The 288,358-nt window shown below is 38.0% G+C and overlaps 16 protein-coding genes, 2 long non-coding RNA genes, 1 other non-coding gene and 3 pseudogenes across 32 annotated transcripts in view; 13 read left to right on the forward strand and 9 right to left on the reverse strand.

The window, feature by feature from the left end:
- Window positions 1-1,492: 1,492 nt before the first annotated feature.
- LOC144664169 (extracellular calcium-sensing receptor-like) lies at window positions 1,493-4,091 on the forward strand. The gene has a single exon (XM_078525280.1). It carries the CDS (start codon window positions 1,548-1,550, stop codon window positions 4,089-4,091), a length of 2,544 nt encoding a protein of 847 aa, XP_078381406.1. The 5' UTR covers window positions 1,493-1,547.
- Window positions 4,092-16,327: 12,236 nt separating this feature from the next.
- On the reverse strand, window positions 16,328-17,182 carry LOC144664170 (uncharacterized). The gene has a single exon (XM_078525283.1). It carries the CDS (start codon window positions 17,180-17,182, stop codon window positions 16,328-16,330), a length of 855 nt encoding a protein of 284 aa, XP_078381409.1.
- Window positions 17,183-19,781: 2,599 nt separating this feature from the next.
- Window positions 19,782-21,557, reverse strand: LOC144663866 (uncharacterized). The gene has a single exon (XM_078524946.1). The coding sequence runs from the start codon at window positions 21,482-21,484 to the stop codon at window positions 19,925-19,927; it is 1,560 nt and encodes a 519-aa protein (XP_078381072.1). The 5' UTR covers window positions 21,485-21,557; the 3' UTR covers window positions 19,782-19,924.
- A 28-nt stretch (window positions 21,558-21,585) lies between these two features.
- Window positions 21,586-23,626, forward strand: LOC144663865 (uncharacterized). The gene has a single exon (XM_078524945.1). It carries the CDS (start codon window positions 21,896-21,898, stop codon window positions 23,453-23,455), a length of 1,560 nt encoding a protein of 519 aa, XP_078381071.1. The 5' UTR covers window positions 21,586-21,895; the 3' UTR covers window positions 23,456-23,626.
- A 1,066-nt stretch (window positions 23,627-24,692) lies between these two features.
- Window positions 24,693-27,749, forward strand: LOC144664171 (extracellular calcium-sensing receptor-like). The gene has a single exon (XM_078525284.1). The coding sequence runs from the start codon at window positions 24,693-24,695 to the stop codon at window positions 27,234-27,236; it is 2,544 nt and encodes an 847-aa protein (XP_078381410.1). The 3' UTR covers window positions 27,237-27,749.
- A 2,296-nt stretch (window positions 27,750-30,045) lies between these two features.
- LOC144663621 (extracellular calcium-sensing receptor-like) lies at window positions 30,046-33,136 on the forward strand (annotated as a pseudogene).
- Window positions 33,137-40,955: 7,819 nt separating this feature from the next.
- Window positions 40,956-43,411, forward strand: LOC144664334 (extracellular calcium-sensing receptor-like; annotated as a pseudogene).
- Window positions 43,412-45,724: 2,313 nt separating this feature from the next.
- Trnak-cuu (transfer RNA lysine (anticodon CUU)) lies at window positions 45,725-45,797 on the forward strand. Its single transcript has one exon. It is a non-coding gene; the product is annotated as a tRNA-Lys (tRNA).
- A 1,046-nt stretch (window positions 45,798-46,843) lies between these two features.
- LOC144663880 (testis-specific serine/threonine-protein kinase 3-like) lies at window positions 46,844-49,949 on the forward strand. Its single transcript, XM_078524965.1, has 2 exons — window positions 46,844-47,897; window positions 49,328-49,949. The coding sequence occupies exons 1-2, from the start codon at window positions 47,037-47,039 to the stop codon at window positions 49,583-49,585; spliced, it is 1,119 nt and encodes a 372-aa protein (XP_078381091.1). The 5' UTR covers window positions 46,844-47,036; the 3' UTR covers window positions 49,586-49,949.
- A 142-nt stretch (window positions 49,950-50,091) lies between these two features.
- LOC144663882 (ADP-ribosyl cyclase/cyclic ADP-ribose hydrolase-like) lies at window positions 50,092-75,056 on the reverse strand. 2 transcript variants are annotated; one of them, XR_013572684.1, is made up of 9 exons: window positions 74,416-75,056; window positions 73,748-73,836; window positions 73,114-73,255; window positions 72,444-72,538; window positions 71,880-71,972; window positions 71,283-71,369; window positions 68,218-68,322; window positions 51,077-52,358; window positions 50,092-51,043 (listed from the first exon to the last, which is right to left on the reverse strand). XR_013572684.1 is itself a non-coding variant. In XM_078524967.1 (8 exons), exons 1-8 carry the CDS (start codon window positions 74,695-74,697, stop codon window positions 52,262-52,264), a joined length of 990 nt encoding a protein of 329 aa, XP_078381093.1. In that variant the 5' UTR covers window positions 74,698-75,056; the 3' UTR covers window positions 50,092-52,261. The 2 variants fall into 2 exon arrangements, 1 of the variants encoding a protein (XP_078381093.1); XM_078524967.1 differs by having other exon boundaries at window positions 50,092-52,358.
- LOC144662389 (uncharacterized) lies at window positions 54,342-58,125 on the forward strand. Its single transcript, XR_013572435.1, has 3 exons — window positions 54,342-54,887; window positions 55,652-55,772; window positions 57,278-58,125. It is a non-coding gene; the product is annotated as an uncharacterized LOC144662389 (long non-coding RNA).
- Window positions 59,667-68,057, reverse strand: LOC144663895 (uncharacterized). 8 transcript variants are annotated; one of them, XR_013572689.1, is made up of 5 exons: window positions 67,683-68,057; window positions 64,781-64,896; window positions 64,642-64,713; window positions 62,912-62,984; window positions 59,667-60,268 (listed from the first exon to the last, which is right to left on the reverse strand). XR_013572689.1 is itself a non-coding variant. In XM_078524983.1 (4 exons), exons 1-4 carry the CDS (start codon window positions 67,697-67,699, stop codon window positions 60,203-60,205), a joined length of 228 nt encoding a protein of 75 aa, XP_078381109.1. In that variant the 5' UTR covers window positions 67,700-68,051; the 3' UTR covers window positions 59,667-60,202. The 8 variants fall into 8 exon arrangements, 4 of the variants coding, with proteins under 4 accessions (XP_078381109.1, XP_078381106.1, XP_078381105.1 ...); XR_013572687.1 differs by having other exon boundaries at window positions 64,642-64,896; XM_078524983.1 differs by lacking the exon at window positions 64,781-64,896 and having other exon boundaries at window positions 67,683-68,051.
- Window positions 75,057-76,704: 1,648 nt separating the features above from the next.
- LOC144663137 (uncharacterized) lies at window positions 76,705-111,746 on the reverse strand. Its single transcript, XM_078524070.1, has 17 exons — window positions 111,489-111,746; window positions 109,574-109,718; window positions 108,803-108,948; window positions 104,910-105,081; window positions 104,310-104,428; window positions 103,684-103,822; window positions 103,445-103,564; window positions 96,499-96,648; window positions 94,337-94,561; window positions 93,309-93,610; window positions 85,022-85,366; window positions 83,704-83,947; window positions 79,768-80,102; window positions 79,045-79,143; window positions 78,666-78,900; window positions 77,499-77,707; window positions 76,705-76,980 (listed from the first exon to the last, which is right to left on the reverse strand). The coding sequence occupies exons 1-17, from the start codon at window positions 111,744-111,746 to the stop codon at window positions 76,807-76,809; spliced, it is 3,417 nt and encodes a 1,138-aa protein (XP_078380196.1). The 3' UTR covers window positions 76,705-76,806.
- On the reverse strand, window positions 91,633-118,985 carry LOC144663138 (uncharacterized). The gene is made up of 12 exons (XM_078524071.1): window positions 118,884-118,985; window positions 111,489-111,829; window positions 109,574-109,718; window positions 108,803-108,948; window positions 104,910-105,081; window positions 104,310-104,428; window positions 103,684-103,822; window positions 103,445-103,564; window positions 96,499-96,648; window positions 94,337-94,561; window positions 93,309-93,610; window positions 91,633-91,665 (listed from the first exon to the last, which is right to left on the reverse strand). The coding sequence occupies exons 1-12, from the start codon at window positions 118,924-118,926 to the stop codon at window positions 91,633-91,635; spliced, it is 1,935 nt and encodes a 644-aa protein (XP_078380197.1). The 5' UTR covers window positions 118,927-118,985.
- On the forward strand, window positions 112,731-114,145 carry LOC144663218 (uncharacterized). The gene is made up of 3 exons (XR_013572586.1): window positions 112,731-112,983; window positions 113,436-113,508; window positions 114,123-114,145. It is a non-coding gene; the product is annotated as an uncharacterized LOC144663218 (long non-coding RNA).
- LOC144663139 (lactadherin-like) lies at window positions 118,870-128,785 on the reverse strand. Its single transcript, XM_078524072.1, has 6 exons — window positions 128,690-128,785; window positions 126,029-126,366; window positions 122,956-123,088; window positions 120,704-121,032; window positions 120,118-120,256; window positions 118,870-118,991 (listed from the first exon to the last, which is right to left on the reverse strand). Exons 1-6 carry the CDS (start codon window positions 128,754-128,756, stop codon window positions 118,870-118,872), a joined length of 1,128 nt encoding a protein of 375 aa, XP_078380198.1. The 5' UTR covers window positions 128,757-128,785.
- An 11,143-nt stretch (window positions 128,786-139,928) lies between these two features.
- Window positions 139,929-179,454, reverse strand: LOC144663858 (uncharacterized). The gene is made up of 17 exons (XM_078524931.1): window positions 179,293-179,454; window positions 173,944-174,275; window positions 172,003-172,135; window positions 170,056-170,384; window positions 169,408-169,546; window positions 169,047-169,154; window positions 166,931-167,271; window positions 163,466-163,610; window positions 158,090-158,244; window positions 157,185-157,356; window positions 154,537-154,652; window positions 152,603-152,741; window positions 150,899-151,018; window positions 150,186-150,341; window positions 148,017-148,241; window positions 144,130-144,433; window positions 139,929-140,061 (listed from the first exon to the last, which is right to left on the reverse strand). Exons 1-16 carry the CDS (start codon window positions 179,357-179,359, stop codon window positions 144,231-144,233), a joined length of 2,880 nt encoding a protein of 959 aa, XP_078381057.1. The 5' UTR covers window positions 179,360-179,454; the 3' UTR covers window positions 139,929-140,061; window positions 144,130-144,230.
- An 8,081-nt stretch (window positions 179,455-187,535) lies between these two features.
- Window positions 187,536-195,753, reverse strand: LOC144662470 (ADP-ribosyl cyclase/cyclic ADP-ribose hydrolase-like). The gene is made up of 8 exons (XM_078523281.1): window positions 195,230-195,753; window positions 193,669-193,757; window positions 193,044-193,167; window positions 191,806-191,897; window positions 191,272-191,364; window positions 190,267-190,353; window positions 189,552-189,656; window positions 187,536-187,828 (listed from the first exon to the last, which is right to left on the reverse strand). The coding sequence occupies exons 1-8, from the start codon at window positions 195,530-195,532 to the stop codon at window positions 187,681-187,683; spliced, it is 1,041 nt and encodes a 346-aa protein (XP_078379407.1). The 5' UTR covers window positions 195,533-195,753; the 3' UTR covers window positions 187,536-187,680.
- Window positions 195,754-196,999: 1,246 nt separating this feature from the next.
- LOC144662175 (excitatory amino acid transporter 1-like) lies at window positions 197,000-209,215 on the forward strand. The gene is made up of 7 exons (XM_078522928.1): window positions 197,000-197,682; window positions 199,588-199,630; window positions 201,351-201,637; window positions 202,702-202,935; window positions 203,411-203,605; window positions 207,680-207,814; window positions 208,713-209,215. Exons 1-7 carry the CDS (start codon window positions 197,201-197,203, stop codon window positions 208,921-208,923), a joined length of 1,587 nt encoding a protein of 528 aa, XP_078379054.1. The 5' UTR covers window positions 197,000-197,200; the 3' UTR covers window positions 208,924-209,215.
- Window positions 209,216-232,754: 23,539 nt separating this feature from the next.
- Window positions 232,755-241,318, forward strand: LOC144663875 (uncharacterized; annotated as a pseudogene). Its single transcript, XR_013572683.1, has 8 exons — window positions 232,755-233,286; window positions 234,871-235,438; window positions 235,705-235,799; window positions 236,709-236,868; window positions 237,801-237,864; window positions 238,017-238,273; window positions 238,637-238,809; window positions 240,667-241,318. The product of XR_013572683.1 is annotated as an uncharacterized LOC144663875 (transcript).
- Window positions 241,319-246,433: 5,115 nt separating this feature from the next.
- Window positions 246,434-253,912, forward strand: LOC144663876 (uncharacterized). The gene is made up of 8 exons (XM_078524959.1): window positions 246,434-246,453; window positions 248,506-249,082; window positions 249,276-249,370; window positions 250,171-250,330; window positions 250,973-251,036; window positions 251,566-251,822; window positions 252,404-252,575; window positions 253,759-253,912. The coding sequence occupies exons 2-8, from the start codon at window positions 248,513-248,515 to the stop codon at window positions 253,884-253,886; spliced, it is 1,446 nt and encodes a 481-aa protein (XP_078381085.1). The 5' UTR covers window positions 246,434-246,453; window positions 248,506-248,512; the 3' UTR covers window positions 253,887-253,912.
- A 2,877-nt stretch (window positions 253,913-256,789) lies between these two features.
- Window positions 256,790-288,358, forward strand: part of LOC144663874 (uncharacterized) — a 34,791-nt gene continuing 3,222 nt past the window's right edge. Inside the window, exons 1-8 of one of the 5 annotated variants that reach the window (XM_078524956.1) lie at window positions 256,790-257,117; window positions 259,562-260,138; window positions 260,623-260,717; window positions 260,879-261,038; window positions 261,262-261,325; window positions 263,300-263,556; window positions 264,324-264,495; window positions 281,130-281,672. In XM_078524956.1, coding sequence (XP_078381082.1) covers window positions 259,569-260,138; window positions 260,623-260,717; window positions 260,879-261,038; window positions 261,262-261,325; window positions 263,300-263,556; window positions 264,324-264,495; window positions 281,130-281,266 — 1,455 coding nt within the window. In that variant the 5' untranslated portion in view covers window positions 256,790-257,117; window positions 259,562-259,568 and the 3' untranslated portion in view covers window positions 281,267-281,672. Of the gene's footprint in view, window positions 257,118-257,742; window positions 257,827-259,561; window positions 260,139-260,622; window positions 260,718-260,878; window positions 261,039-261,261; window positions 261,326-263,299; window positions 263,557-264,323; window positions 264,496-265,102; window positions 265,651-270,981; window positions 271,048-275,315; window positions 275,884-276,685; window positions 276,781-277,395; window positions 277,556-278,650; window positions 278,715-279,164; window positions 279,422-280,000; window positions 280,173-281,129; window positions 284,013-285,923; window positions 286,501-287,495; window positions 287,591-287,977; window positions 288,138-288,358 lie in introns of those variants that run through there. The other 4 variants (XM_078524954.1, XM_078524955.1, XM_078524958.1 and 1 more) reach the window with 4 other exon arrangements.

The raw sequence follows: 288,358 nt of genomic DNA on the forward strand, positions 1-288,358 counted from the left end.
TCGGAGGAGATTGGGTTGTGTGTGCATGTTTTTATACTAGAGTATAGAGTTATGCTACTTAAGTAAGTACAAAATGGTAACGGATGACGAATGAAGAAATCTTTTAATTAAACATGAAGTGTGGTTGGTTCCATGGGGAGGCAAGGTGTGGATTTGAAAGATACATTTTCGTTCTGCAGTATTGCGACTTTTCAAAAGAATGACTAGGAAGTTCAAAATGTTAGGAAACGTCGTAAAAGGTTGGCATCTTTGTCGTTTTTTTTCTTTTTGAGTCTCCAAGATGCATATGTTTGTAAAAGTGATCACCTAGTCTCCTTTCTGTTTTTCTATTGTCAATTGAGGGGTGAAAGCGGAATTATTGGACATTATCATAATTAACTATTTCTTTCATTATTTTCTGACCTATTGTTCATTATTCATTCATAAAGTTGGCACGATATTGATTATTCAGTTTCTTACGTATCACATTTTGCTGGGTATGAACAAAAATGTGGTTCACAGACCCAAGCGATTTCTACCGAGTGACCATTGTATTTTTAAAAGAATGCTTCTGAGTAAGGTTCAACCAACATTTATAATCTATAACTTTATTTTTATTTTCATAAGATGTAAAGCGCTATTGATCAGAACATGAAAATATGCGCTATATAAATTAGCAAATTATTAAATTATTATTATTAAACATGCCATAATTAAAAAAAATACTTCCTTATTTTGTATGACATTAAAGCAGGCTCTGTGAATGGAATCTATTTTGATTTTGTCAAGATTCATCCGAAGTCTTTCAAAGCGATGAGTAATCAAAGTATTGACAATTTTTGGAATAATAAAAAAAATAGCCTGCTCAACCTGGCGGAATTTCGTCTGATTTTAGCCGGCTGCGCCATACGGCTTCTTCGGATTGCAATTGCGATATGGTTTTTGCTTGAGAAGCTGTTAGATTAAAGAGTTTTCAAAGTTAACCTCGTTTGTTTGTAATGTTTAATTATAACGCTCGGGATACGTTTTTGTTTGTGAAGAAGCTATGGTTTTGCCATTAATTTTAGATCCATAGAAGTAATTTCTTTGCTTACATACGTTCCATAGTAAGCAAATAGACTATACTAACAGTCGTGTCACAGTCTCTCAATTAACATCAAAAAAGGCAGTTTGAAACTAAACCATAAGTTTAATTAAACCTCATATGTCAACCGAAAATTAATTGTCATTTGAGCGTTGGCTCTAAACCAATAACAGGAAAATGAACTTCAACAATCATGTACCGCATCATAAAATGAAGCAATACAGAAAACATGCTTAGTCATCTTTAACAGCTGTTTTTCGGCTAGCTTTACATAAGTTGCTAACCGCTACAAAATCTTACATCGAAAAGTTTTTTTTTCGTACAAATCGCCCTTCTAACAACTATATACCAAGTTCATATTTTCAACTACTACTGGCACAATTAAGTACAACATGTGAATCACCACGAGAGGCTCAGCGCAATCTTCTCTTGCTCAAAGCAAACAATCAATAGCCACAACCAAAGCAGTCCCTTTGTACTAACGATGAATGGTATTAAGACTTCTCCTTACGGCTACGTCGTTATTTTCTGGCTTTCGTTCTACGCTGATGTGCAAGCACCACATAGAGAGGGAGATGTCATTTTGGGCGGACTTTTGAAAATTCATTCCAAAGGAACTTCTGAGAACCAGTGTGGCGAGCTTGTCGCCAGTGGCTTGGATCGCGCTGTGGCCATGATCTTTGCTATTGAAAAGATAAACAACGATTCGAATCTTCTTACAAACATAACAATTGGCTACGATGTGCGAGATTACTGTGAAACCATTCCAAAAGCAACGCTTATCACTTGCGAATTTTTTAAGGACAGGTGCTTGACGAACATAAGCCAGAGTAAAAATGTACAGCAATCGGTGATGGCCCTCATTGGTCCAGACGACTCTAGCACCGCAGTTGTTATTGGTGGATGTCTTCAAATGTTGAATTACTCAGGCATTAGTGCGGGTGCAACAAGTTCTGAACTAAGTTCAAGTGCTTATAAGCATTTGCACCGAATGGCTCCTTCAGACACCTTTCGAGCAAAAGCCATGGCTGATATCGTGGAGCACTTCAATTGGACTTACGTAGCCGCCGTGGGAAAAGATGATTCATACGGACGAAACGGATTATGGTCATTAGTCAAAGAAGCTGCAATTAGAAACAACTCCTTCTGCGTCGCTATGACAGAATTTGTACCCAATGGGGATTACGTTTTGGGCATTAAAAGTATTGTGACAATATTGCGTCGGCAAGAGAATATTAGAGTTGTCATCTTGTGGTTACACGGAAGCTACCTAACGGACTTTTTTAGTGAAGTCAACAGACAAAAACTCACTGGGCGAGTCTGGGTTCTAAGCGACTCTCTTCAGTCAGCTGCAGATTTTTCTACCCTTGATGAATCCACAGTACTATGCGTTCTGCCTCACAGGTTTTCCGACCCCCGATTTGAAGAACATAAAAACAAACTGACCCTCAAAACAATTCATCGGTACTTTCCGGAATGGTGGAGCGAGATTATTACGATGATAAAAAATTGCTCAGAAAGTAAGGACGAGGAAACTTGTTTTCATGAGTTTGTTCATGGCATGCACAGTTCTTATAGTCCTTACGTCATTGACGCTGTATATTCAGTGGCACATGCTTTAGACATTTTGATCAAAGATACCAGGGCGACAGACAGAGATTACAAGCAAGAACTTAATATGGATATGAATGTCATGCAAAGTCTCCTTTCTAAAGTTAAGTTTGCTGGACTAACGGGAAATATAAGTTTTGATAAACTTGGCGACAGAGGATCGGCCTTCTATGATATTTCAACTTTTCAGCACGTGGCACATGTCAACTCTAAGGAAATAAAAGAAGTTGTTGTCGGAAAGTGGAAACAGAACGACCAACATGAAGAACGATTACATATTTTCGGAAAAATTCGCTGGAATAGTCTAAATGGCAGCCCTCCGAAATCTGAATGTTTGGATCAGTGCTCAGCTGGAACCAGAAAAGCCTTTACTTCGCCATGTTGTTGGCAGTGTGTCTCTTGTCCTCGTGGTACAATCAACCCGATTCCTGGATCTGAACGCTGCATTGAATGCCCCAAAGGAAAACAATCTAATGAGGCTAGAACAAAGTGCGTGGATTTACCTTTGGCTAATTTAAACTATTCCAGTGCAGGGGGAATAGTCATTCTTGTGTTCAGTGCTTGTGGTATAATCGCTACACTTTTTTCATTGACTGTCACTTGCAGATTTTGGAATACTCCTATAGTCAAAGCGTCCAACAGGGAGTTCAACCTCGTCCTTCTGGTAAGCATTTTGATGCTCTTAACTCTGGTGGCTGTCAATCTTTTTGAACCTACAGACAGAATTTGCCAGATTATTTATCCATGGCGTTACTTAACTTACACCTTTTGCCTTTCATTTTTACTGGTCAAAATCTTGCGCATTTCCAGCGTTTTTCAAGTTCCAATTTTGCATACGTTTATGATAACCTCTCTTACAAATAGAATGCAAGAAAAGATCATCGTAACTATGCACATTCTACTGCTACTTGTATTACTACCCTGGCTTCTTCTGGATCCGCCTATCAAAAAGGAACACATTCTAATAGATCAGTACATTTTTATTGAGTGCAAGGCGTATAACCTTGTTATTGGAGAAAGCCTTTTCCTGGTAACGTGCTCTTACATACTCTTTCAAACGGTTTTCTGTGCATTTTGTTCCTTTAAAATAAGAAACATCCCAGAAAACTTTAGCGAGGCAAAGCGAATAGCATTTTCGATGTACATTTTTACGTTTTCAGTGTTAGCTTATCACCCGGTAGAGTTCTCAATGGATGGATGGTACGTGACTGTTGTGGACTGTGTTACAACACTGTTGAGTGCCTATGGCTTTCTTTGTTGTATAATTTTGCCAAAAATCTATATTATTCTCATGAGACCAGAGCTGAATAATTTACACCACATTCGTCAAGAAGTAACTCGATTCTCATTTATAACAAGTTCTGCTGTGCATGTGAATCCCGTCTTTGACGGTTCCAACCAGCATGGCCAAAATTAATCCAAGTTTTCCTTTTATTATAGACGAACACTTCAAATCGCTTCTTTTTTAACTTGTTTTTTCTTGGTGAATTTTACTCTGTAAATAATTAGAACTCACAACCGACGATTGTGTAATTGTTTACTGATCGCTTGCCCACTTTTTGTCAAGTACTCTATTATGGACTAAATTTCATCCCGTTTTCATACTTTGAGTAATAATTTTAGATGGGAAAAAATTCCCCATGCAGTTATATAACTTCGGGCATTCGTCATAGCATTTATTAATGAGGGACTTTTTTGTTCTGATATAATTTTATTATATAGAATGCAGTGCTTTAGCGAGTGGTAGCAAATCGAGAAATATAGATTACTTCATAGAAAGTGCGCCGTACGGATTTTTATTCACGAGTTGCAAAACTTTGGAAAACGAACGAGTGAGCGTAGCGAACGAGTGAGTTTTCCAAAGTTTTGCAACGAGTGAATATAAATCCGTACAAAGCACTTTCTATGCTGTAATTTGTTTATTATATATCTAAGGAGAATTCAACCATTGAGCACTTTACGCCGATTTTTCCAGTTTATAACCTTTGACATAAGACAGTTACGGCGCGAGAAAACAAAGCTACAAATGCAATAGCCTTACAAGCGAATTCTCTATTTAAATAATTACTGGCAACAAACTCTCCTGGACAAGAACTTTATTTAAATAAACACACTGCGTTACATTTACGTTAAAAGTGTAACGAGAGGAAAATGATTATTTGGTTTAGTTTTATTTATTCGCTTCGCTGTTAAAAACATAGAAAATCCAACGTAGAAATTATTGTTTTGGTTTGTTAGCTGTGAGATCATAACTGTAGATAACTGTTAAACTGTAAATGCAACCTGCAGAAAGCTGTAATACACCTGCGAGTTTTTGAAAGTTATTAATGTTTCAGAACTAGGATTAACTTTAGCCAATCGAGCTTAGAAACGTTTATTTATGTTCTCAAAAATAGCGTTTTCTCGTATGATGTAATCTGTATCGCGTCACTAGCTTGCCCTTAAGTAGAACAGCACTGTAAAATATTCTTTGGTTATGTCCTGCTAACGCACTGGTTATGTCCTGCTAACGCACTGGTTATGTTCTGCCAGCGCTTACGCACTGGTTATGTTGTTGGAATAAATCTCTGTTGTTGGAGCCAAGTAACTGCGTATTCTCTGCCGTTCCAAAGGACTGTTGTTGCTGTGTTAGATCCCGAACTTCCCGTAGCTGCAAGCGTGGTTCCCCCTCTATAAGTGTATACGGACGAACGACCGAAAACAGCGCGAAAACTTCCGTTTCAAAAGCAAAACTTCGTATCGCATCGAGGAAACTTGACCACAAGCGAATTAACTACTGGCGAATTAACTTGCGAAATTGGAACAAATTGTTGCAGCACAAGGAGTCGGTTAATTAAACAGCAATAACGACTAAAATCCAGATTAAAAAAATGCAATTTACTTTACCAAGACGATCCCAAGAGTGCCTGAATATTCTTAGAAAGTCCGCGGATGTGTTGTAAGTTCCGATGACAGTCTTGTCTTCAATTCGCTTTCACTTTTCGACACTTCGCCTTCGCCTGTCTTCACTTCGCCTTTGAAGAATGATTTTTATCGCTGCTGTATTCTGTTGGCTTGCATTTCCATTAAGTTCTAAAAAGGCAGTGTTGTAAAGGAACAAAACGTGTAGCCATGTTTTCAAAACATAAGCTGCTGTCGAGAGCAAACTTGCCACTCGCTTTCTCAACCGCAACCTCGTTGGAAACCATTTGAATTCTCGCGCTGTGATTGGTCGAGTCGTACTACTCTAGATGCTGATTGGTTATATTTTTCACATGTGAAGAAAGCTATACGTGAAGCTGATTGGATGTATCACTTTTTTTTACATGTGAAATATAGCAAATATAGAATTCTATTTGCAGGGTTTATTGCTTAAAATTCTCGCTATATATATAATAAAAATGGTATCCACACATGTGTGGATATCAATCGTATCCACACATGTGTGGATATCATTTTTGACCAATCATCTCGCAGTTTGCCACGTTTCATAGCTCAATGAGCCAAAGTTTATCGATATTAAGTCGAAACATCTTCGGATCTTCCTCGGCAATCTTCGGTTAGCTTCGGAAATCTTCGGAAATTTTCAAAAAATGTTCGGAAACATTCGTACGACCTTCAGACAACATTTTGAAAATCTTCGGAAATCTTCAGAAAATCCTCGGAAATCTTCGGAAAATCGCCAAAAACATCGTAATTAGTTGGTCTCAGGCGGTGTTGGACACGACTCGCAAAGCATGCCGGAAGAAATTTTCAATTGCACTTATTATCGTCTGATCGCCGATCTGTAAACATCTCCTCGCGGTGCGAAGATATTCCGATGCTGAAAAAAATATCGTAGGAAATCCATATCAAATCTTTCGCGAGCCTAGTAGCACCTATAGATGATCATAGATGCGTATTGCTGGATTCATAAAGGCGACATTCTACGGCGGAACAACTCATATTTTGGATTCGAAACATCGCGGTTCGTCGACTATTGGAAATATTATTCGATTCTAGCACGTTTGTGATCGAAGTAAACGGGCTAAAATTGAACTTATCTTTGGCGCTTTGTTTTTCAGAAATGTCGAGTTATGTATGAAGTACGTCGATGTACTACTGGCCAACGCAGTTCGCCCTATCGTGGTTTTTGATGGATTTTCGCTGGGTTGTTTTACTTGGAGGGCCCAACGGCCGTTTCGATATATCGAGCGAGCTGCGCGAAGGATAAGTGGAACACATATATATTTATCGTTCTTAAAGCGTGCTGCGCGAAGGATAAGTGGAGTACTTGTTGCGCGAAGGATAAGTGAAATACGTGTATATTTTTCGTTCTTAAAGCGGGTGCGCGAAGTATAAGTGGAATACATGCAAATTTCTCGTTCTTACTAAAGCGTGTTGCGCGAAGGATAACTAGGGAATACATATGTATTTCTCGTTCATAAAGCATGAGCGAAGGATAATTATTCGTCGACTGCGGGACTGCGGGAGCATTTTAGTTCAACTACTTGTGGCTGGGCAATCGCTCCGACATGCCGAATATCGGCCAAACAAAAGGATGATATAAACACTACAATAACAAAAATGGCAAGTGAACATTAAAATATAAATACACATCAACGGGAGTACCAAATTAAGCCCTTGTCCTGTAAGAACATCGACATAAATCACACCATCAACTCCCGCAAAATGCCGCGAAATGGAAGAGAACTGAGTGACATATCAAGGAAAAACCCCCAACTTCAAGTCCAAATTTGACCGTTAAAACGGCGGGGCCCGCCCGGGCCCACCGTACTTTTCTTAAAGTTCAACTATCGAACTTAAGTTCTATGCAAAAATAATCTACAGTACTGATCCTTGTTTGTCAAGAAATGAGCAAATGTTCATCGACGTCGAAAGCTTGCGCCAAACAACCCTTTACCACATGGCATGATTTCAATCGACTAGTTTTGAGAGAAAAATCGCTTCCCTTAATTCAGAACTTGACAGATGACTGGCCTAGGTATTATTCTTCCAGCTCCAATAAAATAATCCGTAACAACCGTTAAAGTTTCGCCGGAATCGCGCGAAGAAGATGAGACCTTCTCAAAATCCTGCGACAACATTGTCCGCCATTGCTTCCACCAAGGTGACAAATGATTGGTCGAAAAATGTCACGTGAACCGTGTCCAACACCGCCTGAGTTGGTCTATATAATAAACAGAATATTACATGGTTGCTTGGAGATATGAAATTTATCTTCTCGTGTTCAAAACCGATATCGAACACTCGAAGATAAATTTCATATCTCCGCGCAACCATGTAATATCCTCTATATTTTTAACCATGGCATACGCAGACTTTTCCGAGAATTTAGGTTTACCTTTCTGTGATTTTTAACTCTATTTTGTATCTTGCCATAAATTAAACATAGACATGAATACAAGAAAATAGTTTACAGTTTAAAACTTCATTGATGTAATAAAAATAACTGGCAAAATCGTTGCAAAAGCTGTGGCAAAATGTAGCAAGAATTACCACGAGCGAAAAAATTGTTTTGTTCAACTAGCCACAAACACTAAATAAACACCATTAATGATCATTGACTTCTAAATGTTGGTTTAAGTAATGTTAAATAAACAAGCAGGAGTGCTTTATCAAGTTTAAAACACGAGGCGCAGCCGAGTGTTTTAGACTTGATGAAGCACGATCTGCGAGTTTATTGAACGGCTTCAAAGACATTCCTAAATAAGCGTGTCCCAATAGAGTTCATATCATCCATGCCTCTGTGGACGTTGGAAATTAGCATACGAAAAAAATATTACGTAGAAAATTAGTATGCAAGAAAATCAAATCTCACACTTGTTTTGAACTGAACGAAGAGGACATGGCATCCACTTCCAGGGATTTTCGAAAGCCTAAAAATGCCGAGGAAGAGAGGAAATTATTAGAAAGTGCTACCCCAAAGTCAACACATGCAGTGACAAAGTGGTCCTTGAAAATTTTTCGGGAATGGTAGAATGGTAGGAAAAACAGAAGTCCAGCAATCGAGCCTCGCGCCTTCAGAACTGACAACTCTAAAGTGCAACGCTTGGACACTGACATAACCAGTATGACGGCTGAGTCATTGAACTTTTGGCTGATTAAATTTGTCGAAGAAGTGTGCAAAGAGAATGGTGAAAGGTACAGAATTTTTCTGGATCTGTATTTAACAACTGTACTATTAATTTTGTACAAAAGTAAATGTACTGCGTGTGTAAAGAAAATTAAATATTCACCACCATTTGTTGTTTCAGTTGATGTATTGTCAATTAACATTCATAAATCACGTGCAGTGACTTTATATCTGATAAAACACCGCATACTGATAAGGAAGAGGTTTTATCAATATAAAGTCGATCCACGTGACGTATTATCGACCAGTTGATAGGTTGATGGCCTTATGAATTATTAATGAGTTTTTGAATGAATGCTGAAGAAGTAAAAGCAACTTATTAAACCCTTAGCGAAGTTGACAAGGTTTAAAGCTTTCTTTTCAGTTAAACACACGTAAGGTGATTGAAAGGGGTTTTGACTCGCATTAATTGGGCGAGCAAATTTAATTACAGCAATTCAAAACTCATAACAGCCGCTCGAAAAAAAAGTACTGCAAATTATCGACTGAATACGATGGGCCAGAAGGCTCACAGTTCAGTTTAGATTTTTCACAGTTCAGTTTAGATTTTTCACAGTACAGTTTAGATTTTTCACAGTTCAGTTTAGATTTTTCACAGTTCAGTTTAGATTTTTCGCAGTTCAGTTTAGATTTTTCACTGTTCAGTTTAGTTTTTTAACAGTTCAGTTTAGTTTTTTTTTTCAGTTCAGTTGTAGATTTTTCACAGTTCAGTGGTGATTTTTTACACAGTTCAATTGTGATTTTTCACAATTCAGTTTTATTGTTATCAGTCCTTCCCAGTCCCTTTATCGTTGACATCCGGGCTTCTATTAAGTTCAGAAAAGGCGGGAATTTTGATTCGTTACGTCGGCCATCTTGGTTCAATACGTTGCATTCAAGCAGGGCAAAAATGCCGTTGCCACTTTACTCACCATGCATGAATTTGAACGGTATTCCTGGAGATGATCAATTAGAACTAATAGCCAGCTATTTTAAACAGGGATACACCAACTTGGAAATTGTGGAGTTTTTAAAACTTCACGGAATAGAAATCAGTTTATCGACTGTCAAAAGGAGACTTCAAACCTTAGGCTTATCGAGAAAAGCGGACAATATACCTAATGATGAGTTAAAGCAGGTAATAGAGAGAGAGAGAGATCGTTGGAAGTGGTTGCTTTGTTGGCTATCGCAGACTCTGGGCCAGACTCAGAAGAAAAGGATATTTTGTCAAGAGATCAAGAATCATGACAATGTTAAGAGAGATTGATCCAGAAGGAGTCGAAAGCCGAAAAAGGAAGAGACTTCGACGAAGAACTTACCAAGCAAAAGGGCCAAATTACGTTTGGCACATAGATGGTTACGATAAACTTAAACCCTACGGATTCTGTGTACACGGAGGCATTGATGGATTTTCAAGGAGGCTAATTTGGCTTGAGGTAGGAACCACAAATAACAATCCTGAGGTGATTACCAAATTTTACCTTGATGCATTAAAACAAGTTGGTGGCTTGCCAAGAAAAGTAAGATCGGATGATGGAACAGAAAACAGCATGGTGGCAGCAGTTCATACATTTCTGAGGTCAAGCCATAGTGACGAGTGTAAAGATATTCCAAGTGTGCTGAAGCTAACTTTTATTCTATCTAACAGTGTATCTAACGAGTACAGATCAGTACAAGCACACGTGTCTGATTCTGTCCAGTCCTCACGCGCATGCGCAAAACCTGATATGTTTACATCTCCACCCTGAAAACTTTGCCGGGTGAAAGAAACTAACTTGGCCTATAAATTGGAACCTAAACAACACAAGATTGTTCAAACTAAATCCAACGCAACAAAGTTCTCAGACGGCTAAGCTGAGTTGTTCTGGTTAACAACGTTTAAAGGTCCAGCCGTAATGGCTTCTTTACAACGCGACCACTTCTGGTTGTCAAATGCTGGTCGGGACTTCCCTCAGCAGCTGTAGCTGGTTTCTGGGGTGTCTGTGGTAATCCTGGTGACGGGACTTGGTGGGATGTAGATGTAGGTGCACTGGACTGTGGTGGGTTGTCTTGGTTAGAGAGCAGTTGCCCTTCAAAGCTTGCTGGTACTCGGCCTGACGGTTTTAGCTGTATTCTGTTGCGCCTTAGTTCAGAACCACTGTTTGTCTCTACAATGTAGGATCTTGGGTGGTTTGTTTCCTCTTTCACTTGCGCGGGAGTCCAGGTCTTGGTTTTTGGTTGAAACACCGATACCGGTTGGCCTGGTACTAGCTTTTGTAGCTCACGTGTGGACTTGCCATCATGCTGCAGTTTCTGAACATCTTGGCGGTGCTGCAGCTGATCTCGGTGGCATTCTTTTGCTTGTGACCGTTGGAGTCGTCCACTGCTGGGTAGTTGTGTGCGATATTCTCTATTGTTCAGCAACTTGGCTGGTGATGGTAAGTTGCTGTCAACAGGCGTGGCCCGGTATGATAAGAGTGCAAGATATGGGTCTTGCCCTGCAGCCTCGGACTTCCTTAGAAGGTTCTTTACGGTTTGTACCATCCTTTCTATAAATCCATTGCTCTTTGGATACACTGGTGAACTAGTAATGTGATTGATACCCCATTGGTCACAGAATGCTGCAAATTCCCTGCTGCTGTATTGAGGGCCATTGTCAGATACCAGGGTTTCTGGTATGCCGTGTTCTGCAAAGATTGATTTGAGGTGGTTAATTATTGCAGCAGATGTCGTGGAGCTCAACTTTCTAATTATGGGGTATTTGCTGTAATAGTCTGCGACTATTAAGTATTCGGCACCTCGATAGTCGAACAGATCACATCCAAGCTTCTGCCATGGATAACTGGGTACATTGTGTGGATGCAATGCTTCTTTTGGTTGCTGTTTGGAAAATTGTGCGCATGTCGGACAGTTCTCTGTCATCTCTTTAATGTCTCTTGATATGCCTGGCCAAAACAGGCTGTCCCTTGCTCTCAGGAGACATTTCTCCGTTCCCATATGTCCTTGGTGTATGATTTGTAACATCTGTGGGCGTAGCTTACTGGGAATTACGAGTTTGTGTCCCTTAAGAATGAGGCCATTTTCAACACTCAGGTCCTCTCTGAAGTTCCAGAACTCTTTCAGGTCTTGTGGGCATTCATTTGGATATTCTGGCAATCCATGATGCACGACATCTTTTAAGTGACTGAGTACAACGTCTTGATTAGTGCACTCTCGTATTTCATCTAGTTTGGCAGGGCTGGCTGGCAGGGTTCGAGAGATCGTGTCCAGTTCGACCACGGGGACTTCGTTGTCTGCTACAGGGGGCTCCATGTGGCTAATCCTGGAAAGGGCATCTGCTATCACGTTGCTTTTTCCTTGAATGTACCTGATCTCCACGTTGTATTTGGACATTTTAAGTAGGAGCCTCTGAAGACGTGGTGAAGCGCTTGATATGCTCTTCTTCCAGATACTTGCGAGTGGCTTGTGGTCGGTTTCAATGACCACCTTCTTACCAAACACGTAATGGTTAAGCTTTTCAAGTGACCAACAGGCAGCAAGTAACTCTCGCTCTATGTTACTGTATCGAGACTCAGTTTCAGTTAACGATCGACTGGCATAGCATACTGGTTTTCCTTCTTGCATCAAGACACATCCAAGGCCTTTAAGGCTCGCATCAGACTGGATAAGGTTTTCCTTTTCGGGGTCTTAATAGGCTAGGACTGGTACTTCAGTGATTGCTTGTTTGAGGTTCTGGAATGACCTTTGGTGTTCCGGTTGCCACAAGAATGGTACATCTTTTTTCATCAGCTGTCGCACAGGTTCTGACACTTGGGCTAGAATGGGTGAGAACCTATTCAGGTAGTTAATCATGCCCAAAAAGCACTGCAGCTCTGTAAGGTTCTTCGGGGAAGGCATGTCACGGATTGCTTTTATTTTGGTTTCGCCAGGGCGGATCCCGTCGGGGGTCCATGTGAGCCCGAAGAAGGACGCTTCATTCACTTTAAACTGGAATTTGTCTGGATTAAATCTCACATTGTTCTCTCTTGCTGTGTCAAGGACAGTTAGTATGTGCTGATCATGATGTGCTTCGCCTGTACCATAGACAAATGTGTCATCTGCGATACCGCTGAGCCCTTCCAGTCTGCCAAAGACCATATCCATTTTTTCTTGAAACACATCTCCACTGCAGGTAAGGCCAAATGGAAGCCTTGTCTATCTATGCTTTCCCCATGTGGTGTTAAAGGTGCACAGCCTACTGCTCTCCTCATCAAGAGCAACTTGCCAAAATCCGCTGCGTGCATCAAGGATACTGAAGTGGGTGGAGCCACTGACTTTTGGTATCACATCATCTATGGTTCTCACATAATAGGGGTTGCGTTTGATTGCCTTATTGAGATCCCGAGGGTCCAAGCACAGACGGATCGACCCGTTGGGTTTTATGGTAACCACAGTGGAGTTAACCCAAGGGGTATACTCATTTTGGACCTCAACCAGAATTCCGGATTCTTTTAACTGGTCTAGCTCTTCCATGTAGGCTTGCTGTAGTTGTACTGGAACCTGCCTTGGGGCATGCTGTACTGGGGGAATGTCAGGGTTAGTTTCGATGTGGTATGGGGGTCCTGGGAAGCAGCCAATTCCTGTAAAGACATCCTGATATTCTTTCAACAGATAGTCTTTTGTCAGTGGGAAGGGGTGTTGCTTGCCTCTGATGTCAAATAGTTTAACAGTATGTACATTGGGCATTGGCTTTTCACTTTGCACAACATTCTGGGTAGTTGCATTTGTGCTGGCTGTGACTGGCCAGTTGAGCTTTAGGAGGTTTAGATCTTGTGCAGACATGTTACCAATTATGGCAGGACCATCAACGTCAACAACTTCTGCTTGGATGACTCTGGGGTTGGGATTGTTAGGACCCTTCACATATATTTGGCAAGATCCAAGATTTGGGATCTCGGCTCCACCATAAGCAGTTAACTTCACTGTAGGTTGTTGTAAGCTTAGTGTCTCAGGGCTTAGTTGCTGGTATAGGGACTTAGGTATAATGTTTGTTTCAGCCCCTGAGTCTATCTTACAAAGTGCATTCATTTGTTTTCCTTCTGGCTTCAATGCCAAGGAGACTTCGAGCAGAGCCTTCTCTCTACAGGATACAACATTTACATTCATGGCCAGAGGTGTTGCTTCAATTGGGCCCAGGAACACATAATCACCTAATGATTGGGTAGGCTCTGACTCAGCTAGGGCATTGTTATTACTAGTAGCTTCAATTTCATGCACATTCTTCTTTTTAAGTTTTGAAATGCATACCTTAGCAAGGTGTCCCACCTTTTGGCAGTAATGACATGTTGCATTTCTTGCTGGGCACTGTTCACGAGAGTGAGGACCCCAACCACAATTCCTGCAGAGTTGCGTTTTTCCTGACTTGTTGCCTTTTTGGTTTTGCCTTGATCCGCCGGCTACTGCATTCAGCTGGTCGCTTGGGAATTGGTTTCTCATCGTTGAGCTAACTGGGTGTACTTCTGACACTGGGTTCATTAGCTTAAGCTGCTTGTCTGCTGATTCGTCTGCTTTTGCCATTTCTCTAGCTTTGCTAAATGTTAGAGCATTTCCTTCTTTGAAACACTCCTTTCTGACATGGTCTGAGTTCATGCCGAGTACAAGGAAGTCTCTCAAAAATCGATCATGATGATCCGATGGATAGTTGGCTTCTTTGACAAGGATTCTAAGCTTTGCAATAAATTCTTCCAACGATAGTGTACCTTGTCGAAGATTATGAAGTTCCCAAGCGGCGATCAACTCGTTTGAGTGGGGTTTCACGTAGTTTTCGAATTTCTTCCAGTAGTTCTCGAGTTTCTTTTGTTCGTCTGCCGAGAGGCCCCAGCTGTTGAACAGCTCCAAGCCGTGCTCACCGGCCCAGTAAAGCAGGTGCTTACACTGGATTTCTTCGTCAATTTTGGCCATCGGCCCCGTAAAGAGTAGTTCACAGCGTTGTTTCCACATTTTGAAGCGTGAGTATAGGTTTTCATCCGTACTCCAGTCCATGGTTGGACCCTTGTCAATGAATGAGGCGCTGGCGGCCATGTTGTCTTCTTGTCAGAATCAATCGTACGCGTGTCGTTCGGAAATCCTTCACTCTTCCACCTTCTCCAGTGTATCGAGCTAAATGGTATGTTTGGTTACTTCACAATCCCGCTTCTGACACCATGTAAAGATATTCCAAGTGTGCTGAAGCTAACTTTTATTCTATCTAACAGTGTATCTAACGAGTACAGATCAGTACAAGCACACGTGTCTGATTCTGTCCAGTCCTCACGCGCATGCGCAAAACCTGATATGTTTACAACGAGGATGCAGGACTTGGTTGTTTCCTCACTGGCAGATCCACAGCTAATCAGAGGATTGAAGCGTACTGGTCACATCTAGTGAAAGATGGTCCTGGATGGTGGATAACCTTTTTTAAAGATTTACGTGACTTCGGTCTATTTAATGACTCAGATCCAGTTCACATTGATTGCATCCGATTTTGCTTCATGCCTTTGCTAAGAAAAAGAGCTCTATCAAGTGGCCGAATTGTGGAATCAGCACATTATATCATCGAGCAAATTTGGAAACAGTAGTGGTCCGAGGGGAAGACCTGATTGCATGTTTTTCCTACCGCATTTGTACGGTACAGATGACTTTAAAGTGAATTTTGATGAAGATGAAGTAGAGGAGTTTGTTGATCACTCTACGATGAGCCCAACCGATTACAGTGAGGATTTCAAAGAATTTGCTCTGACTATCATGAATGAACTTAACCTTCAAGAGCCACATGATGTTAATACTGCTCTTGAACTATACATTAAATTGCTAAAAGAGGTGAAAAAGTTAACATAAGTATTTTTTCCTTCGAGAAGCTGCTTGGCATACAAGTTTATTCTCATTGTTGTTACTAACAGGTACCACTGAAAAGTGTACAGACCTTTTGTGATGCTTGCCGTTACATCCCCACCCTTCCATTGATGGAAAAGCAATTTTCAAAATAGAACAGATATATATATATACTCCATCTTGTTTGTTTAGTGAATTCGCTGACCAACAGGGCTCTTTCTATACATGTATATCTTTCACAACAAGGGGAGTGCTTCATGGCGCTCTTTCACATCACCAATTACTTAGTAACGGGATGAAATCAGGTCACAAACCCATTTATTTAACAATGACATGATTTTATTGCATTTCTACTTGTTCAAAAATAAACATTTGTATGCCTAAGGTAAAATTTAGGCAACACATTTTAGTATTCTCAGTAACTGCTAGATTGGACTGGACTCAGTGCTAGCATCTTGAATATAGGCCAACTTGTGAACTAAAACTAAACGAAAGTTGAACAACATAGTTCTTCTAAGTTATTAACTCAACTTATGGACTCGAGGTCCTCACAAGTCAACGTCGTTATGCATAACAAAACACAGAACTCAACAGATTAACAAAACTTCTATCTTGTAAAAGTAAGTTGAAAACACTGACAAACCTAATACGCAGCAAGTCAATGAAACTCACTCCAAAAGGTTCACGATGGCTTAGCGAGGTCAAATTGTCACATATAAAAACAAAAGGTCTTATGTTAGGAAACCTCTGCTTAGTAATAATCCACTAAAACCCCTAGGTCTTGCACTTAAGCCCTCGCATTTAATAAATGTTACCTCTAATTTCTTGCCAACTAGGATATCCATTCCTGTTGTGAATTGCAAGAACTTTTGCAGCTTTGACATGTCCAGACCTCTAATAAATCTTTGCAAAAATTTAAATGCATCTCTTTCTCCCTCATTTACTGGATTCGAGAAGAGACAAGATAACACTTTTTTTGTTGTTGGTTTGAGAGAATGATACAAAGCCTCTATGTTTGAAATAGCTTGAAATGGGGGGTACTGCTTCAACTGCTCTACAAAAGGTTGTAACGATGCAATCATGAGATGTGGTTTCTGAACTAACTCTTGCTTGGCTATTTCAAGAATAACCTTGTTAAGGTTTCCACTATTTACCATCCTCCTACACTGAAACCTTTCAAGGAAATCACTGAACTCATCTCCCTCATCGGGAAGTTCATTCTTCCTCATGACATCTAAAATCAACTCCTCTTCCACTGGAGATAAATATTTTGTGAAGGAGTCAATAAAAAGGTTATCTGGAACTTGGTTGCCAAAGAGGCAGTAGCATACAAATGCCTTTGACAAAAATGTGGGAAAATAAGAAACAGTCTCATATCCCTTCACCAAAATTCTTCCCACAGCCTCCCATTCTTTTACAAAGTGGTCATGTCTTACAAAGGGGACCCTCTCCCTTTCGCCAATGGTCATTGAAATTGAGAATTGGCTCCAAAATAAACTATATACCTCACAGTTTACACCAATACCTACCCCTGGTTCTAAGTCACCCCTTTCATTAATAATACGAAAGTTGATATTACAGTTCATTACACTGGGGTCTTTAAAATGTTCAATTAAATCAGTTCTTACACAGGTGCGGTGAATTGTGAGACTTCTTTTTTAAAGCTGATCTCTTGAATCTGAGTTGGAGCGAGAAGGGGGTCTTTCCTCTGCAGAGCCTTGGCCATAGTTGGTACTCTCTTCAGTCAGAAGCCTTGAGGAATTGCCACCTTCAGTCACACTGCCATTTGATCCTTCATTTACTAACACTCTTTCAGATGAACTGGGACTTGATAAAGCTGCTACCCGCCTGGATCTTATTTCATCCACAGTAAGGGGGACTGAGTTTTCTGTAGCCTCAGCTATGCAGGCTAAGTTTTCTGTGGCATCACTTCCCCCTCCATCAGCGATCCTGGAAGATTCATATTCTCTGTCCTGTTCGCATCCAATACACTCTTCACCTTCCAAAAATGTACAGCTACATACTGAGCAGACAACACGCTTACTGACACCTGATTCTACCTGTGAGATGTTCACACTGCTTGGCTGCTCAAAATCTCCAGGTTCATCTTCAAATTCTGAAAATATTGCATCTTTATGTTGTGATCTTAGATAAAGGTAGGTTGTTGATGGGTAAAGGCCTTTGTCCTTTAAGTAAGTTTCAATAGTTCCATCACCAGGAAATTCAATAATGGCTGTCTGGGTTGTGTCGCAGATATCTAGAAGCATATCATCAACGGGACCAGCGAAAGCACTTTTACCATCTGGGAAGAACAAAGCACTGGCTTTTTGCTTCACCTCTTGTACAGTTGGAGGGTCCAGTCTACTATAAGTAACAAAGCGGTTCCCCCCACCGTTCTTCTGACGAACTGGAACAAAAAGCTTTGACTTCTCGTCGTAATGAATCCAACGAACTTGGATCCGATGTTCTTTATCGGCTTTTCGTTTCTTTCCTTTCGATTGGCCGCGGATGCGATCGAGCAGTCCTGACAAACGATTTACGGTACGTTGGTTTGGATTGGACGGTGGAGTTGCACTTGTAGCGGTCGATTCGACGCCTTCATTGTTGTTCTGAGCCTGACGTCTGATCTCCTCTCGTACAGTTTGCCTTATTATAGCATCCATTTGAATAACAAAACATCCAAACACGAGTTTCAAAATGGCGGGAGGATGCAAGGTGTCCCGACAGTCTTTGTGCCCGTAGAAAAAGTTCCAGGCTCTCTCGTGTTCAAAAAAAAAACTGAACTGTCAGAAAAATCACAACTGAACTGTGTGAAAAATCACAATTGAATTGAGTGGAAAATCTAAACTGAACTGTGAAAAATCTAAACTGAACTGTGAAAAATCTAAACTGAACTGTGAGCCTTCTGGGCCATCGTACTAACTTCCAAACTTTCCTGTTTTGCTTTCTTGGCGTACTTGTTCTTTCAATTCCTCGACTGTCAAGGAACCGCGTACATTAATTAGTCCTTGGACTTTCCCTTTTTGGACTTTTCTTTTTCCTTTTTCCTTTTTGTTGTTCTGGACGTCAGCTTGCTATGGCCTCCGCCAATTCTCTCTGAATTCCAGTGTGAGAGGTATCCCCTTCCCCGGATGGAAACATCAACAGACGGCGCGGCCGCAATGCACACTGGTCGAGACACACCCTTTAAATTTGGTTAAATCTTCGTTCAGTTCTTTTGAGAACTTCACTTCCATACACTTTATGAATTTCTTTAGTTCCTGTAAAAAAATCACGAAGGTAAGTACGAAGTTCAAGTTACTCACCACAATAGCGAGAATAATGTTTTTCAGTGTTTAAAGCATTCGCGTGCAGACTCTTAATGCTTCCTAATATGGTATTTAGCAAATTAAACTGAATATACGTGCGCGCATATTTTTCGGAAAAAAATAATGAAAACATTTTATTTGTTTCAGTATGCGGATTCTTGACGAAAATCAGCTGGTAAAGCCTGGTATTCGTTCCACAGTTAAGCAGGCACTGGGAAAATCGAACTAGAAAGGCTCTTAGCTAGAAACCATAGGTTTCTCAGAAAACATGGAGTGACTAAATTTAGCCTAGCCAGCATGTCTAAACATTTCCTTTTGAAAATAAAATAGTAAACTCAAAAATAAACAAACACTAAGTCTTTTCTTCAAATCTGTGACTTGAAGAAGCTAAAAAAATATACTTCGTCGGCTTTAAAGGGATTGTGTCACAGCTAAGTTAAGTTTGCTTTATTAAGCCTTGCTCAATACTTGTTGTGAATCTTAATGTTTGCAAAAAAATTACTACATGCATCTAAATTACAAAACTATAGCCTTATTGTAACCAGATGTGTCTCTCGGGGATTATAATTTTGAGTTACAAGGAAACGAGACTAACTTTGAAAACTGTGCAGCCCATTTCAAAAACCCATATCGCAATCCATTTCATTCTTCGTCACTTTTGGTCATCCGTACCTTTTGTTGCTGTGTTATTGAAATGTTCCTTCACTGTTTTAACAGGTTATTTTTTATATTTCACCGAATTTAATAGTCATTTCTCATTTCTAAATTTGGCTAAAATCCGTGACACAGTCCCTTTAAACATTAATTTCCACCAAAAAATTTTACCGTATTTGGTCAATGCGCGTGATAACGGTAATTTTCCACTGGGAAGAAAGTAAACATTTGACAATAAAAATAAGCGACAGTAAGACACAACGTTTCGATGTCATCCTGACATCATTTTCAAGTGACAAATAAAATAACGGTTCAACAGTGTTATATATGCGGTTAGAGGTGTGATGTTTCATTAACATATTTGTTTTAAACAAATAGTTTCGCGCGGATAGAATCCGATTGCGTGTTCAGGCTAGGTTTATTCTTTCTAATAAACAACATTTCGTAAATCAAGCAGTCCAGTTTTCCGCTGCATTTCTTTAGGACGGAAAAATTACTAGTAAGGTCGCCGATGTTATTAAGGCCGTGATCGTTCTTTAAATGCTTCCCGATTGCGGAGAACCTATGTTCATCAATACGTTGGTGTAGGTGCCGGCTGGTATAGCCGACATAATCTGCATCGCACAGATCACATTGGTAATTGTACACAACGCATTGTTGATTTATTAAAGGTGGTTTTGGTTCACGCATCTTGAGATCTTCACCGATTTTGCGACTCTTGAATACTGGTTGAAGAGCGTGATCGATTTTCTTGCTCAGGTCAGATAGTTGTTTTTTGACTCCGTCGGCCGACGTTTGATCTTTAAAAGGTAATACCACTCGGTGAATGATATCCTTGTTGTTAGGTACTTCAGCTGGCACGAGAGGATCTTTGGTCATCACTGAGGTGACAAAGTGAGAAATGGTTGAGTTAATTAGGCTTGCAGGGTACTTGAGGTTCGTAAACATCAGCTTCAGGCGATCACATTCAGTCACGAAAGACTCCCATGTAGATGACAGATGAAAAGCACGGTTTACCATGGTTTTTATGAGCGACGTCTTGTACCTTTTGTCGACATGGCTTTGGTGATGGAGCAGCAGGCCGGTATTTGTTGGCTTCCGGTAAACACTGGTTTCCAGTTGGTGACCTTTCTTAAGTATTTCCATACCAACAAATGGTAACTTGTTGTCAGAAGCTAGCTCCATTGTGAATTGTATGGATGGGTGACAGTTGTTAAGTGTTGTTAAAAAGGCTTCTGCTGCTGGCACATCTTTCATCGTGGCAAGCGTGTCGTCGACATATCGCCTGTAAAACTCTGGGAGCTTGTTGTCATGTTCTAATTTCTCTTCGATGGAGCAGAGAAATGCATTCGCCATAAGGGGTCCCAAAGGTGAGCCCATTGCCACTCCGTCAGTCTGTTCGTAAAGCTTGCCATCGAACTGGAACAATTGGTTCTTAGTTGCTACTTCAAGAAGTTGAATCAGATCAGGCTGAGTGATGTTCATCTTGTGGGTTTCGTTAAACCAGTTGTCTACGAACGCCTTTTCAGCGATTATTTCGATGGTTTCTTGAAGTGGTACATTGGTAAACAAAGATGTGACATCATAAGATACCAATACGTCGTTCTCGTCGACTTTTCGGTTTTGAATCTCTTCTGCAAAAGCGAACGTATCAGAAATCGTGTAGCGATTAACTGACAGCGGCTTCAGTTTTTCATCGAGCCACTTGGCGAGGGCATAGTTGTAGGTACCCGTGGCAGACAGGATTGGTCTCATTGATAACTTCTCTTTGTGTGTCTTTGGCAGACCATAAAGGTGGGCAAGGCGTGAGCCTTTCAGACAAACGGAATCGGCAATCTCCTTTGGCAGAATCTTACGAACCACAGAATCGAGGTGCTTCTCCTTTTCCAAAAGGGGGTGGTAATGTTTCGGTGGCCGGCCTTTCATCTTTGGTCTCTGCAAGCTGACAGGAGCGAATTTAGATGTGTCATTTATAGATGCTTGACTCAAAAGGCTAACATAATCGGATTTGTTTCGAATATCCGCCATTGATGTACAAGCTAGTTTCGAGAAATTGTACTGGAAACTGGAGCGCACTCTATCTGATGACAAGAAAGAGTTAACCGCAGCCACCCTCCGATCGATTGCACTTAATTACATCGAGTGCAAATCACCGAAGCCACCGAAAACACTGCAAAGGGCCATAAAGCAGCTGAAACAACTAGATAACATCGTCGTCACGAAGCCAGACAAGGGTACCGGTGTAGTCGAAACAAATCCGATTATGTTAGCCTTTTGAGTCAAGCATCTATAAATGACACATCTAAATTCGCTCCTGTCAGCTTGCAGAGACCAAAGATGAAAGGCCGGCCACCGAAACATTACCACCCCCTTTTGGAAAAGGAGAAGCACCTCGATTCTGTGGTTCGTAAGATTCTGCCAAAGGAGATTGCCGATTCCGTTTGTCTGAAAGGCTCACGCCTTGCCCACCTTTATGGTCTGCCAAAGACACACAAAGAGAAGTTATCAATGAGACCAATCCTGTCTGCCACGGGTACCTACAACTATGCCCTCGCCAAGTGGCTCGATGAAAAACTGAAGCCGCTGTCAGTTAATCGCTACACGATTTCTGATACGTTCGCTTTTGCAGAAGAGATTCAAAACCGAAAAGTCGACGAGAACGACGTATTGGTATCTTATGATGTCACATCTTTGTTTACCAATGTACCACTTCAAGAAACCATCGAAATAATCGCTGAAAAGGCGTTCGTAGACAACTGGTTTAACGAAACCCACAAGATGAACATCACTCAGCCTGATCTGATTCAACTTCTTGAAGTAGCAACTAAGAACCAATTGTTCCAGTTCGATGGCAAGCTTTACGAACAGACTGACGGAGTGGCAATGGGCTCACCTTTGGGACCCCTTATGGCGAATGCATTTCTCTGCTCCATCGAAGAGAAATTAGAACATGACAACAAGCTCCCAGAGTTTTACAGGCGATATGTCGACGACACGCTTGCCACGATGAAAGATGTGCCAGCAGCAGAAGCCTTTTTAACAACACTTAACAACTGTCACCCATCCATACAATTCACAATGGAGCTAGCTTCTGACAACAAGTTACCATTTGTTGGTATGGAAATACTTAAGAAAGGTCACCAACTGGAAACCAGTGTTTACCGGAAGCCAACAAATACCGGCCTGCTGCTCCATCACCAAAGCCATGTCGACAAAAGGTACAAGAAGTCGCTCATAAAAACCATGGTAAACCGTGCTTTTCATCTGTCATCTACATGGGAGTCTTTCGTGACTGAATGTGATCGCCTGAAGCTGATGTTTACGAACCTCAAGTACCCTGCAAGCCTAATTAACTCAACCATTTCTCACTTTGTCACCTCAGTGATGACCAAAGATCCTCTCGTGCCAGCTGAAGTACCTAACAACAAGGATATCATTCACCGAGTGGTATTACCTTTTAAAGATCAAACGTCGGCCGACGGAGTCAAAAAACAACTATCTGACCTGAGCAAGAAAATCGATCACGCTCTTCAACCAGTATTCAAGAGTCGCAAAATCGGTGAAGATCTCAAGATGCGTGAACCAAAACCACCTTTAATAAATCAACAATGCGTTGTGTACAATTACCAATGTGATCTGTGCGATGCAGATTATGTCGGCTATACCAGCCGGCACCTACACCAACGTATTGATGAACATAGGTTCTCCGCAATCGGGAAGCATTTAAAGAACGATCACGGCCTTAATAACATCGGCGACCTTACTAGTAATTTTTCCGTCCTAAAGAAATGCAGCGGAAAACTGGACTGCTTGATTTACGAAATGTTGTTTATTAGAAAGAATAAACCTAGCCTGAACACGCAATCGGATTCTATCCGCGCGAAACTATTTGTTTAAAACAAATATGTTAATGAAACATCACACCTCTAACCGCATATATAACACTGTTGAACCGTTATTTTATTTGTCACTTGAAAATGATGTCAGGATGACATCGAAACGTTGTGTCTTACTGTCGCTTATTTTTATTGTCAAATGTTTATCAAAATTTAGTCTTATTCGAAGAAAGTAAAATTTGTAAAACATGTATGTTCGTTAATTTTGCATCCGTAAAAGGTAATTTGAAACCAAACCATATGTTTAATTAAAAGCTCATCTTAAGGCCCGGCCAAACGCACGCAACATTTTAACGCAACATATCCCAACATCATTGGGACATGTTGCGAGATACTGTGAAGCAGCTGGCCAAACGCACGCAAGATTTCAACGCAACATATCGCAACATTGTTGTGCACAGCATGTTGCACGCGTTTGGCAACCCTTTTGCGATATGTTGCGGTACGGTTGGATGGCACAAATCGAAATAGTGGGCATGCTCCAGCGCAACAATGTTGCATGAACGTAGCCAAACGAGTAACAACATCATGCAACATCCAAAAATGTTGGGAGAAGTTGGGAAAAAATTTGACCATTTCATACTTGGTCCAACATCATCCGCAACAATGTTGGGATATGTTGCGTGCGTTTGGCCGGGCCTTAAGATGAGCGTTTAATTGAACATACGGTTTTGTTTCAAACTGCCTTTTTCGGATGCAAAATTAATGAAGCTACATGGTTTACAAATTTTGCTTTTTTCCAAGTGGCAAATTACCGTTATCACGCCCATTGACCAAATACGGTAATAATTTTTGGTGGAAATTGATGTTTAAAGTGCGTTTGGCCGGGCCTTTATCCAAAAATAAATTGAATTGTCATTTTTGCGTTCGCTCTATGCTGATAATATGTAAATGAACTTCATCAATCGTGGAATTAAAATATCGATCATGAAATTCAAATATTAAAACTAAAGCAACACAGAAAAAAGTTTTAACACCGCTTACAGCTGTTTGCCAGCTACTTATGTAAGTTGCTAACCGCTGCATTCAACATCGTAATTGTTTTCGTATAAACCACCTTTCTGAACATTTATGTACCTGTAGGTCATGATTTCGACAACTGAGAGTTGGTAAATTGGAACCATCGCTTAAGTACAACATTCAGATCACGACGGAACATTCGTCGCAGTCTTCTGTCGCTCGAAGCAAACAGTCAATACGGCTACATATACAGCATACGCGGTCCCTTTGTTCTAAAGATGAACCGTATCAAGCCTTCATTTTACAGCTTCCTCTTTGTTTTCTGGCTTTCGTTCACCGATGTTGTACAAGCACCACATAGAGAAGGAAATGTCATTTTAGGTGGACTTTTCACAGTTCATTCGAGAGGAACATCTGAAAACCAATGCGGTGAGCTTGACTTCACGGCGTTGGATCGCGCCCTAGCCATGATCTTTGCTATTGAAAAGATAAACAATGATTCGAAACTTCTTCCAAACATAACTATTGGCTACGATTTGCGAGATTATTGTGAAATCATTCCACAAGCAACGAGAATCATTTGCGAATTTTTTAATGACAGGTGTTTGACGAACATAACCCAGAATAAAATTGGACAGGAGTCGGTCATGGCACTGATCGGGCCAGACGACTCTAGCGCCGCAGTTGTTATTGGCGGATGTCTTCAAATGTTGAATTACTCAGGCATTAGTGCGAGTGCAACGAGTCCTGAACTGAGTTCACATGCTTATAAGCATTTGCACCGAATGGCCCCTTCAGACACCTTTCGAGCAAAATCCATGGCCGACATCGTAGAGTACTTCAATTGGACTTACGTAGCCGCCGTGGGAAGAGATGATTCATACGGACGAAACGGATTATGGTCATTAGTTAAAGAAGCTGCAACTAGAAACAACTCCTTTTGCGTCGCTATGACAGAATTTATATCCAATGAGGGTTACTATTTAAGCATTAGAAATATTGTAACAATACTGCGTCGGCAGCAAAATATCAGAGTTATCATATTGTGGTTGTACGGAAGCTACCTATCGGACTTTGTTAGTGAAGTCAACAGACAAAACCTCACAGGGCGAGTCTGGGTTCTAAGCGACGATTTCCAGTTAGCTACAGGTCTTACCACTTATGATGAATCTACAGTAGTAAGCGTTCAACCTCACAACTTTTCCGACCACGGATTTGAAAAACATAAAAACAAACTGAGACTCAAAACAATTCATCAATACTTTCCGGAATGGTGGAGCGAGATTAGGACACTGATTAAAAATTGTTCGGCAAGTAAGGACAGCGAAGTTTGTTTTAATGATTTCGTTGATTCCATGAAGAGTCCCTATACTCCATACGTCATTGACGCTGTATATTCGGTGGCACATGCTTTGGATATTTTGGTCAAAGATACCAGCGCGACAGACAGAGATTACCAGCGAAAACTTAATATGGATATGAATGGCATGCAAAGTCTCCTTTCTAAAGTTAAGTTTACTGGACTAACGGGGAATATAACTTTTGATAAACTTGGCGACAGAGGATCGGCCTTCTATGATATTCTAACTTTACAACAAGTGGAAAACACCAATACTAAGCAACTAAAAGAAGTTGTAGTCGGAAAATGGGAAGAAAATGACCAACAGGACAAACGGCTACATATTTTCGAAACAATTCGCTGGAAAACTCCAAATGGCAGTCCACCCAAATCTAAATGTTTGGACCAGTGCTCAGCTGGAACCAGAAAAGCCTTTACTTCGCCATGTTGTTGGCAGTGTGTCTCTTGTCCTCGTGGTACAGTCAACCCGATTCCTGGATCTGAACGCTGCATTGAATGCCCACAAGGAAAACAATCTAATGAGGCTAGAACAAAGTGCGTGGATTTACCTTTGGCCAATTTGAAGTATTCCAGTGTAGGAGGAATAATCATTCTTGTGTTCAGTGCTTGTGGTATAATCGCCACAATTTTTTCTTTGACTGTCTCTTGCAGATTTTGGAATACGCCCATTGTCAAGGCATCCAACAGGGAGTTCAGCCTTGTTCTCCTGGTAAGCATTCTGATGCTTTTAACCCTCGTAGTTATCAATCTTTTCGAACCTACAGACATTATTTGCAAGATTATTTACCCGTGGCGTTACGTAACTTACAACTTATGCCTGTCATTTTTGCTGGTCAAAATCTTATGCATTTCTAGTGCTTTTCAAGTTCCAATAACGCACTCGTTTGTAATAACCTCTCTTACAAATAGAATGCAGGGAGTGATCATCATAACTATGCACATTCTACTGCTACTTGTGTTACTACCCTGGCTTCTCCTGGATGCGCCTATCAAAAAGGAACACATTCTGACAGATCAGTACATTTTTATTGAGTGCAAGGCGTATAACCTTGTTATTGGAGAAAGCCTTTTCCTGGTAACGTGCGCTTACATTCTCTTTCAAACGGTTTTCTCTGCATTTTGTTCCTTTAAAATAAGAAACATCCCAGAAAACTTTAGCGAGGCTAAACGAATAGCATTTTCGATGTACATATTTTCGTTTTCAGTGTTAGCTTATCACCCGGTAGAGTTCTCAATGGATGGATGGTATGTGACTATTTTGGACTGTGTTACAACACTGTTGAGTGCTTATGGCTTTCTTTGTTGCATAATATTGCCAAAAATATATATCATTCTCCTTAGGCCAGAGCTGAATAATTTAAGCCATATTCGTCAAGAAGTAACTCAATTCTCATTTGGAGCAAGTTCTGCTGTGCATGTGAATCCCGTCTTTGACGGTTCCAACCAGCACGGCCAAAATTAATCCAAGTTTTCATTTCATTACTTGACGAACACTTTAATTCATTTCTTTCTAACTTGTTTTGTCTTGGTAGTTGCATTTTTACTCTGTATATAATAACTCACAACCGACGATTGTGTAATTGTTTACTGTTTGGTTGCCAACTTTTTTGTCAAGCACTCTCTTATGGACTAAATTTCATCCCGTTTTCATACTTTTAGATGGGAAAAAAATCTTCATGCATGTATGTAACTTCGGGCATTCTTCATAGAATTTATTAAGAGCACTTCTGCGTAAGAATGAAGCAAAGTGAGAAATGAAAATTTTTGACCCCCCTTCATATTTTGCATACAGTTAGATATTCAAGGGGGGGGGGGGTGGTGTACAAAAATGCCCTTTTTTAAGGTTACAACCTTATTGTTGTCATGGCAACACCCATCGTTTGTTGGTGTCTCCAAAACTCATTTTTCACTCCGAACATGCTCTAAAATGTGAAAAATGTAAACAGCTGTTTCTCTAGTCCATTAAAACACTACAGCTCAAGACTTGGATCAAATATAAAGTCATCATTTTAGTTTACATTATTGTATCAGGCGTTTTCTTGCATTAAATTTACAACGACTAAACAGTCAATTAAGGCGTGTTTAAAACACGAAATGGCGAAATGATATTAAAGATAAGAGCCAAATTAAGTTAAATTATATTGCCGTTCTACTGAAATCCGCATCTGTTGCCTGATGTATTCTGTGTACAACGTAAGGATAAGGAAATAAATCGCGACAAATTAAAGAAAATGATAATAAGGGGTATACAAATAAGTAGTACTATTCAAGAAGTAAGAATAATTTGCAGCTGTTCTGGAGTGAGACAAGAAAACTCGCCGTTTATATGCGAATAAAAATGAGAAACTTACAAAGAGCGTCTGCGTAGGAGGCTACTGAAGCACTTGAGGCGGCGGCACGTAAACGCCGCTGTCTCACCTTTTTGACGTCTTCGTTCCACGACTGTAAAACAGAAAACGAAGTTATAACTTCGATGTTAAAGGATAAGGACGTAAAAAGTTCAATTCGAAAAAAGTTCAGATATTACATGGAAAAGGAAAAACTGTTCAGACGAATCCTTCTGTAATGCTCCTCCTGACATGGGACAAACAAATCGTTTTCTTTCGATGCCAAAAAGTATGGCCGCCTTTTTAATTTAAAATAGCCCAGGCAAACAGCAACTCGTTAACAAGGAGAGTCTGGAGTTATAAAATCCGTGACGGAGAATTTGTGATTGGAACGATTGGTGTGAGTATTACTTATTAAGGTTATGTTTACCCTTTATCAAAACTTTCTTTAATTTGTCGAGATTATTTCCTTGTCCTTACAGTGTACATAGAAAACATCAGGTAACAGATGCACATTTCAGTGGAACGGTAATATCATATAACGTAATTTGGCTCTTGTCTTTCATATCATTTCACCATTTCGCCATTTCGTCATTTCGCCATAGCGCCATTTCACAATTTCACCATTTCGTGTTTTAAACACGCCCCAATGAAAGGGGGGAGGGGGGGGTCAAGTGTCTCAATGATCTACATCGTGGAGTTGATTGCGCGTGTCAGCTCAACCCCCCCCCCCCCCCCTTGTACGTTCGAGGGTTAAAAAGAGGAAAGTAAATATGGAAACAATATTTATTTGATACATTTTCGCAATAGCGACGTGCGCAGATCGTGCATTTCTACAAAGAGAGTTGGCGTAACTTTATTTTTGGTTCATTGTGCACGCGCAGAAATGCGTACGGGTGAACTTCAGCTGCGTCAACTCACGAGCCAAAACCAACTCTGATTCAAACGTACAAATAAACATTGGCTCGATTCATACTAGAGACGGATGATCTGTCTGGACGAACTTGCATTTTAATTAGGCGAGCATTTTTTAGTTCGTGCGATAATTCGTCTGTGTATAAATACGGGCAAACAGACGGATCATCCGTCCAGACCAACTATCTTCATAATTCGTCTGCCAAGACGAATTAAAATGTTAGTTCGTCCAGACGGATCATCCGTCTCTAGTATAAATCGAGCCATTCCATTGAATATTTTTTTAGATCGCTCCTTAGGGTCTTAGAAAAGAAAAAAAAAATGAAAATATATATTTGATAAATTTTCGTATAACGACGCGTGCGGGTCGCGCATTACTACAAAGAGAGTTGGCGTAGCTTTATTTTTGGTTCCTTGTGGACGCACAGAAATGCGTGCGGGTGAACAACAGTTGCGTTACGTCACGAGTCAATTAAACTCTGCTTAACCGCGTTTAAATAGTAAAACATAAAAAAAAAACATTCCAATATGTTGTTTTTTTCGATCGCTTTGTGCTTTCACTTCGACGGATATAGATTGGCATCAGGGTTGAAGAAAAAAGTGGAGGATTGTAATTAAGAAAAGAAAAAGTAAAAACTGAAAAAAAATACATAGTATAACTTTTCCTAATGGCGACGCGGATCGCGCATTACTTCATAGAGTATTGACGTACCTTTACTTGCGGTCCATTCTAAGTGGGCTATTCAAACATTTTATTGTTTTCTTTTTCAAATGTGTATCTCAGCTTAGTCGTCTACGGTCCACAATTTCCATCAACATCAACATCGTTTTAATATCTCATTCATTAATTGCGTGCCCTACAGCACGCATCAGCATGAATTATTCATTGATTTTGTGATCTACAGCACGCATCAGCATGAATTATTCATTGATTGCGTGCTCTTCAGCACGCATCAGCATGAATGAGCTAATGAAAGCAGTAAGACACTACCTGTCTGGAACCTCTATTTTCATTCGCCCGCTGTAAACACTACCTCTATTGTTATTCAGGACTAGGGGCGTTGTTGTCACCTGTTATCTATTGTTTTAAGAACCAATGAATTAACTCGTTCCGAGAGGTAGTGGGCGACCCAATGAAAGGGACGAGTCATGCACTGCATCATAAAACTAATTTCAGTATTAAAACTAAAGCAACGCAGAAAAAACAGTTTGGTCGTCGCTAAACAGCTGTTTGCATGCAGCTAGCTTTAAATAAGTTGCCAACCACTAAATCTAACATCGGAAACGTTTTTCGTAGAAATCGCCTTTTTGGACGCTTTAATATCTAGACCATATTTTCAACAACTGAGAGTTGGAAAATTGCCACCATTTAGTACAATATGTAGATCACGCCGAATTGTTCAATGCAATCTTCTGTTACTCAAAGCAAACCACTTAATAACTACAGCCAAACAAAGCGGTCCCTCTGTTCTGAAGATGAATCGCATCAAACCTTCACTCAGCTACCTTTTTAGTTTCTTGCTTACGTTCTACGCTGCAGTCCAAGCACCACATAGAAATGGAGATGTCATTTTAGGCGGACATTTTAACCATTCAGTCGAAAGGAACTTCTGAGAACCAGTGTGGTGAGCTAAGCGTCAGACGCCTGGATAAGGCTTTAGCCATGATCTTTGCTATTGAAAAGATAAACAATGATTCCAAACTTCTTCCAAACATAACTCTCGGCTACGATATACGAGATTATTGCGAAACTGCTTAAATAGCTGTGCAAATCGCTTACGAACTTTTCAAAAACAAGTGCTCTACGAACATAACGCAGAATATAATGGGAAAGAAATCGATCATAGCTCTCATTGGTCCAGAGGACTCTAGCACTACAGTTTTTACTGCTGGGTTCCTTCAAGCGCTTAATGTCTCAGGCATAAGTCCTAGTGCAACGAGTGCTGGACTTAGCTCAAATGCTTATAAGCATTTGTATCGAACGGTGCCTTCAGATACCTTTCGAGCAACAGCCATGGCCGATATTGTAGAGCACTTCAATTGGAGTTATGTGGCCGCCGTGGGAAACGATAATTCGTACGGACGAAATGGTGTGTGGTCACTAGTGAAAGAAGCTGCAACAAGAAACAACTCCTTTTGCGTCGCCATGACAGAATTTATACCTAGTGAAGGTTCCGTTTTGAGCATTAGAAATATTGTTACAACTGTGCATCGACACCAAAACATAAGAGTTGTCATCTTGTGGTTATACGGAAGTTACTTAAATGACTTTTTTAGTGAAGTTAACAGACAAAACCTTACTGGGCGAGTCTGGGTTCTAAGCGACATTAACGCTTTCCTGTTAACTAAAGCTTTTTCCACCCTTCATGGATCCATAGTGGTCGTACCTCACGGATTTGTAACCCCCGGATTTAAAGAATATAAAAAGCATTTGACCATCAAAACATTTCAGCAGTACTTTCCAGAATGGTGGGTCGAGTTAAGAAAGCTGATAAAAAATTGCTCAGCAAGTAAGGACAAGGAAATCTGTTACAGTGAGTTTGTTTGTGACATGTACAGTTTGTATAGTCCCTTTGTGATTGACGCTGTATATTCAGTGGCACTTGCTTTGGACATTTTAGTCCAAGATACCAACAAGACAGACAAAGATTACAAGCGAAAACTTAATATGGATATCAACGTCATGCAAAGTCTCCTTTCTAGAGTTAAGTTTGTTGGACTAACGGGAAAAATAAGTTTTGACAAACTTGACGACAGGCCATCGGCCTTCTATGATATTCTAACTTTACAACAAGTGGAAAACACCAATACTAAGCAACTAAAAAAAGTTATAGTCGGTCAATGGAAAGAGAATGACCAACAGGACATGTACACACGGTTGCATATTTTCAATAATATTCGTTGGAATACTTGAAATGGCAGTCCACCCAAATCTGAATGTTTGGACCTGTGCTCAGCAGGAGCCAGAAAAGCCATTACGTCGCCATGTTGTTGGCAGTGTGTCTCTTGTCCTCGTGGTACAATCAACCCGATTCCTGGATCTGAACGCTGCATTGAATGCCCAAAAGGAAAACAATCTAATGAGGCTAGAACAAAGTGCATGGATTTACCTTTGGTAAATTTGACGTATTCCAGTGCAGGAGTAATAGTTAATCTTGTGTTCAGTGCTTGTGGTATAATCGCAACACTTCTGTCATTCGCTGTCACTTGCAGATTTTGTAATACGCCCATTGTCAAGGCGTCCAGCAGGGAGTTCAGCCTCGTCCTCCAAGTAAGCATTTTGCTGCTCATAACTTTGGTGGTGATCAAAATTTTTGAACCTACAGATAGAATTTGCAAGATTGTTTATCCTTGGCGTTACATAACTTACACCTTCTGCCTGTCATTTTTGCTGGTCAAAATCTTGCGTATTTCTAGCGCTTTTCAAGTTCCAAAAGCGTACTCGTTTGTAATAACCTCTCTTACAAAAAGAATGGAAGGGGTGATCATAATAACTATGCAAATTCTACTGCTACTTGTGTTACTACCCTGGCTTCTCCTGGATGCGCCTATCAAAAAGGAACACATTCTAACAGATCAGTACATTTTTGTTGAGTGCAAGGCGTATAACCTGGTAGTTGGAAGAAGTCTTTTTCTGGTAACGTGCTCTTACATTCTCTTTCAAACGGTTTTCTCTGCATTTTGTTCTTTTGAGACTTTTAAAATAAGGAACGTTCCAGAAAAATTTAGCGAGGCAAAGCGAATATCATTTTCGATGTACATTTTTACATTTTCAGTGTTAGCTTATTACCCTGCAGAGTTCTCAATTGTTGGATGGTATGTGAATGTTGTGGACTGTGTTACACTCACTGTCGAGTGCTTATGGCTTTCTTTGTTGTATAATTTTGCCAAAAATCTATATCATTCTCATGAGGCCAGAGCTGAATAATTTAAGGCACATTCGTCAAGAAGTAACTCAATTATACTTTGAGATGGAAAAAGATTCTTCATTCATGTACGTAACTTCGGGCATTCGTCATAGCATTTATTAAACTCTTATAAAGCAAAATTAAAAAGTGGGAAGGCATAATGAGGTGAAAGGTGGTCTTCAAACCGTAGCTTTTTTTTCCCTGATGCAATGCGAAAAACGTTCGAATTTATTCATCTCAAATGGTTTGTTATAGTCTGAGATCAGAAGCATATCACCTAGAAGCGTCCAACTTCCCTTATGGCTTTGGAACAATGCTGGGAATTATTCGCAACCAATCAGAAACGCGGATTTTTTTTGCCCTTATATGGAAATCGTGTGTAGCTCCAAAAAAATGGCGGCCGCTACGGGAAAACCCACATAAAGTCAAAGAAAATGGTCTGAAAAGCAACGATTTAGGCGATTCTGGCGGTTTGCCAAGCTGGAAAGTCTAAGGAATTTTAAGATGTATCCGAAATGATCTGCAGGGAGGTCAGGGATGCGTTTGAGGTTTAATTTGGAGCATTATCTGCGAATTGGAAATTTGTCAACTCGAGTCGAATACTGCAGACATGCATAATTTCCGTTCATTCATTCATTGAAGAATTGAAGCGCACATAAGCTTACAAGTTTTTTTAATCCATTTTCCGAGAAAGTAAAAGGAAACTCAGGCAGGTATTCAAGGTTACAGGTAAGGTGTTATGAGTTTGTGCAGCAGTGATGTAGGTCATCTCCGAGCTGAACCGTACTCGTTCACGTTTTGTTACCTACATGAAGAGTTCGTTCAGAGTTAGTACAGTGTTAATAGTTGAGGTACATCAACATGTACGTTGAAGAGGACGATACTTCTCTTTTAAAACTAGGTTTTGTCGCCATTCGTATTAAGATGAATGAGGGTATACAAAATTGTGCACTCGCTTTCGAAGGCGAAGTAGAGTTTCAAAAGAATCCTGTGCACAAAGATCAGCGCTGTTTATATCAAGGAAAATTGGTTTAGCAATTCGTGCTTGTATATATAGAACGAAGCATTTAAATCTGTAAAAAGCGTCACTAATTTTTAAATAAACATCACGACAGCAATTGAAAATACATGTAGTTTTTTTGTGTGAAAATAATTTCTTCAAGCTTTACCCTTACTCTTTTTTTTAATTCAAACTGATTCTTGAACATTCTCAACAGAATTAGCCTGTAATTTCATTTGAAGAAATAAAAAAATATCTCCTACTATTTTGCCATTCCAATATTGGTCCAGTATCTTCCATGAATAATTGTTTTAAAATAAATTTCAAACAAGAGTATGAAGCAATATTTATAATGCTTCTTTTATATTATAAATGTGTGTCATTTTAACTTTTATATTTATGTACTCCTCTTGAATTCTGTAGCTTTCTCAAACTACTGGCATTAATTATTATCTCCTTGTAGCAAATGCCAGTTTAACATGTGGGAATACCCAGTCAAAAAAGCTTGATTAATAGTTTATAAGCCCAGAAGAGTGTTACAGCACAGATTCAAAGACAATTAATCAAAATCCCCAAATATAATTTTCAGCTGCTCAAAAATTGTCATGTTTGACAATCTTGGAGATGGGGTGGTATTAATAATTAATAGAATGGGGATGCCAAACTAAGGGGGGCTTTGTAGCTGAGCATTTACAGTAAACAACAGAATTAATTTGCTTTTGCTAAATAACATCTAAACCATAACAGGACTTGTATAACAGACTTTTGTGGTGAGGTTTACAATGTCAGAGGTAAGGAGTTTGTAAGATCACTGAAATGCTAAGAGGAGCTAGCACATTGAACATAAAACCCAGGAGAGACAAGTGATGCTGAGGATTGCTTTTATAGGAATGAGTATAAATTAATTCATGTACTGCCATAATAAAGCTGCCATAATCTACTGCCATAATAAAGCTAGCCAATACTTCATACATAGGAAACAAGAAGCGCTTATCTGGTAAGGGGGCATCACTGGTGTATGAAGCCTTTTATTAATTTCTTATGACAAAGAGCACAAATTAAAAATGTAATTACTTTTAATTAATCCACATTCTTTTGTGCAGTCATTATCCAAACACAATTTTAGTCCGGTTGACTTATGATTGGAAATCTGCACAAAAGTATATGAATTAATTAAAAGTGGTCACAATTTTGGGCTCTCTTGCAGCCAAAGCAAGTGCATTGTATAATTACTTCTGTTTGACATCCATGAGATTTGAGGAAATAACCAACAATGATTTGTAAACAAATTTCCCCTAATATTGAACAAAAGCTAGTACTAAAAAGCCTAGGAAAACATTTTGATCCTGGATTGTAACAGCAGCACCATTTTTAGATTTCCTTTTTTCCATTTTACACCAGCCTTCATTAATGTATAAATTAAACAAATGTATCAGAGTTATGAAAAAAACTGCACTTTTTACCATATTGTTTTGTTTCCATGACTTACCTAACAATATTATTATAGTCACTAGAAAAGCTGTTGATATATTTGAAAAACAATGCTTTATTTATTCACTGTGATACTTCTGTATTACAATATTGCAGTTAAATTTTCACTACATGCAGCACTAAAAATACATGAAACAGTCTGCATGTTTTACAGTTTATATATAATAACCCACCTCTTTGTCAGTTACTGCCTCTTTTTTCTTTGCATGTGTGTGGTCCATAAATTTATGTTACTCGAGTTCCATAATGTAAAAGAATACTCAAATATAAATGGGTGTGCCATTATCTGGTGCCAACAAGTTCAGGCTTTCTGAAGGGGGTTTGCTTACAGGCTATAGTGGACGTATATATTTTACATCCCTGGAATTACCTATAAATTCTGATAAGTCAAAGAGTTGATAACACAGCTTAAATGCAATATTAATGACTTAACGGCTTTCGGTAACTGGAATTGGATTTGGTTCAGTCTTGCACAAAGATTTAGAAAAAAACTTATTACAACATGCATATATATACTGAACCCATCTGCTATGAAAAAAATGGCTGGACACAGCCAAGTTTGGTTCTTAGTGTAAACAATTTACAACTACAATGAAAGCAATCTTACCATTAAGACTAGACTTTTAAGCCACTCCAACGCTTATCAATCTATTTTGCACATTTCCTTGAAATGTGACATAAATTCATCTAGACATTTCCAGCATATTTCCAATCTGATCTAATTTGAGTAAATATATTTGTCTTTATGGCCTATCATATTTGTAATTATTATTGGAATCAACTTAAGAATTAATCGAAATTAAAAGGCATCGCTTACTGTCAGTTCTTTCAAACGGAAAACCCCAAGTTCAGGCTGTAATGAGGTCGCTGGAGCTTAAAGGCCTGGAATATGAGTGAGAACTGTAATAAGAGAGGTAGCATCTTGCCCAAATGCATCGTTCAGCGAGGTGTCACGATTAGAACTTTGATGACATATCATCCATTTGCGGAAACATGAAGCGACACGGGAACGATACCTGTGTTACAACTTGGTCGGGATCCTTCCGGATAAATCGTGTAGGAATACAGAGCAGTGTCTATCACCGAACGCCATGAATTTGGATGAAGATGTGGAGCTTTCGATCGATGCTATAAATTAAATCTCGTCACTCGCTGTACGGTCTCGTCTGTTGGGCATGTTTGAAGCATCGTAGTTCTTGGACTCTCGAGGATTCTCTTTCAATATTTACAGAGTTCATTGCTATTGGCCTGGGTGATGTCGTTGTCTGTGGTCGAGGTGCAATACATCGGTATTTTTGAACAAGAAAATGCTGCGGAGTGAATTTAAATTAAGCGTATACATGCATGTCTGCAGTATTATATAGTATTCGACTCGAGTTCCAATTCGCAGATAATGCTCCAGTTAAACCTCAAATGCATCCCTGACCTCCCTGCAGATCATTTCAAATATATCTTCAAATGCCTTAGACTTTCCAGCTTAGCAAACCGCCAGAATCGCCTAAATCATTGCTTTTGAGACCATCTTCTTGACTTTATGTGGGTTTTCCCATAGCGGCCGCCATTTTTTTGGAGCTACACGCGATTCCATATATGGGCAAAAAAAAAATCCGCGTTTCTGATTGGTTGCGAATAATCCCCAGCATTGTTCCAAAGCCATAAGGGAAGTTGGACGCTTCTAGGTGATATGCTTCTGTCTGAGATGTATAGTCTGAGATGGCATCTCAATTTCAGATATAAAGATAAATATAATCTTTGTGTTCTGTTTTGAATTTTTTTTAAATCAATAGACCTATCATTTGCTTTGAGAAAACATTTTTACGGTGTGGATATGTGAACAAAGTTTTACCGTTTGGTCTGTGAATTGTGTGTAGAGAAATAAGGTAAGGCAGAAAATACAACCAGTTCTGTAACAGTTTACTGCTGGCACTTATTTTATTAAGTCAAAACGTTGTTGTGATCGTGCCGTAAATACTTTTTGTTAACATTTCGAAATTGACTCTAAGAATAGAGAGACATCCGTATTATTTATTCTCATTCACGTCCGCGTTTTTTGGTTTTTAATTAATAATACTGTTTTTTTTTTGCCTGTTCAAAACGACTTTACCCGTATGTTAGTCAATTATGCAAATCAGCGTTGAATTATTACAGAACCGCAAAGTTAAGAGACTTTTCGAAATGACATAAAAATTCTTTACACGTCATGCGGGAACATATCAAAGCCATTTAGAGAAAGGTAACAAACCGTTTTCTTTACAAAATACGGGAAAGAAAACTTGCTTGAATGGAGTTTCATGCACAGAAAACACACAGGAAGATGTTTAATGCCATGCAAATAAAACACCCACCTAAATATACGCGTTCCGCTATCATGCAGTGGAAAATGAAGAAAAGCATCCGCATTAACAGTCAGTGAGTTAGAAACAAGTAACTTAAAACTTCAGTTTAATTTAAGTTGAAAAAGTAATGGATTTAATATCTTCAAATATTGTAGGTGCACGTGTTCGGGGTAGGTGCGCGTGTTTCTAACTGACTCATCGCTTCGTTTCAGTATATTAACGCTACGCTCGTTTGTACAGCTAAACTTCATTAGATCGGCTAGTTCCTATACCTTATCTTTAACAAATAGCTTCATGAAATTAACATATTAAAATTAAAGCAACGCGGAGAAAATTGTTTGATCATTGCTCAGTAAACACACAGTAAACACCTGTTTGCAAGCTTGTTTTAAAAAATGCTGACACCCAATACAAACCCAACGTCGGAAAAAGTTTCTTTTTCGTAGAGATCGTCTTTTTGAACACCTATATACCTAGACCATATTTTCAAGAACTGAGGCCCTGTAGGGTAGGTATTCATGTCTCCTGTTTCAATTTCAAAGCTTGTTATGTCGCAACTAAGAATTGTCATTTCGTCTAAAGACGGACGCGAGTAACAGAGCAGAAGTTTCTCAGATATTTTAATTTCTCAACCAATTAAAAAAATGCGTGAGTAACCTAGGTACACAGACCAGGAGTAAGTTCGAGTAAGTTTGATTGTGCGATTTGTATACGTAATTGGACTACATGCTGTCCAATTTGGAAATAATTTGATGAAAAAAATTCCGAGGGCAGCCAAAATTGGACGAGGCCGTAGGCCGAGTCCAATTTGGCTGTCAGAGGAATTTTTTGAATCTAATTATTTCCAAAATTGGACAAGCATGTAGTCCGGTTACATATTAATTATATAGCTTGTAGTCAGTGAATCCAGCATAAACAACAAAACTTATGTCCAGAACGGGAAAAGCATTCAACAATAGTAGGCATAACAGAGCACATGCAATTCACTCAGAGCATTGTCTTCACAAATAAAACTTAAACAAAACAGTGCAATTTTATTCACCTGAGTTTGCGAAGCTTGCTACAAAGTGAGTGAAAACACTGCATCAATCAATGAAAGTCGTAAACAAAGTGTCCGAAGAGCTTAATTAACAACTTCTTGAATGTGACATACTCCTTTCCACTATATCGTTCGTACTTCATCGCCGTCTTTTCTTTTCGAATTTCAGCAAAAAACGACAAAGAATTGCATCTAGCTCATGCCTCATGGCGATGAATATCTGACAGATTTCTTGCTTCGCTTCGCTGCACTTACGGTCACCCAAGTTTTGTACTATTGGAGGTGTTTTGCTCTTGGTTTTTGCTTTTTAGTGTAGCTAGCTCCTCTTCTGACAACGTAGAAAATTTCTCTTTGTTGTTTCTATTGCTGAAAAGCTCAAAAGGAATAGAAAAACGTAGCAAACTTGCTCCATAAAATTCCGCCATTGTCGACTCACAATGCGACCAGTTTACAGCGCTGACGCTATGCTTTGTGCTAATTGGCTAATATCCATCACATGTTGTGTTTTCTTCGATTTGATTGGCCGAGACGAAACTGTCCAATTTAAAATTAAATTGGACAGATTGTGAATTTTACCAAAAAATCCTAATTGAAACTATCCAAATTTAATCCCAAATTGGACAGTTCCCAGAAATTAAGGAAAAATAGCTGTGCTGACAATATAGGATTTACTGACGGCTATATAATTAAAAGCCTTATTTATAAACGCTAAGAAAAGTGTATCTTTTCGGATACGCTAGCTGAACTTTCAAACTTCAGAAAAATTATTGGACCTAAATACTATTACCCGAATTTACAACGAAACGGTCTGCTGGGTGCCCCTATATTTTAATAAGGCAGTTCAATTTTTTAAATATCTGGACCAATTAAAAACGAGCAGGAGTTTTCGATAAATTAAAAAACGACGTGACTCTGAACTAAGTAAACGGAGCAGGAAGTTTCTCGTCCATTTTGAAAGAACAATTATTTGTATAGACAAATAAAAACACGATGTGTCTAACTTTAGAACATAATAGACGTGAGTAACCTTGGTACACAGAGCAGAACTTTCTCCGGTATTTTAAAAGAAGGTAGTTAATGTTTTTAATGTCTCGACCAAATAAAAACGACGCGACTAAATTAGGTACACAAGATAGAAGTTTCTCGGGCACTTTATATTTCGCATTAAAAACTAAACGGTGTTTTAAATTTTTCGACCAATTAAAAAAACGACTTGACTCTAAGCTGAGTTGTTTTTCGGGCACTTTAATATCACAGTAAGAAAAGCTGTTTTAAATTTTTTGACCAAATAAAAAACGACGTGACTCTGAACTAAGTACACAGAGCAGAAGTTTTTCGTTATAATTAATATAATTTAATTCTTTGACAGAAATTTAAAAACGACGTGTTCTCAACTGATCAAAAATTCTCGATCGCAAAACATTTCTTGGCCGATTTCTCGACCTCGACGGGCGATTATTTTTGGACTGCTGTCTGCTGTTTCAGGCGTTCACTGTCAATTTTTCAAAGGTGGGTCTGATTTCGCTCGGCTGAAATGATATATGATCTGGGCTTACTTGTCGTATTTCCTTATACTTCGCTATGCTTTATCAGGACGAAGTATGATAGTTGGTTGCCAGCTGATTATAGCAGCAACATTCCCGCTCTCCCGCTCTAATGCAAACCCTCATTAGTTTAGCCTGAGTTTGGTTTTTCAACTTTTTTTTAATGAATTTATAACTTCTTGATCAGCCAAAGCCATGACGAATAAGGATCTGTCACTTTGTACCCTTTATAGCGAAATACTAGTGAGAAGGACAAGTAAAGAAAATTTTTGACTGTTTGTATTTATCCATAGCTTTGTGCCCGTTAAATCTGTGGGACCTAAACGCATGTCCTGCATGATGATGACGCAGGGGATTTGTGACTACATCAGGTTCACCGTCGAACATTTAAGAAACTGAGAGATTGGCCGTAGTGCTCGTATTTAGTTCTTTCCTTCGTTGTCGCTATTTCAATAAAAGTCTTGACATTCGTCGCCATTTTCCTTCTGCATGTCGCTGTTTAAACGCTGTGTCGCTTGTCGGAATTTACCCTAACAGGGCCTCAGAACTGTACATGTGAGAATTAGTGAATTGGCGCAATCTTCTGTTGTTCGAAGAAACCCATCAATTACTAACGCCAAACAACACGGTCGTTTTGAACTTAAGATGAATCGATGCAAACCTTCATCTTTCAGCCACCTTTTTATCTTCTGGCTTTCGTTCTACACTGCTGTACAAGCACCGCATAGAGAGGGAGATGTCATTTTTGGTGGACTTTTCTCAATTCATTCGAGAGGAACATCTGAAAACCAAAGCGGTGAGCTTGACTTTATGGCGTTGGATCGTGCTCTAGCCATGATCTTTGCTATTGAAAGGATAAACAATGATTCGAAACTTCTTCCAAACATAACTATTGGCTACGATGTGCGAGATTATTGTGAAATCATTCCACAAGCAACGAGAATCACTTGCAATTTTTTTAAGGACAGGTGTTTGACGAACATAACCCAGAATAAAATTGGACAGAAATCGGTCATGGCACTGATCGGGCCAGAGGACTCTAGCACCGCAGTTGTAATTAGTGGATGTCTTCAAATGTTGAATTACTCAGGAATTTGGTCCAAGTGCAACGAGTCCTGAACTGCGTTCACATGCTTATAAGCATTTGCACCGAATGGCCCCTTCAGACACCTTTCGAGCAAAAGCCATAGCCGACATCGTAGAGTACTTCAATTGGACTTACGTAGCCGCCGTGGGAAAAGATGATTCATACGGACGAAATGGAATGTGGTCATTAGTCAAAGAAGCTGCAACTAGAAACAACTCCTTTTGCGTCGCTATGACAGAATTTATACCCAATGAGGGTAAATATTTAAGCATTAGAAATATTGTTACAATACTGCGTCGACAGGAGAATATCAGAGTTGTCATCATGTGGCTATATAGAAGCCACGTAAGTGAATTTTTTCGTGAAGTCAACAGACAAAACCTCACAGGACGAGTCTGGATTCTAAGCGAAGCTTATCTGTCAGCTACAACGGGTTTTTCTATCCTTTATCAATTTGCAGTTATAAGCGTTCCGCCTCACAGATTTTTTGACCCCCGATTTGAAGAACATAAAAATAAAATGACACTCAAAACAATTCATCAGTACTTTCCGGAGTGGTGGAGCGAGATTATAACGCTGATAGAAAATTGCTCAGCAAGTAAGGACAATGAAATTTGTTTCCACGAATTTGTTCATGGCATGTACAGTTTTTATGCTCCTTACGTCATTGACGCTGTGGATTTTGGAATACGCCCATTGTCAAAGCGTCCAGCAGGGAGTTTAGCCTCGTCCTCCTGCTTAGCATTCTGCTGCTCTTAACTCTGGTGGTTATTAATTTTTTTGAACCTACAGACACAATCTGCAGGATTATTTACCCGTGGCGTTACGTAGCTTACACCTTCTGCCTGTCATTTTTGCTGACCAAAATCTTGCGCATTTCCAGCGCTTTTCAAGTGCCAATAGTGCATTCATTTGTAATAACTACTTTGACAAATAGAATGCAGGGAGTAATCATCCTAACTCTGCACATTCTACTGCTACTTGTGTTACTACCCTGGCTACTTCTGGATCCGCCTATCAAAAAGGAACACATTCTAACAGATCAGTACATTTTTATTGAGTGCAAAGCGTATAACCTGGTAGTTGGAAGACGTCTTTTTCTGGTAACGTGCTTTTACATTCTCTTTCAAACGATTTTCTCTGCATTTTGTTCCTTTAAAATACGGAACATCCCTGAAAACTTTAGTGAGGCTAAACGAATAGCATTTTCGATGTACATATTTTCGTTTTCAGTGTTAGTTTATCACCCGGTAGAGTTCTCAATGGATGGATGGTATGTGACTATTGTGGACTGTGTTACAACACTGTTGAGTGCTTATGGCTTTCTTTGTTGCATAATATTGCCAAAGTTATATATCATTCTTTTGAGGCCAGAGTTGAATAATTTAAGGCACATTCGTCAAGAAGTAACTCAATTCTCATTTCGAACAAGTTCTGCTGTGCATGTGAATCCCGTCTTTGACGGTTCCATCCAGCATGGCGAAAATTAATCAAAATTTACATTTCATTACTAGACGAACACTTCGAATTAGTTTTGTCTTCCTTGTTGCAGTTTTACTCTGTATATAGTTATAACTCACAACGGAGGATTGACTAATGCCTACTCGCTTGCCATCTTTATTTCAAGCCTTCTCTTTTGAAGGACTACAATTAAACCCGTTTTCATACTTTGTAATAATTTTAGATGGAATGATGGATTTTCAAGGAAGTAAAGTGAAACCGAACAAAGCATAAATGTGATTAAAGGTGATCTCCAAACTACAGCTTGTATTTTGTTCGATAGATTACGAATAAAGTTGGAATTTATTCATTTAAAAAGGTTTGTGAGTAGCTATAGTCTAAGATGGAATCTCAATTTCGCGTTCTAAGCTTGAGATAAAAACATGCTTTGTATTCCTGAATTTTTTGAGAACTTTTTGGTGGTAGATTTTGTATTCATGAGAGAAATGTAAAATCGTAAAATCAATAGTACTATCCGTTTGTTCTGTGAACTGTGCATAAATTAGTTAACTAATAATAAAAATGTAAAAAAAAACAGAAGCTACATTTTATTTGCTAAATACTTTTAATTATCATTTGGAAATTGGCTCTAAGAATAGAGAGACGTTTTCATGTGTTATTCGCATATAAGCCTCAGTTATTGGCTTGTTAATAGGTCTTAATTACCACGATTTTCGACGCCATCTTGACGAGTAGGCAAAGCGGGTAGAAAATACAGTGTTTATATGGGAATCCGACGACAAATATCTTTTTAAAAATCAAATTTTGGATAACTTATGAATTGTAAAGTTAAGATACTAGGCAAAAGTTTTTATCTGCCAAGTTTGAAGGATGTAGCTGGGATAGAAAGCGTTCAGTTACGTTTTTAATTTCTCATACATTTGTCTATAATTTTTCCCGCGAACTGCGTCAATCATTCTGGAAAAAAGTGCAGACAAATGTATGGAAAAATAAAAAGCGTAACTTAACGCTCGGTTAATAAAAACTTTTACCTAGTATCTTAACTTTACAATTCATGATTTGTCCCGAATTCAATTTTTGTACAAGATATTTGCCGTCGGATTTCCATACAAACACTGTAATTTCTACCCGCTTTGCCTACTCGTCAAAATGGCGTCAAACACCGTGATAAGGCCATTAAATAATACTGTTTTATGGCTGCTCTATCGACTCTAGCACAATCTTTTTGATTATCGTCCCAGATAAACGTTAAAAATAATTACAGAACCGCAAAGTTGACGGCTGTTCACAACGACTCTAGCCGTATGTTTTTGTCTATCATGCGAAATAGGTACAGAACCGCAAAATTTAAAGACTTGGCGAAATAACATTAAATTTCGTAGCACGTCATTTATTTTTATTTTACAAATTCGGACTACAACAGGTGAGTTCACAAAAGAACACTAAGTTCCCTACAAGGTGGACCCTGCCACCACCAAACCATCCCCCTAAAAAATCTATATACATGTACCATTCCCTAAAACCCCAATATAAATAACAATGAAAACAAAAATAAATAAATATTCCAAAGAAAAGAGCTAACAAGAACAACGTACAACACGGCGGCACTTTGGACAAATTCTTTGGACTTGCGGTGACAGATGAAAGCTATTGACAATAAGAAGACAAAACATTAATTTATATACAAAAAAAAAAAAAAAAAAAAACGCGAAAGAAAATGCTTGAATGATGTTTTGTGCAACCGACAGGTAGATGTTTAATGTCAGTCAAATGAAACACCTGCCTGAATATACGTGTTCTGCTTATCGGAAAATAACGAAAAACATCCGTCTTAACAGTCAGTCAGTTTAAAACAAGCTAGTAAGTTGAAAAAGTAATGACAACTTAAACGTCTTGAAAGTTAACTAACAAGTAAAAGTATCACACGTGATCGGTGTAAGTCGTCGCTTCAGTTTATTAACGCTCCGCTCGTTTTATCATACCTGTTATAATTGAATTTCATTAGATCAGCTATAGCTACAGCCTGGTTTTCACTAGCGACGCAAGCACAAGCGCAAGGATAACAGGTCTTATTTCACCGTTAAAATGGCTTCGACGCAAGCAAAAGCACTGTTTGTTTATTGCGTTCAACGACGGAGAACGCTTACTAATTGCGTCGTTTTCCCGACGTCAGTCCCGCGGGTTCTATGGTTCAGTACCGCGGGTATCGATCGCCTGATGCCATAACCGTTTGAGACTTTTTGGACTGCTACAAATTAAGTGACCTCGCGCAGCTCGACCTCATGAAGAGGGCCTCAATCTCATGCATATAAAAATGGCATCGAATTTGCATTTTTTGTGTAAACAAAATTAATGCGTGGAACGTGTACCCGAAGTGTTTGAAAATAGCGATATGCGGACTTGTCGGCGCCATTTGTCAAAGCACGGGTTCGGATGCGAAACATTTAAAAAGTAAAAACACTGGTTTATCTGCGGGAATGGGATTATGCTTTCACTCGGCAACTATTTTTATCTATCTTTGCTCGTAATAACACTTCAATTTGAACAAAAAATGGCGAAATGGAAAGAAAACCTGCCTGAGACGTTTGGCCGCGGTGAAGGGGCCCTGCCGCCTTGCCCGGACGCGTGGTCGTCCCAGGTGGCCTGGGGTGGAGGGGAGTGCTTCAAATGAATGTTTTTCAGTTTAATTTTAAACTCGACTATAAAGAATTATTAATTATTAGACATTTTAAACATAATCTTTATCGATGTTGCACGAAATAAAGCATTTATTAGTTGAACTAAAAATGCAAAACCAATTTTAAGTTCAAATATTTTAAATTTGGTTCGAAGACCCAGCGTTGCCCGGCTAGCTCAGTCGGTAGAGCATGAGACTCTTAATCTCAGGGTCGTGGGTTCGAGCCCCACGTTGGGCGACCAAATTTTTTTTTCTTTTCCGTTTTTTTTTCTTTTTCTTTCCCCTTTTAGTTTTATTTTCCTTTCTGTTTTTGTAGAAGCCCCAAACTTATTTGCTTTTATATTTCATATGACAGTGGTATCAGGGACGGCCACATGGTAATTATCCCGGCAAGTATTAAAACTGTCGTTCTCTTGGACCGAAAATATAAAACAACAATGAAAATACCGGGATAAAGAAACTTCGGCCCCTTCTTGTCAGACTTTATATCATGGCCTTGAGCAGCAATTTTGGCGAACATTTCGTCTTTTTTTTACATAAGATAGATACGAAATTGTCAAAATTCAATGGCCAACCGGATAATGCTTCGAGATCGGTCACGATGCAATCGAATTTCGCCGCCAGTTCAGAGTGAAGGAAACACTGTCAGTCTTGTTGCTAGGCTCTCTTGTAGAAGCCACACGCTTCTTTTTCGTCACTAACCTAATGCTACTGAAATCAAGTATATTGTGACTAAATGTAGAAGTCGTCAATATATAGTTCGTGTCGGACCGTATGTATTCTGATGTATTTAATTGTCTGGGTTCGTTCATCGTCGATCGATGTTTGTGGTAATCATTTGTCAGTCTTGGCTTAAGTCACTAGAAACAATCTTTATTTTTCAGACAGCGATAGTCAGAAATAGCGATGGTTAGATGGTAAGATTAGAAAACTTTGTTAAACAAACGAGCCGGCCAAACCGAGAGATGAGCACTCCGCCAATGATGTGACGAGTAAACACAAGCGTGACATTGTCACGCAACTTGTTTCTTACATGTAACTCGCGTCGCGCGCAAAATGATTTTAAGTCTTGCACTACACCGAAGACAATTTATTTTAGACGCATAGTGTGCATATAATTTGAAACCGCTTTATTTAACTTCTCTTGCCAAAAAAAATCCATTGCACTCTTACAGGTATTTTCACACAAATAAGTTCTTTCCGACACCATTAATTAAAATTATTAAATACCTTATAATTAATGTGACGCATGAAACGTAATTGATTACTTAGACATAATTAGTACTCTGGATTCGTTTGAGTAAACTCAAACGTGGGTTTGACAGCAAAGTAATATGATTTAACTTCCTTCACTGTGACACTTTTTCTTCTTTTCTTTTTTTTTTTTTTTTTTTGAAACATTCCAACTTTGCGCCAATGCCGGCATCTTTTAACTGAAATCGGCAAGCTGCAGCGCCTTTTTCGCTACTTTCGCCGCATGTCGGCATCGTCCAATGAAAACCAAGAACACGAAGCAGTGGCTGACTGCGTAAGAAACAACAACAACTGCCAAAGGAGTCCCGAAACTGAGGACGGCGATGGAAAGGGAAAAAGACGCGGAAACCAAGGGTCCCGGCCAAACGACTATCTACCTAGCCTGCCTCGTCAAGAACCGCCTGACAACGCTGGCATGGTTCTGGCCGCGTATGGCTACGTGCTAGGTGATTCGCTGGGTAAAGGCTCGTACGCAGTTGTCAAAGTGGCATTTTCCAAGAAACTAAAGCGGCAAGTGGCTATTAAGATCGTCATCAAGAAAAAGGCGCCGCAAGATTACATCACGAAGTTTTTACCGCGCGAGATCTCTGTCATGAAACAGCTAAGCCATCCGAACATCATTGGACTTTACGAAGCCATTGAAACAAGCTCTCGAATTTTTCTTGTGATGGACATGGCAGACGGTGGAGACTTGCTCGACTACATTAAAACGAACGGTGCGGTTTGTGAGCCCGAGGCGCGCAAGTTTTTCCGCCAGTTGATTGATGTCGCGGAATATCTTCATAATAAGGGCGTGGTGCACAGGGATCTAAAGTGCGAAAATATTTTGCTGGATCGCAACAAAAACATCTTGCTTTCGGATTTTGGTTTTGCGAGAAGTCAGCCTATCGAGTACGACACAGGGAAAAGGACACTGAGTATGACATTTTGTGGATCCTACGCTTATGCGCCGCCTGAGATTCTTCGTGGCATCGCTTACGATGGAACTCGCTCGGATTTGTGGAGTTTGGGAGTTGTGCTGTTCACCATGCTGTGCGCAAAATTACCTTACGATGACTCGAACCTCAAGTTGCTAATGGAACAAGTAAGAAAAACTACACTGTATTACTTTTGAGTTTATTTACTTTGACAATTGCCGAGTAAGCAAACAAATTGCTGTTTAATTTTAGATTTTTGAAAATGGCGTCTTTTGCAAATAATTGCCATTCTGCCAAGCTCTTCTGGAAGTGTTGACTATGATCGGAAACACTTCCCGTGTAAACATAGCCTTAAACGTACGTTGCCTCCGCCGATAGATGTCGGTGGTGACGCGCTTGCACAAGCGACGGAAACACGTTCTTGAAACCCGTGACTTTTACCAGTTGTTAAACCGTCGCCTGTACAACGGACGCCGTAGGCTAGCTGCATCTTTTGTATGCCCTGCTGATGATCTAAGGGTGCGGTTCGTTGGGAAAATCCAAATCGGATTCTTTTATCCAAAAAACGGAATTTGCGTTTCTTTACCTGTATCCGAAAATATATTGATCTCGGATCAATGATCTGAAGAATCCACACTCCGAGTGGATACATCAGATCATACTGAACTTAATTCGGACTTTTAGGATTAGTGATCCGTAGGTTTCTTTGGGAAAGGATTCAAAAAAGTACATTGGCCCAGCGGTCTTTGTTGTGAAAATACAGGTTCGCTCTTTTTAAACACTGTCATACGGTAAGCTTTCAGGGGTTTATTTCGATCAAAATACAAAAATCAGTATGAAGTGTCATTTTAAGCTGCATGCAGGTTTTCTAGAACAGCCACTGTGCACGTGTGTCTGCAGAAGTTGTATCCTTTTGAAATTGTCACGAGTGAAGTTTGCATTGATCATTTCTCAAACATTCTTCGCTCTCAGATGCTTTCTCGCTACATTGTTCTTCAGGCTAAGGAAGAACTACTTCGACGTGTGATATTATTGAAAGAATTTGTATGCTGAATTGATTTTAGCTAGGATACATTCGACGAAACATGAGTTCATAATTTATGTTTTGTGCGAAATGTGTTTACGGGGTTGTCATGGCAAAAAAATCCATTTTCGGATTCTTCGTTTTTTGGGGAGCGAAGTATCCGTGTGATCTGAGATCAATGATCCAATTTTTGGTTTTTCCCAAAGAAACGCACCCTAAAAGCCGTCCTGGCGTTAACCAGTTTAGAAATATTTTAAATAGAGTGGGAAATGCCGCGCAACAGGCCGGCGTGGGGCTACTTGTAAAGGGTACCGTTTCTGATTACAACTGTACGCGTCACATGCGGTATGCTCGCAAAATGACTTGGTTCTGTTTTACACAAGCAAATCTTTATCACGGTGCTAAGAAAGTGCTAGATCTGATTTGCCTGTTGCATAGTCCGGTTGTAAGAAAAATTCTTTCTGTCTTACTGGTCCCGAGTAAATATTATTTTGCGGCAAATAATGTTTGTATGCAAATTCGAGATTGCAGTAAAATGCTATTTATGCTGTTTTTTTCTTCTTGCTTCTTCAGGTGTCTAAGACAGTCGTTTTTCCCAAGAAGCGGAAGGTCTCCGAGGAAGCCAGGCACCTTATTTTAAAGATGCTTTGCAACGAGAAGGAAAGGATTGACATCCCAGGGATAAAGAACCACCCATGGTACGCAGGTAAGAAGATGAACGAATGGCTGAAGGAAGGCATGAAAGATGAGGCGCTTGTAAAGGATAAATCGCACGACTCGGGACTTGGAAACGAATCTCCTGAAAGCGTTACTCAGGACATGGAGGAATGATCTGTGAATAAAACGGACAGGGGCCTGGAGACCACTGCAACATCTATCAATATCTGAATTCACAAGAAGCCAGGTTTCTGAGGGTGTGATTTTGTTCAGAATTCTAACTCGAGGAAAATGCTCGACTCATAATAAAAGTGCGGACTGGTTGTTTTGCGCATACGGGTTTAATTAAGGAAAACAACTGGGGACATGAGATAGCGTTCCAGTGTTCGGGTGACATTCATGTAAGACCATCAACGAACGCCGAAAAGCGTATGTGTTCATGAGTAGGAAATGAGAGCGAGACAATTGAACAGAAAGAAAGCCGGCTTTGACAGGCAGTAACAGAAAACCTACTGAATAAATTAAACAACGAACTATATGTGGTGTAAGCCTCATCGTTTTTATCCGTTGGCCCAGAGAGCGTTCATTCTTACGGTTTTTTATTGAGTCATTCGGTCGGTCGGTCGGTCGGTCGATCGGCCGTCGTCTAACCCTCATTATACAAACACCGCGGCAAAACGCACTGCGCATGAGTGGAAAATTAACATCCGGTCAGTTTTGTATTTCCGGTTGACTATGTAATCCAGTCGAGTAAATACAAAATTCCCGTCGCGCGAAATTTAAACACAAAACTTAAGAAATAGCAAAGAAACTTAAGGAAAATAATGGTCTAATTCAAAAGTTTATTTATTTTTGTAGCTTCATACTTTTGCACCATAGGGTTTCCTGCTTGCACCAACATTGAAAATTATGCTTGAAGTTTGCAGGTCGCAAGCGCTCGACAGTCGACAGCGGCATTTTCGTTTGGACTGTGTCTATCATTTTGCCCGCTTTAATTGCTCGCAAATTAAGGCGCGACAAATGAGAAAGAAAAACAACATAAAACCAAAATAAAGAACCACTGAACTTTCAAGTTTAGGCTTTCGATAATTCTTGCCTTCACTGAGAAAAAAGTCACAAAACAAGAAAGAAAACAACATTTGCTCAGTGTTTGCTTGGTTCAACATGAATGAATTGAGTCTTCGATACTCCCGGACTACCTGGAGTTTTTGCTGGATTGAAAGCTGTTAGCCGAGAAGCTAAACAAGTTTAAATTGTGTTTCCATTCAAGACAAAGGCAATTTGATTTTCTTAATCCTCCTCACAAGGTCAAATATTCGTCTATTTGGCGGATGTTTTCCACATTTCCAGTCCGTGTGGCTGCCTCACGCGCGAACATGAAACTTAACCAAACTTTCAAACTATCGTACCGGTTATCTCTCCTCAATCTAAAAGGAAAAACAGAATCAAAGTCTAGTTTAAAAACTTGCTTTAAACCAGAAACCGAATAATTAAAAATCGGACCTCACTACCGGGTGTTATTTAAAAAAAAAACTTTAAAAAGTTTTTATACCTCTGCTGAACGAAAAACAAACGAAGCGACTGCGTGCTGTTATTTTTTAGGCCGAAGTGTTAGGTTAAATAAATGTAGAACTGAAAACAATTAAAGCTAGAAAATACACAAACATGCAACCAATTACTGGATAGGAAAGTATGAATTTAGTCAAGGTTAAGGCAAGGCAAGTAAAACTCTGCCTTCTCGCCTTGTGTGATAAACCTAAGCTTATTTAAGCTCATCTGCTGCTCAAATTTAGAATCAAAGCCTCAACGAATCCACGACTTACCTTTTTCTAAATCTATCGAGTATTGTTACGGTCATATTTAGTTTGTAATCCATGACAGCAGATTAAAACACCGCAATTCACAAAGCAAAACAACTAAAACGTGGGCCACGACTGACCTTGAACCGAAAGCGTAGCGAGTGAAGCCCGTTGAGTGACTGGATAGATGACCGGAAGTGCTAAATTCAGCGCATGCGTAGACGTTCTGCCGCGGTGTCCATTATACAGCCTGTAAACAAAATTCCTCCCAGAAGACAACAAATATATTGGCTAAACACAACCGTGTTTTGTGGTTAAAAATATATTTTTTATTATGTATCGACAAAATTATCTCAAATAACAAATGTTTAGAATCTAAATGGCTATTGCACGCCTTATTTGATAAGAAAAGAGCTGTGGTCAGCTGAGGCAAAATAGCATTACTTATAATCGGCAGATTATAAGTTAATAACCCTAAACACGGTAACCTACTATCCTTTTAATTTCAGAGCGCGAAAAGTTGACGGAGGTGCGGAGCGCGTAGTGAAAAAGAACGTGTTTCCTTCCCCAGCCTCCAACCTTCCCATGCTCTCTATGGCCCCAAAGGTAATAAAATGAGACCCCTTGGAATCAAATAGTCTCGAGAACCAAAAAAAATGTCCTCGGATCAAATCTTTTCCCCGAAAAAATCTGTAATATTAAGAAAAGTAATGTAACTTACTATAAACTGTTGCTCTCCCGGTCTGCTTCTGCTCGCTTACTGACTTATTTACTACAAACTCAATAACTTGGCTAACTGGAGACTGACTAATAAACTGACTTTCTTTCTCACTTGCACTGGTGCACTGGTGTATCACTTCTTAGTCTTTCTAAATGTTTTTAAAAAATGTGCGCAAAGTTATTTAAAAAGAATGTGCGCCTTAGCCTGGCTAATTAGCTATTACACATTAGATCTATAAGTCGCTCTAGGTTTTAGCATTTTTTTAATAAATCTTTGGCATGGTAGTGTTCAGTACCGTTTTCTACACTCATTTGAATTGTATTTAAATTACTACTTGAAGCTTCCAGCATTAAAGAGGAAGGCCATGATACCAGCTGTAATCAACAGCAGAGAGGCTTTTACAGAAACGCCGAGCCCTCTTGGATTCCTATAAATAAATTACAGTACTGCTCAGTATTATTTATATGCAGGCCATGATCTGTCATGACAAAATCAAGGTAATGTGATGCATGTCAAACTAATTATTGGGCAAGCAAAACAATATATTTGCTTTTCCTTGCAACAATAACCCGCAAATCTATAAATGCCATTTTAGAATTATCACGGTACTGTTAACGACTTGATATTTATTTATTCGTGCTGAAAAGTAATCCGCTGTAAAACTACTTTGTCATTTTGTTAGTTGTATTTTTTTTTCGCTTCTTTTTTTTCAGGGGGAGGGGGTATCTGCTCCACCTTTATATTTACCTATCGTTTTTATTGAGCAGAGATATGTGTCACTAATAAAAACTAAATATTTAACAACCTCTCTCTTATAAATTATAAGCCCACTCTACCTTTCTCAAAAGGATTTAAGATAAATAAGTACCATACTCCGGGGCTTAATATTAATTTTACTATATAAACAAACACTCAATCCACAACCATCGCCAACTGAACCCTCGTATAATTTACCGTATTTACTTCCAGTTGTCAATTTTATAGTTTCGTCAACGCAGTATCACAGTAGCTTAAGAAACATTTCTTTTTTTCTATCATGCCACATAGTACTAGTAACAAGAAGCTTAAAGAAGCTTAAAACTGGGCGGGAAATGACGTCCACATTAGAGATATCACATTGTTTGTGTTGAAATGAATTGGCCTTTCAGTGTATCGGTTTGAGACACTTTGAAAGATAATTAGTTACCTTCAGTCTGTAAAGGCGATTCTTTTTGGACGGAGGTCATTTCGTATATTTTTGTATAGAAAGGACGTTTCGGTTGCCGGTAAGGTGCGGTTAGAGAAAGTTTGAAAAAGGGATTTGAATTTTCTAAGTCATTTTCATCGACGCTTTGTCAAGTTATTCATGACGTCGTGAAGTTCTTAGTGTATTATAGCGGAGCTCTTCAGCGCGCGCCAGCGCGCGGAGCGGAGCACCATGGGTAATGCGGGTACGAGAGAATTTTTGTAAACCCAGGAGGCCGAAAAAATTTGGTGCGTACGCCCGACCGACCGCGCGCGCGTACAGACTCTCGGGGAGGGGGAGGGGAGTCCCAAGGCAACCCAAGCAGAGGGGGGAGGGGAGACAATCTTCTGCCTCCTTCGTTAACCAGAAATGAGTGAGGTAATTGTTGGATAGCTAGACCATGTGCTCCTCCCCAGTCCCCTAGGTTATAACACAACATCTCCCTCCCCCGACAGGAGGAGATCAGAGAACGTACAACTGGAAACCAATACAAGCAGGTTCACGCTTCTTGACTCCTGCAGAAAGCCGCTATGCTATGATAGAACTTGAGGCTCTTGCTGCCTGCTGGGCAATGAAGAAATGCAACATGTTTGTTCAGGGTTTACCACACTTCACCCTTCTTACTGACCATCAGCCTCTCATCCCAATACTGAATTCTAAGGGAATTGCAGATGTCGAGAATCCCAGACTCCAGCGACTTATGATGAAGATGCTGCCATATTCGTTCACTGCAGAATGGGTGAAAGGCAAGGATCATTTGGCTGCAGACGCTCTTTCTCGTTTCCCAGTGGATGAGCCATCACTCGATGATGAGCTATGTAACATTCATGCTGAAGCAGCTGTAAAGATCCAATTTGCTGATAAGTCAACTGAAGACCTACAACTTCATGAAGTTTTTCAAGCTCAGCAGACAGACCCTCAGATTTCTCATCCTGCCGACTACGCCATGTTGGATAGCTAGACCATGTGCTCCTCCCCAGTCCCCTAGGTTATAACACAACAGTAATCGACTAAGATCTTTGATATTGGACATCCATTTTATGGTCAATTGACAGCTGTCAAAACAACGTATCCGCTGACCAGTATCACATGACCATATCGCGGGCTCAGGTTTAGAACTAGTCAAGGTCGCGTGTTTTTTTTAAGTTGACCGCTGACCAAATGATAGCATTGCTATTGGTCCGCGGGCGCAAGTACTTTTCCATGGTCAGTCCATTTAGATTTACATGAAGGACAAAGTGAACAACCCGGTCAGTTTGAAAGCTGAACGAAGCACAAGGAGAAACCGAGCAGGAAAAAGAAATGTCTCCGTAAATATTTCTCGGTCTACCCCGTCTAAAGGCTTTACACATCATGGAAGTTATGGCAAACGATAAGGGCTTACGGGGAGATCCGAAAAAATGGCACAGGTGGAGAGCGAGCGAGTTTCTACCGTTTCGGCGGCTGACCAGCTCTAGTAATTGAGCTAAACGCAATTAACTGAAGTGAAGGAAAAAAGAAGTGTCAATAGCTACACGGATGGAAAAGGCTGAAATAGACCTTCGCAGATAATTCAAAGGTCGGTGGTGCTGGAGTAAGTTATAATTTATAGCTTACACATGTACTACGCGGTTGGATAATAATACGAAAAACTGCGGCCGCTTCGCCTCCGATTAATTCATGAGCTGGTTGAAAGCTTTGTCCTGCTGAATTGCTGTGAATTGACAAGCATTCTCCGACTTCAAATATGAGGTAACAAACTTTGACTTTACTGAATACACTAAGTCCATGTGTTTTGTGAAAATCTGTAATTATATGCTTACACATGTACTACGCGGTTGGATAATAATACGAAAAACTGCGGCCGCTTCGCCTCCGATTAATTCATGAGCTGTTAATGACTTAATGTTTTTATTTAAACTCCCAGCTAAACTTAGTGTTTTAGTTTTTTTAATTCATCTATTTATTCTTATTTACTCGCTGTTGGAATTCGTTTGAACGAACTATTTTAGGGTCGTGGACGAATACGCTAAGAGATCGTTCGTTGCGAATTTCTTGCGTTGACACGTTTTTACCACACCTTAGCAGAAACAAAAAAAAAACTCAGTTTATTTCCACATAAAACTATCTTAGTTAATTATTTTTAGTAATTTTACAAAACACAATTGTTCGCTCTACTTGTAATTCATGCCATTTTAGACACTGTATGCAGCTGTGTATGCAAACTTACATTGACTATCACTATGACAGTGTTGAATGTGTATCTTTGCAATGGCAATGTTTTTTCTATACAAGTAAGTTAACAAGAAATCTCCAAGAAGAAAAGCTAAATATCCCATTGTAGGAAGGAAGGGTCACTACACTGAGTGTATAAACGAAAGAGGCTAATATTATTATATTTGATGAGATCCATTAAATAAGACAGAATTTTTTATAAATTCTTTTTATAAACAGGGCCATTAATTAGAGCTAGTGTGGTGGTTTTTAATAGATTATTATGTCAATCCTTCTTTTAGGTAGTGTTATATTCTGCCATTAAGCCGCAATGAATGAAGAATACCTACTGGCTACAGTCAAGTTTTGTTGAACTTGGTATAGAATGCTCTGTGCAAAGTGGACAACAGCAAAGTAAATCAGGTATCTAGTTTATATTAGTTATAATTGAAATATGTTTTTATTCAGTTTCGTTCTTTTTTTACCCAGCTGCTTTAATCTGCATTTGGTTGCTGCTGATCTTCTTACTTTGTGAAATATTTGCATTCATTATTCAACTCCTCAATGGAGGTTGCCTATTCACCGAGTTAGGATTTCGAGTTGGATTTCGAGTTAGGATTTTGAGTTGGATTTACGAGTTTGATTTTCCAGTTGGATTTCGAGTTAAGATTTCGAGTTGGATTTCAAGTTAGGATTTCGAGTTGGATTTTCGAGTTGGATTTTGGAGTTGGATTTCGAGTTAGATTTCGAGTTAGGATTTCGAGTTGGATTTTCAAGTTGCTTACCGTACTAAGCACTCCGGTTAGCCTACTATACACGCCAGTTAGCTTACTATGCACTCCGGTTAGCCTACTACACACTCCTGTTAGCCTACTATTCACTTTGGTTAGCCTACTATGCACTCCAGTTAGCCTGTTTATGGTTAGCTTTCAATAATTGTAATGGGTTTTGCTTTGTCAAAAAAAATCCAACTCGAAATCCTAACTCGAAAATCCAACTCGAAATCCTAACTCGAAAATCCAACTCGAAAATCCAACTCGAAATCCAACTCGAAATCCTTACTCGAAATCCAACTCGAAAATCCAACTCGTAATCCTAACTCAAAAATCCAACTCGAAAATCCAACTCGAAAATCCAACTTGTAATCCTAACTCAAAAATCCAACTCGAAAATCCAACTCAAAAATCCAACTCGAAATCCTAACTCGAAATCCTAACTCGGGAGTTAGTTTGTCTCTCTTCAATGACATTCAAAACAACTACAATGTATTAGTAGACAATTTAAATAATTAATATTTCACTAAAAGTATGTTTTCATGAAATGCCTAGATCTTGTACCAGAAAATATCTATACCCTATCCTCGCTGTGGAAGGTTAAATGGTTTGAATGCCACCTCCCCTCACAAACTCCTCACAAATTCCAATGTGTGGTTATGGCAGAAATCCATGGCCATCTCATCCTCAGTGTATGAACCAGTGAAACAAGGCATCAAAGAGCCTCAAAACAACATGGAGCAGGAAAACAATAGCTTCAAAACAGACATTTTTCACAGGTTCTTATACCAAGGAAAACCCAAATATTCAGATCCATCCCATGTAAGGTCAATGGAAGTTCCAAAAGGGCTAGCGGGAGGGAGAGGGGGAGGGGGGTTGATTAAAGGCCAAACCTTTTAATTACCGGTAAGAGGGGGTGTTAGGGTTTGCAGTGATGCTTTGAGTTTATTAAAATATTTAGTTGACTTTGCAGTTATCAGTAAAAAAAATAGTCTGTGCTGATCCATCTATGTTAAATATCTAATGGATCCTTTTGCATCCAGTGGTTTGGCTTCAGTTAAACAAGCTCAAGTTAAGTGTTTTGTTTTATAAATTATTGATATTGATGACAATTAATCAATTTTAATTTAATCTGTGGCATTTGACTTTTTTCAGGGTTAACATGAGTTGCAGAGTTTGCAGTGCCACAGACACAAAAACAGACAAAGACAAGGACATAAATAGAAAACAGGAAAGATTAAATCCAGCTCGATGTTTGGGTGTCGTCATGATGCTATTTTTAAGAGACTAGTAAATTACATGTAAATTAAAATCAAGAAAAGCTGCAAATAAGCAAAATTTAGATTTTAAATGTTAACCTATTTACAGTGTACTTCAGAAAACGACTTCTTGATTGACCTGTCACTTTCACATCTTGTTAGATGTAACAAGGGAATTATGAAGTGATCTTTTCAAAAATATGCAGCGAAAACAGTAACAGCAGAAATGGTGGTAGTTTAAAATTGCTATTTTCAATGTTTTGACTGGTAAGAAACCACATGTGACCAAGCTAAAATCTGTTTGGCCAGTTAACATGACCTGCAAGTGTCCAAATGTTTTGAGCCCTCAACTACACAGGACTTACATGTAGTTGTCTAATTATATGATAAGATCTTTGGTTGACTTTTGGGGAGGCAGTGGAGTTACAAAGCAATGTAATTATTTGAATTTGGATTAGTTATGCTGAAACTGGTGGTACTGTAATTCTAAAGTATAGGTGAGTTTAAAACCGTTATTGCAAGCAATATGCATTACCAATTTCATTCTTATGTATTGTATGCTGTGTACAATTTATAAGAACAGCTATATTTTTAAAATAAGTGAAATATTCTAAAGCCAGATAAAATTTGCAGTATCCATAAGGTACCATGTAGCAACCAAATTGTGACTCACTTGCTTACTTTGTGAACTCCATGACAAATGGGCAACATGACTCCATAAAGATGTGGACAATAATACAAACAAATTTTGTTTCCGGAGTTAGGTTCACCCCTGTTTGCTCGCAGTTAGCTTTATTCATCTGGTTTGCTTGCGGTTAGCTTTCACTCTAGTTTGCTTGTGGTTAGCTTTCACTCTGGTTTGCTTGGAGTTAGCTTGGTTTGGGCAACATGCTGTAAACCATTAGCTATAACCTCTGCCATTTCCATTCAAAATTAAAATATCGGCAAATAGTGAAAATGAAAATGAATAAATGAGTGAATGAAAAAAATTAAAATCAACCTTATTATAAATGTAGATGTTTGTTATTTCCTTTATACTCTAAATGTAAAGTGATTTTTTCTTTCTTTAAAGCTGGTAAAGCAACAACAAAAATGCCTTATTTGCCATGTGATATGCCTATCTACCCCGACATGCAGCCCTACTCCTCCCTCCTTTTTTTCTACATGAAGGTAACATAATTGCCCGTTTTGCAACATAATTTCCCATCCAGACTTCTTTATGATAATGCTTTCGGTGGAATTATAACATTTTGATTGATTTTGTTTGTTCTCTTATTTGGTGTTGCTGTACACGGTACCCGGAGGGGGGGGATGGTACTCCCATATAAGAGCTATACGGGTATGTGCCGCTCAACATGGTATGCTTTTTGTCTCTCTGACTCTGAAACAGGGTATACAAATCACCCTTTTGACTCTAGAACAGGGTTGATTGTTTTCCCAGAATCCTGATTAAACACTATCAAGTATATAGCTATGAAACTCCGCTCCTTTCATCGCTTTATCTCCAAGCCACAGACGAAAGTCAAGTGAGAGCTTTGTGATGTACGGTAGTGTTTTTATATCTATCTTCATATATTTCCATTGTGGATATTGCTGGAACAGGGTACCTACTTTGCAGTGTTTGTCTGGAACAGGGTCGCAAATTGAACCTTTTGTCTCTGGAACAGGTCCAGAGTCTCAGCAACTCAACGGCACACCCCCATAGTAAATTTTAGGGAGTACCCCCCCCCCCCCCCCCACCCCGGACACGGTAAAAAAGAAATAAGGAAAAATATTAATTATTATTTATTAAAAAAATAAAACGAATATAAAATTCTTAGCCTTAAAGTTTTACAATGGCCAGAATTCAGAGTTCAATAAAGTGCAAAATAATTAACTGGGGAGCTCCGCTTTTAGGCTTGCCTAAATTTATATATTACAGGTCTATATATACATGTATGTCGGTACAACGTGAAAATGGTAGGTTTTTTGGCCGTGGTTATTCTGTATATTCGATTAAAATAAGGAGTTGTTTCAAAGGAGTAAAGATGGTTGTGCAAGTCATACAGAAGAAATGGAAAAGTTACTTTTGGTTTGCTTGATGGTGAGTGTGGTTGCGAGCTTTATGTAGGTAATCGTTGGCTGGTTTAGACGAAGGAGAAAACGTGCGGTTGTGTGACTTGCTGGGAGAGAGACGCTTTTTTTAGGTTTGTAAAACATTTATGGGGAAGATGGATTATTATCATGGATTGTTGTCAGGCACAGTTAATGGCTAGATTGTGAAATATTATGGAAATAGCAATATATAAGTAATATATTATATACAGAGTACAATCATTGCTTTTCATTGTAATCACCAGCTGTGAGTACAGTTCATTGAGATTTTTCATTTTAAATAAATAAAAAGTGTATTTCATTATGTAAGTCGAGTGACGTTTGGGCCGTGACGTTGTTAGACAAATCACATGGTTCTAGTTAACTTCAAGTGAGTTGCAGAATTTACAAACTGATGAATTTTATCCCTGAAACAGAAGTACGCGATTGCGTATAGTTCGTGTGTCGATTAAGAACATTTTTATTTTAAAGCAGGAGGCAAATGGACTGAAGCAAGAAGTGTAATTCCTCTACAGATGTGAAGTATTAATAACTGCACGGCAGTTTGTTCTTCGGCTTTTTGTTTACTTTGTTTTATATTTTAGTTGCTTCGCGAGTGTGATGCATTACTCTGTAGAGGTGAAACGTCAGATCAGCTGATAAAGTTGAGTCAGAATCCATGGGTTTTGTTTGAACTATAATCCTTCTTGATAATTGTGAGATGGTTCTTTCTTGTGGATCCATTTCGTTAGTTGTTGCCTTTAATTCTTGTGTACTTGACTTGTTGTGAACCATGTATTTTCTTGCTCTGCAACTGAATAAAATGAGAGAAAGATCCTTTTAAGTTTTAGAACGAAGATAGGAAGATAAGTTGAGTTTGTAGGAGGCTAGTAAATTTCTTTAAGATGAAACCGGCAGATATTTAATATTTTGGTTATCAAGGACTGGATAGCAAATTGATTTTGTTAACAATAGTTAAGTGTCTGAGAATTATGTTGGAGATATAGAGACCTAGAGTTAGGGAATGGAATGGTGTTGCCGGTTGAAGGATAACTGCGTTAGAGTATTCGAAATATGTGAGGCAGCGGGGTATGCGAGGCGAGGCAGTGAGGCATGGGAGGCGTGTAATCCCAATAAAAGGTACAGTAAAATAGAATAAAAAAGGGGACCAACACAAAAATCAGAAATAAAATAAAATGCGCAACAAAGCACCTGTCCATATATGTGTCCGATAAAAGAGTGTGTACTGTAAAGCAACATTTAGCCCTATTCAGTACTGTCATCTACCATAGGGGGGAGGGGGCTTATATCCGGATGTTTTTTTTTTTGTTCCCATGTAGATGAGCTTATAACTAGACACGAATATAAGCAGGAGCACTTATAACCCTTATTTTTCGGTATGCGTTGATACTGTTGCATACACTGGTGCATCTAACATTAAGTTCCCAAGAAATTGTCAATTTACCACAAAGCTTCCCATACCTTTCACATCCTGATTGATATGCATGTAGCCACTAGTACTATCATCAGGTTACGGTATTTATTCGAATAAGCGCGGCGCTGTTTATTATATTTTTTTGCGACTTAAATGCAGCGCTTATTGGATCGCGAGTGTGGCGCTTATTAAAAAATTGGATGCGCTATCTGTATGGAAATTTTTTGGTGTCACCATTTGTCTACTCCCGGCACTTCCACAAAATGCCACTAAAATTGTAAGTAAGACCTTCACAACGGAACTATGTATTGCAAGAATTCTGAATAGAGACCTTAAGGTAATTCCCTTGAAATAGAACTGCTCATAGATTTCCAACCAAACTTTGCCAGTTGGTTGTTTACCTTAAGGGAAGTTAAATTTTGAAATAAATCAAAGATCTCTTCGAGATATCGACTTTTTTGCATGAAGTTAGTATGAGTAGAAGGTTTATCCTGGGCATTGTTGTTCAAACATATCATGGAAGAATGCAAACGTCTTTCAGTTCAAGCATTTTTTTTATTTTCGCGGAGGAAATGCTGTATTTGTCAGTCGCGACGGCTGGGCACTTTGCAACTTTGGCTTGGTTAAAAATGGTAAACTGACGTTTGCCTTTAATCGAAATAGCCTTTGGGGATATACAAACAAGAGGAAAACATAACTGGCAACACGTGAACAAAAGCAGATTTTAGCGAACAGATGAAATGCTTCCACACACAACAAGAAAAATTTTGTTCGAAACGACACAATGTGCTGCCCCCCTATCCTCCATGGGTGGCCCCCATAGTAACAAAAATATCAATAACTTCGAGTCCAAATCAACATAACTTGATCTATTTATCATGCTGGAAAACACGGTGCAAAAATGTATTTTTTTTGGCGTTTATTGTCTTTTTATACCACAGCTTTGTGCATAACTTAATTCAAATTGCAGATTTTAGGAATGAGAAACTCTGTTAGCCTATAGCCTTCTCAGCCAGCAATCACTACCAAAGAGCTTTATCAATTTCAAGTCTGAAGCGGCTTAACATAAGATTCCAAACAAACCTACAACAAAAAAAATCGCACTTGACATCAGCTTCATACATATACCTGAAACTTTTCGATATTACTCTGATGCTCTACCATTATCAAAATTATCAAGGCATGCAAAATTATCAATGTAAAAAAAAGCATCATACAGTACTGCATTGGTAAGACCAGGTTCCAACTTTAAATCCCATCTTGAGCCTAATCCTTTTAGTTTACTATTTTAAAAGGCTAACTTTATAGAATCACTGCAAGTACTCACAATTACTTATACAAATTTTACTCAACATAATGTTCGCTAAGACGTAATTTTTTTTAAAAAAGGTTAAAAGGCTATAATATGTACAAATAAAAACCGAACGTTTTTTTACTAAAACGTCTGTTTTCCACTTTTCTATATTAAAGGAATTTTTTGTAACATTATTATTAATCATTAAGTGAGAAAAAAAGATACAAAATCAAAAATTCTTTATTTTATTGTTGTAGAAGTTGGACCACATCATCCCCGATGTTTGTTGTCGATAATTCATGATTTAGACAAAAAAATCCCTTCTATTACCCCACCAGAGACAACAGGAAACCAAGTGATCTTTGGGGAATGAGAAAGGGACACTGTGTGCATCTTTAGTTCTCAAAGGGTCAATTACCACAGCACCTGCCCTTCAACGGAGTTTACACCCCACCTTACCCACCCCTACACATGATCTAACAAAGAATTCAAACAATCGTTATCGCTTTTTGCTTCAAGTTGAACATCATATTGTTTCCAGCAGTTAGAAATATTGACATCTGACGCCCTATTTTTTTTTTTATCAGAAAATAATATTTTGCTTAACTGAAGAAAAATGATCCATAACTCCCTCACAGAAGGAATTTTTCCTAAGACCCCCCCCCCCCCCAACCCCCAACCTGAAGGAACCCTCCGGAAATCTAATTTAGCTTCATACTTTTCCTTACCGTTTTGGCCTTTGAGACCCCTCCCATCACCAGGAATTCCCAATCCCTTCTGTGGAGGAAGTATTGACATTTTCTGTAAACACAATTGAGAAATAAATTATAACATAAAACAGCCTTGCAATTAAATTCGGCACATGTGACCGGACGGAAAAGCAACAGTTCACGCTGATATACTGCTAAATAATAGAGTGAGTAAAGCACTTCCTCTATGCAACATTTTGGTGTATTAGTTTAGTTCCACACTTCCAGTGGCAGTGCAAAAGCCAAACAACATTGGTTACTGTAATGATTCGATTTAGCGCCCTCCTTCCAATAAGCGCCCCCTTCGGAATAAGCGCCCCCCTTCGAATGTGTTTTTGTCAATAAACGCCCCTATTCCAATAAGAGCCTCTATTCTAATAAGTGCCCCATTGTTATGAGCCTCTATTCTAATAACCCCCCTATTGTGGATAACCACCCCTATTGAAGTCATCGATGCATTCTCGTTCCCAAAAGGATTGCGGCCTCTGGGGACGAAATGGCATCAATGTCGAATAGATAAACTCACGAACATTCACCGTACCGAACATGTATATATTTACTGCTAAAATAAACAATTCTTTTAAAAGTAACTGAACTTTCAACAATTTGTTACTGACAGTTTCTGTTATTGTTAGTTATTTCAATATATATTTAAGTTTTGTTTTGAATGTTTGGTTTTTTCTCAAAAAATTAAATAAGTGCCCTGTCTTAATAAGCGCCCTTCCATGAGGTGCCAAAAGTAAATAAGCCCCCCGGGTGCTAAATCGAATCATTTCGGAAATACTATTAGCTGTGCACTTATGAGTTATGCAGGTGCACTGACATGAAAAGTGTATGCCAAAGCATCAACCAATTCATATCTAACCATAAAGTACTGCCGTCAATCTGTAGAAATTGTCCAACAGTTCATCGGCTTATTTGAACATAATACATAAAAAATTGGAAAATCTGCCATATAAATGCATTTATTAATCATTATTAGCTGTTTTGATGTTATCTGCTCACTCACAAGAATTGTGATAGCTGTCATTTGCATACTGTAGTGAAGCAAGTAATTAACTAAGACACCTTTCAATACTAGTAGAGAGGCTAATTTCTGTATTCTGAAGCTTGAATATCAAGTTTATAAATCATTTTAATGATTTATTAACTTGATATTCAATAATTAAAATTTTTAATGACCTTGACAGTTGTAGTTAACACACCACAAGGTCAAATTATTTAAACAGCAAAGACACAGAAGCACCATTTATCCCATTGATCTCAATAAAAAAAATCGATTCAGCACTTGAAAATATTCAGTATAATTATTTATAAGGTGGTCAAGGCATGTCATTATCAACTTCACTGGTTTTGATCAGACGGACTAACTAATGGTGAACTTCACTTCCATTTCATCTCTCCCTTCAGGATATCACCTCCATATGATTGACAGCAATAATAATATTAATAAATAAAATATACCAGAAGATATATCATGTTAATTAATAAGTGTTGGATACATGAAAAAGTTAAAAAAACTTGTATTGAAAATAATTAACTGGTTAGTAACAGCATACAATAACTGCTAGTAACACTTACCTGTTCCTGCCTCCTCCTCAGGCACCTCGATTTTCTTTCTCCGACGAAGCAAGAAAGCGAGCGTGAAGCCCTTGCACGCCCATGTCCCCAAACAAGAGAGAGGCGTCGATCTGGGTACGAGGCCGTACCTGTTCTCCATTTTAAATAACGTTCCGGATAACAACTTTTCCATGGGTATCATGTGGAGCAACATGCCTGTGCTGTAAAGCCAAAATCTCTGTAAGCCATTGCCAACCCCATCGCCTTTATCTTCACATTAAAAGCAACCTTTTTCTCCCTTCATGTGAGCTAATACAGCCTTTCCAGATTTAGGTATGCAGATGATAGCAGCAGTGTTCCTTGCACCACTTTGTTCCCATCAGTTGTTGAAACTATTATAACTCCTTAAATAAACAAAAACAAAATTGAGTTATTGAAAAACTTTTCAGTAATTTTCAGTAATAATAATGGGCCAAGTCCATTACCACCACCCCATTAACACAATCACCTACCTATAATAATTATAAAGCCCCTTCAAGTTGACCTGAGCAAATGCTCAGTACCAGTCATTTTCTTGTTTAAAGAGCACCTAGCTTTAATATTGTCTCCTTGTGGCTCATTGGTGGCCACATGAATGGAATTACAATGTATTTATGATGAATGAGATGACTACATTGAATATATCAAACTCAAATGACAACACTACAGTGTATTGATTCTGTTCTTATCTAAGACAGCTAATTAATATATCTTTTTTGCCTGATCATGTGGAATTACCACTTCAGATAATTTGCGTAGAGACCTAGAATTAGATGGGATTCCAGCTGAGATCCTGCCTAGAACTAGTTAGGATCCCTGGTGGGATCCCTCCTGGGATCAATGCACAGCTAAAATTCCATGTGGAATTAGCAGCAGGTATCTCGAGTGGGATCCCACCTGGAGTAATTAGCAGGATCCTAGGTGACACCCCACCCAGGTCATTTTAGAATTCTTTAGGCAGCATCCCACGTGGGATGAACATACAGCAACCCAAGAAGGACACAATCTCACCTTACATTTTTACGTGAGTTCACCTGTCAAATATTCTTTTTAAATTTTCACAAGTCTAAATTATTAACACCTTTAAAAAAACAATCGATTAAGTATAGTAAATATCTTGAAAGCACCACAATTGAGAAGGTAAGACAAAGAATTCATTTCACAGCTACCAACAATGTTATCATCCCTTATCCAGGGCTGTCATTAAGGGCTGTAACCCGTAACACCTGTTAACGGCTGATCATGAGCTCACTCAATGTTACAAGTAAACATTTTGATTGGTGTTACTTTACAAGTTGCATCCAGAATAAAATGCTACCGGTGATAACTTCAATGTTTGGCTGCATAAAAACTTAATGACAGTCCTGCAAGTTATCGTCATCCACCTTTACACTTGATTGGTATAAGTATTTTACAAAGGAGTTCCATGGTGGGAGAACATAAGAGGCAGGGGGGTCCCCACACTCACTTTTCTCCCAGGTACCTGGGATTTTACTTTCTTTCACTTGCATAACAAGTGAATGGCCTGCTAATGCCTGAGGGGAAGGAAGGAAAAAAAATCACTGGTCACAGTGCATACAAACAAAACAACACTAAACAAGAAACCCACTAAATGCAGTGAATTTTTCCACACACGAGTACTATGTATACACATGAACACAACACCAAAAAAACCTTGCTGTAGTGATCTACAATTTACAGTTCTGTGATATCCATATTTTGAACGACGACTTCCACCGGGTTAGTAAAGACAGTCTATTATAAGGGGTCATACAGCAGGTCGTCACAAAAGTGCGAGGCAGCAAGGTGTGCGATCCATTCTAGTAAGCCAGCTAAATAGCAGATCAGAGGCTGGTGGGGAATTAGCTTAAATATAGCATTCCGATTAACCTTTTCATTTGGAGTAGGGATTGTTGCCTCATATACCTCGCTGCCATGCCTCACACGCCTTGCTGCTTGCACATGAGGGCCTGTTTACATATAGTTCCAGAATGACTTATATTTCGGAACAAGTTCACAATGAAGTTCGTTGACTGCATACATTCCACATGACATAATTGACCAGCTCAACCAAAGTCGTTTTCACGTGCGTAGTTTTTACTCAAGATCAAAACAAGATGGCGCATGTTTTGCGCAAACATGTTATTTTTAATGCTCATGATGGCTATATCTGCAATTTTAAAAAGCAAATTATTTGACCATAGGGCTGCTTCTTCGGGCTAAACAGTAAACGCAATAATTTACATTTTTTGCTCTGAGTTCAAACTGTGACCTCTGTATGTGGTTTCACAAGATGCGGTTTCATCTCCGAATCAAATTCATTTAAAAACCAGAATGAACTCATTTGGGAATGACCTGACTTTTGTCTTGGTATCATGTAAACAGATAGAGCGAAATATATCGGGATGGGATTAACTTGTTCCGGAATGAGTCATTCATGAATCATGTAAACAGGCCCTAAAACTCTCACACAGCAGCAAACCGCCAGGTTTTTTCTTTTTAAAGAACAAATTGCTTGTATCGGTGTATGACCAATATTCAATAGGCTATCGGTTTTTAAACAACTTCATTCCATTTCGTAGCGGATCTATATGTAGCGACTATAATGGGAGAATGCACCATCAAAAATATGGACTTAGTCAACTATTTTTAGCCATGCAATATCAGCTTCATGCAGTTTCAAAAATTTAATATTTCCGTTTTGTAGCAAGTTCCCCGAGCTTATAAACAGATTTGAAGCAAACGGATATCAGTAACAATTAACCCTCTTTATCTTTATATCACCTTCAATGTTGCACACAGTAGCCAAAATAACTTTGCCTCCAAAAAGCGAACAAAGGGTAAAAAAAATATGTTAAGCTTATTTCAGTAATTTTCTGGCCAAAATTGCAAACAAAACCAGATCTAGCAAACACAGCTAAAAACGTAAACTACGCATTTCTTCCAAAAATATACATAATGCAATGCCGATAAAATGCTCTTAAAGAACCAAAAACAATAACCCGACGACCATTGCTTTGAGTATTCTTACTTCACTAAACAGTTCAAGTTGTTTTAATCGGATCGCCGGTCCAAAATCAAAGCGAAAGCTGGCAATACAATAAACATAGGGAACGCGCAAACTACATTCTATTATAAACACATGTCATACCTGAACTCGTCTCTCATCACCGTCTGCCTTCAGTGCACAGCCTAATTCAACCTCCTCTCACAAGAAATTCTTCCTGTCATCCTTACAAAATTCCTTTTCGGTTCATTTGGATTCCAAACGCACATTCAGGCTGCGACTCGCCATTCTCGTCCCCAGAGTCCACGATTCCTCTAGTCTCCACCGGTCAAATATGTCCGCTATTATTCAAAATGGCGTTTTTTGAACAACTTTTTCAATCTTTTCGTCCCGAAAACTTCGCATTCACCTGCTTCCTCCCCTGTCATCCAACTCATTCCTAGCGTTCCTCCTAATTCTACACAACATAACATGACGTCTCTCCTTTTCCTTCAAAATTTACGCAAAAAACAAAACCCTCATTAACGAAACAACAGGGAGAATGAGGTATATATTGTATAATGAGCTACCGAATCTATGAACTGGACTAAACGCCCAGTTAATAAGTCAAGTGTTGTTCTTTGCATGCCCCATACATACACCACGTACAGTACAGCCTTTTTAGTTCATACAGACCAACCTGCATATGTCCCGGATTATTGTCCTGTTCCTGTATCCTGCCTCATCCAGAAAGAGACATTCACGAGAGTAAGGGTGATCAGCGCACAGAATATGACGCACGTCACTAGCAAATAGAGATGAAGACGCGATGAATAGTTTGTTTAGTTGTAAGACAAAACACAATGCAGCATCAAAGAAAAAAACAGCTAATAATTAAAAACACGAGAAATAAGAGGAGAGAAGCAAATGGCTTTCCACCAGGCTTGACGAGTATATACAATCCAATTAAGACCACTTTGGAAATCCTTCCCAAGTTGGAAGTTGGATTGTGCTGAACCACAGTGCCGTAGCAAGGGGAGGGGCCGGGGGGACCCGTGCCCCCCCCCCCCAGTTTTTTTTTTTTCCAAAAAGTAAAAACAGACCTGTATGAAATGTTGAAAATAAAATTTTATCTCCTGAGAGGTTTGCAACCATAACATTTGTACTTCTTTTCGTTTTTTTAACGTACGTAGGGCGATGCACAACAACATTAAACAGCAAAAAACTAAACTAAACTAACTAAACTTTGGGAAGTTTTCAAAAAACGACCTGCCGATGAAGTCTACGTTTGCCTCTAAGGCAACCCAGAGAGTTTGATAACTACGAACTCACTATGATGACTCTGAATAGTTAACATTTGCTGGTTTCAACATACAGAGACAGTTGACCTTGCAAGTGTTATACTCTCTTCAATGTGCATTGGTTTGTTAAGACAATGTAGGAAGAAAATAATTCACGATATGCGTTAATCACAAATAGCTCTTGGAGAACCAGGGGGGGGGGGGGGAGGTGTCTCTAAGGAAAATGTTGGTTCAATCATTACTGCCAGTATGACGTCACGCTCCGCATGAGTGATATTAAAGATGGCGGGCAAGCGTCAATCGAGAAACGAGTCAAGAATGTGGCATTTTACTCCGTTACCTTCCTTCCTTTACTCAAGTCAATAATGCAGAGATGTTAGCGAATGCAACCGTCTCTCTTCTGCTATTTTTGGTAGATAAGACTTTATATTGATTTTTTTAAATCAACAGAAACACCTTCGCAAAGTGTAGAATGATCGATGAAATCTGTAAAAAGGTCGAGCTTTCGAGGGTCCTTGCACAGCGAATTTAATTTTTATTGTAACAGAAATAGGAGGTTTGGCACAGGATGTACGGTTCTTGATGTACGTGCAGTATCAGACTTTCAGCATTCGTGGATCTTCATGTCTTTCCCCTTAAAGGTAAAAATCGGATTCTCGTCCGGCAGGACTTAACTTCAGCCAGGTCGGATGGAGCCTGCGCTTTCATTGGGTATTATAGAAAAACAACACAGAATAACTTTACTCAAGTCTTTATTAATCGGTAATATTTTACTACTTGTCTTGCGGCAAAAAATTTGAACTTCTGTCTATTTCACACAACACGTTTTTCTTCGTTCAAAGCACAATGAAAGCGCTTGCTCAATTCAAGCTGGCCAAGTTAAGGCTTGCCGGGCGGGGTTAACTCTTGGATGGGTGCCCGACTCGAAATACCCCGTGTTGTAAGCTTTTATTTATTTATTTTTTTTTTCAGGAGGTATGCAATTAATGAAATTTAAGAGTCGTCACGGCAAGGAAAGCCACAAAATACAACAGAACTGCACAGATACCAACAGTAGTATATTATAATAAGCCAATGAATGCGAATAAAAATATATGGAAAAATAATTCTACATGAGATCACGCAGCAGCGATCGGCGTTGTTGACATGTTCTGGATAAAAATTATACCTTTGCACTCGAACGGAAAGACATGAAGTTTGGCTATTGTTTTCAATAAACAAAGAACTGCATGCATAATAAATGTAGGGTCCTCTGCGGAAATCTTGCCGTAAAACCTCCTATTATGAAGCGGATTTGAGAAAAATGTTTGGGTGAAAATGTGGATGTTTTTGATGGACTTCGCTTGACCCGAAAGCAAAATGGCGGTCCCGCCTATTGTCCCGTTCACGAGTTAAAAATAATAACCACATTACAGGAAAACGGGCGCTAAAAACCAGAAACAGATCATTCACACAGAAGTTAAGGCATCAAACCTAACTACTGGGAAAGAATTAGCGAACAATATCGATATAAGCACTAATGATAAGCCTTTCTGGACCTCTGCTGTGGCGTACTCGCGTTTTAATCCCGCTCATCTGACCAAACCGAGGGAATCGCTCGCGCGTTGCCATGTGACGTCATACTGGCAGTGATGAGTCGGTCACGATTAAACAACTGGAAACAATAGAGTCACCTCCCCCCCCCCCCCCCTGTGGAGAACGCTGGAAATAGCATTTTCAAGCGTCTAGATTTCCAAATTTTCTGGGGGGTGGGAATGCCCCAGACCCCCCTAGCGGCTCGCGCCTCCGACGCTCGCGTGCCCCCCCCCCCCACTTATTTTACCCCTGCTACGGCACTGTACCAACAAACAAACAAACAAGCAAACAAACAAACAAACAAACAAACAAACAAGCAAACAAACAAACAAACAAAAATTAAATTCATTAAAATCAAAGAAACACAAAAGACAAAATCAAACATAAAACAACAACAACTTCAACAAACAGATTAAGTTTTTTTCAGATTTTATCACTGCACTATTTATTAAATAAAATTACAACATCAACAAGGGAAATATAGAAATGGAAGAAAGAAAATGTACAACAAGACCCAAATTAAGATGTGCTTAGTGACTAAATTAGCTTAAGTTTTTGAGTTGGTCACTGACACGTACAAAAAACTGACAAATTAAGCAAGACATCTTAAGAATAAAAGTGCAGAGTGAATGTCGAATATACTTCTAAAACGAACAAAAACTAAACAAGCAAAACAAACAAACAAAAACAACAACAAAAAAAGACATTCCAAGATAACGAAAATGCCTCTTCTCATCTTCACCTTTTTCTCTGGGAGTGGGGAAGTAGTTATTTATGCAGTTTATTTCAAGTTGCAGTTATTGTTGGAAGACCAACAGACTGAGACAAGTGAGAATGAACTAAGACAATAACTAGAGGTAAATAACTAACAAACAATTCGAATTCTTACTCTGGGTCGTCATGACAACTAACAGTTATTCCTCTGTCTTTTGCGTCGTCCCGGAGAAGCTTGATAGATTTCTTTCCGCACTTTTCACTAACAATGTCAACAACAGAAACGAGTCAAGACTGATCAATTTTCAATACCTGCCAAAAACATATGAGCTGGCCGCATTTCACCTCGATGAGGGGGTTCAGTCTTTGATATCCGGGTGTCAAAATATATGTAAAACCAGACGCTTCTGGTAAAAATGATAGCTTAATCTGGGAGCTTAATAACGGTTTCAAAATTTCTTTTCTTTGTATGGTGAAACGTCATTATGGAATATATTTTTAACCAAGGAATTTCACATTTTATCTTATCAATTGTTCCATGCCTGTATTTCACCGATCACGACCAGATTTGAGCTGTTTTCACGTTTCACGCGCTAATTTTAGCGCAAATCACGCGTCACGCATTACCCCCTCTATCACCCGAATGCAGTGGAATAAACTCGGTCAACAATGTCTTCCACAGTGCGCCAACAAGGGCATTGCTATTGTCTGGGGAACAACAAGGGTAAATCCGAACGCTGCAAACAAGCTGATTGCAAAATTATGTACTCACTATTCTGTGCCATTTATTGTGTGAACAACGATAATCATGAGTTCGGTGATTTTCTCCACTTGGAAGCTCGGCAGTTCGTATTTTCCGAAGAAACTAGAAAACAAAATTATTAACACAAAACATACATTACTGTGAGTTCATTCAATTGCCAGTATTTCATTGAGACTTCATAAGGACGAGTAAGATCAGGGAAGGTTTTTGCATCAAGGTCACATTTGGACTCACTATCATTTGCTACTTTGAACATACAACAACAACAACATCAACTTAATTTTGTCCCGAATTTTAGAGTAGCTAACAAATATTAGTAGCTAATATCTTCGAGAAGTACAATAAAATTGATAAAAGGGGATATAAAAATTTAAAAAAAATGTATTTATAAGCAAAAAACGGTCTAAACGAAGGTGGTGCTCTCAATGTCACTTGTTCTGATATAGTTTGGCATACGTTCCATTGTTTGGCTGAAAAGTAGGAAAACAAAGTAATTCTGGAATAGCTTTGGGTCACTGAGATCAGGATACGTTATGTTTCTGCATCTATCCAGTAAAGTCTTTTTATTGTTACCTGTCTCGCTTATAAGCTGGAATGTGATTCCCATCGCCAGAAACCCTGGATCCGTTCAGCATGACACGAACGATTCCTCGGGCATGTTCAGCAAACTTTGAAACAAAATTCAAATTCAAATAGTCATTATACATTTGCTCTTTGGTTCGTTGGTTGGTTGGTTGGTGGGTGGTGGGTGGGTGGGTCGCTCGTTCGCTCCATAGGTGTACGAGGCGGGGGCGAGGCAGACAAGAGTCGGAAATTTCAACCCTTTTTTGGGAAAAAATGCCTAGAATTCGGGCAAAAAGCCTTGAAAAAAATAGAAAATGACAAATCTCAACATTACGTCCAAAACGAATTACATCAACATAAATAGTAGAATTGAAAATATACCGAACTTTTTGATTCAAATGTCAAAATTTGCCCGTACGCCTATGGTTTGCTCACTCGCTCATTTGCATGGTTTGTTCGTTCGTTCGTTCCTTCGTTCGTTCGTCCCTTCGTTAGGTCGGTCGGTAGGTCGCAGTTGACTACAGCAAAATCGCACCGATATTTCACGATTTTTTTTTTCGCTGAATAACTGCACTGAAGAAGAAATCTATATTGGAACGGGAGAGTGGGTTTGTGTACCTTTAGTTTCTGCTTTCATTGTCTATTCACCTGATTTTGTTGTTGTTGTTGTTGAACTTACTTTTTTGGAGGCTTGACCCCAAAAAGGCGTCGTGTAATCGCAGCTCCTGCTCCATTTTGGACAAGAATCGTAGTCAATGCCATCTGTAGTATTTCGCGATAAATTCCCATTTCCACAAAATGTCAATTCATTGACGATCCACCTAGAATTACAAATTGGCGCGTGTTATTAAACGTTCATAATAGGCACATAAAGTGAAAAAGAGAACATGAATAAATGAATAAATAAATATATAAACGAGGAAGGAGGGAAAGAAGGAATGATCGAACGAACGATCGAACGAAAGAACGAACGAACGAACGAACGAACGAACGAACGAACGAACGAACGGAGGAAAGAACGAACGAACGAACGAGCGAGCGAGCGAGCGAGCGAGCGAGCGAGCGAGCGAACGAACGAACGAACGAACGAACGAGCGAACGAACAAACGAACGAACGAACGAACGCACGAACGAACGAACGAACGAATGGGCGAACGAGCGAGCGAGCGAGCGAACGAACGAACGAACGAACGAACGAACGAACGAACGAACGAACGAACGAACGAACGAACGAACGAACGAACGAACGAACGAACGAACGAACGAACGAACGAACGAACGAACAAACGAACGAACGAACTCATTTTCCTTACCCAGCCATGGTGTCTTCTAAAGTGGTAAACCTAACGTCAAACTCTGAATATGAATGTACGGCTTTGTACGTCCCTGACCAAAACAGGCTCTGACAGAAGCAATAAAATATTCATTTGCATTTTAATACATTAGTAAACACCTCTTTAGACTATTGAATAACCGGAAATTGTGACTTAAGACTTTCACTTTGTATTTCAACAAGGAAGTTGTGTGTGTGACAAACGGGTTTCACTTTGTGTTCATACCGGAAAATACAGTCCACGTTATAAATGTAAAAGCAAAACGTAGAAAACAACGGACTGATGAACGAGAGCCGAACCCAATAGTTACTGCACTATAAAAACAAATGGCTTTAGAGGAAGTGATTTTAAAACAGTAAAATTCCGAGAAACTCGACTTACCATGTACTCGTGGCGTTTCAGTTTGTTTCAACATACGAATTGTGCGACTGTAATACAAACTTTGTAAACAATACTTATTGCTTCCTAGCAAAGGTGTTTTTTTACATATAATCGTGGCAATTAATGTCGATAATCGGAAATATATGAAAACAAATAACATGTTTATTTTACAACACAATTAAAAATTATGGCGCTTTTACCCTTTCGCCTTAGTTACTTTCTTTCCATAATTTAACATCAAATTAATTTGCAAAGTAGATCCTCACCTTATTATGAATTTCTGCCATTTCAACTTCATCAAAATACGGCTTGTAGTCGGCGAAAGTTAGGTTACAGGGATTCTTGAAAGCGAAGCCTCCGTGAAGCGCGTCCCAGATTTTACTGCAGTTCTTCCAAGTTGTAGTATTTAAACCAAACTTTTTGAATTGGTAATCATAGCATCTACCGATAACAATTTCTTTTATTCGTGGAGTTGAACCTTTGTCCTGAAAACTCTGCTCCACAAAGCTCAGGAGAACAAGGAGGCTGGCCAGATATACAGCACCCATTTCTTGACAGCACAGCTTCCCGAGTCTCACAATTGACTTATATTAAACACAAACATATCGTTCATGAGAACTTCAGTCCGTGCCACCAGGCACAAGTCGTCCCAATTTCTCGGAAAACCAAAACGACATGGAACAATCAGACCATAGACTAATGATATGATTTGCTGTCGGTCTTAATCTGGTGACCTCAGGGCTAAGCAGGCACTGCATTTTTTTGCCTCGAAAAAAAACAAACGCTTTAAGATAATAAAGTTATTTAAACCTACTAGACGCTTTCTGTCCACTGATCTTAGTGGGAAAGGTAAATAAATAGGTCCACAATTTGTTCTGCACGTTTGACATTAATAACGCTTTTGGGGCAACCCATGGCCAGTTCGCGAGACTACAACAAGACGGGATTTAAGCGGCGTAACTGGACAGGAAGTGATTGGTTTCTTAGAAGACCCCAGAAACGGAGATGCAGAGAGTTCTAGGAATATTTGGGGTCGCATTAATCCAGTTCGTCTTATATAACATAAAAAGAGGTCAAGATAAATATTTTCAGAATTTATTCGGTACAGTTTGTAAAATGAGGTAAGTCCCTTGGAAATTAATAAATTCTGTCAACCCGCCATTTTATGACTTAGTAGATGGATTAAGTGAAACGTTTTGTTAGCGTACAATAATTAGCAGCCTCTTTTATAGGAACCTTTTTTAAATTGTACTTTGTCCTAGAGTTGGTAGTAGTACAATTTTTTTGATATGTTGCCCTTTGACGGGGAGGAGGGGGGGACTCAACATGTGGGCAGTACTCGATATGCGGTATGACTCGTTTAATCACACATATGAAAACATCAACTTTTGCTGTTCGTGCAAGCAAGAAAAGGTAGAACTTCAATCACAAAGGTTAGATTTTGCGTCTCAGCAATCTAACCTTTGACATTTTCTTGCATTTAAATTTGTTGTCTAGACCGACGAAAACGTTTTGTTGTCTGAACACAACCTGGGTTTATTATTCCGCGGCAATATAGAACCAATTAGGCTCTTTCTTTTACTGTTGTTGCTGTTGTTGTTGTTCATTATAAAAAAAAAAAAGAAAAAAAAAAAGAATTGCGGTCTTAAGGTTTTTCTCTTGCTTGTTTAAGAACTTGACTGAAGACTGGATTCGTAAATGTTGTCAAGTATATTATCATTTTTCGGCAATGGCATCATTTCATCTTATAAATCGTCACGAAAACCTGCAATATATATAATAGTCATCGAGCATAACGTTGTCTTTATATAAATGCGTGCGTAATTACTATAACATGAGCCGAAAATGGCCGCCAACCGTGTTGAGTGGAGGGGGCGATGGGCTCTGAGAGAGGGACCTATAGGGTGGTCAAAACCACTTTCCGCATTCCACTTAGAAGAACAACAAAATAGTCTCGATGAGAACAGCATTATTTATTTTAATTGTTTCCATCTGTAGTTTTATTTGTTTCTGACTGACATTTGTTATTGACTATTTATGGTACAACGGTTTTGACTCTTCGCCTTTAATTCTATGTGGTAACCTTTTCTTTGTAACCCCCAGTCTTCTAATTTATATGTCTTGTATTGCACCGTTAAAAAATCGAGATAAAATTCAATAAACAGATGCAGTTGTTCATGTATGATGATAGCATCTTGCAATTAATAGACAAGTAATTTCAATGTTATATCATTTGTTTATTTATTGAGCTCAAATGCAACATAATTCAGGCGTATAAAATTAATTGCTGAGATAATAAATTAACTGTTACGAAGATTACAAGGATTATTTTGTGTGTGTCGAAGATCTAAGAGCTTTTGTAGACAAATTTGGATTTAAAACTTTTGGAAAGTTGTCAAAATTCGTTGAAATTGGTTATTGCGACGTCATCCTTAGTGTTAACTGTCAAGACAATTAAGTCGAGGGGTAGGACAAAATAATATTATATCCAGCGTTTAATTTGAATCTTGTCGAGGGTAGAATGCGATACGTACCTCACCCTGTAACGCGTTTAAAACAATGCTGCATTTATCCTTAAATAAATTTTATTTAAAATTATTCTGATTATTTTCAATGAATAATGCAGCCTCTCCTGCAAATGAGTTATGCAGCCTCTCCTAGAACTGCTTGGGTTTGTGTTTAAGAGATGGAACTCGTTTGGACCATAGACCTTTGGTCCTGGTGTGTGGATTGTCGTTCTTCATACATCGTGCATCATCTGGACCCGTAGGGTAACCATCGCCCCAGTACAAATAGTAAACCCACACAGTCATCTTGGTAAACATGGTTCGCTAAAGAAAAATAATAATGATAATAATTAAAACATAAAATAAATAAATAAATAAATAAATAAATGCGATAAATATTTGAAATGACAGCTTTGTTTGTTGGTTTGACTGTTTGTTTTTTTGTTTGTTTGTTTGTTTGACTCATGGAGAGAATAAATGAGTCTGAGCAATTCCAAAACTCACAACCTTTGTAATTTAACATTTACAATTAACCATACACAAATTTCTTTAATTTTCATATAGAAACACGACCATCCTACTTTCCGATTTGTAAATTGTTCATCCTTTATCTTCACCCGTCTTGATTAACATAATACAACTCATATTTTAAAACGCATGAATATTTTGTTCCATGATGATGATGATGATGATGATGATATTGATGATGATGATGATGATTATGATGATGATGACGATGACGATGACGATGATAACTATTTTCAGTGCTTTTATCATTAAAATTGCTAGTTCTTAAATAGCTACATCATTTGTCAACTTTTCTGTTAACGATCAAAACTTACATCAAAATCCTTGCAATTGGCTTGGCTCAATTCAGTACGTTTGCAATCCAATGTGTCGTCAACTGGCATGGATAGCTCGTACGTTCCAAAGAGACTCTGGCATTCTTCCTCTCCTAGTTGTGACTCTTCGTTGCATTGTTCAACAAGGCTATGACAACACATCGGAAAAAAGCGACTGTCCTCTTTATCCACACAATAGTAAGAATTTTCTGGAAATCGAATTGACACCTGAGTTTCGTATCACTGTATAGTCAGAGTGCTCATCAAAGGGGCAATATCACACCTCAAAGTTGTCTTTGATTTTTTATTGTTATTAGCTTTTTTTTGTTACCGTATCACGGACGGCTTCTCGTGAAATTTACTTAAACATCCTTAAAGTAACGCGACAACACTCCTGAGAAATGAAGGCAATTCATTTTCATTTGAAAGGTTGAATATTCAAGGGGATTTAGACAGTATTGCCTACAAACGGCACTCCAACACATTTAAAATATTTTATTTTCTAACAAACGCGTAAGTTGAATGAATTTACAAATGTTGCGTCGTGGTATCACCATATCCAGGACTAGAAAATTAAACAAAACCATTATGCTCCCAAAAAAGAAGGGAGGGGGCGACTCTATTCTGCCAGCGTTGTGCATGTCCCGGAGACATCACCTCCCTCCTGCTCCCAATTATAACTGTTGAATAGTTGCCATAATCTGTCGTTCCCTGCCATGCTGTTAACTTTCTTACCGACATAGACTCTTCAAAGACGGCAAAACAGTGTTTTTTTTCTCTTAAATTGCTTCTTGGAAGGCGCGAAGCGCAAAAAAAAAGGATGCAAAAAAGGATGTAGTCTATTATAAATGCAGTTTATTCTATTTTAATCAGTAGCTGAAAAGGAATAATGTCGTGTTCAGTATCCAAATTTCCATTATTCCCTTCTAGATCTGGTCACAAAAAAAACATTTTCCAAGAAAAACTTCGCTTATTATTTCAAAGAAAGCATTGCTTCCGCTATGGCTATTATGCTATTGTTTCTCCGCAAAATTGTTCGTTATTGTTATTTCGTCATTCCTTTTCAGCTACAGAATGTAAAGGTAACGTGTAACGTAGCGCCAGGTAAGACTACAGAGACGAACCTTGCAAAAGTAAACAACATACCATTGTACCCACATTACTTACTTTGGGAAATTTCATCGGTCAAAGAATTGCATTTTTGCTCGTCTGTTACTTTGCGACGGTTGAAGTGTAACGTTCGTTTTGACCCCAATCGTCGATACTGTCGATATTGCCTGAGTTCTGGATTTCCACTTCCATCTCGAAAGTACGAGGCACTCATATGTTGCAGTTTTAAATAAACTTTAGCTGGGACTTTAAATCTGTCTGGATCGCCATCACCAGAGAATTCCACGAACATCTGTCAATGATAAGTGTAATGTTGTGTTTGTTAACCTCGCACGTACAAGGTCTTTTTTTTGAAATTTTGAAAAGAGGATTTACTCTAAAATGAGTTTTTTGTAAGGTGGTAGGTACATGAAAAAAACTGCGCTGACTTCATTACCTTTAAAAGACGAATATTATACATTTTCTTGCTTGACTCGTTTTCCGGAAGTTTAAGAGTGAATCTGGTTTCACCTTTAGCATAAAGGTCATCAAACATCTATAATGGAAGAAAGATATAAGCTGCATAGGTTAAGTGTTTTTTTTTACCTCGTATTGAACTTATTAGTATTACCAGGAACAGCCTTGTCTTTCCTTGACGATCATTTTTACCATTAACCCACCTAAAACTCGTACTTAAAATCTTTCAAAACTGCTCCTTGAATGATACGGTCATTTCTGAGAGAATTAATACGCTTTTCTGGTTAAAAATTAGTGGCTTTTTCACCTGAGTACTTTGTCACTTTTTCTTTCGTTAACAACTATGTACAGTGCACGTGTTCAAAAAGTGTTATGGCAGAAGTAAATGTAAAATAAGCAAATATCAACTTTTGCCATGTACACACGCATGTAATGAGCAATTTGACAATATTTGTGCTTGTGGTGGAGTTTTATAGAGAGAAAAAATAACATTTCACGAACACTAATAAAATATAAATCTCTAGCGCTCCAAATTAAATGTTACGAAAAATGCCATGGAATGTTTTTTTCATACCGCGCCGTGTTTGTTTGTGGTGGAGTTTCATAGAGAAAAAAAAAACATTTCACGAAAACCAATAAAATATAAATCTCTAGCGCTCCAAATTAAATGTTACGAAAAATGTCATGGAATGTTTTTTCGTACCGCGCCGTGTTTGTTTTTGTCGAAGGACCATTTGTGGGTGTCAGTGGAGTGGCTAAAAACTGTGAAGCATCGGCGTAATTTAGAATCAAATTCGTTGATGTTTTGAATGGCTTCCGAAAGTTTAACGACGCCTTGAAGCTGTCCGGTGGTTTTTGCCGCCCTAGCTGCCCCTCTCTGGTATTCAGACATTTTATTGTCGCCATCCCACATCGACTGGAATTCGAATGCTTTGTAGAACATGTACAACTTCTTGGTGAAACGGGTTTCTATCTGCCGATAAGATTGCAGAAGGTTGTCCAGAAATGTCTGCTGTACTTGATCAGCAATAGGCGAATCTATGGGAGGTGGAAAGAACGACAATGTCAGTTCACAGAACATCAAAGTTGTCAGGAAAGTGGTCATATCAAGTGTTATTATATAAACTGCAGTGGTATAGCGAGTGGTAGCAAATCAATAAAAATGGTATCACACGTGTGTGGATATAAAAGGTATCAAAATGTTATCATGTGTGAAATGATTTTTGACCAATCATCTCGCAGTTTGCCATGTTTCAATGCTCAATTAGCCAAGTTTATCGGTATTAAGAGGGCGTCTTTCTTAGACATACCCACTCAATTTCGCGTAAAAAATAATTTTGCCTGAAACTCTGTCAACTGAAAGACTTTACCAAGGTAAGAACTAAAACAGATTTGGTTTGATTTGAAATGATATTCTGGCCGCGTTAGGAGCTATAAAATATTTTCCCTTGTCAGCCCCCGTCACAACGTCTCGAAAATTGAAAAATAGGCACTTTTCGTAACACTGTAAAATATCTATTTCGCATCATCTAGCCGCAAATTTTATATCAACTTGCTCATAAACCTTTCTAAATTTCCAAGACAGTCACAATTTGCCTCTCAATTCTCCTGAAAAGGCAAAATCGAGCGTATTATAACCACTACTAATCGCCGTCGATTGAAGGCTGTAAATTGGCTTCGATTTAGAGGCTTTTTTTTAAATTTTGGGACCAACCTAATACTTCTAGCCTATACAGCCGACTAGAGTAGTCGTTTATCTGCAAATATGTGCAAAATCCCATGTACGTTTTCAATATTTCAAAAGTTGTGACCGTTTTTATCAGCACATGTGCCAGCATTTTCGATTTTTTCGCCTATATTGAAATCGAACTCTCTCGAGCAGATTTTGACACACATGCAGCCTACCTGCTTCTCATCTCGGTTTATGTCCAACGTTACGGTAAACAATCCCCAGATTGCTAAATCCCACAATAACTCCCGCAAATTGGTAGGTATTGCCTTCAAAACCTGAGCACCACGGCATCTATCGAGTCCCTTGTTAATAGCGAGCGAAAGCCTGAATCCAAGGCTACATTTCGCACTAAATAGCCCATTAAACACCATTTCAGAGCCGTTTTTCGGCTCCTTCTTCGTGTAGAAGCACAGAACACGTCACAATAGAATACTGCATCGCAAACCTTTTGTTTTAATTATATTCCTCGTTCTTTTGTCCTTTTGTTCTCTATTGTTATAGGTGAACTGTGTCTTCTACACGAAGTAAGAGCCCGTTTTCTTCAAGAATCAGACAAAACACACTCCGAGACTGAGAGAACATAGCCGTCTAGTTTTCCGTCAAATTGATTCACGCAAAATTGAAGAGCACAGACATCTAATCTGGCATTAAATTCTGCTACAAATCCGATCACCTTCACGATAAAGTAAACATTCAAATAAACACTTCCCGCAAAACCTCAACGCTCAACTGTCCAGAGTATTAAAAATGGCAAGATGAGGATTTTTTTAAGAAAACGTGACAGCCTTCTGGCGGCCATCTTAGGTCTTGTGTGGCGTAAACTCCGAAATTCAAAATGCTATATCTTACAGTCGGCGAATGCTATTTATTTTTGTATCCATATGGGAGGCGCGGTGACCAGGGCGTTCATTCGCCCTTGCGCTGACCTATTGGTTAGCGCGCCGGCCGGACTCCAGATCTAACTGTCCGGGTTCGATCTCTGGCCAGGGTTGCTGTGTTGTGTTCTTTAGCAAGTCAATTTTTTCTCTCATAGCGCCTCTAGCCACACAGGTGTATAAATGGGTACCGGCGAAATAATGCTGGGGGAGAGGGGGGACTGCGATGGACTAGCATTCTATCCAGGAGGGAGTAGAAATATTCTTAGCCGCTTAATGCTATCGAAACCGGGATAAGCTGTGACAGTATGGGCCATTTGGCTTGAGGCTTCACTTTTATTTATTTTTAGGATTGATTTCTTTAAAACTCGAAATTGCGCATGCTTTCCATATTTTGATTTAAAAAAAATTTGGTGGCATTTAGAAGTCCTTGTTGGCACAAGCGATCAGCGGTCTCCCCATTTATGCGGACCTCTGCGGAAGCAGCATCACACGATACTCGATTGTCGAGATGTTCGCTGTAAATGGTGATGTTTCTTCGGAATTCAGACCTCAAATCGCGGCTATGTCCTCTGAATACCAGTCTCGGAGTGTGTTTTGTCTGATTCTTGAAGAAAACGGCTCTGAAACGGTGTTTAATGGGTTATTTAGTGCGAAATGTAGCCTTGGATTCAGGCTTTCGCTCGCTAACAAGGGACTCGATAGATGCCGTGGTGCTCAAGTTTTGAAGGCAATACTTACCAATTTGCGGGAGTTATTATGGGATTTAGCAATCTGGGGATCGTTTACCGTCTAACGTTGGACATAAACCGAGATGAGAAGCAGGTAGGCTGCATGTGTGTCAAAATCTGTTCGAGAGAGTTCGATTTCAATATAGGCGAAAAAAATCGAAAATGCTGGTACATGTGCTGATAAAAACGGTCACAACTTTTGAAATATTGAAAACGTACATGGGATTTTGCACATATTTGCAGATAAACGACTACTCTAGTCGGCTGTATAGGCTAGAAGTATTAGGTTGGTCCCAAAATTTAAAAAAAAAGCCTCTAAATCGAAGCCAATTTACAGCCTTCACTCGATGGCGATTAGTAGTGGTCATAATACGCTCGATTTTGCCTTTTCAGGAGAATTGAGAGGCAAATTGTGACTGTCTTGGAAATTTAGAAAGGTTTATGAGCAAGTTGATATAAAATTTGCGGCTAGATGATGCGAAATAAATATTTTACAGTGTTACGAAAAGTGCCTATTTTTCAATTTTCGAGACGTTGTGACGGGGGGCTGACAAGGGAAAATATTTTATAGCTCCTAACGCGACCAGAATATCATTTCAAATCAAACCAAATCTGTTTTAGTTCTTACCTCGGTAAAGTCTTTCAGTTGACAGAGTTTCAGGCAAAATTATTTTTTACGCGAAATTGAGTGGGTGTTTCTAAGAAAGATGCCCTCTTAAGTCAAAACGTGTTCGGATCTTACTCGGCAATCTTCGGTAATCTTGGAAATCTTCGGAAATCTTCGGAAACATTCGTACGACTTTCGGACGAAATTTTGAAAATCTTCGGAAATCATCGGAAAACCGTCGGAAATCTTCGGAAAGTGGTCACAAAGATCGTAATTAGTAGGTTTATATAATAAACGTATCCTTTATTTCTAGACAAGAACCCACCTTTTTTTGGCGTAGGGGGCTATGCAAGATACCACCTGTCTAATTAGCCGAATAGACAAAATCTATTGGCCTCAAAATTCGAGTTGAGTAAGCTTGCATTGCTGGAGAAATGGCACAAGGATCGCAGGCTTGATGCTTTTTCGCTTAGTTTCTACTCCTGATAGAGTGGGGGGCTAAACAGACAAGACACCATCTTTTAAGGTGGGTAGCGGTGGTACATGTAGAGACCATCTATCTTTTTGCAGAGTAGTGGGTCCTGTTCGAGTACGATAGTTTTGACCATTTCCCTGAAGTTTCTCCGCCTTTAAAAATCGATCTAAGTGATGTCCTAGAAATATTAATCATAATTAAATAAATATCGATGGTTACCTGGGGCTTCGCCAAGGCTTCTCAGTTGGTTCTCTGTTTCTGCTAAGTTTTCGATATCGAAGTTAAATGTACCAATGTCATTATCCAAATCCATAACCTTTGCTATCAGGTCAATCCTTGTAGACGCAACAATAAAAAAGTTCTCAATCTTTTCCTTTAACTTTGCCTGCTGTACGTCATTCGTAAGGTCCAGCAAGCAAACGAGGTCTTTTGCAAGTCCTTCCTTATTCATTTCCAGACGCGCCTTGATGATGGAGATAAGAAAAGTAAATACACAAAATGAAAAATAAATAAATAAATCACTTTATTTGAGTGTCAGTTTATCTAACACAACCGTGCTAATTGGGGACACTGAAAATTACAGGAAATTAATATTATAAATCAACAGAACCTGTGAAAACTCCCAGCAGTTCTAACACAATGTTTATATAAAGGGCTTTTTGTCGAGGGCTATTCTTTGCCCAAGTAAACATAAATTACACTACTGCTGACGAGGGGAGGGAGGTTAATAATGGGATGGAGGTCTGGAACCGGATAGCGATTTTCTCACAACTTGTAAAGCGATAAATTCACATTCCCAGTCAGCTGTTTTCCTACAGTGACCTAGGTTTGAAATAATGTTACGTCATGCCAATGTAAACCGTTGTTTCGCCTAGGGTCAATAATCACATGGAACTGGAACAATTGGTTCTTATTGGTATCTTATGATGTCACATCTTTGTTTACCAGTTAGTTGCTACTTCAAGAAGTTGAATCAGATCAGGCTGAGTGATGTTCATCTTGTGGGTTTCGTTAAACAAGTTGTCTGCGAACGACTTTTCGGCGATCATTTCGATGGTTTCTTGAAGTAGTACATTGGTAAACAAAGATGTGACACAAACTGTTGAACCGTTAATTTATTTGTCACTTGAAAATGATGTCAGGATGACATCGAAACAATGTGTCTTACTGCTGCGTATTTTTATTGTCAAATGTTTATCAAAATTTAGTCTTATTCGAAAAAAACATTGCGCGAAATTAAAACACGCGAAAATTAATACCATATTTTGTATCAAAACAATAAAAATTTTAAATGTTTGGAACTGCAACTATCCTTCCTTGAAAATATCTTTCCGTCTTGTTTTCGACTAGCACCCTTCCTCTGATTACCGTTTTCTTTAGCTTAAATCGGCCAAAACCTCTTTAGTACAGTCACCAAAGTTTCCGTTTGCAGGTTCCTTGTAGTTACATTGAGCCAGATATTTCTATATTTCCAGTTGTTCCTTAGGTCATTTTTCTTTATTTATACACAGTCATTATGGTACAGGTGTTATCTTACCTTCATCATTTCGGGAATTGATTCTATATCAATTTCGTCAAAGTTCAGATCATTAGAATTTTTAAGAGCTTGGTATTTGTTTCCAATTTTCACCCATTTTTCGACTTTTTTCAAGAGCCCTTTGAGATCGCCGTTGTCGCACTTCGTTCCAAAATGATTATACAATCCTAAAGCAGTATTGGCGATGTCAAGAGGGTTTGTTCCTGCCTTCAAGAATCCGGTAATACCTTGGAGTATTGCGTTTAAGTCGTTCTTGTTAAATTCAGCGTCATCAAATACATTAGGCAGCTCATTTAATATGTTATCCAGATAGCCGCCCATGTTAACTTCTAAAGTTCCAATAGTCTAAAAAACAAGTAGGAGAAAATTTCAATTAGGACCAATAAAAACAACATGATGACAAGCTGCTAAGAGAGAATACTTTTCTAATGAGAATGTGACCCTTAAGCAAATGATGCTAGGTTCAACAGTGAGCAAAAAATGTCGCAACTGCCTTTAACAAATGTTGAACAGTGTATCGTTTGATGTTGAATGTTGAAATATGCCATTCATGACAACGACAACATGTTGAACTTTGTTGAACAGAATAGAGGCTGCCTCTATTCCATTCAACAATTTGTCGCAACATTTGTTGTTTAATACATGCTAAACGTGTATCACTGGTTCCTATCACGCAATGGGATTTAAAAGTCGAATTTGCCCAATAACGCAAAAATTCCCAGAAAATTCGCCTGACTTCTGTTTCCCTCAAAATTTGGAGTACAGGACGTTCATAGAATTAGTCAATTACGTAGCGATTTTTTGGCCAAGAAACTTTAAGACACTTAAAGATCGTGGATTCTTCGGACCAACATGGCGGACTCGAACGAGCTTTAACAGCGTTTAAAAGCCCCCGAAAATGGTTCTTTGAGAAGGAAGATGATCCAAATTGTTTTGCAAGTGTCAGGGCAAGTTATTTGGACATTTGGGTCGAAACTCGAAGCGTAAATTGAGGTAAATAATCTTTTATCTTGCCTCCCACGTGTTTGGTTCTGTTCGCAATGTGAAGACGTGCTCGTCAAAATGCGACTAAATATTCTTCGGATCGCCGTTTTTACGTTAAAAATATCGCCTCTTTAGTCTAATTTCATGAGGTGAATATAAGAATGCGACATTCTGATTGGCAAAGAAGCTCTGGTTTATGACGTTATATTCACCTCGTTTGGAGGTAAATAAAACATTTCAGGGCTTGGTTACTATGCCACGCCAACTTTACCATCCAAGCAAGTAAACATGGCGGCATTTGATGAATGAAATTTTGGTTCATTCGAAAGAAATCACGTCAAGCCCGGGGTATTCAAAACAGTTGGAATTTTAAAAATTGGCTTCCGAGGCTTTTGAACCGAAAATATTTTCAAGAGATGGTTCTCAAGGCATTATAATTGGTGATAAGGACGGTGGTTTTGGAGATCGGCCACAAGAAACTCAGTGGCAGATCAATTGACCAAAACTTACTCAGTTCTCTTCAGACCAGAGCTACTCGACTTATTTCAAGAGGATTTAAACAATTGCTCAGAAGTCGCCAACGATTAAACAAAGGTACTAGATATCTTTCTTTTTCGTAGTGTTTGTTTTGTTTCGTTTTATTGCTTAAAATTAAGTGTAAATTGTGATTTACAATCGATAAATTAAATTTGTTTACAACTATTCAAGCAAGCACTTGTGTCTGTTGGTTCCGTGTTTTAGCTCTTTATTTTATAGTTCTTGATATTCACCTCTGAAAATTAGACTAAAACAATTATTCGCCTTATGCTCAGTGAATCTCGGCGAATATTCCTCTCGAATTCGTCTCGGGGAATATTCGCCGTGATTCACTTCGCCTTCGGCGAATAATTGTTAAATATCATAAATAATGTATCTTTCGTTGTTTTCAGGAAATGTAGAGCTCAAAGACTTTGGTTAAAACTTCTTTTGTCGATATTTTGTAAATGTTAACAGGTACTCGTAACTTGACCTCTGACCAACTGTTGCTATGGTAACTGAGATGCAATATTTCTGTTTGCACTGAAACAAAAGACGTATTTCTACCCGGTTTTCATCCTAGAACAAAGAAATGTTCCCTAAGACCTCAAAATTTATGCAATATAGCGTTTCTGCGATTCTTTTTTTTTAAAGAAAAGAAAAAGAAAACAAAACTGAAGAAGTGAAGAAAAGTGCTTCAAAGATAACACCGTCATTTTTAATGTTGAAAGTTCCTTATCTCATCTTAGGTTTGCTATTTTACCTCCTGATTTACTAAATTGTTTGGAACTTTACTAAAAACCTGTCGGTGTCATTTCCAATAAAGCTGGTTTATTGGAGGGAAATAAAGATATATTTACACTCAGCATTTTTTTTAGATTTCTGTTGTTCACTTCATAGTGATTGAGATCCCCCGAAATATAAAGGGAAACTGGCTGAGACTTTTGGCCACTGTCAAACCACTGCACTCACTCAAAGGGGGTCAAATCTTAACACTAAGTTGACTAATAACTGGAAGTTGATAAGGGTAAATAAGCCGCTCGAAAGCTGACGTTTCGAAGGTAAGCCCATTTGTCAGAGCAAACGGGGGGGTTTGCAGGTCTTGTGTGTGTTAATAGCGGAGCTCCCAGCGCGCGCAGCGCGCGCAGCGAAGCACCATAGGTAATGCGGGTACGTGAGAATTTTTGTAAACCCAGGAGGCCCAAAAAATTTGGTTGCGTACGCCCGCCCGCCCGCTGCGCGTACAGACTCTCGGGGAGGGGGAGGGGAGTCCCAACTCCCAAGGCAACCCGACCGGGGAGAGGTGAGTTTCGTCTAATCATTCCCCAACGACTGCTTTTATCTTTGATAGTAGACGTGATTGGACGTCTTTGTCATGGTCAATTGACAGCTGTCAAAACAAGGTTTCCGCTGACCAGTATCACATGACCATATCGCGGGCTCAGATGTAGGACACATCGAGGTTGAATGTTTTCTTAAAGTTGACCGCTGGCCAAGTGACATTTCACCATTGAATCGCCGGCGCAAGTACTTTTCTGTGTGGAATTACATGAAGTGGGAAGTGAAATATGGGAGGTCCGCTGGTTGCTGTCGGCTCGGCTAAATAAAATTTATCTGTTTATAAGCTTATTTTGAACTTATGGCCATTGTGGTTTATACTTAAACTTTCGTGAAACGGCAAGGTTAACAGCAGAATTTTTAAATATGGTTAAGATTTAAAAGTCCGGAAACAAACTCACAACATGCCGATATACCAAGCGTACGAATGAGTTCACCGAGAGGACTCCGCGATTGAATAGCACACGACAGTTAATTATGTACAGATAAATTATTTCTGGATGTATTCCTCGTTTATCCCGGGATAACAGCCAAAGAAAAACGGATTGTGACCGCTCGAAATGGACGTAAATCTTCCAAGCTACTTGTTGAGTTTAAAGCAAAGACGGTCAAAGACAAAATCCCGTTACGAAAACAAGGTAAGCTAAGCTTATTATTGATGTTCCTTTTTTAACAGATTAGACAAGTTTCTGTTATTTAGATTAACAAGCATTCCATCTAATAACACTCGTTCGTGTAACCGGTATGTCAAAACAAGGGCATACAACCTTATTGAAATTCGTTTTGTCTAGTGACTAATCAGATATTTTTGCCTGAATTATTGTTTCTACAAGAGTAGCAGGTTACTTTTCGATCATGAAATAAAAAAAAAAGTTTAAAATGTGCCTGTCTGCAATGAGGAAAATACCATTTAACGCAAATTTAAAATACATGTACATTCAAATGTACATCAAGGTTTGCGAGGTTAATTGAGTGACCGGTATTTATGGAGGTTGTAAGAGGAAGTTTGAGTTTATCATTAATTTCTAATAAGCAAATTTGTTGCATTTCTAAATCTTGCTATATTGAGATTTCCATACCTTTTATGGGTTTTTGATATGTGTACATTTTTTTTAGTGAGGGAAAACAGGAATTCAAGGGGTGCAGTTAATGTCTGTGATGATGAAGGTAAGCATCACATTAGTGTCAGTTTATACCTTTACTTCTCTAAATGCTCTGTGACTCTGTGAGTTTAGTTTATGTGAATCCACATTAGTGCATGAAACTTGTTTTTCAAGTGTAAAATTTTGGGGTTTGAAAAATGATAAGTGTGTTCACTTGGTAAGTTTATGTTTCCTTAAAATTGTGGTTCCTATTGAGAAATTTAATATACACAATTTACATGTAACAGCACATGTAAATATACATACAAAATGTAATGTTTTCATTGTTCAAGAAAAGAGGGGAGGGGGGAGGGGTAGAAGGGCAAAAAACCCAACAAGATCTGCTACCTGACCCGACAAATTACTGGAATACTTGTAATTATTTTGTGGGAGAAGTGCAAATTGACCTGTTCAAATTCCGCTTGTTAACAGCTAACCTTAATATCTACATGTAAGCTTAAGCCCTAACTTAACTTAAATTGTCTTGTTGTGGTACTAGGCGAATAAAGAAATACAATTTTAACTCAGCTGAAATTTCACATGAAAACAAAAAGTTGATAAACTTTTAGAGCTGCTAAGGCCAGAAAAGCCAGTTGGGCTTGTTGATGAGCCAGCGTAGTGTTTTCTTAGCTACATCGCTAAGAAAGGGGAGAATATGTAAGCTTTCGTGAAATTAATCACAGTGATTTCAACAGCACCTGTCAGAGAGCAATATAAGAGTCTTAAGACACCTCATTTAATAGGGAAATCGTGAATTTTAGCCAATGATTGACACCAAAACACCCACCAAAGCTCATTCATGTGCCAGGTCTTATTGATAGCACTATTTATGCCTTCAGTAGGTCAAAGGATTTTTTTGATTCTGAACATATCCCCCAACACAGTCCCTGGCCCAGGCAAAAATTGGAAAAATATATCTCTTTTTTATGCATCTGCAGAGTGTTTTGAACAATTTAAGCTAATTTAAAATTATAAAAAAAACATTCATTTGTTGCCAATGATCATCAACAAATCTTATGTCTTTTTTGCCTTTTTCAGGGTTAACACGAGTAGCAGAATTTCGAGAGAGTTGCAGACACAGAAAGAGATAAATGAACAATCAGATTATTATAGCGGAGCTCCACAGCGGCTCGAAGGGCCGCAGAGCGGAGCCCCATACCCATAGAAAATTCACAGAAATAGGAAAACCATGAACTTGAGTTTTCATGGTCATCATGGCTAGCGGCATGGCTCGCGGGCGCGTACGTCGTACGACGTACGGTGTTGCGCACTTCAGAAATAGATAAACCCTCATCTATTTGTTACTGGGCATCCAAGTTATGGTCAATTGACGGCTGTCAATACAAGGTATCCGCTGACCAGTATCACGTGATCATATCGCGGGCTCAGGTGTATAACTCATCGAGGTAACGCGTTTTTTATAAAGTTGACCGCTGACCGAAAAATGGTTTTTCTATTGGATTGCGGGCTCATTATTTATTTTTATGCCTACGGTCAGTGAATTCAGATATTTTAATAAAGGGCAAAGTAAATTACCGGGGAGCTCCGCTTTTAGGCTTGGCTAAATCTATTTATATTATATTCTTCATTGCATGTACAAATGTACTGTGTGTAGAATACAATTTATTATATACAATTTGTTATAACTTTTAGATTGTAATGTTTTAGATTGTAATGCTTTTTTTAAATTTTTAAATTCTAGATTGTAATTTTAGTTAGGGGACCTAAATAGGGATGACCTCATGGTCCGCCTTTTCAGATACAATTTGTGTAATACCATTTGTGTGTTTGAATAAAGTATTATTATAAGGACAGGTGTAATTTTAAAGTTAATGAAATAAAGCCAGATAAGGTACAATCATGTACATAAAAAATCATCCTGCTAGCTAAACATTGAATTCCCAGTGCCCACACTGCAAAGAACAATAATTATGATAATGAGATACACCTTTCATCAATCTCTTAATGCATGGTAAAATGTTAAAATGGTATGGTAAAATATTTGCCAAGCAATCTATACCTGAGTTTAGAACTAACAAACAGTATTTATACCTCTCCAGAATTTTTGCTTAGTTTATAGTAATTAAGCAAAGGGCAAAGGGACTCATATAAAGAAAAAAGGTGTTATCGTTTTGGGGACCCTATTTGGCAGAATGACAGAATGTCAATATTTTGCTTGCCACTACCTTTTACTCCAGTTTGGTGTTAGGCAATAATAAGACTGTCATTGTCACCATTCCATCGTATAGGGCCCCCATTTGGGGGAGAGGGGGGGGGGGAAGCTACATAAATAACTTTCCAGTTGTATGCTATGTACAACTGTAACATACCAGTTATGATGGGGGTATGGATATATTCTAGAGCAACCCTTTCTTTGTTCTTGTTTAACTTTGACAGTTGTGAGTGTATCTTTAGAACCAAGGTTATGCATAGACTACTAATGATATTTTTGATTGATCGATTTTTTAACTCTGTATTTGGTGCTGTTGTTCATGGTGAAAAGGGATACATATCATATATAAAGAAAATAACATGAATAAAAAAACAGTCTAAAAAATTATTTAGGAGAAATAACCGGGGAGCTCCGCTTTTAGGCTTGCCTAAATCTATATATTATACTGGAGCATGGAGTTATGTTATTGGGTTAAGCATGATCACATATGCCTGAATAAATTAATAAAATGAGAAACGTTCATTAACTCCATGGATATCCAACTGATGCCAATTTGAAAGATTAAATTTTCTTTTTGAAATTTTGCGTCTTTCAGTGTTGCCTAAATGAAGGGAAATCTGCAAACCACCATGTTCTCAAAACAATGACCATGAAAATTTAAACGCTACGAAAGGGGTTTCAAAGCATTTTTCCCCCTTTTTTTTTTGTTTTTCATCTTTTTAAATTGTCAAATTTTCGAAAATTTAATGGAGCTTTACCGCTCCGGAGAAATTTTTTTAACTTTGCAGAAAGTTGTATCTTAAGATGCTGATTATTAATCAATAATAAAAATGGGGGTCACTGAGTTGGTTTATGAATTATAAGCACTTAAGGTGATTCTCTATTATTGCATTGCGCATCCTTACTGCGCAGAATTTTACGCGTAATTAGCGCGCGCACATTAACAAAATGGCGGCTTTTTTCTATGCGGCTTGGTTCGCGAGAGAGAGAAATCATCGTTTTCTCGTAAACGAGTTCGGTGACCTATCATTTTTTTTTCTTAGTTCGAAAGTAGCGATCAAATTATTTCTATAAAATGAATACAGATCAATTTCTATGGCAGAATAATACATTATCACCGAAAACGTGTACTTTGCCAGTACTCGCAAAGGAAATATAAGGAATTATATGATAAATACAAGGTCTTCCTGCTCCTTCCTTTAGGTAAACAACCAACTGGCAAAGTTTGGTTGGAAATCTATGAGCAGTTCTATTTCAAGGGAACTACCTTAAAGCGAAAATTAATGTGTTTAACAGGTTATAATGTTGCCAAGATGACCATTATTTAATTAAGTGTTTGTTTCAGGTTGCCTGCCGACGCAGCTTAACAACGTGACGAGCCCAAAATTGCAGAGTTGATAGTTGTTCAGTTTAAGGATGTTCGCGCGAAAACCTTCCAACATTGAAATTTTTCTTAAACTTTCACCACTGCTAGTTTTCAAGTTACTTATGTCAGAAATGTAAAAAAAATGGGGGTCACCGAATTTGTTTTCGAGATACGATATCTGAAAGAAGGCGCTTATTTGGATAAATTTTGATTCCGTCACTAAATATGACCTCTGCGGCTTCTGGCAACAAAATGTTTTCAATGAATTGATGCAGGCCAACTTCCTTTGTCCCAATTTATTTAAGTGGGTCTATTTAACAAATATATTATACTTTAAAGTCTCTTAGAGTAAACCTTGTCTTTATCAATTGGATTTGCAAACGTTCATACAGCAAAATGCTGCAAAATTTGACTGATTCGATCGCGCGCGGGAAGAGAACATGAAAATATAATAAACTTCTAACATTCGAACTTGGCTCATTTTTTGTCAATCGGTAGAGATTTATCCCAAAAGTTTATTTATCCCGAAAAAAGTGGGGGTCACCGACCGTTTAAGAGAGCAAACTGCAAGCGAAGTTAGCACAACGACTACTCGCCTAATATGTGTTTGGAAAGTTTTTTCAGCGGGCGCTCGTGCATGACGTGGCGTGGCGTTGCGACATGAATTAAGTGCGCAGTAAGAATGCGCAATAACAATTAGCGTAAACGTCCTTAATTTAAAATCGGGCCAAAACAATTCAAGAATTAAAGCACAAAAACGCGACTCACCTTAACATACAGGTCCTTCTCCTGATTTGCTGCCAATCGTGCCTTTTCGAGCCGCTTCTTCTGTTTTTGGACAGGAGTACCAGTGCCACTATTTAATGTTTTAACCACACTCTTTAAGTCCTCTTTTTGTTCCAGTGACTGTTTTATTTCGTTGTAAGCCTTTTGGAAATCCACGGCGTTTTTTTTTAAATCTTCCACATCCTTCTTAAAAGCTGTCCATTTTTGTAGAGGCGCGAAAAGTTTATTTTTACCAAATCTGTCAAATCCGTCATTGTTCAGAAAGCCTAGTCTGAGTTTCGCAACTAAAAATTAAAGAAAATTAGAGCGATTGAAAAACTGTCAAGACCAAAGTAACAGAAAATGTCAGAAACTTTAAATTCAACAACAATAGAGAGCTTTAGCAATAACGACGGCGACGCGAGGACAACGCCTTGGTCAAAACATTGAAAACTTTGAACTTTGAAAAAAAGGGTTTTGGACCGAAAATAATTTCAAGAAATGATCTTCAAGAAAAATGATCGTAAATTGGTTTCATAGATCGCGCGGCCATGAGAAACTGGGCTGGATCGACTGAACAGAAACTATTCAGTTCTCGTCGGACTGAACTGAAACATTTTAAGACGAGTAGCACAATTGCTCAGATCACTGTTAGAAAAGGTGCCGGAAACTGATTTTTGTTTTGTTTTTTCGTAGTGATTGTTTTGCTCCGTTTTATTACCTAAACTAAAGATATGGTAGGTGAACGCGTCAGCGAGATCTCCCGGTAGCTCAAATTTTGCAATCATCTGGACATTTTTAATAAAATTATTATTACACTCGCGCTTGTTGGAGATGAGATAGTTGTAGCCAACGACGCGCGACGTGCTTCGTTGGCTATCTATCATCTCTTATCAAACGCGCGCTCATGTAATAATTGTTTAATGTTCCCAGAGCCTGAGACCAATAATTGTTAAATATGACATATATATCTGTGTGATATTACATTTAGTAAAGAAAGTCTTTAATTTCATTCCCATGGAGTAACTAACCTTTGTTTATTTTAGATGCATCCGCCCTGTCATCCGTGACGTCAACAAGAAACTCGAGGACTGTCTTCCCTTCCTCGATATTGTTGGCCCAAATAAGATCCTCGGCGTGTCTCTTCATCAACTTTAATAAAACCAGCGGATATTTCATTTTTTCCTTGTAACTCAGGTAGGATTTTGTAATGTAGGCGAGTTCCATTTCACCATCGGAACCGTAAATGTCCGGCGCTATATGGTAACAATATAAGAAACAATGGATTTAATTCATGTGGAAATTGTTCACGTAACTTTCTTTTTTTACAGGATTGCAACGGAGACGAAAAGACAAAAAAAAGAAAACAAAAAGAAAAGACCTCAATCTATATATCGGTTTAGTCTGGTTAAATACGCTAAACTAGTAAAACAGCTTTCTTTCTTTTTTACAGTTTCACTGTTTGTAGATAATATAACTTCTCGAGTAATACGGGTGACTCTAATACAGCAAGTATGGCAATGATATAACCACAACAAAAAATATACAATTTTTCACTTTGTTACTTTCTCAAATACGTTTTTGTTTAAAACAATCGCAATCCATCGCACTGAAAATTACTGAAGGCTTGTTCAAGGTTTTCATGGTTTTTACAACATATGCCTTAAATAGTCCCCAGCAATTTTTATGAAGTCCAACAAGTCGTCCTAAGAGCACTTCCAAGATATGGATAACTACACTTTGCGTGTTCAGCCTTCAGAAAGCCAGTGATCCGTCAGCTTCCCAGGTAGACGAGGTACTGTAGCTATACATCAACAGTCTATTAAGAAATCGCTTTTGATTTGCTATCCAAAACCAATTCGCGGGAAAATCGTCACTAAAAATAACTTAACTTGCGAAAACGCCGTTTCACAGACACAGATAGTCCAGTCCCTGAACTCTCTCTTCCACGCGCCCTTTATAGGGGTTGAACCCAAGCGCGCGAAGAGAGAGTCCAGGATAACTTGCATGCGCATGCTCAGAACGAACCAATCAGAAGCGAGGAGTGTGGCGTCACTTGCTTGGGACGCGCGCGCTAGGTTAAAACTGGCTCGCTCAAAATGACGAATTCAACTACGCGACCGAGCACGCGAATAAATGCAAGAAAAAAACTGTGCTCAATTGCATCCAAAACCAATTCAATAAACAGCTACAAAATACTAGGAATAGTTGACGGATATCGATTTTTGTTTTGGCCGTAAGCTTTTAGCAGACACTGACTGCCAAGCTAGGCTTCTAAAAGTTATTTCGGTGATCCTGCTTTAGTACACGGTCGCGTAGTTAAACTCGTCATCTGTGCGCGCGCGTTTTCAAAAGGGCTCCCAAATATGGTTTTCCCTCAATTTTGGGGGAAAAACTGGCGCATGCGCATGCAAGTTATCCTGGGCTCTCTTCTTCGCGCGCCTGGGTTCAGCCCCTATAAAGAGCGCGTGGAAGAGAGAATTCTGGGACTGGACTAAGACACAGATGGAAGTTGCACGCTCCGGGTAATGGGCTCCTGGTTACTATGATGTTTTCGGGATTTAAGGGAGACGGGCCAATCAGCGTACATATTTATTGTAGTGAATCTGAATTTGTCAGAATGTTCAGTTCATGTATAGTTGTGTTTTCCTCAAAAACCAACATTAGCTTACTTCAACAAGGAAGCGTCCGCCTCCCGCTTACCAACGATAATTGTGAAAAACAAACTCAGAGATCATTATCGTGAAAACATTTTTTGAACTCGTAACTTGTAACTTTTTTTAATTTCTCGCAGGACATATGTTTGCCTAAGCTTTAGGCTTCGGCATATAATTGATCTTCTCGCCACTGAAAAATCATGCTCTACATAGGCTCCCCAGTGGGGTATAGGGCGAAATAAAAACGCCCCGGTTGGCAAGCCGAGCGCGAACTTCGCGCAATACTCCCCTTGGGAGCTTATTGACAATGAACATTTCGCTCAATCTTATCCAATAAGTGTTAATATTTTTCGTGATCAGCCTTCAGAAAGCCACACAGTTTTGTAAACATTTCTTTTCTTTTCTTCCTTTATTTAATTGGCAACTCTAGTAACTCTACGATAACGTAAATCGGGGTTAACCTGCTTTGTTTATATTTAACCGATTTGTTAATATTTACAGATGCGTTAGGTTAGGTGTTCACTACAATACTTAACTGTGCCCATTAGTTCCGGGGATTCCCGGTTCCCCTGGATCCGCTCGATTTGTTTTCTTGTCACTTCCACAGAAATATCCTGGATTAGTGGTGTAAACATATTCAAACACCTTACATGCGATTCCTCTTCCGCCCAAGCCTCCCGGACTCCCTGAAAAAGTTACAAACAAAAATAAACAAACAAATACGCAAACATCTTTAACCATAAATATAAGGCCTTTCTTTTTTCAACACGCTAAAACTGTGGACTTTATCTAACAGATACCTTCTACAATATTAGGCTTGTCGTTGTGATAAGTGCATTTTGCGTCCTTCTATGTTCCTTCCACGCCCCACTGCGTTTTTTCCGCGTCTCTCTCCGTCCCTCGCCCTCTCTCCTCTCCATTCCCGTCCAATTCCCCCTCCTTTCGCCTCCCTCCTCCCACTCCGCGCTTTGCATCAAATAGCTGTTATCACAGTTCTCATCGGTTTGGCAAAAAGGTGAAAGAGTCATTCATTCATTTTGAGTGGTTATTCACACGAAATAGAGCAGTTTTCAATTGAGTGTCGTAAAACCAAAACCAAAGTTATCACTCTGGCCAATCACAAAGGACACAGACAATCCAGTAAACCAATCAAAACTCGAAGCAAATACACGTAGCCGGCACGAAGCGCGGGAAAACGTGCGCGAACGCGTCATGATTGATTTTGGTTTTACTTCTGATTGACTGAGAAAGTGGCGCGAGAATTTTAAACCAATCACAAAGCGTAGGAATACAAAACCAAAGCAGACGCGAATTACTTTCGACACTCAAGTGAAAACCGCTCTATAGGTAAGAGATCAATTACGAATTGCGTTTGTGTTTTCATTTATCTTCAAAAAAAGTCTAAAACTACCGTGATAGGGCATATAACAACAAGTTTTTACAATTTATTGTTTGGGCATACAGGTGTTTTTACTGTGAAGTTTTTCTTCTTGAATCTCTTCCGTCTATATGAAATTTTCATTCTATTCATTATATGACTTACAGTATTTTTCAATTTTGCTCTCCAGATCGACTCGAAATTGAAATGGAATGCGCGCGTATAGAAATATGGATATCGAAATACAATCTCTTTAAGTGTCTTTGCCAAAGCAATTAATTATAATTGCCGGCCTGGGTATGGTATAAGTATGCTGTATTATGGTATAAGATTTACCCACTGAAAAGCCTCAAAGTAATTTTTGTTCGCAAACCGATGTAAACTAATCAGAAACCGTGTATCGTGTTGTTGTTGTTGATGTTGCTGTTGTTGTTGTTTTTTTACGTGTGAGTTGTACCAAATTGAAATTTTTCGTCCTAACTTAATTAGGGGCGTTTCGCACACAAGCCATCTCTCGGTGTGGTTTTCTCAACTAAATTGTTCATTAAATTTGGCGTTTAATCTCAGTACGTATATAATAAACACAACACGCCATGAAAAGTGCTTTGTACGTTGTTAACGCACTTTTTTTTATATATATATTTTTAGTTTCAGAAATCTCACTCGTTCGCTGGGTTCACTCATTCTATTTCTGATATTTCGTACATTTTCCATGAAAAATGGAGGAGAGCATTTTGTTGGAATTGTTGGAGCTAAACCACTCGTAGACCTCGTAGATTCCATACGCCACTCCATCCGAGACACAGGTGGTGTATTGTCTGTATTTCACACTTGCGAGTGTACATGCCGTGATATAGCTAACTGACGTCACGATTCGCGCCTTTTCTACTTTGCTGAACAGGCATCGGCAAGCAGGTTTAATTTGTTTAACTAAGCGACGAAAAAGAATGAGTTTTTCGAAAAACAGTGACAACACGATTATAGAGACCTTGACGATTTCATGGTTTTTAGAAGGAAATCACCGCAGGGATTTTCACAAAGTGCAAGATGTTGTAAAGAACAGTAAAAAAACAGTTGAAAATTATCGGCGGTCAAAACATTGCCATTGCCGCATCGTGATTTGCAGTAGCTCGATTATTCGAAAACAATGAAATAAAATCGGCAATATGAACTACATCTGGTCTCCATATTTATAGATTACTTCATAGAAAGTGCGACGTACGGATTTTTATTTACGAGTTGCAAAACTTTGGCAAAACGAAAGAGTGAGCTTAGCGAACGAGTGAGTTTTCCAAAGTTTTGCAACGAGTGAATAAAAATCCGCACAACGCACTTTCTATACTGTAATTTGTTTATTATATATATATATATAAAGCTTAATAAAGCTTTAGAAATAAAGCTTATTTCGCAGCTTTTCCACAGGCCGAGTTTACAAGATAAATCAGAAATTGTCGTGCACATCTAAAAACGTTGTTTACTTGGCCTCTTGCAATAAATGCAAATTACAGTATGTAGGATCAACAACCACAGAATTTAAAGTTCGCTTTCGTAATCATAAATCATCCATGCTTACCAACAAAAAGACGTGCGAGCTTGCGGTTCATTTTAATTGCGCAAGGCACGAAATTTCCGAAATAAGCTTTATTATCATCGAGCAAATTACTAGCCAAGGGGACGCTGCTTTTATTGACAAGTTATTACTAACTAGAGAGGCCTATTGGACCTCGCAGCTATTTACACTCAATCCTCACGGTCTTAACAAAAGACGCGAATTTAGATCGAAAAATCGCGTCCGATACAACACGTAATTAGACACTATTGTACGGCTAGTGATTAAGGCTTCTGCTACATATTGTTGTTATCCTATCATTCTCGCGTTCTTGTAAGTCATCATTACCTTGTTATGCAATCTTTTTTCTAAGTTTTATCTAAGTTTATCTAAGTTTAATTATAAGTTTAATTATATATATATATATATATATATATATATATATATATATCTGAGCGGATTTGCAAGAACCGGGTCGCCCACAAGCCAAATTACTCCAAGCTGTTACAAGTCCCCGGGCCTCCCCCCTGGCTAGAGATTGGCACGTCACCAGCCCAGGTGACACCTGACACAGCAGCCAGGTCCCTTCTCAGCAGGGAACCCTCAAGCAATGTCAATCAAAATATTCAACAGCCCCTCACAGGGCATTCAAAATTTAACACAAACATACTAAAAAAATAAACACTCCAAGCTGTTTACAAGTCCCCGGGCCTCCCCCCTGGCTAGAGATTGGCACGTCACCAGCCCAGGTGACACCTGACACAGCAGCCAGGTCCCTTCTCAGCAGGGAACCCTCAAGCAATGTCAATCAAAATATTCAACAGCCCCTCACAGGGCATTCAAAATTTAACACAAACATACTAAAAAAATAAACACTCCAAGCTGTTTACAAGTCCCCGGGCCTCCCCCCTGGCTAGAGATTGGCACGTCACCAGCCCAGGTGACACCTGACACAGCAGCCAGGTCCCTTCTCAGCAGGGAACCCTCAAGCAATGTCAATCAAAATATTCAACAGCCCCTCGCAGGGCATTCAAAATTTAACACAAACATACTGAAAATTTAACACAAATGGGCCCAAGCGTCCAAAGACAAACCCTCCCCTCCCCCCTGCTTTTGACAGCTAGTCCGCCAGCCAGGCACCAGCGGATAGCTAAGACCCTGGGCCAGGTCACCAGAGCACTGGTGACGGAAGCCCCCCTCAAGTTAAGGGCACCAGCTGGGCTTGGACTCGGGCTTCGCCCGAGTCCAAGCGAAAACCTGGGCGACCAGGTTTTTGCAAATCCTCTCAGATATCAGGCCCAAAACGGCTCCGAAAGGCCAAAGTCACTGGCCAGGGGACCAAACATGCAGGCAAAGTTCTAGCAAGTCGATTGGAGGGGCACCCACTGCCTGATTGGTGCTCAATAATTATATATATATATATATATATATATATATATATATATATATATAATTTTCCACACGCATCTTTTGTGTGTATAGGTCTTGCTTCAAGTTCAAATAAAAATTAACACAAATGAAGTATGACACACTTTTTACGATCACCTATATTTCGCCGGTACCGCTCCTCAGGGTGAAAATGAAAAACGCGTTACACGCCATCTACAAGTAACGTTACAAATTAAACTATATACAGAGCACGCGCAAACACGAACGGCACAATTGATTAAGAATTTGTTGAGGGGGACAGATCTCGAGTAATGTACTGGTGAAGTACACCAAATCACCAGTTGGGAATGAAAATGGTGAAATTGAAGGTTGTGGTTGAGACGCCCACACCACTAAGTTAGGAAGAAATCAAAGAGCCGCAGCTCACTCCAAGAGTCACCGGGAACGATGACAACATTAGAACGGAATCAGGGACACAAGATCTCAATGTACACTGAAGAAGGGTAAAAAGAAAATAAGAAAGGAAGGACAGTGGGCGATCCGCCGAGACCCAGCGGCAATGAGAGCGACTCTCACGCAGAATCGCGGAGACGTTTACGAATAGAATTCAGTGAATCTATAATTAACCCTATATGTGCGCGAGCTCAATGTTTTCGCGCGGGTGGTAGCGCGCGCAAATTGCATTCAATTTGTAGCCGACTGTGTATTGCGCGTGCTTGTATTAGTTTAAATGTAGATGATGTCGCGTCAGTAGAGGAGGACGGGTGATCGTAAAAATTGTATTTGTGTTAATTATATATATATATATATATATATATATATATACACCCGTTTTCAGAAACGTTTTCATCTAGAGAGATATATATATAGGTAGATATTTTGTTTGCATGCACGAGCGCGCTTGGAATGTCACACTTTATTGTTGTATGTGTGATGAGCACACCTAAGGAGAAAAACATCCTTTTGTTATTTAGACGAGAGCAATATGAATGAATATGTGTAGCGAGTTTAAAACGTTGTTCCTTGATAGGTTGTATGAGTGCTAATGCGCCATGATGCAGCCCCCAGTAATGATTGTGAATATGGTTTTGCGGAGAACAATCAGTGACAAAAAAAACTGTCTTCAATTCGTCGACGAAACGGAAATGTTCGCCCGTCACGAATTGGAAGGCGAAGATCTGTCGCAAGTTGTTGATGTGTTCATATGGTTTTTGTTGCTTGCACAAGCCACGTACATCACCAAAAGATGTCTTCATCGCCAAAATATGCTCCTCAAGCCCGCCGCCCGCCCGCAGACATGCGAGTGAAGGTGCTCACAGCGTCGCACGTAAGTGACCACGAAGACCTCACCAGGGGGAACCAACGCGAGAAGAACGACACTGAGACACAAAGGACCACAGGAGCCACACACATACAACAATATAAAGTGTGACATTCGCAAGCGCGCTCGTGCATGCAAACAAAAGTATCTACCTATATATATATCTCTCTAGATGAAAACGTTTCTGAAAACGGGTGTATATATATATATATATATATATATATATATATATATCAAAGATATTTGAAAATTCAGAACAATACAATACATTGCGTGTCATATGTCACGTCACGCGAGAACTTTATCACTAGTTAAAAAACGTTTTTCAGTAAGAATTTCCTAGAGTGTCTGCAACACGATACAAGCTCATTTCTGCTGTTCAGAGTTGACATTTCCGGTTTACATAAAATGAAAAATTTCTCCCACAAACACAAATTACATCTCTTCAAATATCTTTGAATGTAACCGTTTTTTCTGGCAGTCGCCTGATGATTGCCTCGCACGAGGCATGAAACTCAGAGTAGCGAATAAATGACCATATAAACTAACTCTTGAGATTTTACTGTTATATATATATAACGAGAATTCAACCATTGTAAACTTGACGCTATTTTTCCCGCAAATAAATAAATAAACCTTTGACATACAGGACATGTTACAGTTTGACCTAGCGGGAGAAAAATAAAGCGGCAAAATGCACATCGCTTTTCAAGCGAAATCACTTTTAATCAAATGAGACAAATTACTGCCGACAAACCTCCTGGAAAAACTTTATTTAATTAAACACAATGCGTTACTTTTTGAAAGCAAAATAAAACATTTGGTATCGCATGGAGTAAGCGTCGCCACAAGCGAATCAACTAAACACGCAGGCGAATTTTGAACAAAATGGTGATAACACAAAGAGTTAATTGCGGCGTAAATTCAGCTATAGAAATAAAATCTTCTTTACCATGGTGTTCCCAAGAGTGCTTGAATATTCTTAGAAAGTCTGCGGATGCGAAGTAAGTTTGAAAGAAATTCTTGTCCGCCGGTAGACTACGAGCAGTCCCTATTTTTTCGCGGGTCCGTCGAGCTTGAAGCGAAACATGATTTTTTTCGCTTCACGCTCGACGGACTCTGCGAAAATATTTTTGCTTCATACTCGACGGACTCTGCGAAAAAAATAGGGACTGCTCGCAGTCTACTCCGCTTCTCTTGACTTGTCGACACTTCGCTTGTCTTCGCTCCGCCTTTGAAGTATAACTTTTATCGTTATCATCTTATTACTGTATTGTTTCGGTTTTGCTTAGCGAGTTCGTCCTGTTTGCTTGCCTTTCCATAAAGCTCTCTAAAGACAATGTTTTCTAAAGGAACAAAACGTATAGCCATGTTTTACAAGCATAAATTGCTACAGTACTGCTGTCGGGAGCAAACTTGCCGCTCGCTGTTCAACCTTGTTGGAAGCCATTTGAGTTCTCGCGCTCTGATTGGTTGGGTTGTTCCTCTCTAGATGCTGATTGGTTATATTTTTCACATGTGAAGAAAGCTATACCCGAAGCTGATTGGACGTATCGCTTTTTTCACATGTGAAATATAGCAAATATAGAAATATATTTGCAAGGTTTATTGCCCAAAATTCAAGCTATATATGCAATAAAATAAAAAGAACACTACACGTTGGCTCAAAGATATAAATTTTATGTTCTCGTGGATAAAACGAGATCCGCAAACGACTGAGATATCGTTTTTGTCACGAGGACATAGAATTCATATCTTTGAGCCAACGTGTATTATCCTCCATATATGAACTTTACTTAAAGCATTTCTGTTGCTAATATAATTATCCGAATTAACAGCAATCACCTATTCCGCCTTTCCCATTTGTAGCTGGTGGTGCTCCGCTTCCGCTACAACTTTTGAGATTCACTTTTCCTTCCGTTCGTCTCCCGTAAAGACTTTGATATCCAGCGTCACCACCATTTCCTATTAAGAAAAAAGAAAAAATCATTTTTTACGATGACAAAGTCTTCCATTCTCCCGAACTATTCTAGAGCTTTTCGACAAGTTCCAGAAGTGGGTAACTTGAAATTTTGATGTGTTACCTGATTTTCCGGCATACCCCCCGGGGGTGCCAGGCATACCCGGTTCACCCTTTATCCCTGCATAGGATGACGGTCTGCACGTTCTGTGATCATTATTTGGACGACTGTTTTCACATTCACTTTCCGATCTGTCGTCTTTCTACGAAGGATAAAAAAGGTGGTAAAAAAATAATGAAATATATGCATAAAAGAAATGCTATGACCGTCTTCAAATCAGCCATAAAGTCTAGTTCCAAGTCCGAACTGATGTGGCTAAAGACCTTTGCCATCTAAAGGGAGAACTACGTTAACTTCACTTGGCACAACGCCGTAAACGACGTTAAGTCAATGTCAAGCCAGTTAAACTTTGAAAATTGTAAGATATAAATGGCAGTTGTATAACCCGCAAATTGCTAGATTTCCACCTACATTTGACTTATGATGTCTTCTTGCAAACTTTCTTTAAACAGGAGAGTAACTTCACCGCCGCAGACTTGACCGGATCAAAGAAACGTTGATTGTACAAGAATTTATCGGCCGTACTTTCTATTTCTCTTGTTTGAATGCTACTTCACCTTGATCTCCACTAATATACAAAGTGGCAATGTAACAACTGTTTCCCATCGCACAATTCCTTATTAACATACCTCGACGTCTGTTACAGGATTTCCATCTTTACCGTATCTGCCATCTTGTGCCTTGCTCCCACCTCCACCACTAGTAAGAACACTGAGGTCACCTTTTAATACATCAGCATAGATCTCCACTTGTGAATAAAAAACAAACAAACCAAATATAAATATGTATATATTCATTTATAAAATGTAACAATGCATGGGAAGATTGTAGCGTGCAGATCGTTAACAAATATGTGTAGTGGACTTAGGCACTGTTTACTGTTTTTAACCATATAGCTATGCCTCTCATTCTCGTGATCTTGGTCCACGCAAAGTTCTTTTTTACCACACCAGTTGCCTTACTCTTTTTGGAAGCCTGGTTGTCCATTAAGGATCCGCACCCTGGGAACGACCATGCTGTTATCCCAGAGGTTTACAAGTCCTTGTCACGCGCATGAGTTTCGCGCCACGTTCTTTTGTTTCAAACTTTTACACGTTATTTTCAATGCGCGCGCTAACATTCTGCTATTTTAAATCGCGTGTGAAGGCTTAAGCGATAGCCGAAACGTCTTGGAAAATAACATCAAAAACACAGTCAGCGACAAACCTTTAACAAACTAGTTGCCTTACCTATTGGTCCCGGCACTCCAAACACTCCTCCATCCCCGTCATCGCCAGCCTTCTGTAACTTGAACGTTTGCATCAAAGCTGGAGCTGACAGTTCCAATCGACTGTTTGCCGCTGAGACGACTTTGCGGCTAAACACTGTTAGTTTTTTTATGCCACGCATTTTAATGTCACCCTACGAGATAACAACACCTGAAACTTACAATTGTGTGACAATAAGATAAATATTTTTTTGAAAAACTCTCAGCTCTAGACAAAATAACTTGCTATTCTAATTGATTTTGGAGCACCCAACGTTTTGGTTTAAATGACCAGTGACACGATATTTTAAGGTATTTTTTTTATTACTTCCAGAGTGAAGAAAACCTCAAAATAATTGTTGTGTAATGTAGAAAAACAACAAAGGGGTAATAAAAACGCGCAAATAACCAAGAATGCTTCCCACTGACGAAGTTTAAGACAGATTACGAACGACAAACGCTTGTGATTCAACCAAACGCTTCCAAACTTTGCGAGTTTATCTAACATTTTTCTGGGAATAATTTGGTAGGAAAGGTTGTTATGTCTTAACTTGACGTCATCATGGCACGGGATTTTGACAGACATATTCTCCCAAATTTGTAGTTTTCGTGTTTCTATTAACGAAAAATAACTTTAATGCAATTATTTTCACCTTTTTACAGTTTTTAAGCACAGTTTTATTGATTTTGAGTACTTTGCAGTAATTTTGGGCGGTTTCCTGACGTTTTGGAAAAATTTGGAAATCCAAGATGGCGGATCCAAGACAGCTGCTGTTTTGACCACATGATGTAATAATCACATGATGTGACGTCATCATCCCACGTGACGTATACTAAAGGATAGATTTTCGGACATACTACTTATCCTCTAAGTTTCATTGTGATTGCATAAATATTCTGGAAGTTACGGAGGGGGGCGGCGGAATCCCCCCCCCCCCCTGGTCTGAAAAGATAAAAAAAAACCCGGTCTGAATAAGGTTAAGCATCGATGACGTTTGTTTACGTTCCTAGCAAAAAGACCAGCCCTACAGATATTGTATTGATATTTTTTTAATGAAGCTAGCAAAGTTAATAACAATCACTAAGTGTAAAGGAAATTTGTTGGTAAACCTAATACATTTTTTATCCCATGCCTTGTAGAATACAGCCAATCAGGAGCCTAGAAGGCCGTTGCATATTTTGCGGTATTCCACGGGGAATACAGTGTATTTCACGAAAGATTCCCGGCGTTTCGCACGGCTACCGAGTTTTCCCGTCAGAAGCCGGCAGCGGGCGCCATTTTTCCAGTCAGCTTAGACGAGATTTTTCGAGAAATTCTCTAAAGTGAATAAAGAACCAAATATTCTTTCAAATTTGACATTTTTATACTTTAAATATTCGGAAAAAACTGTTCTAGAATGAAAACGTTTTGCAAACGTCGAGGAATTTGTCACACAGCAACTGAAAACACAGGAACACAGGGCACAGAGGAGTCAAGTTTGTCCGTAAGTCAAAATATCTCTACTTGTTTGCAGATCGTCTGGTGATATCGTATTCGTACCATCATGCGACATCCGCTGACAGCAATGTTTGTGGGCGTTTCCATTGACACCAGCAGTAAGCTAAGAAAGAGAGCAAGGGACGAAAGCGATTTGAGGTGAAATTCCGATCCCTCGTTACTCGCTCAAAATCAAACGAAACGATCTCATTTTTAACATGAGGTTTCAGACTAGTATTCTCTCCCCATACGCTGTAAGAAAATCTTTAAACAAGTCGTTTAAGCCGTATTTTGGGGGACGAGTTTTTGGCGGTTAAAAATTCGATTTCGTACAATGCGGACCGGAGGATACTGGTGGCGGAAATGCGTCACGAGACATGCGATGTTGCAATAAAATATATAGCTTCCATAATTGTGTTTCACAAGTAACTTACAATTTTGAAAAGAACACCTTGTTTCCCACTTTCAATTTCTTCGGATTGCGTTGATCCTCGTCTGGTAAATTTCGCTTTTCCCGGAGAGCACTATTCATATTTTGAATCTTACCGCCGGTCGAAAGAACAGCTGTTGTTTTGAATTTCGGATTAGTAAAGGTTGATTTCATCTGTCACAGCATGGATCTACACACGACTTCCGTTTCCGCCACCAGTATGCTTCCGGCGACATCGAGCCGATCACGTGGTAAAATGCTTCGTCCCTTGTCTCATTTTCTTCTCGGCAGTTCGTGCCTCGTCAGAAAGCTTCGCTTTCCGAAAAAATATCTTCGCCCTTCGGGCGACGATTTTTTCACCCCCAGGCGACCATTGGCAGGATAGGATCCTGCCATACAAACTGTAAACAAAGTATCGCATGACGGCGCTGTATCACCTACGCTTACACGATCGCTTTGAAGGTCGTTTTGCACGGTAGAGATTTTGAATTGCGGACAAACTTGACTCCTCTGTGCCCTGTGCCAGGAACGGTGAAGAAAACAGCTTTGGATTGCAAGAACTTCGTCACCTTGATGTCAGACAAATATTCTAAAACAGATATTTACAATTGCAATGACTTAACACCAACTAAACAACGCAAAAACAACTTCTTTATGCTTTTTTCTGTTGGTTATATATATATCCGATAAGCAGACGGATAATTTTAAACCGGATACGGTAACATTAAAAGCTTTACAACTTTTGCAATATATATACTCTATATACATCAACTGGAACATTAAGAAGGACTAATAAAACCGCGCTTGCACTGGCAGAAAATTGATCAAATTCCTTCATTATTTTGCTCAAATAGCTGGTAGATAAGAACCTGATGATTTGTTCCCCCAGAAGTCTCAAAAAACCAAAGTCAGCGTGATCGGAGCCCAGACCACCCGTTCGCTATCGTTCTCCGTCGCGCACAAGCTGAGCAAGCCCCCGACAGGGCCAAAGGTGGGAACAGGGGATTGCCCCTGTACCGGGGGGGCGACCGACGCCCCGCACGCCGCAGGGGCGCCCGGTGGAGAGGGCGAGGGGGGGGACGCCGAGCGGGGGGGGGGGCGGCGGGGCGGGGGGGGGGGGGGGCGCGCGCGGGGGAGGGGGCGGCGAGACGGGCACTACATCAGGTCTCTACCTAAGCTAATGAGCAAAAGTCGTCAACTGCCAGAAAACGCTCGGCCGTTCGTAAAAGTCACTCTTAAATTTTGTATCTTTTTATTGGTTGTCCGTATATACCGCATTAATTCGATTAAGCGCCCAACCTCGAATAAGCGCCCACCCTGAGGTGGGAAAATAAGCGCCCAGCCTCGGATAAGCGCCCACCCTCCTCGCCAGACATCAAGGAAGCAGCACCAGAAAGTTCGCTTATTGACCCTTGTGACAATTTGTTTGAAACTGACTCGGTACTACTAAGAGACTTCACCGAAGGCCGAGTTTTATTTGTCTTTCGTTAGCTTTTTACAGAAACTTTCAATGAACAGTTAAAATTCTGCCTTCGTACATCTTCAACTTTTCTACTTGCTAAAAATGGTGAAAATTTAATAAGCGCCCAGACTTGAATAAGCGTCCACCTCGAACAAGCGCCCACTCTCAAGGTCCAAAAATTAAATAAGCGCCCCGGGCGCTAAATCGAATAAATACGGTAAGGGGCATGGGATAAATAGTTATGTAATGTTTTCTCGTGGCATACCGCAAATATCCCACTCGTGGCATACCGCAAATAATTTATCTCAATCAAGTCACTCGTGTGATATTTCGCGGTATGCCACCTGAAAACATTGCATAACTATTATTTATGTTTTTTTTCCTCCGGGATTCTCTCTATTAATAAGTGCATAATAAATAACTTTACTCTTACACAAACGTTTTGAGTAAATTATTTTATGTAAACATGCAAGTAATTTTCTTCGCATAAACGAAGCAGGTATTTACCTTTACATACACTGTATCTGCCAGAACTTCAAGCTCAATATTGTTGGGCTGGTACTGATTTTCATCAAAGTCTACCTTCTTGTTATTTTTAAGATGCTCTTGTACGAAGTCCATGTGAACAACCCGGCCAACTACTTGGTAGCGGACTATCGACAAATGACATAACTGAATAAATTATTGAATAAATAGTTGGTCATAAATGGACATGATATGGCCATGCATGGCACCAAGGGGAAGTCATTTGAAATTCGTTGATTAGCCACAAAGCTGCTATGAGGGACAGAATTAAATCAGAAGAGGTCGTTATAAACCACGATTCCTTAGACATAAGCAACACGTGTCATCGTCCCTGGGGGAATTTCGGAGAGCAAGTCAGTGACCTCAAGGGTCCCCCAGGGATCAGTCCTCGGTCCCATGCTCTTTCTCCTTGTTCCTAATGACTTGCCGGATGCTGTTGCATCGTGCAAAGTCAGAACATTTGCTGACGATACAAAGGTTTATAAAGTCATTAACTCGCCCGAGAATGTAATTGACCTACAGAGGGATTTGGACAACCTCGGCGTCTGGGCAGACAAATCGGATATGCTATTTAATCACAAGAAAAATAAGATCATGCGAGTTTCGCGCAAGCGCAATCCAATTGTGAACTCTTACATGCTTGAGGCGCACTATTGGAATCAAGTGACTCCAATGAGAATGAGATTTCTACACGGTCCCACTGTCATTATTCTTTAACATTAAAACTTGACCACATCTGAGATTATTGCTTACCTGAAGGGACGCAACCATAAAACTCAACTCTCATCGCGACACGTCTACGCGCCTGTGTCGGTTTTATTAAGACGTAGCGAGCCCTGATTGGCTGTAACAGATTATGAGTGACGACTCCGTTTTGGTCGATGTTTCCATCGAACTCCTATAATAAAAAGGGAGCGAGCGCACTTAAGTTACATTTTTAACCCATGGCGTAGACACAGGTTTCTGTGGAGATTCCGATATGCGTCACTTGCAAACTCATTTAAGTGTAGATACTATTAGTAATAAGCCGGCCCGAACTCGAGAGCGACCGAGCCTAACGCCATATTAGAATACTAACCACCAAGTACGTTAGCGAGGCTCGCATTGACTCGTATCTGAGCGAACAGAGAGAAAACAGTGAGGTTTGTCAACGTTTGTGATCTTTTTCGCATTTTTGGATAATGAAGAATGAAAGGTCTAATACTAATCATACTTCTTCGTCGTCTTTTAAGAAGAAAATAAAATATTAGACCGTTTAATTTATGGTTGTAATTACAGCAAAGGTGGCTCGACTGGCCCCGCTGTTCTTCCGGGGTTAACACAACTTAAATTTGGTATTGTATACTTGTATTTTTCGACTCTATTCCTTATGTGATTTTTGCTTTATAATATGTTTTTTAGCGGCATCGTTCCCGTTAAGCACGAAGAAGCGTAGATATAATGAAAATCATCGTTCTGAATCGAAGCAGCAAAAATGGAAGAACGACACCGAATGCCTTGAGAAAGGATGATCAGCTCCGGGGATCAGCTCTGCCCGGGACATTCCCAGAGGGGCTACTCCGGCTTGTAAATGACGGGGATGAATGAATGGAGGCAAAACTCAGGACTCAAAAAAATCCCTTAGTCTTCCGACATTACCCAAAAAAATCCCTGGACCAAACATAACTCCTCAAAAAATCCCTTGTCAATTTACCCCTAAATTGCCAGGAGGGGCGATAATATAACACAAAGAAAACCATAACAAATTGAACGCTCGTGTTTGGTTATTCATCATACCATAATTACGCCAAAGCCGCGTTTTTAATACCCCTAAAAAATCCCCTATTTAAATCAAGTTACCCAAAGAAATACTTGCCAAATTTTCCAACCCCAAAATATCCCGGAATCGGAAATTTCAAACCCAAAAAAATCCTTCGATCATCCCCGTTATTTTAAAGTCGGAGAACCCCCCTGGGGAACTTGGTTTAGACTGTCTTAGGCGCAGTAATTGTCTTTGACAGTATTGTGATTATTCAAATTAAATCTTTAAACTTGATTTTCTCAGTTGTGCTATTCTGCAAGAAAGTCCTTGTAAGTAAAAAGGATATCTTAATAAGTATTTGCTGAAGTGAGATGAAATTTTCAGTGAGGTTAGTCTGAATTACCGGGCTTATAAATATACAAGGTTAGTCTGAATATGTAGTTCTGTGTTTTGACTGTTGCAAACCTACAAAAAGTTGTATTGCTATTCCCTGATGCTTCCATGCCAACAACAGATGCACAAATGATAGAATTATGGTAGTTTAGGTTTTTCTACTTATTATTTTTAAATTCAATCATGATCAGACAAAAAAATTGTGGACATGCGTTAAGGGGGCGATTGCCCAAAAGCTTCAAAATTGGGCCTAGTCACTTTTAATAGGTTTTAGAGTTCTGTTGGGCTTCAAAAGCCCGATCTCAACTCTTAAACATATTTATGCTAGATACAACAGATTAAAACTGAATATAAACACAGAGTTTCTAGTAATTAAATACATTTTGGGACCAGAATGACCCAATGTGTCGTCATTATGTCATTAACTCACGAAATCATTGTTAAAAGGAACAACAACAACAACAACAACAAGGGCGAGATCTTTGTCACAGATTCTAAACACCTAAACAAATCATTAAAACTTGTTCTGATTACCTTAACTATGCCTTTCTCTTTATAACTCTCATAGAATTTGTTGTGTTCGGCGAAAAAAAGCTTGTATTTCTTGACCCAGTTGTCATGATCCTCCCTGCCTTGTGTGGCAATCTTTTTTATTTTGACAATGCGGCCAAAGTCCACTCGCAGATATGGATCCGGATCATCAATATGCGGTTCCCAAGCGCCAATTCTCACTTCATCTTCCGCAAATTCTTTTGTGACAAGGTTGAGCCTGGCATTAGCCGGACCTGACATTTTAGACTCTTGTGAAGATGCGGTGATTTGTTGGTCTGTAATCCGTCCACTTTCCATTCCCAGTGCCTCCTCTCCAGCGCACGCTAAAAAAATAATGATAATAATAAAAAAATAAAATAAAATAATAATAATTATAAAAACAATATATAATTATAATAAAAACCTTCCCAAAATCCTTTGAAACTGAAAAATCGTCAATGCCAAATAACTTGGTCAGTTTGAAGTCAGCAGGAGTAGTACGTCGTATAGAAATAACTCTTACCATAAACTACTTCTTGTATAAGTCGTAGGTTGATGTCGTCATTAGTCACGTGACTTTGCTCAGAAGTTCGTTTTTGCTCACTGTGACGAAAATAGTTTATTACTAAAAAAGCAGTCATTGCAGTTTGAAGCACATTGGTGTGAGGCATTTTGGACTGCCCAGGTACCGAACAAAATATCAAAATTAAGGTAGCTATGCACAATTTTCAAAAAATGGGAGTCTGGGTACAGGTGCGTATCTGGCGTTGCATTAAATGCGAGGTAACAAGAATATACATGTTGGTAGATACTTATATGTGAAGTAGTTTTTAATTAATCTAATTGTTTTGACGTCATCGCTCACGTGACCAGAACGGATCACATTTTTAAATTCGCTTGAAAACTTTACTAGAACCTCTCTCTTAGGATTTTTTTGAGTAAAGTTGTAGTTTTTTAAATAGTGTTTTGAAAAATGGCCATTATTACTTTTTCGTGAAAAAGTACGGCAGTAAAAAATACAATTGAAAAGTTTGTTGGCTTCCTACTCAACGACCATTTGCATTTGAAATAAAAGAAAATTTTGCCAAAGGCTTGAGTGTATCCTCTTTATTATAGCGTTATCAGTTTCTTTTCATTGTGATTGCTTTGGGCGAAGTTGAACGTAATTTCTTTCAGACAAAGGAGTGGCGCTTGGGGAGAGTTTTAGCTGTGCCCCCCCTGCTTGCGGATTCCCCGCGGTCCGTATTGCGGGCGCATTTTCAAAATGGCGTCGATCGATTAGTGTTTTGATTTTGCAATTTCGAGTTCTATAGGATAGTTTTGTCAATGTTCTTTCTTCTTGACGCGATCACGAGACCCGAAACAAAGGGTATTCGATATCCTTTATTTGTATTCCCGACACTGGAGAAGAATATGGAATGAGGAGAAACGGTGGAAGCTTTTCGCACAAACATTTCTAACAGAGACTTAATACAGTGATGACCTGAGGTCACTTCAGGTAAGCGTTTCTCATTGTACTATAATTTCATTTTGAAGACTGGCTTAAGCTTATGTCTTCGGCGTTTATGTGAAGATTTATAAAAGTGCTAAAGATAGAATCGTACTAAAACTTAGCTGGTCTTAGCTCACTGGAATTAAAGCCGAGCTCGGCGATAGATCTTGTAGATTTTGAGGCGATAGTGTCATAGTAATGTCACTCAGTTCGTCGAGGCATGTAATTGCTATTTATATTTGTCATCTGAATGTTAAGCTACTTCAATTTAATAAGAATCGCATCCTTTAATTATTTATACGCGAGGAAATGTTTGACAAAATATTGACCATGTGGTCATTTCCGGCCGCAAAGAAATAAATGAGACCATTTCTGAAGTTTAAATTTCTATCTTTCCATGATGTGTATTGTATTGCCAGACATAGATTGACGTTTCTTTTGCATTTTGTTGTATACAGGTAATTTGAGGGATTATTAGAATGTCTAAACAGGATTTACAGAATTCAGAACTGAGGACTTTCTGAATTACTGGTGAGTTAAACTATGGATTACAACAAGTTCAGGCAGTTATTGATCTCTTCAGCCAATCTCAGCAATTCCCATCCTCCTCTCTTCACACATTCACTACCTGAGACATTTTTAAAAGATCTACTTTTTGACCAGACATTTGCCTACGTTATAAAAAAAGCTGTTTGACATTTTTTAAGGCATGTATTTTCAGTTGTTGGATGGCCTTCAGTAGCATTTTAAACTACAGCTAGCAATGTTAAATATTCAAATAAAGACTGACAATTTTTTTTTTTGCAAAATTATGATTAATGAAAGGAAGGGTGCCAAGAAAATTGATTTCTTCCTGGCCTGACCCAGGTAGACTGTGCAAGGGGAAACCATTATATGCTTGCCCAAAGTCCCATATTTCTCTGGAAAGATCAACATCAAAAAATAAAAATCCATAAATGTCATTTGGCTATCTACATATGTAGCAAGTGGAAAAAATTATTGAATCCACTAGCCCAAAATGAAAGCAGTCAGTTTTTTTTTCACACACTGAAAAAAGCCATTTAATAATTATACAGTCTGCATGCTGGAAAAATAGCAATTTCATCAAAATAAACAGTTTTTGTTTGTTTTGTTTCTATTTACAGGTGACTTGAAGAGTGCAATGACATTCCTCAGTCAAAATGAACTCAAAAATACACATTGTGTTAATGTAATAAAATTGTCACATGATTGATTCCCACATGTTGCCAGTTTAAACCTGAATATACTTTAGTGACATTTATAGCTATTTATGTAATATGAACATCCCAGAACCCAATAAGAATACATGTGAATACTGACACTTTATAACATGTAAGTTTTGAAACCATTCTGGGTTCATGACAAAACTATTTTGTTTTGGCATGATTGTAGATTACCCCGGCACTTTTTTTGCATAGCTGAAATGACTGCCACCACAGTCCGCAGTCACCATACAAATATCAAAATTTTAGGCTGAACTGATTTTAATGTCACCGCAGTCCACAGTCTGACACAAAAAGTTTGGTGTTTAGATTGCCTGTCACTGCGTAGTCACGCATTTCTTGTCTGCCACCGTGGTCCGCAGTCCCATAGTGAACATATGGGACAGAACGTTTTGTGTTTAGAAAGGCCTACATTTGTACTTATTCATTTCGGTTAGCCTAATATGCACTTTGGTTAGCCTGTTCACGGTAAGCTATCTATATTTGTAAGGACAACACTATATAATTATTGTTAACATGTAGAATTCTGGGTACACTACGGACTGCGATTAGGTTGCTTGCGTTAGCCTTTATATTGTGTTCAGGATATCTACTGTTTGAAATCCACTACGGGACTGCGGACCGAGGTGGCAGGCAATTATAACATTTACTAGCATTTCTTAGAATCGACTTCGGGACTACGGGCCCCGGTGGCAGGCGATTAGCAGACTTTGTATTATTTTCAAATAAAACACTATGGGACTGTGGACCCCGGTGGCAGGCAATTATAACAATTTAATTCAATTTTGATCAATGGACTGCATGACTGCGGACTGCGTTATGAGTGAAATATAACTTAACAACAACATTTCACTGCGGACTGTGGACCACGGGAGCAGATGAATAATGACGGGGTATTCAACAATTGCTCCTTAGTTTCAATAAAAATAACGAAATTACAGAGAATTTACAAAATTATTATCGCAGACCATAAATTTACTCTAGCGCAGGCTAAAGTATCTTCAATAGTGTAAAGGTCGGGACAACTTATGCGACTTGACAGGTTGCGGCGACAATTCGCTCCATGTGTACTGCTTACAACTAAGTCGCTGCAACAAGGTGTTTGTTTGGTGCACAAACAGCGAATTTGGAAGAGTGGGAATGCAAACTAGTTTTCCATATTCAATATGGCGAAAATACATGACGCGCTCTCAAACCAGTTTGAATTCGTGCAACACGTCGCAGGGACAAAATTCTGTTGCAGTGACATAGTTTGTCGCATGTCACACTAGGTGACTGTCGCCGCGACGTGTTGCAGCGACGTGTCGCCTAGTGTGTCCAGACCTTAATGGCAGTTTAATTATAATGTGTGGTTCCAAAAATATCCATACCTACCCCAACGATGGACCCTTCCGACCCCCTGGCACTTTTAGTTTAGCATTATTATTAATTCATACTTTATTTTAAAAATTTGGGCTATTGCGCCCTCCCTCCCCTTCGGAATTTCCATTGACCATCCTTGGGGTGAGTATCGAATTTTCTGGAAGCGCACAATGTAAGCATTTACTTATAAAAGTAAGCTGCAGATTTATACAGACTAATCTATTTTTTTAACCTTTTCACATGTTCCTGTTTTTATGGAATATATAATTATATATTGTTTTTACCGGTTTCACTTGTAATAATAATAATAATAATAATAATAATAATAATAATAATAATAATAATAATAATAACAATATATAATTATAATAAAAACCTTCCCAAAAGTTCTCAAAATCCTTTGCAACTGAAAAATCGTCAATGCCAAACTGAATAACTTGGTCAGTTTGAAGTCAGCAGGAGTACTACGTCGTATAGAAATAACTCTTACCATAAACTACTTCTTGTAAAAGTCCTAGGTCGATGACGTCATTAGTCACGTGACGTTGATCAGAAGACCGTTTTTGCTCACTGTGACGAAAATAGTTTGTTACTGAAAAAGCAGTAATGGCAGTTTGGAGCACATTGGTGTGAGGCATTTCGAACTGCCCAGGTACCGAACAAAATATAAATATTTAGGGAGCTATGTACAATTTTCAAAAATTGGGAGTCTGGGTACAAGTGCGTATCTGGCGTTGCATTAAATGTGAGGTAACAAGAAATTACATGTTGGTAGATACTTATATGTTAAGTAATTTTTAATCAATTCGATTGTTATGACGTCATCGGTCACGTGACCAGAACGGATCCCATTTTAAATTCGCTTGAATACTTTACTAGAACCTCTCTCTGAGGATCTTTTAAAGCGAAGTTGTAGTTTTTTAAATAGTGTTTTTAAAAATGGCCATTATTACTTTTTCCTGAAAAAGTACGGCAGTAAAAAATACAATTGAAAAGTTTGTTGGCTTCCTACTCAACGACCATTTGTATTTGAAATAAAAGAACATTTTGCCAAAGGCTTGAGTGTGTGTTCTTTTCGATAGCGTTGGCAGTTTCTTTTCCTTTTAATTGCTTTTGGCGAGGATGGATATTATTTCTTTCACACGAAAGGAGTGGCACCTGGCGAGAAGTTAAGCTGCGTCCTCCTTCCCCGTGGACCGTATTGCGGGCTCATAACAAGAGCATTTTCAAAATGGCGTCGATGGCGATCTAATGTAGCGATTTTGAGTTATATAGGATAGTTTTTCAGTGTTCTTTCTTCTTAAAGCGATCACGATTCAAAGGGTATGCAATATCATTTCTTTGTATTCCCGATTAAGAAGAATATGCAATGAGGAGAAACGGTGGAAGCTTTTCACAAACATTTCTAACAGAAACTTACAATGACCTGAGGTAAGCGTTTCTCATTGTACTATAATTTTATTTTGAAGACTGGCTTAAGCTTATGTCTTCGGCGTTTATGTGAAGATTTATAAAAGTGCTAAAGATAGAATCGTCCTAAAACTTAGCTAGCTGGAATTAAAGCCGAGCTCGGCGATAAAAAAATAGATCTTGTAGATGATGTCACTCAGTTCGTCGAGGCATGTAACTGTAATTTATATTTTCAAATTAATAAGAATCGCATCCTTTCATTATTTATACGCGAGGAAATGTTTGTCAAAATATTAACCAAGTGGTCATTTCAGGCCGCAAAGAAAAATTATATTTGCCTCTTTGGGTATGTGTGATAAATGAGACCATTTCTTAACTTTAAATTTGTATCTTTCCATGATGTGTATTGTATTGCCAGACAAAGATTTACGTTTCTTTTGCATTTTGTGGTATACAGGTAATTTGTGGGATTAATAGAATGCTTAATGTGTAAACAGGATTTACAGAATTCAGATTTAAGGACTTTCTGAATTACTGGTGAGTTAAACTATGGATTGTAACAAGTACAGGTAGTTATTAATATCTTCAGCCAATCTTAGCAATTTCCATTCTCCTCTCTACGCACATTCATTACCTAAAACATTTAAGATCTACTTTTTGACCAGACATTTACCTACTTTATAAAAAAAGCTGTTTGTCATTTTTAAGGCATGTATTTTCAGTTGTTGGATGGCCTTCAGTAGCATTTTAAACTACAGCTAGCAATGTAAAAATTCAAATGAAGCCTGACAGTTTTTCTGCAAGGTAAATTGATTTGTTCCTGGCCTGACCCAGGTAGACTGGGCAAGGTGAAACGATTATATATGCTAGGCTTACCAAAAGTCTCATGTGTCTCTGGAACAACAAAAAATAAAAATCCATAAGCAAGTGGAAAAAAATATTGAATCCACTTGCCCAACATGAAAGCAGTCAGGGGTTTTTTTTTTTCACACACTGAAAAAGGCCATTTAATATACAGTCTGCATGCTAGATAAATAGCAATTTCATCAAAATAAATAGTTTTTGTTTGTTTGTTTTGTTTCTATTTACAGCTGACTTGAAGAGTGCAATGACATTCCTCTTAGTCAAAATGAACTCAAAAATACGCATTGTGTTAATGTAATAAAATTGTCACATGATTGATTCCCACATGTTGCCAGTTTAAACCTAAATATACTTTGGTGAAATCTATAGCTATTTATGTAATATGAACATCCCAGAACCCAATAAGGCTACATGTGAATACTAACACTGTATTACATGTACATGTAATGAAATTACAGAGAATTTACGAAATTATTATTGCAGACCATAAATTTACTCCAACACAGGCTAAAGTGTCTTCAATAGTGTAACAGCAGTTTTATTATAATGTGTGGTTCCAAAAAATATCCATACCTACCCCAAGGATGGTTCTTTGGTTTGGACTCTTCCGACCCCCTGGAACTATCAGTTTAGCTTCATACTTCCTTTTAAAAATTTGGGCTATTGCGACCTCCCTCCCCTTCGGAATTTCAATTGACCATCCTTGGGGTGAGTATGGAATTTTCTGGAACCGCACAATGTAGGCATTTGCTTATAAAAGTAAGCTACAGATTGATACACACTAATCTATTTTTAACTCTTTCACATTTACCTGTTTGTTATGGAATATATAATTAAATATTGTTTTTACCGGTTTCACTTGTAATAATAATAATAATAATAATAATAATAATAATAATAATAATAATAATAATAATAATAATAATAATAATAATGTAGTAATTAGCTCGAATTACTCTAGGAACAGCCTTTTATAAATCCTTCCACCTAGCTTATAGCGTGGTCAGAAATGTTAAAAACAAGTACCTGGCGCGAATGTTACAAACGAAGGAGTTTCGAACCATTTCATCTTATCAATAGTCACGTCGTCATCAATCGATGGATCATCATCAGTCAAAGTGACACAGCCATCGCCTGCAGGAAGGAACATTAAAAAAATAGGTCACTTGCAGTGACGTTATAATGCTTTTGGTACATAAACTTCACATTATTCATGAACACTTGTAAAATAGGTGAAAAAAGCAAATCCGTAACCAAAGGTAAAGGCGAAGGAAAAACTGGCAAAAAAAAAGGTTTTTTTATGCGTCAGTCATGTGGATAAAGGGCTTGTGTAAACTACCATGGCCTAAAACACCTCTTAGCTAAAGGTTCCGAAATACGGTAATTTAGTTTAGAGGCTTTAATTTCTGTACGGAAACGTCGTTTGATGAAGTCATGCTTGGGCCAAGGTAAATTATTGTTGATTGTTTTTCCAAAGGAAAGTTGTACTGAGATACTAAGTGTTAGCAAGTAAATTTAACAACAGGATTTACAACGACAACAAATAGTAGTTTTGAAAAGTAGCTGGTTTCGGATGTCTTATAAGCATACATATAAGCATGTTATAAAGTGACCTTGATATCTTTGGTTTTATGTTTTGGTTTTTATATTATGGTTTTATCAAACGGTGCTTGACGTGCTTTGGTGAAGAAATTGAGACGCTCTTTGAAAAAAAAAAAAGAATTGTAAAACAAAATCGTTTGATGACGCAGCAGCGTGCTATCCGTCTCGTCATTCTACGCGCGCATCCTAAGGCTGAAACTTTTTTGAATCCATTTTTTCTGCATTTGTAAGTAAAACTTATTAGAAAATGAGCATCACTGGAGCACTCAAGAAGAGCGAAGAAAAACTCGTCTGCGACTCGTGTTTCCCCCTACACTCACTATCGTGTTATGGTGCAGGTGGGAAGTTTGGAGTGCACGGAAAAAGCGTAAGAGTAGCTCAAAGTGATAGCTTCTTGCCGTTAGAAATTTTGTATCAAAACCAGCGCCAGAAACTCACGCAACAAACTCACGCCACCAGTGTGCACAGTTGAATTTTTTGCACAATGACGTATACTTAAGTTGATTGCGCGGCTCTGCTAGCTATATTATAAAACAGAACAAGGCACTGTCAAGGCTTTTTTTCTTAGTACAATAATGATCTCGAATTAATCAATTTCAGCGCGTACAATTTCTTGAACAATTTTAAAGAACAAAGAAAACATATTAATGCAACTCACTCTGGGTACCGTACACCTCCACTTTTAGGCAATTCCAATCATGCTGCCCAGTGGGATGAAATCGAATAAATCTCGCAAACACTGGTGATGGAAATCCATGATGATCAACTGTATTGGCACCACCTTCTCTGTGAAATTCCTTTCAAATACAATAGCAGAAATGAAGACAACCTTTGATTGTACAAGAAAAGGTCATAAAGTTCAACAGCACATGACATTTCAGCAGCTTAGCTTAAACTGTGTTTAGGAAAATATTTCGGGAACTTCTGCTTTAATGCATTTTGAATAAAATTTTTCTAATACGTAATAAAAATAAACCTTTTCATTTTTTAATACGGTTATCCTGTGGCGCATGTTAAACAAATTATTTCTTTTTATTATATTTTTAATTGTAAACGCATTGGGATTTCCATAGTGGGTAGCAAGTGCCGTGATCATCATCATCATCATCATCATCTTATAGCGTGAAGAAATAGCTATCAACCTCCTTTTGGTATTGTTCTTGTCGCCATCAAAATTACACAAACTGTAAATATTCCACTTGAGATCTTATACGTCTTCTATATACAGTAAAATTAACACTCACAACTTCTTTGCCATATTTCGTATAGGTTTTCCAGCTGTCTCCATTAGATGAATACGAAACTTTAAAGGTTGTAACCCAATGTTCGTCGTGCATGTCTCCCTGGGTAGCGACAGCGCACACTTCAATTGTTTTTCCAAGATCAACCTGAAGCCAGTCGTCGTTTCTGTCATGTTCTTCCGCGCACCATGCATCACCTCGTTTGTCTTGAAGTCGACCGTAGGCGGCTTGATGGTCTTCGTCATATTGAGAAGAGGCTTTCATCTGATTATCAAGGATGGTAGTGGGATTGGAAACACCAACAGGATAGTTGATGCATTTGTCAGGGATTGCTGCGAAAGTAATTCTGTCATGTTAGGTATACAATTGATTTACGATATGGTGAATATATAGGCTACATTTAAAACAAAATTAAACAACCGCAGAAATAAAGGTTTTAAATAAAGAAATAAAAACTAAAACACAATCAAAGTAGCAATAAATTAAAGCAAAAGAGAAATTGTATTTTATGATTTTTTTTATATTTCTCCGTTTCTGAGGACTCTTTCCAATAATCAGAACTGTTGTTGTGGATTTGCAAAAAAAAAAAAACTCGTAGAAAGGCTCCATTTCACATTCAAAACCACCGGTCCTGCCGGCCATTTCTGACTTATAAAGACCGAAGGAAGAAGCAACTTACCATGCATTCTCTTTACCCTATTCAGAACGGGCTTTTTTGGATCTTTTCAGACCGGGGGGGGGGGGGGGGATTCGTAACTTCCAGAATATTGAAGCGATCACAATGAAACTTAGATGATACATAGTATGTCCAAAAATCTATCTTTTGGTATACGTCACGTGGGATGATGACGTCACATCACGTGACAATTACATGATAATCTCAAAACAGCCGCCATCTTGGATCCGCCATCTTGGATTTCGAATTTTTTCCAAAACGTCAGGAAACCGCCCAAAATTACTGCAAAGTACTTAAAATCAATAAAACGGTGCTTAAAAACTGTAAAAAGGTGAAAATAATTGCATTAAAGTTATTTTTCATTAATAGAAACACGAAAATTACAAATTTGGGAAAACATGCCTGTCAAAATGCCGTTGCCATGGTGACGTCAAGTTTCTGACACAACAACCTATCCTACCAAATTATTTCCAGAAAAATTTTAGGTAAACTCGCAAAGTTTGGTTGCGTTTGGTTGAATCTTGAAAAAGTTATTAGCGTTCAAAGTCAGTGCGGGCACTTTCCGCCCCCCCCCCCCCCCTCCACCCCACGGTCTGGATAGGTTTAAAGAACGTTCTTTCCAAAATGGCACTTTCGTTCTTCAGGCCAACGAAAAGGTAATACAAAGATAAGTTATTAACTAAAATTTCAGCATCCAAAGAGTATTTAAACCCTTCAAAATTCTTGTCTTAAGTAGTCTAAAAATTGAAAACCGTCCGCCGCCATGTTGGAGTAACGTAATTAGCAGCCTGGCGTTGTTAATTAGCTCAACTTCTTCTATCGCTTTGAGTTTAGTTTGTGCATAATGATGCTGTACAAACAGGCATTTCGAAAAAAAATTCAATACAAAATAAACAAGGAGTGTCAAGTGTATAAGTAATGTTTAAACTTCCTGCCAAACTTCAGTTTGAGCTCTTTGACGTCACACATACATCGCCAGGCTGCTAATTTACTCCAAGATGAAGGCAGCCGGTTCTCGAGTTTTGGACTACTTCAGACAAGGATTTCATAGGATTTGATACTTTTAGGAAGCTGAAATTTTGGTGACTTACATAACTTGGAATTAACTTTTCGATGGCGAAAAGCGCCATTTTGGAACGAACTTCTCATTTAAATGAAATCTGAACGATGTTCTCACAACTTGCAAAGCAATCACCGGGATGGAAGTCAGATGATACCTATAAGGCGCATAAGGAGATCCTCTTATTCTAGTGGGAGAGTCCTTTTCATGATAGCAGTAAAACAAGTTCTCTCAGATGTGTCGTTTTACCAGAGAAATTTCTCAGGAAAGGTTATTGTTGTCAACATGTCATGTTCGTTGTTAAATCGAACCACGATGGAAAAGTGGTAATTAAACGAGGAGATGGAAGCTTCCCCGTGTGGCTTGGAGCCATTGTTACAGCTCTATTGTTTCGATGTTCTTTGTTGACTTGGGCGTTGTTTTTTACGCCATTGGTGAGCCCCACGTTCGTTAAAATGCCTACTTAACTGAAACTAACCCACGAAACTCAAGACAATCAAAGAGAATGGAACAACTCACTCTCGGTGCCAAAAACCTCCACGCTAAGGCAATTCCAATTTTCTTGCTTAGTTGGATGGAACCGAATGTATCTTGCAACCAATGGCACTGGCAGCCTTTGTTGATTTATGCTCCTACCAGACCTGAGAAATTCCTTAAAAATGAAAGAAATAGAAATCACGTGTGACAAAGATTGGTATTGCTGAAAGTAAAAAAAAAATTGTCATCATTATCAAGTTTTAAATCGTTAAACACTTGCAGTACTTCTGTTTTGCTTTCTGGATTTAAATGCCCTTGTAACGTTGTAGTTATAACAAGTCACCGCTTATTCCTTAAAATGAAAGAAATTATAAATCATGTTTCGTAACGATTGAGAATGCTTGAAGCGAAACAATAATTATTGTAATCGTTATACTAGAAAATCAAAATTTGAAGTAGTTCTGTTTTGGTCTTTGGATATGAAATTTTGTAAAAAAAAAAAAAAAAATAGTAAGTAGTGTAAATGAATTTCTGAGTCATTACAATTCATCCTTTTTAAATTTTCATTCTCGTTTTTACCGAATGGTAATGAGGTTATGTTATTGGCCTCATTTTCTCACTCGAGCACTCACTCACTCACTCACTGGATTCTGATATCAAACCGCAATTAATTCATCATTAAACGAGAAACGTGCTGACAGAAAGGTCCTTTAAACGCATTCAGCACATGTCAATCAGAAACAAATTATTCTTCAACCTCGTTCCAGGGTCTCTCTCTTTCAGGGAACTAAATTGAATTTCACAAAACAAATCGAACGAGGATCACTTACACTTATCCTCTGGTGATAAAAGAGAATAGAATTCGCTCAACGAAGCCTCAGAGCATAGGCTATCAATGACCCATTCACGTAAGAAAACATTCAAAGACGCGTTTTAGTGAACACAACATTCATGCACGTTTTTGTTTCGCGTCACATCATCTTCGTGTCACGTCATCCGTTCTTGATCTTTTTGAGTCGTGCAGAAACGCGCATCTTTCTCTCAAATTTTATTCGCTGCTAACAATAACGCTATACGTGCTGGCAGAAAAGTAAACATATTCACAAAACAAATTTACTTAATGCTAAAAAGGATCAAAGGTTACACTTAAATAATTTTGTGATAAAATACGGAGTTCGCGCTATGAACTACATATAGTTACGCTTAAACTGTTATAAAAAATCATTACGCTCGCCTTGTGACGTGTTTTAGTCAACACAACATCCACGGCACGTTTTTGTTTCGCGTCACGTCACCTCGTGTCACGTCATCCGTTTTTTCGACTTTTTTGCTTGTTTACAAGCGAAAGTAGGAGAATAACAGTTATGTTAGGGAAAATTTCACAATCTTGTAAACTCTCAAGGGACTTTTTTAATTTCTCAAGGGACTGTTTTAATTTCTCAAGGGATTACTTTCAGCTGTGGGTGATCACTTGCGATCTCGTGGAAAAAACGTGACTTGTCACATTTACAAACGTTATATAACAATTTTAAAAGTGACATGTCAGCTTTCTTATCTCAACGCACGTGTGTCCGAAAGGCGATCTATAAAAAGCGTCGCACAAACAATGGATTGCGTAACTAACGCTAAAACACGAATAAATAATCACTAGCACTTACATCGTTTAAAAAATTACAAACGTCAAAAATAAACCATACCAAAAAAACTCGCTCTTTTCAAAGATATTTTTGAAGTTAAAACAAATGCAAGGGATGGGGGCTTCTTTTAGCTTAGGAGCGGTTAAAAATTAGGCCAAATTTGGTCGCTAAAAGCGCCATTCTATTTCGTCATCAGCCTAGGTCGTTAGGGGCGTGACCTCTCGTTGACAGCAATGTTGCATGAATCGGCTTTACAACATGCGATCGTATCCACGCAGTTCGAGTGGAATTTCAGTCAAAGACAGCAAAATTCTTTAGTATTTCATCTTCAAATATAATTCGAAAGCATTCACTGTATATGGCTTTTGCTTAATCCTTAATCCACGAAGAAGCGGTCTTGATATCCGACCCTCGCAGAGCCTAGACAAAACGCAGCTTGAGTGTATCGATTTGTTCACGCCGCAATTATATGCACAATGTTTTCTCCGACAATAGTCGGAAATATCCGTATTTTTTTCGTGCTTTTTCGTCGCAAAAACAAAGCGTAGAACGCATATTTTGTTGTTTCATTTGCTAATTTCCCTGCCGTAATCGACTGCCTCGAAAGGTCCTTGCAATTTTAAAGTATAGAATTGTCAGATCTCGGTGAAATTTGCACTGTTTATTTGTGTAATGTTGAGGAATATGTGTATAAATACCCGGCGCGGACGAGCCATTTTTGACAAAATTATATGGCTGCATTTCCTCCGCGAAGATAGGAAATTGTTAAACTAAACTACAAAGCAACTGTAATGATAAGTTCGAAAAAAAATGCACAGGTTAAACCTTCGACTCATACTTCATGCAAAAAAGTCGGTATCTCGAAGAGACTTTCATTCATCTTTTTGAGTCGAGCAGATACACGCTCGGGCGTATCTTTTCTCTCAAATTTTTTCCGCTGCTCAAAAATAACGCTCTACGTGCTGACAGAAAAGTAAACATATTCACAAAACAAATTTACTTAATGCTTAAAAGGATCAAAGGTAATACACTAACCGGTAAATATTTTGGTTGTGAAAACTGAATAGCGCTACGACCCCTGCGAGCACGAGCCATCAATGACGCAACTCACGTGGAAAAATAAAGCAAAGTGAAATTGCTTTACTTTATTGGACACTTATTTAGAAAAAATGCGGAGGTCGGCACTTCATTCATCGAATTACCATGAGGTTGCTCGAAGAGCCTTTGATTTTCTTCCTCAGCACAATAGGCATTTCCGAGTTACCCTTTGCCTCTGTTTCAAAACGAGTCTACGTGCGGAACCATTCATATCAAAATGAGTTTCACCTACAGGGACATTTTCATGCAAATCAAACTCATTTTCATTTGAATGGTTTCTCACGTAGACTCGTTTTGAAACAGCGGCAAAGGTTAACTCGGAAATGGCCTATTGTTCACATGACTTTGTTTTTGCATAAAAAAATAAAGTTAAAACTCACAAATTCCTCGTTGTTCCCATCCTTATAACGCTCCCACCGGCTTCCATATAATGAGTAAGAAATCGTAAATGCTGTAACCCATTCATCGATATCCTTTTCTCTGTTTCCCTGGGAACCGACGCCGCAAACCTCAAATATATTCCCAAGATCAACCTGAAGCCAGTCGTCATTTCTATCGGCTTCCTTTGCACACCAGCCGTCGCCACTGGTGCTGCCGAGTCGACCGTAAGCGGGTTGATAAAGAGCACCACGTTGAGACGAGGCTGTTAAGTGATTGCCAGGGATAACACTTGGATTGGAAATACCCACAGCATTCTCAAAGCAATTGTTACTGATTTCTAGAAAAAAAGGTGAGAAAATGACATTAAAAATGTTGTCACTTAGCCACGAATAAACATATAAGACATTCTGGTTTAAGTCTAAATTATTTGGCAGTTGGTATGCCAATTTGCTAATGCCGGGTTTAATGTAGCAAGAGGGCTGTAATTGCTTGAATCCGCGTGTTCCGCTGTAAATTTGGTCATAGAGTTAGATCACGAGAGTCAAGATTGAACACGACTCTAGTCAAAAGGAAAACATGTACTTTTTCCCAAGTTAACTTTTTTACTCACGTTTCATGGTTACGCTAAATTTGCTCACATCTTAGATGGACGAAACATGTCAAAGGAAGAAGACTGCAAGAAGATTTCTCAAGTGTTGTTCTAGGTACGTTTAATAATCAAAAGAGCAAAGTTTTGATGGCAAAAATTTGATATTCACTCTTAAACCGGAAGCTTCGCTTAAGATTTTTTAGACTACGAGCATTCCCTATTTTTTTCGCAGAGTCCGTCTAGCTTGAAGCGATTTTTTTTTTCGAAGAGTGGTCGAGCTTGAAAAATAGGCATTTTGCGAGCCGCTGTCAAGTATTTCATTCGCATCGAACACCGACAATTTTTATTCAATTTGTTCAAAAACTTTTCTAGTTTTCTAAGAAAGTAGCAAGTTTTCCATCGATTTATCTGGAAATGCGAAATCAAGGATCTAATGACCACTACTGATCGGCATCTAACGAAGGTTGAAAATGACCTTGATTTAAAATTAGAAAAAATAGGCATTTTTCTATGATTTTCCAGACGTTGCGGCGTGCCCGAAGGGGCAAAATATTATTGGCTCCTAGCGCGGCCAGAAAATCTGTTTTAGTTCTAAAGTAAAGTCTTTCAATTGCCAGAGTTTCAGGCAAAATTATTTTTTGATCCGAATTTTGAGTGGATGTTTTTCAGAAAGACGGCCACTTAATTACTTGAAAAAAAATCATTTGTATTTTAGAGGAAAATTCGAAAGGTTTGATAAAAAAAAACGGACATCATCCCACACAAACAAATGGGAAGATAAATTTCCCAAAGCACACCTTGCAGGGGTCGTACGTGGAAACAATCGATAAAATCAACAGGAGTCTATATCTACCTGTTTAACTTTTGTTATTGTGGCAGACTTATCTCACTAAAAACTACGGGTGCTTTTCGTTTTCACAGTCCGACCAGTCGGACCAACGGGAACCGACTGTTGTAGAATGAAACGACATCTTCCGATTCAGCCGGCAAACCGATTAGATCGGTCCTTTTATTTTCATTTTGCATTTCTTTCCCGCAGTGATTCGCATCTGTCAGAAGTAAGTCAAGTAAACAATCTGTCAAAATGGAACTGTAAATTTCGGTCCGACCCGTCACAGTGGGCCACCTCCAGGGCTGGTCCCAAATATTCAAGTCGGACTGAACCAGAACGGACCTTTACATTCTACTTGCGACCAAATTTCCGAAAATTTTGGGTAAATGAAAACACTCTTCATTTCCTAGCAATGTTGATTTTCGACGACAAGGATGTATTCTTACACTCGCGATATCAATTTTTAATATATATTTTTTAATTTACATTTTCTTTTGCCGTTTGGCGTGAGTTCTAGTAACCTGCTTGTTATCAACCGGATTTAAAATCGACTTGCCCTTTCATTTATTTTTGTTAAAGCTTTAAGCTCCCCCAATACAACTACGTGTGTGCTTTCTTTAATAAAAAAAGGCAGACTTTAGTTTTGTAATTAAATTGATTTAGTTGGTCTCATTTACATTGTTTGGATTATCAGTTCTACACATGTCAGTCTAAAAATGTTTAGTATTTTTCACGTATAAGTATAAGCAAATTCTGATTCTGTGGAATGTTTAATATTTCTGTATAAGCAAATTTTATACAGAAATATTAAACATTCCACAGAATCAAATTGTTAGATTTTTTGAGGGCTTTACACGTTTATGTTTAGAAACCTGGCATTTTAAATACAACAAAATACAGGAAAGGCTAAGCAGTCATAATTGCCTGCCAATTTATGGACGTTAAAAAATATAATTATATGAATGCTCGTTAGCACCGAAATTGATTATATAAGCGTTCGTAACGTTTCAATTTTATCTTTAAACCATCTGACGGGTCGAATTACAAAAAGAAAACTGAAACAAACTATGTGTAATTGTTCCATCTTAGTTTGAATTCTATAGTTGCTGTATATGTAATTATGTTTAGAATGAGTGTTAATGTTTCCAACGCAAAATCATTTCAAAAACATGAAGTAAAACAACCACTTACTAAAAACAAAAAAACTAAATCACAATAAAAATAAATTAAAAACCCTACCTTCTCCGGATGCGGAAGCTAAAATTTCCGCCAAAAGGAGGACTGGTAAAACTAGACAAGAATTCATCGCTAATTACCAAGCACATCAGCTGTAAGTTTTTTTTTTAGCGGGAATTAGTCTAATCGGTTGTGGGAAGCAGCAGTTTTCCCAACGTCACCTTTTCTTTAAATGAATAGAGGTGTTAACTGATATATGAGCAATGGTGACAAAATAACTCACTGAAGAGGCATGTACCAACAATATGACTTGCTTGTCATTGTTCAGAATGTATTGTGCATGTACCAGCGACCTGTTACCTTTTTTGATAAAAATATTGTTTCTAGAATCTGGAGAAGTTCATGGATTCAGTAGTTTTCAGTTATTGATTGTGACGATAATTTTTCGTTTAGTACTACATACGGGGAGTAAACCCCTTGTATCAGTAAAAAGCTTTTTACAGACAAGGGTAAGGTCACATTAACTAGGCAATCTATTGAAATGTGCTGATAGGCGGGGAGAAGGACAATTGCAAACGGGGCCACGACTGAGAACAAAGAAAGATAAGATGCAATAAGATAGGATAACTTTATTTATACACGGTTTTTCCATCAGTCAATTAAGTTACTGGACTATCTACAAAAATTTAATAACAACAAATTCAAAATAACAAAAGAAAAGTCTGCTTTTCATGGAGGCCGTGTCTAAAATTTACTTAAAATTTAGATATTACTTTAAACTGTGTCGACTTAATTTAGATTTGAAATCGACCAGTGAAGATGCTTGTCCTAGGTCTACAGGTAAGTTGTTCCACAACTGAGCTCCACTGTACGAAAAACTTTTCTTGAGATAATCAGTTCGAGGTTGTGGAAGAACTAATTTGTTTTCGGTATTCCTTAAACGATAAGCACTAACATCGTCACGATATACGAGTCTTGATCTCAGATAATCAGAAGTCATACCATGTATGAATTGCTTAGAATACCCGAGTGTAATAGAAAAGAATCTTAATACAAAAATGCAATTTGCAACAAATATTCATCAAGAGGTAACAAAACAAATCTTCATTTAAGAAAAGCTCTTAACGAACTTTTTTAATGTAATGCAAGATGTGTTCTCAGAGCAATTTATAATTAATCATGTTAACTAGAACGATACGTGCTATATCGCACAGAATTTAGATTTACATCTGGTTTTGACAACTCTTGAAATTACCAACTTTAAAGAAAAAGCAGCCTAAGTAAAATCCATTTTATGAATGCTAGCTAGTTATCGTATCTAAAATCCTTAATCTTTGAAAACCTGATAACTTTATATTGCGCTTAAGGACAAAAGTTCTTATTGATGCCTTTTCAAAGCAAGGTACCTCTGGCCGTCACCCGCAAGCTTGGTCCAAAACGATCGCACGTTATAATGTTGAACGCCGAGCCTTCTTAAAAATCCTTGTAAAAGTCGCTAATATGTACTTTTCCAAAGGATACAGTAAGTGGGCTTGGGGGCCAATGACCTCCGTTTTCCAAGCGTTAAAAGAATAACGTCGCAGAATTTGATGCAATTTTGCACCTTTAAAAATTATTAATTGTTGAAATCAGCTTGAACCGTAAAGGCCTTCGTGTTAAATAACGATGGCCTTAAATGAACATGGCATTATGAAGATGCCCGTATTCTCGCTCGTAGTTGTAACGACAAAAATTGTGAGGGTGAGTTTATTATACTATTCGTAGTCAAACAAAAACCTATTATTGTACATAAATTTACAAACTTCCAGTACGTAGCTGCGAGGTGTCTTGGTATTATTAGTATTTTAAAATGTCAGGTTTTGAAAGGTATTTTTTGTACATTTACTTGCAAAACCCAGCGCCAAGATAACTCAACAACACAATAATGTTTGAAATAACAACAGGTCGGATGTTAAAACAGGAACAGCGAACCATGTTTATCATGTATCGGTCAGACTGAATATCCCACGTGACCTGACGATTGGAGATGTGACAAGAGTGGTACACATCCAAAGTTCGAGTGTTCAAACCTCCTTTATTTCTGAAGCAAAAACTCTTGCATTGCTGAGGATTGTGGCTCCAACTAACAGAACCAAAAAAAAATCAATAAGATCAGATCGCGTCTAATACAAAAAAATTTTGCAAGAAAATCTTTGTAGGTTTTTTTTTCCCAAACACATTAATGTAGGAAAAAAAATTAATAAGTTATTTACCGGCTTAGGGTCGGTCTGTATAGTGAAAAACTGTGACCTCTGTCTTGAAGTAAAATGCTGCCATGGGCCTGCGGCCACGGGAAGCATTTTCAAGACCTCGGTGACAGTTTCTCACTATACGGACCTCCCAGCCAGCAAATAACATATACTTCTTCGTTTTAATACTGTTGTTGTAATTGTTGTTGTTTTTATTCTGCTTATCTTAAAAGCAAAACTAATAATATTAAAAAAAGAATGCGATCTCTAGCTTGTTGAGAACTTGTTTGAAGACTGGTTATTCGGTAATAATATCATTAACTTTCATTGTATGTATCGTCATGAAAACGCGAAAAAATATTTGAGTCCTTATTTCACTTTAAGAGCCCTGTTTTACAGTCATCGGGCAAAAAATTGCGTTTATATATATGCATGCGACATTACTAACACCAGGTGGTGTTGGGCTCCGAGTAAGGTTCACGTCACTAAAAATGTTTTGGCGGCATGGAATAACAAGCGGAACATTTTTCACGGTTGACATTCAACAACCAAAAAATGGTACATCATTTCAGAATCATTGGATTTATTTTTAATTAGAATAATTCGCAGGGCTTACTTTTGCCAGACTGGACACCGTAATCACTGTTTGTTGTTTTAATGTCCAACAAACTTCAGGAGCAAACCAAATGCAAATGGCTATTGTGTTTTGTACACGTCAAGACCAAAACATGCGAACTAAACAATGAACTTTATCAAGCTATTCACTACGTCCTTAGCAACCATTCGATAGCTACTTCGCAAACTCGGTTGCCCGGCAACGCTATGCAGCATTTTTCAGTCGTGGAAAAAAGCAGTTTCTTCCAACCTCCCCCCCCCCCCCCCCCCCTAACGTGTTTTCTCACCGCACGCTAGAAAAGTAAGAGACTGCTGGAAGTCTACATTTATTTTAGAAGAAAAACAAAAATAGTGTTGTTGAGAACAGCATTATTTATTTTCATTGTTTCCATCTGTAGTTTTGTTTGTTTCTGATTGACATTTGTTAAAGACTATTAATGGTGCAACGGTGATGACTTGTGTTGCACCGCTAAACAATCGAGACCAAATTCAATAAATATACCAGCAGCTACCAGTTGTTCATGTATGATGATTGCATCTTGCAATTACGAAGATAACAAGGAGTTTTTTTGTAAGTCGAAGATCTGTGAGCGTCTGTGGACATTATTTGGATTTAAAACTGTTGGAAAGTTGACGAAATTCGTTGGAATTGGTTATTGCAACGTCATCTTTAGGGTTGAACTTTCAAGACATTTAAGTAGAGGGGTCAAAAAATAATATTATATCCAGCGTTTATTTTGAATCTTGTCGAGGGAAGTATGCGATAGGTATCTCTTAGCCTGTAATGCGGTAAAATATTATGTTGCATTTGTTTTTATTATTATTGCAACAGACAACTATTATTATGTTGCATTAAACCTTAAATGAATTTACTTTAAAATTATTCTGATTATTTTCAATAAATAATGCAGCGTGTCTTGCAAATGTGTAATGCAGCCTCTCCTAGAACTGCTTGGGTTTGTGTTTAAGAGATGGAATTCATTTGGACCATAGACCATTGGACTTGTTGCGTGGACTGTCGTTCTTCAGGCAGCTTGCATCATCTGGACCCGTGGGATAGCCATCTCCCCAGTACAAATAGTTAGCCCACACAGTCATCTTGGTAAACATGGTTCGCTGTAGAACAATAAAGAAAACATGATTAAGAACAAATGAAAAAAACGGGAAAAAAGAAGAAAAAAGAAAGAAAGAAAGAAAAGAAAGAAAGAAAAAATAAAGAAAGGAAGTAGGAGAAAGAAAGAAAGAAAGAAAGAAAGAAAGAAAGAAGGAAGGAAAGAAAGAAAAAAGAAAAAAAAAGAAAGAAAGAAAGATAACGTTATAATCAAAGAAATATTTGAAATGATAGCTTTGTTTATTTGTTTTACTCGCGGTCAGAAAAATCGAGATTATGTCGCACAGCAATATTACAAAACTCGCACTGTTAGTAATTATTCGTACACAAATTTGTTTGAATTTTTTACAGGAACACGATTTTCCAGCTGTTCGATTTGTGGATTGTCTATTCTGTACTGTTACTCGTCTTGGTGTACATCATATGACTAGTATTGTAAAATGCATAGATATCTTGTTTATATATGTTTTTTGTAACGCCATGATGATGATGATGATGATGATGATGATGATGATGACAATAGAAGCAGCTTCCAGTTGGCTTGTTAGCTCAGTTGTTTAGAGTGCTGCACCGGTATCGCAGAGGTCAGGGTTCGAGTCCCGGCAAGCCTGATTTTTTCAGGCTTTCCTTTCGCAACTGCTTAAGTTGCCTTCATAACTGCGAGGATCTTCTTTTCATTTAACGATGATTATTATCATCAATTTTAAAATTGCTAGTTCTAAAACAGCTATGTCATTTGCCAACTTTACTGTTCACGATAACAACACTTACATCAAAATCCTTGCAATTTGCATGCCTCACTTCAGTACTACTGCAATCCAATGTGTCGTCAACTGGCATGGATAGCTCATAAGTTCCAAACAGACTCTTGCATTCTTCCGCTCCAAGTTGTGACTCTTCGTTGCATTGCTCGACAAGGCTGTGACAACACATCGGTTGAAAGCGACTGTCCTCTTTATCCATACAGTAGTAAGAGTTTTCTGGAAATAAAATTGACTCCTGAGTTTCGTATCAGTGTATTAGTCAGAGAGCTCTTCAACGGAGTTATATTACAGTCGGGCCAAGTGAAGCGTGCTACTCTAGAAAATATTATTGGATTGATTACTGAAATTGAATCTGTTAATCAATTTAAGTAGAATGCATTTACAAACGTGAAATCGCAACACTACCATCTAAAAGGCTAGAAAAGTAAACTTTTATTGCGATCATGATTATGCTCCAAAACAACAACACAATACCCTGTTATTCCTTACCGTGCCCTGCGCATGCAGTACGCTGCTGTGCCGTTAAATCTCTTACTGACAAATGCTATTTATAAACGGCAAAACAGTCGTTCTTTCTCTTAAACTGCTTCTCGGAAGGCGGAAATCACCAAGAGGTTGGATCCTCAAGAAAAAAAAAATCCTCCAAAAAAAAAATACAGCTCTTTTACAGTCTATTCTATTCAATGGTAACGTGTAACGTAGCGGCACAGAAGATCCTTGAAAAACTAAACAACATTTACCATTGCACCCGTATGACTTACTTTGAGGATTTTCATTGGTCAAGGAATTGCATTTTTGCTTGTCCGTTACTTTTAGACGGTTGAAGTGAAACGTTCGTTTTGACCCCAAACTTTGTCGATATTGCCTGAGTTCCGGCTCTCCACTTCCATCTCGAAAGTACGAAGCACTCAGATGTCGTATTTGTAAATAGACTTTAGCTGGAATACCTTCAGTACCGGCAGGATCATTATCACCAGAGAATTCCACAAACATCTGTCATAGATAAAAATGGTGTAAGTTGTTTGTTGACACCCAAACGTACAAGATATGGGGACGGGGATGTTTACCCCATCCCCCACCCCACCACCAATCCTTTGTTCGCGACAGAACCCATCATTTGTTGTTTATTAAGCCTAGTTTGACCTAGTTTACACGAGCAAATATATTTGTCACCTACAAAATGCCCGTGTAAACCTGGCACGACTTTACTGTAGTTATCATTTATACAACCAATTATCTATCATCCATTACAGTTGAATCCCGATAACTCGAACCTTCAAGGTAAATCGAAAAACGTTCGAGATATCGAGAGATTGAATTATTGAGGGTAAAATTAGTAAGGAAACAACCTGGAGGGGAATCGGAAAAGGTTCAAGAAATTTCGGAAATTCCCGACATTTGTTCTGTTTAATATATAGATAGGCATATCAGAGTTTACCTCTCTGATGATGAACATTTGTTCGAAATATGCCGTATTACGTACATGTTATATTCATTTAAAATATTTGTTTCTTCTGTTTCAGTGGCATGCCTGTTAACTAGCTATCCTGAATAAGATTTGAAGCAAACTACATCACTGCTATAACTAACACATTTACATTGCATTTACTCGGATAAGGACGATAAACCGTAGGCCCCGTCTCCTGCATCTTCAGTGTTATAATCAGCAGGGGACGTTAAAGAACCCACACACTCATCGCAAAGAGTAGGGCATGAAGTTCCCGGCGTTGTGGTCTGTTCTATTCCATGGGTTGGTGGTGGGGTGAGATCATACACATGGACGGATAGCGGCTGCCATAGGCGCCTTATATATGCTGATGTCCGATCTCATCCCTTAATTCTGTAAATTGTAAATAGTTACTGAAAAGCGCCGTGGGGAGATGACTATTAAAGTTTGCATTACGTTACAGTTTACATTACTTCCACGCTTAAGACCACGCTCACTTTATTACCTTTAAAAGACGCATATTATACATCTTCTTGCTTGACTTGCTTTCCGGAAGCTTTAATGTGAATCTGATCTCACCTTTGTTGTAAAGTTCATCAAACATCTAAAATGGAAAGAACCATGGCAGCCTAAGCAAAGTGTTTATTTACCTTCTACGTATAACCAATAACAGCCTTCTCTATACCCGAGGATCCTTATTACTCACATTAGCTAACTTTAACCTCGCACTTTTAAGTTATCAGTTCCCCCTTAAACGATATGGACATTTCTAAAGCATTCTTGAAGCTTTTCTAGCTGTAAAAGTCGTTCTTTTACCTCAGACCTTGTCGTTTTTTCGTTAACAACTAAACATGTCTATAATAAAATGAGAAAATAGCATTTTTGCCGTACATGCATGTAATGAACAAAATAGGAAAATAAATCTGACAAGAATACATTTGTACTTTTTTGTACATTTCACAAACACCAATGAAATATAAATGTCTAGCGTTCCAAATTATGGTGGCTCGTAATAGTTTAGTCAGAAAAGACATAACCGTCTTTGGTATTCTATCGCAGTTATACCAGTAATGTTTAAGAAAATATTTTATTGCAAACTTGTGCAAGTTTTACAAATGAACAAATTGAGCTAATTGTGACGGCGAAATTAGTTGCCATGACAACGTCATACGAGGTCAAAGATACCCTATTTTGGACCTTTTGACGATTATTACTCAACAACTATTCGGCGAAAGTTCTTGTTTTTGATATATTTCCATCTAACCGACAAAAAATAAATTTTTGCCAAGTTTTTAAAAACATCTGTAGGCAGGATTCGGAACTACATTATATTTTTCATAAATTTCAGGTGGCTCAGAACCCCACCTACAGAATTTTGTTTGAAATAAATTGTTAGATTGTTTGTTTTATCCATTATATAAAAATATATGAAAAATTCACGGTCTGTTTTTTAAGATTTTAGCCTCAAAAAGTCAAAATAAGGTTTCATTGACGACTTTGGTACTTGCTACGGCAACGATTTTTTTGATGCCACAGTGACTTAAAATTTGTTCATTGGCAAAACCTTTACAAAGTTGTACTAAAAGTTGACCCTCAACATAATTGGTGTAGCTGTAATAGAATGTTAAAGATGGAAATATATAAACCATTTTGAGCCACATTTAGTGCTAATAAAGACGCCATGGAATGTTGTTTCATACCGCGCTATGTTTGTCTTTGTCGAAAGACCAATCGTGGGTATCAGTGGAGTGGCTAAAAACTGTGAAGCATCTGCGTAATTTAGATTCAAATTCGTCGATGTTTTGAATGGCTTCTGACAGCTTAACGACGCCTTGAAGCTTTCCGGTGGTTTTCGCCGCGCAGGTTGCTCCTCCCTGGTATTCAGACATTTTATCGTCCTCATTCCACAACGACTGGAACTCGAATGCTTTGTAGAACATGTACAACTTCTTGGTGAAACGGGTTTCTATCTGCCGATAGGATTGCAAGAGGTTGTCCAGAAATGTCTGCTGCACTTGATCAGCAATAGGCGAATCTATGGGAGGTGGAAAGAGCGAAAATGTCAGTTGTCACGGAATAAGAAAGTTGTCAAGTTGTCGAGGTTGAATATAGCTATAGGCGTGCGTCTTCCACCGATACCCGCGTAACCGAACGAAAAGTCATCCATGTATGGCACATGTTTGCTGCTATTTTCTTCAACGATTATTTATAGTTGCATGCATTTGCTCCTTTCTGAAGTATCAGTGCTATCATTTTCATGTAAACCTACTTTAATTAATACAACGGATCCCACGAGAACCTGTTTTGTCTGTGGTAAACGCTAATTGGTTATTCTTTCCTAAACGGTTTGATAGAAATTTAAGAATTAACGGGTGGGGCGTTGGCCAAATAGTAATTGCGCTGGACTCTGGATCGAGCGGTCCGGGTTGGAACCCTGGCCGCCGGGCACCGCGTTGTGTTCTTGGGCAAGACATTTTACTTTCACAGTGCCTTTCTCCAACCAGGTGTTTAAATGAGTACCGGCGAGTTTATTGCCGGGGAACGGGGTAAAGCTGCGATGGATTAGCTTCCCATCCAGGGAGAAGTAGAAATACTTCTAGTCGCTTCATGCTACTGAAACCGGGACAAGCTCTGGCCTGGTGGGCAACAAAGGTTTGAACGCAGACTTTAACTTTTTACTATAACTGGAAAGAATAACAATATGACAACTGTTTTGTTTTAACCGGGCGATAGACTACAAGATGTTACCATCTCTTCTCCCCAGTTCCTCCTTATCACATACACCAATTTTTACCACTACTTTAGTTTGCCCGGTCACTCATCAGTGCAGCTGGTTCGGGTGATGCAATATGAGAGCGAAGCTAACTGTTTAACATGTTTTCACGAGGGGCTGAACTGAAGTTTTCGACCACGACATTTCATCAAACAAAGAACATCAACAATACCTCTTAAACGGTCGACTTCCAATCGATACTGCTTATTCCGGGCCTTAAAGGAGCTACGTCACGGGGATTTGCGGATTTTTGGTCTACACTGCTCTCAAATTAGGTTACTCAACTTAACCCATGAAAAAACTCTACTTTTGAACATCTAGATAAGATATAACCTTTATTTGCAGAGATAAATCAAATCACAGCTGTAAATATCGATTTGTGTGTACTAAACAATCGATCTAGCGTACGATTAAAGTAGTCTCCTGAAGAATATTATGACTTTTACTTTAAAAAAGGCTAAAAAGGGACAAAAATGCTTAATGCTTACCTGGTGCTTCACCAAGGCTTCTCAGTTGGTTCTCTGTTTCTGCTAAGTTTTCGATATCGAAGTTAAATGTACCAATGTCATTATCTAAATCCATGACCTTTGCTATAAGATCAATCCTTGTAGACGCAGCAATAAAATAGTTCTCAATCCTTTCCTGTAACTTTGCCTGCTGTACTTCATTCGTAAGGTCCAGCAAGCAGACGAGGTCTTTTGCAAGACCTTCCTTATTCATTTCCAGGCGCGCCTTTAAAATAAAGATAAGAAAAGTAAACGCATATACATCTACCTTGATTTAATAAAGCATACCTAAAGAAATTTGACATAGCACCACAGTACTGACTCAATGTTTAGATAAAGAGCTTTTTGGTGAGGACCATTCTTTGCTTATTTAATGATTGTAATGACATAAATTCACGTCCAAGTTAGCAGTTTTCCTACGGTAACGTAGGTTTGAAATAGTGTTCAATCATGCCAATGTAAACTGTTGTTTCGCCAAGTTTCAATAATCACAACCTATTATTTAGGACACCGTCCTATCAAAATACATCTGAGACCTAAAAGACCCTTGCGCCGATTACTCTATCGAGTCGTCCATTGTCAAAAGAACAGATACACTTGGGCTCGATGATATGAAAAAAATATACGTGGACTCAAAGATATGAATTTTATGTTCTCGTGGCAAAAAACATTATCTCACTAGTTCGCTACGCTCACTCGCGAGATATTTGTCTTTGCCACTCGAACATAAATTCATATCTTTGAGCCACAGTGTAAAAAATATCATCTATTTGCTAGTGGTAACCACAGGTTAAAAAATGCAGGCCTTGATGCACTTTTAGAGAAGGTACTGGTACGAGAGTGAGTAATTTTAGATGACAAAATGCATTTTTGTTGAAGTTTTGAGAAGTTTGCTATAAGTTGTCATTACTGTGGTAATTGAGATATATTTGTGTTTCTGGTAAATGAGGACTAAATCTCATAATTGTTTGTCAGAACGCAACGAGATTTATTGAAAATTACCAAGTTGTTGAAATGAACATAACAAATATAACTAAAAATGATAAATCACTGGACAAAAGACAATTATTCCGAGTAACGCGTCACGTAAGGAATGCATGATTAATTCCAATTGCCGCGAACCAATCAGAGTTTTTTTTTTTGATTGACAGTTTTGCGAAGTGTAGTCGAGCACGCTGTGTGAATTGACATGTGATTTTCCTCTGTCGGTATACTCGCTCTGTTGTCAATGTTTTTTAAAGGAATTTCCCGAGATTCGCTTGCCGTGATTTATCTGTGATACAATCACAGCAAATCTCTGAAATCTTCTCAAACGTAATGTTTGCAATCTTCCATGTGACAGAAACCTCGATCTTATGTGACAAACTGTTGAGATTGACACAGTTTTCGCATTTTATCGTACTTGAAGAACAGATTTTTAACTTCCGGTGTTGCGACAAAATGCTGTGATTGACACATTTTTCGCATTCTGATCATTCTTGGTGGAAGAACAAAATGTTCAACTTCCGCTTTGTGCTGGCGTTTTATTAACGTGGCGGGCGCGCACACGTTAAACGTAATCCGCTGGTCGCTGTCGAGGTTAGGATAGCGGCCTCTCTTGGGCCCGCAATAAATACACAGTCATTAAGACACGGGTGTTATCTTACCTTCATCATTTCGGGAACTGATTCTATATCCATTTCATCAAAGTCCAGATCATTAGAATCTTTAAGAGCGGCATATTTCTTTCCAATCGTCAACCATTTTTTGACCTTTGTCAAGAGCTCTTTGAGATCGCCAGTGTCGCACTTCGTCCCAAAATGACTATACAACCCTAAAGCAGTATTGGCGATGTCGAGAGGGTTTGTTCCCGCCTTTAAGAAACCGGTAATACCTTGGAGTATTGCGATTAAGTCCTTTTTGCCAAACTTAGCTTCATTAAATAAATTACGCAGCTCATTGTTTATGTTATCCAGATAGCCTCCCATGCTTATTTCTAAACTTCTAATAGTCTAAAAAACAAGAAGGAAAAAATCTCAATTAGGATTAATAGGAGCAAAATGATTGACACAAGCTTCTCGGAGGACATAGTTCTCTAATAAGAATCTCCCCCCGGGGGGGGACTCAAAAAGTTTTATACGACGGGGAGGCTCCGCCTCGAGGTCTAACCCTTACCCTTTTATATGCCATTTTGACAGAAATTGTACCCCTTTCGTATACCTTTAACTGAAAAAGGCACCCCTTTCATATACCTAAGGACATGGCGCGGACATAAAACAGGACGTTTTCTTGCCATTTTCATGCAGCGCTTAATAAATTGAAACAACACAGCCATAAATTGCGTCTCTTCGAAATACTTTAAATAAAGGTCTTTTAAATACCTAAATGACAGATTTCCATACGTTTTCATATACCTAAACTCGTGAAATTCCTTTCCTTTTGTATACCTAAAGCTTGAAAAAGGTACCCTTTCGAGTGGAGCCTCTCCGTATATAGGGAGAACCCCCCCCCCCCCCGGAATGAGAATGTAACCCTTAAGCCAGCGATGCACGGTTCCACATTTGTTGAGCAACAAATGCTACAACTGCTGTTCAACAAATGCGATCAGTGTGTCGTATGATGTTGAATGTTGAAATATGCATTCAACATGTTGAACGTTGTTGAACGGAATAGAGCCTGGCTCTATTCAGCTTTTAACAAGACTAGTAATGTCCCGAAATTTGTTGCTTAACAAAATGTTAACTGTGTATCATTGGCTTTAACTTTCGGCAGAAAAGTGGGATGAACAAAATTCAAAATCATACACAGCCGTAGTACCGTCGTACAGCAGATCAGTTTTTCCCATAGAGGACTCAAGATCGGCAACAGAGAAAAATTGCATGACTCCTCAAGTTGCAATGCAACACTTCATTGCTTTAAATTTTTATTCGCGTGCGGATGAAATAAGGTTCGTTCTGATATACATTTATTTCCCTGGTCTAAAATATTCCCCACTGAAAGTACCAATTATAGTACTATAACACGTTAGGGTTTAATATATAGAAGGTTGCATATGTTTCGCATGTTGACGAGCTTCGATGTTTTTTTTTTCGAAAAAAATCGGCCTATACAAAGCTTAAAACGCAGAGTGACTTAAGACATGGCGGAAAAGTCAGAGGAGTCAGTGAAATACCTGAAAAATTAAGAGCTAAACTTGTCGGTTGTGTAAGTCAGTTCAAAATTACCAGAAAGAAGACGGCACGGAGAACGAACAAGGAACTGTAACATCTTTTCATCGATGATTCCTCTAAGGCTGACGTTGAATACAAGTGGGTCGAATATTAACATCATTGATATAGCAACAATCAATCGTTTTCCGTGGTGAAGTGTTAAGTTTAAGGCGCTTTCAACAATTGTACTTTCGATATTCAGCTCGTGTCACAGCAGGTTTGCATCAATAAAGCAGAAAAGCGGAACATCCAAGAATCGAAAACGGCGGCCAGATGGAACGAGCATTCCTGTTTTTAGGTTCAAACAAAACATTGATTTGTAAATTTAAGCCATTTCAAAACCCTGGCTTGATTGCAAAAAAATGGCTAGAAAGAAGCGAATTTTCATGTTTAGTTGAATCGTGAACTTTACTTCGATTTGATTCATTCAAGGACTTCGTAATCACTCCTTAACCCTATTCAGACCCGGGGGGGGGGGGGGGGTTGAGTCCCGCGCTGACTTTGAACTTCTTATAACTTATAACTTTTTTTAAGATTTAGCCAAACGCTGCCAAACTTTCTGAGTTAAACGTTTTCCTAAAATTTATCTGGCAATAATTTGGTAGGGTTGGATGATGTGTCATAAACTTGACATTACCATGGCAATGGCACTTTGACAGGCATGTTTACCCAAATTTGTAATTTTTCGTGTTTCTGTTAATAAAAATCAACTTAAATGGAATTATTTTTAATTTTGGGTGGTTTTCTGGCATTTTGGAAAAATTTTGAATTCCAAGATGGCGGATCCAAGATGGTGGCTGTTTCGACATCATGATGTAATTGTCACGTGATGTGACGTCACCATCCCACGTGACGTATACCAAAAGAAAGATGTTTGGACATTTGGCTTCCGACCCCCCCCCCCCCCGGGTCAGAGAAGGTCCAAATAGCCCGGTCTGAATAGGGTTAAACTTGTAAACCAATGAAAATAATGTCACGATCGTCTTTATCCACAATTGCTTTTATTGCTATAACACTGCGAGTAACAACTGTACTGCCCAATAAACAAGTATCACTCTCACACACAAACTACAGGAAAACGTAAGTCCTTTTGACTGAGCGTACTTCTTCGTGATATAACTGTGACAGTCTCTACATGCTCGTGCACATAAACCGCTTTTGCACTTAAACTCCGTTTTGTTACAATATCTAAATTTTTTCAGCTGACCCAATGAGGATAAAGTAAAAAGAGCCATCGATTTTCCATACCACCGGCTTTTTCGCGTGCTCATAAAAAAGACAAAACCAACCAAATAAACAAAAAACCCCAAATCATTTATTACCTTTGGTGTCCTTCGAGTCATAAAATAGATCCTTTATTTACCAAGATTGTTCGGTCAAGATGGCGGGATATTGGCGCAGAAGAACTTAACGTAATAACCGACACAAAATGTAAAAGAAATGTAATAACATTTGGCCTTAAATGTAATGAACTCCTTAATGCGGTAACATTTGGACTAAGATGCAATGATAAGGTCATGAATGACGTAACTAACACGTCATAACAAAAAGCTGGTTATTTCAATAATCCGATCTTTGCGCCATCTGTTTTCTCAGTAAAACAAAAAATGTTATCACAATGAGTGAAAACGTGTTTTCCGGGTAAGTCACGTGAGTAAAGAAAATATTGTACTGAATTATATCTGTGATATTTTGTGGCAAGTTTATTTTCGTACGATGTGCCATCTTTCTTCAAACTGACATTCTAAAAAAAAACGTTGCAAGGATTATACAACGTTTCTTATCATAATGATATGTTATTTTGTTAACTCTGAAGTCATGGCTATTTCATACGAAATTTGTAATAACACTAACAGAGGTAAGTCTTTAAAAAAACTATGTAATGATACAGCATCAGCATTCAACCATTAACAGTTCAATCCATTTCTTTGCAGTAAATGGTTACATGTTTGCTTCTTCTTTCTCATCTTCAGCCTTGTCAAAAAGTCACTATTTGTTACTTTTTCTTCAAAAACAACCAACACTAACAAGTAAAGAAAAACAACCAACACTTACAAAAGACAAGACTTCTAGATCTTGAAAACTGTGTAATGATACTGCTTCAGTATTTATACTTAAACAGTTCTGTTGATTTCTTTACATTGGGGCTTGTTACTTAGCAGACCACTTAAAATTTCTGAACATCGGGTGTACATTTGTCAGTATCGTTGAAGACTTCCATTTTTAATTATTCAAGTTATCCACTTTAGAAATGTTTACACAATTTTATTGATTTTTTTTTGTTGTTGTTTTTTGTTTTGTTTTGTCATTTGTGCTATTTCAGTTAAGAACAACTGTGACACATTTGGTTAGTAGGTTAGAGCTTGATTCAAAGTCACTTTGCGTTGATGAGTGTTGATAACGATAACTTCTTGTCCCCTGAGAGCGGAAATTACTTAAGTCACTTGTGTCTTAGGCAGCGCAGCTAGCGCTCATTTTGCTTTACGAGACGAGCGACTAATCTTTAACATGCCAGGATGCGGTGTCAAATGGCGTGACAGATGGCGTGGAAGATCACGTGGTTATTAAAATAAGAAGAGAGTCGGTTAAAGACGTGTTAGTTATGTCATTGATGACGTAATCATATCATTATTACATTTGAGTCCAAATGTTATCACATTTGGGGAAACATGCGTGCGCTGTGAGTGTTTCTGGAAAAATGTTTCCCCGTTTTGCCGGGCCTTCAGTGTTTCACTTGTCCGTCGACGCAGCACAACAGCGTGACGAGCCCAGAAATGCAGGGTGTTAAGGGCAAGAGTTGAAAGTTTATTCAGTTCCATTTAAATTCGGGCCAGAACAATTATAGAATTAAAGCAGAAAAATGCAACTCACACTGACATACAGGTCCTTCTGCGTATTTGCTACCAGTCTTCCCGCTTCGAGCCTTTTCTTCTGATTATGGACAAGAGTACTAGTGCCCACTATTTAATGTTTTAACCACATTCTTTAAATCCTCCTGTTCGTTCCAGTGTCTGTTTTATCCCGTTGTAAGCATCTTGGAAATGCTTGGCGACTGTTTTAATGTCTTCCACATCCTTCTTAAAAGCTGTCCATTTTTGTAGAGGCGCGAACAGTTTACTCTTACCAAATCTGTCAAATCCGTCATTGTTCAGAAAACCTAGTCTGAGTTTCGCAACTGAAATGAAGGAGAATTAGAGCGGTTTAAACATTGTTATGACCCCATTTACAGACAATGTCAGAAACAACAACAACAACAATTAAGCAAAAAAAAAAAAAACGATCATAAAGTCTTCACGTGTTTTGTGAAATTTACTATGGACCGCTTTACATTTTCCAGAGACAAAGACAGAGACAGAGACAGAGCAAGAAAGACAGACAGACACCGGACAGACAAACAGACAAACAGAGAGACAAACTGCCTCAACTTTTGTTCCACCAGCTACACTTCACTACATATGTAATGCTTTAATACAACCTCATTTCGACTTCTGTAATCTGGCCTGAGATAATTGCGGTAAAAATCTGTAAGACAAGCTACATAAACTTCAGAATCATGCCGGGCGCGCGTGTTAACTTTCTCTGACTATGCCAAGGCTTTAATGCTATGCCAAGGCCTACTCATTTCAAGACCATTACAATCTATACATTAAACTGGTTTAGACGTATGCCAGCGAGAATTTGTGCTTGTTGTTCTATGTTTAATTTTCCGACTCCTGAACGTTGACATAGATGACAAACTGGAGTTGTCTCCACATGTCAATATCCTAAAGAAGAACTTTGCAAATAAACTAAGCCTTATTAAGAAGTGTAGGTTTTTACTGAAGCAAGTTCTTTTAAAGTTATACTAAAAAGTCATAATCCCGTCCGTCACGTACGGTATAACCGTCTGGGGAGGCATGAGTCGTCGAGACGACTTTGACGCACTTGAAAGGTTACATTGCAGAGCAGCAAGGATCATTTTTAACCTACCTAAAGACATGCCATCTAGTCCTTGACCGCGCTAAATGACACACTTTAAGAAACACGTACAAACTTTCGATTCTGAAACTAATCTATAAGATATGACTCCCCCTCTTGCATGGCTCGACTTGTAACCAAACTTCAACACTAGTACAATTTTTAGAAGAAAAAAAACATTTCCCCCATCATTTTAATTAATACCAATTCCATGAAACTTTCAACATCTTATACCACAGGCGTCCCAAATTCACGATTCGAGAAATCGATCGAATAAACGATTTATGAAATCATATGAATGATTTATGCGAGCGTATGAATGATTTATGTAAGCGTACGAGTGAGTTATTTTTAGCGGATCGAGTGGGACGTGACTGCTTGAAGTCGCGCGGTGTTGTGTTACAATTTAGACCGTTAGAGATTTGAGCACTCTATAAGACTTTGTATGGAGTTTAAAATAACGCGGAATAAAAGCGCTCGACGAAATAAAATTTTAATTTTTTTTCAATGAAATAAAGAAATTGTACTCACCTTTCTTGAATCCTGTTGTCTTTTTGGGCTATTTCATCGTTTTTGGGGGGTTTTCAGGTTCTAGTCGTACCAAACCCCCCAAAAACGATGAAATAGCCCAAAAGGACAACAGGATTCAAGAAAGGTGAGTACATTTTCTTTACTTCATTGAAAAAAATTTAAAATTTTATTTCGTCGAGCGCTTTTATTCCGCGTTATTTTAAACTCCATACAAAGTCTTATAGAGTGCTCAAATCTCCAACGGTCTAAATTGTAACACAACACCGCGCGACTTCAAGCAGTCACGTCCCACTCGATGCGCTAAAAGTAACTCACTCGTACGCTTACATAAATCATTCATACGCTCGCATAAATCATTCATATGATTTCATAAATCGTTTATTCGATCGATTTCTCGAATCGTGAGTTTGGGACGCCTGTGCTTATACAGGGGGCAGTGCTCTGGAACCTTTTACCGGGAGAGTATCACGAGGCGATGTCCCTCAGGAGTTTTGTGACAATGGTTAACAAGTCGAACATAATTAAAAACACCAATTTTATCAATCTCTATTGTAAGAGTTCTTAGCGCTTTTTACCTTTTTATCATCGTAAAAATTTTAGCAATTTATCTATTTTAGCAATTAGTTTAGCGTTTTTTACCTTAATATAGTTTTAATGTTTTTTTTATCTACTAGTATTAATGTTTTATGTACACACGACCCAACAAGCTATGTAGCTTTTTATCGCATCGTGTATAAATAAAGGGTTTTTTTGTTGTTGTTGTTTCTAATTTTTTTGGGTAGCTCTTGATGTTCACCTCTGAATATTATACTTAAGTAATTATTCGCCTCAGGCCTAGTGGACATTTAACAAATAGATTCCATTTTACCTTGCGTCTGTTTAGTTATAGATCACAGATGACGTCAAAATGTGGTATGAACAGAGATGTGGCCCACGAGCTGCTAGGCAAGTGAGTCACTGATAACAAGACCTCAGTACACAAGACCTTAGTACACTTCAGTGTGAGCAATGCCGCTACCTGTGAGCTAAGTTGTTTTCATTTCACGATAAAGTTTACCGCAACCACGAAGCACTGTTAAACCGATTAAAAAAACAGAAAAATGGTAACTTGAAAGTCGATGAAACTAACCTATATTCCGATTTGGAAAATTGTTCAAAACTGTAAGCATTAACCTAAGCGTCCAATCGCCATTCATTTGTTTCCCGTGGCGTCTTCCAACTGTACAACATCGGTCAAACACTTTCATACAGATTTCGATGATTTCTCGAATAATTCACTTTCTTCTTCAAGCTTGTTTAGCTCAGTTAAATGCTTCGAAAGGTGAACGATGCTTGGCGTATTATTTTTCACTGTAGATTTGTAATTAAGCTGAACTTTTTTGCTTTGTTGTGGCCCCACGAGTTTGAAAAACTTTGCTGACAACTCTGATTTGGACTTTGAACTCTGATAACGCGCGCGAGTCACACCACCACTTGACGTCATCTATGTGTCTGTACTCAAATAGGTCATAAGTAAGGGCCTGTTTACATGATTCCGGAATGACTTTCATTCCGGAACGAGTTTCGTTCCGGAATGAGGTTCGTTCTACATTTACATGACAGAGTCGACTGGTTCAACCAAAGGCATTTTCACGTGCGCGGTTTTCGCGCGAGATCAAAACAAGATGGCGCATGTTTCGCGCAAACATGTTTTTGTGCCTATTAATGGCCGTATCTGCAATTTTAACGAGTACTTCGACCATAGATCTGCTTCTTTGAGCTAAATAGTGAATGCTATTACGTTTTTCGCTCTGAATTCAAACTGTGGAGTCCCTATGTGGTTTCATGAGTTGTGATTTCATCTCGGAACGAAATTCGTTCTGCGTTTACATGATACCAGAATGAAATGTCATTCCAGAACGAAAGTTTCATTCCGGAATGAAAACCGGAATGAACTCATTCCGGTATGACTTGCATTTCGTCTCGGTATCATGTAAACAGATACAGAGAAATGTATGGGGATGGAATGAACTCGTTCTGGAATGAAAGTCATTCCGGAATCATGTAAACAGGCCCTAAGAACCAATATAAAATGCGCGTAGAATTCAGGTTATTATATAATAATAAATATTTACCTCAACTTCGTCTCGGTAAATATTCACTAATGTTTACGTTCACTGAGCCTGAGGCGAATGTAATTGTGAAACATAACGTATGTGGTTAAATATTACTTCGGTGTTGGTACATTTAGTGTAGAAAGACTTTAATTTCATTCCCATGGAGTAACTAACCTTTGTTTATTTTCGATGCATCCGCCCTGTCCTCCGTGACGTCAACAAGAAACTCGAGGACTGTCTTCCCTTCCTCGATCTTGTTGGCCCAAATAAGATCCTCGGCGTGTCTTTTCATCAACTTTAATAAAACCAGCGGGTATTTCATTTTTTCCTTGTAACTCAAGTAGGATTTCTTAATGTTGGCGAGTTCCAATTCACCGTCGGAACCATGAATTTCCGGAGCTATATAGTAACAATATAAAGACGAATGAATGTAATTCATGTGAGAATTGTTCACGTAACTGTCTTTTAAGCCAAGTTAATATAAAATATGCATTTACATATGCAACGGAGAGGAAAAATTCAGGGAAAACATTTGTTTAAAAATATAGAAATTTTGCACAAAGGCAGAAGAAGAAAGAAGTCATATACTTTTACGTGGATGCCACAAAAAAAAATTAGCATACGATTTTGCAGAAATTTAACGATCTTATCAAACTTTAATCAGCGAAATTGTCAGCTGTTTACGTGCAATATTGAAAAAGATATCAGCTTTCAAAAACTGCAAACGTTCTGGGTGGCAAAAATGCTAATGAGCCTATACTTTCTTTGTCTAATTTTGAGTTTTCAAACCCGCGTCAAAGATAAAGTATTTAATACATCAAGCATAATATTTTTAAGCTAATTAATCGCGTCATGCTCTTTCAAAATTAACAACTGATATTTTGGTAGCTTGATCAGAAACTGAAGCGCTTATGCTAATAGACAAATATTGTAAACAAACATTCCCCTGTAGCCGTGTTCACTTTCAAAAGGAATATCAGCTTCTGCGATTACTTTAGCAAGGAAGCGCGTGCTTCCCGCTTACCGGCGATAATTGTAATAAACAAACTCAGGGATCGAATGGTAAAAACCTCTTTTTTAAACTCGTAACTTGTAACCTGTATAGGTCAGTGCAGGACTAATTTTTGGGTGAGCTATCGGCTTCGGCAAATAATTGATCTGCTCGTCTCTAAGAAATCATAGCCTGTCCATAGGCTTCACCCGGGTTGGAGGGGGGAGGTATAGTGCGAAATGAAAACGGCCAGCGTGACAAGCCGAGCGCGGAATTCACCCTATACTGCCCTTGGGAATGAGAGCTTGTTGGCAATCAACAATTTGCTTAACCTCATTCAATATTTAGCAAAATATTGGATGAGGCTGATTATGATATGAAGAATTATGCAGATCGAGGAGGGTGTTATCCGCCGAACCCGAAAGCTCCGGCGGATAACGCCCTTTGAGATCTGCATAATTCTTCATGTCATACGAAATATTTCCAGAGTTCCAAATGCAGAAAATGAATTTAATGTGGCTTTCACAGAACGCAAAGTACAAAAATACACAACAACTTTCGCTTTAAAATTTGATTTAAACTTCACATTTATAATGCTGATATTAAGCAGTTGCTTGAAGTGTCTAGTGAAGCCAATTATGATGACACAAAGCGACTTTTTCGAGTACAGGTTTCCATCGTTCTTGCTAACTTCGACGTAGAATTTTCGTAAAATTGCGCCAAGTCCTCAACAGTGGCTGGTTCAGAAATTGTATTTTCTTGAAAATACGCTTTAAAAACCGCTTGACTCGCCTTCGTTGCTTTTTTTCCCCTTGTCTTCTAATAATTTGGTGATTTTCTGCTCGTCGAACTGCACAAATCTCGCCATTTTCCCAGTCGTTGTGCATCAAAGCAGTTGCCGTGTAACGTGGGAACGAGGTTGCGATCGGTTATTTTTTCATATTGGACAATTCACGTCATTTAAATGACGTCAATCGTCGTATAATAGGACTTTCTTCCAAATTGGGTCAGCGCTAGCCAGTCAGCTAGAATTAATCGGAGATTGAAAGCCAATCAGAAACTGAGAAATATTTTGAATGAATAATAATAAGCATTAATTATTTGCGTGATCAGCCTTCAGAAAGCCACTAACAGTGTCGTAAACTTCTCCACTAAGGAATTTAGTTTTGTAGACATATCTTTTCTTTTATTTCTGTTCCCTCCTCGATGACATAAATCGGGATGAACCTGCTTCGTTAATATAAAATTGCTTGACAAGCTTGGCCTGGAAGAAAGATTACAAACGCGTTACGTTTTATGTGATTGAGTTATGTGACACCAATTGGTACAAAGTGTTCACTACAATACTCAACTGTGCCCATCAGTTCCCTTGTTTCCCGAACTCCCGGACTTCGCTCGAGCTGTTGCCTGGTCTTCCCAACAGAGATATTCTCTATAATTAACGGCAGCGTAAACGTTTGCAACCACCTTACATTTCATTCCTTTTCCACCTTTGCTTCCCTCACCCCCTAAAAGGGTTACAAACAAAAAAATAAACAAACGATAAACAACAATTTTAAACAAGTAATAACACGTCATATTTGTCCTTTCTCTCTCTTTTCAACGCGCTTAAACTATGAACTTTGTCCGACATATACCAACTACTATATTAGGCATTTCGCTGTTATAAGAATATTTTGTCAATGCCGGCCTAAATCTGTCCCGTATAGGGAAAAACAGTGCCTTCGGTCTTGAGGACATTAAGGTGGCTCTGCACTCATAATACAGCATTTTTTAAAACTTTCCAAAAGGTCGTATCTTTACATGCTGATCATTATTCCAGCAGAAAAATGGGGGTTCACCGAGCTTATTTTTGAATTATAACACTTAAAGCGAAAATTAAGGGTGTTTTTTAACATATTCTACTGTTGCTATGGTTACCGTTGACGTAATGAAATGACCACAACTTGTTCAGCAATGATTGGATATTTTTAATATTATAATTGCTGCAGCAAATTTTAATTAAAAAAAGTATAAGAGCTGGAAAGTGCTGGAAACCGTTATGAGCCTCCTTAAAAGCAATCACCTTTTCCACCCTCCCCATTTGTAGCTGGTGGTGCTCCGCTTCCGCGACAACTTTTGAGCTCCACTTTTCCTTCCGTTTGTCTCGCGTAAATATTTTGATATCCAGCATCACCACCATTTCCTATTAAGAAAACATACGACATCATTTTTTTAACATGACAGCTATGAAAAGCATAAAATTTATTTGAACCTCGCTGAATAACCCCCTATTTTGGCTATCACGTTGTAAGCGTCTCATTTTTTTATCTTATTCGCCAAGCAAAATATAGCTTGCGAACGCAAACGTATTTCCGGCTGTCGGAAATACGTCTGCTTTCGGAGGCTAAGCAAAATCGCTACATCTGGAATCTTATGCAAATACTATCCTATAGTGCTTGTTTGTAAAACATCCCTCTGTGAATGGTCCCCTGGTATTAAACGGTAACTTACCAAAATGCTGGAAATCGTTTCCCATACTTAATGTAAATTTTATCTTCATTAAGCGGGCCCGGTCACCACTTATGACCTGTTTACAGCTAATTCGAGAAAGTTTGTCAGAAAAGGGCACAAAAGTGCACGGGACAAAACCGAAAGGTGATCTGGGTATTCACTGAAATTTTGCATATTGGCTTAGACGAAATGTACAAGTTTAAATTTTTGCTGGTGGAAATTTTGTTTTTCCTCTCAGATGGCCTTATTCTGTAGCTTTACTTTTAATGTCGCATGTCTTTGAGTTTGTAAAATTCTTTTTAAATTCAGCGTGGCTAAAAATGCCCAGTTTTCATATGTCTGGAGAGAGAGAAAAAGTCCAAATTCCCCGGCAAATTCACGTTTGTCATGTCGCAATCTTATTAGTATTTAGCACGTGCAGTAGCTCTCTACTTCTACCCAAACTACCTTTCAGTCTTGCTGCGTGTACTTGTTTGCTTTTTTTCCGACAATCTTTCTCGAATTAGCTGTATAAAGGGCACAAGAACGAACGCGAACTCGACCACGAGCGTAAACACGACCACGAGCGCGAACGTGGCCTTCGTATTGGATTGCGGTTGAACAATTTTTATTAATCCGTGTATACCAATTGCGACCACGGACGAGGAAGGAAATTGGACATAGCAAAAAACAGGTGACAGGCCTACACAAACTCCTACTTCCTGACATTTGTACAAAGAAAGCCGTTTGGTAAAATTGGATTTGGTCGTCCAATTTATTCTGACGCTTTAAAGCTGTTTGGAAAGGGCACTATATTCTGTCAGTTGTATTATAGGGAGGTGATTTTAGGTCAAGTAGAGTCGAAAGACTGCCGCTCAGCAGATGTGTGGACATGATAGATCTGCACGGTTTCCCGTAAGTACATTTTGACACCTCTGTATTAATTTTTGCCATTGCAGCCTGAACAAGCGGGAAACGAAACCGAATGAGGAATGAGGAAAAATAATTAATATCCCAACGTTGCGGCTAAAGCTACAGTCTTCATCACGGGTAAAATTTACAAGCACGTAGTATACAAAGAAATTATGCAAAAAACGGTAGTAAGTTCTTTTCAAGTAAAGCTAAAGCCAAATACTCGTGTAGCATATGAATGCCATTGTCGCAATTTAGCACATTCCTGCAGGTGTCAGTTATTTCACATAGCGACGGTTGCACCAATTTACACGTGTGTGCAGAAAATCTAAAGCTTCTCAGAAAGTTCTACAAATAGGTAACTTGAACATTTCTGATGTTCTACCTGATTTTCCGGCATAACCCCCAGGGGTACCAGGTTCTCCCGGGTTGCCCTCTATTCCTGCATATAATGCTGGAGTGCATTGTGTGTGACGAGCATTTGGTCTACTTTTTTCGCATTCATCCGCCGATCTGTCGTCAATCTAGGATAAAAAAAAAGTTGAAAAAAAAAATTATGACACATAAAAAAATGCCATGACCGTATTTTAAAAATCAACCAGTTAGTCTAGTTCCGAGTCCTATTTGATGTAATTAAATATTTTTGTCGTCTAAAGGGAGAACCCCACTAACTTAACTTGGCACAGCTTAACGACGTCAAGTAAATGTCACTAAGATTCTGTTAAATGTAAGATAATGACCGTTGTATAACTCGCAAATCATTAGATTTCCACCTTCATTGGGCTTATGATGTCTTTCAGCAAGCTTTATTTAAACAGCAGAATAAAAAGCTCTGCCCGGATAAGGGAACGCGCGGAACGGAGATGATCGGTGGTGTCTTTGAACGGAGCATTTCTTCCTTTCGTATCGGATGGCTCTTTGGCTTACATCGGCCAATACAGGACTTTGTCCATTGTGTGGGTAACATGTAGGGAGTGATAAAGGTCAATGGCACCGAGTAGTCGAAGGAAGAAACGAGGCCAGAGAAGTTTGGTGAAAAAAAAAAAGAGTACCAAATAAATCCAATATTGCGGAAAGTGGAGAACCAGAAGAGAAGACAACAATCATACCAGAAATAAAAGATGACCTGGTGGAAATCCAAAATACTGTCAAGACGCTTCTATCAGAAAACCAAATTATCACAGCTAAAATCCTGTATAAGAACTAGCAGACAAAAGGGCGAAAAACAAGCTAGCCAAGACCGAGAACGCCAACACTGACGGAAAAATTTTATCGCACCAGTAGACAAAGATCATGTACCGGAGAGTGCTTATTCATCAACAGAAGAACTTGTGATTTGAGTAGAAGATGCCTTGATTGTTGAAATATAACCGGATGACATATAAATTTCTTATGAGAAAACAGCAATGCTGTCATTTTTAGATTTTCTATGCCATCAGATTTAAAAAAAAACTCTTTTAGCAAAGAACTAAACAAAAGAATTGAAAGTATCAACGTTGCAAGGGAAAGCAAAAAATTATTTATAAACGACTGGAAGCACATAAGTCTGTTTAGAAAAGTGAACGACATGAAAGACGATTTGATCGCTAGCTGCGCGCACGAGGACGATGGACAGAAAGATTTTGGTAAAAACATCACCAAACTAAAACTTTACCCCGTAAACGCTGGATAAACTTTGGATATTGTAAAAAAAAGGCAATGGACTTATTATTGAAGGGCGAGGGAACAGTTGAAATTAGACATTTTTTTTTACCTCCTAACTAATTTGGGGGAGGGGGACTTCACCGTGATAAGAAACGTAAAAAAACCGCGAGTAGGAACCTAACATTTAAGAACCTGTTAAGCTAAAATTTGCAAATTAGACCCCCTTTTTAAAAGGACTTATTTAGCGTAAAATTTGGAAACAGGTACTTCTTTTTAAAATTGATTAAAATGTTTACTTTTGGGAAAATAAGTTTGGACAAGGCATTAAGGTAGATGTATATAATGATATGTTCTGAATGATTAGTGCTTCGTTTTTACATAAACAATTATGTGGTATGCAAATTTTATACAAGGAATAAACCGAATACAATGTACCTAGCTCTAAAGGTTTTGTTAGCAACAATGCAAATTTTTCTGCAGAAAATAGGAACCTATTATAAAGAAACCTAAATAGCCTAAATCTGTGTTAACTACCATTTATGTAAGAACCTGTATAAGCTAACCTGGAAAAGTTCTTACTCGCGGGTTTTTACTGTACTTCACCGTGATCTCCACTAATATATAAAATGGCAATGTAACAACTGTTTCCTATCGCACAATACCTTATTTACATACCTGGTCTGTGTTATCGTTTCCCGGTTTACCGTTTTGGCCATCTTGTCCCTTGTTACCACTTCCACCGCTAGTTAAAACACTGAGGTCACCTTTTAATACATCAGCATAGATCTCCACTTGGAATGAAAAACAAACAAAAAAACAAAAAAACTAAATATGCATGTATAAATAAACATAATGCGACAATGCTTGGAAAGATTTCCATTTGCACATCGTAAACAGATGTGTAGTGGACTTACGACAACAAAGCGACATCGTTGTGAAATATATTTTTTTAAAATTATTATTTAAGCAATGATTTCCAGTAAATCATTCAAACTATTCCACATAAGTAACACCAAAATATTTTGTTTGTATTTTAATTGCTACATAGCCCACAACCAGATGACTTGAGGCATTGCCAATACTAAAAAGGGAAGGCCCAAAAATAAAACCAAAAATTCTTATCCAGCTACCCATGACTCAAGACGAAAGGCTAGCAAGACACTAACCAACCCTGTTGACAAGGCCGTAGCCGGGTTCCAGGAGTAAAAAGTTCGCTACTCCCGGCCTTAAGTCGTGCACTTTTCCACACAAACAAATCGTACAGCAACTGATGCCAAAACGTCATCCCTCGGGTAGCAGAACCAGAAATAAAATCGAGGATAAATGCAAATGGTAAAGGAAAAAATTTGTCGCGGGAGATACACGAGAGATCCCACCCAATGAATGGCAGCCTGAGCGTCAGTTATCTGACTTGAGCATTAGACACCCCTTCAGGCTGCCATGGGAGGAAAGAAAAATAAAATGGCACGGAAGGGGACTCGCACTTAACTAAGCAAATTCAACAGATAACAGGGTAGTGTCTATACAATTACACTGGCAAAAGCTGAAAAAAAATTGTCAAGGCGTTCGTGGGCAAAAATGCTAAAGGCAGAACATGTAAAAACAAGGGTGGACGAAATAGCATTGGAAAGGAAACACTAAAAAGGTTGTGAGGAGAAAGGCAAACAAAAGGAAACTAACAATGAGGCACCAAACTAAATGCAAATAACCACAAAAAAACTAAAAAATATATCAAGAGAAACAAGAACAGCAAAATTATCGACTTAGGGAAGTTAACAGAAGTGGAAACAAACATTAATCTAAATGCAGACTGAATTCACTAGCAAATATCAAACAACAACTGAGGCCAAGAGAGAAAATCGAGGATACAATTAATTCAAAATACACATGACAAAACATTTGGCGCGGGAGATACACGAGAGAGCCGACCCAAGGGATGGCAGCCTGAGCGTCGGTAATCCGACTAGGGTATTAGACAACCCGCTTTCAGGCTATCATGGGAATAAAGAAAAAGAAAAATAGCACGGGAGAGGACGCGCAATCATCTTATCAAATTTAGCAGATAACAGGACAGCAAAATCGAAACACGTTTAAAAATCAGAGAACCATACTGTCAAGAAAACTTAAAAAGAAATATGCTTAAGCAGAACATGTGAAAACAAAGGGTGGTGAAATAACAATGGTAAGAAAAGCAAAAACATAAGATGTTGTGACGGATCGGCAAATAAAAGAAAACAGGCTGCAAATTGAGCGAATTAGGGTAATAGAGCGGTTTTCACTTGAGTGTCCAAAGTTAATTGCGTTTGCTTTGGTTTTGCATTGCTACGCTTAGTGATTGGCTTAAAAATTTCGCGCCACTTTCTCAGCCAATCAGAACTAAAACCAAAACCAATCGTGACTCGCTCGCTCGGCTACATGTATTTGCTTCGAGTTTTGATAGGTTCACTGGTTTGTCTGTGTCCTTTGTGATTGGCCGGAGTAATTACTTTGGTTTTGGTTTTGCGACACTCAATTGAAACCTGCTCTAAAAAGAGGAAGGAACAATAAATACTCCAAATGTGGGCTAAGCACTATGAAATAGAATGTTAAAATTCTAGAAGGGTGAAGCACTACACAAACAGTTGTTTGAGGCCAAAATACCGTTCCAGTTCAAAACGAAAAAGTAAACGTTCAAACAGAGGGAGCCGAGGGAAAGCACTCACAAGCTTGTTGCTTATTATTGGCGTAAATACGCATTATAGTACAAATAAAACAAAAGCGTCCTAACTCAAAGGGAGCCGAAATAAACCACTCACAAGCCCGTTGCTTAAAGGTGAAAGTTCGCATTATAATATACAAAACAAAACATAGGCGCAAAAAAGCAATGAGAGCCAGGGGAAAGCACTCAAAAGCCTTTTGCTTGTAGGTAAAAGTATGCATAACAGTACAAAGCAAACATTGGCGTACAAACTCAAGGGTAGCCGAGGAAAAGCACTCTCAAACCTGTTGCTTATCCGCGATGTGTGCATCAAATTTGAGCCTGTTGTCAAGTGTAACACCTAATGATTTTATATCTTTAGAAATGGGAATCAGTGGTTGTTTTATCAATTACTGACAGCGAAAAGATCAAACAACAAAAGCTTGCAGTGACTTACATTAATGTTTTTAAGTTGTTTTTTATTCCCACACATTGATCAATATATCAAGTTTGGTTTAGATTGATAAATCGTCATGGTGAATGTTTCTAACCGTAGCTACGCGTTCTTTTCTCGTTCTTGGCACACCTCACATGCAAGACTCTTTTGCACCATGATGTTTATACTGACACACACCAGTAGCCCTACCTTTTGGTCCCGGCACACCAAACCTTCCTCCATACCCATCATCGCCAGACGTCTGCGACCTAACCTTTTGTTTCAAAATTGGAGCTGACAGGTCCAATCGACTATCTGCCGCTGAGACAACTTTGCGGCTGAACACCGTTAGTTTTTTAATGCCACGCATTTTAATGTCGCCCTACGAGATAACAACAGCTGAAAATTACATTTGTGTGAGAATATAAACTATTAAAGTCCACCATTTTCACAGAAGACTGCTTCATTTCCTTGACTGTATAGTCAGCAGATACTGTTCTCATGATATAAAATATTGTGGGGCCTGGATTTTCCTCTACATCATTTGCTTGGTTAAGCTGTTAGTTGCTAGAACTTGAGCAGTAACCAACAGTTTTCATAGTAGCTAACTGAGTTACTGTACAATTTTTAGTGTTAACAGATTTGTCAATACTGTGTTTCTTTTGAGTTAATTTGCACTAGCTGCTTTAACAGCCCGGGCATCTACACTATTGTTAACCAGATGTGAGGTACATGTCTTTAAAAATTTGAAATAAATTGAGTTTTAGCTCTTACAAAATGATTTGCTTTTGAAATTTCAATTAATAGGTTTAACAACCCTTCAAGTAAGTTTTTTCCTGATTCTTCTTGATGTTTACAACGCGAATCATATAACTGTAATGCCTTACTGCGCAAACGAAACTGATTAACAACAAAACAAAACAGTTTGTCTCATTTATTCAAACTGCATCAGAATTTGAATGAAATTCCACACAAGTACCCATTGCTGACCTATTTTTTTAATGACGTTAGCAAAGTTAACAACAACAACCAAGTATGGAAGAATTTTGTGTAAAACTTATACATTTTTTTATACATTCACGTATTTTTCTACCATAAATGAAGCAGGTATTTACCTTAACATATACTGTATCTGCCAGAACTTCAAGCTCAATATTGTTGGATTGCTTCTGATTGTCTTCAAAAAAGTCTACATTCGGGATGTTTTTATTTTTAAGATACTCTCGTACGAAGTCCATGTGAACAACCCGGCCTACAACTTGGTAGCGGTCTATTGGCAAATGACATAATTAAACAAATTAGAAAATATTTAGTCACAAAAAGGACATGATATGCCCACGGATCGGATCCAGGGGAAGTCAGTTGAAATTCGTTGATGGTATGAGGGTACGAATTAAATCAGTAGAGGTCGTAGACATAAAGAGGGTAATGGACTCCTGACATAAACAACAATTCCATAGACATAAGCTTCATTGGGCCAAGGAGTCCCATTCCTAAAAGAGCTTATCCTCGAAAGCAGCTAAATGATATTATAGCACAACTAAGGTAAAGCGCGCGCTCTGATTGGTTAATTTACCGTCTACTATTTGCCCATGGGTGTACGTTGACGTATGCCTTCAACCTGAGCGCGCGCGCTAATCTGATGCAACATGGCACAAGAAAGTGCTGCTACTTCACGAGTTTATACGTATTTTCTCGATTTTCCTGTGAATTTGAAAAGCTAAACATAAGAAAATCCATTTCTCCATAATGCTGAAAGACTTTTAGGCATAAGGCACGTCTGAAATTAAAAATTCAAAAAGTTTGCTTGTTTTTTCTTGTAGGTTTTTGTCAGCGTTTACGCGAGCAATACACGCAATTATTTAAATAAGCGCGCGCACTTTTACCTTAAAAAACTGCAATAAATCGCCCAAAGTTGTGCTACAAAACAAATGGTAAACGTCATAGCGTACACTATTGAGTTATGGATGTACTTGGGAGGCTTGCTAAGCACTCAAGAAGCTAGAGTCGCACTCGGCTATCGCCACGTGCGACTCTTACGCTTCTTTCGTGCTTAGCAACCTCCCGCGTACATCCATTTAAGCAATAGAGGACTTTTACCGTGTTTACATAGCCTCATCTAAACACGAGGGGGGTTGGGAGAATTCGAGACAGTTATGCAAACCTGAGACGCAGTCGAGGGTTTGCATAACTTTCGAGAATTCTCCCAACCACCCGAGTGTTTAGATGAGGCTATGTAAACACGGAAAAAAGTCCTCTAATGCTTTTATAAAATATTTTTTTTTCAAAAACAATTCGAAAAATGAAAGGGATTTTGTTTATTTACTTCTTGATTGAAATAGATTTTCTCAAAACGTGCATTTGACAACACATGAACCAATCAAAATTTGTGTTATAAGAGTTCAAGTAAAAATTGGTGGCAAGTAGCGCTGTGTCGACGAAAGCGATTCCACGTAAATCTTGCAGAAAAATACGGAAAGTTTGGCAAAAACTAAAAAAATGCTAAAAAATACGGCTCTGTAAGGAAAGAACTTCAAGATGAGGAGTTTTTTAAGCTGGAAATGAATGTCACTGTGCTTGATCGCTCTTGAAAGTGAAGTGACCTTGCCTGAATGATTTGGCCGCCCGATAACATCATAACACGGTTGAAAAGTCTCATCGTGCCTTGTGAAGTTTTGCAGGATAATTAGCAATCATGGCACAAGCAGCGGATCTAGCGAGGTCGGTAGCAATGGTATGCATTTATTGTACGGTAAATTGTTCAGATAGCGATCTAAGCGAGTCTTTTCTTCTACTGTCGTTTCCTCCGTCTTTGTTATTTGCTTCAAGCGTAAAATAAACCTCAAATTGACATCAACTTCTGCTTTGGTTTTCTGAAAATATTTCCATTCTTTCCTCTTCTCCAAGCCCATTTTGAATGAAAAAAAAGTCACGACTATTACTGCCAATGTAACAGTACAATTTTAACGTCGAGAAAGTCTTAGAGAAAATACATTTTAAGCGTCATTTTAATCGCATTTTAAGCAGATTAACCGGCAAAAAGACGGCAACCGATCGGCCGTGCAAAGTTTGAATTTAAGCTTAAAGATTTACAGTTTTTTGCATATAGTTTCGTTTGCGTTGACCTATATTTTTTTTTCTAATAAAGAATGTCTTATAGGGAACTTTCTTGTAGTACTTAAATACAAAAAATTACTTGAAAAATGCATATTTTGTCGTTCGCTTGAGCTCCCTCTACGAGCTTGTCTAGCTTCACGATCATCGAAGCAGGCAAAGCGCTGTGGTTCTTCTTTCTTTTGCTTTTTTTCCCTCGCGCTCATATGGGAAGAGAAAGCCGGAACACATATCAAAATTTGGTATTGTTTTCCATTTCTTTAATATTTGTACTTGAAATTGCTTTGCAAGTCTTTTTGGCAGTTTAATGTTTTTAAGAGGCTCCGACTGAGAATATGAAGAATCGTTGGACAGGCTGGGGAAATCGAAAATCTTGAAACTTTGCCTGAATAACACCTTTGGGGAACTATGTTCGAAAATATTATTCTCATCTTCTAGGAATTTATGGTTTTCGAGAAATTAAGAAAAAACGAAAATAACGGTTTTAGCTCATTAAATATGCAAAAATATGCGTAAAAATGGCAAAGTTCTCGATATTCCTATAAGAGCAATTTTCAATGCTTTGAATCGAAATAAACTTAGAATAATAGCTTGACCTTTCTTCTTTCAGGCAACATAAACTTTCAATTTTTTCTGGCTATTTTGAGGTTTCCTTCGCCTTTTAAAATATTGCTTTATCAAGCACTTCGGGAAAGGGCAAAAATTGAAAAACTTTGGAGGCCGAATAATTTCGTGCTTTGTGTTAAATGTCCTGGCGCCGGGTCCTGTCGCTGTGTACATGTTCGGTCTCTTTAATTTAATTTTGTGATGTGCATCTGATTGAATAAATGAATGGTTTTTGCACGATCGAAACCTTTTATATAGTTGTTTTAAAACAAGATGAGAAACTTTTCGTATTTTATTTCCATTAATGACAACTGAACGGAAGCTAACAGCGATATATGTCCATCATAGTTTTAATAATTATGTACGTTTATGTTCGTAAAAAGTAAACTTCCAAATTAATAATAACTACACGATTTATATTTTTGACGTAAGTTACGCGAGTAAATAAAATATACAAATCATTCCCAATTTCAGGTAAGTGAATGATATTATTATCTTAATCTTTAATCTTAAATTTGAACTGTTAGAGTCCTAACAAACAAATCTTTCCTCCGATCTTTTTAATTCAATTATTGACAAGAAAATTCATAACGTGACGCAGGTCACGCAATGAACTCAGTCGATGATTTTACTGTTTTTTCTTCTTTCTTCGCGTCTATATAACCAGTGTATCGGAATAAGACGTCAACAAAATCAAATAAAGTTTAAACTTGCTTTCTTTGTGCAAATCATAGCTCCCAAATGTAAATTTAGCGGACCAGATCACTTAGCGGAGGACGAATTCAAAAATTAGCTTTATGCAAATTAGACACGAGGAGGTCGTAAACTTTCGTTTCTCATTTGTGTGAATCTTGAGTACCCAGATTTTTTATTTAATATTATAACAGAAGAGACATTGAGCTTTTGCACAGTGTTTATTTTAACTCGATATCGGACATATCAAGGTGCTTTTTTGGCCTCCAAAGTTTTTCAATTTTTGCCCTTTCCCGAAGTGCTTGATAAAGCAATATTTTAAAAGGCGAAGGAAACCTCAAAATAACCAGAAAAAATTGAAAGTTTATGTTGCCTGAAAGAAGAAAGGTCAAGCTATTATTCTAAGTCTATTTCGATTCAAAGCATTGAAAATTGCTCTTATAGGAATATCGAGAACTTTGCCATTTTTACGCATATTTTTGCATATTTAATGAGCTAAAACCGTTATTTTCGTTTTTTCTTAATTTCTCGAAAACCATAAATTCCTAGAAGATGAGAATAATATTTTCGAACATAGTTCCCCAAAGGTGTTATTCAGGCAAAGTTTCAAGATTTTCGATTTCCCCAGCCTGTCCAACGATTCTTCATATTCTCAGTCGGAGCCTCTTAAATTGTGCCGGGAAACACAGAAAGCGTGACGTCACAACTGTGTTTGCATACTCTCATCTAAACTCACCTATCGACCAATGAGAGCGCGCGTACTATCTTAATTATTTTATAAAACTCAATAGTGTACGCTATGACGTTTACCATTTGTTAATATTAAACACATCTCACTGAATAGGATGCTAGTCAATTAGACTCCATTGTGGGGCATAGAGTAAAAAAAGGACTGAAGAAATAAAAGATGAGGGCGAATGTGCTAGGTTGTCCTACTCAGACCACTGCAGTCTTAGCCCGCTCTGTACAGCAATGTTTTTTACCCAGTAGGGAGCCTGTTACTAGGTTACTCCTTTACCGATACCGTTTTATTCAGCTCCCTTACCCAGTACGTTCATGCACGTTTATTCATCACAAGTAAAAATTTAGTTAAATAAATTTATTTATTCATTCATTTGTTTTTAAGTGACTAGAGTGATTATTCTTTAACGTGCTTAAGAAGTAAAAGAAATAGACTGTTCACAGTCCCCTATTTTTCCGTAAAGTCGTAGAGATCGATCGTTCAGTCCGATGGGCCGCCATCTTGGTTTACGAGCGCGAGCGAAAACTGGGGAGAGACTGCAAAAACCCCGTGGGTGGCGGGGCGGGATAATCATAGCGTGGGGGTGGGATTTTTGTACTCTTTCAAGTTTTCGCTCGCGTTCGTAAACCAAGGTGGCGGCCCTTCGGCTGAACGATCGATCTATACGACTTCATGGAAAAATAGGGGACTGTGAACAGCCTATAAAAGAAAATGCTGCTTATTTTAATGGCTTTTGAAACTAAAGGAAATGGCGTTTTTTTTGAAATATCGTCTTTCCTTTAAAGATATTTGCGTTTTTGTATAATGGGAATTATGAAAGTGATGACGTCATTAATTGTTTCACAAAAAAAGCTAAAGAACTGAATTTGGAATATCTCTAGGAAGACTAGAGAAGCCAATGGGGAGAATTAAGGTAGTATGGGCACCAGGACCCTTTGTCCTACTTTAAAGAGAAGGAAATCTGGATGTTTAGTTTATGACGAAGGGGCTGGAGCCAAAAGTGTTGCCTTGGCAACATCATAATGGGTGCCATTTTGAGTCTTTGATAATGCACATTAATGGTGCCAAGTTTAAGGGACACTACTCGTATATATATTTCTAGGGTTATTCTGAATCAGTGCTTTATCTTTTTGTGGATCAATTTATGACGTCGTCACTTTCCTAATTTGCAGAATACAAGAACGTAAATATTTCTAAGACGAAAAAAAGATATTTCAGAAAAGAAAACGCCATTCTTCTTTAGTTGAAAAAGCCGTTAAAATAAGCAACAATTATATTTTTTACTTCATAGACACTTTAACATTAAAACTTGACCACATCTGAGATAATTGCTTACCTGAAGGGACGCAACCATAAAACTCAACTCTCATCGCGGGACGTCCACTCGCCCGTGTCGGCTCTATATATACGTGGCGAGCCAGGATTGGTTGTAACAGGTTATGAGTGACGACTCCGTTTTGGTCTACGTTTCCATCGAACTCCTATAAAAAGAAAGGGAGTGAGTGTACTTCTGAACATTCCCTTTTATCGACTTTTTTTGCTTGTTTACAAGCAAAAAGTAGGAGAATAGCGTTTAGACACTCTTCGTTATTAGCCGGCCCGTACTCGAGAGCGTCCGAGCCCAACGCAACATTAGAATATTAACCGTTTCGCGATTTTTGGATATTGAAGACAAGGTCAAAATACTAATCACGCCCATCCGTCGTCTTCTACGAAATGAAAACATTGGACTACAGTATGTCACGGATTTTAACAGATTTTTGACCAGCACAAATTTATAATTGTGTCGTAGGAAACCTAAATGTAATGGTCCATTTCTTATTTACAATTGCTACTTTGCACTCAAACTGTTTGAAAGCACGTTTGGCTGCGAATGGCTCGGATGGAAACGGATTGTAATTTGAAAGAGTTAGCCAACGTTTTCAAGCTGTTTTCGTGTGCGTTCGAGAAAAATCGATATTGATAGTCGAAGTTTGATTTCTATCCCCAAATAAAGGTTATATCTTCCGTTAAATATTCAAAGACAATGTTGTTTTATAAAGTTTAGACCAAAAAATTTGCAAATCCCCATGATATAGTCCCTTTAAGGAGGCTCGGCGTAGTTTTGTTTTTACCCTGTGGGTGTTCGTTTCGAAAATGGTAATTATCTAGGAAGCCAATTTCGATTTTTGTCAAATTACAACGTGATGAACAAATCTGATTTAAGTTAATTTTTTTTACTGGTCATTTAGGCCCCGTCCACACTGACCCGGGTAAGTTTGAAAACGCATCTTTTTTTCTCCGGTTAGGCCAACCGTCCACACTGAAGCGGCGTTTTCGGTCACCGAAAACGGAGCTTTTCAAAAAGGCTCACCAATGAGCGTTTGGACTTGGAACGTGAAATAGTGTATTTTTATATTTTATTATAAATAATTTTAGAGAGCCACTGGTTTGTTAGTACTTTTTGTGTTATTTGAGTGCTTCCCTCGTAAAATAAAGACTTTATTACTTTTACTTTTACTTACTAATGAAGCGTATCGTTTTTAAATTTACCCGGGTTAATGTGGACGGAAAACATTTTACGCGGCGTTTTTAAATTTCTCCGTTTTTAAATTTACTCGGGTCAGTGTGGACGGGGCCTTGGTCACAAACGTTCCGAAGCTATGGTAATCGTTTTCTTTTGCCTTTAAACAAGCTTGTTTTCATCGAAATCTAGATTGACTCTTGGTTTCATCTTGTGATATGTTAACCTATAGAAGATTGACTTCCTGTCTGTATCACCGCTAAATGTAATAACAACGCTAAATGTAATACCAACCGCAAATGTAATAAAAATTAACTCTAAATGTAATACTAACCGCAAATGTAATAAAAATCAACCCTAAATGTAATAACTTACCCCACCGTAAATGTAATACAATTCAACGCTAAATGTAATAAGCTGACCAACCGTAAATGTAATACAAGGTAACCTTAAATGTAATAATATCATCAGTGATATGATATCACTTCAATAGATAATCGGATTACACAATCACGGTCAATCCCCTTTACTAACTAAACCGTTAGGCGCAGATTACCCCCCAAAATTTAAGAAAAAAATATGTAAGAGCGTTTTAGAGAAAATCAAGAATGAAATATTCAGTAACTTCTATTTGTTTCGTACAATAGGCAGTCGGTATATTTAAACAAATAAAAGCAAAAACTCTCTTGCTTTTAGTAAATGATTTCTGGTGGTGTATGTATTTTAAACAAAAAAAAAAACTGCAAATGGCCGGCTACAATAACGAGATATTTAATTTTGAATAACTGCGCTTGGATACTATGAAACAACTTAAAAGCGCCTATTTCATATTAAGGGTTCTCTTTTTTTACTTAAAAAAAGCTCTTTCATATTTTTTTAAAATTTTGTTAACAGCTAGCCAATCTACTAAACTTAAACTTATTTAAAAAAATAATACCAAGAGTCAATCTAGATTTCGTGAAAATCAGGCCTGTTTGAGAAAGAACACAAAACGACATTTTTTATACTTACTATGGTGACCTTTGTGGCTAAGTGACCAGTAAAAAAAGTAAAATTCCGTCTTATTTGATCATTATGATGTACTGGGAAAAATGAAGATTGGCTCCCTAGATAATTTTTATTTTCAAAAAACCACCCTAGGGATAAAAAACTACATTTTTAAAGCTCCAGGGTGGTTGCTTTGAAAATGAAACATGTATGTTCTAAACACGTTTCGGGTTAAATGGGAAGCCAGCTTATGGGTTGTAGTCCAAAAACTACAAATAATTAGGTACTTTAAAGTTAAAGTCACGAATAGTTTTTTTCCCTTTTAAAGCAACGAGGGTTGAATTGTGTTCTATCAGCGGTTATAGTTCACCACTAAATTTTCTCCGATTCTGATTGTTTTAAATTGATCACGTGACGCGAACGTGTTCATCCGAGAAGGGCACCGATCAGCCCTTATAGTTCACCACTAAATTTTCTCCGTTTGTTTGTTTAAATTTTCGTGCGCGATAGTGATCGTCCGCCGGAGGGCACTTTACCCTGTCCCCCCCGAAAAAACCTCCTTTTTTTTTAAGAAAAAAAAATTTTTTTTTTTTTTTTTTTTTTTTTTTAATTTTTGGGATTTACAAAAAGTAGTGCCCTTCCGAGAAAAATGCCCGGATGGATAGTTGCCCCTTGGAATTTTGATGTTCTTTAAACTAGCCTATAAGCCTTCGAAGCTTCGCCTTTAGAGAATATATTTGTTTTAAGAACATCGAATTTCCGCGGGGCAACTATCAGCCGATATTTCCTCGACATTAATACTCTATTATTTAAAAAGAAAATAGTCGAAGATCAAATCACACTCGCGATTTCGAAAAGAACACGCCTAATCACTTCTTATAAGTTTTATAGTTCTCATGGGCTTCAAATGAATGTCCTCAACTCTAAAACCTATTCATGCTAGATAAAACCAATTAAAACTGAAGGATATACACACAGAGTCTCTAGTAATTATAAACATAGTATGACCCAGTGTGACGTCATCATGTCAAAAACCAGGAATCATTGTTAAAACGTAAAACGACAACACAAGGGAGAACTTCGGGCCATGGGTTTTTAAAAGTGTTTAAAAACACCTTGAAAAAAAATCATACTTGTAATATTTCTTACTGTAGTCGGCGCTGGTTTCGAAAAACATATTTTCTAGCATTAACGAAAGATCAGTGGAGTGCGTTTGTTAAATTAAAACTGCTATAGAACTTCCTAATAAAGCCTTAAAATACTAAAATTCTTAAGTTGTAGATTGGTGACTATAAAATATGTTCTTTTTACCTTTTCTTTGCTATGCTCTTGATAAATCTTATAAGGTTTGTTTTCTTCGGCGTAAGAAAGTTTGTATTTCTTGACCCAGTAGTCGTGATCCTCCCTGCCTTGTGTGGCAATCTTTTTAATTTCGACATTTCGACCAAAGTCTATTTGCAGATATGGACTCGGATCATCAATACGCGGTTCCCAAGCGCCAATTCTCACCACACCGTCCGCCAATTTTTTTGTGACAAGGTTGAGCCTGGCATTAGCCGGACCTGACATTTTAGACTCTTGTGAAGATGCGGTGATTTGTTGGTCTGTAATCCGTCCATTTTCCATTCCCAGAGCCTCCTCTCCAGCGCACGCTAAGAAATTGTAATAATAATAATAATTATAATAATAATAATTATTATATTAATTATTATTATTATAATAATAATTTCTTTTTAAAAAAATAAAATACTATAAACTTCACTCAATACTCATTAAAATAACCTATGTTCAATGAATGATTCACTAAAAAGAATTTTAAAAATATTATTACTATATTATTACTTATATTATTATCTATCTATTTAGTACTACACAACAAAAAAAGTTTATTTGACTGATAAAAGAAATGCTTAAACAAAAATAATAAAAAATACAGTTGCTGGTCACCCAAAATCTAAAAAGTAAACTAGTTGGGATCCGTGTTGGGGCCCTGGGTCAGTGTTGAATTGAAATCCGGCTGGGGGGGGGGGGTGGCTAAAGTCAGGTTTTAGGCTTGTTTTCGCAAAGACTTTGCATTGAAATGTGATCACGACGCCCCTGGCTTTTGGTTTTTGGGGGGCGGCTTAGAAGCCTTGAGACCTCTGAGAGCACAGCTGTGACCGGGCATGGGAAGGCTTCCCAGCAGTGCCCTTGGGTCTCTGAAATCCACAGGGGGAAGGGAGGGGAGGGCAAGGAGGCGGCCCCAGGAGTTCCTGGGGCCTTGTTTTCTTAAATCAGGACAGATATCTTTGGCGCAAAACTATTTACAATACAGTCCTTACAGTCAACGCGCTTCACGCATGAACGCTCGGCGACGTTAGGTTGCAATCTTCACTTGAACATACTATTATTAAATTTGATTGACATGCCTTCACCACCAGATTGAAAGAAAAGGATCACGCCTCAAATAATCAAATCATTCAGTTGAAGATTTCGCGCTGAACTACTGAAAATGGCGGAAATTATTGTAGAGATAAAGATCGAGACCAACAGCAACGCTCTTACGTTTGTTAAACGAACACAATCTTATCTAAGCAAAACGCTGAAAGAAATTAGACACGACATCCTTTCCGAAGTAGGAGAATTGTTGCCTCAAAATTTTTAGTCCGTTCGATTGGGAATTCAAGTAAGCGCTATCCAAGAAGAGAAACTAAAAAGTGCGTTGTAGAAGAAGAGGATGGCACACCATTTAATTTGTCAATTCAAGTGCACAATACCTTAAAAAAGAAATTATCTCGGGAAACTCAAAGTTCCAGCTGTAAGTCCGTCTCACTTTATAATATCCCGCAATCGGCGGTAACACTCACTCATTTGTTCCAGCGCAGAAAAACTGTACAAAGCCAAAGAAAATTTTAAAAGATATATATATATCATCTGTAGTAACGTCAGAAGTCTTATTTTCAATTTTAGCACAGGTTTAAAAATATTTTCAATTTGAAGTAAAAGTGTTTAAATGAAGGTTAGAAGATTCATTTCATTAATTGAAAATTAAATTGGCGAATGAAATATTTTAAGTGTGTTTGTGCGTTCATGCGTGAAGCGCGTTGACTGTAAAATGAAAAATACGTTATAAAAAAAATAGCGTTAAAAATTGGAATGAGCGATTTAAAATGCAAAGAAAACATAATGGTTAAATTGTGCGTTTGATGTGATCCGGCGTACGCGAGTAACAATCAAAAACAAAAGAAAACTGTTACCAACAAGCTATTTACTAAAACTATTTATAATGATAGTCATATTAATAATAATAATGATGATAATGATAATTATAATAATAATAAAAATTATAATAACTCGGTAGTGATTGCTCGAATTACTCCAGGAAACAGCCATTTAAAAGTCTTTCCACCTAGCGTATAGCGTGGAGAGAAATGTAAAAAACAAGTACCTGACGCGAACGTTACAAACGAAGGCGTTTCAAACCATTTCATCGTATCGATAGTTACGTCGTCATCAATCGATGCATCATCATCGGTCAAAGACACACATCCATCGCCTACCAGAAGAAACAGTTAAAAAATAGGTCCCTTTCAGTGACGTCATAACGATTTGGGCACAAAAACTTTGCATTATAAATGAACGCTTGTAGGATACAGTGTAGGTGAAAAAAAAAGAACCCAAAAAAAAAAAAGAATATGAAAAAAAAAAAAACAGAACAAACTACGGTCAACATTTTTCTATTTGTTCAATAAAGAGCTGAAACTGACAAAAAAAAAGAAAAAAGGAAAAACAAGGAAAATGCAACTCACTCTCGGTACCGTACACCTCCACCTTTAGGCAATTCCAACCATGCTGCCCAGTTGGATGAAATCGAATAAATCTCGCAAACACTGGTGATGGGAATCCATGATGGTCAACTGTTTCGGCATCACCTTTCCTCTGAAATTCCTTTAAAGTAAAATACAGAAATGATGGCGATCTTTTCATGTACAAATTGAAGTAACAAATCTTAACAACAAATGACATTTTAACAGCACAGCTTAAACCGTTTTGTTAGGAACACATTTTCGGTACTCTGTTTTAATGCTATTTGTATAAACTTTATCAGTTCTAATTAGGTTATCCTGTGGCGCTTTTTTAATAAATTATAATTTAGAATAGATTTTTATCTTTTTATTATGTTTTTAGTTGTAAACGCATTGGGATTTATATATTGCGTAGCAAGTACCGTTATCGTCATCATTGTCATCATCATCGTCGTCGTCGTCATCATCATCATCATCATCATCATCACCATCATCATCATCAGCAGCATTTTATCATCTTAGAACATATTTTTGTTTTACGTGAGATCGAACACTTCCTTTGGTTTTTCTTGTCGCCATCAAAATTTCACAAACTGTTAATATTCTACTTGAGATTATACGTTATTTACAAAAATGAGAATTAGCACTCACAACTTCTTTGCCATATTCCGTATAGGTTTTCCAACTGTGTCCATTAGATGAATACGAAACTTTAAAGGTTGTAACCCAATGTTCGTCGTGCATGTCTCCCTGGGTAGCGGCAGCGCACACTTCAATTGTTTTTCCAAGATCAACCTGAAGCCAGTCGTCGTTTCTGTCATGTTCTTCCGCGCACCATGCATCACCTCGTTTGTCTTGAAGTCGACCGTAGGCGGCTTGATGGTCTTCGTCATATTGAGAAGAGGCTGAAATCTGATTATCAAGGATGGTAGTTGGATTGGAAACACCAACAGGATTGTTGATGCATTTGTCAGGGATTGCTGCGAAAGTAATTCTGTCATGTTAGGTATACAATTGATTTACAATATGGTGAATATATAGGCTACGTTTAAAACAAAACAACCGCGGAAAAAAGGGTTTTAAATAAAGAAATAAAAACTTAAACACAATCAAAGTAGCAGTAAATTAAAGCAAAAGAGAAATTGTATTTTATGATTTTATGATTTTTTTTAATATTTCTCCGTTTCTGAGGACTCTTTCCAATAATCAGAACTGTTGTCGTGGATTTGCAAAAAAACTCAAAATTCAAAACCACCAGTCCTGCCGGCCAGTTCTGACTTATAAAGACCAAAGGAAGAAGCAACTTACCATGCATTCTCTTTACCCTATTCAGACCGGGCTTTTTTTGGATCTTTTCAGACTGGAGGGGGGCGAATTCCACTCCCCCCCCCCCCATCTCCGTAACCTCCAGAATATTATATAAAGACGGTAAAACTTGGAAAGTTCTTGTTTTGTTGTTTTTGACTACCTTGACGTAAAATGCACACCCCCCCCCCCCACCCCCCCGCCCCCTTATCCATGTGTAAATTCTTCAAATTCTTACCAAACATTATTTTATCCAAATCAAGGCAGCTCCAAAAACGTAAAGTAGCACAAAGTTTGTGTAAGATGTTCAATTTAACGTTCCGGTTGTTTTAATAATTTTGAACGGATAGTAAAGAAAAGGAAATTTGGCGACCTTCCTACATTTTGACGCATATGGTGAGTTTATAATAATTTTTATTTGCTCAAACTTTTTCATCGTTGAAAATAGCCGAATGTGATTCGGAGCTAACAAAACTGATGCATTGAACTTTCTTTGTGAAGGTTATGGTACTTTTGGGCGAAATGTGGAAGTGCTGGAGCGTTACCAGCCTCGAAGTTTGCCCGAGATTAATATTTTGATGATCAAATTGTATGGAGGTTTCTGTTCCGACGATTTTAGAGAGTCGTTATAAGGTGTAATAATGAGATAATTGCAGTAGTTTAAACGAAATCTTAGCGCTCAGTTTTCTGTAAATAGCAGTTTTATCCTATTAGGTGTGTTCAATAAAAGTAACATCGCGCAAAACTCGCGATCATTACATCAACATAATAACGTGCGTATTATTCTTCGATACAAGATACAACAATATTGCAACTCCATACTGGGTTCTGTTTATTTGTGCATAAACGTTTTGACAAAAATATTAAATTTGGGATAACGCACTTTTCTTGACTTCATTCACTGAATGGTTTCTTTATTGGTATTTTTGTTGCGTGACAGTGAAAACGATATATTTAATATTATTGAAAACAACATATGTAGATAGTTGTGTGAACAATTTGTATGCAAACATAATATCTTTGTTTTCTTATTATCATTTTTTGACTAATTTTATTGATTTCGACATAAAAGAAATAAAAATGTTTAAACTCAGACGGTAAGAGTCACATTGGTACCTGGCGTGGTGTTATAAAACAATATCAATAATCTAACAGAACGCCGATGTTTCCTCTTCAAGTGATAAGAACGTTATTATTAGGCCACAAACGACGAAATTTGACCGTTATCTGTAAAAAGTAAAACTGAGACTAATCCACAAAACTCAACAGAATAAACAGAAAGGAACAACTCACTCTTGGTGCCATAGACCTCCACGCTAAGGCAATTCCAATTATGTTGCTTAGTTGGATGGAACCGAATGTATCTTGCAACCAATGGCACTGGCAGCCATTGTTTATTTATGCTCCTACCAGACCTGAGAAATTCCTTAAAAATGAGCGAAAATAGAAATAATGAGTAAAGATTGGTATTGCTAAAAGCGAAAAAATGCAATCGTTAGCAAGGTTTAAAAAAGGCGTTCAAGAAGAACAAAATTTGCAGTACAGTGGAACCCCGAGATAACGATCTTCGATATAACGATATTCCCGATATAACGATGAATATGTTATGTCCCGGAAATAGTAAAATGTATGGTACGGAACCCCGATATAACGATTCCTCGATATAACGATATAATTTTACTGCCCCCTTGGCATATCGTTATATCGGGGTTCCACTGTACTTCTGTCTTACTCTTTGGATTTAATTCTTCTTAAAGCATTTCTTAAAAATAAAAAAAAAAAATAAGAAATCATTTTTCGTAAAGATTGGTATGCCGAAAGCGAAAAACTCATTTTCAAGTTTAAATTAAGAACATTTTAGAGGAGCAAAGCTCTGTATTGGTCCTTTGATTTTAAAGAGGGTCCTATTTTTTGCTCAAATCCCAGTCCCAGCGGTGACATTTTTGGTAAATCCCAGTGAATGGGGTGAATGGAAATCTGGGCTCGATTGCACTATACGTGCAGTAATTTGTGTTGTTTTTATTTCTGCTAGTTATCAATGCTGTCGAGTACATTACTTTTCATTTGTTCATTTGTTCGTTTGCCTAAAAGAGAATTAGAAATAAATCAATATTTACCGATTCACGGAGCCTTCTCAAATGCAACTACTCGTTCAATTACCATGACTGACAACGACTTACTATCACTTATTTTGAACATTTCCATTTGTTCATGAGTCCGGTTAACGAATGGCGTCGTGTGTGGATTTCTTCGGTCAACCAAGTCAATATAAAAAATATCCACGCTGAAAAGATTTAGTAAATCCCCTTCGTTTTCTGACATTCTCAACTCCACACATCCGAATAAGTGTTTTCTCCAGTTTTATTTGGTGAGTAATTCAGAGGAATCTCTAATTACAATTTTCCATGTGTGTTACAAGGTTATAATTAGCAGAGGAATTATTTGTTTATTTTGCCGTCACATGTTCCGCCCAATCTCTTACCTCAAGTCTTCGTAAGCTTGACGAAACAAGCGACTCCCGAAAGTTCTGTTGCAGGATCGATTTTGATTGGTTATGAAAGCAATAAAAATGGCTGGATGTAAAACACCAAGAAGTTCGTCGATTCATGCTTTTGAAAGCTAAGCACATGTAATTCAACCGGAAGTCCGATATTTTTGGACTTCCATTCAGAACTTTGCAGGGTCGCTTGTTTCCTGACCGCTGGTCACAGGGAACAAAGACCCCTGGTTACGAGTATGCGTTCGACATATTGTATTACCAAAGTTTGAGTATGCTAAGTCATAGCTGCTTTGGTGAGTAACTAAATCACTGACACAAAAATTGAGCAACACTTAACGTGCAGGTATTGGTTTTGTTTCAGAGTTTTCAACATTGTAACTATGCCTTAAGGAATATTATTGAGTGTGACATATTACTCAGTATATGTTTTTTCATGTTCTGAAGTGCTTCCCATTCCCATTTTTTTGTTTGTAAATTCCAGTCCCAGTGACCCAAATCCCATTTTCCCAGTAAAAACATATGCAAATCCCAGTAAAAATAAGCAAATGCCAGTTCCCATTTTACCCCTTCAGGACCCTCTTTAAACATTGCATTTAAAAAAATTCACCACTTGCAATGCTTTTAGACTAAAAATCATCACTTAGTCAAAACAATTATCCTCATCATTCTTGTTCACTTTCTCGTCACCATCTTTCATATATAATTTTGCTTAATTAATTAAACTTAAAACTCACAAATTCCTCGTTGTTTCCATCCTTATAACGCTCCCATCGGCTTCCATATAATGAGTAAGAAATCTTAAAACCTGTAAGCCATTCATCACCATTTCTGTATCCCTGGGAACCGACGCCGCAAACCTCAAATATATTCCCAAGATCAACCTGAAGCCAGTCGTCATTTCTACAAGGTTTTTTCGCACACCAGCCGCCGCCACTGGTACTGTCGAGTCGACCGTAAGCGGGTTGATAAAGAACACCACGCTGAGACGAGGCTGTTATGTGATTGTCAGGGATAACACTTGGATTGGAAATACCCACAGCATTCTCAAAGCATTTGTAACTGATTTCTAGAAAAAAAAAGATGAGACAATGACAATAAAACATTTCGTAATAAAAATTAACGGTAAAAGTAAGCGACGTTTCGACCGATCTTCGGTCATTATCAAGCTAAGTGTAAGAAATAAAATTTGCATAGTTATATATAACTACAAGGAGGTAAAAATGTGTGAGGAATATTAATGAAGTAAAAATATGTAAGAATGTAAGTAAAAAGAATTTACAACGTAGTTGCTAAAAACAATAAAAAGGCATGCAAGGCTAATAAATAAATAATGATAAAAAGAAATTATTAATTAATTTAAATGTTGAATTAACATATAAGACATTCTGGTTTAGGTCTCAATTCACAATTCAGTTTGGCAGTTGGTAAGCAAATTTGTTAATGCCGCGTTTGTAGCAAGAGGACTATGATTGATTGAATTCGATTTTTCCGCTGTACATTTGGTCATAGAGTAAGATCCCGAGATTCAAGATTGTGCCCAACTCAAGTCACAGGGATAGAAGGCACGGGCCTTTTTTACCCAAGTTAACTCTTTTACTCACGTTTTCGTGGTAACACTGAATAGAAAACACTTGCTCACATCTTAGATGGACGAAACATGTCGACGGAAGAAAATAGACGGCAAGATGACTTCTCAAGTGATGTTCTGGGTACGTTAATGGACAAAATACCAAAGTTTTAATGGGCAAAATGCGAAAGTAAATTTGGTGTTCACTCTTAAGGTGTCACGGAAGGAAAATTGGCGTTTGCGCTCCAAGTGAAATTAAGTGCAAACTATCAATGCTAACCCCAATAAAGTATATATTTTCTGAAAGCTCATTGAATGAAAATTGTAATTTTGGATTTTGTTTTGATCATATACAACTACTCTACAATGCTAAAACTTTCCGTAGATGTTCATTCATCCCTTGCAGAAATGTTGATATGTCAACCACGTGTCCATGACGTTTGCCATGGTAACGTCATTATTACAGGCAGGTATGGCCAAAAACCGTCATTTTTAACATTTTTCTGTATTTTTTCTAGTTTTTTTTTTTAACAGAATTGTACGATTTCTTTATTTTTACATTCCATAAGCATTTTGGCATGATTTTGGATCAATTTACGTTATTTTCTGACTTTCTAAGAAAATGTTGAAATCCAATATTGTGGATCCAAGATGGCAGCTCTAATGATGTCAAAAAAAATAATAATAAAAAAATATGTCATCTTGTAGAGTAACCTAAGGGCTTTCTATACAGTGCAAAATAATTTCGCTTTGTCTTGTACGACGGTGGGGGTTTGAGTTTGATTGTACGTCCGAGGGTTAAGAATCTTTGCTTATACAAGAAAGGAAAAAACGTGGAAGACCAAGGCAAACATCTTGAGTAAATTAGCCACAGCCCTTAAGCTGAATTTCTTTTCTGCAACATTCCGATGGAGCTGTGAATAGATCCATCTTAATAAAACCGCGTCAACAGCCATCTCAGCGTCAACACAAAATCTCAAAACTTGATGTTTTCCTTCGCCGCTTAAAGCTTAACCGAATTCGTCAGTGACTACATCACCAGTACTACCAGTATCTCCAAGTTGACCTTCCCAATCTCCTTGTTAAGATTTTTTTTATCGGAATTGGTTGATTTTCTTTTTAAAATTCGTTAGCTTTCTACTTCGTTGCCTTTTTGCTGTTATGATCTACTTTTTGCTGGCTCAGGGTCAGGGACAAGTTCAAAGCACACAGCGGAGAAAAACATTTACAGAGATCCTAAGACCACTGTCCCCTGTTCCCCAGTACTGAGAACTGTTCTGAAAGTTTTATCGTTTCATTTGATATTTTGCTGTAAATTGTGGTCTTCTCTCGTTCTATTTTTTTTTCTTCCTCGGACGGGGTTGGGGACTGCTCGCGTCCCGCCTGTTTGTTGAAGCTTGATTAAGGGCCTGTTTATATGGAGGAGAGTTGACCCTGGTAAGAGGGTTACCCTCCACACCGAGCCACCTCGAGCGAGAGAGCTTTTCACACGTTTCTTTATAAAGAGTTGCGAGCTGTTTACATGCGAAATTGAAAAGCTGACTCGGGATGCAGCGTAGCCTTGGGTGGAGGGTCACTCGCTTTGAAGGTAGGGTGAGCCTGAGGAGCGAGCAAAAGTTTTGTTATTACAGTTTAGTTATTTTTGCCTCGCCTACCAAGGACAAGTTGACACATACGGAGCATGTGCAAACGCTATAATCGGCCAAAACAAAATTGCCGATAAAATGAAATCGAAGTCGGCGGTAAATTTGTCCAAAAAATGGTCTTGGTCGATGTTACAGCGTTCCTGATTTTAGTAAAGGCAGCCATAATAAATGTTTTAAAACAACTCTAGCCAGACTTTTGAACCGTGAGGGCCAAGTTTTGGCCTGGCCAACAGGGACAACTTTTTCATATAAAGCTCGGCAAAAAATGATTTGGGAGAGAGGGTAACCCTCCTACCTGGGCCAACTCTCCTCCATATAAACAGGCCCTAAGAAGTTCCACAAACACCGTTCTGGCGGAAATATGGCCACAAGCGTGGCGTTTAATTGTCTTAGATATCCAATCAAGAAACCACAAGTCCATGATGGTGTCTTAGGCAAAGGAAAGGTACGAAATAATCGCTAGAATGTAACACATTGGGCCGCCCTACAGATTTCGGAAAAAAAAAATAAACACGTATGATTGAAAAACGCAACTCATTTTTTTTCCAAATGCCAAAACCAACATTCTCACCAAAATGAACACTAACAAAATTGGACAAGGATTAAACGACTATCACTAAACACCTAAGCTGAGAGAATGGGATGATAATGATTTGAAGCGGTTTTCTGAACACCACCTTTTCACTTAAGAACAATGGAGGATGCGTACCTGAGGAAACTTTTGTATGTATTTGGTCTATCCAGTTTTTTAATTTTGTTTCTGTCGATTGTCACGTTTAATCACTGTAAAAACTTATTTGTTCGAAAGCGCTCCTTGCAGGGGTTGTGGAAGCACTCAATAAACTCAGCAGGAATTTACCTACCTGTTAAACTCTTCTTATTGTGGCAGAATTATCTCACTAAAACCTACCTGTGCGTTCAGTTTTCACAGTCTGTCCAACATGGACCGACAGTTATAAAATTGAACGACATTTTCGATTAAACAGGACCAACCGAACTCGAGAGTCTTTTCTATTTTACACTTATTACCCCTATGCACTGGTTCTGTGAAAAGCTACTAAACTCAAGTAGGCAGCTAAACAGTTTGTCAAAATGGAGCAGTAAATTTCGGTCCGACCGGTAAAAACCGGTCAAAGTGGACCACCCCCAGAGGTGGCCCCAAATAATCCGGTCGGACCGAACCGAAATGGCCTTTCCTCTCTTCCGCCGATTTAATTTTTGTAAATATAAAACCCCCCTTTTTATCCCGTGTGTTTGACTATGTTTTTTTTTTCTTCACTATTTATCACCGAGCTTGAAATTTACCATCTTTATTATCTACTACACATTTGATGATTTCGACATTGCTGATCCTAGCAGTATGCAGGACGCGTGTCATATATCAACCTAGTAAATGGCCCAGCTCACAACGAGTCTCTCGTAGCTCAGTTGGTTAGAGCGCCCAACCGGTATCTGTGAGGCCATGGGTTCGATTCCCGTCGGGGACTCAGATTTTTTCTTTGTCCCACGCTCGTGTCATGTTGAATAATTTCTTCACTATGTTTTTTTTCCTTGTCAACATGGTTTCATTCTTTAATACCCTTTTTAATTCAGTCGACTTAAAAGAATAACGCTTCAATTTCTTTTTGGCTATAAGCGTGAATTCCACTGATTTGGTTGTAATCTATCCTACTTAGAAAGTGGTTTAAAATTATTTTGTGCTATAATTTTATTTAAGTAAAAGCTTCTGTGATACAACCTGCGTGGAAATTGTTCAAACAAAGAAAAAGAAGAGATAAACTTTGGTTTATTAATCAAATTTCTGATTTACAGTGTCTTGTTTACTTTATTTCAATTAGCTATTTCCTTTTAATTGTCTTTAAAGATTTGTCTTTAATTATAAGGATGTTGCATTTTTTGGCGTTATACCTTTAACTGTAAGCAAACTACCTTATTATAGGAAATTTACGCTTGTGTTAATTAAGGTATTTGAAATTAACGCGACTTAAATTAACGCGAATTGAAGGAAAAATTACTTCCCAATAGAGGAAATTAACGCGAAAGAGGGGGGAAGATTTCAAAATGAAGGAAATTAACGCGACGTACACAAAAGCAACAAGTTTATTTCAACACTTGTAGGCATATAATCTTAAACGAAAACAATGTTCGTGGTACTTTTCCCACTTTGAGCGTTCTTCGCAATATCAATTATAGTGGCAGATATTAATAATGCTTTTTCCTTGGAGTCAAGAACGACTGGACTGTAACGAGAAATTGGTGCCAAAATAATGGAAATTAACGTCATGGAAATTAACGCTCCACTTAATTAACGGTGCGGAAATTAACGTTAACAAAAATTAACGCGACTTAAATTAACGCGAATGTTTGAAATTCGCGTTAATTTCATGACGCGTTAATTTCCTATAATAAGGTATATATAGAAATGTTTAACATTTCACAGAATCAAAATTGCTAGATTATTTGTTTCGGGGTTTTACAAGTTTATGTTTAGAAATCTGACATTTTAAATACAACAAAATACAGCAAAGACTAAACAGTCATAAATGTCTGTCAATTTATGGACGTTGCAAAATAAAATGTCATTATATGAATACTCGTTAGAACCAAAATAGATAACATGGGCGTTCAAAACGTCTTAATTTTATCGTTAAAGCTATCTGACGGGTCGATTACAAAACAAAAATGAAATAAACTGTGTAATTTGTTCCTCTTAGTTTGAATTCTTTGGTAGCTGTACATATAATTATGTTTAGAATGAGTATAAATATTTTCAACACAGAACCATCTACTAAAAACACACGAGGTAAAACAACCACTTACTGAAAAGAAATTAAAACTAAATTACAATAAAAATCAATTAAAATCCCTACCTTCACCGGATGCGAAACTTAACATTCCCGCCAAAATGAGCAGTTGCATAACTTGACAGGGATTCATCGTCTGTTACGTACCACATAAGCTGTAAACTTGTTATTGTTTTAACGGGAAATAGCCTAATCGGTTATGGGTAGCAGATGTTTTCCCAACGCCACCGTTTTCTTAAAATGAATGGAGGTGTTTACTGATATATGAGAAATGGTGACAAAATATCTCAACAAAGAGGCATGTACCAACAATACGACTTGCTTGTCATTGTTTAGAATCAATTGTGCATGTACCAGTGACCTGTTGCCTTTTTTAATTAAGAAAATAGTGTTTTTAGGATCTGTAGAAGCGCATGGGTTCGAGAGTTTTCAGTTATTCGTGGGATGTTGCGCTATTTTTTCCGTTGAGTACTTCATGCGAGATTTACACCTTGTATTAGTAAACCCCCCTTGCACATATTGGGGTAAAATCACATTAACAAGGTATTCTAGCGAAGTTGTTGATAGGCCAGGAGAAGCACAATTGCGAACGCGGCTATGACCGGGAACAGAGAAAAGAATATCTCAGGATGCCCGAAGGTAAAAGTATAAGATTTGAAATACAAAAATGTAATTTGCGACAAATTTCCATCAGAAGGCAATAAAACAAATCCTTATACTTATTCGTTACATGTAAAAATGTAAATCTGCAACGAAACTTTTATTGCGAGTTGTGTTCTTTGAGCAATTTATAACTGATCGTGCTTAAGGATACGTGAGTCAGAATTGTTATTGACACGGGGTTTTGACAAAATTTAAAAATAGACTAAATAAAAATCGATTTTATTTATGTTAGTTCTCGTATATAAAATCCTTAACCTTAAAAATATAAATATATATATATAAGCTTATATCGCCTGAAACAAAAAAAAATGATAAGTGGGCTGGGCGACCAATACATGCAATCCGCTCTCTATGCGTAAAAGAGGTTAAGTCGCAGGGCAAAATTTAATTTGAAACTTCGATAACCAATAATTGTTGAAATCAACACAAGGATTTAGACGGCATGAATATCGATTTTCTGCCACCACGGCAGCCCTAAAGTCCTTTGTATTAAATACCGATAGCCTATACCCGGCATTATATATGAAGGTGCCCATAATCTCGAGGTTGTAAAGACATTATAATGTTTAGGGTGATGATTGTTTTCAATTCGTAGTCAAACCAAAACATATTATTTTCCATTAATTTGCAAAAATCCAGTACTTAGAGGGTTTTGTTGTACATTTACATGTAAAATCTAACACCGAGATAACACAGCAACACAATAACCTGAAAATTTCTGAAAGAACGGCAGGTTACATGCATAAACAATGAAAACGTATTTGATTGCCATCAATGAAGGGTCGTGAAAATAACTGTAGAGTGAGAACTATTTACTTTTCGAAATAAATTATCGGATGGTAGGAAAAAAACATGAATGTAAAATTAAAATTACTGCATCAAACAGGGCAATATTTCATTGAAAGAAAGCTAAATAATCCTCCACGTCCTTAAATAAAAAAAGTTCTCAACCCCATACATTTCTTAAACAGCCCCTAGGCCACCTTTTTATGAATCAAGTCAGATTTCTGCACGGGGTTTTCACTGAAATGAGGTGTACATCTCGTATGATGAACTCAGCAGAAAAATAGCGTAACAACCAATAACTGAAAAAAAAAAACCGAACCCAAATTATTTAGTTCCTGGAACAAACATTTTCAACAAAAAGGCAACAGGTCGCTGGTACATGCAAATCTGCGAAACAAGTCATACTGACAATTGACAAGCAAGTCGTATCGTTAGGACATGCCTCTTCAGTAAGATAATTTTTCACCATTGCTCATATGTCAGTAAACACCTTCATTCATTCAAAGAAAAGGTGGCGCTGTAAAAACTGCTGCTACCGATAACCGATTTATTGATTTTCCGCAAAACCATAACAAGTTTACAACTTATGTGTTAGGTAATAGGCGATGGATCCATGTCTAATTTTACCAGTGCTCCTTTTGGTAAATATGTTTGTTTTTGCATCTGGTAAGGTAGGGGCTTTTATTCAATTCTATTTTATTTTATTTTATTTGTTAAGATTGTGTTTTCATTTTTTCAATGGGTTGTTGTTTTACCACGATCTTTTTTTGTTTCTGCGTTGGAAACTTAACTCATTCTGAACATAATTACAAGTGCAGCTGCGAACCAGTTCAAACTAAGCTAGACAAATTCCACATAGTTTCTTCAGTTTCTTTAATAATTCTACCCGTAAGATGGCTTTAGAGATAAAATCAAAACGTTACGAACACCTAAAAAATCCTCTTCGGTGCTAAGGAGTATTCATTTGTTTATATTTTGCAACGTACATGAATTGACAGACATTTATGATTGTTTAGTGTTTGCTGTGTCATGTTGTATTTAAAATGTCATGTTCTTAAGCACAAACTTGTAAAGTCCTCAAACAAATAATATAACAGTCAGTATAAAGTAAGAAAAAAATACAAAATATTTAGGAATAATTGTGTTAAAGACTGACATGCGTAGAATTGATTATACCTAAAATAGGCAATCCAAACAATGTAAACAAGACCAAGTAAACAATTTAGGAGCTAAAGCAAAGTCTTTCTCTTTTTATTTTAAAAATCCCACACGTGGTTGTATTACGGGAGCTATAACAAAAATGCAAAAAGGCCCACGACAATTTAAAACGACTTTACAAAGAGGCGCTTCAAGGCAAAAACAAATTGAAGAGTCATTCTCATAAGTGGAATGTGAATTAAAAGAAATTAAAAGAAGTGATGTCTTTCACGATATCACTGTCATATAGAAAATCTACATTGGAAAAACTGTACTTTCTAGTGAGATAATAGTGCCACAGTAAGAAACGTTTAACAGGCGAGTACACTCATGTTGATTTTATTGACGGCTTCCACAGCCTCTGCAGTACTATCGATCTATTATCTTTTGATTGGTACCACAAGAACAGTCTCCTTTGAAAGGCAGAAATATTTTTTCCTTGTTTCGCACCGAATTAAGAAAATTTCATTCATTTTTTCCTCGTTAGTTTCAGAAATATGTGGAATACAAAACACATTTAAGTATGAATTTAAGTATAGCCTTTTCATTGCATTATCAAATTAATCATAGGAGTAACATTAGCCCGTTTTGTAACACCTCGAGTTCCGTCGCCACATTTTGTTAAGTAAAAATGTAAAATGATATGTTATAGCTCATAGTTGTATAGGATATCACAGTCATTGTTCCTGATGTCAGTATTGTTTTATTGAATTTTACTTTACATTATTTTTGCTTGATGTGTTGCCTTTACCCGTTAAGGAATAGGGTTGAATTCAAATCATTATTTGGTATATTTCAGTAATTTGAATAGTTTCTCTTTCAACACTAGTTTTACTCTCCTTTGCGCTCAAAACTTTATTTTTAGAGTTAACTAATAACAAAGATGTGGGTCACATTGCCTGAATCAATTATCAATATTTTCTCGACCTTATATTGGAAGTAAACAATCATTGTTTTCACATGTGACATACCGTTCTTTCTAAAATTGTCATATTGTTGTGTTCCTGAGTTATTTTGGTGTTGGGTTTTACAAATAAATGTCCAAAAAACCTAAGTATTGAATTTTTGGATAAATTTATGGGCGATAATATATTTCTGTTTGACTATGAATAAGAAAATTTAATTCACTCTAACCATTTTTCTCGTTACATCCACGACATTATGAGTACCTCCATAATGCAGGGCATGAAGAGGCTGTTGTTATTTAATACACAGGCTTTAATGGCTGCTCTAAGGGCAGGAAATCGATATTATGTCTCCATCCAATCTTGATTTCAGCAATTAAGAGTGGCTGAATTTGCCAAATGTAAAAAAATTCTTCGACCTTATAACCTTAACGCGTAGAGAGTGGAAGGCATATGTTGGTCTTCTAGCCCAATTTACCATATTCCTATAAAGAATACACTTTTGCGACTTTTATACGGATTTATTTAAGAGTTTGCGACAGCTTTCTCAGCGCACTTAACATCGATCATAACCTGCGATCAAGCAAGCTGGTGTTATGTTTGAAACCATGCGTGCGAGATACCCTTCGCTCTGAAAAGACATCAATAAAAAGGAATAAAGGTTTTAGATACGAAAAACTGGCATTAATAAAATGGATTTTATTTAAGCTTTTTATTCCATAAAGTTTGTTATTCCAAATGTTGTTAACACAACGTGTTAATCACAACTCTGTGCTATTGTTTCAATTAACATGAGCACTTTTCAACTGCTCTAAGAACACATTCCTCACTTAAAGTTTCGTTGCGAGTTTTTCTTTTTAAAAGATAAGTTGGAAGTTTTGTTCTGTTGCGTGTTGATGGATACTTGTTGCAATTACGTTTTAAAATTACAAATCTTGTTACATTACCCTCAGGCATCCAAAGCAATTTTGCTTTGTTCTCAATCGTAGCCGTGTCCTGTGCCGATTATGCATCGGAGGAATTAGCGCCACAACCAATAACTGAAAAATGCCGATCCTAACCTCTCCAGGTCCTAAAACCACCATTTTCAACAAACACGGGTTGTGAATAACCTTTCTAAAAAAGCGAGTCTCGCAGAATTATAACCACATTTCAGGGGCCTTGTCGTTTTGAATTTTTCTAGGTCGCCTTCTAGAAATCATTTTCAATGCTAAGAAAGTCTCAGGCTCGCAAAAGAAAGAAAGAGAAAATAAGAAAGGAAAGAAAGAAAGGAGTGCGTTTTTCGTTTCTCAAAGTCTCGAATTTACCACTCGAAATCCTACAAAGAGGCAACAGGTCGTCGGTACATGCACGATTGATTCTGAACAATCACAAGCAAGTCGTATTGTTGGGACATTCCTCTTTGTTGAAATATTTTGTCACCATTGCTCATATATTGGTTAATACCTCCATTCATTTAAAGGAAAGGTGGAATTGTAAAAAAGGCTGCTACCCATAACCGATTAGTCTATTTCCCAGTAAAACAATGACAACTTCAGTACAGCTTATGTGATAAGTAACAGGCGATGAATTCTTATCTAATTTTACCAGCGCTCCTGTTGGTAAGAATGCTAGTTTCCGCATCCGGAGAAGGTATGGGTTTTATTTAGCTTTCATACTATTTTTTATAGGTTTTTTTTACCACGACTTTTTTTGAGCAGAAGATTTTGTGCTGGCATTACTTTACACATTCTAAACATAACTACAAGTACGGCTGTCAGAACTTAACAAGTTCCACATATTTTCCATTTTCTTTTAATTTGTAATTCAACCCGTCAGATGTCTTTAAGGATAAAGTTAAAACGTTACGAACGACTTTACATTATCCAGAATAAAATAAATTTATGTATAATCCATTTCGGCGCTAACGAGTAGTTTACATAATTGTATTTCGCGCGTCGATATATTAGCTGACATTATATTTATGACTGTTTGGTCTTTGTTGTGCTTTGTTGTATTTAAAATGAGAGGTTTGAAACATAAACATGTAAAACCGTCAAACAAATAAGGGCCCGGACGCACTGGACTGACAAAATTTGTTTGGCTCTACCAAAAATCCTGACAACATTTGTATCCGCCAATATTCAATTTTTCAATCGCGGGCGCACAGAAAAACAGCAAAATATGTGTTAACCAAAAGGTACCAATCATGTTAAACCGTTACACCTTCTGTTGCTTGTCGTTTGTTGAAGAGTCGAATTTTCTGGCATAAAAGAAATGTGTTTTGCGGCCTATGTCTTAGAAGTTTTTCCCCTTTTCCCGCTTTTGTCGGGTATTGAATGCTTGTAGCCTTGACTTGCCATGCTTTCGTTTTGATCAGCAGCGGTACCCGGGGAAAGCGAATTGAAACTTTTGCAATCCACGAGTACTTGCGACCTGGAGGTTCAATGGAAATAGATATCGACAGTCGTTGTATGGAGTCGATGGGCGCTATAATCTTCACCGTGCACCATGTTCACAACGCTTCGCGCAAAACTTAATATTTTGGCGGATTTCTGCCTTGATAGACTCTTTGAAAAGCGAGATCAGATTTTCTTGATTGACGTTTTCCTTCAAATCACGGCGTGTAAATTGACAAACCTGTCAGATTTCACGCCTGACAAAATTTGTCCTGCTTCGAGGCAGGTCGATGGCGCCTTTGATGTTTGTTAAGGCTTACAAAATTTGGTAGATCAACAAACCAAAGCGCGCACTTGTCTCAACCGGTGACAGATTTTTTTTTTTGTTTTTTTTTTCACAAAATAAACAAAAAATTGCCCAGTGCTTCCTGGCTCTAACCTAACGATTTTGATTATGTGGAATGTTTAATATTTCTGAATAAAGTTTGCTTAAGCTTAAAGGAATAACGTTGAGAAAAAATATTTAAAGAATAATTTAGTAAAGGACTGACATATGCAGAATTGAGTATTCTTAAAATAGCCAAACTAAACAATGTGAACTAGACCAAAGTTAATCAATTTAAATACTAAACCAAAGTCCATCCCCCTTTTATTAAAAAAATCCCAAACGTGGTTGTATTACTGAAGCTTTAACATAAGTAAATGAAAGCACAAAACAATTTTAAGAGAACAGATCAATTTACTTCTTAATGTGCTTTTTTCATGTAAATCTAATTTATGGAGCTAAAGCAACCTGAAGCGAGCTAAACTTCATATGATTTAGGATTTTAAGTATTTTAGCTTAAACCACTTTAAAAAAAATAATAGGTTACAAGCAGTTGATTGGAACTCGTGCTAAAAGGAAATTAAAGTCTTTTTCATAAGTTTAAGGTGGCTGACGGGTGATTATTGTTCTGACAGGTCTCTTTTTAAAACACTTTTTTGAAAAGGAAACCATTTAGCGATTTCTTAAATTTTTTAAAGCCTGACAGAAAACCTTGAAATAATGTAAAATCATACAAAAGGGGACGATCAAGCAGATTTTTCTAAGTTATGCGCAATTATCCGAAGCCTTCTTTTTTTAATAAAACGCGATCAGATAGATAGATAGATAGATAGATAGATAAACTTTATTAATGTTTCAAGGCCACATAGCCTGGGAAAATCCCATCATTTTTAACATGCCACGGTAAAATGTTTTGTAATAACTTCAAACAAGTTGGCAAACAGTTAAAGTTCACTCAAAGCAAGTTACATTTTACAAAATAGCGACTTCTTAATTTTGCTCTTGAAACTGCTCTAAATTTTTCTGCCCGCCTCAACTGCAGCATAAATAAGACAGCCATCTTGACGAAATACCTACCCCTTTTAAGAGTGATATCACTTAAAACTTATGTGTAAAAGATCAATAACATTAGACGATTTTACGCCGAAATATTGAGAAAATCAAACAAATAATATTATTGCAACTTGCAAAGAAACTGTTGATTTGTTTTGCATTATTTTCATGCTAGCGCTAGAACACGATATTTGAAAGGTTCCAGCCAAGTTTCAGCGTGTTTCGTTCATACGGTTTAAAGAATTTCGAACGAAAAGCCAAAGTCAAATTTACTCGTCGCTTTACAAACCTTTATGGCGTATCTTATGTTGTTCTGTGTTGTTGGACGAGCGTTGTTAATTTCAAATTCCGCACGATTAACTGCCGCTTGAGAATGGCTTTACTTTTGAATGTGCAGTTCCCAAGCGGCAGAAAAGAGGCATAAGAACGTGCAGAATTTGAAATTAATAAAGGTCGGCACACACTAGGCGACAAGTCGCTCCGTGTGTACTGCTTCAAAACAAGCCGCTGGGACCACAGGTAGCCCAAGCTCGATATATGAGTACAATGAAGATGACCTTTGAATTGTTACGTAATTCAAGCGATTTGCATATTTATAAGGATAACTACCATATGAGAACCTGTTTAGGCAAACCTGGAAAAAAAAAAGTTTCTTACTTGCGGGTTTTTATTGTGTCTTTTATTGTTTGATTCCTCCAAAATGGCTGCCACGAAAACACTCTATAAAGGTGACTTACTTCCAGACTAACGAGTAACACACACACGAGAAACCATAACAAACTTACAAACGCGCGGTTCGCATACGAAATCACCATAAGTAAGAAAAAGACCGGCTCAAATAACAAAAAAGCATAGGAACAACCTCGGTAATTTCAAGTCGAGTGTATGGAAAGAAAAACCACCCAGAGAGAATTATGGGAAAATTAAGGAGGAGCGAAATACTTGCAAACTTCTCCTTTAAATTTATCCTTTAAATTTCAAAATAAATTAAAACCTAGTTAATAAAGGTTGCGTTATTAATTACCTGGAAAATTACAATTAATTAGAATAATATACATTACGGTCATTTTATGCCAAAAATGGCGATAGTTCCCTTCGAATATATTCTTTGATAACTGCTTTTGTAGCTGAATCTTGAAAGAATCTACTATGCATCTTCTGTATGTCTTGCGTAATTAAATAAAGCAGTACATTTCTTTTTGCTTCTTTTTACATAGATTAACCCAATAACTGTTGCTATTAGGCAGAAAGCAGCAACAATCCCCAGCATAACGATGGCCACTATTTTCCACCATCTAAGTCAAAGAAAAATAACAAGAACAAACAACAATCAACAATGAAACGACTAGAAGTTCATTAGATTTGAATAAATAAGGGAAGATACGGAAAGTGTATTATCTTCAAGTTACTATCTTTAGGCCTAAAGGCTGGTTTTATATAATCGTCCCGATCGTTTCTATTGCCTTTGTCACTTCAAAAAGTTTTCTTGCGATCAGAGCGATTATACGAGAACATTACACAGACGATTGCTAACGTCTGAGGCGATTGGGGCGATCACAATCACTTGGGTCGCCCGTGTTCTATCCTTCTAGCTTCTCTTTCCCTTCTTCACCGTAAAACTGCAATAAAAGCTTAAGGTCGCGCAGGACCCTTGCAATCATTAGTATGTATTTATTTAAAGAGTATGCACGAACTGCCGGACGACTGAAGCCGACAACAAACGAAATATTCATGAGAATGTTTGTTTTTAATTACTTTTGTACAAGTAATTACTAGCAATTGTTCTCCGTTTTGTGCCACGTGCGCTGGAACATAGGGAATTATCATATTTAGATTCACAGCTTTGAATATAACACCCGTTGTTGTAAACATTGATTGGCGGAAGGTCTTCGGAAGCCTCAAAACCTGCAATTTTGTGTCCAAGTTTTCTCCGTCGATATAGAATTTCAGTAGTTGATTCGCGAGGAACGTAAACTTGATGTACTCTATTGTGCTATGACTAGAGCGAATTTTTAAATTTCCTTCTCAAAATGAAGATAGCGCGTTTCAAAGTTTAGATTTCACATTTTTGCTCTCTTAAAAGCCCTTAACTTGTAGCAGTTTTTGAAATCGAAAATTTCGTTCTAGCTATAGCACAAAAGGGGTTATGATTTATCACTAGGCTATATAATCATTTAATTTGGTGCGCTGTACTAGCTGAAAACTTGGACACAAAATCGCATTATCTGCAGTTAAGCTTTTAAGGGTTTGTAACATCACAGACAACGGTCATCTCTCAGTATAAGGACAATCACGAGGTAATTCCATCATCCCCGGATACCCTTGTTAAATTTTAGAGGAATCGATGTTCAAAATGTAGTGAATTAAAGCTTTACAAGATAGCACTCCGTCAAGAAATTTGGCTAATGAATTTATTAATGAGCAAGGGTCCCGCGCGACCTTAAGAGAAGATAGGAGGCCACGAGTTTTGCTCATTCATTGAAGGCTTCCATTGTGTTGGATATAGGGCTAAAATGATTGTTTTTCGTAGATTTTCGCTCATACCAGGCGATCGGGATGATCATATGAGAACCCCCGATCGCTTCCAATCGCTTCAATCGCCTACGATCGTCTCAGTATTTGCAAACGATCGATGAGACAGAAACGATCGGGGCGATCATATGATGACCAACCTTTAGTACCTCACTAGGCCGACGTGTTACTTGGCCAGGACTCAGGCCCGGTTCGATTCCCGGGTCGCTCGATCCTTGAGTCCAGTGCACTGCACCATAAAGCCTTACCGCACCTTCCACGATTAACAATGAAACAAATAATGGCTATCGTTAGTTCATTGTTTGTTAATACAAGAAAGAGGAGCCATTTAGTTTCAATGCAACCAACGTAACGTCAGAAATTGCTGTGTCGCAATATTATTCGATAGTACGACAAACACAAGATCTTTAGTACGTTAATGCCTCAAGTGAAAGCAGTTTAAGAGAGAGATTACAAGAATTGTTAATATTTGTTAAACAAACTTACCCACTACATTTCTTCACAGACTGTGTTACTTTTCTCATTCCTGCAGTGAAGAACATGCACTCACGAGATCTCGGGTGATCGGCGCACAAAAGATGTCTAACAGAACTTTAAAAGAAAATAACATGAATGTATTCAACTCTAAGAGTTATAAGAAACACATTTAGATTTTATCAGTAACTGCCTTTAAAAAACGGCAGGTTGTTTATGCTTTGATGTTTTACTGACAACAGGTTGTAAGAATGGTCGGTCCAGGCTACTTATTTACCGCAACGTCTTTAAAATAAGAGGAAATTAACGAAAAAGAAAATGATATTTTACTTAACAAATCCTAGCAATTTAATGAAACAGTCTGTGAATAACTTGTGCATTTAAGCGTCGGCAACCCAGGTAAATTGACGTTAAGCTTATAAGGATATTGTTAGTTAATTCCATAAAGTATCATTGTTAGTAATGTATGATATGAATGTACAGCCTGGTCTTACAACAGTTGTCTGCTTTCACTTTGCGATTGCAGTCAGCTCTTTCTAAGACGGACACCGTCGGGACCGGCTCCAGCTGTCCGTCTTAGAGAGTTGTCCGTCTTATAGGGAGTTTAGTAACAGTAAAATGACTGAAAAACAGCAGGTGTTCGTCTTACAGAGGTGTCCGTCTTATAGACGTGTCCGTTAAGAAAGAGTTGAGTGTATTATTTCTTTTATCAAACGTTTATACTTACTCTGGGTCATCGTAGCAGGTGGTATTTATTCCCCGGCGTTTCGCATCCTCTTGCAATTGTTTGATTGAGCCATTGCCACAGCTCTCTCTGCAAGATACACAGGATCGAGATATTAATTCACATGTACCTATATTTCTGCTGATAACAATGGGTTACTATTGCTTGGACTGCGTGACTGCGCGATGCAGTTCGTACTTCCACCCCAGAACTGAGATTGACCCTTGCTCAGCATCGAGTCTCCAGTATCTCAGTGGTTAGAGCATCCGTTCTAGAACAAGGGAGGGTCGTGGGTTCGAATCCCATCTGGTGCTCAGAATGCTTTTTCCGAGTTTCCTTATGGTTGATTCGTTGTGCAATTATTTCGTATTTGTAACCTAAATTTCTACAAGTAAAATTTTGAACCTTTGCCTAATCCCACAAGCGTTAAACAAGCAAACTAAGCCCAAATATACTTTAACAAAATTACTGTGGGGGAGGTTGATGGGGGGGGGGGGGGGTGGTCCAAGGCCTATGGTTACGTACACCAGAAGCGTGAAAAAGTAAACAAATTGTTATAACGGCAGTTAACTAAATGATGACCATTTGGTCCTTTTTTACACTTTTTTGACGTGTTCCAACTTTTTATGCATTACATTGCAGTTTGGACATACTTCTATCCTTTTCTTCTTAGACGCACTGTTTTATCCCAAGGAACATGTAACCATCTTTTTACAACTTTTTGTTAGTTGTTTACAGGTCGCGGCAGAGAAATTTTCGCCATTGCGTCCAACGATTTATGCATTACATTTTAGTTTGGACAAACATCTATCCTTCTCTTCTTAGACGCACTTTTTTTATCCCAAGGAACATTTAACCATGATCTTTTTCACAACTTTTTGTTAGTTGTTTACAGGGCGCTGCATATAGAAATTTGCGTCATTACATTTAATAAATAAATAAAAAGAAACAATAAAAATAGATTTTTGAAAAAAAAAATATTCACTTTCAGATTAAAAAATCACTTACAGATCTGGACCGTCGATATTGTGTACAACAAGGATTACAAGTGTGAAGATCTGTTCCACGTGAAAGTTGGGTAGCTCAAACCGCCCGAAATAGCTTAATTAAAATAAAAAAGGATAATAAACAAACAACAATATACATGACAAATCATGCTTTTTCAAAATCTCCAGAGGCAACTGACTGAAAGGGGTATGCATGCAGCAAGAGAACAAAGGAACCACAGAATGGGAAGATGAACTGACGTGAAATAGTTAGAGCGCAAGCGACTTAGTAAGGGGTGTATAAGTGAAAATATTTGTGAATGCTAGTAACAGAGGTAACGGTATAAGTACAATAAAATGCGAAAGAGTAAAAGTACAAAATATGAATAAGTAAATATAATATAATATAAATATAATATAAGTCAACTGAATAGGTGTTTGAAAGCTGTAATTTTGTGGTGTTAGCTAAGTAAACAATAAGGGTCTTTGGACTAAAACTATTCATAGTTTAGTAAGTCGACTTTAATTGAAAAATTGACTGAACGAAGGTAAATACCTATTATTTCTATAAGCTGGAATTGGTTTTCCGGATGCCATTCGTGTTCCATTGACCATAACACGTACAATGCCGCTGGCTTTCTCTGCAAACTACCAAGATTAAAGTTAACCAACCTTAACATAGCTTTTGTAAAGACATTTTATTTGTTTCTGAAACTGGACAAGGTTTAGGTGCGACCTTCTAGGGTCAATGTAGACATTTGATTACTGTCCCTGGATGGAATGGAGTTTTATCGCAGCTTGATACCCAGCATTTTGCCAGTTTGCTTAAAAAAATTGCGGCAGCCACTTATACTTCTGTGGAGGCGTGGTGGCTTAATGGTCAGTTCGTTGGACTCCAGATTAAGGTGCATAAATGGGTACCGGCAAATTTAGTGCTGGGGGTTACCCTGCGATGTACTAGCATACCATCCTGGGGTGAGAAGAAATACTCCTAGTTGCTTCATGCTACTGAACCGGCATAAGCTTCGGCCTGATGGGCCATCGGGCTCGGACGCAGACGTTTTCAGATCGAGCGGTCCGGGTTCGAGCCCTGGTCGGGTAACTATGTTGTGTTCATGGGTAATACATTTTACTTTCATAGTGCCTCTCTTCACCCACGTGTATAAATGGGAACCGACGAAATATTACTGTGGGGTAACCCTGCGATGGATTAGCATCCCATCCAGGGAGGAGTAGAAATATTCCTAGCCGCTTAATGCTACCGAAACCTGGATAGGCTCCGGCAGTGTGGGCCGCTTGGCTTGAGGCTAAACTTTAATCGTAATAAACTAGATTAATTGCTAGAAACTTAAGGTTTTCATCGGCTTTATCCATTGCACCAAAAACTACTCGCTCGAGAACTTCACTTAGTCACGCCACAGAGGTCCTATGACAGTTTTCACACAACGTCGAAGAAATTTTAATGACTAAAGGCATTCTAACGAATATGAATAAGCAAATAACTTTCTTCCCTTCTATCCCTATTCAGTCACTTCATTAAGGCTTTAAATAAAAATATATATGTTTGTCGTAAAATTCCATGCAAATCACCAAAAAAAGAGTGGAAGAGATTGGAATAAAATACTTGGAATATTTTAATAGATTATCGGTTAGTCTTACGCATAGTCTAGTTTACGTTTAATCATAATTTCATGTTGACACGCTTTACTGAATCTAATAGATTCCGTTCACTACTTCCAACGTCACCATTGGAATGAAGTGAGAATTGTAGACTGAGTTATAACTACAGCTTACTCTTGTCGAAGCTAGGCCCCAAAATGGCGTCCAGTAGTCGCAATCTTTCGGGCAAGAAGAATAGTTTATACCATCAGTTGTATTGGTTTGGGCGCCGCACCACGTCAAGTTATTTACAATCCACCTAAAAAGGAAGGATTCAACTAAAGGTAAGCTACTTTTTGTATTACTGGCCTGGAAAAACATGTTCAACTTTGATTGGCCTTGTGAGAATGTTGGCTTTTTGTTTCTGTATGGTAAGTGGGGCCTATTTAGTTTTACATGGTTCGCTCATTGACTTATTGACTTACTACTGCTTTAATAAATTCTGATGAGCATATTTTTAACATAATTTAAACAGAAAATAGTATATAATGATGAAGGGCATTCTTAACCGGTGCGCCAAATATTTTACCTTATAATAAGACAAAACAGAAAGTTGATGAAACCAAGCAAATTAACTCGGATAACGTTCTCCGCTCAGTGTTCCGTAGGCTTTGTGCTATTCTCATAATAAATAACAGTGTGACAGGTTCAAGAAAATATAACGACAACATTTTTTGTCACATAAAAAATACATCCCCCCGCCTCCCCTGTTAATGAAGGTCGGTCTCCACCTGGGTCTGTTTCGATCTGTTGGACTTACCCTGCCATTGTATCTTCCAATGTCGTGAACCTGGCGTCAAAATCCGAGAATAAGTGCGCTTCTTTGTACGTTCCTGACCAAAAGAGACTCTGCGTGGAAACAGTAAGTAGATGCAAGTTTTGACTGAAAATGATTGAAGCATCTCATGACAGCCGTTAACCAGCCAACCTTCTTCCTTCTGTTAGAGGAGTAAGGTTTGGCAAACACCGCGTTCCACGTTTCACTTGTAGCACTCAGAACATATAAATCGTTAGTCGGATAAACTTATATTTTCTCTTTGTGCTTGCTAGAACATTGCTCTCTCGAAGCAGATACATTTTTGGGACTAACGACTGCAACCAGAACAACCAGGCCGGGCAATCAGGACTGTTTTTGTCCAACTGCGCTGCTTGCGTTACGTCATGTCACGCTAACCTCTAGCTGTATAAACCACTCGCTACCTGTCTCTATCAAGTCACTAATTGTGTAAATTTTAGTATAGCTTGAGGAAGTAAATAACAGAAAGCAACGTCAATTAACTAAATATTTGAAATATTAACAGGTAGGCATAGCGACCGCAAATTGCCCAAGCAAGTTCTTGTCACGGGTGTTTCTGAGAAGAAGAACGAATCACGAGTTTGTCACAAGTGACCATAAGTGTTCCACGCCAAGTAGTTTTTCTCAAGTTGTTCTTCTTACTAAAGTGATCGAATCGCTGAATTATCGTTACCTCCTTACTTACATTTGTCAGACACATGTACACAGTAAGATAAGATCTAAAATCACTGTTTAGCATGATAAAACAATAATAATTTAAAAAATAATTTAATTTATGACCGGATTGAGTACTGCCAATGAAACGTCGACAATATGTTAATTTTGCTGATCAGTATTTTATGCAGTTTGTTTTTCCGCTTTGTACTTGCACCAAATCAGGACATCGTAACCGGAAATACAATTAATCTAAATTCGCTTGTCATCTCAACATATGTCTGCCGAATTTCTGATGAATCAAGTCTACATGTAGTTGTATCCCCACAATTCCCCATACATTTAATATTAACTATTTATTCAGTGTATTCCGAGAACTTGTTGACATGAATGTTTCTAAGAATTGAAGTGAACGAATCACGAGTTTATCAAATAAATGGCTCATCGACAAGTCATTTTCCTCAAGTTGTTGACCTTGCTGTTAAAAGTGATTGATTCGTAAAAATTTTCGTAACCAGCCCACTAGAATTTGTCAAAGACATGTATACAGCAAGTTTTATAATCACTTCCTGTATAGAAACAATAACAATTTCGATAATAATTCAATTTAGTTTGCATTAAGCATCTTCAATGAATTGACAACTACAGTATGTTAATTTTTGCTGCTGATGATTAATTATGTCTGTCGATTTGTTAATTTATTGCTTTGCACTTGTGTGCCTCTATTGAAATCAAGTTATCATAACCGAAAAATACAATGAATCTAAATTAATTTTCTTGTCATCTTAACATATGTTTACCAAATTTCTTATGAATCAAGAGCTAGTTGTCACTGAGTTGTATCTCCCAGCTATCTGTTAATCATTCATACCTTGTTCGGCTTGACTATATCCATGCCAACTTCGTCGAAGTAAGGTGCATAATCTGCGAATGAAGTATTACAGGGATCTTTGCCAGCAAACGCCGAGTAAAACGTCTCCCAAATCTTCGAGCAGTTTTTCGCAGAACCCTCGCGTACCTTTTGCCGTTGGAAGTCCCAGCATCGACCAAGAACAATGTCCTTTAAATGTTTCGTCGATCCGTAAGAATAAGTTAAACTTACGGAACCAAATATCACTAACAAGGATAAAGCAACGGTCTGGGCCATTTTGATGAACGTGATCGAAATCACCATGTGCTCTCGGTACGGTGAGGAAGGTCAATATTGATTAAATGTTGATGTTTTGATTGTCTAGAATAACGGGTCCGGTTGACGTCTTTCAGATGTTTGTCACGCCGTTAAGAAAAACAAAAGCATTTATGTTTTTGCGTGACATACGACTTGTAGACGAAAAGCGCAGAATGGCCAATTATTATTATTTTTTTCTTTTTAAAGTTGGCTTTGCTTTCTTACTCGTTCTCAGGTAACCATCCCTGCTTTTTATCGGTTTGCTATCGCTAATTTGAGGGGGGGGGGGTTTCAGCTCAGAAAACAATTATTTAAGTTTACTTGAATTTTATGGTAGTTTTGTGCAATCAGTTGTGCACTAGTCCCCGGGGGGGGGAGGGGTACCTCTAGAATGGCCTATACCGCGGAGGCTCCGCCCGACAAGGGGTACCTTTTTCAGGCTTTGGGTATACAAATCGGGAGGGCTTTCACAAATTTAGGGAGGATTATGAAAGGGTAGGCGAAATCCAGCCATAACTGTTATTTTAAACGTTAAGGCCTTTCCATTAAAATATTTCGATTCCGATCGCCCCGTCTCTTGGCTGATGGGTCTTAATTTATTAAGCGCTAAAAAAAAATGAACACTTGAAGAGCTTCCGGTTTGAGGTAAATGTGATGGCGCGTAGGTATATAAAAGGGGTGCCTATTTGCAATAGTAAACGTCGATAAATGGGGTACCTTCTTCTATCAAGATGGTATACCTTAACAGTATATATTAAAGGGTAAGGAGTATCGGGGTTGGATCTCCAGGCGGAGACCTCACACCATACACAACTTTTGCTAATAACCCCCCCCCCCGTGTGACTTAGTCAGACAAATTGACCTCAGTAGGTGGTACGCCTGAGCTAGCGGATCAGGAATTTTATCTCGGTTCATGATTGTCTGGAGCTCTTTTCGTTTAATAAGGACTGGATTGGTGAACGATCTGGGACATAACCCAGAAACATTCGCATTATTGAAACGCTTAATAACGATCATCGAATGTATCATGCACAAATGTTGTACCACCTTTTTTATATCAGATTTGCAAAGAGGAGCAAAGAACAACTTCATCACCGTGCAAAGAAGCCAACGGTTTGCTTAGATACGAGACAGTCCTTCAGATTATAAAATCGCGTGTCATTTTCCCGCGTGTTTTGAGATCTTGTTACACAAAAGGCCATCAATGGATCAGGAGGGTGAGGAAGGGCGGGGGGGGGGGCATCGTAAGCTTTTTTTGCTGCAAAGTTACTTACCATTCCCATTTCGATATTGACAAGATCGTACAGTAGTAATTCTCGAGGCACAAAAAATAGGCCAAGGAGTTTAGGAGTTGGGTAGCATCTGTTTCAGGCAACCATGCCGACTACCCACTAGCACTAACATGTTTCAAAGAAGGGCCTACCCCCCCCCCCCCCCCCGAGCCCCGCGCCATACTGGAACTAACATACATCAACATTGCTATATCAACAAGTGACGTTGCAAATAAGGGATCTACAGTTCAACGTGGGACAATTTGAGGCCTCTTTCGCTGTTTGTTTTTGTTGTTGTTGTGTTCACGGCAAGGATTGCGCAATTTAGTCCGATCAAGTTGTTTCCTGTCTTGGTCTCAATCTAGAAGCATTACTAAAAGAAATAAGGATTCGAAGGGATACCATGGGTCGAGGAACGGACGGACACGGCCATCGCTTGCGCTCTTGCTGTGGAGCCGTTTTACGCCGACTTCGCAAAGATATCCTGCTTGTTCTCCTCATTATTGGAGTGATCATCGGGTTCGTTATCGGTGCAGCAGTAAACGAGTCAGTAAACGCTATCGAAGATCCAGAAAAGAAAGCAACCACGATCATGTTGATCGGATTTCCGGGTGAGCTTTTCATGAACATGCTCAAGCTGTTGATTCTGCCGCTTATTGTTGCAAGCTTGATAACAGCGCTTGCTACCCTGGACTCTAAAGCGACCGGAAGAATCGGCCGTCGAACTGTTATTTACTATCTCGGAACAATGCTTATTGCTGTTTTGCTTGGTATTGTCTTGGTGGTCGCCATTCGTCCGGGCGAGCGTAGCAGACCTGACAACGCGGAAGAGAGACCCAAGGCGAGACCTTACCGAGGCCTGGATTCACTTCTCGATCTGTTGAGGTATGGGTTAATTTAAATCTTCTTAGCTTTATTAATTTCTGTATTTCTTAAATCATAATAAAACAGTTTAAACAAATATAATTTCGTTATTATGTGTTACATTGTCAAGAACATATCCTATAAAGCAACGTTATTCTTCTTAATCCATGTGAAAGATATATATATTACACATTACGGATTGTGTGGCTGTGTTTGTTTCCTGATAAGAATGTTGTTGCCATGAAAGCGCATTGGCTCTACTCTACTCTTTCATTTTTTTTTTATCACTCAGTCCTGCCCAATAATTACAATTCCCAATTAAGAAATAGTCAGCCCTTGAGTATACCCCTTTGTTTATAAGGGGCAGCGCCCTAATTAAAGTCGCTTTAGATTCGACAAGACGCAATTCGATCAGAATAGCGTGAATATAATTCGTTAGGGAAATGATAAAAAAAAATAAATAACAAGAAATCATGTCGTAATATTTCCGTCTCGCAAAATACTGTAATTTTCAATTGTATGGGGACACATAACTTAAAATTACACACTTACCGTCTTTTGTATCTGCTTAAAGAAGAGGTCAATAAAAATTTTTAAATACTTTTGGCTTCATTAACAATGTTACGTGGCTCACGTTTCAGACTATTAAGGACTCATGAATAGTTCTGATGTTTAGATCCGTTTTAGAGTGTTTGTGTGATAATTTATAACCCTCGTATTAGTAATTAATAGCTTGAAAGAAGCCACATTATAAATGTGCCAGGCTATGCCAAAAACAAAAGGGAGTTGAATATGAACATCAACCTTTTTTACCATTAAGCGATACGAACTTAAATAATTTATTTTGCGTGCTTATCTGCATGTTTTAAAGTTGTTGTGACCTTTGTCAGCCTTTGCAAACTTCCTACCGAGAGCTTGACGCTGAACTGTTAATTGGCAAACTGACAAATTCACAAGACGCTAAAATATAACAGCAAAACATTTTAACCTTTGCAACCGAACACAGCGGTATATGCGAATCGTGATTGTGTGCTTTCCGTCTGCTTAATCAAACATGCAAGCCACCCTCTTGGTAGAACACATCCTGACGAGTGTAAGGTTTTTGCTCCATAACTGATTGATCGGTATTCAATAGGTAAATAACGCGAAGAATTTGCGACGTTGACAAATTGACGTAAATGACTTAAAACGCAATTAAAACTGAACACGGCATCTTTTGAATGTCTGGCATTTAACGTGTTTTATTGACAGCTCGTGGAGCCCTTTCTCACGCAAAGCATATTTTTCTTTTCCGCCGCGGCCTCGTGTAAACACATTTTTCTATTCTGCCTGACGTTGGAGAATGTAGAAAATTTCAGTGCTAATGATATAACAGGACAAGCATTCGAGCGGTTGTTTGGTCACTTTTTTTGTGTCTGGATAATACTATGGCAACTGTTTTTTTTTGGTGGCAAACAGCCAGAATCTTTAAAAAGATTGTGGCCGTTTGCCATTTGCACGAGGAAACCGGTTGGTTCCCGGTTTGGCGGAATGATAAGCAGAACCTTGAATTACTCAGAGCGGCTGAAACTGAGTAGCCGCGTTAACGGGTTGAACTGGCGAAAGGCTTGAGACTAGTAAGCTCTAGTAAATAAAAGCAAATGGTGGGAATGTTGCATTGTTTATTTTGGGATTCTTCCCTTTAAGAAAATCAAAAATAGCCTTACCATTTACGTACCAACTAGAAATTCTGGAATTCTCTAGTAAATGGTAAGCATACTATTTTTCTTTCTTTTATTCAACCTCGTCTCTTTCCCTTTCCTTTTCACTTAAAGGGAAAAGCGCCCAGAGGACGAGGTTGATTTTTTTTTATTTATTTATTTTATTTTTTTTTTTGCTTCCAAACTTTTGTGGTCTACGAACGCTAATCTGCCCATTTTGTTACAGGAGCTGCTTTCCTGTAAACATTGTGGAAGCTTCTTTCATACAGGTTAGTTAAAGGGATAAACGAACCTGTCTTTAATAAATGAGAGATGGCAGATATGTAGCTCGGTGAATAAATGAGAAAAAATATGAAATGTTACGTGAGCGTGGGACAAAGAAAAATTCCGAGTCCCTGACGGGAATCGAGCCCATAGCTTCCCAAATACCGAATTTATTCGAATTATCACCACGGCGTTTATTTAATTTTTCGCGATTCCAGTGCGGCGTTTATTCGAGGGCGGCGTTTATACGAGGGCGGCGTTTATTTAAAATTCGATTCATTTGTTGCAAACGACAGCATGGTAACTGAACATTTGAACTTTGAAAACAGGAACATGTTGTAGTGCTTGTCTCAAAAGTCATTTTCAATATCTTAACCCTATTCAGACCGGGGGAGGGGGAGGGGGGGCTTTTGAGGCCCGCGCTGACTTTGAACTTTTATAACTTTTTTAAGATTTAACCAAACGCTACCAAGCTTTCTGAGTTTTCCTAACATTTATCTGGCAACAAATTGGTAGGGTTGGATGATGTGTCAGGAACTTGACATCACCATGGCAATGCCATTTTGACAGGCATGTTTTCCCAAGTTTGTAATTTTGCGTGTTTCTGTTAATAAAAATCAACTTAAATGACATTATTTTTACATTTTTACGGGTTTAAAGCACGTTTTTATTCATTTTGAGTACTTTGCAGTGATTTTGGGTGGTTTTCTGGCATTTTGGAAAAATTTTGAAATCCAAGATGGTGGATCCAAGATGGCGGCTGTTTTGACATCATGATGTAATTGTCACGTGATGTGACGTCACCATCCCACGTGACGTATACCAAAAGAAAGAGTTTCAGACGTACAATACATCCTATAAGTTTCATGGTGATTGCTTAAATATTCTGGAAGTATCTGGAAGAAGTTGTTACCATCAAGGATGCGGCGTTTATTCGAGGGCGGCGTTTATTAACTAATATTCCTGCTCTAAAATGCGGCGTTTATTCGAGGGTGGCGTTTATTCGAGGGCGGCGTTTAATCGAATATTACGGTAAACCTAGTAAGTGGCCCAGCTCACCACCGGTCTCTCGAAGCTCAGTTGGTTAGAGAGTCCAACCGATACCTGGGAGGCCATGGGTTCGATTCCCGTCAGGGACTCAGAATCTTTCCTTGTCCTATATACGCTGGCGTAACATTTCATATTTTCTCGAACCTGTCTTTTACTTGTGAAAAAATGTTGAAAACATGTCATTATCATTTGCATTCCAAAACTTATTAACACAAATAATGCAGCTCATGATATATTAATTATTTCCGCAATTACACGTGCAGTAAAAACGCCTTTAAAAGTGCCAGAAAGGGAAAGTTGAGTCTTGGAAAAATGGAATTAATTCGAGACTCTGGCATCGTGTTTCTTGAAACGCAAAGCTTTGCTAATGACAATAGACTGTAGTAATCTTTTAGTCGTTCGTCCAGCTTACAATTTAATTCTTTCTTTTAAGCTTACAATTTAATTCTTTTAATTTTAATTCTTCTCTTTGCAAATGGATTAGCTATTTTTTCTTCTAGATGTAACTAGATGGTAACTAGATGCTTACTAAAACTTTATTAATCTATTTTTTTCTTTTCACAATGATTATAGTAAAATAGTCTAAACACGTGCAAATACTTGTTTTTAAAGTCGCATTTCCATACTAAACAGGTATTCAAATTGCGAAGTTTATTACTTTTTTACTATCCTCAGAAACGAACAAAGTACAAGACAGTCCTTGCAGTTACCCGCGAATACAACAAGACGATAAACGGGACAGACAATTATACAATGGTTGAAGAAGTGCTTGTTCCAGGATCAGACATGGTTCCCGCGGGACTCGAAATAGCTGCCCGAAATATGAACGTTCTCGGTTTGGTTGTGTTTTCCATTGTGTTCGGTATCGTGTTGGGACGCGTCGGTGAGCGTGGGTTACCTGTGAGGGCTTTCTTCGAGTCGCTCAATGAAATCATAATGGAGATGGTTTCGTTGGTCATGTGGTAAGACCTAAAGCATACTAACAACAGCCTTCCACTCTTTACTCCTTTACTCTTAAGAATTCCAAAGGTGTTATTTTTAAATCACAATTGTTACCTCGTTCTCCTTTATTTTGCGCAGGTCCCTTAATAAGCGATTTTCACGATTTTAAAAAGTTCGCGAACTTAAAGACCCGCGAAAAATAATGAGCGCAAATTTTGATGTCGCGAAATTTAATGAACATAGAAAAAATAATGTAACTTTGTTTTCAAGAGTCTAGCTAAAAGCGTTTAACACAAGATGTAACAAGGAGCTATTATCTAATAACTTTATATGTTAATCAGTGTCAAGACTCGCCCTCAAGTTTTTCCTCGTAATCCGAGTATAATCATCTTTGCACAGTTTCTCCAATACACCCTTTAAAAGTCGTAAAAAAAGAGAAAAAGAATGACATTGAATCGTAGTTTTAAGCAGTGTCCCCTAATTAGTATGGCGTATTATTCCCAGGCTATAAGGTTTTGACACTTAAATAAAGTTTTCACTCACTCACTCAATTTCGCGAAATTAAGTTCCCTGGAAATACAATTTTTCTCCCCGATCGCGAAATTAGAGACTCGTGAATTGTGCCAAGAAATTTTTCGAGAAATTTAAGTCGAAAAAAAAAGGAGAATAAGGTACCTGGTAAAATAATGCAAAGCCCCACCACATAAAAAAAAACTCCATTTATTCCTTAAATTGAAGGTACAAAAATATTTAAGAACACATTGCTTTGATGCCGGGAGTAAAGATCAGGTTAATTTTATTTTTTTAATTCTTAAAACCTTTTCCACGAACCTTTACATAAAAGCAATGAACTCGCTCACACAAACGTTCATGATTGACATTCGGTAAATTGCCAGAAATCGGGAATATATTAGTTCATCGTACTTCACTTGCCTGCGTATTAACTTTCTGCTACAATGAATGCAAATGGGACAGTTGTGTCATATCCATCGTAGAGAGTGCCACAAGCCCATTTATCACCCGCCCTGACGGAATTCGTCCCAATTACTCGCTTCAAATATAATTATTTTTTTCTGTTCCCCAGGATCTCTCCCGTTGGAATTTGTAGCTTAATAGCAGCCAAGCTTGCAGGCATGGGTCACATTGGGCAAGCTTTCGAGATGCTGGGCTATGTTATGGGTACCGCGATTGCTGGTTTGTTCATACATGGCGTGATCGTTCTGCCACTTGTCTATTTTGTGTTCACGAGGAAAAACCCGATTATATACATTAAAAACCTCTCTGATGCCATCTTTACAGCGTACGGCACGGACTCCAGGTTAGTTTAGTAACACAAACCACTTTTTTGGTGGTGGTGGTAGTGGTGGTGGTGGTGGTGTGTGTGTGGGGGGGGGGATGAATCTGAGTATACGTTTCACTGTGTGCGCGCTGTCAACATCCTAAATTAAGTAGCATATCCACGTAAGAGACAGTCTTTTTTTATATTTTAAAACACGGAGAAGGGAGTTGAAAGTACGACGCACGCCGTGGAGAATTTTTTTACGAAATTTCAGGTGTTTAGAAATGTGAATTTTTCTTCATTTAGTAAGATGTCTATGTTGGTACTCTTCCAAAGGGGAAAGTGGCTTTTGGTCCTCTGTGCGCTCTCAATATTTGAGGCCACTACAAGGTATTTTACCAAAGGGAAAATAAGGCACAGCCCCAAGGGTGTCGCTCGCGGGAGGTTTAAGTGATTGAGTAGATTAGGACGTGTACAAGTTACAAACATTTTTATATTCGGAATCATTACTTAGTGCGGCCACTTTACCGACTACCATAAAGTGTTTGGAGCAGTATAGCAATGTCGACAAGCGAATCACCCGTTTTGTTCTTCCGCTGGGAGCCACCGTCAATATGGATGGAACGGCGCTGTACGAAGGCGTGTGCGCCCTGTGGATTGCGCAGCTTCATGATATTACTCTTGGACCTGGGAAGGTCATCACAGTCGTGTAAGTATGGCGTAAAATGCAAACTTCAACAATACCTTATAAAAAAAAGTCTTCTTTACATGCTAAAACGACGTACATGAGAGACGGCGCACAAAATACAAAAATGATCATAAATACAACGAGAAGTAAAAAAGTGTCGAGGATTTTTATAGTGGCAACGGCAACTGTGCCGAAGACGACAACATGTCAATGGTGTAACATGCAGTACAATCGCTTTAAAAATCTCTAAAAACATTTCACCAGATGTCCAGGTAACTTCTTTGTGTGTAACACTCAAACTTTGTTCAACGTTTCAACCTAAATTGGTTAATTATGGGACAAACTCATGGATTCATTTAGCCTTGCAATGTTACTGAACACACGTGCACATGGCAGATTTTACAGACGTCCTAGTTACTTTGCACGAAACCCTCGCGCAGTTGCAATCAGTGGCAAATGAAGCATTACTGAGGCCAAACAGACAGTAAAAGTACGTTATTTTAATGGAAGACTACACTTGTGATTTCGATAAGCGAGTCTAATGCTCTGTTTTAAAGCTAATATATAGATTTAGGCAAGCCTAAAAGCGGAGCTCCCCAGTTATTTCCCCTTTATAATTTTTTTAGACTGATTTTTATATTCATGTTATTTTCTTTATATAAGATATCAAGAGAGGATGATGATATGTATCCCTTTTCACCATGAACAACACCAGAGTTAAAAAATTGATCAATCAAGAATATCATTAGTAGTCTATGCATAACCTTCTAAAGATATACTTGCAACTCTCAAAGTTAACCAAGAACAAAGAAAGGTTTGCTCTTGAAAATATCAATACCCTCATCATAACTGGTATGTTACAGCTGCACATAGCATACAATTGGAAAGTTTTGCATGTTGCTTACCCACCCCCCCCCCCCTCCCCCCAAATAGGGGGTCTATACGATGGAATGGTGACGATGACAGTCTTATTATTGCCTAAAACCAAAAATAACAGCTTTCTGCTAGCAAACTGGAGTAAAAGGCAGTGGCAAGCAAAATATTGACATTCTGTCATTCTGCCAAATAGGGTCCCCCAAAACGATAACACCTTTTTTCTTTATTTGAGTCCCTTTGCCCTTTGCTTAATTACATGTAAACTTAGCAAAAATTCTGGAGGGGCATAAATACTGTTTGTTAGTTCTAAACTCAGGTATAGATTGCTTGGCAAAACTTTTACCATGCCATTTTACCATGCATTAAGAGATTGATGAAATGTGTATCTCATTATCATAATTACTGTTCTTTGTAGTGTGGGCACTGGGAATTAAATGTTTGGTAGCAGGATGATTTGTACATGATTGTACCTTACGGCTTATTTCTTAACTTATACACCTGCTTTAAATAAATTGTATCTACACACAGTACAGTACATAAGTGTTATTTGTACATGCAATGAAGAATATATAAATATAATAATCTGATTGTTCATTTTTCTCTTTCTGTGTCTGCAACTCTGTGGAAATTCTGCTACTCGTGTTGACCCTGAAAAAGGCAAAAAGACATAAGATTTGTTGATGATCATTCAATGGCATCAAATGAATGTTTATAATTTTAAATTAGCTTAAATTAAATTCCTCAATAAAACCACGATTTTAATGAAACATAAACTTACCAAGCAGTTGAAACACCTATCATTTCTTAAACCCCACAATTTTACACTTAAAAAACAAGTTTCATGCACTGATGTAGATTCACAAAAACTAAACTCTGTCACAGAGCATTTAGAGAAATAAAGGTATTTAGTAGAAACTCAGCTGCGTTCTATTGGAAATCCACGAATCTGATTGGTTCCTCCACTGTTTTCTATTCGCCGATAGAAAACAGTCGCGCGCGCGGGTAGCTTTTTAAGCGGTAAATTTTCTTGATTTTTGTCTTCAAAGTGCACAATATTGTAGGTTTTAGACTACAATCCTTTAGAGTTTCTACTAAGACAATTAGACTACTCGCCCTCGTTTTCTATGAGCGATAGTCAACTCGGCTGCGCGTCGTTGACTATTTGCTCATAGAAAACTCGGGCTCGTAGTCTAATTGTTAAATATAAACTGACACTAATCTAATGCTTACCTTCATCATCACAGACATTAACTGCACCCCTTGAATTCCTGTTTTCCCTCACTAAAAACAAAATATACACCATATCAAAAACCCATAAAAGGTATGGAAATTCTAATATAGCAAGGTTTAGAAATGCAACAGATTTGCTTATATAAAATTAATGATAAACTCAAACTGCCTCTTACAACCTCCATAAATACCCGTCACTCAATTAACCTCATAAACCTTGATGTACATTTAAATGTACATGTATTTTAAATTTGCTTTAAATGATATTCTCCTCATTGCAGACAGGCCCTTTTTAAACTTTTTTTGATGTTGTAGTGTAACTGGAAATTTGCTCTTTCCAACGTTTTAAAGTGCTGTGTTCCTCCTACTTCGGTGATTTAATTAGACAGCTGAATTACAGGATAAACAAATTTATCGCAGTAGATGCTATCTACTTTGAATACAACTCGTGTTGACAAAACGAATTTCAATAAGGTTGTATGCCCTTGTTCTGCTGACATACCGGTTACACGAACGACTGAGTGCTATTACATTGATAAATAACAGAAACTTTTCTAATCTGTTAAAAAAGGAACATCAATAATACATAAGCTTATAGCTTACCTTGGTTTCGTAAAGGGATTTTGTCTTTGACCGTCTTTGCTTTAAACTCAACAAGTAGCTTGGAAGATTTACGTCCATTTCGATCGGTCACAATCTTGTTTTTCTTTGGCCGCTATCCCGGGATAAACGAGGAATGCATCCAGAAATAATTTATCTGTAATAAACTGTCGTGTGCTTTTCAATTGCGGAGACTCTCGGTGATCGTGAACTCATTCGTACGCTTGGTAAATCGGCATGTTGTGAGGTCTTGTAGTTTGTTTCCTGCCTTTTGACTCTGAACCATATTCAAAATTCTGCTGTTAACCTTGCTGTTTCACGAAAGCTTAGGTATAAACCAGAATGGCCACAAGTTCCTTTGTGAAATTCTGTTCGCCACAAGTTCAAAATAAGCTTGATAAGCTTATAAATTTCATTTTAATAGCCGAGCCGACAGCAACCAGCGCACTTCCCCAATTTCACTTTTCGCTTCATGTAATTCAAGAGCAAATGACCACAGAAAAGTACTTGCGCCCGCGATTCAATGGTGAAAAGTCACTTGGTCAGCGGTCAACTTCAAAAAACATTCGACCTCGATGTGTTCTATATCTGAGCCCGCGATATGGTCATGTGATGCTGGTCAGCGGAAAGCTTGTTTTGACAGCTGTCAATTCACCATAGCATCGATGCCCAATAACAAAATGTAAGTCGTTGGACAGCCGTTGACATCACAAGAGGATGGCATGCATTGTCTCCCCTTTGGTCAGGATTGCATTGGCACTCCCCTCCCCCTCCCCGAGAGTCTGTACGGACGTTCGCTCGTACGCTGACGTCATAACCAATTTTTTTCGGCTCGATGTCTTACCAAAAATTCTAAGGAATGGGGCTACGCTCTGGGAGCTCCGCTATAAGGCAAACTGAGCAACTCTAAAGAATTGAAAAAATAACACTGAGGTTTAGGCTTATATTACTAGCTTTCCAAAAAATTGAAAAATTCAGGAGAAGAAACTTCCCAAACCACTTTTTCAACTAAGATCAACTGTAGATTGCTGTAGCCGACCTGACAGATCGGTTGTGTAGCGCGGGGAGCCACGGAAAGCGCGCGAAAAACAAGAGCCGAGACCTTTCAAGATCCCGGATGTGCGCAACACCGTACGTACGCCGTACGCCGTACGCGCCCGCGAGGCATGCCGCTAGCCATGATGACCATGAAAACTCGGATGCATAGGTTTCCTATTTTATTTCATGTTTTTTTTTTTTTTTTTCATGTGTTTTTTTTTTATGGGTATGGTGCTCCGCTCTGCGGCCCTTACGGGCCGCTAAGGAGCTCCGCTATCAGTGATTGTCGGCTACCATGGTATTTTTCAATTGAAGTGTATGCAGCTTAATTTAATTTATTTTCTTTGCCAGGCTGACAGCTATGGCAGCGGCTGTAGGAGCGGCCGCAATCCCATCTGCAGGCCTGGTTACCATGTTGCTTGTGCTAGAAGCTGTCAATCTTCCTCTCGGCGATGTGGCATTACTGTGGGCCGTTGATTGGTTTATGTGAGGAACACAGTTCAATATTTCCATACTTACTTGCAATTGTTGTTGTTATTGTTGTTGCTGTTGTTTTGTTGTAGCTGTCGTTGTCATTGTCGCTGTCCAGAAGTTTTAATGAGGTTTCTTTAAACGACAGACGTTTCCCTTGATAAGTTTTTGATCAGTGATAAAATTGTGTGTACAAAGTGTTTAACTTAAAGGGACACGGGCGGCATTGTCACGATTTTTTAAGTCATTTTTCTGATTACTTCCAAATTGAAGGAAACCTCAAAATACTGAATAGTTGTGTAATGAAGGAAAACAACAAAGAAGTAATCAAAACCCGAGAATAACCATGGGTGGTTTGGTCTGACGAAGATTAAGACGGATTACGACTGAAAAACTTGAAAAAAACTTGCCAGTTTTTTTTTTTTTTTTTCAAAATGAGTTGACCGTGACTGAGTTCCTTTAAATATCAAGTCTGACGTCGCCATACTCTGAACCATCCTTGACGGTCTGTAATGATTTCTAAAATTGACTTAGATCCACTATTCTGGAGACGATAGCAGATTGTAATCTAACGCGGCCTGTAACTAAATATAACGACTCCAAGTCAAAAAGTGACTAATAAATATCATTATCCATGCGACGCTACACAACATTTTCAAACCGGGAGGAACCGAGCTTTTGCGGTAGCTTTTACAGTTTTGAATCTTGCAGAATGGACGTTTTTCTATCTTCAATTATTTATTATAATTGTTTACTATTCAATGTTGGTTTAATGTCACGTATCCTGTCTCCTCCTTTCTTGATAAATGCTTACGATTCGGAGGTTTTCCCTTTTGAATATATTTTCAAAAAAGCAATGATGCATAATTCAGAGGCAATCGACTCTTATCCATTCATTTTTCCCTCCATTAAGGGATCGCTTCCGTACTGTTGTAAATGTTCTTGGTGATGCAATTGGCGCCGGAATAGTTGAGCACTTGTCACGTGATGAACTGAAGGAAGCTGACAAATCAAATATGGAAGAAGGCCAAGGTGACCGTGACTCCATTGAATTGATCGATAAGCCCGCTGCAGAAGAGCGCTACACACCCAAGGATCCGGATCAGATTGTCTCTAACCTTTAAATACCTACAATTAGTCAAAATGCTATAAAATGGGCATAAAAAACAGTTTTAAGCAGCTTTTAAGTCAAAGTCACAATCTAAAAAGATTAATTCTTATAACTAATTAGTCCTAAATTATGTTGTGCATTTAACAATTACGGCTGCGAACTCAAGTGTCCTACGAACAAAGCGTCAGCAAGGCGAAGGCCAGTGAACACATCTCTTTTTATTGTGTGAATGTTTTATTGATGCTCCTGAAGAAAAAATATATATTTATGTGGCTTTTTACAAGATAAACGAAGAGGTTTTTTTTTTTTTACCTTTATTTTGCCACTTTTTTGTTTTGGAGCGTTTTTTTCGGTTAATTTTCAACGTAATAAAATTTTTTTTTTTTTTTTTTCCTTTTTTTTTTTTTTTGTTTTTTCTCTCTTATATTTTAAAATATTTTTATTAAAAAAAAAAACCCGCGCACGCCGCAAAAAAGCCCAAACCCCCCCCGAAGAAAAAAAAAAAAAAAAAACCTTAAAAAAAAAAAAACGATAAAAAAAATTATTTTTAATTTTTTTTTTTTTTGGGTTTTTTTTTTTTTTTTTTTTTTTCCCAAGAGATTTTTTTTTTTTTTTTTTTTTTTTTTTTTTTTTTTTTTTTTTTTTTTTTTTTTTTTAATTTTATAAACAACCAATAAAAAAAACGCCACCAAAAAAAAAAAACGATGCGACCCAAACGTTTAACTGGGAAATCGGAAAAAAAATTGATCGAATGAACGTGATAATAAAACAGGTTACATGAATCATGCTCTGAAAGCTCTCAAAGAAAGAAAATATCTTCATTAAAAATAAATGCTCTATTACTAAGCTTACCAATGCTGTCTATCCATAGTCCCATTCGGTCCTGTTGTTCACGGCTTATGCTTTTCACAGGATCAACGTTTCTTCAGTTTGGTATATATACTTAGAAGGGCATTATTGTTGCCACCTTTAATTTCGGGAAATGTCTTGTCGCGAAAATCAAACATTTAAACTGACATGGCATTTTCCGTATAAGGTAAGACGCAAGTACAAGATCCAGAAATATAACCGTAGCTGCTAAATAATAAATAAAATAGGATTCAAGAATATGAAATTCAACTCAGAAAGCACTATAAACAAATACTCTAAGACCTCCCCTTCTCCCATTGTCAATGTTAAAAGCCTCACTATTTTTGACCTTAAAAGGTGTGTGAAGGTACACTTGTCACTGTCTCCAAGATCGGGCAAAATTTGTATAGAATTGAAACAGTTTTATCTTCGAAAAGCTGTTCAGTGCTTTACATTTGGCCACATTATTGCCAACATCAACTGACTTACTTGACTTGACTAGGCCATAAGCCCTAAGGGGCAAGGGCGGATACTGCCAACATCAACAGTTTCTGATATTTAGATTTTTGCGCGCTGAACGCAGTGATAGCTTGAAGCTTTTTGGCAGCTCGAAGAGAGCTAAGGGGAGAAGTTATTTCGTTATGCGCATCCATAATCCAGTGTGATATTAATTTTGTCTGTTTTAATAAAACCGTTATGCTCTAGTTTAGCCCTCGTTACTTGCATCGTAACTAACAGTTTAAGGGGTCTATGTCACGGGGATTTCGCACATTTTTGGACTAAACTGTTCCGAAATAAGTGGTAGGCAACTTAACGTATGGAAAACGTTATCTTTGAACATTAAACTGAAGATATAACCTTTATTTGGGGATAGAAATCAAACTTCGACTATTTATATCGATTTTTTGAAGGCGCGCGGAAACAACTTATGGCTAACGTTTTCAAATGGCAATCCGTTTCGCGCTTTTAAACAGTTTTAGTGCTCTAAAATAACAATCGTTAATAAAAATGGACCATTATTTTCAAGTTTCCTACGATACAAACATAAATTTTGGCTGTTCAAAAATCTGTTAAAAATTGGTGACATAGTCCCTTTAAACGGTAGCAGTCACAAGGAATATTTTTAACTTGCCTTAAAGGCATTATCTTAACTTGCTGTAACATAATTTTAAGTCCACATTGGTATTTTTACGAGTTATTCCCTCCAAGATCAGAGGAATAGTATGACTTTACCTTGTGTTAAATCATTTTGTAAACGACTGAAATAAATGTGTGGACAAAATAAGTTCCAGTCTATTCGTCTTACGTTTCAAAGCAAAGTATATAGAAAATATTACATGGTGGCTCGAAGATATGAGCTTTATGCTCGAGTGAAAAAAACAAGATAACATAAAAATTTATTTCTTTGAGCCACCGTGTAATGTTCTATTTATTATATAGACAAAAACTACAGAAGTGTCGAAAGCACAAACCTTTCATTAGTTAACTATTGCTCTTTGGCGGCTGGAATTTCTTTAACATAGTTCCTTGGACTGTACTTTGCAAGACACTCCTTGAATTGTTTTAAGCCATGTAAAGTTTTCTTCTTCAAGTCTGTATCTTTCTACATGCATCTAAGTCAACAATTTTAAGCCGGCTTTAAAGAACTTAAAACTTTTCTATCACTCGCCATCCTTCAACTGGCAAAGTTGAGTAGTCGTGTCGGCAGCCGTGCAGTGGCGCGAAATGACATCATCGATATGCTCACTAGAGAGGATATTGAAAATACGCTACTACAGTCCCGGATGTAATCTCGCAGTGGTCTATTTTCCAGTAAAACACTCGCGTTCATATAATAATAAAGGTTATTTTCCGACACGTTGGGAAATGGAGCGGCCTTCTGAAACTGTCGTAAAACGAAAACCAAAGCTAATTAACACATAAATCCAATCAAAAAACAAGCACACACACACGCACAAATAACGCAGTAAGCCCAACAGGACACGAAGCAGAACATACAAAACACGCACGATTAGTTTTGATTTAACTCCTTATTTCTTATTAACTGAAAAAAAACCCCGATGTGTTTGCTTTAATTGTTTTGAGTATGCTGCCCGGCCCTTTTTAGAGGAAAACTGGTATGACCATGTTATAAAGACCGTCTTTAAGAATGCCAATGAACAGGTGTAAAACTACGTTAAATTGAATTCCAAAGCAAAGTCGAATTAACAATTGGTTCATGCGTTAGCGTGCACCATCGAGTTATGGAGCACGCGGAAAGTTTGGAGAGCACGAAAGAAGCGTAAGAGTTGCCCGAGGCGAGTTGCGAGTTGCTCTCCAAACTTCCCAAGTGCTCAATAACTCGAAAGTGCACAGTTAAAAGCATGAACCAATTGTTTTACAACATTGCAGGTTGAACTGATTGTGCATGAGAACCGACGCGAAAATGTAAACTGGATTCATGACGTGTGAGAAAACAAACATAGCGAGCAAAACATGCAGAGAGCATTCATTTAGGGTTAAAAGAGTCAAAAAGTTCGGTTTCAGTCACGCTTAGTTTTTTGCGGGCCCAAGAGAGGCCCGCAACCCAATCGACAGGACCAGCGGAGCGATAGCGTGCGCGCCACGTTAAAAGGCACGCAAACCGGAAGTTGAAATTTTGTTCTCCACTAAGACGACGAAATGCAAAAAATGGTCATCACGACAGTTGTCGTAACACCGGAAGTTGAAAACTGTTCTTTATTAGTGCGAAAAATGTGTCAGTTACAGCTTTGTTTATGGAAGATTAGAAAATAAATTTTAGACGTTGTTTTATAGGGTTGGTTTTAGGTTTTTTGTTTTTAGAAGGAAAATTTATTCCGTTTTTTTTTTTTTTTTTTTTTTTTTTTTTTTTTTCCTTTTTTTTTTCTTTTGTTTTCCCTCAAAAAAAAAAAAAAAAATTTTAGGGGGGTTTTTCCCCCTTCCAATATTATATATTCTCCCCGAGCGGTCGAAATCACAACAGAGCCGTTTTCCCTTTGGTGTACGGCTTGAAACGCAAAAAAACTTTTGCTTTGTTGCTAGTTTTAATTCCATCGGACTGTTGTAATTCATGGTTGACCAATTCTTCCACGTTCGGGCCGTGAAAATATGTTTTTCGTCCTTCTGGACTCGAGCATTAGTTTTTGTTGTTTGTCAGTTTCAATGAAGAAAAGCACACACAGAACTCACAAGATTGACGGCGAAATCGAATATATTTCTCCTTTCGCTCTCCGCTTTATAATAAGAAACAGCTTGCCTTGAAGCTCGTATCCTTGAAAAAATATTGAAAAGATTCCCTTTCCATAAACCAAAGATAAGATTTCATCGCTTTCGCAAAACACAGTGTGTGAACTTTTCTCAGTGAGATTTTCACCAGTCGATTACGTCATCAGCGTGCACCATCGGGATTTTGAGCACGCTTACCTATACTGAATTTGATTGCGCGGCTTTGCTAGCTATGTTATAAAATCGCTTTATGAAGTGGTATTCATGTCAAGCAGTCGCTGGCTTCGATGGCAGGCACATGTACATGAGATCGGAGAGGGACGGAAGATAATTGTATTATCAACACCTGCTGTCCAAGATTGAGATCAACTTTGGTGTAAGGTAAATGCATAACTAATCAAAAAAAATTTTACCTCGAATTTTTCAGCTTAAATGATATAATTTTCAGCAGGCTTTGTTTTGTCTACATTTCTTATTCGATCTTTATATGATAAATTGGTAACTTAATTCGTGTCGGCTTATTTTGTATGTAATCACACCCGTGATTAAACGAGTCGGTCTCCCGATGCGCGGTCTTCCAATTTGTTAATCACTCCTACGGTTAGCCTGAAAGTATAATTAGAAACCGAATATGGACTCCATGCAGTCTTAATCATCACCATTCATTTTATGGGCCTGAAAATTATATATTTTTTTAACTTTTGAAAGCGTTTTATTGAGTTGCAAAGCGTGTTAAGGGTATCTGCTCCATATCGAGAAATAAAATCTAATCTGAGTATTTTTTTTCTTTGACGCTGGAAAGAAATCAACGGTAGGAAACATTATAAAACATTTACTAACAAGCGGTTTGTAAAGAAACATGGACGAAAGTTGATTGCGTTGATTAGTTAGGGCATAGAAAAGTTTCCATTTTGTTTTGTAAATATTTTACTTTGAAGTAAAATGTCCGATACTAACTTTCGCTCGCAATACGTTCTTTTCATTGCTATATTTTCAGCCCGGGGGGGGGGGGGGTACTCCGGCTTGTAAATGACGGGGATGATCGAAGGATTTTTTTGGGTTTGCAACTTTCGATTCCGGGATTTTTTTTGGTTGGAGAATTTGGCAAGTATTTTTTTGGGTGGCTTGATTTAAATGGGGGATTTTTTTGGGTATTAAAAACGAACTTCAGTGCCTTGGCGCGGCCTTGGCGTATTTATGGTATGATGAATGAACAAACACGAGCGTTCAATTTTTTATGGTTTTCCTTGTGTTATATTATTGCCCCTCCTGGCAATTTAGGGGTAATTTGACAAGGGATTTTTTTTTGGGGGGGGGGGGGGTTATTTTTGGTCCAGGGATTTTTTTGGGTAATGTTGGAAGACTTAGGGATTTTTTTGGGTCCTGAGTTTTGCTTCCATTCGATCATCCCCGTCATTTACAAGCTGGAGTACCCCCCTGGGATTTTCAGCGTAATTTGACATGCATGTATAGGGAAGTATGTGAATTAAATATTCATAGAAACAAACTGTTAATTATTGTTATGCTAACTGAGTTCAGCAGAAGTCTTAGTTTAATAACAATGCGACAAACTTCAAATACGTTGCGGTCGGCAAATAAAACTGTCCGTTTTGCCGATTTAAATCCGTTTTTCAAAGGAACTGATTTCTGTTTCTAAAGGAGTACATTACTTTTAATTAGAACGTAGCGCCAACGTATCTTTCAAAGCCATTTTCAAGAAAACGTAAGGTAAGATATATTTCTTTCGTGTTCAACAACTATTTAAATAGGGACTTTTTTTTGATTTGAGCTTTACATGTTAAAGTTATATATCGGTCAAACAAGTTTTATTTTACGTACCGTCCCGCTCAATGTTAAGACCAAAATCACAAAACCACCATAACACGTGTCACTTACCCTGCGAAACCTCTTGTTTTTTATCAGTTCAGAATTTACTCCAAAACGCTCATACAGACTTATCTAAAATTTCGTCAATGGGTAGTCAATCCCCTATTCTTTAACACATCAAAACAAAATATCAAGAGTCAATCTAGATTTTGAACATTGGCTTCCTAGATAATTTTCATTTTCAAAACGACCACCCTAGGGCTAAAAAAACTACAACTAGCCTCCTGACTTGATCAACAATTTTTACTTTATTTCCTTTGGACAAAACACAAAAATGCATTTCGTGTTTTCAGAATCACTAGTTGAAAACTGAAAAATATTTTTTCCAGTAATTGTTTTAAATAGAAGCGAACCTTTGCAAATGGATACTTTGCCAACCAGCTAGCTCAACTGATGTGAAGCTTAACATTACAAGCTCTGTTTTGGTATATATTTTTTTCTTCTTGGTTTAATGATAAACAATAATGGAATCTTGAAACTTTCCATCACAATAAGAGGGGATTGTTTTTTTTTTTCCTTTATTTTGGTTTGTTTTTTGTTTGTTCTCTTCTACAATTTCTGTACATTTTTTTAAGCGATGACATTATCGCTTTATCCCATCGAACGACCGGCAGAATCTGTTGTCTTTTGTTGTTTCGCGCAATCGAACAGAAACTCAAGTTTAATTTAACAAGAAATCGCCGCGTAGAACGCGAAAGCAAAATACTCCCGTACAGTTAGAATGGCACACTTAAAGGAGCAGTATCACAAGAATCACTCCGAAAATTCAAAGTTAAAAGAAATATTTATATTAATAGAAACCGTAAAATAATGGCCAAGCTCTGTTAAAAATGACTATAACAGTCCACTAAAGTAACAAAAGAGGTATTATCATGAGTTATGGCAGACGTTTTTAAACTTTGCTCATGTGTCATGTATAAATCGTTAAAAACTAAATACATTTTGCTCTCCTTTGAAACATTCACGTAATATCTTCCCCTTGGTGTTCTAGGCGTATCTTGTGAATGAGTACAGCTATTGAGGAATAATTTCTCGAGCTCCGTTATGGGGAAAATGCATCAAAATCGCCATGATACTGCCATTAAAATTTATAAACGAAAGAGACTTGTTTGAAAATCCTCGTTTATTGCTGAATGCTTTGTGTGGTGCTTCCGCAATTCTTATAAAACCTCGAGTGATCTTTGGTTATCTTCGAGAGGCTGCGGAAATCTCCGGAAACCTTAAGTAAGTCGAGCTCATCCGAACTCTAAAAACAGGTTTTGTTGGAAAATGCAGAAATTTATTATAAAAAATGTGACGCATTCATTGGTGATAGACAGGCATAGAATTTAAGCCACTACCTGATTCTAACAAAAAGAAAAGAAAGAACAGTGTATGTACATAGTGGAGAGAAGAAAAAAAAAAAAAAAACACTAGCGTGCGCTGGAGAGGAGGCACGGGAGGAAATGGACGGAACAGACCACATCACCGCTCTCACAGAGTCAATGTGGTCCAGCATGCCAGGCCACCGTCACAAGTGGCGGACGATGTGGTGAGAATGGCGCTGGGAACCGCAATGATGATCCGAACAACGCAAGACTTGGCCGAGTCGAAGAGCACAGGAGGGAGGGAACTGGCAGAAACCCCGAACACAGAGAAGAGCAGCGAAGAGAACAAAGTCACCAGACAGGCATAGGGTCAAGCGCACGCACTCCACTGATCCTGCGACCAGCGCCGACACAGTGAAAACAGAGCGTACCCGCCGTACGAGTCTCGCCTGAGGTCGCGACATGATCGTGGATGACCTCACACTGGGTCAACGACAGACTCGTGAATCATCAGAGTTGGTCGCAAATAGGAGAGTTGAGGACGCTTTGAAGCCCAAGACACAAGAAGTGATTGGCGTGCTGGAATCGCGAGTGTGAGATCTCACGCAACAGAGATCGTCGAGGAAATCGGCGAAGGCCGGGATGCACAGACAGCTCAGCGAAGCCGAGGGCAGACAAGAACTCATTCAGGGGCCACCATCCGGCATCTCGGAAGGGACAACAAGAGTGTTGTCGAGGAACATCGCGACAGTGCGCGGAAGATGCACTAGCCGAGAGCGAAGCGAGGGGAGTGACACGGCTCAGACCAATAGTTCCGAGAATTCTCCGCGCGACACACGAGCACGTGAAACTCGGAACTCATTGAAGCCGAAAACAGAACACCAGAAAGAACCCACTAATGCAGTGATTTGGTTGGTGTCTGAGGTACGCTGACAGGACGAGCGGGCACATCGATCTGGGATTTCTTCGGGGGCACATGGGCTGATAGTGCCCTCCGGCGGACGATCACTATCGCGTCACGTGATCATTTAACCATCAGAATCGGAATTTAGTGGTGAACTATAAGGGTGATAGTGCCCTTCCCGGATGAACACTTCGCGTCACGTGATCAATTTAAAACAATCAGAATCGGAGAAATTCAGTGGTGAGCTATTCGCTGATAAACACAATTGCACCCTCGTTGCTTTAAAAGGGAAACTGTTCGTGACTTAACTTTAAGTACATAATTTGTAGTTTTTGGACTACAACCCATTAGCTGGCTTCCCATTTGACCCGAACGTGTTTAGAACTACATTTCTTAGCCCACCCTGAGCTTTGTAGTTTTTTAGCCCTAGGGTGGTGTTATCTAGGGAGCTCTTCGATTTTGCACAGTACATCATGATCAAAAAGACGAAGTTTTTTACTGTCACAGCCACAAGGTCACCATAGTAACAATGTCGTTTTGTGTTCTTCTCACAGGCCGACCCTAGATGACTGATTGGAGAAGTAGATGACTAGCCACAAAAAAAATATGAAAGAGATAAAAGTTAGATGTCCTTATGAAATAGGCGCTAGTTGTTCTAGTATCCGAGCGCAGTTATCAAATAATTCTCGTTATTGTTGCCGGCCATTCGCAGGTTTTTTGTTAAAAATACTTACACCACCAGAACCATACTAAAAGCAAGAGAGTTTGTTTCATTGTTATTCGACGCCAGTAAAGATAGTTAGGGCCGAATCGCACAGCGGAAGTTTATGTCATGACGACAAAGAAAATTGTCGCGACAAGTCAGAGACACGAAGAGAACAAAAGGTGTAGTACATAGTTTGCGTGCTTCTGGCATCCCTGTACATTTCTCAGCACGGCCGTCTTGGGCAAATTGCAGTACCACGCGGAATCTAAAACATTTGCATTAAAGTACGCGTGTTCTGATGCAGTGGAATAATGAGTCGTCTCAAGATTTTCCTTCTCATTCTTACATTGGGCAAACACTTCGCTTATAAACATGCCTTGCCTATCGGGGAAAGATTATGCGGTGAATTATGATAGTGAGAGCCACATCACGGTGCATACTATCGCAAAAAATTTTGGAGTGCGTGTTGTTATTAGGTCCAGTTTGGGCCAAACACAATAGCCAATCAACAACGTATTGTTATCTGGCATTACGAGGGGCATGGGAATGCGACTTGTCAGGAATTGTCCTGCCTTGAGGCAGGACAACGGCGCCTTGAAGATTTGTCCGTTTTGACAAAATTTGCCCATGTCCAACAAGTCGTTCGCACTTGTTTTTGCGATTGTTTGACAAAATGTATCGCGCGTGCAACGCGGACCAATCATAAGACAACTGCTTCTTTGTTTTCCTGAAATGTTGGACAAGTTCCAGGTCTCGAAAAACGTATTCGCACTTGTTTTCTGTAACAAGTGACATTGATGAAATCTACCAATTGTTACAAAATTTGTCCGCTAGTGCGATTCGGCCCTACTGAATTTCATTTGTTCTCTAAACGCCTACAGATAATTTGTCTACAGGAAGTAATCTAGGTAAACTCAAAGATGAACAAGAGTCAACTAGACGAGAAAAGCTTGTTTAAAGGCAAAAGAAAACGATACCGTTGTATGGAACTGTGACTAATGACCAGTAAAAATTCCTAGGTCAGATTGTTCACACGTTGTGACAAAAATCGATTGCCTAGATTACCATTTTCAAACGAACACTTGTGGATTCGACGCGTAATTTCACGTGCGTAAAAATTAGAGATGAACGGCTTGCGCCGTGTACGCAAGCCGTTCATACATTGTCTCTATTTTTTCACGCACGTAAAAAATTACGCGTCAGTGGAAATCCACCATAAGGGTAAAAAAAACTACGCCGAGCCTCCTAACGGTGTTATCCCTAAAGAATCTTGTCGGCCACCTTGCCTTATTACAACCAAAGCGGTCATGTTTTCATTCGTAGAAGACGACGGAGAGGTGATTAGTATTTTGACCTTTTCTTCAATATCCAAAAAACGCGAAACGGTTAATATTCTAATGTTGCGTTGGGCTCGGACGCTTCGAGTACGGGCTGGCTAATAACGAAGAGTGTCTACATTGAAGGAGTAAGCGAGTGACACTTGCAAATGGGGTCCCGACAAAAACCTGTGTCACGCCACGAGTTAAAAAAGGGATTCAGAATACACTCACTCCCTTCTTAGGAGTGAGGACGTAGAGGAGTCGTCACTCATAACTGTTACAGCCAATCCTGGCTCGCCACGTATAGAGCCGACACAGGCGAGTAGACGTCCCGCGATGAGAGTTGAGTTTTATGGTTGCGTCCCTTCAGGTAAGCGATAATCTCAGATGTGGCCAAGGTAATGTTAAAGTGTTATGAAGTAAAAAAATAATAATAATTTTGCTTATTTTAACGGCTTTTCAAACTAAAGAAGAATGGCGTTTTTTTTTGAAATATCTTTTCTTTAGAGATACGTTCTTGTATCTGAAAGAAGTGACGACGTCAAAAAATTGATCCACAAAAAGATAAAGCACGATTCAGAATAACCCTAGAAATATATTACGAGTAGTGTCCCTTGCACCTATGTGCATTATCAAAGACACAAAATGGCACCCATTATGATGTTGCCAAGGCAACACTTGGCTCCAGCCCCTTCGTCATAAACTAAACATCCAGATTTGCAACTCTTTAAAGTAGGACAAAGGGTCCTGGTGCCCATACTACCTTAATTCTCCCCATTGCTTCTCTAGTCTTCCTAGAGATATTCCAAATTCAGTGTTTATCTTTTGTGAAACAATTAATGACGTCATCACTTTCCTAATTCCCATACAAAAACGCAAATTCTTTAAAGGAAAGACGATATTAAAAAATACGCCATTTCCTTTATTTCAAAAGCCAATAAAATAAGCAGCATTTTATTTTATAGGCTGTTCACAGTCCCCTATTTTTCCATGAAGTCGTATAGATCGATCGTTCAGCCGACGGGCCGCCACCTTGGTTTACGAACGCGAGCGAAAACTAGAAAGAGTACCAAAATCCCACCCCCACGCTATGATTATTCCGCCCCGCCACCCACGGGGTTTTTGCACTCTCCCCAGTTTTCGCTCGCGTTTGTAAACCAAGATGGCGGTCCATCGGACTGAACGATCGATCTCTACGACTACGGAAAAAAATAGTGGACTGTGAAACATCCTTACTAGTTTGAAGAATAATCACTCGAGTCACTCAATACAATTCTATCATAGTGATGTAAACGTGATGAACGTACTGGGTAAGGGAGTGAATAAAACGGTATCGTTCAAGGAGTAACCTAGTAACAGGCTCCCTCCTGGGTAAAAAATTGCTGTACAGAGCGGGCCAAGGGTGCAGTGGTCTGAGTAGGACAACCTAGCAGATTCGCCCTCGTCTTTAATTTCTCAGCCCTTTTTACCCTATGCCTCGCAATGGAGCCTAATTGACTAGCATCTATCAGTGAGAAGTGTTTAATATTAACAAATGGTAAACGCCATAGCGTACACTATGAGTTTTATAAGTTATGCAAACCCTCGACTGCGTCTCGGGTTTGATAACTGTCTCGAATCCTCCCAACCCCCCTCGTGTTTAGATAAGGCTATGTAAACACGGAAAAAGTCCTCTATTGTTAAATGGATGTACGCGGGAGGTTGTAAGCACAAAAGAAGCGTAAGAGTCGCACGTGGCGATAGCAGAGTGCGACTCTAGTGAGTGTTAGAAGCCTCCCAAGTACATCAAAATAATAGTGTACGCTATGACGTTTACCATTTGTTTTGTAGCACAATTTGGGCGATTTATTGCAGCTTTTTAAGGTAAAAGTGCGCGTGTTATTTAAATAATGGTGTAGTGCTCGCGTAAAGGACAAACCTACAAGAAAAAAAAAGCAAACTTTTTGAATTTTTGATTTCAGACGAGCCTTATGCCTAAAAGTCTTTCAGATATGGAGAGATGGATTTTCTTATGTTTAGCTTTTCAAATTCACAGGGAAATCGAGAAAATACGTATAAACTCGTGAAGTAGCAGCACTTTTTTCTTGTGCATGTTGCATCAGATTAGCGCGCGCTCAGGTCGAAGGTATACGTCAACGTACACCCATGGGAAATAGTAGACGGTAAATTAACCAATCAGAGCGCGCGCTTTACCTTAGTTGTGTATAATATATTTAGCTGCTTTCTGCTATGGTAACCAGGATAAGCTCTTTTAGGAATGTGACTCCTGGCCCAATGAAGCTTATATCTATGAATTGTTTTTATGTCAGGAGTCTTATCCTCTCTATGTCTACGACCTCTACTGATTTAATTCGTACCCTCATACCATCTAAGGGACTAATCAACGAATTTCAACTGACTTCCCTGGATGCGATCATGGGATATCATGTCCTTTTATAACTAAATATTTTTAATTTGTTCAACTATGTCATTTGCCAATAGACCGCTACAAGTAGTAGGCCGGGTTGTTCAAGGACTTCGTACGAGAGATCTTAAAAATAAAAACATCCCGAATGTAGATTTGAAGAAACAGAAGCAATCCAAAATATCGAGCTTGAAGTTCTGAGATACAGTATATGTTAAGGTAAAATGCTTATATGGTAGAAAAAGACGTGAATGTATAAAAAAATGTATAATTTTACACAAAATTCTTCCATATTGGTTGTTGTTAATTTGTAAGATTAAAAAAATAGGTCAGAATGCGTATTGTGTGGAATTATAAATATGAGTTAATAAATGAGAAAATTTTTTTTTATTCAGTTCCTTTTCGAGTAAAGTATAAGTAAAGAACAGGAAAATTATGAAGATATTGAAATTCAAACACAAATCATTTGTAAGAGTAAAATATCAATTAAGAAGTACCTCAATCTGTTCAATAGTCTAGATGCCCGGGCTGTTAAAACAGCTAGTGAAATTACTCAAAAGAAATAGTATGAAAATCTGTTAACACTACAAATTGTACAGTAACTCAGTTAGCTACTATGAAAATGTGTTACTGCTGTTAGCAACAAACAGCTAACCAAGAAATGATGTAGAGGAAAATCCAGGCCCCACAATATTAAATATGAGAAAGTTTCTGCTGACTATACAGTCAAGGATATGAAGCAGTCTTCTGTGAAAATGGTGGACTTAAAAGTTTATTCTCACACAGCTGTTGTTATCTGTAGGGCGAATAAAATGCGTGGATTAAAAAATAAGGGTTCAGTCGAAAGTTGTCTCAGCGGAGATAGTCGATTGGACGTCAGCTCAATGAAAAAAGGTTGTGAGAAGTGGGATGATGGGTATGGAGGAAGGTTTGGGTGGGGAAAAAGGTAAGGTATGGGTGTGAGTTAAAATAGGTGAAAAGAGTTGAGTGAGGTGTGAAGAACGAGAAAAGAACGCGTAGCTACGGTTAGAAATTCGATGACGATTATCAATCTAAACCTAATTGATTATGATATGTGTGGGAATAAAAACAATTAAAAATAAGTCCTCCGACAGTGGGGAATGTGAGGGACACGTGGCAGGAATGTAGCAGCGAAAAATATGTGTTGTTCACATTGAGGGACGTGGAGCGGGGACATGTAGCAGAACAAAATCAAATGTGTACACACGAAGAAAATGTAACGGAAGTTCAGGGACATGTCGCAGCGACAGTCCATCGTGTGTGCTGATTATTTTTTGGCACGCGCAACACGAACTTTGAAGCTGTTTTGTCGAGAATGTTGCACTAAATTCAATCGTTGAACTTCGTGCAACATGTCGCAGGGACAAAATGTTGCAGGAATTGTGTTGCACGTGCCAAAAATTATCAGCACACACGAGGGGACGTGTCGTGCGACATGTCCCTGGGGCTTTTCCCCACTACAGTTACTTATCTTAGGTGGGCTCTCTCGTGTATCTCCCGCGCAAATTTTTTGTCATGTGTATTTGAATTAGTTTTATCACTTGATTTTCTTTCTTGGCCTCAGTTGTTGTTTGATATTTGTAGTGAATTCAGCAGATTTAGATTTTTGTTTCCCTTTCTGTTAATTGCCCTGAGTCGACCATTTTGCTGTTCTTGTTTTTCCTGACATATTTTTCAGATTTTGTTGGTTTTTTTTAGTTTGGTGTCTCATTGTTAGTTTTCTTTTGTTTGCCTTCCCCACAACTTCTTTAGTGTTTCCTTTCCATTGATATTTCGCCCACCCTTGTTTTAACATGTTCTGCCTTTGCCTATGAACGCCTCGACAATGTATTTTTTCAGCTTTTGCCAGTGTAATTGTATGGACACTAATTTTAACGCGTATTTCGGTTTTCGCTGCCCTGCTATTTGTTCAATTTGTTTAGTTAAGTGCGAGTCCTCTCCCGTTCCATTTTATTTTTCTTTCTTCCCATGGCAGCCTGAAAGGTGTCTGAAGCCCTAGTCAGATTACTGACGCTCAGGCTGCATCCCTTGGGTGGGATCTCTCGTGTATCTCCCGAGACAATTTTTTCCTTTACCATTTGCATTTATCCTCGATTTAATTCCTGGTTCTGCTACCCAAGGGATGACGTTTTGGATCAGTTGCTGTACGATTTGTTTGTGTGGAAAAGTGACGACTTAGGCCGGGGATAGCGAACTTTTTACTCCTGGAAGCCGGCTACGGCCTTGTCAACAGGGTTGGTTAGTGTCTTGCTAGCCTTTCGTCTTGAGTATGGGTAGCTGGATAAGAATTTTGGTTTATTTTTGTGCCTTCCTTTTAGTATTGGAATGCCTCGAGTCATCTGGTTTTGGGCCATGTAGAATTAAAATAAAAAAAATATTTTGGTGTTATTTTGTGGAATAGTTTGAATGATTTACTGGTGATCATTGTAAATAATAATAAAAAAAATGATATTTCGCGATGATGTCGTTTTTGTCGTAAGTCCACTACACATCTTTTACGATCTGATATGGAAACTTCCAAGCATTTCGAATATTTATACATGATATTAGTTTTTTGTTTTTTTTATTAAGTGGAGATCTATGCTGATGTATTAAAAGGTTACCTCAGTGTTTTTACCAGCGGTGGAAGTGGTAACAAGGGAAAGATGGCAAAGACGGTAAAGATGGAAATGATAACACAGACCAGGTATGTAAATAAGGTATTGAGCGATAGGAAAAGTTGTTACATTGTCATTATATATATAGTGGAGATCACGGTGAAGTACAGTAAAAACCCGCGAGTAAGAACTTAATTTTTCCAGGTTAGCTTAAACAGGTTCTTACAAAAATGGTATAGTTAACACAGATTTAGGCTATTTAGTTTTTTATAATAGGTTCTTATTTTCTCAGAAAAATTTGATTGTTGCTAACAAAACCTTTATTCCGTATTCGGTTATTCCTTGATAAAATTGCATACCACATAATTGTTTATGTAAAAACGAAGCACTAATCAAGAACATATCATATATACATCAAATTATTTTCCCAAAAGTAAACATTTTAATCAATTGTAAAAATAAGTACCTGTTTCCAAATTTTAGGTAAATAAGTCCATTTAAAAAGGGGGTCTAATTTGCAAATTTAGCTTAACAGGTTCTTAAACGTTAGGTTTCTACTCGCGTTTTTTTACGTTTCTTATCACGGAGAAGTCCCCCTCCCCCAAATTAGTTAGGAAGTAAAATAAACTGCCTAATTTCAACTGTTCCCTCGCCCATCAATAATAAGTCGGTTGCCTTTTTTTACAATATCCAAAGTTTATCCAGCGTTTACGGGGTAAAGTTTTATCTGAATACCATTTGGTGATGTTTTTACCAAAATCTTTCTGTCCATCGTCCACGTACGCGCAGCTAACGATCAAATCGTCTTTCATGTCGTTCACTTTTCTTAACAGCTCTCTTGATTGACTTATGTGCTTCCAGTCGTTTATAAATAATTTCTTGCTTTACCTTGCAACGTTGATACTTTCACTTCTTTGTTTAGTTCTTTGCTAAAAGAGTTTTTTTAAATCTGATGGATACAAAATTAAAAATGACAGATTGCTGTTTTCTCATAAGAAATTTATATGTCATCCGGTTATATTTCAACAATCAAAGCATCTCTACTCAAATCTTAAGTTCTTCTGTTGATGAATAAGCACATTCCGGTACATTAATAATCTCAATGATTTTAACTTTGTGTACTGCTCAAGCTCGTCGTGTCTTAAGTCTTTAAGTCTATAAATTTCTCCTCCTTTCTGGTCGAGTTTTTTCCTGGTGCGATATAATTTTTCCGTCAGCGTTGGCGGTCTCGGTCTTGGCTAGCAGCTCCTTCAGCTTGTTTTTCGCCCTTTACTCTGCTTGTTCTTATACAGGATTTTAGCTGTGATAATTTGGTTTTCTGATAGAAGCGTCTTGACAGTATTCTGGATTTCCACCAGCTCATCTTTTATTTCTGCTATGCTTGTTGTCTTCTCTTCTGTCCTCCACTTTCCGCAATATTGGATTTATTTGGTACTCTTTTTTTCACCAAACCTCTCTGCCTCGTTTGTTCTTTCGACTACTCGGTGATATTGACCTTTATCACTCCCTACATGTTACTACACAATGAACAAAGTCCTGTATTGGCCGATGTAAGCCAAAGAACCATCCGATACAAAAGGAAGAAACGCTCCGTTCAAAGACACCTCCGATCACCTCCGTTCCGCGCGTTCCCTATCCGGGAAAGCTTATTCTGCTGTTTAAATGAAGTTTGTGAAAGACATCATAAGCCCAATGAAGGTGGAAATTAATGATTTGCGAGTTTACAACGGTCATTATCTACATTAACAGAGTTTTAGTGAATATTGACGTCGTTTAGATGTGCAAGTTAAGTTAATGGGGTTCTCCTTTAGACGACAAAAATTTAATTACATCAATAGGACTCGGATTAGACTAACTGGCTGATTTTAAAATACGGTCATGCATTTTTTTATGTGTCATAACTTTTTTCAACTTTTTTTTATCCTAGATAGACGACATATCGGGGGACGAATGTGAAAAAAGTAGACCAAATGCTCAGCACACACAATGCACACCAGCATTCTATGCAGGAATAGAGGGCAACCCGGGAGAGCCTGGTACCCTCGGGGGGTATGCCGGAAAATCAGGTAGAACATCAGAAATTTTCAAGTTACCAATTTTGTAGAACTTTCTGAGAACCTTTAGATTTTCTGCACACACGTGTAAATTGGTGCAACCGTCGCCATGAGAAATAACTGACACCTGCAGGAATGTGTTAATTGCGACAATGGCATTCTATGCCACACGAGTATTTGACTTTAGCTTTACTGAAAAGACCTTACTACCGTTTTTTGATAATTTTTTGTATACTACGTGTTGTAAATTTTACCCGTGATGAAGACTGTAGTTTCAGCCGAAACGTTGGAATATTAATCATTTTTCCTCATTTTTTGGACATTTTTCAAACCAGCGTAACACTTTTAAAAATTTTAAAGCTCTAGAATAGTTCGGGCGAATGCAAGACTCTCTATTCGCGCAGAACTATTTCGCAGGATTAATCACAGCAACTTCAGAAAGAAAAGTCCGAATGAACATCGTTGGAGCTTTTCTTTTTAAGTGTTTAATTTATAATAGGTTTCCGGTAGAAGTTAAAAATTTGAATTCCGGTTATTATATGGCAAAACCAGTCTTAGTTAAATCCGAGCGTTTGATTGGTTCTTTCTTGGTTGGGAGTGTCAATAATTGTCGGTGCTTGACTCAGGCTTGCCTTTATAGCCCGCGATATGTTATCATTCGAATTAGTCTTTTTAGCTAGCAGTGCCTTCTTTGTAATTTTGTTCTCCCCACCCACCCACCTGCGAGCCGCATCGGGGGGGGGGGGGAAGGGGGAGCATTCGGTTTCGTTTCCCGCTGGCTCAGGCCGCAATAGCAAAAACTAATAAAGAGGTGTCAAAATGTACTACGGGAAACCGTGCCGATCTATCATGTCCACACATCTGCTGAGCGGCAGTCTTTCGACTCTACTTGACCTAAAATCGCCTCCCTATAATACAACTGACAGAATAAATTTAGTGCCCTTCCAAACAGCTTTAAAGCGTCAGAATAAATTGGACGACCAAATCCAATTTTACCAAACGGCTTACTTTGTATAAATGTCAGGAAGTAGGAGTCTGTGTAGGCCTGTCACCTGTTTTTTGCTACGTCCAATTTCCTCCTCGTCCGTGGTCGCAATTGGTATACACGGATTCATAAAAAATGTTCAACCGCAATCCAATGCGAAGACCACGTTCGCGCTCGTGGTCGTATTTACGCTCGTGGTCGAGTTCGCGTTCGTTCTTGTGCTCTTTTACAGTAATCGAGAAAGATGTCGGAAAAGAAGCAAAAAAGTACACGCAGCAAGACCGAAAGGTAGTTTGGGTAGAAGTAGAGAGCTACTGCACGTGTAAATACTAATAAGATTGCGACATGACAAACGTGAATTTGCCGGGGAATTTGGAATTTTTCTCTCTCTTTGACATAGAAAACTGGGCATTTTTAGCCACGCTGAAATTAAGAAGAATTTTAAAAACTCAAAGACATGCGACATTTAAAGTAAAGCTACAGAATAAGGCCATCTGAGAGGAAAAACAAAATTGCCAAGTGCAAAAATTTAAACTCGTACATTTCGTCTAAGCCAATATGCAAAATTTCAGTGAATACCCAGACCACCTTTCGGTTTTGTCCCGTGCACTTTTGTGACCTTTTCTGACAAACTTTTTCGAATTAGCTGTAAACAGGTCATAAGTGGTGACCGGGCCCGCTTAATGGGGATAAAGTTAAAATTAAGTATGGGAAACGATTTCCAGGATATTGGTAAGTGACCGTTTAATACCAGGGGACCATCACAGAGGGATGTTTTACAAAAAGCACATAGGACGGTATTTGATGAGATAGATGTAGGATTTTGTAGCCTCGAAAGAGACGTATTTCGACAGCCGGAAATACGTTTACGTTCGAAGTATAGTGGAAATAAGATAAAAAAAATTGAGATCTTGACATGATGTACGCAAAATAGGTGGTTCTTCAGCGAGGTTCAAATAAAGTTATTCTTATAGCTGTACGTAACAAAAAAATGACGTCGATTTGAATAGGAAAGGTGGTGATGTGGTCAAAATGGAGAAAAAGAAGGAAAGTGAAAAAAGCTGTCGCGGAAGCGGAGACAGCAGTAAAATGGGAAGGGTGGAATAGGTAATTGTTTTTAAGGAGGCTCATAACGGTTTCCAGCCTTTCAGCAATATTTGATGGGTCAGTACTACAATTTTTACATTTGCTGCAGCAATTATAATATTAAAAATACCAACATGTGAAAAGTTGTGTCATTTTCATTATGTATGGTAACCATAGCAACAGTAGAATGTGTTAAAAAAACACCCTTAATTTTCGCTTTAAGTGTTATAATTCAAAAATAAGCTCGTGAACCCCATTTTATGATGGAATAATGATCAGCATGTTAAGATACAATTGAGAAAGTTTGAAAAATGTGAGTTAGAGCACCTATGTCCCAAGACGAAGGCACTGTTTTCCCTATACGGGACCGATTTAGGCCGGTGAAAAATATAACAGGAAATGTAAATAGTAGTAGGACGGAAAGTTAGTGCGGGTTGAAAAGAGAAAGGAAAATGTGAAGTATTGTTACATTTAAAATTGTTGTTATGTTTTTTTTTGTATTAGGGGGTGAGGGAAGAAAGGTGGAAAAGGAATAGATGTAGGTGGTTGAAAGGATGCGACTGGAAGTTGAATTTGTTGGGAAGACCAGGACAGATCGAGCGACCGGGAAGGGAAACCCGGGAACTGATGGGCACAGTTGAGTATTGTAGGAACGCTGTACCACTGGTGTTACATAACACAATCACAAAAACGTAACGCATCTGTAATCTTTCTTCCAGGCCAAGCTTATCAAGCAATTTTTATGTAAACGAAGAGGTTAATCCGATTACGTAATCGAGGAGAGACCAGAAAGAAAAGAAAAGATATGTCCACAAAACTAAATTCCTTAGTGGCAAAGTTTACGACACTGTAGTGGCTTTCTGAAGGATGATCTCGCGAATAATTAACATTTAATATTGAATGAGGTTGAGCAAACTGTTGACTGCCAACAAGCTCTTTTGCCCAAGGGGAGTATAGGGCAATTTCCGCTCTCGGCTTGCCACGCTGGCTGTTTTCATTTCGCACTATACCCCTCCCCCCCCCCCCCCCTTGGGAAGCCCATGGACAGGCCATGATTTCTAAGTGGCGAGCAGATAGTTTTTGCCGAAGCCGATAGCTCACCCAACAATTCGTCCTACATGAACTATACAGGTAACAAGTTACGAGTTCAAAAAAAAAACCTTTTTAATATTCGATCCCTGAGTTTGTTTATCCCAATTATCGTCAGTAAGCGGGAAGAACGCGCTTCTTTGCTAAAGTAATCGCAGATGTGATATTCCTCTTGAAAGTGAACACGGTATAGGGGTTCTTGTTTACAATATTTGCCTCATAGCATAAGCACTCAGTTTTGATCGAGTTACAAAAATATCAGTTATGAATATTGAAAGAGAGAAGTTCAAATTATTTGAGTGATTAAATATTTTTCTTTGACGCGGGTTTGAAAACTTAAAATTTGACAAAGTATGTATGGGCTCATTAGCACTTTTGCCGCCCAGAATATTTGCAGTTTTTGAAAGCTAATCTCATTCAGTATTACACGTAAACGGCGGACGATATTAAGTTTCATAAGCTCTTAGACTTCTGGAGTTATTTTGAATAAAGCAGGATGCCTTCTCTACGCAAAGTCGTATGCCAATAAAGAAAGTGTAAATAATGGCGATGCAGACAGTAATATGTCATGAGCCGACCAATTTTGGTAGGTATTTGTCCGCAGATCAGGTGAGTTTCGGCCAATAAACAAGAAGAAAAAATGTTTGAATACTGGCATTCAAATGCGTTACAACAAACATGTACGCTGATTGGCCCGTCTCCCTAAATGCCAAAAACATCATAGTATTGTTACAGGCTTTCTAAGGACTAAACACTCAAAGTGTAGTAGTTTGCTATTTTTTGGAAGTGGTTTAGGAAATTGTTGGAACGTAAAAATGTGCGATAGGTTTGAGAGGATATAGGAATTTGGATGTTTGCGGGGAAGTATTTAAGGAAATGTTGTCAAAACCATGAATATTGAACAAGCAGTTTTCAGAAGGTTAGATGTTGATGGTTCTAAAGGAGAATTTGAAAGTGTAAAGTGAAAAACTGTACACTTGCTCGTTGCGGTTATTCATTATCTTATTGCTGATTGATGACACCCGTATTACTCAAGAAGCTACCTCACAAACGGCGAATCTTTAAGCACGAAAATAGTTTATTGTAGTTTTACGTTTTTAACCATACCTAACCGATTTATGGTTAATTTTTTTTCGAGAGCCTCTTCACCATGTATTTATACTAGTTTCTCGTATAGAAATCAATTATTAGGTGAATTAGGCATCCAGAAATTTTTTTTTGTGGCATCCACGTAAAAAAATGTGACTTCTTTCTTCTTCTGTTTGTGAAAATTCTATTTTTCTTTTTTAAACAAATGTTTTCCCTGAATTTTTCCTCTCCGTTGTATTAATGATATTTTTATTGGAGAAAAGACAGTTACGTGAAAATAATGAATTACATTCATTCTTTTTATGTTGTTTATATAGCTCCGGAATTCACGGTTCCGAGTATGAACTCACCAAATTAAGATTGTTAAGGAAAATGAAATACCCGTGTTTTATTAAAGTTATGAAGAGAATGCGAAGATTTATTTGGGCCACAAGATCGAGGAGAAACAGTCTCGATTTTTGTTGACGTCACGAAGGACAGGGCGGATGATTAAATAAAAAAGGTAGTTACTCATGGGATATTAAATTTAATAATGTACCAACACGAAGTTTTAAAAGTATGTTTCAATATTTCGCCTCAGGAAGTGAGTAATATGAATACGAGAGAAGTGAGGTAATTTATTATATGATTACGGATTTTGATTGTTGTTATTATGATTATTAGAGTACAGAAATAGATGACGTAGTGGTGGTGTGACTGCGGGTGATAGAGTTCAAGTCAATAGAGTTGTCAGAAAGTTTTGGGGGCACAACAAAGAAAAATTAGTTTTCATTACAGTGAAAAATTACGAAGATCGTTCACTTTGAAGATACTGAGTAACAAGTGAAGAAGAAGTGAATTTGGGAAATCACGAAATCTGTATGAAAGTGTTTGACCGATGTTGTACAGTTGGAAGAGACGGGAAAAAATTGGCGATTGAACGTTAGATTAATGTTACAGATTTGAACAACCTTCCAAATCGGATAGTTATTTATCGACTTTCAATTTACCATTTTTCTTTTTTTATCGGTTTACAGTGTTCGTGGTTCGGAAAACTTTATCGTAAAATGAAAACAACTTAGCTCACGGGTAGCGGATTGCTCACACTGAATGTACTAAGGTTTGTGTACTGAGGTTGTATCAGCAACCCACTTCCTAGCAGCTCGTGGGCCCCTTTCTGTTCATACCACATTTTAACGTATCTGTGATCTATAACTAAACAGACGCACGGAAAATGGAATCTTTTGTTAAATGTTTACTAAACCTGAGGCGAATATTACTTAAGATAATATTCAGAGGTGAACATCAAGAATTACCCCCCCCCCCCAAAAAAAAAAAAAAAAAAAAAAAATAGAACAACAAACACAAATTATCGCTGGCATACGTCAAGACCAGTGTAAAGCGCGAATGAACGCTAGTTTGACAGTGCAGTTCATTGTCTTGTGATACAGTAAAAAAAACACGAGCAAGTATCTATATTTCCCAAATCAGCCTTAATAGATTCTTACAGAAATGGTAACCAGCACAACTTTAGGCCATAAGGGTTCTCAATAGATTCTTGATTTCTAAAGAGAAATTTACATTTTTGTTGATAGAGTTTTTCCTTTTGTTTATATTTTTGTGATTATTAATTTATAATTCTGAGAGGATTGGCTGGCGGACTAGCTGTCAAAAGCAGGGGGGAAGGAAGGGTTTGTCTTTCGACGCTTGGGCCCATTTGTGTTGAATTTTCAGTATGTTAGTGTTAAATTTTGAATGCCCTGTGAGGGGCTGTTGAATGTTTTGATTGACATTGCTTGAGGGTTCCCTGCTTAGAAGGGAGCTGGCTGTTGTGCCAGGTGTCACGTGGGCTGGTGACGTGCCAATCTCTAGCCAGGGGGGAGGCCCGGGGACTTGTAACGGTTTGGAGTAATTTGGCTTGTGGGCGACCAGGTTCTTACAAATCCGCTCAGATATTTTTGTGATTATATCAATAGTATATTCCATAATTTTCAACATTGGCATATACCTAATTGAAGAAACGTTGACCCGTGAAATGCATAAACCATGAACGATAAGATCGAATGGGATTCTGGGTAACAAACATTAGTAAGCTTAGCGATAAGCTTTGTAATATTCCATTTATTTAAAATCAAGATATTGCTTTTTCTGTGAGCGCTTTATGAGCATGATTTATGCAAACATTTTTATTGTTATGTTCATTCTGTCACAGAGGGCAACTTCTTTTTTCCGATTTCCCAGTAAACATTTGGGCCACATCATTTATGGTTTATGCTTTTCATGGGTCAAGGTTTCTTCAATCAGGTATATACAATGCAACTGGAGTGATAAGGCTCCGAGATGTCTCCAAAGAGGATCTAAAATGCCGACATACCTTATTACCCAAAGAGTAAACATTTTAAATCGAATAATTAGAACCTTTTTCCAAATTTTAGGCTTAAGAGGTTCTTAAAAAGAGGGTGTTTAACTGGAAAATTTTAGCCTAACAAGTTCTTTTATATATAGGTTCTTACTCGCGGGACTCCCGCGATTTTTACTGCAACTGAAAGTTACCAAATAAACAAATCTCCACGAATTGACACGATACTCTGGTATAAAATATTAATAACTTACATGAAGTTGTCACAAGCCGCGTCAAGTCGACAGGTGGCTTTCTGCCGTTCAAGCTGTTAAAATTGCAAAATAAATAATAACCCTATGTGATGTTTAGAAGATGATAATTATCTTCTTGACACAAGTACAATATGTCTTTTAAAATGTTTGTTATGCTAATATGTCCGCTCTATATCACTTCCATGCCTGCTGGCTTACGTGATAAAACGCAGTCACCAACCAAGTCGACACTGCAAGATTCCAGTCGTTAAGTTTAAAAAAGGTATGGATTTGAACTTTACAAAAGTACTCGCGAATTTAACCTAACTAACTTACTGCATTTCTTAATTTACTGCAGGTTTGTGTTTAAACCACGAAAGTCTTTCATAATGGAATTCTCAGTATGAGATACATTGAAGTCAAACTTAAAGCAGTAGATAAATGTCGACGACGCAATATTTTATGTATATATTATTAGTGGTTATGAGAGGTGGTAGGATACAAGAAATTTCGTGTATATCATCGTATATCATCGAGACTAGTGCGTATCTTTTAAAGAGGTCACGTGACATTCTCTTTGAGAGTAATTCAAAGCAGCTTTGTGAAAGAAAAACGATAAAAGCAGTAAGCCACCATGAGAAAGGTTATAGCTCTAAGCGGGCCAAAGTACAACCCATAGTCGTTCTATTAAACGTTTTGTTATTACTGTTACTTAAGTTACTTAAATCAGAGCATGTAGCACATTTCTTATTTCATCATCTTGACGTTACTGGAATCCTTTTCGTTTGAAGTTCGTGATGATTATTTATAAGCTTCTTACGAAGAAGCAGCTTGATCGCACTGACAAAAGAACATTGATGAAGTATTGGTCATATTTTGGGAGGAATTGTTTAAAAAGCCACTTTAACTAACAAACTATTTCCATTTATTTAGCGTAAGCGTGGGAACACATTAGTCAAACTAGAACGGTAACTAGAGCTGTAAACAGGTGTTATCTTATTTTGCATTTAGATTAAGTCCCCTAAATTGCTGCAGGGTTCCACTATCAGCTATGCTTATTTACAAATTATCGAGTACTTGTTTATAGTATCAAGGATTGAGAGTTTGATCTTACATGAGCTCGCAATTAAAAAAGCCGAAAAGTAGCAAATGGGTAAATTCTCCCGTTGATTTGAGCAGGTTTAAATTCGATGAGACGCTCAAGAATCGATTAGGCCACGATTAATGCATTGGCTGGTGGCCAAAACATTTTGAAACTTTGAAAGCAAATATTTGAGGGCGCAGAACAAATCAATCGCATCGAAATTGGCAACCTAGGACTAGTGAACATGCCCTGAAGATATTGTTATAAACTGTAGGCACTAAGTATCGTGTGAACGAAATTTCTTCGATTTCTGGCAGACATTTGACTTACCTTCGCATAGTCGACGGTTGTGTCATTAAAATTCACAACTGAGTGGAATCATTTTGACGTTAAATTAAAAAAGTTATGAATAAATATATAAATAAACATGGATATAATATCGTCCTAGAAGAGCACCTATTCGAAAATTATTCAAAAGAAAATAACTACAGTATATTTCCGCACAGCAGTGACTTAGCGGTTTCTTTGGATCATGGCCACAGAAAAATTAAATTTATCACAGATTATTACATTGCCGCAGACAGAGCGGCTACAGCAGGCGCGGTAGTTATTTGTTTTTTGTGTAGCAATTTGATCTTTTCAGGACAAAATATTTTGTCTATTGCTATGAGCTATGAAAATAATACATTGTACCCAAAATGACTTCGAAAAAGGCCGCACTATAGAGATGATACTCACTTATCCCATTCAATTTTTATTCCGATACTCTTTTGCCATTTCTAGCACGATGATGTCCAACTGGTTTAAAGCGCTTTCGGCTGTTGTCATCGGACTTTGTGCTTTTCGACTCCGGGCTATTTCAGCAAAAGGTAACTCATCCACACCTGACGATGAAGACAAAGACAAGAATGGTTACCATTCCATAGAACTCTCTATGGCCTGGATTGACAAGCCACCCTACACAACATCACCTGCTAATGGATCGAAAGATAACGAACTCCACGGAATGATTCGAGACGCACTATATCGGTACATATCATACGACTGCGGCTGGGCTTGGAAGATCGTATTCCTACAAAACGCTGTTCGAGTTAACAGTGAATTTGGCATGGTCGAGCTACTGAGGCAAAACAAAGTCCACTTTGCTGCTCCTATATTCGAGCCCATAAACCGACAGTATAGTGAGTTCCCCTTTTTAAAACTTGTTGATTATCCTGGGACCGAGTTTATTACAACTGAGGAAGATACCAACAAGCTCAAGGTTGTCTTGGACACCGTGCTGAAATCTTGGCCACTGTTTGCAGTAACACTGATCCTCACGGCCATTGCTGGAGTCATTGAATGGGCCCTGGTAGGTTTGACTTGGTACATCGAAATTAATATTGTAATGCTACATGATGCTAACTAAGAAGATGCATATACTCTGATATTTGTTTTGATCCTTTCGAAGAATCCTCGGAGACCCAGAAGCAGTTAGTCGGGTGAAACGAAGTTAACCCAGCCTTTGACGAATAATATTTGTGCATTGCTAGCGCACGCCACTTGGAATCACGTGCCTCGTCGCAAAGTCGAAACGTCGCGAATTTCTAAAAGTCTGAAGTTCTTTTTTTAACATAGGATACGTACTGGAACAGTGAAGAGTTTCCCCGTTCATTCATCAAAGGTTCTTGGGATGGATTCTGGTGGTCTTTTATTTCTATGACCACAGTAGGGTAAGAATATATCTTTTCACAGAATCTTTTCATGTAGTCCATCCCATAACCCCATTCCGCTTCATTATAACCTAACCTAAACACCCGCCCCCAAATGGGTTTTTGTTGTTAATAAGTGCCACTATTACAATAAGTATTTCTAATTATGGCCTGACTTCAAAAATACAGCCAAATAATTAAATCCAGGGTTCGTCTCTCTTCTAAACCACACTGGTACATTTCCTCCACTGTTATTTTCATGCGAGGGCACAACTCTTGTGATTCAAACGAAATATATCTCTTTTGTTTTATGCACTGAGGTGTTATTTTAAAAACGTTACAAGCAGCTCGTCCTTTAAAAAAGCCCCTGATTCAGACAAGCGTCCGTTCGTGAGTTCCAAAAGGCCCTTGGCACCAGATCAAATGCCCACTGTATTTGAAGTAAATGTTCGGGTTGGACATCCGCAGCCAGGTTATGGCATCACTTATGGCCTGGATAGAGAAGCTTACGTTTTTACAAGAATGATTTTTTTTTTCATTCCGCCCTAACAACAGGCGAAAAGTCTGGATATTTCTTTTTAAGCAATGCCGAGAACTGCAATCATTTTCAACAAACCTGATGTGCTTACTTGAGTTTGAAGAAGCAACTAGACCTTACTCTTGCTTAGTCCTCCATTAAAGCTTCTGTGCGTCAAAGCTTATGCGTTTACCCATTTAATTTGGAGGTTAAATGGGTATCAGTATAACATCAAGTAAAAGGTAGCAGTCATTGTTCTGCCCTTAATTTCGATATCTACTTTACAATTTCACCAATTTGAGATTGTATATATCACGCAAATGATATAATGTGTGTCCTTTGGAGACTTACCATCTTCTATTGCTTGTTTTCATCGTTATAAACTAAACAAGAATGTAATCTTCACAAATTAGGTACGGTGACAAATCTCCAAAATCGATCGTTGCCCGCATTTTCTCCGTCATGTGGATCCTGTTAGGCCTCATCATCATGGCCATTTTTATGGCAAATGTCACCTCTGCACTGACAGCTTCCTCGATGGACCTGGAACCGACTAGCCTTGCTGGTGCAAAGGTTTGTCTATTGTTATCATGAAAAACCGTTGTTTTCGCGTTCTGTTGCTCGCGAAAACGTAGCTAGACTTGAATAGCCACAATGTATCGCCAGGGACTAAGGACAAGTCCCTGCCCCTGTCCATGTCCCCGTCCTTGCCCTTGTTCTTGTTCCGGGAAGTTGGCCTTGTCCTTGTCCTTGTTCCCGTCCCTATCCCGTCCCTATCCCGTTCCTGTCCCTGCCTCCCCCTCCCCGCCCTTGTCCCTGTCTTTGTCCTTGTCCCTTTCCTTGTCCCTTTACCCGTACTCGTCCTTTCTGTTTTGCCTCTTTTATTAAATTATCTTTATTCTTTTGTATCCATAACAATATGTTGATAAATAGAGGATGTTACATGGTTGCGCGGAGATATGAAATTTATCTTCGAGTGTTCAAATCAATATCTCACAAGTGAGCGCAGCGAACGAGTGGGATATCGATTTGAACACGAGAAGATAAATTTCATATCTCCAAGCAACTATGTAATATTCTGTTAGTTATATAAACCTACTAATTACGATGTTTTTGACGATTTTCCGAAGATTGCCGACCATTTCCGAAGATTTCCGAAGGTTTGCAAAATGACGTCCGAAGGTCGTACGAATTTTTTCCGAACATTTTCCGAACTTTTCCGAAAATTTCCGAAGATATCCGAAGATTGTTGAAGATTACCGAAGAAGGTCCGAGGATGTTTCGACTTAATATCGATTTACTTTGGCTCATTAAGCATTAAAACAGGGCAAACTTGCCAGAAAATGTTACGAAATCGATATATTCACATGTGAAAATAACATGTTATTTTCTCATGTGAAGATATGATTTTTTCGCACGAAAGATTTCCTGGTATCTCACTGATGTTTATATACGGTTATATTTATCATTACCGCTAATAGACAATCTATTTGTATTTTCGATAGATTGCAGTGTTAGGCAATGGAACAGAGTACCAACAAGCAATTGAGGAAGACGCTCACCCGATAGGTAAAGTGCGATTTCTGGTACTAGTGCAAATGAATAAATAATATAATTAAAATTAGAAGCTGGAAGAGACACAAATTAATTATTAACTAGCTCAATAGAGTTCTTCTGTCGTTGGTGTTAACATTGTCTATTAATTCTCCTTCTACACTTAGTGTATCATAAAATTGACGATGTCATCCAGGCTGTGAAATCAAAAGAAGTCGATGGAATGTTTTTGGACCGCTTCACTGCTTCATATTACCAGACAAGAAACAAACTGAAATCTCTTATCACCGTCAAGAAACTGGAACTTCAAAGGGACGTTGGAGTACTGTTTTCCAAAGACAGAAAATTCCTTGCCGACTGCTTGTTAAATTTTCATTCTTCAAGTATTTGGAGCTCGGTTCAGACTATAACATCTTCATTCAAGGTAACGTTAGTATAAAAAAAACTTATTTCGGCTAATGAGCTTTGATCTCCCTCCCCTTGTCTATTTTTCTCTGACTTGCGTGATACATTACACAAAGCCCGAAGAACTGATTCCATCGACAGAAAAGATAACCGTCAAAAAATAACACCCACGTGCACCCGAATGAAGGAAAAGCCATGCATGGTACAGAAGTTAATACAAGTTGTATCCTTTCATGTTCCTTTAATTTGATGTTGATAGTATGTAAACCAGGAAAATATATAATTAAAATGAAAACATTACAACTCGATAAAACAACCTGAAACTGCATGTAAGTCAAGCGTGATCTGTGATTTATAGGATGGCTTTCCCTTTTGCGTTTAGTTAACACAGCAGAAGCAAGCCAGAAACGTCAACCTGTTTGACGAGTCCTCCCCCCCTCATTATAGAGTTTATGTACATATCGCTTGGGGTATTGGCCGGAATGCTTTTCATTGGAATTTTGTGGGACATCTTTATCAGAAAAAAGAGAAAGGACAAACAGAATACCGTACAAGGTAAGCATTTTACTCATATACTACGCTTCATCAAATAAGGGTAAACTAAAGGGGTAAAGTACTTCGAGTTTTCCACCCTCTGACGCAATGTGATTTCGAGGTAACCCAGGTATGTCTAAAGTTTTCGCTATCGTCTCCTAGCGGGTTACTATCCCCAAGAGACCTTGATAACACATTTGAAAAGCATGAACCACGGACGATATGACCCAATAGTCTTCTGGGTAGACAGCATTTGTAACCTTAGAAAGTTTCCTTTACTTGATAATCAAGATATTCTCTTTCTTCAAGATCCTTAAGAACATGCGTAATGCAACCTGTTTTGTTATGTTTATTCTATCCAAGATAAAGATTATTTCTCCCGATTTCCCAGCAAACGTTTTGGTCGCATCGTTGTTGTTTTATGCTTTGTATGGGTCAAATATTCTCTAATCCTTTTAGACTTTTTGTCATCTTTATTTTCCGGCAATCATAAATCACCTTAATTGAGGGTCCAGAAGGGGTAAAATGGGAACTGGGTTTTGCTTATTTTTACTGGGATTTGCATAAGTTTTCACTGGGAAAATGAGATTTGGGTCACTGGGACTGGGATTCACAAACCAAAAAAATGGGAATGGCAAGCACTTCAGAACATATACTGAGTAATATTTCACACTCAATAATATTCCTTAAGGCATAGTTACAATGTTGAAAACTCTGAAACAAAACCAAGACCTGCACGCAAGTGTTGCTCATTTTTTTGTGTCAGTGATTTAGTTACTCGCCAAAACAGCTATGACTTAGCATGCTCAAACGTAGGTAATACAATATGTCGAACACATACTCGTACCCAGGGGTCTTTGTTCCCCGTGACCAGCGGTCAGGAAACAAGCGACCCTGGGAAGTTCTGATTGGAAGTTCGAAAATATCGGACTTCCGGTTAAATTACATGAGCTTAGCTTTCAAAAGCATGATGAATCGACTAACTTCTTGGTGTTTTACATCCGGCCTATTTTATTGTTTTCAAAACCAATCAAAATCGATCCTGCAACAGAACTTTCGAGAGTCGCTTGTTTCGTCAAGCTTACGAAGACTTGAGGTACGAGATTGGGCGGAACATGTGACGGCAAAATAAACAATTAATTCCTCTGCTAACCTTGTAACACACACGGAAAATTGTAAATAGATATTCCTCTGAATTACTCACCAAATAAAACTGGACAAAACACTGATTCGGATGTGTGGAGTTGAGAATGTCAGAAAACGAAGGGGATTTACCAATTTTTTTCAGCGTGGATATTTTTTATATAGACTTGGTTGACCCAGGAAATCCACACGAGGCGCCATTCGTTAACTGGAGTCATGAACAAAATAATGGAAATGTTTAAAAGACGTGATAGTAAGTCGTTGTCAGTCACTGAGGGTAATCGAACAAGTAGTTGCATTTGAGAAGGCTCCGTGAATCGGTAAATATTGATTTATTGCCAATTCTCTTTTAGGCAAACGAACAAATGAACAAATGAAAATACTCGACAGCATTAATAACAAGCAGAAATAAAAACAACACAATTACTGCACGTATAGTGCAATCGAACCCAGATTTTTGTATTCACCCCATTCACTGGGATTTACCAAAAATGTCACCGCTGGGACTGGGATTTGAGCAAAAAATAGGCTGGGAAATGGGATTTAGAACCCCCCCCCCCCCCCCCCCGGCTACTGAATCGGCTACTGAACTAACACCTCTCCCTGGTTCATTTCGAAACTCCATTGCAATATTGTGAAAACATAAGCAGAAAGAACACCATTGTCCCCTTCCCTCCCTCATGCATGGACGAGTGTTATGTCCTTAAAAACAACTTAATTATTTCATCTTGGCAGGAGCAGCGGACAACAGAGGAATGACAACAGACACAATCCAAGAGGACCTTAAAGTAGCAATGGCACTTCTTCGTCAAACGCAAGAACAGTTTGATAAACTGGAATTCAAAGTCTCGCGATTAAAATATTATCAATAAGTGATTGTATGAACTTCTGTGAGCTCAAACTTGGTAATTTACTAGTTTCTTTTTTATATTTGTCACTAGCTCGTGCCCTTTTGGAGACAATCGTTTTAATTACAGCGGGTTTTTGCTTGATTTGGATGTGTCCCAATCAAACGCATTTAAGCCTTTTTCATTAAAACGGATGACACAGTTGAGCCTATCTTGTTTTATTGGCATCCACCATTTTCTGTTGGCTGACGTTTTGGATTGGCTGGTCAAGATTTGGCACCTTTAAACTGGTTTCGGTAAATTTGGCTAAAAATCTTGTTAAATATCGACCAGGGAGGGAAAAGAAAGTCGGCACTTTTCTTTGACGACATAGCGGTGCCGGGAAACAGTGCAAGTCTGTGTCAATCAAGCCGTTGCTAAAAAAGACGTCACCCAAAGTTTTGACTTTCTCAGAAACATTTAAATACAATAACGGCACGCGTGTGAAATGCGAATACCTTTTTTGCGTTTAATGTTTCACGCCGCTGAGATGTGTTTTGCATTTTTAAGATGTTTTGGCGGCGTAGAATAACATGAGAAAACTTTTTCACGGTTGACATTTAACAACCAAAAAATGGTAAATCATTTCAGAATCATTGGAGTTATTTTAATTAGTAAAATTTGCAAGCCTTTCTTTAGCCATACTGGTCACCGTTAGCACTGTTTGTTTTTTTGCTATCCGGAAAACTTCAAAAGAGGAAACAAAATGCAAAATAGCTATGGTGTCAGTTTGTGCTCAGTCAAGACCAAGACATGTGAAATAAAGAATGAACTTAGTCAAGCTATTAACTATTCCCTTAACAACCATTCGATAGCTACTGCGCACACTTGGTTGCCCGGCACCGCTTTGCCGCATTTTTGAGTCGTGTAACAAAGGAAGTTTCTTCCCCCTGACGTCGATCAATCCCTTCAACAAGGAAGGTTTTTTTGAAAACCTCAACAACATCAACAACAACAACAACACTTAAGCACGTATTATCCTCTGCACTAGCACAAGCAATGCACTATATTATTAATGCATTTATTAATATTGATACGTTAATTATAGTACATGATTATAGCCACATAAATAGTTATATTTTGAACAAGGCACTATGACTAAGTGGTTTAGGGTAGGTTCGAGGGGTTTTAGGTCCCGGGTTCAAGCCCTTAACTTTGCCACTAGCTGTGTTTGTTCTCGTTCATCTTGACAATGTCTTCAATTTGCAACTCAAGATCTATATACACTTTTTAAATTCATTTTATTTATTATTTGTCCCGGTCTGAGTAGGAGTGCTAAAACATATCAGTCCAAAATTGACTATGCATCTTGTACAATCTTAACTTGACTCAATCTTTTTTTATAGGTGTCCTTACTGACTTACTTGACTTAGTTCCTAACTCTCATCTGGGAGAATAGGGCCAAACCTGTCCTGGTTAAGCCCGCGTTTATTTACTAGGGCTCGAATCACCGAAAAAGAAGTATATCAAACCTTCATTCCTAGTACGTTGCAGCTAAACTATAGACGATTATTAAGTTATGTGCATCGGCCTGAAACGGCTAGGCTTCAATGTTAGTCTGGCTTAGCAGACTGAGGTGCAACATGGCAAGAAAACACTGGTACCTTATAAGGATAAAATAAATACATATATATAGATAGGTTTACGGGCTAACCACTTCCCAAATGCATTCCAAACAAGTAGCTTTTTTCATTGATTGGTCTTTCGAAAAACGATGCTTTTTTTCAATTATGAAGAATAAAAGGCAAAAGTTAACTGTGACTATACCGCAAACCCTAATAAATGTTTATGCGGAAACTCCGGATTAACAACCGGGAGGAATCTGGCAACAAGACTCGCAAGGAACAAACACGGTAAAACAAAAATTTCATAGCAATTTTCCTTGGTCAAAAGGCGCTGCGAGGTTAACCCTATGTAAAGCATCTGTCCGTGAAACAAGGCCAGACCACAACACCGGGAACTCCGTGCCCTACTCTATACGAAAAGCGTTTGGGTTCTTTAACGTCACCTGCTGACCATATAACACTGAAGATGCAGGAGTCGATGCCTACGGTTTATCCTCCTTATCCGAGAAGATTAGACATCCAACCATTTGAAGATGTCATTGTAAAGGCAGCACGGTCACCTCAGTTACTTTAAGACCCTAAGTGCTGGTCTGGTCTGGCATGGGAGTCGAACCCGACACCTCCTGCACAACAGTCCGGCTGGCGGACCTGCGCTCTACCAACTGAGCTAACCGGTCGGCGGTAATTTTGATAAACGTACTTTGATTTTGGAGTACAGTTTTATCTTGTAGTTCGTTGGCGAGTTTTTAACATCTGATACGTTAAATTGGACGAGAAAGACAAGCAAAGCCTTCTTTAATCGATAACTCTAGTTGGTTTAATTATAGCCGCATTACTGCCACGTCCGAGAGACTTACTGGTAAGCAAGTGCACTTGTTTTGTTCTAATGCAGAACAAAAATGAACAAAATTTAAGCTATAATGTTACCTAAACGAAAGGATTAGGCTTAACAAAACTTAATATATAAACTATATTAAGTCCCCCATCCTAATAAACCCTCCCTTTGGAACTTCAATTTTTTAAGCCTCAGCTCTCCCAACACATCCCCTTTAAACAAACAAATGTATTACTAGTACAACATCAAAACATTAAAAAGTCCATTTTGTTTTCTTTGCGTTTACCCTTACTGTTGTTGTTGAATTACTCAGGTAGAATCAAAGGGTAACATTCAAACCAAATGCTTGAAACTGAGCGACTTCGTTAATTTAGGAATAGTAAGTAGAGGGTCACTCCGGGTTGCATGGTATTGCATGTATGGTGTTAAAGTTTCTTCGATACTTTTCCACTTTAATTAACCTTCAGCCATCATGGTATGATACCTTGCCAAACATTTGATGCCTCGATATTGACATCTACCAAATCCACGTAAAAGATAAAAATAGTTCGAAATAGTTAGCACAGAACAACCAATCGTTTTTCTAACAAATTTGCGAATCCAAGCTACTCAAAGCTATCTCATATCAAGGTACGAGTGACGAAACATATGCAGTCAAAGGTGGCTGATCAGGTTTCAATGTGACCAGTCATAATAGCAAAAGAAAAAATAAGCGTTTTCCACAACGATTTTAGGGCGGTGTCAAGTTGGTGGTAGCAATTGTTTGCCCTACTCCAAGAAGAAACAAGCCTCAAGCCTCCAGAGCTCCAGCAATCCTTCGCTACCTTGTCACACAACTCCCCCCCCCCCTCCCCATCACCACTTCCCCGATCACCTATTGTCACCCGGTCCGTTCCCTCCTTAACCCTTCGATAGCCATTATTGAATTTTTAACAGTCTTATTCTTGAGGTTTTTTCGTGGGACGCATTTTATCAATATCAGATCGGAGTACTGAGCTTGAGAAAAAGATTTCAGTCTTCAATTAAGTAAAATCAACGATTTGCTTTTTTGGAAATGTGATTGACCGTTTAAAACTGTTGATCCATTCTTTAAGTAAGAGCTAGTAAGCTTATGGTACAGAGTATAAATGGTGATTTTGATAGTTTAGCCAATCACACGATATGTGACTAGTTGTTACGCCGCAAAATGTAATAATCGCCGCAAAATGTAATAATAACGCAAAATGTAATAAAATTAACGCAAAATAAAATAAAGTTGTTAACGCAAAATGTAATAACTTTTTAACGCAAAATGTAATAAATTTTCTAACGCATTTTGTAATAACGCAAAATGTAATAACACTAAAATAATATGGCGGTCTCATAACTTGATTGAATTGCACTCAAAAATTTACTTCGTGTAAGTTTATCAGGCAGGACCAACAACAACAACAACAACAAAACTTTATTTACCCTAAATATTTACAAAAAAATATATATACATATGGTATAAATAAATAATTAGGGGTCTGGCTGCCTGAAATAACTGATGAGTTAAAAAGGGCAGGCAGCCAGTGTTACAATTATGTAAATGCAAATTAAGTTCGGTAAAACACAAAACACCATAAATGAAAACTGCCCCTCCAAGACCTATTTCTTTCTAGAATTTATTTATAGAATTTTTCTAGAAAACAGTTACTAGTAAATGGTCTTCGTTCTCAAAAGTATGCCATTTTTGTCACCCACTAAAACTTTAACTTTAAGGCGTGCCTATGTTTTAATATATTATCGCATTAGATAATTATTGTTCGCAGTTATTAATCTCCTTCGCACCTCTTCTTTTCAATTAATATTTACTCGTTGTAGAAATTAAAAAATAAGATGAAAGTGAACAGTAAATAGGATCACTGATACCAGGAACCGTGATGTGTTGCAATTGGACAGTTTTGCAATACTATTGCCTATGCTCTTTGCAGTAAATTTGGTAAATAAAAGAAACACTGTAAACAACGTCAACTTCAAGGTTTTATAATTTTATATTACTTTAAACAATGTAATTACGTAGTACACATGAGCTCACAAGCGCTTTAGCTTTGATTCCTTATCCTGTTAAATAAAGACAACTTACAAACACCCATTGATTTCAACATTTTCAGCGTAAGACTTATTACACCCACAGGAAACTTACTTTTTCGAACTTACCCCTTAAATATTTTTACATTCAAAACAATCAATGTATGCACAGAAATTTTGGACCCTGCCGGAAGGCAGTGTAAATCCCATTTTGTTTGGTCAAATGGTCAAGATCTGTTTCATTTCAAACCAGAATTACTTTACTTTTGGTCTATTTTGTCGAGGAGGAAAGTAAAGTTTATCCGGCGCTTTGTTAAAGCAAAGCAGTTGCATGTACATCTATAATCTTAAACTCGCGTAAAACCGACACAACGTTAATGTTCCTGAGCTTTGCAAAACGATTTCGACATAAATATAAATTTTAGAGTTATTACATTTTGCGTTATTACAAAATGCGTTAGAAAATGAATTACATTTTGCGTTAAAAAGTTATTACATTTTGCGTTAACAACTTTATTACATTTTGCGTCAATTTTATTACATTTTGCGTCAATTTTATTACATTTTGCGTTATTATTACATTTTGCGGCGATTGTTATTACATTTTGCGTTAGTATTACATTTTGCGGCGATTATTACATTTTGCTAGTGGACATGAGTTGCATTGCAGTGAGCCATTTTAAACAGGCGCAGACGTTCTTAGCGTCCGTTAAACTTACGCACGTAAAATTCCTAGGAAGTGTACACACATTGTAAAAAAAAAAACGAGGATATATCCTTGCCATCATCTACGTGGAACATCTACTGGTGGTGAACTGTTATATTTCCTAGGATAAAATTGCAGCCACCATTTATAATAGTGATGTCTGTTGTGTCCTGATAACCGAGATTAAAATTTACATCACAAAAAAAAATTTACGGGAAAAATAAAAATTGCTTTAAAGCTCTGTTATAAAGTTTTAATTACTCATGTGAAGATGTCACAAGCGGTGTGAAGTCAGTAGGTGGCTTTCGTAATTGTTTCCAAAAAATATCTTAAGGTGAATGGCAATTAGTCAGAGTTGAAGCGTTTTACTATGCTAATAACTGCGTTCAATATTAACACCATCGCCATTTCTCTACAAGCTAGATTCAACATCAACCAACAAGTCGACAGTTCGAGATTTAAGTCAGTTGCTTACAGGTATGGATTTCAATTTGCCTTAAGAGTTCATTTATTCAGCTAAAACCTAACTTGGTACATGATTTTATTTGTTTGAATCATACAGTTCTGTATCGTATTCGTATTATCTGTAAAAGATACATTTTAAGGTGTTTGTGCATTTGTAGTATCCAATTGAATGTATGATTCTTGCCAGTACATATCTTTTAAAGAGTTTCCTTAATATTCTCTTTGAGCAAGGTTCAAAACAGCTTTGTGAAAGAAAATATAAAATACAGTATGAAACAGTAAGCTATGTGTGATTAGAAACTGGCTTCGAGTTTTTAGGTGGCCGAAAAAAAACATATTCGCTCTCCTAATCATTTTGTTATTACCCTTTCTAAAGTTTTATCTTTCCTATGTCAAAGCCTGTAAAAAATCATTCGGTCAGTTTTTTGACATTTTATTATATAAGCTTGCTTAAGATTGCTGATACTTCCTAATCTGTTTCACAAGAAAGTAGCTTAATTTCGCTATACAAAAGAACACCGATTAAACACTTCCGCCTTTTAGGGGCATTTTAAATGAAAACTTACATTTTCGAATACGCAATTTTCATTTAAACAGCGTAAACGCGAGCAACACAAGTCAAGCGAGAACGGTAACTGTAGCTCTAAACAGGTGTCATCTTTAATTTTGCATTTAGATTAAGTTGCGTCAACTACTGCAGGGCTCCGTCCTCAGTTATTCCCTTTAATACATTGCCAGCGTAATTGTTATTATTGTTACTATTGTTTAGGAATGAGAGTTTGATCTATCATGACTTCGTAGTCAAAATCTTACCACAAATTACTACGCTTTTACCGGCAGGGTCCTTTGGATTCCAGCCACGTTGAAGTTTACCTTTAGCTGAAAAACACAAGGGCTGATTATATCACTCTCAAATGGATGAAATCTCCAGTTGATTGAGGTTTGAATTTCATGACAGCGCACGAAATTCGATGAGATCCTATCCGAGTTGGCTTCTCCTGACAAAAGGTAAAGATGAAAATATTTTTTTTTATTTACCTTGAAAAGGCTAATCAGTTTGGTCATTGACCAAAGTGGTGTTAACTGGCGATCAGCATTATAAATTTATATATAAAAATACGCTAAAAATATATTGGATATTCTTAAAAAAAAAACTACTAAAATTTATCTAAACGGTATATGTAGAAAAAACCGTTATCTATAATCAATTAAAGAATGCCCATCTTATTTACACTGCATGAGTAGACGTCAAGTTCCATAAAATGTTTAAAGTGCGAATATTAAAATTGGACTTAGTAGTTAGTTCTCTTAAATCTCTGGGCAGAGCGTTCCATTTGCGTGCTGCATCACATTTAAAAGAGGACTGGCCCACCTTTTTTTGGTTGACGACTTCCGTTCTAGTCTCATCCGGCTAGCGCTATTCTGCAAACATTTGAAGATGCAGAATTCAAGCAGTTCTCAGAACGAATGTCACTGACAGGTGCATGCATGTTTACTGCGGTGACTAAATTAACGTTTTATGTTTTTTTTTTTCGTTTTTTTTTATATTTTAATTTGAACTAATATGTTAAAAAAATAAAACATTTTTGTCGTGCGTTTGGTAATATATTTGCGTCATTTTAGGAAACTAGTGAGTTACAGTGAAGGATGATACTATTAATAAAAAGGAAAATTCAAGTTCATGGGGATGTGTGACAATAAGTTTGTTCAATTTCTTTGTTTTAACGTAACGAAGTAAGTAATTTCAATCGCGTTTTCAATTGTTCAAAAGTAAGGATACGATTAGTGCGACATTTCAACCTAATGCTTATGTTTAGATTCTCACATTTCACAACAATCTCGTACCGATAGTCTCCTTTTTATCTGGGCAGGAACGAGCAGGAGTGAAGGCTCTTGTTACGCAACTGGATTGGAATTAGAAAATCGTACTCGTACTCCGACCTCGATCCGAACTGAAGGTCCTATTATTTTGGCCTCCACAAGTACACAAACTCATAATAAAAAAAGTAGTAAGAAGTAAACCTGCGAGTGTTCAATCCGCAGCTTTATATTTTTTACCCACAGCACGGTAATGGTCAATTGGTTTAAAGTACTTTCAGCCGTTGTCATCGGTCTTAATGTTATTCAGTTGCGGCTTTCTTCAGCGACTGGAAATTCATCCACCCTTGGCAATGACGACAAAGACGAGTGGGACGAATACGATCTGAAAAGAAAAAACTTAACCGTAGCCTGGATTGAGAAACCTCCATACACAACAGCACCTCAAAATGGATCTTTAGACAACGAAGTTCATGGAATGATCCGAGATGTACTATTACGATACATAACAATGGAGTGCGGCTATTATACAGGCGTTGAATACTATCCAAAAACGTTACGCGCCGGAAGTGAATTTGGCATGATCGAACTGCTGAGGCAAAACAAAGTCCACCTCGCAGTACCTTTATTCGAGCCCATAAACCGACGGTACAGTGAATTCCCCTTTTTCAAACTCGTAGATTATCCTGGAACCGATTTTATTACCACTGACGACGAAACTAATGGTCTGAAAGTTGTCTTGGAAGCGGTTTTGAAATCTTGGCCACTGTTTGCCGTAACTCTGATCCTCACCGCCATTGCTGGAGTAATTGTGTGGGCTCTGGTAAGTCTGATTTTGTTTGATGTATCCAAACTACCTACCCTTTTGATTCTACCAGTTCCCATATTTAGGGATAACATGGTGTAGTGCACTACAGGTTAGCCTCTATTATGAACGCCACATTGAACACACAAAAACAAATGATTCTTTTATATTCCTGTTTTTTTCTTCTATTGTTATTATTATTATTTGATAGGACACGTACTGGAACAGTGAAGAGTTTCCCCGATCGTTCGTCAAAGGTTCTTGGGATGGATTCTGGTGGTCCTTTATTTCTATGACCACTGTTGGGTAAGAATACATTACCTTTGCTGTTTTCATCAAATTCACAATGACCTTTCATTTTAAAGCAAAGTTTGAATGTTATCTTAACCTTTAACAGGGACTCTCCTCGAAAAGCCCGTCAGGGTTTACTTACGGCTGCTGTCCTCAGGACTATTTGTATGAAATCATGTAGCTTAGAAATTAGAACGAATAGGGTTATAAAATATTGATTGATTGAATTGATTGAGCCTTGGACGGACAAACAAATTCATGCCCCCACACACCTCGTTCTGATAAGACACATCAAGAGTATTTGCATTAAGTAGCCCTGAGCTCCCTCTACGAGATGGCACAATTTGTGTGTGAATTCGCGATCTTGGATCCGCATTCTTGGATTTTGCTTTTACTCAAGAAGTCAGAAAATATAGCAAATCAATACAATGGAATGTAAAAATATACTTATTTGCTTAAGAAACTGATAAAAGGAAAGGAGAAGGAAAAAGGAAAAAAAATTGGAAAAAAATTCCTGCGAGGGATCAATTAACAGCTAATGAAAGTTGAAGCATTGTAGAACGAATCCCCATTTTAACATGTGAAAAAACCACGAGGAGGAAAGGCACACCTTTGTACCACCGAAGGCCAAGTTAAAGTGCTTTAAGTCAACCATAATGGATTGTAAAAAACATGATTTAGAACGACCCACAAGTGCAGTTTTCGTATTTCGGTTTAAATTGTGAAACATTTCTAACTACCAGAATTGATTTTTGAAGCGATATACTCCTCTACTAGTGTAACCGTAAATCATTAACGAATTCTTTCTGCATAAGGTATGGCGACAAAGCCCCAAAGTCCATAGTGGCTCGTATTTTTTCAATCATTTGGATCCTGTTGGGCCTCATCATCATGGCTATTTTTATCGCGAACGTCACCTCTGCACTTACCTCTCTCTCCCTGCAACTGGAACCAAGTAGCTTCGCTGGTCTTAAGGTTTGTCCATTATTATCATTGTCGCTGTCATTATCAAGTTGCTACTATCGTCAGACTATTGTATTGTTCATACCGAAAAATAACTTAGTTTTGTCATTTATTGTCTAAATTTTCTGACACAATGGACATACACGGAGTATCTTTTATTATCTACTATCATTATCATGTTTTTTGCGATATATGACGATATTGTACCAAAGCCCTCGTGCCCTTTTTTTTATGATATCAATTGTGAATAATAATAATAATAATAATAATAATAATAATAATAATAATAATAATAATAATAATAATAGTAAGACTTTTATGTATACAAGATAAACCTTGTATTCAAGACAAACCTTGTATTCAATTGTGAATTCCTGCATGTATACAAGACAAACCTTGTATTCAATATAAATGGTCAGCTTCGATTGATCAAAGTAGAACGTTTACTGGAAAATAAATTGCACTTAAACCGCGTAAAACTAATGGATTACCAAAGTACGGACTTAAAGATTTCATAGCGTCTTTTGATTTCTTCTGTGTCATATCGTTGAGTTTGTTGTTGTCGTTTTTGTATCATTAACATATTTTTCAATAAATAAAAATGATTACATTTGTAATTAGCCCTATAAAAAACAGTTTTCTATTTCCTGTTAGGTTGCAGTGTTAGGCAATGGAACAGAATACCAGCATGCACTTGAGGAAGACGCGCAACCAAAATGTTAGTATCAGTAGAAAATCGAAAAACGAGCACAAAGAGAAGTTGAATGAAAAATATAATTCAAATTAGTAGAATTCTACTAAAATACTTATGAAAACGCCACAAACTGATTATTAGCCATTAATAAACGAACTTGCAAGTGAACTGAGATTAATTATGCGTCACAATGCAGAAATAACTGAAACTCCTTCAGTTGAACGTACTTTGGTAAGAATTTTACTAAAATAATTAGATTATTCGCCTTCAATTTCTATGGGGCGATAATTGTTTTGGCCTGCAATTTTGACAACTATCATCTCACGAATACCACTGCCGAAAAAAGATTTATCAGGCTGCTAACGTCGTGTACATGAGTGCGATATAACCTTTCATGCGTTACATCATAATATCATTGTTCAGTAAAAATTGGTTGATACAACAATTTTTTTTAAAAACAATATCCCGAGGCTGTGCTGTACACCTGATTGAGATTATCTCCAGAGAAATTCTGTTGGGCGATTCTAAAACTTCTCTTTCTTGCCCTTTTTAGTGTACCACAAAATTGACGACGTGATTCAGGCTGTGAAATCAAAGCAGGTCGATGAAATGTTTTTGGACCGCTACACCGCTCACTATTTCCAGGCAAGAAACAAACTGAAATCACTTCTCACCGTCAAGAAGTTAGAACTTCAAAGGGACGTTGGAGTTTTGTTTTCTAACAATAGAAAAGATCTTGCCGAGTGCTTGTTAAATTATCATTCTTCAAGCATTTGGAAGTCGGTTCAAACCATTACCTCTACATTCAAGGTAATATTTACTTTTAGAAAAAGAAATTTAGATCTGCTACTTTGCTTTTTCTCCACATATTAGCAAATAATAAAGATGATAAATTTTAAGCACGGTGATGAATGATAAAGACGTTTGTCCATTATGTCACGACCGTGGGACAAGGAAAAATCTGAGTCTCCGATGGGAATCAAATCCATGAAATCCCAAATACCGGTTGGACGCTCTGACCACTGAGCTAAGAGAGACTCGTGCTGAGCTGGGTCATTTCTGACATACAATTTATCTAATTTATTATTTTAAACATCATTAGATTCCAGCCTCGCTCCAGGCAGAGAGAGACCATGGGAGCCTGGTTACATAAGAATCATTAGAAGCATACAGGTTGAAACACCTTAAAACCTGCCTTTTTTCAAAAACGAAACATAAGAGATAGCAGAAATTATTAATTATGGACTTGAACGAACTGTTGCCGCTTCTGCAATATTCAGTGCAATTCAATAAGCTTCAATAAATAAATAATATAAATATAACGCCTTTCACATGCAACTGAATTAAGAACGATTTGTCGTTTATATGGTTTTTTCTTTTGCTGTCTTTAGCTAACACAGCAGAAGCCTCCCTCGAACGTAAACCTGTTTGACGAGTCATCCACCTTCGTTAAAGAGTTCATGTACATATCGCTTGGTGTATTGGCTGGAATGCTTCTTATCGGAATCCTGTGGGACATCCTTATCAGAAGAAAAAGGACAGCAAAACAAAATACTGTACAAGGTTAACATTTCGCTTATATACTAAGCTACATCAAATAACGGGAAAACAACATCGAGATTCCCACCCTGGTTTGAGGTAACACAGCCATGTCCAAGGTTTTCAGGATTTATCGATCCAATCCGTTTATTCTCGCATTTTATTTTTATTAAAAATGTGAATATTGTTCAAACCGAATGAAAATTCGATGAATTTTACAAAATTGTAAAATAATTGCTGCTATGCTTTTCAAAATTTTAGAAACTTTTACCCTCTACCATAAAAAAAGTTAAGCTAATTGAATCTGATGCGTCTGCGTTGTCATAGGCGTACGAGGTGGTAGTGGTGGGGGGGGGGGGGGGGGGGGCGAGGGGTGCTGCAGGGTAAAGTGAGTGGGAAATTGACGAGGGCGACCAGAAGATAGGATTTTCCAGAGCTTGAGCGTTTGCGTCTGGTGGATCCAGTGTAAGAACTTAAAACAAAGCTGTTCTAAGGGCTAGCTCAAAACTTTCAACGAAATGTTTTAACCCATTTACCCCTGAATGTTTCAAACGCTTTTGTATAACATTCAAGTGGGGCAAAAACAAAGTAAATTGGCTTCCCAAAATACTTAATTTTTTTCTGAACTACAGTGAATAAATAAAATGTTTCCGAAGAAAAATGATTCAGTTCATTGACATCTTCGGGCAATGCCACGAAATTAACTAAAGAGCTATTGTTTCCTTTAAGCAAGCAGGCAAGGTTTGTATACAACTATTTCAATGCACGTTTTGTTTCCTCTTTATTCAGCTTTCCACGCATGTCTTTTTTTTTTCGGGCAATAAGGTCTCCCCCCCCCCCTAGGTACGAAGGTGCCCGTACGCCTATGTGCATTGTTTAATCGTGAGGAATCTTCCAATTTTTCTGTTAACTTTCCTGAAAACCAAAAGCCGTATTAATTTGATATATTAGCTGTTAACTAACTAATACTGTAATACTGATGACGAACATAAAATTATCAACAGAGCCAATAATTCAACCACAGAATAATTGGTAAAGCCTACAAGTCAAAACATGGTTGTTTTCGGCGAATCGGATTCTGAACGCATTCCTGAGTAAACTTGAAAACTTCTTTCGATAATCAAAGCCCTACATGTACAGCCCAGTTACGTGTCTTTAAAATAACTTTATTTGAACTTATCGTGATCTATTTTCAATCTACTGTCAGGAGCAGTGGTCAATGAAGGATTGACAGCAGATACAATCCAAAACGACATTGAAGCAGCAAGACAGCTTCTTCGGCAAACGCAGGAACAGTTTGACAAACTGGATCTAAAAGTTTCAAGATTAAAATAAAATTAATGAATTATATGGTATCGACTAGAAAGAGTCCAAGCTCAGTGGAAACAAAAAATGAATTTTCATTTTTAATATTTATTTTCTAGTCTTCTTTACCATACCATGGATTCCAATAGACCACTGCCAAATAGTAAAATGTGCCACGCGTATGAACCTAATAACGGTTAAAGACTATTCCATTTGGACACTTCAGCCAAATCAACATAATCCGGCTGACCTTAATGTGGTTTATCTCAGTAGATTAATTATGAACTTACACTAACTATTTATAAATACATAAAAGAAAAGAAATACAGCTTTGAATAAGCTTGAATAAGACAATTCATGGCAGTAAAACATTTTCGCTTTGTAAATAGTACCTAAATATCATGAATTTACACTTTGTCTGTGGCGATCGGTAGACTTAATTTCACTAGAATGATTCATCCGATCTAAGATTTTTTAAACACTAAATTTTCGGTGGCCTCTGTCCACCTTCTTCATGTATTCTTAACATGTAAACAGAAAGCAACCGCAGTTTCTCGTTTTTATTATATGTAGACAATAAACAGGCAATGTGATTTAGAACACACTACATTACTACTAGACGATTGTACTTGTAACTGTAAAGAGCAGTTCTTAAATGAATTTCATTATAATATTTGTCTTATTGAAAATGCAGTGCACGCACTTTGTTAAGAAAGCAAGCCAGATTTAACTTGTGGAATTGGTTCGTAGTGGCGCAATATTTTTTTTTATTCCGTTCGCTTTGGTCTTCTTTATTAGGAGCAAGTGGTAACAGCCAAGCGAATAAATTTCTAGGCGATGCAAAGGGCACCACTACGTTTTTTCATGCGAAGCAAAATAACAGTTATTGAAAGAAAATTATGTGTTTACTCATCCCTCAACGTCGATATTATGTGTTTTACTTCCCTACGCCTTGGAGCCAAGTTAGAATATTACATTATTGACATTAGCCCTCTCTGGTTCTCACATTTTCCTTGCTGGTCGCAAAAGAAAAAATGTTACAAGAGAAGCTAAGAGATGAAACTAATTTAAGAACGATTTTCTTTCAAGGCAGGATTTTCTTTCTTACAATTAAAAAAATATCCAATATTGAATATTAATTCAATCGATTAAGGTAATTCCTGGGAAATAAAAGTGCTCATAGATTTTCAACCAAACTTTGCCGGATTGTTGTTCACCTTCAGAGAAGATAAATTTTGAAATGAAAAAGGGGATCACTGTATTCGTTTAGGAGCAGGAACACCTTGTATATACCACATAATTCATTAATAATTCCTTTGCGAGTACTGGCAAAGTACGCGTTTTCGTTGATTATGTATTATTCTGCCATAGAAATTGATCTGTATTCATTTTACAGAAAGAATTTGATCACTTATCTCAAACTAAGAGAAAGAAATGATATGTCACCGTATTCGTTTACGAGAAGACAATGATTTATCTCTCTTAAGTTTATGTGCGCGCGCTAATTACGCGAAAAATTCTGCGCAGTAAGGATGCGCAATGCAATACTAGGGAATCACCTTAAGGCTGAACAGTCCTCTGCTCTGCCGACCACATCACCATCCATTTGTCGTGTACAAGAGCCGTTTGATTGGCTCCTGCTGGCGTTATATTGTGCTGCAAAGGATTTCGGTAAGTGAAAATCCGTTTTTCGGTGGATTATGTGTTTTATTGGGAAATCCGAAATCCTGATTTCAAAATCCAAAACAGGATTTCTCGATCAAAAGCACCATTAGTTTACCTATTTTCATGACAATTGACAATCTGTGGAGCAATAGATATTATGTTGTCCAAGATACCTGAGTGAATTCGACAATTTGAAATTAATTATCCAGCAAAATAATAGTTTAGCGACTCTTCTCCAATCTCGCACCTCGACTCTTCGTTCCTTACTGCGCAAGCTTGACGAAACAAGCAACACTTGAAAGTTCCGTTACAGGTCGAATTTGATTGGCTTTAAAAGCAATAAAAATGGCGGAAGTAAAACACCAAAGAGTTCTTTCGTCATTCTTTTGATAGCTAGACAGGCGAAACTCAACAGGTTGAAGTTCGATATTTTCGGACTTCAAATCAGATCTTTCCAGGGTCGCTCGTTTACTGGCCGTTAGTCAAAGAGAACAAAGACCTTGGGTACGAGGATGGCAACTCACACGATACGTGACTAGTAAGCATGAGTTGTACTGAAAAGTTCTTGATGCAGTATTGCAGTGAGCCTTTTTAAGCAGATGCAAATGTTCTCAACGTCCGTTATATAGCGGGGGACCAATACTGTAAAATTCCGGTTATAAGCCCTGAGCTTATACAACTTCATAAGGGTTTTTGGTGGGCTTATAACTAGAGGGGCTTATATCCGGGAGGGCTTATACACCATTTTATTAAGTCGAAACGCCATTTTGAATATTTAACTTTCCGCGAATGACGTTGTTAATGAAATATTCATTTGTGCCTCGACGTATTAAAATAAAGTATCTACCATTGTCATTTTGAATATTTTATTAATGACGTCATTTGCGGGAAAATAAAAATTCAATATGGCCCCTTTGACTTATTAAAATAGTGTATAAGCGTGTAAAATGTTCCGAAACGGGCCACGGGAGTGTTGATCGAAATACGTTTTTTTTAGTTAAAACGCATAATAAAGCAACATTTAGCCCTACTCAGTACTGTCATCCAGCAGAGGGGGGTTTATATCCGGGGGGCTTACAATCGGTTTTTTTTATTTTACGGTATCTGCCGACCGGATTATTCGACAGCCAATTTGGTAGTTCCCATAGGTAATATACGCGCATCGACCAAACAGCGAGGGGATACCCTTGCCATCCGCCAAAAATCACGTGGTTCATCCCATGATGGAAAACTATGTTATCTTTTGTGGATACGGCAGCCACTACCATTGATAGTCAGGGATGTTCGCTGTCTCGTGGTTAATAAAAATTACATACAAAAAATGTTTAGGGAGGAAAAAATGCTCTAAAGCTCTGTTATAAAATTTTAATTACTCGCATGAGGTTGTCACAAGAGGCGTTAAGTCGACAGGTGGCTTTTCTAATGGCTTTCAAAGCAATAGCTCTAGTTGAGGACTGGTGATGAATAGTAAGAAGATACATTTAAGGCGTTTTATTTTGCTAATAAACTTAATCAATATCAACACCACCTCCGTTGCAGTTGTACGAGTTAAGATTCAGCATCAACCAAGTCATCATTGAAGTCAGTTTCAAACAGGTATGAATTTGTTCATGACAAAAGTGTACGTTTATCAGTCAGCTAAAACTAACTTAGTACATTCTGTTATTTGTACGTTTGAAACATGACAGTCTGTATCGCATCCTTATTATCCTTAATAGAAGAATTTTAAGGTACATCGATTTACGAATTAAAGTTTAGAAAAGTGAATGTTTTTCATTATTATTTTCGGTAATAATAATGTGACGGTTTTCGGAATCGGTGCATTAAACAGTATAATGATCGAATTGAATGATTTGTGCGTTATCATGAGTCATCCTCTACCAGTGCATATTATTTAAAGAGTTCGCTTAGTATTTACTTTGAGCATAGTTAAAAACAATTTCCCCCGTGTGAAAGAAAATGATAAAAACAGTAAGCCATGCCGTGATTAGAAATTGATTTTAAGTTCCAAGGTAGCCGAATAAAAGCCCTTAGTCGTTCTTCTAATCATTTCATTATTACGCTCACGTTTCATCTTCATGTTGACCGGTCCTGTAACATTACGTAACATAATGTTCATTATTTTGACGTTATTATTCGTTGCGCCTGAGATTGCTGACATTTTCTGAACAATTTTACAAGGAAACAGCTTGATTTCGCCAACATTGCTGCGTTTGGGGCATTTTGTAATGAAAACGTACATAACCGATTATGCAATTTCCATTTTTCTAGCATAGACGTGAAAAACAAAAGTCAAACAACAAAGGTAACTAAGGTTCTAAACAGGTGTTCACAGTCAAATATTAGCGCCATAATATTAGCGCCAAAATATTTTCACCAGCAGGGTCTCATTGGACACCAGCCACGCTGTTCAATATGCCACCCTCAAAGTTACTTCAAACCAAACTGAAAATGAGTGATTTTATCACTCTCAAATGGGTAGTCTGTTGGTTCTGAACAGGCTTGAATTCCATGACGGCGCACGAGATTCGATGAGATCACATCAGAGTTGGCGTGCGGGCAAGAGTTTAGAACTTTGATATTTCCCGGAAACTATCGTTTTAATTCTAGTCTCATCCGGCCTTTTTGCAAGCGTTTGAAGATGCATAATTCAAGCAGTTTTCCGACAGGTGCATGGTTACTGTGATGATTGAATTAACATTTTTTTCTCAGATTTTCTTTTTCCATTTGAATAAATATGATTTTTTTTTTAATTCTCGTCGTGCTTTTGGTACTATGTTTTACATTTGGTTTACATTCAGGAATCGAAAGTAGTGAGCTGATACATTCGAAGAAAGATGCTACTAAACAAAATGCAAATTATTTCAGGAGATTTGTTTTGGTAATTAGTTTGTTTAAAATCTCCGTTTTAACGAAGTAAGAATTTTTTTGCGTGTTTTTTCTTACAATTCTATGCAGGGTTTCTTTTAAAGTAACGCACCCTAAATAATTATTGTATTAGGATATTTTTAACTATGAACGATCTGTTAAAAGCACAATAATAAATTTGTTTCGGTAGCAAACACAAGCCAAGTACAGTTTCACAATTTATATATTCAAACAAAAATATTTATGTTTTAACCTGATTGAACTTAAGTTTTTGGCAATAGTTTTATTAGACCTACATTCTGGCTAAGTTTGAGATTTTTTTTTTATTTTTGCAATCCGCCAGGCGATATTTGCTGACGAACGCTTTCAACACGGTTGCAATTTTTGCCTCCAGCGTTGTAGCAGAGTTATTATGTTGCGCGCGTATATCTAAGTAGATAACAATGTAAGCTGATCTCGTTGTGTGCCTGGATCAATATGTATATCCATTTTACGTCGTCGGGCCATTATTCATAAACAAACTCCAAAAAATACCCTGTTTAAAGAAAAAAGTGGCATTTGCCATTTTAATGCAAAATTGAGTGGTTTGTGTTCGTTATGAATGTTTTTTTTAACAATTTCTGGTGCTTTGAATAAATAATTCGTAAATATGTAAAAAAAAAAACATCTTTCTTTTCAAAACATGTAAATTAAGAGCCATCTTGCGATTTATAGATACCCCGATCACCTGTTGACTGTTTCGAAAACATCGCCGACATCTTCACTCATTTTAAATTCGTAGATTCAACTGGAAAAAATGCTATTTACATACATCAGCTACAACCAGCCATTTTATGACTTGCCGAACATACGCACGCGCAGTCGCAGTATGACAAGTTTGTAGTTGCCAGATGTTATGATACCAGGGACCTTCGGATTAGAGATCGATTACAAGATTGAGTAGGAGTGCGACTTTTAAAACCTAGTGCTTATGCTTTCGATTATCGATTGTCGAACTGGACACCAACCTCTTAGCCCCCTTTTAACATGGGCAGCAACGGAGAGGAGTGAGGGTACTGAAAACGCAAGTGGGTTAAAATTCGAAAGTCGTTCTTGTACTTGATCTCGTACTCCATATGACCTCATTAATAAGTACAGCGTAAATATTTAACCCGTGACTTTTTTTACCATAGAACGGTAATGTGTCATTGGTTTAAAGTGCTTTTCGTTGTTTTCATCGGCCTTGGTGTCATTCACATCCGAGTTTGTTCAGCGAATGGAAACTCGTCCACGCCCGGCAATGAAGACGAGGACGAGGAGGACGAGCACGATAAGGAAGAAAAAGAATTGACAATAGCCTGGATCGAGAAACCTCCATACGTAACATCACCTCCCAATGGATCTTTAGACAACGACGCTCATGGAATTATCCGGGACACGCTATTGCGGTACTTGACAATAGAGTGTGGCTATTATGCACGTGTTAATTACGATGTAAAAACGTTACGGATGGACAACGAATTTGGCATGATCGAGCTTCTAAGGCAAAACAAAGTCCACGTCGCCCTTCCTATATTCGAGCCCATAAACAGAAAGTACAGTGAATTCCCCTTTTTCAAACTCGCTGATTATCCTGGGACCGAGTTCATCACCACTGATGACGAAACTAACGGGCTCAGCGTTGTTTTAGACGCGGTTCTGAAATCTTGGCCACTGTTTGCAGTAACTCTGATCCTCACGGCCATTGCTGGAGTCATTGTGTGGGCCCTGGTATGTTTAAGTTTGTTTATTTGATGCATATAAGTATCCCAGTTTGCAATCCTTTCGGATGACCATGAAACCAACGAGTAGAAACTTAGGATCACAAATTCACCTTCTTTCCGGGAATGTCTGTTTTGTTAAAATCCAACGTATGTTTATGGACCACCAGGACTCAGTATTCTACTAGTTTCTATAGCAACGTACAAATAAGTAATTTACGCTTTCGAAAGATCGGGTTTCGAATAATTCGAAAGCAGGTTTTTGATTTATAGTCTATGTCTGGGACTCCCAGGTGAAAATACGTCAGGGGTTACAAGGAAACAAGGCTTTTAAATATACACCAACCCGAGTTGAGTCGGACTCGCTGAATTACAAATTTTGATTGGGTTTAACAAAGGTCTTTATAATATAAACACCAAATTAAACACACACAAAATAAACAATTGAGAACGCTCTTAAGATTGTTTTCTTTTTTTATTTTTGGAACTTTTAGGACACGTACTGGAACAGTGAAGAGTTTCCCCGTTCTTTCATCAAAGGTTCTTGGGATGGATTCTGGTGGTCCTTTATTTCTATGACCACAGTAGGGTAAGAATACCTCATATAAAATGTCCTCATCAAGTTCACAGCGACCCTCAGGGCTTGCCGAGAGCTCATGTCCTTAGGTTCATTTCAATAAAATCTTGTTTCTTATTATAATTCTACTAATAGAACCGTAAGTCAATAACAGCCGATTGTTTCTGCATCAGGTATGGCGACAAAGCCCCCAAGTCCATAGTGGCTCGTATTTTTTCTATCATCTGGATCCTGTTAGGCCTCATCATCATGGCGATTTTTATGGCGAACGTCACCTCTGCACTTACCTCTCTCTCCCTGCAACTGGAACCATCTAGCTTCGCTGGTCTCAAGGTTTGTCTATCATCATCATTATTCCGACACACTACTCTTGACTTGCCAGGTATTGAACGAGCAACAATGCCCAGAAAAATTGGCAAGATATGTTGTCTTAAATACCAGGTTCGTCTCCCCTACTGCTTTTAAATGCAAAAAGGAGACGGTCATTGTGTGGTATGTTAGTTTGCTAGGATTAAAATTACTCATTTAGAAATAAACCTATTGCGTTTTCTGATAGGTTGCAGTGTTAGGCAATGGAACAGAATACCAGCATGCACAAGAGGAAGACGCGCAACCGAAAGGTTTGTACCAGTATCAGTACAAAATCGAAAACGAGCACTAGTAGAAGTGGATGGAGAAATACAATTTAAATTAGTAGAATTATGTAGCTATACATACTTATGAAAAAGCGCTTGACGTGGCCGAGCTTCTTTCGGCCATTGGCAAACAGCTTATCCGTGTTCCATTGGAAATCCCCGAATCTGATTGGGCTCTTCTATTGTTTTCACTTTACCGAAAGAACACAATCGCGAGCGTTATTATTCTTGGTTTTTGGCTAAAACGTACAACAAATTGTGGGTTTTGGACTGCAATCCTCGTTTGATAGTAGTGAATCTAATAGTAGGGTTCAACCGTCTCAAGATATCGTTAAATGCCAATTTCGAGCTCATAATCTAATAATTGAAAGCGAATATATAAAATGACATACTATTGAAATGCGGGAGAAATATTCAACTTTAAAGATAAGATAACTACGATGATCTTTCGTGGGTTTAGTCATAATAGCGGAGCTCCCGGCGGCCCGAAGGGCCGCAGAGCAGAGCCCCATACCCATAGAAAATTAACAGAACCATGTATCTGAGTTTTTATGGTCATCATGGCTAGCGGCACGGTTCGCGGGTGCGTACGACGTACGTCGTGCAACATGGCGGCCATAGTCATCCGGGATTTTTAAAACGTCTTAAACCGAAACGAGGCTTCGCTTTTCGCGCGCTTTCCGCGGCTCCCCGCGGATACACAACCGATATGTCACGTATAACACTACAGCAGTCTACAGAGTTTAGATGAAGAAACGGTTTAGGAAACCTTTCTTTCTGCATTTTTCAAGCGTTTTTAAAGGGACATTTAACCATAAAGCTGAGTATCTATTTTTCATTGTTGAAGAGCTGCAAGCTGCTTTTGGCGTTGCTTAAAACTATTCTAATTTTGAATAACTAGTAAATTGCCGTTAGTTGATTTTCTTTGGCCGTCAATAAAGTCGAATCCTAATCCTTTGCCGTGAGAGTTTATTTCTTATTGCTGTGAGTTTATTCCGACTTTTAGCCTTACATTTTCTCGGCGGAAGAAATTCATAGAGTATAAGTGACGAATTCGAAGTGCTAAACGACGACAAAGCAAAAAGCTCGAACAAAATAAATTTATTTATACTAAACTTGCTATTAAAAACATGTTTACCCAATCTAGCTCGAGCGCGAGGTGTAACGAGTAGTTCAAAGCGCGAGTAGTTCAAACAATTATTTTGCTGTAGTAGTGTGACCCACTTGTACACTGAATAACTACAGTGAATAGAGATGATTTAGTGTACGTTTAAATTTGTTCAAACTTTGCACACGGTAAGAAATAAAAGATAAGTTTTAAATTTGCGTACGTGACTGAGAAACCCATTTCAGTGCGCCTATGTTGAGACAAATATAGGAAAGAAAAGTAAGAAAGGAATATGCCCACAAAATATATTGACGTCATTTTGTATAAAGCAAAACGATAAGAGGATCGTAAAACTATTTTCTATTCTTAGAAAGCAGAGAATAAGCTCTTATTTTTTTTGGCCATGAGTTGTATTAAAGCAAAACAATAATTGGATCGTAAAACTATTTTCTATTCCTTAGAAAGGGCTGGAGAGAATAAACTCTTAATTAATTTTTAGGCCATTTGTTGTTCTGCCTTGAGATTATGATGGATTTATATTTATCTTGCACCTATGGGCCAGCGTATTCATCAAAGCTTTGACCGCATATTTATCAAAATGAAAACATTGTTACTCCAGCAAAAAAAAACAAAAATAAATAAATAAATAAATAAATAAATAAATAAATAAATAAAGGGGAGCTTCGCTTTTAGGCTTGCCTAAATCTATATATTATAGTTGTAAGTAGATATTGGTTGATGCATCAATTTATCTGCTGCCTGTACTATGCATTTCATTAATAAGATAATCTCCAGAAGAATTCTGTTCGGCGTTTCTAACACTGCCCGTCTTTTTCCTTCCCTATTTCTAGTGTACCACAAAATTGACGACGTCATTCAGGCTGTGAAATCAAAACAAGTCGATGGAATGTTTTTGGACCGCTACACTGCTTCCTATTACCAGACCAGAGACAAACTGAAATCACTTCTCACCGTCAATAAGTTAGAACTTCAAAGGGACGTTGGAGTTCTCTTTTCCAAAGATAGAGAAGATCTTGCCGAGTGCTTATTAAATTATCATTTTTCAAGCATTTGGAAGTCCGTTCAAACCATCACCTCTACGTTCAAGGTAGCATAAACTATTACAAAAGTCAATTTAGCTCTGCTCCTCGAAATGACATAGACAATAAACTAAAGCAACATTAGAATTCGACCTCGTTATACAAGGAAAAACTAATGCAAAAGGCATTTAGACAGGTTGAATGCACATATTAACCGGTATTATTTTTTTCAATAAGGAAATAAAAACCACAACAGAAAATCATTAATATTAGGTCTTAAAGGAACTGCAATTTAGGGCGATCGTTGCTGACGTCATTGTTTACATGATACATTTTGCCTCATGAGCATACAACTTTGCGTAGAGAAGACGTCATGCTATAGACAAAGGGTCTCCAGATATTTAAAAAGCTTGTGAAACTTAATTATGGGAAAAAATTCAACTCTTTGCGTGTAATATTCAAGGAAATGTGACCGTTCAAAAACTGCATAATTTCTGTGTGGAAAAAGCGCTAATGAGCCCATGCACTCCTTGCAAAATATCATTTTTTCAAACTTGTGTCACAGAAAAAGAATTAACATCGGGCTCAAATTTATAGCGAATGTTTATAGTACCATGTACTTTCAATAGTCAGAATTGAGATTTCTGTAGCTCGATGAGAAGGTTTTAAGCGCTTATGCTAATAAGCCAAATATTGTAAACAAAGACTTCCCTATTTAGTGGCAATTCAATATAAGAAGAAATGTGTCCAGTGTTCCGAAATCTTTCGCCGTTGGCAAGCGATAGAGTTTAGAATGATTCATCGTCCATATATTTTTTTTTCTTTTGATCTTTAGCTTACACAACAGAAGCCTTCCACGAACGTAAACCTTTTTGACGAGTCATCCTCCTTCGTTAAAGAGTTCATGTACATATCGCTTGGTGTATTGGCTGGAATGCTTCTTGTTGGAATACTGTGGGACATCTTGATCAGAAAAAGGAGAAAGACCAAACAGAATATCGTAGAAGGTAAGCATGTTACTTTAATATATACTAAACTTCTTCAACTAAGTTAAAAGCATCATATTCGGTGACTCTTACGAAATGTTAATTAAAATTATTGAAGTTTATGATGATGATGATGGGTTTCTCAAGATTAAACTATCACCCTTTACCATAAGATAAGTTTAACAAAATCTGATACTATTGTTTTGGTTATTGGCTAGAATCTTTCAGATTGTCCGCCATATTTCTTGACAACCATAAGTCGTAACATATAAATTAAGGCAGGCCTAAAAGTGGTGCTCCGCATTTATTTATTTCCAACTGGAGTTTACGATAATGTTTCCATTCTGGTAAATTGGTGGCAAACTATTAAAGATACAGTAGCCCAAAAAAAAAACCCACGGTTTAACTGAATTTCTTACGGCTCAACAAAATATGCTCACGGCACTGCAAATTATCCTGACTTTGAGGTAGAACAGAATACTCACAGCAATGTACAGTAGCGCGACCTTCTTCTTGTTTTGCTGACGAGAAAATACAGAAAGTTCCACCGTCCCCTACCATCCCTCCCTAGTGTACACCGAGTGATGTGTCTTTAAAGTAAATAACCTCATTTCATATATTTTGTCAGGAGCAATGGTCAATGAAGGAATGGCAACAGATGCAATCCAAACCGACCTTGAAGAAGCAAGACAGCTTCTTCCACAGACGCAAGAACAGTTTGACAAACTGGAACTCAAAGTTTCAAAATTGAAATATTATCAGTGAACTATGGTAGCAAGTATTCATTTCAGACGTGAACCGAACTTTCGTTTTAGTATTTTTTTTTTAGTTTCTTTTCTTTTTTTGAAATCGTAGATCTCAATAGGACGTACGTACACGACCAAACAGTAATTGCTTTATCTGCTTGAACCGAAGAACGGTTGGACAGTATTATAATTATCCTGACACGCGTGCCAACCCAATGCAGCTGAGTTTCATTTGTTTGTTAGCAATAGATGGCGAAATAACATTTACGGTTAAAAGCTTGAAATTTAATATAACTTAATAGAAAACCCATATAACGGCATTAACGGTGTGTAACAAAAGTTTCAGTGTCGAAAACTTCTTAGAAAGGCAAGAAATAGGAACAAAATGGCACATACATAGTGACTGTAGTCAACTCCCACCTTAATTATAGCGATCGTATTTTTCAGTAATTCTTACTCGCTAGGACACTAACGACAGTCCTTGAAAAAGGGATGTCCGAAATAGCAAGGCGTCAGCAAAGCGGGAGATGCATGTAAAATAAAAGTATAGTGATAATAAAAGAAAATCAGCTTAGAAAACCTTGACTGAGAAAAATTCATCGCAGTTTAGCATATATAATATGATGTATTCTTGCCTTTTAACAGAAAACAACCGGCATTTGCATTACATATACACTTAACACTTTTAGTGCTAAAGTCGACTTTTGTCGACTTTTGAAGGAGCAGCCAATGAACCACTTGTGACGTCATCATTTTGCAAGTCAGCAGATTTTGGTGATAAGCAACTGACAGGCCTAGGTTTAAATTTTTCACAGAACTATTCATTCTGCATATCGGTTGCATCCTGGCAGAGCTCATCGAGAAAAACACAATCAGCTTTTGGTGCAAAATCGGTGCTTAAACAGGCAAAAACACCTTAAATTGATCTAGGTCCTCTTTTTAGGGTTTACCAATGATTTCGTCAAAACTTTTTTGGCCTAAAGTAAGAATGGGAAGTAAAGGCAAGAAAAACGAAAGGAAAAGGAGCAAGAAAAAAATGGGAACGATTTCGCGAAAAAAGTCCAAATTTTGGCTTATGCGCATTCACCTATGTACAACCTTTCACCCTTTTTCATGGAATCTTTTTCAAAATCTTGCTGCATTGTGGTAAAGTTCTTTTTAAGCACAATTAAGGGAAAATCAGGATCGTAGCACCAAAAATTCAGTTTAACAGTTAAGTTTTTGAGACATTTATCACTGAAAGGGTTAAACAGGCAATTTTTTAATGTAGTTTAGAAAAGACCAAGACTAGATGAACGTACTTGTAATTGTAGAGTGCAGTTCAGTTATAAGATAAATTTCAGTATTATTGTAGTACAAAAATCTTGTTAAAAAATAATAGTAAACTGCTGGAATTGAATTGGTTCGCAGTGGCACTGTACATAGTCTATTACGTTCGCTGTGGTCTTCCTTTGGATCAAGTGGTAACAGCGTAGCGAATGAGGTTTGAGGTTATGTCAAGGACACCCCTATTTATTTTAACGCGCCTCAAATGATGAAGAAAATAACAGTTAGTGGGACAATGTATATTTATTCGTCTCTTGAGCGTTATCGTTTTATTTTGTTGCATTACTTCCCTTAACCTCGAAGCGAAATTAGAATGTTAATTATTCAGGAGCATATTAACCTCGTGCTAGATTATACTGTCTTACCTCAGTGGTGAGTTCCTTATGGAACTCTCCTTATTTGAGAGCAGGACAGCAACCTTTCGTATCAGGTTATTATTTCTAACTTGGGTGGTGAGTTCCTTAAGGAACTCATGTTATATGTGGGCAGCATATTGACATCGTGCAAGATTTTTCTGTCTTTCTTTGGTGGAAAGTTCCTTATAGAATTCATGTTAACTTAGGGCAGCATATCGATACCATGCTAGATAATTATAAAATTAAACGAGACTTACCTGGAAGGTGAACTTTGATTTGGATTCTACCTTGATTCTACCTTGTCTTGGGTGCTGAGTTCCTTATGGATCTCTTGTCATCTAAGGGCAGCATATTGACCCCGTGCTAGATTATTATGTCTTATCTTGGAGGTGAGTTCCTAATGGAACTCATATTATCTGTGGGCAGCATATTAACCACGTGCTAGATAATCATGTCTTACTTGGGTGCAGAGTTCCTTATGGAACTCGTGCTGAGTTCCTTATGTAACTCTTGTCATCTGAGGGCATCACATTGACCTCGTGCTAGATTATTACGTTCCATTTTGGAGGTGAGTTCTTTATGGAACTCATATTATCTGAGGGCAAAATATTAACCATGTGCTAGATTATCATGTCTTACTTGGACTCAACTTTTCTAAGGACAACACATTGACCTCGTGTTAGATTATTATGTCTTACTTCGGAGGTGAGTTCCTTATGGAACTCATATTATCTGAGGGCAGGATATTAACCACGTGCTAGATTATTAGGTCCTAAATTGCTGGTAAGTTCCTTATGGAACTCATATTATATGAGGGCAGCATGTTGACCATGTGCTAGATTATTGTGTCTCTCTTGGGTAGCGAGCTTCTAATGGGAATCATACTATCTGAGGGCACGATTTTAAGGTCTTACTAAATTATCATATCTTTCTTGGGGTGTGAGTTCCTTATGGAACTCATGCTTCGTGAGGGCAGCATATAAACCTCGTGCTAGATTATTATGTCTTACTTTTGTGGTGAGTTCCTTATGGAACTCTTGTTTTCTAAGGGCACCATATATATTGCCCTCGTGCTAGATTATTACGTCTTACTTCGGAGGTGAGATCCTTATAGAACTCACATTATCTGAGGACAGCATATTAACCACGAGCTAAATTATAATGTCTTACTTGTTTCGTGAGTTCCTTATGGAACTGACTCATATTATCTGAGGGCAGCATATTAACCACGTGCTACATTATCAGGTCTTACTTTGGTGGTGATTTCCTTATGGAACTCTTTTATCTGAGGGCAGCATATTGACCATGTTCTAGATTATTATGTCTCTCTTGGGTAGTGAGCTCCTAATTGAAATCATATTGTCTGAGGGCAGCATTTTAAGGTCTTACAAATTATTACATCTTACTTGGGTCGTGAGTTCCTTATCGAACTCATGCTTCCTGAGGGCAGCATATTGACCTCGTGCTAGATTATTATGTCTTCCTTTTGAGGTGAGTTCCTTATAAAACTCATATTATATGAGGGCAGCATACTGACAATGTCCTTGATTATTATGTCTCCTTTGGGTAGTGATGGAACTCATATTATCCGAGGGCAGTATCATGTCTTACTTGGGTTGTGAGTTGTAAATGATACTCTTGCTTTCTGTGGGCAGCATATTGACCTCCTGCTAGATTATTATGTCTTACTCGGGAGATGAGTTACTTATGGAACTCATATTATCTCATGGCAGCATATTAACCACGTGCTAGATGATCATGTCTTTCTTGGTGGTGAGTTCCTTATGGAACTCTTGTTATCTTTCCCCGAGCTAGATTATTATGTCTTGCTTGGCAGGTGAGTTCCCTGTGGAACTCATTATCTGAGGGCAGCATATTAACCACGTGCTAGATTATTATGTCTTACTTAGTGGAAAGTTCTTTATGGAACAATTGCTTTCTGTGGGCAGCTTATTTACCTCGAGCTAGATTATTATGTCTTACTTAGTGGAAAGTTCTTTATGGAACAATTGCTTTCTGTGGGCAGCTTATTTACCTCGAGCTAGATTATTATGTCTTACGTGGCAGGGGAGTTCCCAATGGAACTCATATTATCTGAGGGCAGCATTTAAAGCTCTTACTAGATTTCCATTTCTTACATGGATTGTGAGTTCCTTGTGGAATTCTTTTTATCTGAGGGCAGCCTATTGACCTCGTGCTAGATTATTATGTCTTACTTGTATGCTGCATTTCTTATGGAACTTATATTATATGAGGTCAACATATTGACCTAGTGCTGGATTATTCTGTCTTACTTAGATTTGAGTGGTGAGTTCCTAATGAAGCTCTTATTATCTATGGACACTCACAACATATTAACCTTATGCTAAACTATTCTGTCTTACTTGAGCAGTAAGTTTTTACTTGTTATCTTTGGTCAAAATAACACCCTCGCGCTAGAATATTCTGTCTTACTTGTGTCGTGAGTTCATTATAGAACTCTTGTTATCTGAAGTCAGCAGTTTAAATATTCTTAAATTATTGCGTATGACGTTTCCTTTTGTGCCGAAAATATACATATGTATTACATGTACCGTTCATTGAAATGTCATTTCCATGGAACATTTGTTAGTGCTGATTTTTTTCTTTTTATTGGCTTGTTTTGTCATTTTGAGAAAGGAAGAATTTTACACAGTTAATTAAAAACATGTAGTTGTATTGTATTGTTAACACAAAAAATTTTATTCTTTTCAAAAACTCAACCTCTGGTTTATTCTTAAAGTTTCAGCCACGATATTCTTTTAAAATAAATTTGATATAAAAATAAGTGTCGACGAATGTATCAACGTTGAAATTAAAGGGAAAATATAACAACTAATTACTTCTGACCCAACAGTAAAGTTTCGTGCAGACATTTCATTTAAATGTAGCCAATTTAAAAGAATTGATCTTGAAAAGCCTTTAAAAAGACAAAGGTAAATAAGCGATTTTTTTTTATTAAATTCTTTTTAAGAACTACCAACAATACAAACCACTCAGAAATGTTTTTATGTCCGCCACGCGCGACGCTAGCTTTGTTTTAATATTATCTCTTCTGACGATACGTATCAGTTGAATTGGAACAGACTTCATTTATATTTTGCTACGTGAAAAGTTTATTTAAGTCTGCCCAAGATGGCAAGATGCTGGTCTTCCAATTTTACTTCACATCCAATCTTTACATTTTTTACATCCCTCTACATTGAATATATAGTAATCAGTCTGTACTTCTTTGGTGACTTTACTGGCTGTTACAGTCTGTGTGTCTGTTGCTCTACACATTTCACAACATGTTACCTTAAGGTAATTTAGAATTATCATAAGAATCGCTCAGTGACATGACTTTGTTCTTCCAATTTCTGTCGTGTGTTTTTCAAGTATGTTGAAAGAAAACAATAGGAAGGTAAGTGACGCTGCATTTTGTTTTGGTATAACAGCTTCCTGTTCCGAACAATACAGGGAAAAATAAAGTATTATGTAAATCCACTTGTTTCTTTTTAATTCCATCAGGACGTAACTATTAATTTGTATTTTATCGTTTGCTTTTCCAATTAACACAAGCGCAATATCCTAACTTTGTTCAAGTTTTCGGGGCTGGATTACTATTTTGTTTGCCTATAAAACGTTATGTAATTTAAGGTAGTAAACTCACCAGCCACGTTCATTTCCAACAGGTAAGGCAATTTTTATCCTACGTTCAGTTTTATTCCATTTTCAAATGTCAACAATTTTATTGTAAAGCAATAAAAGTTTGTAGCACACACGCAATGCTGCCATGATTACATTTTCTTAAAATGTATATGTTATTAACATTTACTAAAATCAACAAAAGTCGTTTCATATTATGCAAACAAACACTGATGTAAATGCCGCCTTACTTTTCATCAGCCGTTCTTTATTTTCTTCCGTTTCAACCATTTTCATTGAGTGATACATGTTTACCAGTATAATTGTACGAACGATGTATTTTTTCCCCAAATGTTATTAATATTTAACAAGATTCAGTAAGACTTAATATTTAACAAGGCTCAGCAACACAGTTCATTTAGTTTTGATGTTGCAGGTTAAAGGACTGGTCTCGACAACGAAAGATCGAAGAGGGTTATAGTTCTGGGCAGTGTTCCACGGTAAGGAAATATAAACTAATCTAATATATCCTGATATATCTTCGGCGAAATGAAAAGTAAACACCACTGCCGCTTTTCTGAACTTTTAATATGGCATTTCTTTCATATCTGTCATAGCTACTGTTTAAGTGGATATACATTTAGCTATTAATAAATATAGGACCACATCACTGTCGTACAAATCTAAAGCAGTTTACAATACTTTTCCGGGGTCCTAAAATTTGGAATTCTCTACCAGAAAATGAGTCTGAAATTGACCTAGCTGCACACTCGCAGCGAAATTACAAACTTATTGCTAACCCGAGGTAGCCTCCCCCATAAGCCTTGTGGTTTCTTGGAGGTCTCCTCGCCCTATCTTTTAAGTTATTTTAATTTGTATTTGTAATTCTGAAGTGGCAGATAAAATGATGATGATGATAGATTTATAAATACAAGACTGTTAATACTAAAATGCTAATTCATGGTTTCCCTTTGAATGATACAGCACGAATTCAATGAGTGCTGGGAAAAACGGAAAGAAAGACCTTATACAGAGCAAAAATTTGTTATTCACCACTGAAATTATACATTGCTGACCTGAGAAACATGGCAGGAAGGCAGAACTCGCACAAGAATCAATTAGGGAAGAAGGTGCGAAAAATAAGGCGTATTTGAACAATTTAGACACTTGCGACACAGACATGCATTCATTGTAGATAGAGTAGCTCCTGTTAGATTTATCCTTGTGCCACTAAATTTGGCAGGCTTGAAATGGTTAGAATTTCGAGTATGTCGTGAGTTGTTTGATGCTTCTTGCATAAACAAGGTAATGTGTTCACTGCAAAGCAAAATTTTATGTTTTGATCCTAGGATCATCACTTTTATATTTCCTGTGACATACTCCCGTAAAAAGTCCTGTTATTGTATTTTATGTCAGGGGCGTTCCTAGGCAATTTATAGTGCTACGAGTATAAAAGGTAGGTACGCCCCTGTATGTTTGGATCAAATTCTTGCTACAATTGTTCAATTTCCCCTTGAGTTATAACCTATTTTTTGTTAAAATGGCAGTCACAATGGCACTTTTAAATACCTCAAATTCCTTGCATTAAATGTAAAAACTCTTTACATTTTCAGAATCTTCATAAAGTATTCTATAAGCTGAGAACTTTCGTTGCTTTGAGTTGTTATTTGTCCTATTTTGACTTTAGACAATTGGTGACAAGGGACGAGAATTCACCACACTAGCCTCCAGCAAAGCTAAGTTTATGTCACTCTTCCTCAACTTTGAGCAGCCAAATTATAAAGGGTCTCGTCTACTCAGGTATTAAGACATGACTTCGAACGCTGCAGAAGATAACAATAGCGAATTTCACCGGTATCTTGTAATTTCCAGCCCTTTGGGCTTTACGACGGCTGGTGGAAACGGCAGCCTGCAAATTGCTCTAAGTTTCGTTTGTTTTCATATTGAAATCTCATTTAACGCCGGTCGAATAAAACTCTACTAACTATGATATAACGCAAAATAGAATCAGCTTATAAATATTTATACTTAGCTTTTAGCAAGCTCCTGGATTCCACTTGGCGAAGATGCACCCTAGGGAAATCCGGATTGCTTGTCCAATTTTTTTACTGACCACTTTCGGCGGGAGAGAAGGCGCGCTAGACGAGGCTTGAAAGACATTCACGACGGCCATGACCCTTGTTGACTGTTCTCCGGCTTGACAAGAGAATAGTATTTTCTAATTGAAGAAATCGTCTTGTTCTTTATAAGTCGTTCATTCACATTACATAATCTCGGGCAAACGAAGGCGTGTTGTCTCCACCATACAAATAATGTTTTTGTGAGGTTCATGCTTTTTGCTGTTTTAGCCGCGGTTTGGAGACCACAGGACCTTGAAGCCGAGTCGGTAGAGTGGCCATATTCCGGTAGAGGCAATCCGTTCTGTGTGTGCATATCAAGTTCCTCAGTTGCTGGACCGAATACTTGTTCAGTAGTGCGAGGCCTTCGACAGATCGTCCGCATATTTATCTTCGAACGACAGAATAAAATGTGTAAAACCGGAACGTAGTTCGCGGGCAGATACCAGGATAACTCATAAAGTACTGATGGAGCGATGTTGAAGCAAAAAACAATCGAAGGATATCACAGCAATAATAATTATTGTGAAAACTCTTCCAGGGAGCTCAGAGAATTTGAAGTAAAACTACTCAAGTCTAGATAAAACCGCATGGCCTTGATTGACATAATAGAAAAGGGGGCGATGTGATTGGCCAGCCCAAATAGCGCATCACACTCTAGAAGTGAATTTGACCTTTGAATGTAACGCAAGAGTGATAGTCTTGCAGCATATTACGTGACAGATCTGCATATTTGAATAGAGTGATCTTATGACTTCTCTGAACTCCTTTCATGGTTGTCACATTAACTTTAATTTATATTACATGTAAATTGGCATTTATATTACATATAAATTTGCTTTATAAGCTGCGATTGACCAGGGTACCTTCCTTGCTTCTCATAATAAGCAATATGGTCAGTTTTTTTTTTTTTCACTTACTGTCAGAAGGAATAACGGTGAGAATAAATAACTTGACAGCGGTTCTATGCATTCTTCTAATTTGCCAACTATTTTGTATAAACAAGTGTAAGAGACAAGGTCCATGATGGACCCAATTAACTACAGCACCGGTAGTTCGCACACGAAATAATCTGAAGTGTGAGAATCAGAAGTTCTTCCATTTAATAATCGAAAAATATTTAAATTATTGTTTATCTGGTTAAGGAAAACATCTGTTATATACGGGATAATCCCATGCTCTTTCCGATTGGAAAATACTTAAACAACGGGCAACTGCAGTCTGATAATTGTAATTGCCAAAGTAATAACTTATTTTTGATGAGCATTTTTAATGCCTAAAAATACCTTCCCGGTTAGCCATTTCCAATCCATGGAACGCTAGAAGTGGCACTGGTTTTAGCAGAGTCCGAAATTGAAAACATTTCCCTGTAGGTGAAATTATGGTAACATTATGGTAAATGAACATTCACAAGATCGTTAAGTTCCTTAGTTAGTTGGCGTAGCCTGATTTCGATAGAGGTAATAGCAATGAGTATGGTAAGGTATTATGCCATCTCAAAATTAAAATCCTTCTTTGAAGTATATATATATTAAAAAAAATGCTTCCCTAGTTATAGTTAACAATCTAGTTTTCAATTTTGACTACCTTCGATAACGTGTTGACTGTTTCGCAAGCATCACTGACATCAAAAATCATTCACGTTGATCCTCAACAACAACAACAACTATAACAACAATACATTTTATTGTACCCATAACAAACTTTTGAAATAAATTTGCAAAAAAAAAGAAATTAAAACAGTTTAATAAAGGGTACAGTTTAGTAAAGGGTACTGTAATAATTGCTATTTAAATCCAGGGATATTTCATCGATGATCAGAGTAATCAATGGCTAGTAATCAATGATTATAATCTACAATCGATGACTAATCGAAAACAAAATAATCTCTGCCTATTAATTACCTATCGATGTCATCGATTACTCTCATTGATGTCATGAAGTTGCCGAACCTTTTGCGAAGCCTGATTTTTTACAAAGAAATACTGCTTGGTCTTTGGAGGACTACCGTCATAAGAAACTGCAGTAAAACTCGTACAGGGTAGCGTTGCAACAGACACTGCCACTTTCACGCAGCCAGATCTTTTCGAGCAAGTGGTATGAGTAATAAATGCAATCAATGACTTATGAATGCAATCGATGAGTAATCAATGACTGACAAGTTTAAAGGCTACTGATTAGTCATCGACTACTCACTGATCATCGGCAGTAAACAATAACTTATCACCTAAGTACCCGGCAAATACTTATCTTTTAGCCATTACTGTCATTTATTTCATTGATAAGATACATACATCAACTATAATCAGCTATTAAATTATATGAAAACATGCATAGCTGCGGTAGGACAACAATTATTTGCCAGATGTAAGGGACGGACCAGAATGTTTTTTGGAGGTGGGGATGGTATGAAAAATATTGAAAAAATTGTTTGCAGGGTCTAGAAAGACAAAATAAATGGTTTGCAAACACGATATGTATAGTTTATGCAGAAGTGCATGAACTAAAAAAAGTTTGCAGAGGAAAATTTTGCATAATCCTCCTCCAAGAAAATAATGCTCCGTCCCTTAAGATATTATTTTGGCCTTCACATGAACTCCAGTAAACCTGGAAATGTTTAATTCGCAACTTGTATTTTCATCCACATATAGAAAGGAAATGGTCTACTGGTTTAAAGTGCTTTCAGCGGTTGTTATCGGTCTTGGTGCTTTTCAATTCCGGGCTATTTCAGCGAATGGTAACTCATCTGCATCTGGCGATGAAGTAACAGATGAGAACGACTACCTTGTCCTAGATCTGTCTATAGCCTGGATCGACAAGCCACCCTACACAACATCAGCTACCAATGGATCGATACACAACGAAGTCCACGGAATGATTCGAAACGCAATTTATCGGTACATATCATACGACTGCGGCTTGGTTATCAAGATCTTATACCAACCAAACTTTTTTCAAGTTGACAGTGAAGTTGATATGATCGAGCTACTGAGGCAAAACAAAGTCCACCTCGCCTTTCCTATATTTGAGCCCATAAACCGACGGTACAGTGAATTCCTCTTTTTCAAACTTGTTGATTATCCTGGGACCGAGTTGATTACCACTGACGACAAAACTAACGGGATTAACGTTGTCTTGGACGCGGTTCTGAAATCTTGGCCATTATTTGCAGTAACTCTGATCCTCACGGCCATTGCTGGAGTCATTGTGTGGGCCCTGGTAGGTTTGAGTTTGTTTGATATATATACCTATCCCAATTTTTTATCCTTTCGGATGAAAGCCACAAGAAAAACTAACAATCCGTTGCAAAAAAAACGTCATGGCGTAGTACAAATCAGGGTGGTCCACAATCTAAAACAAAGAGCTCTCTTCATCCTCGGACATACAAGCAAATTCATACCCCCACCATCGTACAAAGGGGGAGGGAGGTGGATGGAACCCCTCCCAAGAGTTTTCGTTCTATTAAGGCGCAGCGAACTTAATTTACACTGAGTAGAAAGCCAGTCGCTTACTCTACAAGATGACATAAATTCTGCTGGTTGTGACGTCATAAAAGCCACCATCTTGGATCCGCCATCTTGGAGTTCACCATTTACTTAGAAAGACACAAAATAATGGAAATTGATTCAAAATCAAGCCAGAATGCTTATGGAATGTAAAAATTAACAAATCGTTCAATTTTGTTGTTAAAAAAAACTGGAAGAAAAATGTTAAAAATGACAATTTTTGGCCAGACCTGCTTGTAATTATGACGTTGCCATGGCAACGTCAAATATTATGGGCACATGGTTAACATATCAAAATTTCCGCAATGGATAAATTAACAGCTATTGAAAGTTTCAGCATTGTAGAGTAAATCTTCTTTTCAAAAATTCGGAAAAACCTTACGTGGGGTGGCATCCAACCCCCCTCCACCCCTCCCCCTGCACGTCTTAATTAGAACACCAAAATGAACACATTAAATGACCACTTGAAAACGCTCTTTCGATTCTTTAGTCCTTTTTATTTTTGGAATTTATAGGACTCGTACTGGAACAGTGAAGAGTTCCCCCGTTCATTTATTAAAGGTTCTTGGGACGGATTCTGGTGGTCTTTCATTTCGATGACAACCGTAGGGTAAGAATAGTTATTATGTTCTTTTTATCATCAACTTTACAGTGACATTTTAATTTGTAGCCAAGTTGCCATATTATGTTAATCCTGGCAGAAGAAAATCCATGCCCTACACATCATCTTGGTGTACAGGATGACACAATTTGTGTTAAATTCGCCATCTTAGATCGTTGTTCTTGATTTTACTTTTCCCATTAGACAGAAAATAACGGAATTACGTCAAAAAGTCGAATTTTGAATTAACCTATACGTCAAAATGTGGCTAGCGTGGTAATGTCAAAAATAATGGATACACAGTTGACACATTATAACTTCCGCGAAGGATCAATTAACAGCTACTGAAAGGTTTAGCATCAAAGTGTAAATTCCTTTTAATAGGATGTGAAAAACGACGAGTAGGGACCCCTTTTACGTCCAAAGGTCAAGATAAAGACCAACTTAACCATACGGGCGGGGATGGTAAGAAACATTATTGACAACGTTCGACTCACAAATGATTTTTCCGTATTTCGAATTAAATTGTGAAACAGTGTCAATTAACAAAATTGATTCTTTTTGAGACAGTATGTTCATCTACTACTATCACCGTAAATCAATAACAGTTTCTTTCTGCATCAGGTATGGCGACAAAGCCCCAAAGTCCATTGTGGCGCGCATTTTTTCCATCATATGGATCCTGTTAGGCCTCATAATCATCTCGATTTTTACGGCGAATGTCACCTCTGCATTGACAGCTATCTCCTTGCATCGCGACCCAAGTAGCTTCGTTGGTTTTAAGGTTTGTCTCTTATTTTTCTAAAACGAAGTGTTCTGTGCGTTCTGAAGTGTTCTGTGCGAAAAATTAGCTACACTTGACCTGTCACTATGCATTAAACGACCAAAAATGCACAGAACATCGACCACATATCGACTCAGGTATCGCCCTCGTCTCTCTTGGGGAATGACTATTTAGCACTCACTTGATGTCGTGAGACGTTTTCTTTTTTCATATACGAGGTACAAACCACTATTAGCTTATTTTTTTAAGTTGAAAAAAAAGTTAAGACCAAGAGGATTCGAACCTGGTCCGCCGGCATGACGTGCGGGGATGGATCAGATATCCACGAGGCCACCGACGAACAGCTGTCAGAAACCCATTTTTTTTTTAGATAAAAAACCTAACCCTGTTATAAAAGCTAACCGCAAGCAACCGAAGCTAAAGTAGGCTTACCGGAGTGCTATTTAGGCTAACCGGCGTGTTATTTAGGCTAACCGGAGTGATAGTTAGGCTAACGGAACGCTATTGGGGTAACCGGAGGGCTATTTAGGCTAACCGGAGTGATAGTTGGGCTAACCGCATTGCTGTTTAGTGAGTATTATTCTACTTGAACTGAGTGTTACGTGGTATACATATGTCATGAGGTGTCTTACTATTGTCTCACTACATCAACTTAGTGCAGAATGGTTAGTCCCGTCTCTCCTACTGCTCAAAATTGGAAACAGGAGGTTTACATTATTCTGTGGTATGTTTGCCTGCGGTATATAAAGTCAGTTGTACTTTCCTTTCGTTTAGTTGTTACTTCCTGTATAAAAGAACAGCCTTACATGCAATGAAATGGCGGGCTCCGTTGATACAATTGGAACGTTTACTGGTAAATTAACTGCATTTAAACCGCGTTAAATTAATGGCTTCAAATGTGCGGACTTAATAGAGAAAATTTTACGTTCTTGACCAAGATGACACAGTTAGTCTTCCTTGACTTTTTCGGTGACATAATGTTCGCCTACTGTTGACGTTGTTTTATTAATACATGCATCCAAAACAGTGCTTGGACTAAAATGATTACATTTATCCTTACCCATATCGAAATAACCCTTTTGTAATGTCTGTTAGGTTGCAGTGTTAGGCAATGGAACCGAGTACCAGCATGCACTTGAGGAAGGCGCTCACCCTAAAGGTTAAGTAACAGTACAAAGACTATAACCAAGTGGAAGGAAAAAGTAATTTAAAGTAAAAATTGGTCCACACATTCTGTTGGATGTGCTATAAGTCTCAAAGATTAAAACAATTTTCAATTGATTATGGTAAAACCAACACCAAAGTAGTTACTCGGGCCAATCACAGACAATCCAGTAAACCAATCAAAAGTTAACTCGAATCAAATACATATGCATGTAGCCGGCACAAAGCTGAAAAACGTGAGTAGGCGTGCCACGATTGGATTTGGTTTTAAATCTGATTCATCGAGACATTGGCGTGAGTTTTTTTAACTAACCACTAAGCGTAGTTAATCAAAACCAAAGCAAATACGAATTACTTTGACACTCAAATGAAAACCGCTTTAGCCCAAGAAAAATTCTGTTGAGCGTTTCTAACATTGCCGATCTAATTCTTATTGTATTTTTAGTGTATAACAAAATTGACGACATCATTCAGGCTGTGAAATCAAAAGAAGTCGATGGAATGTTTTTGGACCGTTACACTGCTTCCTATTACCAGACAAGAAACAAACTGAAATCTCTTATCACCGTCAAGAAACTGGAACTCCAAAGGGACGTTGGAGTTCTGTTTTCCAAAGACAGACAATTTCTTGCAGATTGCTTAATAAATTTTCATTCTTCGAACATTTTGAACTCCGTTCAAACCATAACCTCTACTTACAAGGTAACGCCAGTATTATAAAAGTAAATTTAGTTCCGCTTCTGAGCTTTATCTCAAAATGACATAGTCATAAAGTAAAAAAGAAAATAACCTTTAAATTATGTTAATAAACGGTTGCCAACTTCTTTGGGGCAAAATAATTTCCGGTGCAATTTAAGCTTCAATCTTAGTAGTTTTGAATATTTAAGTTTTTGAACTTTCAGGTATACTGTAATGTTTTTAGGTTTGTTTTTTTATGTATTTTTTTATTTTTTTTTTATAAGGGCCTCTCTTGATGACAGTTTTCATTGTAAAGCTGAAGGAGTTACTGTTTAAATAAAGCGTTTTCTTACTATTCGGAAATACACGTTGAAAACACCCTATAACCTGCCTTTTTTCTATAAGGAAACAAAAACGAAAACGATATAATTTATATTGTGAGGAAATTAACAAGCCATTGCAACCATTACCTCACTGCGATATTTGGTGGCATTTTCATAAACAGAAGTGTAACTTAAGTTCAGCAATCTTCCGTTAACATTCAATTTGGATTGGATGAATCTGTCATCTGATTTATACGTTGTTCTCTTTTATTGTTCTAAGCTTACACAACAGAAGCCTCCCACTATCGTAAACCTGTTTGACGAGTCATCCTCCTTCATTAAAACATTTATGTACATATTGCTTGGTATATTGGCTGGAATGCTTCTTATTGGAATATTGTGGGATATCCTCATCAATAAAAAGCGAAAATCCAAACAATATACCGTTCAAGGTAAGCATTTTAGTTTTAAAGGGACTGTGAAACGGATTTTAGCCAAATTTAGGCATGGGAAATGACCATCAAACTCGAAGATATATAAAAAATAACCTCTTAAAACAGTGAAGGAACATTTCAGTGAACAGCAGATACAAAAGAAGGTACGGATGGGCAAAAGTGACGAAGATTGAAACGGATTGCGATATTGTTTTTTGAAATGTTGTTGGGCTGAACAGTTTTCAAAGTTAATCTCGTTTGCTTGTTACTTTAAATTAAAACGCCCGGGAGACACATTTGATTACAATGAAGCTATGGTTTTGTCATTTAGATCCATAGAAGTAATTTCTTTGCAAACATTAAGTTTCATAGCGAGTATTTAATTTTGCCAAAACAAAATAAAATAAACTTAGCTCAGCCGTGGCACAGTCCCTTTAAGGTACATCAAATAAGGGGAATTTCATCGAGATTCAGATTCTCACCCTGGTACAAAGTGTTTTCGAGGTAAAACAGCCATGTTCAAAATTGTCTCCTTCATCTGTTATAAGGATTAAAATCGTTAAGAGCCCATGATTATCCCAACTGTAAGTTCTCACATTCTATGACAAAGGTGACGAAGTTCGTTCGAGCCGAATGAATTATTCGATGACTCTTACAACAATTTGAAATTATCGTAGCTTTTTCTATTCTCCCGAAAGTTAAACTTTGTCCCTCTAACATAAAAAGTTTAATCAATTGAATCTAATGCTTCTGTATTTTGTGACTCGTGAAGAATCTTTTCAGAGTTGTTATCATCTTTCTCGACATTATTTATACCAGCTACTAAAAATGAACTAATGCCGTAATGCTACTGACAGATTGAAAATTGTCAACAGAGCCAACAATTAAACCAACAAATAACTGATGCATCCTGCCTGTCAAAATGATGTAACTTTCTTTGACCTTATCTTGATCTGTTTTTATCTATCTTGTCAGGAGCAGTGGTCAATGAAGGAATGACAGCAGACACATTTCAAAACGACCTTGAAGTGGCAAGACAGCTACTTCGACAAACACAAGAACAGTTTAACAAATTGGAACTAAAAGTTTCAAGATTAAAATATTACCAATAAATTATGGTATTGAGTACAAAGACTTCATGCTCAGTGTAAACGTGCACTAAAGTTTATTGCAATGTTTTAGTTTCTTGTCTATCATCCGGCTGTGGTTCTATCATCATGTGGTTTATCCCAGTGATCATTACCTGAAATTTACAGTTGAAAGCTTGAAATTGTATATATTAATTGGCAATAACAGCCTCTTGAAAACGCAAAAATCGAGCAATATAGCCTTTAAACAATGTCTACATAAACAATTGAATAAAAGAAAAAAATCGGCTTGGAATGGTGGATTATCTGAAGCTTGACTTAGAAAATGCCTCTCAACATAGGAAATCACTTCAGCTATGTTTAGGGACGGAGCATTATTTTCTTGGAGGGGGATCTGAAAAATTTCCTCTGCAAACCCTTTTTTTAGTTTATGCACATCTACAAAACTTTTTTAAAAAAACTTTTTTGTTATACATATCATGTTAACAAATAATTTATTTTGTCTTTCTAGGCCCTGCAAACAATTTTATTCAATATTTTTTATACCCCGTCCAAAAAAAATGGTCCGTCCCTTCTAGAACCTGAATGCCTTGTATTGCTAATATGTAAACAGAAAGTAACCCGTTTTTCCCTTTTGTATTGTTTGTAGAGTATAAGCAGACAATCTTTTAATGTCATTTTGACTATACCAGGACTAGACAACTGTTCTTTTAATGGTAATGTTCAGTTTTAAAATGTATGCCATTGTAGTTTTATAGAAAATGCAATATAATACATGCAACTTGTTAATCAACATAAAAAAATACTAGAACAATAGAATTGCGTCGTGTTTGATGTAAACATTGATAAGTGTAACTGGAAATGCAAAAGCCAGCAGCTGCAATTACAAACGGAAATTCACGACGCGTGAAGTGTAATGTAGGTTAATACATCCGGGACAATTTTACACGAGAAAAGAGCAATCACGAAACGGAGTGAAATCGATTTGTGAGTTTGTTCAGTGACATATACTACTTTTAAGTGCTGTGCGTTTATTGTAGTTTTAAGAGACGCGGGTAACATTCGTAGTGACACTATAAATTGATTCCGTTCCTTTTCCTTGGAGCAAGTGGTGACAACGTAGAGAATGCAGTTCTATGCCTTTGAAGATGACTTATCAAAAGAAGAAAACAGGAAGAGACGCCTTTAACGCAGTCGTGAAGAATCGTAAATTATTGTGTTTATTCCCCTTTCTTCCTGTTTACACCTTTATCAACTGATAGACAAAAAATACAAACAATGAAAAAGAAATCATTTCTTCGCTTCTGTTAACTTAATCCGACTATTTCAGCCTTCATAAAATCTCTCATCCCAGTGTGCAAAGTTCAATTTCCAAAATAGCTCTCGTTTTGAAACCAAAGTATTGAGTAACGAACAGAAGTTGAGAGGAACAGTCAGAAACAGCCCTGATAAATCTGTGTTTTAACATTTCACTGATACGTTGATAAGAATTAAAGAAATAATCAAAAATTCTAATCGTGATTGTTTGAGAAGGACTATAGACGGAGTGCCATTGATAAGTTCCAGTTAGGAGCAAACTCCAGTAAAAACCGATCAAAATCTTGATTTCGTGGCAAACGTTTTAAGATTGATTTTCTTTCAGTTTTTTCTCATTAACAGCTTTTAGTTAGATAAGAAACCTGATGTACTTTTTTCTCCCCCGAAGTCGTAAAATTTCTGGAAAAAGAAGAAAATCAGTCTTCATTGTCGAAGTTAAAAATTTCCCAAAATTACAAACCCCGAAATTTGCCATTATGAACAGTCCTCGCATTTGCTTACGAAACCGCGCAAAAAGAAATTTGGACACTTTCTACCAACAGAAAAACTCTTTTTCTTTCCCTAGAATATAATTTCATTACTTTAGAGCAACTATTCGAATTGAAATAAGGTGCAGGATTGCGGATTGATTTCATGTTTTCTTGGTAATTAAGAAATCTCATATGAATCGCCAAGCAACCTTGGTTATTTTCTTCTAATTTACGTCATGTCTTTCTTGTTGAGATTTCTATGAATTTCATTGACGGAAAAGCAATAAAAAATAACTAAATGACAAAGCAGTTTTTTGTATAACATCGTCCTCTTCCGAACAATACATGGTAAGAATTCATTGCTATGTAAATCCGCTTGTTTCTTTTATTTGCATAAACATAACTTTTTAATTTGTATTCATTCATTGTTTTTGTAATTAATTAATTTTTATTTTCAGTCATCGGGGCCAATCATGACTTACCTTTATTTTTTTGCCTATTGGACGTAACTTAATTTATGGAAGTAAACTCAGAATTCACCTTCATTTAAAAGCAATGCCTTACGGAAAACTTCATTTAATCCAAACTAAATTAAATTATATTACATCTCCGAGTGCCAACATATCCATTGTAATGAAATAAAAATATGTAGGACGGAAAAAAGTGAAATGTATAATTTTAATAACAACTAAAATCAGCAGAAGTTGTTTCATGATGGAAATCAATTTTGAAATAGAGATCGATTAACTTTCCATCTGCTATTCTTTCAATTCCCTTTCGTTTCAGCAATATTCAGTGACTGATATATGTATACATGTATAAATGAAAGAGTGATGTGTTTTTTCACCCAAATGTCATTAATATTTAACAAGCCTCAGTAACGCCGTTCATTTATGATATTTTGATGCTGCAGGTTTTAACACTGGTCTCGACAACGAAAACCAGAAGGAGGTTATAGTTCAACATGTAAGTGGCGTTTCAAGGTAAGGAAAAATGAACTAATCTAATATATTTCCTGAGCTATCCTCTGCGATATGAAAAGTAAACATGATTGCTGCTTGTCTGAACTTTTGATATTACATTTTTTTTTATTACTATCATAACTTCTATAGTAGTCGGTGCATTAGAATTAAGGAATCGCGTGAGAATTCGAACGAGCATGAGATAGGGAAGTCGAGAGTTTAAGCCCTGTTCAACACCTTCTTGTTCTTAGGAAAAATACTTTGCTGTTAGATAAACGTTTTGATAACCTTTTTTTTTTTTTAAAAACACCGGTAGGCGTGTAAGTAGTAACTGGCAATTCAAAACCTAGCAAAGAGGTTTTTGTAATGAGCTATATACGAAGATCAAGCATACCTTCCTGGGGTACTTATCATTGCCATGATGGGCAACCTTGCCACTTATTTATTCACTAACTGTCAGAAGGAATAACGGTGAAATTAATAAACAGCTGGCTCGTTATATTCCTCTAAGTCGCCAACTATTTTGTATAAGCGAGTGTAGAAGGAAAAGCCCGTGGTTCAACTATAAAGCATTACTGCTCGTATTTTCTTGATTAAATAATAAAATCCTTTAAGTATTTTATGAAGTATAGTTATTGACACATTACTCTTAGGATTTTGGATGCGTAAATAATTTATTTTCTGTGTCCAGTGGAACGTCAAACATTGAAATAAATTTTCTTTATTTTTTTATCTTGGATTAATCACTTATTAAGTACATTTTCAAGCGCGGCGAATTGGGCAGAATTCCATGAAGGACATTCCATTATTCGCCTTTTCAAATGTTCTAACTGCGGTCTCTTGACAGTCTTATTCTTTGTAAAGTTTGATTTGGCTCTTTTGTTTGCACGTTTTCTTTTTTTTTCGGTATTACTAAACATCCACAAAAAGGAATAAGCTTAGCTTTATTTGGGAGATCGATACACGTTTGGATTAGGTTTTAATATCAGAATGGTGAAGGATAAGGTAAACTTCCCGCGACCTTGATTATTAAGGTTCAGTGAAACAACTCTTGACAAAATATTTTCAAGTTCTCACTACAGGAGTTCAACCCATTGACCTTTCAGAAGCCTCGCGGGAGCAGGCAGGTCATTTGTTCCCCACCAGTCGAAAAAAAAAGCAGAAAAAAAAATTGGCGTTTATGTTACCGACTGATAAACTTATTTTCCATAATTATTTGTCCTATTCGAATCAACAAGTTCTTTGGATGATGAGTTGCTGTTAAAGCACTTTACAAGAACAAATTGTAAAAACGTGAATCGACGTTTCGATGTATCGAACGTCATTTACAAGATTAAAAAGTTTGTTAGTGTTCAAGTTGTTATTACGATTTTCATTAATAATTAAGTTTCATTCCAATATGCGTGATGCAAATATTAGCCATCTGTAAAGTCCGATTGCACGTTGAGTGAAGGCTTAAGGTCTTTGATGTACAACATTTCGTAGATTAAGCATTCAAGCTTATTTCAGCATTTTCGGACAACTGAGAAGTTGTCCGCGATGGTCAAATGCTCGATCCCATGTTGTTGTTTGACGTGTTTACCAATTGAAGACGTTCATCTGGTGTGTTCGTTAATACGCTGACACAGCTGTCGATGTGAAACTGACATAGTTCATTTTGCCTAGACCACATTGAAAATAATATACAAAGCATTGCTCGTTAACAATCGTCGATTTCGGTTCTCTAGTCTTGAGGATGTCACGAACTTTCTTGCTCGCATACACGGGTTGCAGGCCAGGGAAACGCCGATTTTTGAACCAAGGCTCTGTAGTTGTCTCCTCAGTTGTGTTTTTAACAAAGGAAGGGAAAAACATCAATTCTTCTTTGACGTTGATTTTGAAATAAAAGTTCTATGTTTAACATATAATGTCATTTTTGTTTCATTGTTTCAGAAGCACAATGAAGAAATGTCTGAAGGTGCTCTCAGCTGCCATCATCAGGTTCTGTATTATTTACCTCCAGGCAACCGCTGTTGAATCCAATAACGAAGACCAACAAAGTGAAGATACTAATCAAACGACAACACCTCTGACAGCGGCCTGGGTTGCTATGCCACCATACACGCATATAATAAATAATAGGAATGATTCATACAAAATCAATGGCGATCATGGGGTGATACACGACGCGCTATTACGTTACATATTTGTAGAATGCGGTCTGTACAACACTCCACCAAGTACATACAAAGTGGAAAATCTGGAAGCTGAAAGTGAGTTTGAAATGATAGAGCTCCTTAGGAAGAACAAAGCTGACGTGGCTGCTCCTATATTCGAGAAACCAGACAATCGACGACACAATGAATTTCCCTTTTTCAAACTCGGCGACTATCCCGGTACCGATTTTCTTACCACTGAGGATGAAACAAACCCGCTCAGAGTTGTTCTGGACGCGATTGTGGAGGCTTGGCCATTGCTTGCTTTTCTTCTTATTTCCACGGCCATTGCTGGTATCATAATGTGGGCTCTGGTGAGTTCGTGAAAATAAATTAATAATCTACAGTGGAACCCCGATATAACGATCCTATAACGATATTCGTTCGTTTTTTTAGCAAAATAGAATTTGGGGCGGACCCTCGATATAACGATATTCCCGATATAACGATGAGAACTTAGCGGACCAAACGTAAAATCCTCCCGATATAACGATATTATCAGTACACAGTCACATTCTAATTACAAAACATCGAATTTAATGCAATGAGTTACTGTAATCAAGTCATCTCTAACGTTTCTAAAAACAGCTTTGTACGATGATTATACGAAAATGATGCTGTGTTCTAAGCCTTCGTATCAAAACTATTCTCTTTTTCCTCCTCTAATATGCAGTAAAAAGTACTTGTTAAGTTTACCCCGATATAACGATATTTTCGGTTATTTTACGGCCATATCGTTATATCGGGAGTTTCGATATAGTGATTCTTCGATTTAACGATATTATTTTACTGCTCCCTTGGCACATCGTTATATCGGGGTTCCACTGTATAACGGTTGCAGGATTGAGCGGATGGTGTATCCACTTAGGTCATAGTATTTCCCAGCACTCGACTAGAGGTGCGTTTCTTTGGGAAAATCCAAATCCGGATAATATATTTCATATTTTGCGCTTCTTTGCTAAAATTAAATCCAAAAATGGATAATGAATCTGAAGAATTCACACTCGAGAGGAGTCACTAGATCAAATCTAAATCCGGATTTTTCAGACTTCGGACTGGTATTTTATGTTCAGCGCGTGTTACCGTGTTGTCATCGCAAAAAGAGTCCATTTTCGGATTCTTCGTTTCTTTGGTAGCGAAGTGTCTGTGATCACTGATATTAAATTTCCAATCTGGGATTCTCCCAAAGAAACACACTGTAGGTTGCCAAAATAATTTGTTGGCACCCATCTTGACATAGCACATAATCTCTCATTTCTTGCAATTCTAAACAACATACTTATTATCTTTTGTTTTTTTGAACTTGTAGGACACTTACTGGAACAGTGAAGAGTTTCCACGTCCATTCATCAAAGGTTCTTTGCATGGATTCTGGTGGTCTTTTATTTCTGTGACCACAGTTGGGTAAAACAGCTTTTCTCCTCAATAATTTATTTTGTTTTCCATGGCAACATCGATTTGAAAAGCAGTTGCTGATGGATTTCCGTTAACTTGATTGTGCTAATTTTCATACTTTATAATATAGATGGAACTGAAATTCCGAGATGTCGAATTAATGGAATTACAGCACCATTCAAAGGGCTATGTAATGTCATACATCTATACCTCAACACCCGTAATTAAAATCTAACATTTCTCAATTCACACGTTTATCCGTTTTTTATAATTATGGGTCTCTTTGTGCCCCAGCAGTTATTTCCTTATAACCATACAAAGCAATTACTAACAAAATAAAATATTTAACTCTTTGAAAATAACTTTTAATTAATAAAAGTGATCTTTTTGTACCAGGTATGGTGACAAAGTTCCAAAGTCAATCCCAGGTCGTATTTTTTCCATCATCTGGATCCTGGTGGGTATCATCAACATGACAATCTTTACGGCGAACGTAACTTCTGCCTTGACAGCTCTTTCTCTGGACCTAGAACCAAGTAGCCTTGTGGATTTGAAGGTTGGTCTTTCTATCTTCGAAGTGCAAAATGGTGGGGACAGCAGCACTTGGCCCAGAAATAATACACAACAGAATGGGTGTACCTCAACGAAAGAAAATTGCACTGCAGGGAATGTCTTCTCATCCCTAATCCTCTGCAGCTGAATTCTTGTTCTTGTCTAGCTTATTTAATTGCGCTTGCATGAAGTGTTATTTTAAAAAGCACTCCTCGTCCTTTTCCT

The sequence above is a fragment of the Oculina patagonica genome, chromosome 8 (genome assembly GCF_052425735.1).
Source record: "Oculina patagonica isolate OP01 chromosome 8, crgOcupat, whole genome shotgun sequence".
Lineage (NCBI taxonomy): Eukaryota > Metazoa > Cnidaria > Anthozoa > Scleractinia > Oculinidae > Oculina > Oculina patagonica.

Excerpts from the sequence above, each read along its gene's own strand:
- LOC144664169 (XM_078525280.1), top strand. The coding sequence starts at position 1,548 with ATGAATGGTATTAAGACTTCTCCTTACGGCTACGTCGTTATTTTCTGG.
- LOC144664170 (XM_078525283.1), bottom strand. The coding sequence starts at position 17,182 with ATGAACTGTAATATCAACTTTCGTATTATTAATGAAAGGGGTGACTTA.
- LOC144663866 (XM_078524946.1), bottom strand. The coding sequence starts at position 21,484 with ATGAAAGGCCGGCCACCGAAACATTACCACCCCCTTTTGGAAAAGGAG.
- LOC144663865 (XM_078524945.1), top strand. The coding sequence starts at position 21,896 with ATGAAAGGCCGGCCACCGAAACATTACCACCCCCTTTTGGAAAAGGAG.
- LOC144664171 (XM_078525284.1), top strand. The coding sequence starts at position 24,693 with ATGAACCGTATCAAGCCTTCATTTTACAGCTTCCTCTTTGTTTTCTGG.
- LOC144663880 (XM_078524965.1), top strand. The coding sequence starts at position 47,037 with ATGTCGGCATCGTCCAATGAAAACCAAGAACACGAAGCAGTGGCTGAC. Across the intron at positions 47,898-49,327 it reads TCAAGTTGCTAATGGAACAA|GTGTCTAAGACAGTCGTTTT; the intron begins GTAAGAAAAACT and ends TTGCTTCTTCAG.
- LOC144663895 (XM_078524979.1), bottom strand. Across the intron at positions 60,269-64,641 it reads TTATTTAAAATGGAGAACAG|TTGCAGAGCAAGAAAATACA; the intron begins GTACGGCCTCGT and ends CATTTTATTCAG.
- LOC144663882 (XM_078524967.1), bottom strand. The coding sequence starts at position 74,697 with ATGGGTGCTGTATATCTGGCCAGCCTCCTTGTTCTCCTGAGCTTTGTG. Across the intron at positions 73,837-74,415 it reads TGGCAGAAATTCATAATAAG|AGCCTGTTTTGGTCAGGGAC; the intron begins GTGAGGATCTAC and ends TGCTTCTGTCAG. Across the intron at positions 73,256-73,747 it reads TTAGAAGACACCATGGCTGG|GTGGATCGTCAATGAATTGA; the intron begins GTAAGGAAAATG and ends TTGTAATTCTAG.
- LOC144663137 (XM_078524070.1), bottom strand. The coding sequence starts at position 111,746 with ATGTCAGGTCCGGCTAATGCCAGGCTCAACCTTGTCACAAAAGAATTT. Across the intron at positions 93,611-94,336 it reads TGCATCTAAAATAAACAAAG|TTGCGAAACTCAGACTAGGC; the intron begins GTTAGTTACTCC and ends TTTAATTTTTAG. Across the intron at positions 77,708-78,665 it reads GACCGATGAAATTTCCCAAA|AAAATTCTTACTATTGTGTG; the intron begins GTAAGTAATGTG and ends TTCGATTTCCAG.
- LOC144663138 (XM_078524071.1), bottom strand. The coding sequence starts at position 118,926 with ATGAAATGGTTCGAAACTCCTTCGTTTGTAACATTCGCGCCAG. Across the intron at positions 109,719-111,488 it reads AAGAGAAAGGCATAGTTAAG|GAGTTCGATGGAAACATCGA; the intron begins GTAATCAGAACA and ends TTTTTATTATAG. Across the intron at positions 103,823-104,309 it reads ATCCTGTAACAGACGTCGAG|AAAGACGACAGATCGGAAAG; the intron begins GTATGTTAATAA and ends TATCCTTCGTAG.
- LOC144663139 (XM_078524072.1), bottom strand. The coding sequence starts at position 128,756 with ATGAATTCTTGTCTAGTTTTACCAGTCCTCCTTTTGGCGGAAATTTTA. Across the intron at positions 121,033-122,955 it reads GGAGGTTTTTGGCACCGAGA|CAATCCCTGACAAATGCATC; the intron begins GTGAGTTGTTCC and ends TTACTTTCGCAG. Across the intron at positions 120,257-120,703 it reads CGAAATATGGCAAAGAAGTT|GAATTTCACAGAGAAGGTGG; the intron begins GTGAGTGTTAAT and ends TGTATTTGAAAG.
- LOC144663858 (XM_078524931.1), bottom strand. The coding sequence starts at position 179,359 with ATGAATCCCTGTCAAGTTATGCAACTGCTCATTTTGGCGGGAATGTTA. Across the intron at positions 158,245-163,465 it reads TTATGGTTGCGTCCCTTCAG|ACCGCTACCAAGTTGTAGGC; the intron begins GTAAGCAATTAT and ends ATTTGCCAATAG. Across the intron at positions 150,342-150,898 it reads AAATGGGGAGGGTGGAAAAG|GGGGTGAGGGAAGCAAAGGT; the intron begins GTGATTGCTTTT and ends TAACCCTTTTAG.
- LOC144662470 (XM_078523281.1), bottom strand. The coding sequence starts at position 195,532 with ATGGTGATTTCGATCACGTTCATCAAAATGGCCCAGACCGTTGCTTTA. Across the intron at positions 191,898-193,043 it reads GGGGCCTAGCTTCGACAAGA|TTTGCAGAGAAAGCCAGCGG; the intron begins GTAAGCTGTAGT and ends TAATCTTGGTAG. Across the intron at positions 187,829-189,551 it reads TCTGTGAAGAAATGTAGTGG|ATGGTGGAAAATAGTGGCCA; the intron begins GTAAGTTTGTTT and ends TCTTTGACTTAG.
- LOC144662175 (XM_078522928.1), top strand. The coding sequence starts at position 197,201 with ATGGGTCGAGGAACGGACGGACACGGCCATCGCTTGCGCTCTTGCTGT. Across the intron at positions 199,631-201,350 it reads TGGAAGCTTCTTTCATACAG|AAACGAACAAAGTACAAGAC; the intron begins GTTAGTTAAAGG and ends TACTATCCTCAG. Across the intron at positions 203,606-207,679 it reads GGGAAGGTCATCACAGTCGT|GCTGACAGCTATGGCAGCGG; the intron begins GTAAGTATGGCG and ends TTTCTTTGCCAG.
- LOC144663876 (XM_078524959.1), top strand. The coding sequence starts at position 248,513 with ATGGTCAATTGGTTTAAAGTACTTTCAGCCGTTGTCATCGGTCTTAAT. Across the intron at positions 249,083-249,275 it reads GAGTAATTGTGTGGGCTCTG|GACACGTACTGGAACAGTGA; the intron begins GTAAGTCTGATT and ends ATTATTTGATAG. Across the intron at positions 251,823-252,403 it reads CCATTACCTCTACATTCAAG|CTAACACAGCAGAAGCCTCC; the intron begins GTAATATTTACT and ends TGCTGTCTTTAG.